This window comes from Myotis myotis, unplaced genomic scaffold (assembly GCF_014108235.1).
Source record: "Myotis myotis isolate mMyoMyo1 unplaced genomic scaffold, mMyoMyo1.p scaffold_m19_p_15, whole genome shotgun sequence".
NCBI lineage: Eukaryota > Metazoa > Chordata > Mammalia > Chiroptera > Vespertilionidae > Myotis > Myotis myotis.
The window spans coordinates 3,680,426-3,964,173 of record NW_023416319.1 but is presented as its reverse complement, the minus strand read 5'-3'; the positions used below and the strand labels follow the sequence as shown (position 1 = coordinate 3,964,173).

The 283,748-nt window shown below is 53.4% G+C and overlaps 4 protein-coding genes and 2 long non-coding RNA genes across 16 annotated transcripts in view; 3 read left to right on the top strand and 3 right to left on the bottom strand.

The window, feature by feature from the left end:
- DPYSL4 (dihydropyrimidinase like 4) overlaps positions 1 to 14,091 on the bottom strand; it is a 14,261-nt gene extending 170 nt beyond the window's left edge. Inside the window, exons 1-14 of the mRNA XM_036335716.1 lie at positions 13,917 to 14,091; positions 10,921 to 11,009; positions 10,141 to 10,325; positions 8,062 to 8,226; positions 6,742 to 6,803; positions 6,566 to 6,646; positions 5,631 to 5,699; positions 5,091 to 5,211; positions 4,149 to 4,305; positions 3,726 to 3,867; positions 2,878 to 3,048; positions 2,303 to 2,482; positions 1,466 to 1,631; positions 1 to 682 (exon numbers count right to left, since the gene is read on the bottom strand). The exon at positions 1 to 682 is cut by the window's left edge and continues 170 nt beyond it. Coding sequence (XP_036191609.1) covers positions 591 to 682; positions 1,466 to 1,631; positions 2,303 to 2,482; positions 2,878 to 3,048; positions 3,726 to 3,867; positions 4,149 to 4,305; positions 5,091 to 5,211; positions 5,631 to 5,699; positions 6,566 to 6,646; positions 6,742 to 6,803; positions 8,062 to 8,226; positions 10,141 to 10,325; positions 10,921 to 11,009; positions 13,917 to 13,955 — 1,719 coding nt within the window. The 5' untranslated portion in view covers positions 13,956 to 14,091 and the 3' untranslated portion in view covers positions 1 to 590. The remainder of the gene's footprint in view (positions 683 to 1,465; positions 1,632 to 2,302; positions 2,483 to 2,877; positions 3,049 to 3,725; positions 3,868 to 4,148; positions 4,306 to 5,090; positions 5,212 to 5,630; positions 5,700 to 6,565; positions 6,647 to 6,741; positions 6,804 to 8,061; positions 8,227 to 10,140; positions 10,326 to 10,920; positions 11,010 to 13,916) is intronic.
- A 2,245-nt stretch (positions 14,092 to 16,336) lies between these two features.
- On the bottom strand, positions 16,337 to 54,084 carry JAKMIP3 (Janus kinase and microtubule interacting protein 3). Of its 8 annotated transcripts, none has more exons than XM_036335707.1 (23): positions 53,852 to 54,084; positions 50,082 to 50,579; positions 43,454 to 43,669; positions 41,923 to 42,042; positions 41,282 to 41,428; positions 40,138 to 40,269; positions 39,521 to 39,556; positions 38,626 to 38,685; positions 36,897 to 37,025; positions 35,921 to 36,049; positions 34,736 to 34,819; positions 34,423 to 34,485; positions 34,114 to 34,212; positions 33,771 to 33,869; positions 33,616 to 33,675; positions 31,107 to 31,172; positions 30,546 to 30,614; positions 30,382 to 30,459; positions 29,281 to 29,484; positions 28,203 to 28,268; positions 26,673 to 26,714; positions 24,882 to 25,832; positions 16,337 to 18,509 (listed from the first exon to the last, which is right to left on the bottom strand). In XM_036335707.1, exons 1-22 carry the CDS (start codon positions 53,984 to 53,986, stop codon positions 25,665 to 25,667), a joined length of 2,700 nt encoding a protein of 899 aa, XP_036191600.1. In that variant the 5' UTR covers positions 53,987 to 54,084; the 3' UTR covers positions 16,337 to 18,509; positions 24,882 to 25,664. The 8 variants fall into 8 exon arrangements, with proteins under 8 accessions (XP_036191600.1, XP_036191601.1, XP_036191602.1 ...); XM_036335708.1 differs by having other exon boundaries at positions 33,622 to 33,675; XM_036335709.1 differs by having other exon boundaries at positions 35,927 to 36,049.
- Positions 54,085 to 78,564: 24,480 nt separating this feature from the next.
- BNIP3 (BCL2 interacting protein 3) lies at positions 78,565 to 89,256 on the top strand. Its single transcript, XM_036335706.1, has 6 exons — positions 78,565 to 78,833; positions 84,730 to 84,880; positions 85,399 to 85,483; positions 86,826 to 86,932; positions 87,007 to 87,156; positions 88,429 to 89,256. The coding sequence occupies exons 1-6, from the start codon at positions 78,788 to 78,790 to the stop codon at positions 88,472 to 88,474; spliced, it is 585 nt and encodes a 194-aa protein (XP_036191599.1). The 5' UTR covers positions 78,565 to 78,787; the 3' UTR covers positions 88,475 to 89,256.
- Positions 89,257 to 93,074: 3,818 nt separating this feature from the next.
- PPP2R2D (protein phosphatase 2 regulatory subunit Bdelta) lies at positions 93,075 to 115,959 on the bottom strand. Of its 4 annotated transcripts, none has more exons than XM_036335703.1 (10): positions 115,812 to 115,944; positions 115,626 to 115,718; positions 106,967 to 107,064; positions 105,742 to 105,907; positions 105,223 to 105,335; positions 101,887 to 102,064; positions 98,746 to 98,910; positions 97,200 to 97,369; positions 97,036 to 97,127; positions 93,075 to 93,935 (listed from the first exon to the last, which is right to left on the bottom strand). In XM_036335703.1, the coding sequence occupies exons 1-10, from the start codon at positions 115,816 to 115,818 to the stop codon at positions 93,548 to 93,550; spliced, it is 1,470 nt and encodes a 489-aa protein (XP_036191596.1). In that variant the 5' UTR covers positions 115,819 to 115,944; the 3' UTR covers positions 93,075 to 93,547. The 4 variants fall into 4 exon arrangements, with proteins under 4 accessions (XP_036191596.1, XP_036191598.1, XP_036191595.1 ...); XM_036335705.1 differs by having other exon boundaries at positions 93,075 to 93,827; XM_036335702.1 differs by lacking the exon at positions 106,967 to 107,064 and having other exon boundaries at positions 115,812 to 115,959.
- A 140-nt stretch (positions 115,960 to 116,099) lies between these two features.
- LOC118669651 lies at positions 116,100 to 219,768 on the top strand. Its single transcript, XR_004972080.1, has 3 exons — positions 116,100 to 116,514; positions 204,454 to 204,499; positions 219,220 to 219,768. It is a non-coding gene; the product is annotated as an uncharacterized LOC118669651 (long non-coding RNA).
- Positions 219,769 to 252,159: 32,391 nt separating this feature from the next.
- On the top strand, positions 252,160 to 254,186 carry LOC118670256. Its single transcript, XR_004972265.1, has 3 exons — positions 252,160 to 252,810; positions 252,968 to 253,290; positions 253,582 to 254,186. It is a non-coding gene; the product is annotated as an uncharacterized LOC118670256 (long non-coding RNA).
- Positions 254,187 to 283,748: the final 29,562 nt, after the last annotated feature.

Here is a 283,748-nt window from a genome sequence, read left to right as displayed (position 1 = left end):
TAGCTAAAGGTCCTAACTCCCCTTGGAGATGGGCGACTACGAAGGCGGAGGTTTGGTCCTCAGAAGAGTGTACAATGCGGCCGGGAAGCCAGGCCGCGCTCAGCTCCCGGCGGGTCCCTGAAGTCACAGCAGCCCCGGTGGGGCTCAGCTCACGGCGCTGCTCCTGTGCCGTGACAGGCTGGGCCGGGGCTGGGGGCCGGGACCGGGGACACAGGCTGTAGCTCTGCAGGGAGGCAGACGGCAGAGCCGGGACTTCGAAGGGCAGTGATGCACACGGGGAGGAGGGGGGCAAACCCCAAACCCTTGGCCTGTGTGTGTTGTGAGGCCCTGGGGGTTCCCACAGCCCTGCCTTCATGAGGCACCTAGCACCCGGCCCAGGCAACCTGAGCTGTCCCTGGCAGTGGCACCTCCCCAGATTCAGCCCTCATAACGGGGCCTGGGACCCCCAAAATGAGAGTTTCTGGGGAGGGGAAGGGAAGACCAAGCACCTTTCAAAGTCAGTTCAACAAAGGGAAGCTAACAGGGAGAGTGAGCCCCACGCCGCCTGTCTGGGACAGCACCCGCTGCTCACACCCTGAGCAGAGTGAGGTCTAGGACAGCGAGGTGATGTTGGAACGTCCACCAGGGGGCGCCATGATCTTCTGGGCTGTGCGTCTGGCAATGTGGTCATCTGCCTGAGATCCTGCAGAAAGGGCAGGGCACCGGCGTGGGGAGAGGTTGCAGACACGGCCACATCCAAAGGCCAAGATTGCAGAACCCTCCCCCTGCAAGGGTCCCTGACGCTCCCCAGATGGCAGGTGCTCCTGTCACTGAGGCCTCGGATGCATAGGACAGCAAGGCCAGCGTTTACAGCAGGCAGGGGCCTGGAGGTCAAGGTCCACCCTCTGGGAAGTCTTCCTGGAGCAGAAGCCAGTCCTGCCTCATCCCTCCAGGGGGTCTCAGGCTGTCCCTGAGATGGGAGAGGCCTGTCCCTAGCTGTTAAGATGATCCAGATTTCAAAGGGGACCTTCCCCTGCCCTATGTCCCCAGGAGGTGAGCAGGGATTGCCATCACCTTCCCAAGAGGGAGCACGAGACAAGTCCTCACGGGGCAGGTGAGCCCCACCCAAGGGCTGGAAAGGGAGGTGTCTGGCTCTGGTTTGCAGAGAGAACCTGGGCCCAGTGCTTCTGGAAGGCTCTGTCACACAGCATGCTGGGAGGTCCCTGACCAGAGGCATGTCCCTGAAGATCCTTCTTCATGTGCCTCACACACCACGGCGGGTGGTGGGGCTGCTGGGGCTGGAGCAGCCGGACTCCACCTGGCACTTGGGTCCCACAGAGGCTGGGCATCCCACGCTCACCCTGGGCTCAGAGTGACAGCCCCAGGCAGGTCCTGGGGCCGGAAGGGGCTTCCAGGTGGGCCTCACCCCCCCGCCCGGCCCCTGGCAGGGCAATGGTCTTCACTCACAGACACAGGCTCAACTCACCAGACAAGCTGAACCCCGACTGGTGCAAGTTCCGCACGGGCGGCACTGAGATCTTCCCGGGGCAGGACGCGCGGGCCTGGGAGCCACCCCCGGGCTTGGCGGGCACCATCACCTCGTGGACTGGCCCATCGTAGAGGCCTCGGGGCACGCCATGAATCTCTGCCAGCTGCAGGTCAAGGGAGCCAGGCGTGAGGGGGCTGAGGCACCCACAGCTGGAGGGCAGGGGCTCCTGCCAAGAGCCTGACCACTCTACTCTGTTCCAACATCAGGGTCAGGTTCACTGAGCAGCTTCTGGGCCCTGACAGCCTGAGTTAGAGCAGGGACCACACCCCTCCCCAGGGGACGGCCCCCAGGCAGCTCACTCTCAGTTCAGACATCCTTTGAGTGTGCCTGTGTGCATGCGTGTTCATGCAGCAATCACTTAGGCATGCAGTGTGGAACCTAGTGCAACCATCAGACGCAGGGTTATGGGAAGAGAAGGTAAAGACAAGGAAAAGTGCTCATGATGTCCAAGTTCACAAGAGCCATTGTGGAAAGCTCACGCCCTGCTGATGATCACGTGCACATCTGCTCATGGAGAAACCCTGGAGGCCCTGCTTCTGTGTCCACAGTAGTTTACTTGGGGAGGTGCCACTCATGACTCTATTTCCCTCTGTCTGGGCTTTGCACAGACGTGGGTCACTTGGGAAATAAACGCTCAGAGGGCCACCCCTGGAACCCACCCCCGGAGCAGGCCTGCGCTGCTGGGTAGGGGGTCGGGGCTGACCCGGAGCAGAAACCTCCCGGACGTGTGGAAGGTCCGAGAACTCTCGCCTTGCACGCTGGCCCGGGCCTTACCCTGTTGCGCGCCTTGATCCTCTTGTAGACGAAGTCCGGGAATGTCTTCCGAGGAATGAAGCGGCCAGCCCCCGGAGTGACGAACAGGTGCCCGTCCTCCAGGACCACCCTGCCCTGACTGATGACCACCGTGGGGGCTCCTCGGCACTCCACGCCTTCAAAAATGTTGTACTCCACATTCTGGGGGGACAGGGCGAGAGTCCAGCACCACCCTCGGGACACCCCTCGGACTGCCAGCCTCCTAGGGGTGTGGGGAGGCAGGTCTGAGTGCCCGTGCTTGACCTCTGATGGGAGGCAGCCAACTCGGCGGGGCCAGAACCAGCAGGAACCGGCCGCACCCTCCTGGGCTTGTCTCTGAGTCCCATTTCTTAGAAGGACAAAGAGCACATGGGTGAGCTTGCCCTGGGTAACTCGCCCTCCGGGTGGGCAGGCACGTGACACTCTGCAGCAATCTCCAGACAGGCGTCCCAGCTGAGTGGGGCAGAGCTGCACCCGATGGCCATCCTGGAGCCCCGGGAAGGCTGCCAGGCCCCAACCCCACCCTGACCCTGACTCGGGGACCCGGCTTCACTCACCAGGTTGTGGCTCTTGGCAGAGATGATTTTCGTGGCCTTGGGGTTCCAGATCACCAGGTCAGCGTCGGAGCCCACAGCCACGCGCCCCTTCCTTGGGTAAAAATTGAAGATTTTGGCTGCATTTGTACTGGTCACAGCAACGAACTCATTCTCGTCCATTTTCCCTGAGGCCTGGGAAGCAAGAAGGGGAGCTGAGAGGTCTGGGGCTTCATGGGGCCCAAGGCCCTGCCCCCCAAGGCAGTGACAGCACCCGCTCACACTCCCAGGGCACATGAATCGGTCCATCTCAGCCAGCCAGTGCTCTCCCCCTTCCTGTGCCCAAAGCCTGGTCCCGGGGCTCACTGAGTGGTGAGTAAGTGGAGAAGGCTCCAGGTCTGTGTGCCCTGCGGGACATGACTGTTTCCCCGTGTGGCCAGGAGGCCTGGGGAAGCAGGGCGGTGAGGGGGGCCGGGGTCTGGGCCTCAGTCCAGGGAAGGGCCGGGGTTGGGGGGCGAAGGGGACCGAGGAAGCCAGGCAGAGCTTTCCGAGTAAGGCGGGAGTCTGGATTGCAGGCATGATGGGGAGACCACTAGCACCGCAGAGGATAACACCATCGGAAAGGGGTCCCACTCGCTCTCAGCTGCCTGCACAAATGTGACATGAGAATCAGAGGGGGGGGCCCTTGGGGGGACCAGAACCGATGTCTGAGGAGCCCTGGGTGAGGGCGGGAACAAGGACACACTGGGGCCCACACACTGGACTCATTCCGCATGGTGTTTCCTGGTTAAGTGCTTCCCACTCTGCTGAGCCAGCAGATCCCAAGGCAGCCGGCTCCGGTCGGTGCTTGGCGCCCAGGCCCCGGGACTCACCACACACTTCTCCCAGACCACCGACATGCGCTCCTCCACACCGTTGGTGCCCTCGGGGATGAGAGTGAAGTTGTCTTTGCCGACGGCCTTCTGGGCAGTGGTGAAGGTGCAGTGGGCACTGCCCGTCACCTGGAGGTCCCCGCTGAGAACAAGCGAGTCAGGGAGCCCAGAGGGGCCTGGCCCTCCTGAACCAGCCAAGGCTGCCTGGCTTCACCCCCACGTGGCCCATACACCCACAGGGCCAGAGGTGGTCTGTGAGGGCAGCGCTGGGCAGAGCTGCGCCTCGCTGTGGGGGTGGGGCCGGGGCAGATCAGGGTGGGTGCTCTGGTGCGGCCCAGGGTTTGTGTGGGAGAAGCTTGGAGCTGCCAGCAGGCCGAGGTCGTGCACACAGGCCCACCTGGGCCACCCTAAGCGTCTCCTTACCTGGCCAGCAGGGAGGTGAGGTGGTCTGCGGTGGTGGGGTCCGGGTTGATGGGGGGGGAAGTGACGAAGGCCGCGGCCTTTGCCCAGTTCTTGCTCCAGTAATGCGAGCCGTCAGTGCCCAGGCTGGCGGTGAGGGGCTCCCCAAACACGACCACCCCTGCAGTGAGGCCCGTGAGAGGCACCCCACGCCTGCATGCCCCCAGGGCCCAAGCAGGGTGGAGGACTGGGCACTGCACTGCCCCTCAATTTCCTGACCCTGCACAGCTTGTCCCTCTCCTCTCGGGCACCAGGCAGGCAGGGGGTCAGGCCTGCCCGGCACTCCACTGGGCCACAGGCTGAGTGAGACCCCGTCAGCTCGCTGCTCGCCCCCTGCTGGTCTGCACGGACACATACATGCTTTTCTTATTTACCCCTTGCCTCCATGTGTGGGTGCTCTGTGGGCAGAGAGCACCCCCGCTTTCAGGATGTGCACTCCAGCTCCTGGTGCACAGAGGTGCCCAGCGAACAGTGTGTAGGGCGCCAGGTGGGGTCAGCTGGACAAGATTCCATTGCACTAAAATCAGGCTCCCTCACAGCACGCTTCCCCGGGGAATCCTGACCATGATGACCCCAGGGCCATCCTGGAGCCCCTGGGAAGGGACTAGCCCAAGGTCATTGGGCATGTCCACCATCACACACAGATCCTGTGTCTCCACAGGCCCCTCTGTTTGCTTTAAGGCCCCTGGTGAGCAGCTGCTGCTCCCCCGCAGGCCACACAGCCCACCCCTGGAGTCCCTGGCATGAGGCCCCTCGGTGAGGAGACCAGACTGGGCGGCAAGCTGCTTCTCAGTCATACCTGCCCTACTCTGAGCCTCAGTGAAGCCAGCCAAGTTCCCGGGAGGTGAAGGTGACCCCTGACCCCCCAGACCCTCACCAACATGGGGGTCCAGGCCCAGGACTCACCCTTGCGCTTGGCCCGGGCCACCACGTCAGCCGCAGCCTTGCTCATCACCTTGGTGACGTACAGGGGGCAGTTGGCCTGCTTGGCGATGGTGACGGCACGGTACACAGCCTCGGCCTCCACCTGGGGACAGGGATTCTCAGGCCAGGCGAGGGCCTGGGGAACCCTGACCATGCTGACCCCCAGGGCCATCCTGGAGCCCCTGGGAAGGGACTTGCTCAAGATCACAGGGCATGACGGTCACACACAGATCCTGGGCCCAGAGAGGGCACCCCTGGGTGGGTGAGGACTCCAGCTTGGGACTCGGTGCCCAGGATTGGGTGACCCACATAGTTCCCAGGCCCTGACCTTGCCACCTTTCAGCCTTGAGTACGGGCTTGGGGTGACCAGCAGTCATAGGGGACATGTGCCTGGTGGGGGGACAGGTAAGGACAGCATGGCTGCGGCCCTGCCCGGGCCATGGATCCAGACCCACCCCCAGAGGAAGGCGGCATCTGGGGCGCAGTCAGTGCCAAGGTGCACGCGGCGGGCACAGCGCCTACCTCGTCGGGATGGCTGAGCACGTGGCCCTCGGGGCCGGTGATGCCAAGCTCCAGCAGCCGCTTCTGCTCCTACAGAAACCAACCAGGTGCCACGTTCCTGCCCAGGTGCACCAGAGCCTGGAGCCGCAGCCAGGGCGTGCGGGCCACCGCCCAGGGGCAACCACTAGCTGAGGCTGAGTCCGGGCCCCTAGCATCACCAACCACGGAGAATGCAGAGCAGGCGAGGAGTGGCTGCTGCTCCCCGAACTACAGATGGGAGAACGGGGCTTGGAGAGGGCAAGGGACTCGCCCGAGGTCACAGGGTTCCTGGTGTTGGGGCTCAGATGACGCCACAGGCTTGCCTGCCAAGCTGGGTGTGCACTGGGGGCTCTGTACAGGCGGGGTGGGCGGACCACCCCCCAGGCCCCAGAGGAGCCCCCTGAACCTCCCTGGTGCCCCGATGCACCTGCACCTGAGGGGCCACCAAAGGCCTGAGGAGAAAAACATCAAGTGCAGGGCGCAGAGCTCGTGGGCGCCCACCTCACAGCCCGGGCCGAGGGGAAGGCGATGGGCAGGACCCCACCTGGGATGTGACTGAAGGACAGGCACTGACCCCACACGTGCGCCCACTGGTCAGAAAGAAAACAAAGCCAGCTCCCTGAGGGGCCTCCATCCCTGGGGCCGGGAGGCCCGAACCCCCAGTCTCAGTACCCCCAACAAAGCAACATTTTGGTTTGGAAGAACTTTTGATAAGTGTGATGACCATGGAAAAATCGATGGCAGCAAAAGGTTCCCCTAACTCCCTGCTTGCTTGACCTTTGACCTGGGCAAACTACCTCCTGAACATGTTCAATATTCCCTCCTTCGGGGTTGGTGGGATTAAGTGCTCACATGCTGGTGTCCAGGAGTCACCCTCGCCCTCACCCCTCGCCGCGCCCAGACAGCCCAGCCCGCACCTCCTCCACGATGTCTCCGTTCTCTGCGTGCACTTGGGCCAGGGCTCCCAGGTCCCGGATGATGCTGAAGATCTCATACATCTGCGAGGAGAGGCACACAAGCCATAAGGGGGCGTCTCTCCCGGCAGCAGCCCGAGAGACACCTGCGGGCCCCTCCTCTGGGCACCGGCCCCTACCTGGCCGTCGGTGCACTGGCATCTGTCCTTGTACGCCATGAAGACCAGGAAGGAGTTCACACCTGGAGGAGAGGCAGGAAGGGGTGAGACGCTCAGCTGTCGGGGTGATGCCTGGGAGCCTCCCCGCCTCCCCCATCTCCAGAGGCACCAGGTGGGATGGTCCCTCTCCATGGCCATCTCCCCAGCTGGCATGGCAGCCCTTGGGCACCAGGCCCACACACACCGACAAGAGGTGATGAAGGTGGGTGTCTGCCAGCCCCCCCTCACCTGCCCCTCAGGCCCTGGGATCAGGGACCAATGGCTCCCCAGTAGCGAACATAGATGAATCCCTCACAAACACACCTCTGGGCCCCCTCACCTCTCTCTAACTCCGTCTAACTTTTGTCAAATCCACTATGAACCTTGATATGGTTTGTTGTTTTTTTTTAAATATATTTTATTGATTTTTTACAGAGAGGAAGGGAGAGGGATAGAGAGCTAGAAACATCGATCAGCTGCCTCCTGCACACCCCCCATTGGGGATGTGCCCGCAACCAAGGTACATGCCCTTGACTGGAATCGAACCTGTGACCCTTCAGTCCGCAGGCCGATGCTCTATCCACTGAGCCAAACCGGTCAGGGCTTGATATGGTTTTAGCTTCAGGACTTTCAATAAAAAAGCTTAGCCCTCGCCCTGGCTGGTATGGTTCAGTTGGTTGGGCATCATCCTTTGCACCAAAAGGTGGAAGGTTTGATTCCCTGTCAGGGCACACGCCCAGGTTGAGGGTTCATCCCTGGTTGGGGCATCTGCAGGAGGCAGCTGATCGATGTTCTGCTTTCATATCGATGCTATCTCTCTCTCTAAAAAACAAAAAAGAAAAAAGTAAACTAAAAAATATAATAAAAAAAAAACTTAACCCTTGGTGATGGACTGGCCCGTCATCTGCACGGGCAGCATAGAGCACTGAGGGTGCTAACACCTCCTCCTTCTAACCGGGTCTTAATTGCCAGGAAAACGAATATCACGTTTCCTCCACCCACGACCACGAGACAAGGGAGTGCAGTGACAGCTGTGACCACTGTAACGAGGACAGTTACAAGATATGTCCCTCAGGCTGGGAGGTGAGGACCTTAGCCTGGATCCTCTGGAAGTAGAACAGACCCTCGAGTGACTCTTCTCCAACTTCCCCCAACTCCTGGCCACCGGCCCTGGGGCCAGACGGATGTAGAGCCCAGCACGGAGGGGCAGCCCGGGAGGGGGCTTCCCACCGAGACCAGGGAAGCCCAGGCCCCCGTCTGCCCACCTGCCAGCCAGCCCCCCTCAGCCCTGTGGGCACTCACCCTTGTCCTTGACCAGGGCCTCCAGCTCCTCCCTGATGCTCTCGTGCCAGCGGGGGATGTCCACGTGCAGGGAGTAGTCGCAGCAGGCCCCGGCGTCCGCCCACTCCCGCCACTGCTCGTAGGCCGCCAGCAGGCTCATACCCACGTCAGGGAACACGTGGTCCACTGTGGGGGCAGTGCAGTCAGCCGAGCCCCCAGCACGGGAACTGGAATGACCTCGACCTCCAAGGAGGTCATGTTAACAAGAGATCAGGAACAACACAGGAGATGCCACAGGCACCTTAACAGGGGCTGTCACTGCTGTAAACCTGCTCATCAGCTCTGTCCAGAAAGGCATCGAGCCATCTCCTCAGCCTCTCTCTGAGCTGAGAGACAATCCACCTCGCCCCCCCGATGCACACATCACAGCTCAACAGCATGGGTGGCAGCTAAGGGCCTTACCCTCCAGCACAGGAGCACCTTGAGGTGGGGAAGGGAGGGCGCCGCTGTCCTCGGTGCTGGACCTGGACGCCTGCCCAGAACAGCGGCGTAGGGCTGGCTTCCCATGAGCCTTCCAGACTGCACACACCTTCATCAGTGCCACCCATCCCACCCATCCTCTGGGGAGGCTGGGAGTGCACACACTGCACTGTCAGCCCCTCACCTGCCAACCTCACACCCAAGGCCCAAACCCTGCTCACAGCCTCCCCTGGGTGGCCAACAGGAAGGCACCACCCCAGGGTCCTGGCAGGTGCTGTGCCTCCCTCCAGCACAGCCTTTACGGGGCTCCTGTGCTCCACAGCTCAGATGGGGAAGCCAGGACCCTGCGGGAGTGGGTGCCTGTCCCACCCTGAGGGCCATGCACAGCTCCAGGCCGGTGCTGGCAGGTGGAGGAAGCAGATGGCTCGACAGAGCCAGCCCCAAGCCTGTAACATCTCTCCATCCTCTCAGCCACACCTCACAGCCTTGGCATTGGCATGGGCAGGTGATGTCAACCACAGAGGTGTCCTGGCCGGCCGGGGCCACCAGTGACCGGCATGAGCAATGGCCTGAAACGACCAGTCTCCTGAGTCCATCTAAAAGATGGATGGACCGTCGTGGGGTTTTTCGCTTCTTGGTTGAGTAAACCAAACCACGCCACGATTCTGACAGTGGCTAACTGTCACTGGTGGAGTAGCCCACAGTCCTCAGCGCGGCCTTCCCTGGCGGCAGTCACAGAGCGTTTCCTGTGCACCAGGCGCCACAAAGCACCTCTGTGCGCGAGCACGCTTCCTCCTCCTGCTGCCTGACAGATGGGGCAAGTGTGGCCTGTATTAGCCGGCTGTTATCTGAGGCCACACAGCTAGAACATGGTGGAGCCAGCGCCCCACCTGGTTCGTGAGACCCGGCACAGCAGGCACGGCTGCACTCGGCATTCAAGGCTGGGAGAGAGGGCTTTGGCCTGCTATCTCGTCCTGGCTCCTGAGCTTGCCAAGAGCGGGAACACCACACAAGCTGGCACCTGGGGCTTCTCCTCCGAGCTCAGAGGATTTTGTGAGGACAGCACATGAGCTGCAGCCCACCAGGACGGTGCTCGCGCCTGGCACAGAGCCAGCTCAGAGAAACAGTACTTCTGGTGGTGCTGAGAGAGTAACAGTAAGTTTTTGTCTTCCTTTTCCTAAAGACACAGCACCTGTTTTTCATTCTTCTTGACACAGGCAGGAGCTTGCTGCAACCCAGGCCTCAGCGGGGGTGAAGTTGACGCGCAAACCCATCTGGCATTTCAGGTGACACAACCCCTCGCTTGCCCAAAGCATCGGAGTTTTCCAAACCTGGTCCCCGGCCAGCCGCTGGCTTCCCAGGAAATAATGAATAACTGGGCACTCGTCCATGCGCTCCCACAGACTCCCAGGGGCACCCCAGAGCTGGCCAGGCAGGATGGCCAGCATGAGAAACAGAAGTGACGAGGGAAGGCACTCCAGGGCTTTGCAGATCGGGATGTGATAGAGGAAAATGGGACTGAGAAAAAACCCAGCACGCAAACCACTTCCTGCAACACACACACACCCGGCCAGAGCACCCAGGTGGGGGCCGGACGCTGCCCGACCTGGCGACACTCACATATCATGGTGGTCCCTCCCGCGAGGGCTGCCTTGGTGCCCTGGCAGAAGTCGTCAGCTGGGGTCATGCCCAGGGCAGGCATCTGCAGCCTCGTGTGCACGTCGACACCTCCTGGAAGGACCAGCAGGCCATGGGCATCAATGGTTCGGATGCCCCCAGGGACGATGAGGTTTTCCCCAATCTGTCTGAAAGCAGCAAAGGGAGATGTCGCTGGTTAGAAAGGGCCCAGGTCAGAACATGCGTGGGCTCCCCGGCAACGCGTGGAGCTGGGACGCGTGAGCTTGGGCTCCTGTCCTGAGGGAGAGGGCCACACGGCCAGGGCTCCACAGGACTCCGGAGACTGTCAGAGCAGCGAAGTGGCTCAACACAGCTGGCCCTAGTGGGGGATCTGGCCCCGTGTGCACGTCACGGCGCTGGTGGTGTCCACTGAGGCGTCCACTTGTCCTTCGCTGACTAGTGGCTGGAGATGCTTGACATAGAAGCAGAGAAGCTAATAGGTGTGGTCAATACGTATTTATTAAGCACCCACTGTGAGCCCCGAATCGTCCCAAGGCTGTGATGGTGCAAGAAATGTGGATGCCATAGTCCTGTTTCCTGAGACCTTACGACTGGACTTTACGGTGAGATTAGTCACTCAAGGCCTGGGCTGGAGCTGCTTGCAGGGAATGAGGTTTCGGAAAAGAAAAAACACTGGCGTGGATTTCACAAGACTGAGCGTCCTGGATCACGTGCAATCAGTGCACTCTAGGGCCTGCGAAGGGATCCTTAACAGAAACTTACTTTACCAAACCGTCTTCCACGTACAAATCAGCGAAAAAGGACTGGTCATCGTTCACAACCTTCCCACCCTTGATCAGAAGGCGATCACTCTATTGCAAACAAACAAACAAACAAACAAACAAAATGGGTAAGTTTTCTCCAAACCGAGTTACCCAACATTGTTAGTACAACCTCTCACTCTGGATCTACGACTGAAACATTGGCGCACAATCTGTACACGTAAAACCCAGCAGAAAAGCCAGCAGCATCTACCATCCGAAAGAACAGGGCAGAGGCAGCTGCAGTCGGGGGCACCCCACCCACTCCTTAGGGCCCTGCACCCACCCAGCCCCCTCCTACTCTGCAGAACCTCTTCCCCCGCCCCGCCCCACAGGCCCTCACTCAGCCTCCCCCTCTGCTCTCCTCCCAAAGGCAAAAAGATGAACAGGGGAACTGGCTTTTCACTTTGTCAACAAAAAGCCCACATTAGTGAGAATGAGCGGTGCAATGAAATGGGTTATATTTACATCTTCAAGTTTACCATCTAACTCAATACCCAGCTGAGGACAGAGGTGAGCAAAGTCCCTACCATGTCCGCGCTGGCCCCGAAAGTCTGCCCCGCTCTTTCCGTCCCCTCTCCTCCCCCCATGGCCTCAGCGAAATCACATGCAAGGCCATCAGACTGTGACAAACACAGGAGACAAAGAGGAGGACATGATGGATGGTGGGGGAGGAGACGTGGCTGCTTCAGGGAAGGAGGGGGCCTGTCTGAGGGGCTGAAGCGGGAGGCCACACAGCCTATGCAAAGGCCCTGCAGCTGGAAAGAGCTTGAATTAATATAAAACCCAAGAGGAAGCTGGGGGCTGGAAACTTCTGAGGGAGGGGAGAGGCCCAGGGCTGACGGGGTGGCCCTGGGATCCATGGAGGGCCCTCAGCGGGTTTAAGCCTGGTAAGGGATGTTTGCAGGAGGTCACGTTGGCTCTGCACAGAACGTAGAACCTGGCGTTTAATGATGGAAACAGGCCCGTCACTTGGGTGATGTCTGAGGTTGTCCAGGTGAGAGGAGAGGCCTTGGACCAGGATGAGAAATGGACCCCAGAAGGGCTGCTGACGGGGAAGCCATGGGGGTGAAGGGCCAGAAAGGCATCGGGGTGACCACAGGTGCTGGTGCTGCCTGGAGGCATCCCACGCGGGTGAACAAAGTGTCAGGGAGCAAGGCCAGCTGTCCGTGGGTCCGCCCCACAGCACAGCTGGGACAGGGGCAGGGGCTGAGCCAATGCTCACAGCCATAAACCCTTCTGAGCATCCCCCCAAATGTTGGGAGAAAGTGTGGTGTGGTGCCTCCCTCCTGCCTCCCAACTGCCCGGCCCCAGGCCACCAGGGGTGATGGTCTGACCTCGGGGAGAATAACAGAGAAGAGCAGAGTGTAGACGATGCGGATGAGGGTCCAAGTTTGCAGCACTTTCCTCAGGGCTCCCTACGACTCCGCCCCGTGGCAAAGCCTGCCGCACTTCACGGGAGGCCTGACCGGGTGCCCACCTAGAGGCCTGGCCAGAGCTCCAGCCAGAGCCTCTGGCCCCTTACACACCATCAGCCCGATGCCAAGAGGACCAGGCCACGGGTGTGGTCGGTGGGAACGCTAGGAGCCTACCATTAAATAACGCATTACTTATGAGCCGTATTACTTACTCTCCGTTCTTACTGACACCTAAGAGCTTGTACCTAATGGATTACAGCCTCGTCTACAAAAGGGCTGACGAATTGCCCTGGCCAAAGGCAGACCCTTCCTTATACAGCCCAGAGCTAAGGATGAGCTTACACTTTAATGGGCTGAGAAGTATTTTCTAAAAGTCCCGGCTTTGGGAAAGTGGTATGAAATCCACGCCTCACCCTCCCCCAGTGAGGAAGAGACTTGTGCTCTGCGCCGCCCCCCTTACCCCACACCCCACACCCACCCCCACACCCCACACCCCACACACGGTTCTCAGGTATTTGAACCCAGACTCTGGGAACTGACTGTGTTTGGAACCAAGCAGATGAGATGAGGGTCCATGCGCAGGATGGGGGCGGATGGAAGGGGTCCTCCTGCCCCTCCCCCCCTCCATCCCTCCCCACTCCCCTCCTCCTCCCCAGCCAGCCAGCCACAGGCAGGAGCCCTCCCTCTGGTTCGGTATCTCAGGAAATGAGACCCCACCACCCTCCCACTGAGGCCAAGTCCAGAGTTGGGTCCGAAACTCTGAAACTCCTCGGGCCCTCCGGCGCCACTGTCCAGCTGGGGCCCAGGCGGCCTGCCTCCCCCCTCCCTCTCCCTCCCTCCCCCTCCCTCCCTCCGCGGGCTCCTGGCGTCTGGAGCGGTGGCTTTGTCTCCGGGCAGCCAGGGGCGGAGGTCTGACCTCCCGCACCGCAGCGTGTGGTGTCTGGGGGTCTCTTCTCCCCGAGGGATGGGGTGCCCGTTCGGCAGCTAATAAGCTCGCTTTCCCCGGTGTCTCCGAACCCCGGAACCTTGAGGGGCTCGGGCCGCCACGGGCTCTGGGCCGAGCCGGGCCGAGTCGCTTTGTCTCGGACCAGAGCTCGGGCGCAGCGGAGGGTCTGGGGGCGGCCGGCCTGGGGCGAGGTGCGCAGGGCGGCATCTCCGCGCCCCAGGCCGGGCTGGCGGCGCCAACAAAGGGCCGCGTCCAACTCCGAGGCGGAGGCAGAGCCGAATCCGCCGCCTCGCCGCCGGCCAGGCCTTCGCGGGGACGGAGGCGCGTCGGCGCTTCGGAAAGCGCCCGGCCCCGGGCCCCGGGCGCAGAGGGGTCCCGGGAAGCGGCAGGGCCCGGGCCTGGGCGCTCGGCTCTCGGAGACCTCAACCCCCGGCGGCGGCGCGTGAAGGGTCACAGCCCGGACAGGCGGTCAGCCCGGTGCGGGGGGCTGGGTCCGAGGGCCAAGGGCCTGGCCCGGGAGGGAAGGTCCACCCCGGGCCAGGAGGCCAAGCCCCGCCGGCGGTGGGCAGAGGATGCGGGGCGGAGCGGGCTCACCGTGATCCGGGGGATGCTCTTCTTGCCTTGGAAGGACATTCTCCTCCTAGGGCGGGTCCGGCTGGGGGTCCCGGGCAGGGGCCGCTCGCGCCCGGCGGGGGAGGTGCAGAGCCCGGAGCGGGGTGGGGGCACCGGGTGTCCAAGTCCGAGCCAGCCAGGCCGCGCAGCTCCCGTTCCCGGCCCCGCCCTCGGCCAGGCCCCGCCCCGCGGCTTATCAAGCCCCGCCCCTGTCAGGTTCAGGTCCCTCCCTCCTGCCCCTCAACTACCCGGCCCCAGGCCCCAGGCCCCAGACCCCAGCACTGACCACAAGACCAGCTCGCGCAGGCGTGAACCCGCTGAAGCGCTGGGTGCAGAGGGGACAGGATTGCAACAGATGCGAGTCCGTGTACGTTTGAAGTCTGCACCCCTTCCCCCTCCCCCTAAGGAGGTGGGAGAGGTCGGTCAATGTCTTGCCAGGACAGCCAAGGGCCGGCCGCCAGTTCCCTGGTGACCTGAGGCACCCAAGGCCGCAGGGATGGAACCCGATCTCAAGTTCAGGCCCAGGCACTCCAGGAGCACTCGGTCCAGGAAGTGTCTCTGGCCAAAGCCAAGCTCTTTCGAGGATAACCCGCCCCCGTCGGAGCGCTGGGCTATGCGCTGGCCCAGGATAGGGCGATGGAGACACCTCCCAGCGAGGCTGCTGCAGGGCCAGCGCACGAAGTTTGGGGCAGGAGGAAGGGGGCCACGTTGGAGAGACACACCAACACAGAAAGATGGAAAGAGACAGCGAGAATGAGACACACACAGGGAGACAGCTACCCAGAGCCCAGGACACACCAGAGTGCGAGAGGCCGAGACCCGGAGAGGCTGGGGTGGAGAGGGCGGGAGGGAAACGCAAACTAGAGAAGACCAGTCAGGTAGGGAGGCCCGGCTTCCAGCCCTCAAGTCCCCTCGGAGGAGCTGAAGGTGATGGGAAGAGGATGCGCTCTGGGCCCACGCCCCGCGGCCTCCGAACGTGGGTATGCGGCCCTAGGAGTCCGGGCCCGCACTGGCCCCGCCGCCCGCGGCCTCTGCCGGCCTCCGCACCATCTCCTCCTGGCTCTCCGGGTCCCTCTGAGTCACCGCGTGGCCTCTGTAGGCCTCTCTGGCCCCAGGGCCCAGCAGCCGCTGCCCAGCGCTTCCAGCCGCAGCGTCTTGTTCTCAAAAGCGTCCTCCACGCAGCAGAACCGGGCCGAACCTGGGGACCGCGGGCTGCCTGCGCGCAGGTACCGGAGCAGGGCTCCGTGAGTTCCCGTGGCCGGCTTGTGGCCATGGCGGGAGCGGGGAAGGGATGGTGGTCCCAGAGGCTCCTGATGAGGGATGTGGGCGCTGCGTGTGGACGGGGCGGAACTGGGCCTAGAGCTCACCCCACCTCCCACCCCCATCCCACCCCACCCCCTAATCCGCCCCTACCCTCAGGCGGCCCTGCGGAGCTGGCGCTGTCCATACTTGAAGTGCTGAACGCGCGCCCCGGGGCCCCGTGGAGCTGGACTGTTCGCCTCAGGGCACGCGTGGGTTCCCATCTCCTGCTCCATCCCCTGACCACAGTCTATCTATCAGAACCCCAGCTGTGTTTCCGGCCCCCATGGGGGGATCCTATGCCAGGCAGGGAGGCTCTGACTCCAGACCTTTCCAATGGGCCTGGGGGTGCAGGCGAGGAAGGGTGGGGGTGGGGAGGGGGCGGGATGGGTCCATGGGATCTGCGCCTGGCCACTCTCAAAGCCAAGTTCAAGGTGTTGAGGAGAGGGTACTCTCAGCTCGCCCAGGGTCACAGGGCGATGCTGCCACTCTGTGGAGCCCTGCAGATTGATTTTTAAGGGAAAGACTACGCAGCCTTTGCATTCTGTTAGTGCAGCCAGCATTTGAAAGCATACGCTCGGACAATGAGAGTCACTGCCGGGCACTGGAGTGCTTGACTGAGTACCTGCGGAGCATAACAGGCGGGCAGAGCTAAGTCAGCTCTCTCCCATCCCCTCGCCCTCCTGGTTTCCACTCCCCAAAGTGGCCAGTAAAGGGCCCTTTACTCACCCGTGCGATGGCCCACAATGCAAACCTGCCAGGCGTTCTTATTCATGCGCAGAAATTCTCCCTTTCTTCACATTGTTTGAGTTTCTCTCCTGGTTCTCATTTGATAAATGGCCTCCGGGTCTGTGGCTGACCTCAGCAGGCGCTGCCAGTGCCTGGGACCTCAGAGCCTGCCCTCCAGGGGGTGTGCCATGACGTCGGATGAGCCTGCGGACGAGATGCCTGCTGCCCCTCCCCAGTGGGCAGGAGGCCCCAGTCCCCTTCTTGGTGGGGAAAGAGAGATTGTCATTCAGAGTGGACACAGAACACAGAAGTGGCTAACACAGCCAAACTTCAATGCCTTCTGAGGCGGAGAACATTGATATTCTAAGGTTTATAACAATTTTTATTAAAACTGTACAATAAATTACAAATGAGTAAAAATTCTCTGATATACATCGTAGGAATCACCATACAAAAATATGTGCAAAATGTTGTGGTGGATCGCCATACAAACCTACGTCAGGCCTGTGAGTACCGGTTAGCACTGAACAGATCACATGTGTAGAATGTGTTATTGAGGAGTTTTTCAGGGGACGCAAATACTGGCTGGCATATTGCCAGGCGGAAACAGGTCCTCAATTCGTTTTTGCATAAACGTACAGTCAAGCTTTTAAAAAATATACAGTAAACAAATATATGATTTGATACATATATTTACAACTTGATTTCCTGAGCCTAAACATAAGTCCATTACTGTGTTAAAACACACAGCCCACCTTAAGGTTTCGATGATGGCAAAAGCAGGTGAAAGTGACAGTGCCTCAAACCCACCCCCACACACCCTCCTTCCTGACCTCCAGGGCCGTGTAAGGCACGCAGGGTGTCCTGAAGCTCAGGGTTCCACGTGGGCAGAGCACCACAGTCCTTCAGCAGCTGGCACCCCAGACCGTGGAAACGAGGTGTACCCACATCCGTGTCAGCAAGGAAGCTGCGGTTCACGTGGGTCTCTGGTCTAGACAAACAAAGCCGTGCGCTGTTCCGGGATGTGCACACAGTGCTACGTGTGAGAGCCGTTACGCTGCATACATGTTGACGTCTTGGTTACACATTCAGCATTTCTGGCAACGTTTCAGGGTCCCGCCCTCTTGGTCCACTGCAGAGGGACGCATTTCCACACAGATTTCCCCTTTTGAAGAGCCCAGTGGTCTTGAGTAAAAGGTATACGCTAGGATTTAGAAAACACACCTTCTTTAAAATACTTGAATTCTTCAGGTGCTCGCGGGACCAGCAGGAATCAGTGGCGAATGCTCTTATTCTGCCGTGTTGGTAAAAGCCCGGTCCTGAAATGCTGGCTTTTGTAACCAGATGAAAGCGGGTGCCTCTGACACAGAACTGAAAGCAATGCTATTGAAAGAGGAACACGGACATTGCGTGCGCTCTCAGAAGACGACAGGGATGCAAACGTGCTCTGGTGCGTGGAATATTATTTGAAACATTCATTGAGCCGTTTTCCCTCTCCTACGTACACACATGTCACATGTAACAACTTTGTAAGCATCAGTGCATACACACGTGGTTCTCTCTCCTGAATAGTGTGCCCTTTTTAAATGTATGAGCTGTGATTAAGAGTGTCTGGGGTGGGTGGGTTGGCGTATGAAGAACTCCAGACGTATGGACAACGTGCAAAGCCATAACAGTCCAAGGAGACAGGGATGTGACTTTGGGTTTCAAATGCGTATCTTTAGATCCTGAACGGCCGCCCGCATGACTGCTGCTCCTGTGCAGATATGCACCGGGGGGCCCCACAAGGGGAGTGAGTGGACTTCTGGGGTGTCCCTGGATGCCTGGGTCACACACTCCCTCACACTTCGATCTGTTCATCCATAAAAGTCCTTGGGCCTTTTACGAAGGCCAGACTATTGTTGCCATTCGGTTCTGAGCACAACAAATGTGCAAGGATGGTACAGTCATAAATTGGTAAGCACGGCCTTAATGACAACAAAAAATGGGTCCTTCTTGCAAAAGTGCAGAATAGTGCATTGCCTAGCAGAACCCTGCCCTCCCCTGGGAAAGCACATCTCTCCGACCCTGTCAGCTTCTCCCCACTTCAGCCTCGGGAATCGGCTGCCACTGTCGTCCCCACCAGAGTTGAGCATTTGTTCTGACACAAATGCAAACTGAACCTAACCCTTTCAGACAACGCAGCCACCCTCCCTCCCGCCTCTCGGTGATGCGGTTCGTGTTCCTTTATGCAACGCTGTGAGTTATGCTCTCACCTGGCTGCACGGCTAGCTGCCCCGTGTGTCGACTTCTAAGTGCCCCAGAGAGTTAAATCCCTGTGCATGGTGTTCTGGTGGAGCAAGTCTGTGCACGCGCACACACACACCCCTTGCAACTTCTTTAGCACTGAGGGCGACAACCTTAGACCATCCAGGGGGGAGGCCCACAGAGGAAGAGCTGGATGTCGGGCTGCATCCCAGTGCTGGGCGGCGTCCCTGGGCTGTGGACCCGAGCCCTCAGTGGGAAGGGAACCCACACCAAACCTGGCTTCCACATGTGCGGTTTCCTCTGAAAAAGAGTGAAGACAAAAGCTTTATTTCAGCGTGAGCCATCCGAGGCACTCGGGCCACACACACGGTGGAGAAGGCCTGGGAAAGCGCCAGGGGCCACGGTGCCACATTTGAGCTTCTGCCCAGGAGATGCAAACCAGCGTTCCCGGAGGTCATGGGCCCACAAAGGTGGGTCCGTGTGCCCCATGCATGAAGCCATATGCAGAAGTGGCCTCAACCTTCCCGCAATGCCTGGGGCCACTGCCCACGTTCCTACCCCATCTTCATTTCTTCTCATGACTACTTAGAAAGGGGCTGTGTCAGGTAGCAATCCCTCCTTCTCGCCTTTTACGTTTGTGATGTCTGGAACAAGTTAGGAGAGGCCTTCTAACAAGGAGGCTGGGCCAGGATGGGCCCCTGGGGCGGCAGGAGTAAGAGCAGAATGAGGGGTCAGAGGCAAAACCCGAGGGTCTCAGATTTTAGAAACTCCACAGGTTTCTAATCCAGGAGAGAACGAGAGGGTTTGTGGGCTATTTGTTTCGGTTTCTCAGCCTAACTTCTAAGTCACCCGACAGTCCCCCAAGTAGAGCGCCGTGGATAGGCAACTGCCCGGTGATGGGGCGGTGTCCTGGTAGGGACGGCCGCCACAACCAAAGCCTCGCTGCATTTAGGAGAGCGCGGTTATGGCGTCGTGTCTATAGTGACCTGCACTGAGGAAAGGTGACGAAGTACAGGAATAGGTGGATAACCAAAGCCATGAACCGGCTTCATGTCACGGCACCAGAATGAGCAGAGGAGGGACCAGGAGGCGCTGGGAGCCTGGTGTTTTGATGTGGGCCCCCGGCCCAGCAGGCACGAACACGTCAGAACCTCACTAAGAGCTGTGGAAGCACAACGCCTGTCGGTACCACGTGCAAATGGACGCAGACATATGGATCAGGAATCAACATTCTGATTTCTGTCAAAATAGAGCCCGAGGAACAGGCCCTGGTGTGTTTGTGTTGGGAGTGCCGACTGAGATCAACTGTGGGGAAACAGCTGCTGGCATGGGAGACGAGCACCTTCAGGGTTGGAGGAGCCGCCTGGAGCAGAGGCCGGTGCGGGTGGCGAGCACCATGGAAGACCCGGCCTTGGCCTCTCTGGGGTTCCAGAAACCACATAAAACAAGTCAGCCCGGGTCCCCACAGGGTGGGCCGGCTGACGACCAAGTGGGCGAGGGCCCAATTCCACACTTACTTGGCCAGGTGAGACCCTTTAGCCTGGACCTTTGCTCTCTGCCCCCAAGCACCGCCCCTACTTCCTGTGTCCCAGACGCCCCCAAATAACCCACACAAATAGGTGTCATAGGCTCCTGGCACAATGGAGAATGGGCTACAACAGCCTTCCCACATCTTCGGAGAAACTGAAGCCAAACATTTCCAAACCAAACAGAAACAAATGAGAACCCAAACCCTGTGGGGCCAGGGCCTTTTATCCCCAAAGCTCTGATTGGGGAGAATGTCAAAAATAAATGGCCTCTCCCAGACCCAGCTTAGCTTCCTCCCTCACAGTGCTCCTCGGGGCCCTTCACCTATCGGCAGGTCTCAACCGCTGCCCGGCCTGCACGGTGTGTGATGTCCCCTCCCCCCAGCGCCCACGGAGGAGAGCCCGGTGGGGCTCACGCATGCTGGGTTGGGCCCTCCGTTCCAGGGGGAGCCACGCTCACACTGTGCCCCGCCCAGAGCTCTTCCTCCTGTTCTGGCTGCAGCTGCCTCGTCAACACGTAATAAAAGCAGCAGCTGCCTTTATGGAGCAGGTCGCAGGTGAGGGCCTGCCCGGCTCTTGAATGCAGAGTTGGTGGGTTTTATGTGTCAACCTGACGGGCAGTGGCTGCCCAGACATTTGCCAAACAGGGTTCTGGGTGTCTGTGAGGTTGTCTGGACTAGATTGACATCTGAGTCAGCCGACTGAGTAAGCAGATTCTCCTCCCGATGGGGTGGGCCTCACCCCAATCAGCTGAGCCTCCAGGCGACTCAGGTTCACTCCCGTGTGGGAGCCGTTTCTATGAAATTGTGTTCCTGGGGCTGCAAAAACTTTTTCCATTAACAGTCACTTTATAAAAAGTGACTACATGAGCGTCATGGCCTGTTTCCTGGTGTTTTGTCCCAGTTACCTGGGAATCAGAGACTCGCGGCTTAACCTCAGCCATGGCTGGTGATTCCAGGGCCAGAGTGTACCCCCTCGGTGCTGCCCACCTCTCCCCTGGGCCTGGGGACACTGGATAGTGGTGTCCTCTGGCCTTGACCGCTCCTCCGCCCAGCATCCCCCCTCCCCGGGCATCAAGGGCGCCTGTCCTCCATTCCCATGGCCCCCCATAAGCCCCCAGCCCTGGTTTTTTGGAGGACCATTGCTGTGACGGGCCTTCAGGGGGTCAGGGTGGGCGCGGTCATTGCCAGAGGTGGGTATGGGGCGGGTGCTCATGGTGCAGGGACTGAGGCCGGCGCTGAGTGCGTTCCCCGCCTTCCAACCATCTGAGCACATAGGATCCCACCGAGTCCACGTCAGCCCAGGGCTTACCAGGTCAGGGCCACGCCCTCCAGGTAATGGCCAGAAGGGTGTGTAGAAGCCAGGGCAGCTGGGTCCCTCCTGCAGAGAAGGTGACTGATCTCATCTCTGTACTGTGCATATACGTGAACTGCACAGTCCCCCGCCAGTGTGGGCGCAGAATCCAACTGCCCAGGCTGCCAGGCTTCTGCCTGACCACACACACACACACACACACATCCACACATCGCACACACATGTCACACAGACTCACTTTGCCTGCTCCCCACCGGTGCCTGTCCATTTCCTGTCTGGGTTGCAGGCAGCAGCTCTCACAGCCCCACGAGGGGGTGTCCAGCTGTCTTTCTGACACTGACCTCTCTAATAATGGCCCCATGGTTGTGCCACTAAAAAGACCCATTATTGCTCCAATCAAGATGGCTGCATTTCCCATCACCGGGCAGCTGCTGAGAGAGACTGGGCTAGACCACAGAGCAGTGAGGGGGGAGGGGAAGCCTCCATTTCTGCCTGTGACTCTGCAAATCTCCCAGGGCCATTAGAGGAAAGCCTTTGCCGTACCTAAAGCAGGACGATTCTAAACAAAGAGCAGAAGTAAATCGCCTCAAGCCCAACAGGAACGGAAAAGCCTTCGTTCACAGTATCTCAGAGGCTGACCGTCATGTCGGTTTTGACTCCCAGGTGGACACACGCCCAGAAGAAGCCCCTGCCCCTCACACTCACAGACTTTACAAGAATGTTCTAGAAGCACCGTTCACAAGAGCAAACCCAAGTGTCCGTCAGAGGGAGGAAAGCCCACGACATGCAGACACAAGGCGGGTGAGTCTGGGCGCAGTGATAGCAAGTGCAGGAAGCATGGCCACAAGACACACACAGCACCTTTCCTCTCCATAAAGACTGGACAGACAACACAAACTATACCTTCAGAAACACCATGTCTGCAACAAAGCTCAACAAGGCGCTGCCCCGGGCCTGGGACAGCAGTGACCTCTCAGGGGAGGGCAGCGATGGGCCAGAGTCCTGTGGTTGGAAGTCACTGTGTCCACAGATGTTAGAAAGAACAAATCGCCGAGTGGCCACTCCCAACCCGTGGCGGCCTGAGCCAGGATCAGGACGAGGGCAGCTCTGTGCACCAACACGGCAAAGGTGGAGGAAACTCGGTGACAAGGACTGGCGAGGGGGAGGCACAGGAGCTGGAGTGGCCTCTCAGGCCAGCAGGGACCCCTCAAGCCAGCTAATCCTGAAAAGCAAACGCAGTGTCTCCCCCGTGGCCTCACGCAGTGGGACGCCACACAGCCCGCCACCTGCCATCAGACAAGCACACATCGGACCTCAGCTCTGAAGGCCTCATTTCCACGCGGGATGGCACCCGGGGGGAGCTTTGCAGGGTGCCCGGCAGGGTCCTGTCAGTGTCTGGCATCTGGGGGCTCCCCCACTTCAGCAGGCTCCCCTGTCCCTGCTCTCAAGACAGACAGGCAGTGACTGGGGACGGTCTCCCCTGAGCTCAGCCGGCCCCCCATGAATGACCTCAAAGAGCAAGCTGTTCCCTCTCAGGTGAAACTCTGTGAGTAAACACACATTTTGTTCCTTTCAAAAAAAACAATACAGGCGACGAAGACGGAAGTGTTGCTGGGTTATGGTGGAGACCATGGGAGGTATTGTCAGGTTCCTACTCCCTGCACACGTGGTGCTCACTAACTGGATGTATTCCGGACGACAGCAGCTTATCCCTGGATTTCAAGTGACACCAGAGCCCCCTCTCTGGGCCGTGGGGTGCCTGCAGGAGCAATTGCCAGGGGCCTAGAGGAGGGGCTGCTCTTGGCGTTCAGGGCCTGCCCACCAGGAGCTGTAAATCTGGGTCCACTGACACACAATCCCCTCATCTCAGCTTCCTGCCCGTGCTAGGCAGACGGGCCCACCCCACCACCCCCGGTGCAATGGGGACCAGGCATGCCCGCTAGCCAGAGCGCTGCCCCTGCCTCCCAGGGTGTGGTGACATGGGGTCATGGAGGACGCTCCAGGCAGGACTGGCCAACCACAGAGCAGGACGTGGTCCAGCCAAGCAGAGGGGTTTTGTTTTTAAAAAGGAGTCCTTCATAGTGGGGGTGAGAGAGGACAAAGAAGGGGAACAACGACGGGCAAAATAGGTGCTTCCGCCAAAACTGTGCCCCAAATGCAAAGAGCTGGGCTGGCTCACGGGAGGCCGGGAGTGATGCCCACAGGACAAAAGCCACCGCCACCGGGGAGCCTTTCCGGGGACCCTGGGCAGTATGTTTCCATACATGCGTGTGCCCCTGTGATGTGCGGTGTCCGCTGCTCCCCCCACGGGTGACCTCTGAGGCCAGGGGGTGACTGTGGACTGTCCTTGCCAGGCACTGGTGGTCAGCACTTTCCTGATCGCTGAGAGGCACCTGAGCTCCGTGTGGGTTTGAGCGCCCTCGTGTGGCCTTCAGGGTGTCTCCAGGCCCAGGCAGGACCAGGCAGGTCTCACTCTGTTCTGGAGCGAGGAAGCATGTCAAACTCGTGGCCCATGGGCCGCTTGCTTGCTCTAGAGCAGTGGTTCTCAACCTTCCTAATGCCGACCCTGTAATTCAGCTCCTCATGTTGTGGTGACCCCCAATTTCATTGTACACATTGACCATAATTAAAGCATAGTGATTAATCACAAAAACAATATGTAATTATATATGTGTTTTCCGATGGTCTTAGGCGACCCCTGTGAAAGGGTCGTTCGACCCCCAAAGGGGTCGCGACCCACAGGTTGAGAACCGCTGCTCTAGAGGGACCTTGCTAGCCCGAGGCTGTGCTGAGCACCCTGGGGGACCAGATACTGCCTGGGCTGGGGCCCCCTATTGGGCTCACCGCCTGCCTCTTTAGGGAACATACACGCGGACGTTCTATCTGAGACACGAAGGAAACGTCACGGACCCTTTCTGAATAAGCAGGTGGCAGGCTCAGCTCTTCCTCCTCCCAGGCCGGCTCTGCCTCTGCCTCTGCTTCGGCTCAGTGCTCGCTCCCCTTTCTACGAGGGCAATGACGGTGCCCACTGAGTGGCACAGGGGCTCTTTGATAGTCACTGTTGGCACCTTACAGACTCGGAAACCAGACCTGGCTCGCCCGGCACCAGAGCCTTACCTCGCCCGCCTCCCTCCTCTCCTGTCCTCCTCCCTCCCGGGGCTCCCCCCTTGCACTGCCCCCTGGCCTGGGGCAGGGAGCAGAGGTGACTGGGGCCAGGTGGCTGGGATGCATCTGGGACACACAGGAAGCCCGCTGAGCTGGGAGTCGGGGTTGGAGAGAAGGATGGCTTCACAAGGTAACGTAGGAAGCTTTCTCTTTTTTAAGATTCTGGAGGCAGCAAGATCGGGGGGCAGGGCGAGCTAAGATCCAGTGGGGGCTGGAGCAGATGTGGGGGGGCCTTTCACAAGCTCTTCCCTGCAGAGCAGAGATGAGGCCATACTCATAGCTCAGGGACAGTCCCTGGCATGTCCATAGGGGGCTCAGGGAGGCCTTAGCTGGCCTGGGGTGTGTCCTGGGTCTGGGCTGAGGAGGCCCACATGGGGTCAGCTTATGAAGGAGACAGTGAGGATCCCCTACATGGACACCCTCTGGGGATCAGACCTGGTCCAGGGGTGGTAATGGGGAGTGAGCCACCCCCACCTGGCCCCACCCACCCATATAGACACAGAGGAGTATCCCAGCAAACTGACCCACATTTAAAAGAGGCCGCACTGGACTGAGCAGGATCAGATAAGGTGGAATCTCGTGGTCAGATGGAGGTCAGCGCCCCACCAAGGGCCCCCAGCAGGCGGGAGGGAAGCGCTGTCCCCATGGACGTGTGGCAGTGCCTTACCTGCTCGCCACCTCGGCGTCCAGCTCCCTCCTCACCTTCCCAGGTGCCCTGAGTGTGAAGGGCAGAGTTCTGGACAGGGCAGCTTCAACCACACTCGGCTCCCTGTGCCCTCAGGCCTTGGGCGGCCAGCAACCAGCACCCAGGCCTCCATGGGGTCTGGGCTGCGCTGCTGGAAGTGGCCACCAGGATCTATGAGGAGGTCAGAGCCCTGTTCGGGGACCCGCCGTGTCATCCACCTGCCGTCGTCATGCTCAGTCCCACCAGGCTCCCAGCCGAGGCTCAGGGTGGCCTCAGCCTTCATATCTCCGGTGGTCAGGAGGCCGTGGCGGTTGGCATGGAGCAGCGTGGCAGCTGCGGCCCCATCTGTGCCCATGGGGCATCAGCGTCAAACAAGGGAGGGCATCGTGACGTGTCCATCAGTAAGTGCTTGGGACCCCAGTGAGCGAGTCGCAGCGTCAGCATAGCCCAGCTGTGGCGGCCCAGGGAGACCGCCCTCGGGACGTCCGGAACGCAGGTCACCATCGCGGCCACAGCCTGATTCTGTCATTTCGTGGGGCGCCTGCGATTTTCCTGAGAATCCTCCTCGGAGACCATGTAACAGCTACTGCGGGAACCAGGAGGGGTGGGCTGCAGGCTCGGGGTCTCATGTCCCTGGAACTGGGACTGGGGGGCTGTGCCCCGAGGAGGGACCCCAGGGTCCAGCAGCCAAGACCAAGCTCTTCCAGAGGAGCCCAGTCAGGAAACTAGTTCTCGCTCCGGCTCATCAGGGTGGACAGCGCCCGCTCAGAGCAGCTCCAGCCCCCCTCTCGGCCGCTTCCTTAGCAGGAGGGGGTCCGCACAGGCCTGAGCCTCCCGGGTCCGCGGGGATGACGCAGGCGGTCTCCATTGGCCACCCCGGCACCTGCTGCCGTCTAGTCCAGCCGGAGGGGCGGGGTCTGGCTCCTCTGGGGGCTGGAAGAACAGAGACGAGGACACGTCAGGGCGGCGGCTCAGCGACAGGCAGCGGCTGCAGGATGAGGCCCCCGGGAAAGGGCCGCCACCCTCCCGGGGAAGGTCCTCTCGGCACCCTGTGAAGGGCGGGGCCTTGGACACACACAGACGTGTCCTCTCATCTTGTCTCGGAGGAGGCGGTGGTCAACCTCCACGTGTGGTCCAGGCGTGAAAGCCGCAGCGATGGCCCACAGCTTAGCACGATCAGGGACGTGAACGAGCCAGCGCGTCCGGGAGGCTGGCCAGCCGTGGGCAAACTACGGCCCGCGGGCCGGATCCCGCCCGTTTGAAATGAATAAAACTAAAGAAAAAAAAGACCCTACCCTTTTACGTAATGGTGTTTACTTTGAATTTATATTAGTTCACACAAACACTCCATCCATGCTTTTGTTCCGGCCCTCCGGTCCAGTTTAAGAACCCATTGTGGCCCTCGAGTCAAAAAGTTTGCCCACCCCTGGGCTAGCCTCTCTGGCTGGGCCTCCAGCAGGACCCAGGCTCGTACCCGATCCCACGGGGGAAGGACAAAGACCGTGACAGTGCTCTGTCAGCGCTCGTGCCCCAGACACAGGAAACACAGTCGCAAGGCTTTTGAGGTGCACGCAGCCCTTCACTGTGTTGGGGGGAGTCCTTGCCCCCCTTCCTTGTGAAGAAAGGCAAGTGCCCTGAGCCCTCTGACGACCACAGCCCCTCTGAATCCTGGCCCCACCCGGGGCTGAGGGTCCTGGGCTGCCGGGCACCTCCTGGGCGGGCAGGAGGCAGATGGGACCCTCGCCCGGTAACTCTAGGCAATGACATACTCACCACGTCAGGGTGCCCGGGCGAGCTATGACCACAGAATGAAAGCTAAGGAGAAAAATAAGAACAAAAATAGAAACTGAAAAGGAGGGGAGGGCAGAGACATGGAGGGAAAGAGAGAGAAAAGAGAGGTTGTAGTACTTCTGGCAGGAAACACTGTGGTCGCAGACAGAACAAGATGAGGATCGGTGGGGCCTGGAGCAATCCTGTCAGCTAGTGTCCAGCAGTTTAAGGATCACGCCTCGGGGGGTGGGACGGGGGGGATGGTGGAGACACCTTGGGTCTGAGTGATGGTGCGGCCACCACACAGACATGCTCTGGGGGACCTCGCACTGGCCAGAGGCAGGGCTGTGGGGGACAGTCGGGAGGCACATGCCTGGTGCATCCCTGCCTCTCATGGGCACAGGTTGGGGTGGTGAAGAGGGGGAGCAGATTGGAGGGAGTGCGGGAGAGGAGCTCTAGGGGCCGGCCTTGGGCACTTACTGGGATGAGATTGCTTGGCAGATAGCAGTGAGGTGCCCAGGTTTTGTCACTGGTGGGAGGGGTGGCAGGGTGGGGTGGGGAGAGCAGGGTGGGGCGGGCGAGCTGTAGGAGGACTGTTGTAGGAGGGGACCCTCTCCCCCCTGTGAGCACAGAGCCTCTGCTGGCTCTTCGTGGAGGATGCGCAGCCATGGCTGAGGGAGGCCCATCCAAGCACCAGCCTCCTGCTCTCTGGAAGGGACCAGCCAGGAGCGGAACCGACTGGCCTCTTCACTCAGCACTCAGTGGGGAGCCGGCCACTCCATGAGGTCTGCCCCCAGGCAGGACTGACCACAAGGACCCATCACTTGTGGTCACTAGCGACCACTGAAATGTCCCTAAATTACAGGGAAAGAACTGCCCTAAACTAAGCAAAGAGTCAGGGAAGAGTTAGGTCCTCCCACAGGAAGAGTCAGGTCTCCCCGGGCCTGCTCCATGCAGCTCAGTCTGGGGAGCGCCGAGTCGCACTAATACCAGGAGTGGACGGGGCACCGTGACCCACGCGTGACAGGCCGGGATCCAGGAAAAGAGCCGCTCCAGGCCCCAAGCTGTGTGGGCCCAAACTAAACCCATGCCAGCCCTCGAGTTTCCTAAACCGAGAAGCAATTGTGTTAAGGACCAGAAACAAAAGACTCGCCCTGGCCGGCCAGCCTGTCTTTGAGTGGGACACCGTCCTGCAGAAGCTTGGCTTATAGACCAGCGTGCTTGGGGAACTTGGACAAATCAAATGCCTCAGCTGGCTGTCAGGGAGCCTGGGTCGCTGGTCTGGCACACCTGCCACCGCTGGGGAAACTGAGGCCATGAGAGACGCAAGAGGTCACACAGCTGGGCCATGGCAGAGGGGGCGCCCCAGGCCCCAGGCTCCTGGTCCAGAGCCGCTGTGGCCCTGAAGCCTCTTTCTGTTCTCCTGTGCCCTGACCCAGCCAGCACCCAGTGACGCCCATGTGAGTTATTGGTCCTTCTCTTTTTCAGACGCTCTGGTAACAAAACAAGCCCCAAAATGTGCATTTATTTTACCTTTTCCTCCAGTTCCTTTATTTGTCTCTTCTGAGCCTCTATTCTTTCTTCTAACTCTTTAATTCTCTGCAATGGTAAAAGGAGGGAAGGCTTCGGTCAGCAGGCTGCCTGGGAAACCACGTGGGAAGACGGCTTTCAAGGTCTCGCTCAGGGACCTGGTGCACAGCTGCCGAGCCACTGCCGGGCTGGACGGGGGCCCCGCGGTCGTGCTGTGAGGGGCCTGGAGCCTCAGCCTGTCCTCCCTGGGGCGTCCAGGACCGGGCGGGTCCGCTGGCCCTGACTCCCCGACAGACAACAGCCCATCCCAGCTCGTGGCTTTGCTACGCTCAACAAGAAGACGGCCCTCCCTCAGCCACGCTCCCCTCCCACCTCCTGCAACGTCAGACTATAAACCGTGATGCTAGAAGCCCAAGGAAATGGTGAGGAATCGAGTCGCAGTCCTTCCCGAACGTTACAGTGGAGTGACGGCTGACGTACTGCGCTCAAGCCCTTTACGATGCAGTGCCAAGTAGAGGCACGTGTGCGTGTGCCCACAGCACCTGCGCCCCGAGGCAGCAATGCTCTGACCATGGGCTGCAGGCAAGGTCCCACACTGACCTCCCTGGGTCTGGGGTGAGGGTCCTGGCAGCTGGCTAATCCTCTGCTCAGACATTAGCCTCTGACAGTCACTGTCAGCCTCCCTGACTAGCTCCCCTGTTTCTGCAAGTGCAGGCGTTGCGTTTGGGGTGTTCTGAGCAGGGTACACATCCATGTCCCTTCCAGGTCATGCAGGACGTGGAGGGGAGAGGGGACAGGGGAGGCATGTCTTGCACACCAGGCTGCCTAGAAATGGACTGGCCAGAGGAGACCAGGGGCTGCTCCCCGGCCCACAAGCTGCTGCTCCCCGGATGGCACCTTCACCACGCCCTCACCCGGCAGTCAGGGGTCCCAGGAGAGTGGATGTGGCCCCAGAGGCCGGTCTGGAGGGGCAGGTGGCCTGGCAGGAGGGTCTGCATGGGTGTGGCTAATAGGGCGTGGTCACGGGGTGTGGCTACTGGAGGGCATGTTCATGGCACCATCTCCCCCGCCCCCGGCGCACCTGCTGTGCCAGCTGCAGGAGCTCCATGCGCTCCCGCAGGATCTGGGCGTCCCGCTCACGCAGCTCGCTCATGACCTGGCGCTTCCACTGCTCCACGGCCACCCTGAGCTTCTCCCGCTCCTCCTCCGACAGCAGCTCGGCCACCTTGGCCCCCGCCTCCTGCTGCAGGGCGTCGAACAGCATGGCCTCCAGCTCCAGGATGTGCTGGGCGGGAGGGGAGAGGTTAGTCCTCGCCCGGTGGGGCCGGGCACCCGTCCCTCGGTGTTACAGCTCCGAGCCACTGCACCGAGGGCCCTGGGCTGGCTGCAGTGATGCTCTGCAGGAGCCCGGGCCACCGGGGGCGTCTCTGGCCCTCCTGACAACTCCGGGAAGGAGAATGAAGGCCCCTATTTACCATGAGGGGCCGAGGGGCCCCAGGCCTCCCCGCTGGTGGAGGGCAGTCCCAGACCCCACGCCTGCTTCTAGCCCATCCTTGGGCCACCTCGCCGGGGCCCCTGGACGGTGTACCCTGAACCAGCACATGACATGCTCGGACTTTACGACTTTATGGATTCGCACTCCAGGGGGAGACAAAGGCACATGGACTAGGACGGTCCTGCAGGGAGACATTCATTCACGGGTAACCAATGGCCAGAAAGCAGGTGCGGGCCTTGCCCCTGCAGGAAACTTTGGGTTCCGAAGTGGGGGACGCGGTTTCCCACCAGCAAGCTGACGTGTGGGTCAGGGAGTGGGGGCGAACACAGCAGGAATCCCAGTAGAGAGGTGTTACTTAACTCAACTGTGTTCAGTTAATTCGCAAATGAATCATATTTCAATGACTCCAATGCTATCCCCTCATTTCAAATGTCCCTTTGATTCCGCTTGTGTGCCCTCGTTCCTGGGGCGAAAAGTTTGATGACAGGCCTGGGCATCCTCGGAGCTCGCGGGACAAGGGGGTGTCAGGGGGACACAGGCAGGCAGTGACCCCACGGGTCACACTGGCCCAGGCTCTCCCGGCAGGTTTGAGGCCTGGTCCACACAGGCCCCTGAGACACCCCACTGGTGAGGGAGAACCTTCCCCATTTCCCCATCCCCCAGGGGTCAGCAGCACATGCCTCTCACCTTGTGAGCCTGGTCCAAGGCCTGCTTCCTGTAGTCCAGCTCCTCGTCCAGGTAGCCCTTCTGTTTACTGAACAGCTCCTGAAACACAGAAGACCTGTGTCTCGGCCTCGGGGTCCGGCCTGGTGACGCCGGGGTGCGGGCCACATGGCGAGACACCCACCCACCTTCTCACTCTCCAGGTCGACCATCTTCCGCTGCAGGGCTGTCTCCATCTCTTCCATCTGCTGGAGCCACTGGACACAAACAGAGCAGGTGGCTGTGACCCTGGGGTGCCATCCCCTCCCCCCGCCATCTAAATAGCCTGCAGAAGGAGGGAGGCAGGCCTGGCCCCGGTGTCCCCCCTACTCTTCCTCCTGGCGGGGAGAGCTCGCCCTCATCAGGAGTTGGGTTGGTGCTGGCACCTTGGTCTCCCCGAGCTCCATGTGCCCAGGGTACAGGCCAGTACAGGCTCCAGCCCACGCCCCTCACTGGGGATCCAGTTCACAACCCTAGCCTGTGCCCTTGACCAGAATTGAACCTGGGACCCTTCAGTCCGCAGGCCGACGCTCTATCCACTGAGCCAAACCAGCCAGGGCCTGGTGGGTGCTTTTTGACCTCTGTGTGTGCCAGGCCTTCCAAGGCCAACAGGATTAGCAACCCCCTACCCTTCCTCCTCCCAGAGCAGCATTTCTCTGAGCTGAGCGCGGAGAGGGAGACCTGCTGGCAGCATCCACACAAGCACTTACCTTTTCAGCCAAGGTCAGCACTGTCCTGGCTTGTATGACAACCACCTGCTCTTCATTGGTCAGATTCTGCGTCAAAGCAGAATAGACATATATTCAGGGGCAGGGCCATCGGGGTAGCTGGGATGAATGACAGGTGCACGGTGAGACTGGTTGATGGGTGCTCAGTGGGGCTGAATGAGGGGTGCATGGTGGGGCTGAATGAGGGGTGCATGGTGGGGCTGAATGAGGGGTGCATGGTGGGGCTGAATGAGGGGTGCATGGTGGGCTGAATGAGGGGTGCATGGTGGGACTGAATGAGGGGTGCTTGGTGGGGATGAATGAGGGGTTCATGGTGGGGCTGAATGATGGGTGTTCAGTGGGTCTGAATGAGGGGTGCATGGTGGGGCTGAATGAGGGGTGCACGGTGGGGCTGAATGAGGGGTGCACGGTGGGACTGAATGAGGGGTGCATGGTGGGGCTGAATGAGGGGTGCACGGTGGCGCTGAGTGAGGGATGCATGGTGGGGCTGATTGAACAGATGCAGGGTGAGGGGCTGGGGCCACAGCTAAGGCTGCTTTTATTAAATGGCCTCCCAGGAGTCTGATATCCTGTTCGTGACCCTGTTCACTCTGGGCGCATTCTCCTTTCTGTCCTCTCTGGTCCTCTCACTGCTGGTGGCCATGAGGGTCTAATTAGCCCACTGAGGCAGAATGGGATGGTCGGCAGCGTATCAGCAGGCTGGCAGCAATAAATGTGTCCCCACCTGTCTATGTCCCCATCTTTGTGTAAAGTCAGCCCTTTGCATACACACAGCCCTGAATTATTAAAACATCGCTGACAAATGTGGAGCAAAGATCAGACACCCATGGCTGTGAAATGGTCCCCATCCTTGGTGTTTTTGCCTTTTTTCTGCATGTTTTATTCCTGTCTCATTCCAAGGAGCCCACCTGGGTGGTCCCTCCAGGTGAGGAGAGTTTGGTTTTGAGACCAATGAGCATCCTCAGAGGATGTGGACACAGGATGTGGTGAGAGCTGGGCTGTCCATGACTCCCTCTGCAGCTGGAGCTCCCTAAGGGCAGGGGTCTCTTGCCATCCCGATACCCGTGCAGGCGGCATAGGGTGGGGGGTAGTGACCAAGTGCTATGGGGGCACACTGCACCCCTGACTCAGGCACGGTACTGGGGCTGGGGCCAGTGCCCCTCATCCTTCCTGCCTCCGGGAAACTGGCCAGGCTGCATGCATGTCTGGGTTTTGGTATGTGCTTGTGAGTGAGCGTGTATGTGAGCGTGTGTGTGAGCGTGTGTGTGTGTGTGTGTGTGTGAGTGTGTGTGCGTGTGTGTGTTTCTTTTTCTTCCATCTACTGTGAGAAGCGCACTAGTTTGCCTAAGTGCTCTTTCTTGAGAGCAGTGACCAGGATGGGAAGCCCAGGGGCCTTAGGACAGCTGTAGCCATGTGTTTGTTAGTACACCTTGTGCGGGGGAGTTCTGGGTTATGAAGTGGGGCTGCCACCAAGTTCAGTTGATCCACCGCTTGGGCAGAGGATTCAACAAGTGTAAGATGATGGATGGAGGCAGGTTGGAGGGTGGATGAACAAAGGATGGAAGATGGGGAACTGATGGATGGAGAATGGAGGATTAAGGGTGGATAGATGGAGGACGGACGATGGAGGATAATGGAGGATGGAGGGTGGAGGATGGATGGATGGATGGAGATGAAGGACAATGGAGGATAGAGGAGGAGCTTTGTGGATGGAGGGTGGAGGATGAATGGATGGATGGAAGATAGATGGACAGAGGAGAGAGGATGGAAGATAGATGGACGGAGGAGAGAGGATGAAGATAGATGAATGGAGGATGAAGGATGGATAGATGGAGGCTGGCTTGCTAGAGGATGAATGGTTGAGGGATAAATGAATGGAGGATGGATGGAGGATGAATGGATGGATGAATGGAAGATGGATAGATGGGTAAATGGATAGATAAATGGATGAAGATAGATGAATGGACAGAGGATGGAGGCTGGGATGTAGACACGGTTACTTTGTCCCTTCACTAATTAGGATTCCTTCTGGGTGTTTGCTGTAGAAATTGGAAATCTGGCCTAAATGAGACTTGGGATACTAATGGGCTCCGGCCACCCTCCCAACCAAGAAAGTGAGACTCCCAAGTCTGGGTTGCGTGCGGCATCCGTCCCAGCCAGGGTTTGGAAGAGTTAGAGACGGAGCGGGATTCAGAAACGGAGAACATGTGGCTAGAAGCACCTCTGCTGAGGAATTGGCTGTGGGCTCCCCACCCACGCAGAGCAGAGGCCCCAAACCCCCGTTTGGGTGCTCGTCGCCACCCACACGGGCACAGGAACAGCATGAGAAAGGAACAGAATTTCTCCCAAGTGCCTGGGGCCCATCTCAAACAGCCCTGGCCACAGGGAAGGTGTGGCTGGGCAGGGTCGCCTGTGGCAGGACCACAGAGGGCTCACGGGGGCCCCGGACCACGGCGTGAGGAGGCATGCACAAGTCAGGAGAGCAACATACACTTACGGCGTTGTCCCCCAAGATGTCCAGCTTCTTCATCAGCTCTGTGACCTGGATGTCCTGGAGGCAAAGACACGAGGGACACGCGGGAGGTGAGCGCCAGCCGGGGGGGCGGGCGTGGGCACAGTTGGGACACAGTTGGGGGGAATGGTTACCGTCACGCCTTCCGCCTCACAGTACGCTTGCAGGGGGCTCTTGCCATCCACGAAGGGGATGTGGTGGAAGTTGATGGCGGGTGACTTCCTCTCCCTCTCCTAGACAGAGAGCAAGGCTGGGCACGGGCCACTGGTCCCTCCCGGTTTCTCCCGCCATGGAGGCTGTGCTGGGGCAGCCCAGGGAACACAGGAAAGCCACAGAGGCCACCAAACGTGGTCAACACGACATTTGCGCATCAGGAAAACCGAACAAGGGGCCGGCTCAGCCCTCCATCACACCAGCCCCGCGGGCGACCCCACTCGGCCACCTCTGCTCACGCCCAGCACCCCGCCCACAGCGCACCTCCAGTTCCAGGATCCGGAATTCCAGCAGCTCATTCTGGTCTTTCACATCCTGGACCTCGTGTTTTAACCGAGCCTCTTGCGTCTCCATTTGCTTAATCTGTAAAAATAAAAGAGGGGCGAGACACCGGAGGTCATGTGAGGTCAACTCCCTGCCTTTCCCGGCAGCTCTGGCTGTCCCTGGGGATGGTGACTGGCCCGGGTGCCTGGCCCAGAGCCCAGCCTGCAGGGACCCGCACGCGTCCGTGAGCACAGAGACATCGTGCTTCTCCTAGGGGACCGGCCGGGCTCCGGGGCGGGTCAGGCGCACCTGGTCCACAAGCTCTTGGTTTCTCCGGTACAGGGCTTGCTTCTCTCCGATCCACTTCATGTCCTTGAAAACGAAATGGACACGGAGGGATAAATGCACTGCAGGGTGCAGTCATACAGCCAGCATTTAAATCACGGTTCCACGGAGCAGAGGGTTCGACAGACGGGCGCAGCGCCCAGCTCCTGAAGCAGCCGCCTCAGGACAACTGTCACCTGCTAATGACATCACCCACTTCTTGGGGGTCCTGGATGGAGACAGGAGAGGCCAGCCCTGCTTCGGTCAGACCCAGGCGCCCCCCTGTGGACGCACTCACCTGGCCCTCCTCGGCCAGGGCCTTCTCCAGGTCCTCTATCTGTGTCTGCGCTCTCTGCACTTCTGCTTGGAGCTGCTCACGGGTCTGTGGGACCGGAGGAGAAACATCAAATTTTCCCTAAGAGCCAGGACGTGCCCGCATGACGGAGGTTCAGAGGGCGACGGCGGGTTCAGCTAGCGGGGAAGCGGCTGTTAGCGGCTTTGCAAGGATGCTCTGTGAGGAAGGACCTCACGGCTCACTTGAAGGGAGGCCCTCACTCGATACGGGGATGATCTGTGATTCGTTTTGAGGGATTGTTAGGGGAAAACCTCCAGTGCAGCGTGAAACGGCCAAGGAAGACTGGGCCTGCTGGGTGTGGGCCAGGCCTGGTCCAGTCCCTGAGGACAGTGCGACCACACTCAGAGGGGCTTGCAAAGCAATCGCAGCCCAGACCCCGACAGAGCCTTCCCTTCAACGTGTGCCCTCTGCCAGCCCTGGGTTCCCTCCTTTTCCGAGCCTATCCCTTGTTTACAAAACCAGCCGTCTAAGTGCCACCGGGGCTTCCAGGGGGCCCAGCCCCCCTCCTGTGAGTTAATTCCCTCTGATGTCTAAACCACAGGGCGCTCCTGCTCCCCTGGGCATGGGCACTCCTGCTCCCCTGGGCACAGTTTCCAGGGCAAATGGATGAAAGCGTTTGGGGCCAGCTGGGCACAGGGCCTGGGGGGACCCCTCAACTCTGGGCCTCCTCTCCCCTAAGGGGCAGCAGGTGGGCACAGCATCTGAGCTCAGCATGTGTTGGATGAATGAATAATCTCAGCAAATTTCAAAACCTGAGCTCAAATGCTGGCCCTCCCTCACCTCTGTGCCTCCGCTGGGGGGCAGCTCCCTAAAAGCACCGCTGCCAGGTGTACAAGGAAGGCGGGTTCACCTTCAAGGAGCTGCAGGCCCTACGACCTCCACAACGGCCCGGAGCAAAGCAAAGGAACATGCTCTCTGGGGGGTCACCAGCACAGCTCTGCCAGGCCCCAGCCCAGCCAAGCCAGCACCGGCTCCCCCAACACTGGCTCCTAGTTGTCTGGGCACGGGTCACACTGAGAGGGAGGGGGAGGAAGTGAAGGGCCCGGGGGGGGGGGGGTGTGATGCCTATGTCCCTGCCGTGGCCGGGGTCAAGTGGGGAGGTCCCACTGGAGTGGAAGTCAGTTAGACCTTAACTTCTCGCTCTGCGTCCAGCGTCCCTCCGACCTGCTCCTGCAGCAAGGCGTACGCGCGCTGCAGGGCCTGGTACTCCATGGTCAGCTGCCGGAACCGCAGCTCCGTCTCCTCCTTGGCCATGCCCTGGAGAGGCGCACAGACACAGCGTCAGCGCCTGGCCTCGGCCTGGGGGCCCGGGAGGTGAGTCTGAAACCCTGGGGTGGAAGGCCAAGGCCAGGGCCCCGCTGGGCTTCCACCTGGAGAGGGCAGGTGGCTGCTGTTGCCTCCTGAGGCCCTACTGGACCCGAAGGGTTCGCTGGTCAGAAAACAAACCAGAGGTCTGTGGGGGGGGCGGGGGCGGGGGGGGGGCGGCGACCATGTCTGGAGCAACCAGGCCCAGGAACCCTAACCTGGCCCAGCTCCCCCAGCCCCATCCTGTTCCCTGAGGCTATGGCAGCAAGTGCGCTGCTGTGTCTGAGAGCGCTAAGCAGCTCCCTGGCCCTGAGGCATCCGCCAGACCTACCAGGGGCGGCCCCACCATGGCCTCAGTGCCCCCTGGGCCTGGTCCGGGCAGTGGACCACCGACTTGTCCCCTGGCCGCAGGGCAGGGCCAGCCAGGCTCAGGTGGCTGCCTGGATCTGAGGTTGGCATCCTTCCAGAAGAAGGGGCTGTCAGTGGGACACCCTGGCCGTGTTTTTATCAGAGAGCTTCTGCTGCCCATGCACATCCTGGCGTGTGCCCTTGGCAATGGTGCCGACCCCGGCTGGGGTTCAGACCTCTCGCATGCAGCCCCTTGAGAGGGCGGGAGCTCTCTTCTCTGCACCTCTGCAGCGGGGGCACTGGACAGTGACGCAGACGGAGCGTGTGCTCGGAGAAAGGGGGGGCCAGCAGCGGGCAGCAGCAATAGGAGTGTTTCTCCTGGTGCCAAACTGTGGACTGTGGCACCTCTGCAGGGAGCGGCGCCCACCCCTGCCCCTGCCCGCCCCCTTACCTCCTCCAGGTCATCGTCTGGGGTGCACGGGGTTTGGTCCGTCCTGTCAGTTTGGTAGGATATGGAAGAGCCGTCAGATTCCAGGGAAGCCTCTTCATCGTATCCGAAGAAGGTCTCCACGACCACCGGCTTTGGTCAAAGGGACAGCGTTAGTTCAAACCCAGCGGGGCCGAGCCGCCAGCCCCAGGGGCCGCTCCCACCGGCTGTGGGCCAGCTGCAGGGTCACGCCCCAGTGCACGCCAGGCTCCATTGCGACTGCCCAACCTCAGGGCAAGGGATTGCCATGTGGTCCTTCTGGAAGTGGGGCTGGCGAAGGGCCGAGGGGCTGGAGGTCTATGGAGAGGTGGGCCACCTTCATGGTAGGGACTGAGCACGGCCGCGGGACCAGCTCTGGGGGCCCAGGGCAGCGGCACTCGGATGCCCCTGTGCAGGTGACATGCCACAGGACGAACAGTGAGCACTAGCCTGGCGTCCAGTGTCTAGTGATTCCTTTTTATTGTGTTTCCAAAGCATTGTCCTCGGCAGATTAGAATAAAAGTAAGAGCAAGAGCCAAAGCTGGTCCTTTCCCAGCTCGTGGGAGAGCCCTGTCTGAGGGACACCCCACAGCTCCCCTCTGACACTGGCAACCCAGGCTCCCTCTCCCCCGGATGCTGTGTGTGCCCGCTCATGGCCGGTCCACTGGCCATCAAGGCTGGAGTGTGTGATGGCAACCAATGCCCTGCCCTCGGTCCTCAAGCCCATCCTGCCCACTGATGGCTCCTGACTCACCCGACCTGTCCCTCCTCTCATCTCACGGAGCACCTGGCCCAGGTGGAGAGAGTGAGCCTCCCCGAGCCCGTCCACGCTGCTAGAGCCTGCTGTCGGGCTCTCGGCCTCAGAGAGCCCCTAAACACCCTCAAATGACCCGACACCTCTCAGGCCTCCTGTGGGCCCTTCTCACAGCTCACATGACGAACATGGCTGATTGTTCAAAACCTAACAAAAACACACATGCTCTGCAAAAAGCAGGACATGAGTCAGGTCCTTAGGAAATGTCTCCCAGATGCCCTCTAATAAAAATCACAGGTTTATCACAAAGGATTGTGCAGCAGAGAAATGACCCAGGTCTTCGAGGGAGGGGCCAGCGTGGGGCCTGTGGATGGGGGTGGGGTGGGAGCTGCAGCCTGCAGATCCTCAGGGCCCCAGGGTCCCAGGCTGGCTCCTCCCCCTCCTTATTATTGTCATGAGTTCATATCTTCTCTTGGAAATGTGAAAGTAATAAGGCTGGCCCTAGCCAGTTTGGCTCAGTGGCTAGAGCATCGGCCTGCAGACCAAAGGGTCCCGGGTTCGATTCTGGTCAAGGGCATGTTTCTCGTTTGTAATGTGTAAGGAGGCCAGCCTGGGCCCTGGTTGGAGTGCGTGCGGGAGGCTACCAACCGATGTGTCTCTCTCACATCGATATTTCTCTCTGTCTTTCCCCTCTCTTCCACTCTCTCTAAAAAATCAATGGAAAAATATCCTCGGGTGAGGATTTTAAAAAAAGAAAAAGATATACGGCTGGATTTTTAAATTTGAAAGTATGAACCGAATTATTTCCTTTGGGTCCTGCCTTGGTTATATCACAGTAACAATTTTTAGAAATAAAAAAAATCATTTTATTTTCACTTCCAAAGGAAGAGATTCATTCCTCGCAGGCGGCTTTTACAACACATGTTTTCTGTGCACCTACACCGACATCCTCTCACTGACCTTGGGCAGTTTGGCCATCTTCTTCCTCTGTTTCCGAAATCTCAAAAGCTTGTCACGCTCCTGCAGAAACCAGTGGAAGAGATGCTTTTGAGTAATTGCACAGCTCTATCAATTTCAAATACATGGTCAAGGTTCCATGTTAGCATGGGTGGCTGTAGATGGGCTGGCGTACTAGCCACACTGACGTAAACATGCTGAGCCCACGGCCTGCCCAGGAGTCTGTCTGCAGGTGTGGACAGCTCGTCCCCACTCTTCGGGCTGGAGGAGTGCCTGGCTTGTTTAGGTGGCTCGGCTCACCACACTCATCCGCCCCCCAGCTTCTTTTATGGCGGTGCTTGGCTGGGGGGCCCACGTTGGGGGCAGGGGATTTGAGTGGTAGAAACAGAAATGGGACCTGAGGGGACGGATGAGCCAGCCCCTGGGGCCTCTGAGCAGATGCCTGCACGTGGGGAGCCCACAGATGTGGGCATGGACCCCATGAATGTGTAAGGAGGCCAGTGGCCTGCTTCTCTCTGGGGAGTGAGGCTGCATTTTTGTGAGCATGACCGAACCAACCAGCCCAGCCCGTGGGTGCATGCCAGCAGGGCTGGGGAACCCACGGGGGGGGGGAAGGGCCCCAGAGAGGAGAGCCCTCCGACCTCTGGTTGAATAAGTGACTCAGTACTGAGCAGAGCTGGGCACTGCCACTGGCCAAAGGGGCACACATGGCCCCCTGGCACGTGGGCGTTCTCGGTCACCACGGCAAAGCCTCGGGGCAGGTAGCACTGTGGCCACAAAATCCCCCTGGGAGCTGGCACGGCCACTTGTCTGGCCTGGAAGGAGCCATGGGCACAGGCGGGGTCCCAGGAACAGGGCACCAGAAAGAGCGAGGACAGGCAGTGCCAAGTGTACTTACTAGCACGCTCTTCACGTAGCCGGCTGTTTCCAGGGTCTGGAAGAGAGGACATTCGCCTGGAGACTCAGAGAGCAGACCCCGAGTCCTGCACCCCCCAACCTCTGCCGCTTCCTGACCGCAGCATGGCCTGCCCCCCGCCCCCTGCCCTGGGAGGGACGGCCTCACTCGGCCCTGATGGCCCTTCCTCCCGCCCTCAGCTGGTCCCCAGCCCCGTGACACGCGGAAGCGCCCAGTGCCCTCAGTGCAGGGCGAACTGGCCTTTTGAAACTTGTGTTGATTTTTTCGCTTCCTGTCCCCCATAAGTTCTTATACTTTGATTTGGGGTCCTGGCCTCCAGAACTGGGAGGGAATACGTGGCTGTTGCTTTGAGCCCCAGGTTGTGGTCACCATGGCCCTAGCTAGCACTGGTGTTGTGGCTCCTGAAACCCCTGGTCCCGAGGGGGCCATGGCCAGCGTGACCGGTGCAGGGACCGAGCCGAGACGAACCCAGGGAGGGGCCAGGAGGACAAACAACCCCCGCCTCCTGTGGGCTCCTCTGGGCAGACCCCCAGGGCAAGGGGCTCCGGGTGGAACCTCCAGGGGCAGCGGAGAGGGGAGAGAAAGGAGCTGGACGGCACCTTGGACAGCTCGTCTATGAGGTTCTGCTGCTCCACAATTTGGAGTTTCAAGAAGTCAATTTCTCTCTCATCTTGACTCTGATCCAGGTCGTTTAAGGAACTGGGTCTCCTTATGATCCCGGCTCTTTGTCTCTGAAAAGCCAACCAGACCATGTCACTCACAGGGTGGATCAGGGCAGTCTGACTAGGCCAGTGATGGCGAACCTTTTGAGCTCGGCGTGTCAGCATTTTGAAAAACCCTAACATAACTCTGGTGCCGTGTCACATAGAGAAATTTTTTGATCTTTGCAACCATAGCAAAACAAAGACTTATATTTTTGATATTTATTTTATATATTTAAATGCCATTTAACAAAGAAAAATCAACCAAAAAAATGAGTTCGCGTGTCACCTCTGACACGCGTGTCAAAGGTTCGCCATCACTGGTCTAGACAACGGGAAGTCAGGGTCCTCCTGCTCTCTGCTCAGGCCTGGAGCAGCCGGCTGTAGAGCTCGGGAAATCGAGGCTGCATCTCAGCACCTGAAAGGGGGGGGGGGGGGTGGGGGGGCGGCCTGGCTCGGGGCCCATGGGGAAACATGTGAGCTGTCCATGCCAGTTCACACCCCCGGCCATCCCCAAAGTCAGAGTGTAAAAAGAGGGGGCTCTGCACAGGGGTGTGTGGAGGGCACTCCTCCCACCTCCCCCCTTTCTCACATCCCTGGTTAAACTCTCACTCAGGGCCCCTGGGGCCCTCAGGGGCAGAAGAAACCCACAGGACACCAGCCAATCACCCCCACCTGCTTAGTGGTGGCGGCAGGAGTGAGCACCCCTGGGCCCCTGGTCGGTGCCCCTGCCCGGCCAGTTTGTTCCCTTCTCTCACAGCCAGTCCTGGGCTCCCACCACCTCTGCTCCAGGTGCTCAGAGTTGGAAGGTGGCCTGGGGGTGGGGATGTGACTGCTCAGAATCTTACTCCCTGTCACCCCCTAGGCAGGCGACACCCAGACCCTCACCTAAGGCCCTGGTAGCTCCTATCCCCACAGGAGACCAGAGGCTGGAGCAAGAGCCGGAGGGCCACCGGGATCCTGTCAAACCTTGTGATGGGAAGCTGAAGAGGTTGTCATGGTTACCCTCCTGCTGGCTGATGGACAGGCCAGGGCCCCTTACCATTTCTATGTTCTCCTGAGTGACAAATTTTAACTTGTTTTCCATCCGACGCAGCGTGTGAGACAGACTCTCATTTTTCCGAGTGAGGCGCTTGTTTTTATCCAGCAGCGGCTTATACTGGCTTTCAGCTTCTCTTAAACGCTTTAGCTGAAAGACAAAATTAGTTACAAGCACGATTGTTTTAGGCGTGACGGAGAACCAGCAGGTCCCCCTCTGGAACCCGCAAGCTGAGCAGAACAAGCTTGGCGACAGCTGAGGGTTGGAGTCGAGTCCAGTCAGAGCTGTGGAACCAGGACCCCCGGGAGCCTTGAGCAGCTCTCATCAGGGGACAAGCCACTCGGAAACCCCAGTGGCTGCAAGGACTGACGGTGATGGCGCCCCTGCAAGTGGAGGTCCTCAGATAATGTGAAGAACGGAGGATACTTTTGCCCAATGATGCAGAGCAGGGATCAGCCAACCCGGGTCTGAGGCCCATAGCTGGCCCTTAACCTGGTTTTGTTAGCAAAGTTTTATTGGAAACAGCCAAGAGGCCTAGGCACAAGCCCGCCCTCGTCACCATCGCTCCTTTCCACGAGGAACTTGGAAGTGGGCTGCAGCCCTAAGCCCACGGACCCAGCCCCACCCCCGCCGGCCGCGCTCACCAGCTCATTCCTCTCTTCCGACAGCAAGGCGTTCCGGTCCTCGAGTTTCCGAATGATGGCGCTCAGCTCTGCGATTTTAAGTTGGAAACGACGGGCATCCTTTTCATCCAACTGCTGTTCCTAAAACAGAAATCAACTGCAAATAACTGTTCACAGAGGCAGGCGGAGAAACCTTGCAAATCCCAACAGCGTGGAGACCAGAGCACTTTGAGTCTTGATGGCGAGGGACCCTCCTAGGGGCCGGGCGCCGTGGTGGCAAGCCATGAGATGGGACAGAATGCAAGAGCAGAAATGTCAAGAAAATGCAAATGTGGAAGGTGAGAGCATGCAAATGCAGGCACCCCGACCGCAGCGAGCCCAGAAAGCACTGGAACAGCCCACACACGCCTCAGTCTCTGCCGTCTGCACCCCAGGCAGGGTCTGGCCCCCAGGCAGGGTCCGCACCGCAGGCCGGAAGTCACCTCCCTAGAATTCTGAAGTGAGCTCAGGTAACGACATTGGACTAACGACTCTCAAAAGCTGCTTCCCCAAGATTAGGTTTCTGAAAGGTCACTTTGGAACTTCAGGCAAAAATCTGTGACAACATTTTAATTCAGTTTGAGAGCCTCTGGGGTTCGCACAATCTATCGGGGATCATGCCAGGGCAGGCGCTGTCTGATTCAGCTCAGCCATGTATAATAGGATTATCAAATGTCACTTTCTACCCTGAAATGTCACTGTCCTAGGGCTGGCTCAGCTCACACTGGGTTTTGTCCTAAAGCAAACGGGTGCCCAAAAGGACGGAGGAATGATTCCTCATTCAGCAGGTGCAGGAGAGGCTAGGGGCAGACCCAGACGGACCTCGGACCTTGTGGAGGGTCCGTGGAATTCAGACCCTCCCCTCCCCCCTGCCCCCGACTTCCCAGGACCACCCAAGAGGGCTCTGAATGAGGAGCGGCGATGAGGAGATGAGTGGCGTCATGGCCGGGCAGCCGTTGGCCCTGTGCCATCCTGGCGGGCCAGGGAGGAGCCAGAGAGTGTCCTGGTTACATGAAAAGCGGGCGGGCGGGCAATGGGTGATGTGAATGGCGGAAGTCACTGCACGGGGGTCAAATTCAGGATGAGGGGAGCAGGGAGCCGGCCTTCCCGGCAGAAGGCAAAGCCTGTGTGTGGACAGGGAAGCAGCTGAGCCTCATGTCCCACCAGCCCGGGACAGGAGCCAGCACCAGCCAAGACCAGGGACCCTCATCAACCTGGGGGTCCAGTGGCTCAGAGGGGCTCCAGCGGGAAGCCCAAAGTTTTGGGGGTCCACGGCAGGGGGACCATGTGAAGGCAGGGCTACATACTACATTAACAAGGAAGGAAGGACAAAGGCTACCCGCCCTCTTGGCCATGCCAGAGAGCCGAGGGGCCCGGGGCCTGGCTGGCGGGCTGCAGGCACAGTCGGTGTTCCAAGGGTAGGAGGGCTCTGGCCCTGGACACGGGCTGGGCCCCCGGGGGAGCTTCCTCGCAGGGACACGCAGCCGAAAGCGTGCGAAGGGGAGGTGCTTACAGGGCTTCCCGAGTGGTCTGAGGCGTCTCCTGCACCGCTTGCATAAGGAAGTTCCCGTCTGGGGCTGCCCAGGTGCCGGTCAGCCTCTTTGACCTGGGACAGCTGCTCATCTAGAGCCTCTTTTTGGAGCTGCAGTCTCTGAGCATGCCCGGCTTGAATCCCTAACTCTCTCTCCAGCACGAAGACTGCTCTGTCCTTAAATTTTATCTCCTCCATCTACAAGGAGAACAGAACACAATCACACAGGCAGGCAGGATGCAGATCTGTTACCATAGCAACAGGCAGAATGCACAAGCATCAGGAGGGGTCCCCCCCCAACACACCGCAGCCCTCCCCACTCTCCCTGTGCTCAACCTCCTAACAGCTGCGAGGAGCCACCTGCCTCCCAGCCCCTCCTCCTGGCGGCCATAGGTGCGTCTGAGGCCCAAGGTGGGCTGCCCTCAGAGGGGAGGGCAGAGCCAGCCCCACCACTGCCCACTCCTCAGACACGCAGACGCGGGTGGCATGGGCATCATTACAAACGACGCTAGATTTGCAAGAAGACTCGGTTTAAAACGTATTTCAAACAACAGAGCAGGACAGGGCGCCTCGCTGCTTTGCGCGCTGTTTAAGGTTACAGTAAGCTAATAAATCAGCCGTCTGCTGAAGTCAGCTGGGAAACAGAGAGATGAGACGTCTAATTAGCCCAGATCGCAGCATTCATGGGGAAGCGGTGAATTGAATAGAAAATAGAAAAAGAAATCCTTAATTGCTAAATTCCCATTTACTGGAACTCACAGAAATGCGGAGGCAACACAGTCAATTAGTGGAAACAGAGGCCAGTGAAGAGAAAACCAGATTAACACGCAGCTATATCCTGTGGCCTGGCATTTCCCCTCTGACGGGATACTTTGCAAACATCCTTTTCCTTCACCAGGAAACAAGGAAATCAGTCTCTGCTCACTCATCCCACTTCAATCCGCTGCTTCAGAGGGCGGGCGGGTTTGATTTTTTAACGATGGGAAACTCACTTTAAGATCACAGTGTCGGGAGGGAAGTTGGGGGTTAATGGGGGGATGAGGACACATTTATAATACCTTAACCAATAAAGAAATTAAAGATAAAAAAAAAAAAAAGATCACAGTGTCTCCCAGGGGGTCCTCCTAAGGCCCTGGGACTCTCGCATGCAGTGTCTCCACTGAAAATTCTCAGCCAAGGGCACGTTCCTACATCTTCTACTCCTGTCATAGTCACCTGCCGCTTACCCACGGGGACACGTGCTGAGAAATGCCTGCTTAGGTGATTTTATTGTCCTGTGAACATCACAGAGGCACATAAATCCAGACAGTAGAGCCTACTGCTCACCTGGGCTACATGGTACAGCCTACTGCTCACCTGGGCTACATGGTACAGCCTACTGCTCACCTGGGCTACATGGTACAGCCTACTGCTCACCTGGGCTACATGGTACAGCCTACTGCTCACCTGGGCTACATGGTACAGCCTACTGCTCACCTGGGCTACATGGTACAGCCTACTGCTCACCTGGGCTACATGGTACAGCCTACTGCTCACCTGGGCTACATGGTACAGCCTACTGCTCACCTGGGCTACATGGTACAGCCTACTGCTCACCTGGGCTACATGGTACAGCCTACTGCTCACCTGGGCTACATGGTACAGCCTACTGCTCACCTGGGCTACATGGTACAGCCTACTGCTCACCTGGGCTACATGGTATAACCTATGGCACACCTGGGCTACGTGGTCTAGCTTTCTTCCAGATGCCATTCATACACTCCTTGGTGACACCACCCAAGCTCAAGCAATGTAGTCACAGACGTTGTGATCCTTCCAGAATTACATCAGTGTCTTCTCCGCATCTTCCTCCATTGCAGCAATAGCTTGGGCAAAGGTCCTCCTCAGGTAACAGGCCTGAAAAGCTGCTATAACTCCTTGATCCACGGTTTGATCAAAGAGGGGGTGTTTGGAGGGAGAAGCACCATGTTGATATTGGATGAAGATCACCAAGGAAAGGAGGATGTCCAGGAGCGTTATCAACCATAAGCAAATCTTGAAAGGTATGTTGTTCTCCACACAGCAATTCAGGAAGGCGTCTCGGGGGAGGAGCCGGGTCCTCCTTCACTTCTCGTTGCTCCCATAGGAGACCTGCAGTAAAATGCCTGAAGGCCCTGGGTTCTCACTGTGCCCAACCACAAAGGGATTTTATCTGTAGCCCGTAACATTGCCCCCAAACAATGTCCTTAAAGACCTTGAACCCTGGCATCCACCTGGCCTCCTTATGGGTGAAAGAATTGGGAGGTTTCATCCATATTGAATATTTGCTCAGGGAAGTAATTGTTTTCCTCCTCAATCAGGTTATCTAGAGTTTCCAACAATTCCTCAGCTGCCCTCACACCAGCGTGCGCAGACTCGCCACTCACTCTCACGTTACGGAATGAGTAACGATTCTTGAATCGCTTAAACCACCCAGAACCAGCAGTAAATTCAATACCGTAGTTGGATCCAGCCTGTCCTTTCAACATCGCAAACCTTTTGCTTTGGCCACGGTCATCATGGTGTGGAGAGGGATGCACGTTTGCATCTGGTCTTCAGCTCAGGGCACTAGAAGTTTCTCCATGTCTGATATAGGCCCTCCTGGAATCTTGGTTAGTCTCATTGCTTCGATTAAGCAGATCCTTCAATTGCCTCCATCACTTGGTTCTTGTTCATGATCATAGCTGTGGTGGAATGGGACACGCCTGACTGGGGAGCAGTCACCATCCTGATTTTCCACCTTCGTGTCCTTAATCCCTTTCCTTTTCTTTCCAGGACCCCCACATCACCTCACCTCACCTCCAAGAACTCCCCCTGCCTCACTCCCAGTTATAGGAGGTATAGAGAAATGGCAGGGCCCAGCTGGCATGGCTCAGTGGTTGAGTGCGACCTATGAACTAGGAAGTAGGTCACAGTTTGATTCCCAGTTGAGGCATAAGCCCAGGTTGCAGGCTCGATCCCCAGTGTGGGGCATGCAGGAGGCAGGCAATCAATGATTCTCTCTCATCATTGATGTTTCTATCTCTCGCTCCCTCTCCCTTCTTCTCTGAAATCAATAAAAATGTATTTTTAAGTACACGTTTATTAAATTCATTAGTTAATAAGGGGACAAGTAAATGTTGCAGCCAATTTGAATGAAGATTTGATCTAAAGAGAGTTGCGCCGCCAGCCTGGCAAAGACCATTTGTAGTGTCTGAGGAAGAGTCATTTGTCTGTCTGTGGACAGGAATGGCTGCATTGCTAAAGGTTTCCTCCAGGTAAAGGTCTGTCTCTGCAGAATCTCAGCCGTGGGCAAACTACGGCCCGCAGGCTGGATCCGGCCCGTTTCAAATGAATAAAACTAAAAAAAAAAAGACAGTACCCTTTTATGTAATGATGTTTACCTTGAATTTATATTAATTCACACAAACACTCCATCCATGCTTTTGTTCCGGCCCTCCGGTCCAGTTTAAGAACCCATTGTGGCCCTCGAGTCAAAAAGTTTGCCCACCCCTGGCTAGATCAAAGAGAAAGGTCAAAGGTGAAGGTGCACATGGTGTGAGCTGGGACAGCCCTCAAGCATTCTTAGAAAAGGAGACGGGAATCTTCTATTTCTTTTCTTGCTTATTTCAATCTTCCACAGTTTTTCCCTGTAGACTCCACAGTCAATTTGGGGACTCTCCTTTATTTATCATTTTGATGTTCTTTCCCCCCACCGTTCCCGGAATCCACCCTGGAGATGCTGGGTCCCCAGGGCCATTTCTGGCCAAATTTTCACTCAAAGCGGAAGGGAAGGAATGGACTTGTCCCGTGCCTGCCTGGCTCTGATGTTTTCTGTAAGTTCAGCCAGGCCCCCTCCCCAGCCGAGGTTGTATGGAAGACTCAGGGGCCAAGAAAGGTCCAGTTACTCTTGAAGAATAAAGCTAGAGAACGCTCCTCCAGAAATCAAGATGTATTATAAAACAGGAATAATTTAAAAATGAGCTCGAAGAGGAGCTGTGATAGAACAAACTAGAAAGCCCACTCATATAATAATGAGGTGGCCCTGTGGATTGGGGGAAAGGTGGTCTTTTTCATAAGGGCTGCTGGGACAGTTGTATATCCATGTGGAAAACGTATAACTGGACCCCCACCTTACAGCGCGTGCGCGCACACACACATACACATACAACCCAGGCACGGCAAACACCTCTGCCTGAAAGATAAAGTTCTAAAAAGATAACACTTCATGGCTCCAGAATAAAAGAATTTCCTAAACAAGACACAATAAGCACCAGCCATACAGGAAAAGATCAACAAATTAGGCCACATTAGAATGTAAATTTTAGATCATAAAATGGCACCATCAAGAACAGAGGAAGCTAACCCAGTGTGAGGAAGCAGCTTGCATTTCCATACACATTTTAGAATCAGTTCGGGGAAGCTGCTGGGATTGACAGGCATTGTTTGCTCCTTATATTAATCTGGGGAGAAATGCCATCTAACAATGCTGAGCTTCCAATTCATGAACGTGGAATGTCTATTTACTTGTTCAGTTCACCAATCCATGAACATGGAAGCTCTATCTTTGTTTATTCAGCTCACCAATCCATGAACATGGAAGCTCTATCTTTGTTTATTCAGCTCACCAATCCATGAACATGGAATGCCTATTTGTTTATTCAGGTCACCAATCCATGAACATGGAATGCCTATTTGTTTATTCAGCTCACTTTTAGTTTCTCTCAGTCGAGTATTGAGGTTTTCAGAGTTCAAGTCTTGCACATCTTTTGTTAAACTTCTAAATATTTTATTCTTTTTTATGCCATCATGAGTGGAATTTTTTAAAATTTAATTTGAATTGTTTGTTACTACTACATAAAAATACAACTGATTTTTGCATATTGATCTTGTGTCCTGAAACCTTGCTGAAGTCATTTAAAAGTGCTTTTGGGGCCTGGCTGGTGTGGCTCAGTGGTTGAGCGTGGACCTTTGAACCAAGAAGTTTAGGAACCAAGTTCCATTCCCGGTCAGGGCACATGCCCTGGTTGCAGGCTTGATCCCCAGTGGGGGGCATGCAGGAGGCATGATTCTCTCTCATCATTGATGTTTCTATTTCTCTCTCCCTCTCTCTTCCTCTCTGAAATCAATATATATGTTATATATGTATGTGTATATACATATATTTTAAAAAGAGGAAGCTAAGGGGAGGATCTAACGCCTGAGAGGGGACAGGTCACCACCCCAGTAGTTCTCCCGAGACACTGCCCACACCCGTAAATGGCAGTTCCCTCCATTTGGGTGCCCATTTGTTCCCATTATACCTGGTCAATGTAATTTAGGGAGGCCTGGAATGGGGAGGGGGGGCAGAAGAGGGGCTTAGATGGAGGAATCTGAAAGTGAAAGCTTAAGCATGTTTTTGAGAATTTGGAACAAATACCAGGAGAATCTGCTAGAGCTGCCTCTGGGGCATCTGTGTCAGGGGTGAGGGACCACAGGGAACTGCTGGCTCTGTGTCAGCCTTCAGCTAAGGAAATGAGGCCACCTGTCTCCTACGAACACTGAAGCCGGTCAATGAATTACAGGGTGGTGTGGGGCTGGACAGCGGTGCTGACGTGGCACCAACACAGGGCTGGGGGGTGGAGCCATGGGGGAGCATGGAAAGGGGACACTCTGGAAAAGGCAAGGTCTGGGGCCCTCGTGCACACACTGTGGCAGAGTCGTGTCTGCCTCACAGTGCTCAGTGTCCCCTCCGGGCCATGGGTCCAGAGGGCTGCAGCCCTTCTGGGACATTCAAGGTGACAGCACCATTTGGAAAACAGAGCCCCAGGGAAGTAGGGGCAGGTGGCCTGAGTGCAGGGCCAGGCTGTGCCCCATGGAGGGGCATCCAGGGTCCTGGGTGTCACCAGCAGAGCCAGCCGGGTCCTGATGAATCGCACACTGGGACGTGGGGCACGCCTCCAACGCTGACCTCTATTTCCCCAGATCACCAAGGAGGTCCCGGCTCCAAGGGGTGAGGAGAACCGCCACAATCCCTCAGGATTCCTGAATATTCTCCGACTCCCAGGCCTGGGGCTCTGAGGACACTGACTCCACGCGTCCTGCCAGGGGACCCGGTCCCTGACCACGGGATGCACAGGTGCCCATGCCTGACCTGCAAGATAGTAACTTCACGCCATCCAGCCTCAGAGCAGGCACAGGGACATCAGGATGGCCTCAGGGACATGCCACCACCCCCTGTCCTCGTGGTCTCACCTCTCTGGACCCAGTGAGCTGGACAGACGGCAGAGCCCTCCCAGTGATGGAAGAAGTGACTGTGCCAGCAGAGCACTAGCCCTGCTTGGCTTGCAGCCCAACCTGCACTCTAAGGAGGGGAGGCTTTCATGACATTGCAGGCATCCTGTTCTGGCCCAAACGAGACCCAGGATGTAAAGCTGGTTGGAGAGGGGCAGAGAGAGGACCTCTGCCTGCCAGCTGGCCCTTCTGACCTACCCTCGCATCCGCATGTTCCCAGGACCAACAGTGATGGTGTGAGTGCCTGTGCCCAGAAGCAGGCCCACCACTGGCCGCCCCCCGGCCCCGGCCCCCCTACCTTCGCCGCCCCTCCCCTCCCCGCCACCTGCAGCCCACGTACCAGCCTGCGGATCTCACGCTCACACTCCTTCTTGATGCGGGAGATCTCCTCCTGGTGCAGGTGGTACACGCTCCGTATCTCTGCGGCCTTGATCTTGTCGGCCTGCATGACCATTGTCAGCGCCTCCTCCACCTGCCGCTTGGCCCCCTTGAGCTCCAAGATCTCCTGCTGCATTTTCACCTTCTCCACCTCGAACCCCTTCTTGGCCTCCTCCTTGGCCTCGGACAGCAGCCCGGTCTTGACCTTTTCGGGGCCGCCGTCGCGCAGGGCGTGCAGCAGCGCCTGCAGCCGCTGGTTCTCGTTGTCCTTGATCTTGATGACGCGCAGCAGCTCGGCCTCGTGCTGGCGCAGCAGCGTCTCGCGCACGGCCTGCAGCTCCTTCATCTTCTCCTCGTGCAGCTTGCTCTTCAGCTCCGTGAGCAGGACCGCGTTCTTGTGCTGCTCGTGCTCGCGCACCTGCTTCAGCTCCTGGTTCTTCTCTCTCTCCACCCGGCTGACCTGCAAGACAAGGCGAGGCTGGGTCGTCCCCGAGCAGCCCCTGTCCTGGCCAAAGTCTGGACACTGATTTTACAAAGTTTTGTTTGCAAACTGGGTTGCTGCTTCCATTCGAGCATGTCTCCTTAAAATGCAACTGAGCCCTAGCTGGTTTGGCTCAGTGGATAGAGCGTCGGCTTGCGGACTGAAGGGTCCTGGGTTCGATTCTGGTCAAGGGCACATGCCCTGCTTTTGGGCTCAATCCCCAATTAATGATTCTCTCTCATCATTGATGTTTCTATCTCTCTCTCCCTCTTCCTTCCTCTCTGAAATTAATTAAAATATCCTATATAACAAAAGCCTAATATGCTAAGTGTCCGGTCGTCCCGTTGGCCATTCAACCAATCAAAGCGTAATATGCTAATGATATGCTAAGACCACTCAACTGCTCGCTATGACATGCACTGACCACCAGGGGGCAGATGCTCTGACCAGATTAGCTTGCTGCTGGGGTCCAGCCAATCAGGACTGAGCGAGAGGGCCGGACATACCCTGGAGCCCTCCCGTGGTCCCTCCCTGGCTGGCCAATCTCCTGCGTCCCTCCCCAGCCCCAATCGTGCACCGGTAGGGTCCCTCGGCCTGGCCTGCACCCTCTCGCAATCTGGGACCCTTCGGGGAATGTCGGTGAGCCAGTTTCGGCCAGATTCCGCAGGCCAGGCTGAGGGACCCCACCGGTGCGTGAATTCATGCACCGGGCCTCTAGTATTAAATAAATAAATAAATGAAATGCCACTGAAACAGGACCGAGTGTCATAGGTGGAGCTGTCTCTGCACCCACAGGTGTCACAAGAGAACTTGGGCTGGAAGGTCAGGTCCATGGCATCTGCTCTGCAGCTCCGCAGGGACAGGCCGGTGAGGAGGTAAAACTGTCGCCTCTTAAAGGAACCTGTGTGGAGGGTGGGCAGGACATCCTGGGCACAGCATGTGGGAACAGGGGCACTCTTGCCCTTTGCCCAAATAATAGGTGTTGCACTTACCTCCAATGGCATTCCTGGCAAATGGGGACAACAAGCTGTCTAGATGACATCTGATATATAGGCCTTTGGAAAACTCAGATTTTTTACTGAATGTTTTATTTTCATCTAGAACAGTGGTTCTCAACCTTGGCTGCACATTAGAATCACCTGGGAATCTTTTTAAAATCCTGATTTCTGGGCCTCATCCTCTGGAAATTCTTTTCTTTGTTATGGGGTGGGGCCATCACATTAGTAACAAAGAAACAGAATTTCGGGAGGATGAGGCCCAGAAATCAGGATTTTAAAAAGATTCCCAGGTGATTCTAATGTGCAGCCAACCAAGGTTGAGAACCACTGATCTAGAAGCTGTGGCCGTGGCAAAATGACCCTGGCTCCCCCCACACGCCCCCCCCCCCCCGCCCCCGCTACTGGCACGAACTCGGTGCGCAGACTCCATGTGGCATGAAGGGTGGGTGGAACACAGGCCTGCCTGGGTCTATGTGGGCCAGACGATGGGAGAAGCCCGCCACCCAAGCCACAGCCCTTGCCGCCTCTCTCCAGCTCACAGAGGGCGCCACCTGCTCCTGCAGGACCCTGAAAAGCAGTCGCCTGACAGACACCTGACCCTTAATTGTCCAGACACCCCTCCCTGCCCCCCCAGAGTTGCAGTGCCATCCGTGGATCTGGAGCCCAGCTTGCCTTCCCTCCTAACAGACGACATAACGTTCTCCTTCATGAAAGGTTCGTGGATGGGCCTGAGCAGAGAAGGAAAACGGTGTGATGTGTATCGGGTTATGGATGGAGAGTGGAGGAGAAACAAATCCAAAAGAGTTCAAGGTGAGAAGGGGCTTCATCCTGACTCTGATCCAGGCTGTTGGGAGTGACAAGGAGGCCACACTGAGGCTACCCTGCCATCCAGTGCCCTGGGCTTTATCACAAGAAAGGTCCCTGCGGAGTCAGTGTCAGGCACGCGTGACAGGCCTGGTGAAGAAATGACACGACACCAAGCACTTCCCTCCCCACCCGTCCAGGCAGCACCCACAGCGGCCACCGTGTGGGCCCTCTGCACTTGGGGACAACTCTGCATGCCAGGCCACCTCATGTCTGTGCCTCCACCCCTGCTCCAGCCAGGCAGCCACCTGGGCCTCCTGGGGACTCTGGGACCTGCTGGCCCAGGGCAGGTGCTGCCATGACTTCCCTGACCCCTGAGCAGCCTCGAGGTCACCCTGACAGCTGCCTGCTGGTACCCGCGCTGTCCCTGGGGCTCCGGGAGCGTGTCCTCCCAGCACCAATGGCAGCAGGTCCTTTAACTGCCCCCTTTCTACAGAGCAGGGGACCTGAGGTGGTGGGTAAGGGTCCAATAGTAAGGATGCCAGGCTTCTGGCCCGGGGGATCCCTGCTCAACTCCGCCACAGGCAGCATGAACACTGAAATCTGAATTCCATACGCGCCTCACGTGCCACAAAATCTCACTCTTCCTGGGACTGAACCAGGAAGTCAGGCAGCTCAGAGGAGCAATGGGCCCCAAAGAACCTGGTTCCCTCCATGGCCAGGCCTCCTAGGAGACACGTGGGGGAGGCTTACAGGCTCCAGTCCACAGCCGAGGACCTTTCAAACCCTCTGGGAGAGAATCCCGCCCCCCCTCCGCACCCCTCCCCCAGTCCTCTCCCTTCGCAGCCCCCTCCCACAGGCCCGTGAGCGCTTCTTAGTGCCTCCTGGGATTGGGCGAGGAGGGGCGAGTCATGCAGAGAGGAGGGCAGCGTGAGCAGTAGGACGGTGCTGAGTGGGCACCACCTCTGACCAGTCTCTCACCCTCCCCACCCAGGTCCCCCAGGTCCCTCGTCAGCACAAGCCCAGCCTTCCCTCCAGGCTGCAAGGACCCCCAAGGGCTGGGTTTCTGCGTTTGGTCCCCACACCTGGCCCCTAGAAGCCCAGGCCTGGCTGTTGCCTTCAACTAGCTGAGGGCCGTGCTGGACCCGGTATATTTGGGTTCAACGCCACTCTGAACACTCCAGGGGGAAAGGACATTGCCCAGGGATGGTTCCACTTGATGAGGTCCTGGGCTTGTCCTGGCAGCCAGGGCTGTTCACACAGGGCCGGGGCCGGGGCCACGCCTGTGTCCCTCTGCCCCGTGCCCAGAGCTGCCTGGAGAGGCTCTGGGGAACCAGGACCAACTGGGCAGGCACTCCTGCAGAGACCTGGCTACACCCCATGCCCCTCTGGGCTGACCCAGGGGAGCAGGGGCGGGGCAGGGACGGGGAGCTGGGTGTGGGTGCCCACCTTGCTCTTCTCCTGCTGCAGCTCAATCTGGGTGTCCGTGAGCTTGGCCCGCAGCTCCTCGTTGGCGGCCTGCAGCGCGGCAAGGACCTCGGCCTTGTCCCCCTTGGCTCGGCTGCCCATGCCCTTCTTGGACATGGTGGGGGGCCGAGGGGCGCCGGGGGCGGGCCGCCTGTCTGGGCTGGGCTGTCCACGCCAAGCTGGGGCAGGTGTCGCCTCGCTGCCTCTCCGCTACATTTTCTCACTCACCTGCAGGGAAAGCACACCTGGGTGAGCAGCCAGCCTCAGGCCTGAGCCCGGGGCTGGTGGAGGCGGGGCGGGGGGGGGGCCGCCCCCACCTGCCCTGAGGGTGCTGGCCTGACTGCAGGCCGGTCCCAGATGGCAGAGGCCGGGGGCCCTCCATAGCACCCCTCACAGGGACCCGTAGGTGAGAACCTTTACTCTCCGCCCCTTCGGTTACCTGGCTCCAAGAGGTCAGAGCGGGCACTCTCATCTGCACCCCACCTGACACGTTTTCCTAGCTCATCTCATTCATATCTCAGTCAGCGGCAGGATTATTTACTAATCGCCACGTTACCCATGTATCCTTCCCACAACCCTGCCGGCTCCATTTTCTCTGAACGACTGGGGAAACGGAGGCACAATGTAATAACAACTGCTTCAAAAAAAAAAAAAAGTGTTAGGAACCAGTTTATAAGATGCTATTTCCCTAAAACACAGGCGTTCCTGTGTAGAGTGATGTCAATGGACACATTGTGATTCTTTTTAAAAAAATACATATTTTATTGGTTTCAGAGAGGAAGGAAGAAGGAGAGAGAGAGATAGAAACATCAATGATGAGAGAGAATCATTGATTGGCTGCCTCCTGCGTGCCCCACACTGGGGATCGAGCCCACAACCCAGGCATGTGCCCTGACCGGGAATCGCACCGTGGCCTCCTGGTTCATAGGTTGACGCTCAATCACTGAGCCACACCAGCTGGGCCATACTGTGGTTCTTGATTAACTTGTAAAGAGAAGGCAGCATCCACCCACAGGGCTGGTGGGTGATGAGGACTCGAGCCTTAAACAGGCCTGGTTCTGAAGATGAAGCAAGGCCCTGCAGTCCCTCCCTCTCCCCAACCCACCAGGAACCGTGGTCGGGTGCCCACCACACCCAGCACTAAGTGCAGTCCCAGCCGAGCCCCCACCCCCACCCCCATGGCTTCCAGACAAACGCCAGCTTGGCATATGCCACCAAAGAAGCACCCCGTTCAGGATGAGCAATGCTGCCCAGAAGGGAGCAGGACAGCGCCCCTCACAGGCAGGAGCCGGGACACAGAGGCACAGAGCATCTCTCTGGGAGCGTCTGCACATGCTCCTCCACCATCAGCTCCCGGCCGGTATGAATGCATCTAAATATAGAAGCGAGTTCAGCAGGAATGAACCTGTGCAGAAAGACCTCAGGCCCCCCCCCCCCCCCCCCCCCCGAAAACAGCAAAGCCTCTGAGCATTCACCAAAGCAGCACACACATCGCCCAACCCTGACGGCCTGTGCTCTCCTCACCCGTCTCCTGGTGACCCGGGGAAGCTCAGCTGGGCCGAGGCCGGGTGCAGCTGTGGCGGCTCCGAGGGCTCTATGACTCAGCAAACCAGCCTTCACTTTTCAGATGGAATTCACCAGGCTGCGCTGCGGCTGCATCCAGGGGAGGGCCGGCCGCGGCTCCAAGCAGATGCTTGTGGCAGGATCGCCAGCTCCCCGGTGCATGAAAGTGCCACACCCTGCAGACGGGCGTCTCAGGAACGCCCAGCTCCTGTCCACTGGGAGGCTGCGTGGACGGCTGCTGGGTGCGGAAGGAAGCCGTCCGCTCAGCCCTCGGGGGAAGGCAGCACCCTAGATGGGGACCTGGGAGCTGCCCTCCTCTGTGTGCCCCTGAGGGGAAGCCTGATGCGGGCGGGTGGGCACATGCCCAGGTGAAAGGACAAGTGAGGACTGCTGACTCCCTGCCCACGTGCTTGCCCGGTGTCCGGCCGCTCCACAGGACCCCTCGGGCGGGTCCTCTCCTCCTTAGAGAATCCCCCTGGGGTTCCTGCAGCCGTGAGGTCAACAGTATGAACGAACCTCCACTTCATTGGCGAGGTGACAGAAGAAACTGGTGTCCCTTTAACTCCAAAGAGTGAAAATACACAAACGCACCAGACAAATTGAGGCCAGAACCTCTCGTGCGATTGGTGAGCCCGGGCGCTCGCCCCGCGGACACCCAGCTGAATTCCATGATAAACCCCGAGATGCACAGGGCAACGTGATCAGGGCCTGGGACGTCACGGGCCTGTAGGGTTTCCAGCTGAAGGGCATGGAGCATCCAGCTGGCCCCATTCAATCAGGGAAACCAGACGGGCGGGCAGAGGGCCCAGCACAGAAACTGGGCTGCATTTGGTCAGAACAACTGGGGGTCTCCCCATGCGGAAAACCGTGTGAGCCCTCTGAGTGAGGAGCCGGCGTCCCCCTCCCATTTCTAGGGGACGCGAAGCCGTCTGTCCTCTGTGCTGGTCTCTCCTTAATCCTGCACCAATATCACACTGTTGGTGGTGCCAGGTGGGAAGTCTTCGTGCCTGGTAAGGCTCGTCTCTTCCTCCTTGTTCTTCAAGTTTGGCTTTTTTGACCATATATGCTTCTCTGTCAGCTTGTCCTGTGCCCTGAAAACTCATAGATTCATGGGGAGAAGACTGACATGTATGGGTGTTGGGGCCTCTTGCTTCGTTCCCCACCTGCTCAGGGCTTCCTCGTGTCTCTCAATGAAGTACCGTTTTCTCCAAAAGGTTTTACACAACTTTTGATACATTCACTTGGGTGCCTGATCTGTGTGCTCCGATCATGAATGGTATTTTTGTGTGTCCTTGTTGCCTTTTCCTTACCGTAACCAGGGGAATGCTGGGATGTAGGAAAACCGTTGATTTCTCTATGTTGACCTGTGCCAGCAACTTGCTGAAATCTCCCAGTTCATGTCGACCCTCCCTGGAGAAGGCAGTTTTGTTTCCTCCTTCCCAGTCTTTACGCTTCCTATCCTTCCCCCACGCTGCTGTGCTGGGTGGCGCCTCCAGCACCCCGTTAAGTAGAAGCAATGATAATCAGCATCTTTCTCTCATTACTTTCTTGGAGAGAAATCTTATAGTGGGTTCCCCATCAGGGACCAGTTTGCTGCAGGATTTTCATCGATTCCTTTTATCATGAGAGCATTTATCTGTATCCAAATTTGCTAATGCACATTTTTTAAAAGTTTGTGAATGGGTGTTGTCATTTATCAAACGCCTTTTCTGGGACGGATAGAAGAACTGTATTGTTCTCTCCTGGTCCCTCCAGAGCCAGCCTGTGCCTGCCCCCACCCCACCCCACCCCCACCCCAACCCCAACCCCGGGGCCACCTGCAACCTGACCTTCGACCTGCTCACCAGTCCTCCTGGTTGGGAGGTTCTGATCACCTCATTCCAAGCCTCAGGCTTGGGAGCCATGCAGAGGTGGCTCCTCACAGTGTCCCTAAAATGTTTCCCTCCCGAGTGAGCAGAAGCGGACGGGGGGTCCCAGCATGATGCCGGGTCTTGGTGGAGGCTCCCTGCACCTTCAGCAGGTTTATCTCCTCCTCACACCCTGAGGGGCATGAAAATGCAAGGATTCTGGGCTCCACACACACTCAGAGGGGCTCACAGCTCACACACACTCAGAGGGGCTCACAGCTCACACACACTCAGAGGGGTTCACAGCTCACACACACTCAGAGGGGTTCACAGCTCACACACACTCAGAGGGGCTCGCAGCTCACACACACTCAGAGGGGCTCGCAGCTCACACACACTCAGAGGGGCTCACAGCTCACACACACTCAGAGGGGCTCACAGCTCACACACACTCAGAGGGGCTCGCAGCTTACACACACTCAGAGGGGCTCACAGCTCACACACACTCAGAGGGGCTCACAGCTCACACACACTCAGAGGGGTTCGCGGCTCCGGGTTCCTGCTTCCTTCTCTCACACCCTGACTGCCCGCTCCCCCACCCCCTCCCCTGTAAATGGAGCTGGAGAGGGTCCAGCTCCGGTGCACCCAGCTCTCCAGGGCTGCGTGAAGGAGAAAGCTGCTCGGTTGGCCAGCTGGCCAGCAATTCCACTTAACTGTTTAAGCAGCAGCTCTACCCTGATACAAAGAAAGCTAAAAAAAATAATAATAAATAAGTCACCTTCCCACTCCCCTCTGATTCTCCGAGGTGCAGTCCGCTTTCTCCTTGAGGTCTGAACTCCTGTGGGTCAGTAGGGCCAGGATGTGGGGTGGCGGCCGAGGTGCCTGGGAACCGGCTGCAGGGCCCCCACTCTGGGCCGCAGTCCGACCGCCCACCTGCCTCCGTCCTGAAGCAAACTCGAGGCTTCCACATCCGCCCAGAGGCCACTGCTGCAGCTCAGGACCAGGCCACCTCCGTGCAGTCCTTGAGGGGAGACATCTGGGGGTGTCCTCCTGGCCTGAGGAGGCGGCAGGAGCAGCAGGGCTGGAACCCTCCGGCCTTCCTCCCCAGAGGACCCCTTGATGGTCCCGTGTAGCCATAGTTGCCTCGTGAAACCCACCTTTACTTAGATATACGCTGACATTGGCGTTCCCAAGGTCCCTCCTGACTTGGACAAGTCGATCATTCCACCTTCATCCTCCATGAAATGGCCTCCCTCCAGGAGGAATACGATTTGGGGGCAAATCTCAGCTCATATCGAAGACTTCAAATGCACACTCCTACACTGGGACAACGTCTCCTGCAGGCAGGGCAGACACCAGGGACGATGCTTCATCGTGAGGATGGGAGACCTCCCTGCTCTGTTTCATGGGACCAGGGCAGTGCCCGGGACCCTGCAGAGGAAAGCTCACCTGGAAGCTCAGGTGTTTGAACTCAGCATCCTGCAGGCTCCCCCGGCCGGGAAGAGCCCTGATCAAGGTCCTCTCCTTGGACGTCACTCGAGCTCCTGGCACCATGAGCCCCAGTGCACAGTGTGTACACGGCACCATTGTGCCCTGCGCTCATTAGCACATTTAACCCAGAGCCCCTGCAAAGAATACGCCGCATTCATGCTGGGCAGAGCGAGGTAGGGAGTTGTCCCAGGCTAGGACGGAGATAACGTCCCTTTCATGGGGGTAAAAACATAGGACACAGCTGCCCTTGTCCCAGGCCAGGGGCCCTACAGGCCTGCTGTTCGAGAGAGAGGAAGAGACAAGTGCCTATGAGGGGACAGAAGGCTCGACAGACTCAGGCTGGGCAGCTCATTGGTTAGATCGTCATCCTGATTACAGATTCGATCTCTAATCAGGACACATACAAGAATCAACCAATGAATGCATGTATAAGTGAAACAATAAAACGATGTTTTTCTCTCCCCCCCCCCAATCAATTTTTTATTGATTTTTTGAGAGAGAAAGAATGCAAGAGGGATAGAAACTTCAACGGTAGAGAAACATCATTGATCAGCTGCCTCCTGCACGCCCCCTACTAGAATTGTGCCCACAACCCAGGCATGTGCCCTGACTGGGAATCACACTAGCGACCTCTTGGTTCCTGGGTCGATGCTCAACCACTGAGCAACACCGCCTTGGCGCAAATTAATTTTTTAAAAATATATACTCCACAGAACACACACAGCAGTCATCAGGGTGAGTAATTGCCATCTTGCTGTTCTGGGGGCCGGGCACCCGTCTGAACGCCCTATGCCTGGTCTCACTCGGACTGGACACCTCCAGCGAGGCAGTGTCAGTCAGGAGGGCAGTGGACGCACCGTCAGACACGCAGAGGATGGGTGGTGGGCCCCCCACAGCCCCAGTTCCCCTCGAGGCCCAGGAAAGGCCAGCCAGGTCAGCAAACAGGTCCTGAGCACTACCCCCTTCGCTGGGCAGCACTGGCCCTGCCAAGCTGGGCGAGGTCTGTCCTTGAACATCCTGCAAAGCCTGGGGTCCTGGTTGCACCGCTTCTGAGACAGCACCAGGCCCCCTTCACCCCAACAGCCAGGAGGGGGCGGTCGCTTTCCCACAGGCAGGGCATAGGGCCTGCACCAAGTGCTCAAGGCTCCGGTCACCCTCTCTCTGTCACCGTGCAGGCCGCAGCCTTCAGACCAGCACTGCCCACTCCCCTGAAGGCAGCACGCTGAGTGGGCCCGTGGCTAATGCTCCGAAAGCCCCAGCCACCTGCACCTGTGCCAGGTGGGGCAGACCTGCCAACACTCAGGCTCTGGCCGGTGGTGGTGCCAAGCACAGCCCCAGATCCCATTTGCATAAAGGCTTTCGCTTCTTGCTACAAAGTACAGTGTTATATCCCGAATCCAAGAGAGTCCGCTGCGGAAGAGGGGCAGCCACGGCATTTATCTGACATCGAGTAGACCTGAAACAGGCCACAACTTAGGAAGCATGGGTCAGAGCTACACGCAGAAGGTTCTCTCATAGGTGTCCACGAGGACACCAGGCAGTGGTCCTGCCTGGGCCACACCCCCTCCACCAGCCCCTCCCTCCACTCCTTCCAGCTCAGCCAGGTCTCTCCTCCCACGAGGAAGCCTTCAGGAGCCCGGAACCTGTACCCAGCCCCTCCATGATGTCCTGTGGCTCAGGCTGTGGAGCCCACCTGCCCAGCGAGGCCACAGACTCCCGGGACGAGGCCCACGCCAGACACAGGTGGCATAAGGTAGGCATAGACTCTCCCCAAGTCAGAGAGTTTTCAGCCACTGCAAAGCCCTGGAGTCGGCTGGTCCAGGGCAGCCGTCCAAACATCTGCTCTCGAGCTGGCATTGGTGCTGACCAGCCTCAGGGGCACTGGCATGGCCTCAGCCCCAGTTGAGTCCTCTGAGAGCCACGCCCACAGAGAGAAGCATGCCGAGCCCACAGGCTGGGAGGAAAGCAGTGCCTTGTCTCTGCTTTTGAAGAACAGGCCTCTGTCCTCTCCCGGCTTTTTGCAGCCTCACCTCTCCGCCATCCCTGGGACAGAGAGCGCCAGCAGGCACGACCCAGTCAGCGTGCGGGGGCTCTAGGACCCACCCGAGCTCCATGGAGGCGCCGGGTCAGGAAGAATGTGCGTCCCCAGCTCCTCCCAAAGTGCCATCAGCCCCTTGCCCATTACAAGGACTATCTGGGGACTGTCCTGGGGGTGGTCAGGGCAGCAGACACTGTGTTTCTCTGTGCACAATCAGGGGAGGAGGCAATGGCCCCAGTCGTGATGAACCGAGTCAGAGGGGGACAAAGACAAGCGGCAGGGATGTTAGAAACCACCTGCTGGGGTCGCCTCCCGCGCAGGCCCGGCCTCCCGTTAGAAACGCTCTGCTGGGGTCGCCTCCGACTGGCAGCAGCCTCCTTCTCCCCAGGAGAAACCTGGCTCGGAGGGGACATGAGTAGCCCAGGCCCCACTGTCCAGCAGGACAAGGCCACACTGGACTCCGACTTCCCAACTCCCCAGCCAGACTTCTGGGAAGACAGGCACTAGCTGACCACATCCAGCGATGCTGGCCAAGGACCTGCCGGCAAGGGCACCGCCGGTCCCCAGCCGGTCCCCAGTCACGGCACTGAACTGCAAACTCGGGCTCGAATTATGTGCATGCGCTGTGGACAGTGAAAGGGACAGAGGTGGTGGCGATTCCACCAGCAGATATTTGAACAAGACTTGAGGGGAGAAAGGGGGGGCTGGGATGCCCAAAGGGAAAAGGGCAATGATGGGGTCCCTCCCACAGGGGTCTGGTGAGTCAGCTGGACCACAGAAGATTGCAAATCCTGTTGGGACAGAGGATGAGGGAGCAGCTCATTAGCCTCCCACCAACCAAGTTCCCAAGTTCACAGAGAATTTTAAAATGGAAAAAAAAAAAAAGAGAGAGAGTAAAGTGAGATCAGGCTTTAATTAAAACTTTGGCTCACGACAATTCACGTGGCGCCAGGGAGGGCTGGTGGCGGGCTGGAGGCACCCACTCTGGCCCCACAGTAGGTCAGCATTCAGATGACCACCTCTCTCCGTGGTCCTCACCTATTCTGATTTCGTCGCCGCGTACAGGCGTTTTGGCAAAGCCAGCTTTGCTTTAATGTCTTCCAAAATGTTGACTGAAAAACGACATTGAATTTAAATTGATTCATACCATTTCTCAAGCCAGTTGTTCTGAGGGTTATTATGGAGACAAGCTGCCTGGCCCGTGTGGCTCAGTGTTGAGCATCGACCTATGAACCAGGAGGCACATGTCCAGGTTTTGGGCTCCATCCCTAGTAGGGGGTGTGCAGGAGGCAGCTGATAATGATTCTCTCTCATCATTGATGGTTCTCTCTCTCTCTCCCTCTCCCTTCCTCTCTGAAATCAATTAAAAGAAAAAAAAAAAAGACAAGCTGCCTAACAGGTTTGGCTCAGTGGATAGAGCATCTGCCTGCAGACTGAAGGGTCCCGGGTTCGATTCCAGTCAAGGGCATGTACCTTGGTTGGGGGCACATCCCCAGTAGGGGGTGTGTAGGAGGCAGCTGATCAATGTTTCTAACTCTCTATCCCTCTCCCTCACTCTCTGTAAAAAATCAATAAAATATTTAAAAAATAAAAGACAAGCTCCCACAAGCCACATGGTGTCTAAGAGGAACACGGTGCCACTCCACACGACACTGTAGGGGACATTTTTGTCACTAATGAACCACGCCCATTGGAGAAAGAATTTTCTTTCAACCTCCCAGTTAAGAGTCCAGCTTTTCGAATCGCTGCTCTGGCTCCTGGAGAAATAAAGCAAACATAGTACACACAGGCGTCCTCAGAAATCTGCCCTAATGAGCCCCCAAAGCAGCCAGCAGCATCTGGTGCACCCAGAGGAGCCAGCTGCCTTCCTTGGGCACATGTGGGAGCCCAGCACCCTCCCGCCCAAGCCCTGGGAGCCGAGAGCAGCCAGTGGAGTGAAGAGCAGTCACCCCCATTCCTGCTGAACTGCCTTTGGGTGCTGTCCATGGTGCTGCCCCCACATTGATTCTATTCCTGATTTCAGATCCCAGACCAGCCTTCCACGGGACCCAGGTGGTGGCCCCACCTTACTCTACACTGCCAGCCAGCCCTGCTCTCCCTGAAATCAGAAAAGGTGAGGACCACGGAGAGCACTGGTCATCCAAAAGCTGACGCACTGTGGGGCCGGAGCAGGTGCCACCAGCCCGCCACCAGCCCTCCCTGACTCATGACCTAGCTTAGGGCACCAGCCATGTGGGGTCCATCTGTTGGGCTGTCTGTGGTGGCTCTGGTCTAGACTCCTGCAGACCCCACCTGCCCCAACCTCACCTCACCCACCCCCATATCTGCCAACTAGCCCCTAACCTCTGACAGGTCCTGCAATGTTGGTCTGCACCCCTGCAGGTGAGTGGAACAAGGGAAAAGCTGGGAGCTGGGTTTAAAGTGTCCCCAACTAGGTGCCCGAGCTGCCACGCAGGAGCAAACGTGACTCTCTCTGGAGAAGGCCTTATTCATCGAGGTCCCTGAGGAACCCCACCAACGTTCAAGGCCTGTGACTGACATGCTCCCTCCCACAGCTGGCACGCAAGCCCCGGACCCGTGCCTGTGGGTGCTTCCGAGAGAAGTGCTTGGGGCAGCCCAGCCGGGCCCTGTTCTCCTGCTATGGTCTGGATTGTCTGCGACTTCTGCACCAGGGACCCCAACCCAGAAAACCTCTGACTAGAAACTGCAAGCTGGCAGAATCCCTGTTTAGGATACAAAAGATGCCATACAGAGGCTTTATACAATATAGCGCAGATGCAGGAGAAGAAAACCACATGCCTGGGACTCCCTGAACAGCAGAGAGGCCAAGCGTGCAGCCACACGAAGAAAGAAATGATCCCAAAGCCTGTTGGTGAGAAGGGCTGTTTGCAGGATGAGCCAAATGAAGCTGGTGTGAGTGGCTCTTCGAGTCCTGGTTTGGTTAACCATTTCTAATATCATAATGCCCAACGTGAGGAACCATCAGACCAGAGAGAAGAAGGCAGCCAGACAGCTGGTCATCTTGGCTGGATGCCGCCCAGCACCAGGGAGGAGTAGGAGTCCCCTCCCTGTGCTGCACAGACATGATGCTGACCTAAGAGACCTCCTCCAGGCAGTCGGTGAGTGTGGAGGGGTGGCCTGGGTCACGCTGCTGGGGGAGGGTGTTCAGAGCTGAGAACACAGGCCTAGTGTGAGACCCAGGCCCAGAGGAGGCCCCTTGGGCCCTGGATGACAACTGAAAGACATGGGTCCTACAACGACTTTTCACCTTGGACAAGGCCCTTCCCCTCTCCCGCCAGTTCTCCCCTCAGGCTGATACCGACATACCTTAACACAAGTGGGGAAATCAGAGCAGTGCCCGGCAGAGAGCAGGTGCCATGAAATGGGTGACTTTCTGCCCGCCTGGTGTGGCTCAGTGGCTGAGCCAGGAGGCCATGATTCAATTCCCGGACAGGGCACATGCCTGGTTGCGGGCTCCATCCCCAGTAGTGGGCATGCAGGAGGCAGCCAATCAATGCTTCTCTCTCATCGATGTTTCTACCACTCTCTCCCTCTCCCTTCCTCTCTCTGAAATCAATAAAAACATATTTTTTAAAAAATATATTTTATTGATTTTTTACAGAGAGGAAGGGAGAGGGATAGAGAGAAACATCGATGAGAGAGAAACATCGATCAGCTACCTCCTGCACACCCCTATTGGGGATGTGCCCGCAACCAAGGTACATGCCCTTGACCGGAATCGAACCTGGGACTCTTCAGTCCACAGGCTGACACTCTAGCCACTGAGCCAAATTGCTCAGGGCAAAACATTTTTTTTTTTTAAGAAATGGGTGACTTTTATCACCACTCTCCTCTCTCCCATCTTTTCTTTTTTTATAATAACTGTTAATTGTTATGCACTGTTCACAATATCCTAGATCTTGCAAATATCCTGAAAGCAAACTTGTACTGAGCTGGGCTCTGGAACTTGTTGACCATGATGCCACCAACTGCCTCCAGGGACGGTAGCCCCTGTGTGGCTCCCGGGGTGCCAGGCCTGGGAGAGGATGGCTGCAGGGTGGTGCTGTGGCTCTGGGCACCTGAACTGCACCAACCACCGACCATCTGTCTGCTGCCTCTCTCCCCTTCTGTGCCTGGTTCCCAGCAGGTGGCATCAGTATGGATGATAAATGCCAGTCATGTCTCAACACAAAGTCCTGAAACAATAAGCGTGTACAGGATGCAGCAGTTTGCCTGGAAATCTGATTTTAAATAGAAATTAAGGCCCTGGCTGAGTGGCTATATTGGTTAGAGCGCTGGCCTGTTAACACCAAGTTGGCAAGTTCGATCCCCAGTCAGGGCGCACACAGGAATCAACAAATAAATGCATAAACAAGTGAAACAACAAATCGATGCTTCTCTCTCTCTTTCTCTAAAATCAATCAACAAAAAAAATTTTTTTAATGAAATTACAGCTCTACCAGCCCCCAACTAAAACGCACTAGTACAAAAATTCCTTTTTTCCCAACCATATGAATTTTGGGAGAAAGTGGACCTGTCCGGGTCAGGCGTGAGATGCAGGCTGTTTACTCTCTTCCCGGTTAGCGGCCAGGACCCCAAGCAGGTGCCGTGTTCTGTACAGACACAGAGCAGCCCCATCCCAGACCGCCGGCGGGCTCTTCCTCCAGAGCCATCACCTGCCTCACGTGTTCTGTTGACAAATCCTGGAAACACTCTAGGAGGGAAGTTCCGTTCCTTACGGTGAGGCTCACGGGGAGGTTGGCAGGCTCTATGCTCAGGGCTCCGCGTCCTCACCATTAATGTGGGAGGAACTATTGCAGGCCCTTGCCAAAGCGAGTCTTAATTCATGGGCACAAATCAGCTTTCAGAAAAACAGCTGAAGGGCTGGGAGGGTCCTGTGCTCCCACTCTCCATCCTAAGCCCCTGCAGACGCAGGGCCTGGTCCTGTGCTCCACCCTCCCCCCCCCCCACCCCCTCAGGCCGCCTCAGTGGGACCCCCAGGGCTGAGCAGCAGCTGCCCCTGGTGCAGCCCAGGCAAAGGCGCATTTCCTCAAGTCAGAGCCTGGATGTGCCGGCACCACCCACCACCGGTGGTCCTTAGATTGCGGGCGGGTGGCAGGCAACAGCGGGAACCTTTCGGCTTCCCTCACAGCAGGAAGGAAGTGTAGGATCAGAAGCCCACAGGCAGAGCAGGAAGGAATTGCTAAAACCCCCGGCCCCTCCCCAGAGGCCTGGGCAAAGGCACAGCAGGCAGGCTTTCGCTGGGAAAGCTGACCCCAATCGAACCCTCCTTCTGCGGCTTCCAGTGGAAGTCAGCATCCGACAGCCACTCTGCCACCCCGGAAACCGGAACACGCGAGATTACAAACCTGGACACCAAAACAGAAAAATAAAATCCCCGCAGGGGCCGCGCCTTCCTGAGCGCGGCTCAGCCGGCGACACAAACGCCCGAGTTTGCGGCCTCCAGGGCAGGTGCGAGCACCTGCGCCACCTGGGCCGCGTCCCCGCTGGGCCTGTGCGCCCACGGCCGCACAGGGGTTCCCGGGAAAGGGCGTGGGAGAGACGGGGCCGAGGGGGCCTGGAGAGGCTGAGACGCCCCCGCCCCCAGACGCCCCGGCAGGCAAGACGCACCCTGCCGCCGGGCCATCCAGGCCACCTCCGCGCCACCCCTGGCCCATCTCCTGGCCCAACCCTGGCCCACCTCCTGGCCACTCCTGGGCATCTCCGGGCCACCCCAAGCCATCCCGCAGCGCAGAGCTCCGGAGCCCCTGGGCGCATGGTGCCAGGCGTGGGAAGCGCAGAGGCCCGCCCAGATTGCGGCGGCGCGCGGGACCGGGGCCGGGGACCGGGGACCGGGGTGGCTGGTGGCTGCTCACCGAGGCTCCCCGCGGGCGGGCGGCGGCGTCTGAAGGTCCCGCTCGGCCATTGCAGTGGCGCTGCAGCGGGCGGGGGGCGCGCGTCACCGCGGGCGGGCGCCCCAAACCTAGGCCCTCCCCCGACACTCCCTGCCGCCGGCTGCGCGGCTCCGCGACACCCCAACCCCACCTCTTCCTTTGCTGCTCATGGTATTCTTTCAGGAGCAGGTTTGCAGTCTTAGAATCGGAGAGCGCCGGTGCTGAAAATAACCTGGCTGCTGCGCGGAGCGCGGAGGGCGGGGAGAGCAAGGCCGCCGGGCAATGCCCACACCGAATGGCACCCAGAGCCGCCGGTGCGGGTTACCAGGGATGAACTCTCGCTCTTGGTAAGAATTACTCACCCACGTTTCACGCTGGATGTCGGCAGCTCTGAAGCAGCCCCTGAGAGCTGCACGTGTGTGTTCCAGCCATTAACTCTTGGCTTCCTGTCTCCAAACGCTGCCGCCCACCGCCCTGGGGGAGAGCAATGCTTCGGCAGACGCGCGGTGCGTGGAGCAAATCACAGGGCTGCCCCGGAATCAGATCCAGGAGTCCACCTTTGAGCCCTGACCTCTGGCGGGGACCCCAGCCCACCACTCTGGGCGTACATCTGTAAAATGGGGAGAAACCCACCCCCACCCCGAGAGCAGCAGGAAGAGTTCAATGGGTTAATTTAATAAATGTGGCACCAGGAAGCGTCCCTGTGGTTTTATGGAAACCTATAGACAGGGTAAATGTCCCCTCTTGGAATGCATTATTCCCTGGAAACCAAGACTTATGACCCAGCCGATCCCAAAGTCCTGGGCACAGGGAGGAAACAGTCCTGCAAGCAGCCCCTGCAGTGTGACAGTGAGGGGCGCCTCCTCCACCGTTATCCCCTGTTCCTGGACCAGGGCCTTCTGGCCACAGGAAAACCAGAACCATTTATTGATTCCTGTTTAAGAAGGTGTCCGATCACACAGAAACAGCCTTAACGGGCACCCTGGGTACCTTTTTTTTTTTTTTTTTTTTTTTAAATTGATTTCAGAGAAAAAGGGAAAGGGAGAGAGAGATAGAAACATCAATGATGAAAGAGAATCATTCATTGATCGGCTGCCTCCTGCACGCCCCCAACTGGGGATCAAGCCCACAACCCGGGCACGTGCCCTTGACTGGAATCGAACCCGGGAACTTTCAGTCCACAGGCCGATGCTCTATCCACTGAGCCAAACCGGCCAAAGCACCCTGGGCACCTTTAAATAGGCCACCCGGCTTTCCCTGCCCTCGAGAATAGACGCAGGGTAGAGTTGTAAATCCCACGACATCTGTGGTTCCTTGGTCAGAGGTGGCCGTGGTGGGTTAATGTCAAGTGAAGACATGCTCAGTGAGTCTCCGATGGGGCTCCTGGTGGAAGCCAGTGGGCAGGGAAGGAAACCCCCAGCGAGGAAGAGCGTCTATTCCAATGACGTCTTGGGGGATCAATTTGCTACCACGCGCCCGGCTGGTCCCCAGGGTGCAGTACCACAGTGCAGTCCCTCGTTGGTCTCAGCTGCGGAGAAACTCGGCAGCGGCAGTAGCCAGACCGGCCTTGGTCGGGAGATCAGTGTTGTTAGAGATGACACGCAATCTCCACCCACTTTCCACGCTGCCACCCGCCACTTTTGTGAGCTTTCCGTGCAAAGGCCCGAATAACCAGAGAAGGTGGCTGGCGGCCCTTGCAGCCTGAGCACCTTCTGCCCAGACTGTCAAGGCCTCCGCAGTGGGGGTACTTGGCGAGTGTGCACACAGAACAAACATCTTCATACCTGGGCCCGTTCCCAAAGGTCTGTCCACTCCTCCTTCTTCCCCTAGACTTCCTACCCCCAAGCCTGTGCCTTCGAAGTCCTAGCATCAATATAGACAAAGATCGTCAGCCCGTAGACTGAAGGGTCCCGGGTTCGATTCTAGTCAAGAGCACGTGCCTCTGTTGCAGGCTCAATCCCGGGCCTGGTCCAGTGCATGCGGGAGGCAACCAATTGATGTGTCTCTCTCATATTGATGTTTCTCTCTGTGTGTCCCTCCCCCTCCCATCCACTCTCTCTAAAGATCAATGGAAAAATATCCTCAAATGAGAATTTACAACAACAACAAAACACCAAAGTAAGCTGCAGACAGTACACGTCACCCGTGAGCACTGCAACATGCACTTCATGCCCGGGGCTCAACCCTTTTTCTAGCTTCATTCTTGGGGGCAAGGAGATCAAGGTAGAGTCAAGGAAGGCTCAGATCTTAGTGGACCAAATGGTGGGCTTTGCCACTGGGGTTCGTTCATGTAGCCCAAACCCCCATCAAGACACAGAACACGATCACGTCCCCAGAGTGCCCCAATGCCCTTTCTGAGTCAATTGCGTGCCCCACTCCCAGGCCAACCATTCCTTATGGTCCTTCCCACCACAGACTCATTCAGCCCAGAAGCTCATTGAACGGAATCACACAGTGTGCTGTTTGGGGGAAGCCTTCCACACTATCACATGTATCAGTTGTTTGCTTTGATTTACTGCTGGATATTATTGCGTTATATAAACTTTCCACGGCTGCCTGGCCGGTTTGGCTCAGTGGTTGGGCGTCCATCTAGGAACCAGGAGGTCACGGTTGGATTCCCAGTCAGGGCACATGCCGGGGTTGCGGGCTCCATCCCCAGTGTGGGGCGTGCAGGAGGCAGTTGATCAGTGATTCTCTCTCATCATTGATGTTTCTATCCCCCTCTCCCTTCCTCTCTGAAATAAAAATATTTTTTTAAAACCTTTCTACGGCTTGCTTCTCCATTCTCCCGTTGAGGGCTACCTACGCTCTTTCCGATTTGGGTCTGTCATGGCCACCAACATTCTCGCACACAGCTTTCTATTTAGGGCACTTTCCGGTTTCTGCATCTGGGACAGCAGGGGGCGGTGGCGAGCTAGTCACTGGAGCCCTGATCTTGGAGAGAGAGGAAGTGTCCCTATATCACCCGCCGACCTGAGGACAGTCCTTAAACCACATGTGAATGAATGGGACAGAAAGGCGATGAGTGGATCATCACTCATGCCCCACATGTTGGTTCCTCAACAGCCAAGAGGCCACACAGGAGGCCTGGGTACAGGAAGAGGCAGAGAAGAGACGGTCAAAGGTCCTCTCAGACCTCAGCCTCCCCTGTGCTGCCAATAGACTCCAGGGGACGTCTCCCTTCGGCTCTTACATGGAGGTCACCTGCGTGTTGTCATGCCTTGGCCCTATGACATGGCTGTTGCTGACGTGCTCTGTGAAGGAAGTCCTCAAAGAGTCGCTGTCTGAGCCACCAGCACTGCTGCTTTGTGCTCCCGTGACCTCTGCATTTCTCACACCCGGTCTCGCTGGGGGCATCGTGTCCTGCTGTGCCCTCGTCACTCCCTAGTGACATGTCACATGCTAGGAGACCTTGGGGATCCCTTCACCAAGAAAAGCAGAATCAGTCTGAGGGAGTGAGACACAGAAAGGCTGATGATGACGCAAAATCACGGGGCAGCTTCCAGAATCTCTGGGAACTGTGTTTCAAACGCTGAGTCCTGCCCTAGCCAGTGTTGCTCAGTTAGTTGAGTGTCCTACCGGGCACTTGAGGTCACCAGTGCCTATGGAAGGAAGCCAACTGATGTTTCTCTCTCTCTTTCTCTCTCTCCCTCTCCTTTTCTCTCTCTCTAAAATCAATAACAACATATTTTAAAAAATTAAAACATCCCCGTCCCCCAGAACACACAGTCTGGGGTGGGACCTTGGATTTACCACTTAACCGAGACCGGTTTGGAAACTGCTGGTGGGAAGGAAGCTCTCAGATTTAAAACACAAAGGATGCCCTGGCTGGTTTGGTTCAGTGGTTAGAGTGTTGGCCCAGGGACCAAAGGGTCACAGGTTCAATTCCCACTGAAAGGGACGTGCCTCGGTTGTGCTCTCACATCGATGTTTCTCTCTCCACCCCCTCCTCCCTCCTTTTCGTCTCTCTCTACCCGCTTCCTTCCACTTTCTCTAGAAACCAACAGAAAAAAAATCCTCCAGTGAGGATTGAAACACAAAGGAAACTGCCTAAGAAGAATCTTGTGTTTACTAATTACCTTATCATCATTTACTCCTTTTTTTTAAAGTGTCTTTATTGTGGAAAGTATTATAGGTGTCCCCCCTTCTTCCTCCATTGACACCTCCTCCCCCCTTAAACCATTTGATTTTAAATGTCCTTGGTTAGGAAGATAGGATTTTGCAGTTTACTAGATGGCTGTAAACTGCTTGGCTGTCTAATATCTGCCTCAGTTTCCCCATTCCACTTGTCCGGGTCCTGGCTTACTACCTGGCTCACTCCCACCTGCTACCTGCAGTTCCTCACACACACACCCCCCTCCCCCGCCCCGCCCCCGCCCAGCCCACTGCAGGAGGCCAGGGCTGGGAGCCATCAGGAGCCAGCTCAGGGCCTTGGAGAACCAGCTCAGCCCTTTCCAGGACCTCCCCCGCCCCCACAGTCTCTCCCAGGGGGCCCAGTGGTGCCTGGGCACCGGAGCCCAGCGGCTGCTGGAGCCACGGAGCTGCCGGCTGGTCCAGACCCGCTTCCCTACTCCCCTCCCTGCTCCCGCACAGCCGGCCCAGCCACCACGTGAGCAGTCGCATGACGGTGTTTGCTCAGCGTGTGTTCCCATTACGGCGGGCTGGTTAGAACACACAGGCCGTTCTCCAAGAGCAGCTGAGCGATTGCTTCACATAGAAGGACAAACAAACGTGGCCCCCCGGCGCCCCGGCTGCCTGGACGGGCGCTCCAGGAGCCGCTTCCTGCTGTGGGCATCGCAGGCGCGCAGGGCGGGCGCCAGACACCCTTTGCTCTGGAGAGGATCCTGCTCCTTCACCAGGAGGGACACGGACCCGGCGGACTGGAGGCGGCGCAAGCCCTTTGTTGACAGTTCGAGGGATTTCATCAGGCGACTAAAAATAGCCCGGGCCTGGTACAGACAAAGCTGGGAATTCGTGGAAAAGTTCCCGTTTGTCTGGAAGAGAAAGGGAAACAGAACAGCACGATCGGTCTGCAGGCGGCCGGCCCCCTGGCCGGCGCGGGCCGGGACTGAGAGTCCCTGGGAAGGTGGAAAACAATCCTCCGCGTGCTGTCCCTCACGCAGATGCTGGACAGTATCCAGAGGCCTCATGGTCATTTGAATAATGTCCCCACCCACTCACACAGCCCTGCCGGTCACCAGGGAAACCAAACAGTTGGATTATTCCTTTCCCTAGGGCGAGGGGGGCGGGGAGGGAGGGAAGGGAGAGGCGGCGGAAGCCAGGCAGACTTTTCAAGTCACTTCGAGATCAGAATGCCCTCCTTTTGCACACAAGTCTGTAATTATTGTGCCCTGGCCAGTGTAACCATCGAACCTTACTCCAACTCAGGGCTGCACCCAGGAAAGCTGCGTGGGACGTGTGGGAGGGGCTGGCTGCCTGTCTCCCCTGCCCAGACACAGCCCTGACCTCCAGGGGCCATTCAGGGGAAGGTCTTAGCTGCCCATGCACCACTGGGTGGGAGGTGATCCACAGCGACTGTCCCCTTGGGCTGCCTCTGCTGGGCTTGGGGGCTCTGGAAATGCTGGGCCTCTCCCACCTGCCGTCCGGTCTGGCACTGTGACTGTGGCCACTGCTGCCCACTCAGACCAGTACCTCCCACCTGCCGCTGGCTTTCCCAGTTGACTCCAGGCAGACCCGAGGCAACCCCAGGCCACGCCCTGTCCCCCAGCTAAGCATCTTTTCATGTGTTCACAGGCCATTTGGGTTTTTGTTTGTTCTCTGTCCACTTAGCACTGGGCTGTTTATGGTTCACAGGGTCCCGTTGGACTTTTACACCTTTGCATGCTAAGCCTTGGCCTGTCCTGTGGATGGCAGGGAACTCCTTCCAGTCTGAGTTACGCAGCGCCCTTTGCTTCAGTAAAAGGTACCCTCTGCTTGTGAAAAAGGACCAGTGGTCCAGCCTGCCGGCCGGTGGCTGTCATGGTCAGATGGGAGCGGACGTGCCAGGGCTCGGAGCTTTGTGGCGCACAGCAAGGGAGCAGGGCTGGCTCTCCCGATGCCCACCTTTCCCTGTAACATGCTAAAACACAAATTCAACCGAGTACATGTGGAGATCGAATTGGCTTTACGATCCACCCATAAACCAGGCAGCAACCCATCCAACTCCAGAAGGCACTCCCAGGGGTTGCACCAAGAGGAAGGTTTTTATTTATTTATTTTTACTTTTTTATCCATGGATTTGAGAGAAAGCAAGAGAAACTTCGATTTGTCATTCTACTTATTTACATTGATTCTTGTATGTGCCCTGACCTTGGCCAGCCAGGTTCAGTGGTTTCCCTTTAAGAGTAAACATGTGTTTGGGGGGGTGGGGGTGGGGTGGGGCTTGTAGAGAGTTCTACCTGGGGAGGGAAAACCAGGCTGTGAAAGGAATATTTTCACTTACATTTCTGGGTAATGGCCTGTAGAGACTCAGAGGGCCTATAAAATTTACACATTTCGATGAGCTTAGCAGGTTGCAGTGTGAGACACAAAAATCAATTATGTTTCTAAATACTAGCAATAAACAATCCAATGAAATATAACAATGATGGTAATTACAGTAACGTTAACATATGAATATTTAGGGATAGGTCTGACAAAACCGTGTAAGCCCTCTACCCTGAACTACAGAACGCTGCTGAGAGAGAGACGCGAGAACATCCAGCTAATGGAGAAGCACCCAGCTAATGGAGAAGCACCCAGCTAATGGAGAAGCACCCTTACATGGAGAAGCACCCAGCTAATGGAGAAGCACCCAGCTAATGGAGAAGCACCCTTACTGGGCTGGAAGACTCGGTGTCGGCAGCTTCCCTAGCAAGGAGCCTGTGAGGGGTGTGGAGGGAAGCGGTGTGGCGTGGACACTTTCTGTGAGTGCCACCCGTGTCTGTGGGGCAGCTGCTCCCTGTGTGTTTTCCGCCGTGCCACCCCAACACTGCTAGGTCAAGGGTGGTGTCTCATTGAATCAATGAGAATGAAAATTGAGGGCCCCACAGAAGGAAAGGCCAGCGCCTCCAGATCCAGAAAGAAAGCTGAGTGAGTGCCCCTCGCAGGAGCAGCCTTATCTAGACTGGAAACAGCGGCCGCATGCTCACCTCACTAACGCAGGGAGGGCCTGCTGGCAGCCTTGCAAACTCAAGACCTCAAGTAACCACAAAGGATGGTCTGCAATGGAAACCTTTAATTATAAAGCAGGCTATGGTGGGTAGTCACGTCCTAGGACAGTATCTTCTCTGGCAAAGATCAACTTCGATCTTTACTGAGCCTATTTTTTTTTGTCTAAGACAGTGGTCGGCAAACTCATTAGTCAACAGAGCCAAATATCAACAGTACAACGATTGAAATTTCTTTTTTTTTTTTTTAAATATATTTTATTGATTCTCTACAGAGAGGAAGGGAGAGGGAGAGAGAGCCAGAAACATCGATGAGAGAGAAACATCGACCCCCCACTGGGGATGTGCCCGCAACCAAGGCACATGCTCCTGACTGGAATCGAACCCAGGACCCTTGAGTCCGCAGGCCAATGCTCCATCCACTGAGCCAAACCGGTCAGGGCTGAAATTTCTTTTGAGAGCCAAATTTTTTAAACTTAAACTATATAGGTAGGTACATTGTTATTAACTTAATTAGGGTACTCCTAAGCTGGCTGTTGCTAAAAAGGTCCTCATTTTATAATAATAAAGCCACCAACACAAAATAATTACAATTCTTAAATTGATGACAAAAATACCTGTAGGATTTGCAGCTGGTTGGAGAAATACAGCTAACTTTATGCTTCAAGTAGGTACTTTTGTCACCCGCGCGCGATTTGCGGACTCGACTAGCACTAACCACTGCACAATGAGACTGCTGACTCACTGGCTCTCTCAACTCGTGCATGAATCACTCGGGCCTCCCCCGAGCTGCGTCTCCCGTGGCCCGACCGACCGACACCCTCCACTTCTTCTAACGCCACGTCTTCAAAATAGACTCGCCCAGGCCGAAAACCGACTTCTGCGCATGGGCCACGAAGTTTCAATCGCACTGTACGTGTGCCCGCACGTGGTATTTTGTGGAAGAGCCACACTCAAGGGGCCAAAGAGCCGCATGTGGCTCTCGAGCCGCGGTTTGCTGACCACTGGTCTAAGATAACATACCTGTGGTATGTCAGGATAACTTCTAACTTCCCTTTTTTCTGGACCCCCTCAGGGCAAAACCACAAATTCCCTCATTGTTATTGTTATAGTGTTTTTAACTGTGGACTGTTAACTATCCTGCACCCACGCGTGTAGAAGCATGTGTCTATATCATTTCACTTTTTATCCAATCCCAGAGGTTTCCTTGATTTGCTTTCTCCCACCTCCCTAATCTAGCACCAATGGATTTCATGTCACCTTCTGATGGGAATTTGTAAAACTAAGAGAAAAGCCGCCATTCTTTGGAGCAATGTCTCAATGCGTTGAAATTCTGCTTCTCAGCAATTGTTGAGAGTTTGGCTCAAATAAACTCACAAAAATTCTTTACAGGTTTGAATGTTTCTTACGTTAACAAAACGAAGACTTCAGAGGAGGACAGCAGAGGCTGTGTCATCGGAGCTGCAGTCGTGGGGGTCCAACTGTCCCTGGGTCCAGCAGAGATCCAAAAGCAGGCAGGGGAGAGGGAGACTTCATGGTAGAAAGGGGGGCTCCAGTGCACCCCAATGGAGGCTGGCGTCCCACAGAGCCTGGAGCAGGGAACCCCGATCGATCAGGGAGCATTCTGGCTTTCTCTGGTGGGTCTGGGGCTCCTGGTGGGTCCTGAGCTGGCAGCTGAGACAGAAATGGGAAGTCCATTGGGGCGGATTGTTACAGGGGTTGCTATGGGGCTTCCAGTTGCTAGAGACACGGGTCAACGTAAGAAGCTTTCAAACCTAAGAGAGTTTTTGTGAATTTACTTGAGCTAAACTGTCAACAACTGCAGGGAGGCAAAATTAACGGATTGGAATACAAGTCCAGAGAATGGCCGTTTTGCACCTTTTTTATACATTGCAAACCAAGGGGAAAGACATAAGTGGGTGACATGAAATCCACTGGTGATAGATTAGGAAGTGATGGCGAACCTTTTGAGCTCGGCGTGTCAGCATTTTGAAAAACCCTAACATAACTCTGGTGCCGTGTCACATATAGAAATTTTTTGATATTTGCAACCATAGTAAAACAAAGGTTTATATTTTTGATATTTATTTTGTATATTTAAATGCCATTTAACAAAGAAAAACCAACCAAAAAAATGAGTTCGCGTGTCACCTCTGACACGCGTGTCATAGGTTTGCCATCACTGATCTGGACAAGCCACAATCTTTTTTTTAAAAAAGGAGGGAGCCGAAACCGGTTTGGCTCAGTGGATGGAGCGTCGGCCTGCGGACTGAAAGGTCCCGGGTTCGATTCCGGTCGAGGGCATGTGCCTGGGTTGTGGGCGCATCCCCGGTGGGGGATGTGCAGGAGGTGGCTGGTCGATGTTTCTCTCTCATCGATGTTTCTGACTCTCTATCTCTCTCCCTTCCTCTCTGTAAAAAATCAATAAAATATATTAAAAAAAAAAAAAAAAAAAAAAAAAAGGAGGGAAATACCTTTGCCGATTGGGAAAGTGTCTGCGTGATTTGGCACGGTGTGCTCCAGCCTTGGCGCGTGTCATAGGTTCGCCATCACTGGATTAGGGAGATAGGAGAAAGCAAAGCAGGTGGGTCGTCTCTGGGAATGGTAGGTAAGATGATAGACACATTCATCTTTTACATAGGGGGGTGCAGGATACTTAACAGTAAAATGGTAGTGCAACCCAACAAGCAAGGGGGTCCAGGCTGCCTGTCACTACTTGAGCCAATTAAGCAGAGACAGGGTTGAACCATATATGAGCGTTTATTCCAATAATGCCGGCAGCGTGGGAGAGCAGCAGGTAGAAGGACAAAGATTACGTGGGAAAGGAGGAATTCCAGGCATGGGAAAGCAGGCAAGGTATAATCATTACAGATTACAAATTATGCGGGCGGGAGCGGGGTGCGGTTGGCAGAGGGGGGTGCCTGGGGACCAGATTACAGGCAATAGGGGCTGGGGGTTGTAAAGAACAGGTGCCTCCAGGATTAGATTGTTTATCTTTCCGTAATGATAGGCAGCTTTCGGGACAGGAGGATGGAATGCACTCTGATGTCTCAGGGCGTCAACTCCCAGCCAGGTTAGAATGTGCTTTCTTTCTTTTTTTATGGTTGGCTTTTATTATTTATTTATTTATTTTTTTTTAAAATATATTTTATTGATTTTTTACAGAGAGGAAGGGAGAGAGATAGAGAGCTAGAAACATCGACGAGAGAGGAACATCGATCAGCTGCCTCCCGCACACCTCCCACCGGGGATGTGCCCGAAACCCAGGCACATGCCCTTGACCGGAATCGAACCCGGGACCCCTCGGTCCACAAGCCGACGCTCTATCCACTGAGCCAAACCGGCTTCGGCTATTTATTTATTTTTTAAACTTTTTATTGGTTAAGGTATTACAAATGTGTCTTTACCTCCCCATTGTCCCCTCACCCCCCCAGTCTTGCCCTCACCCTCACCTGTGTGTGTGTCCATTGGTTAGGCTTATATGTATGCATACAAGTCCTTTGGTTGATCTCTCCCCCTTACCCCACCCTCCCCTACCTTCCCTCTGAGGTTTGAGCATCTGATCGATGCTTCTCTGTCTCTAAATCTGTTTTTGTTCATCGGTTTATGTTGTTTTCTTTAATCAGAACAAAACAATAATGGTTAACAGAGCATGATTAGTATTTCTTATTTTATTTCTTATAATTAATATCTAGTCCCCAATATTATATTTCTGCCTCTAATAATAGACACGCACATCTTTTACATAGGTGGGTATAGAATACTTAAACAGTCAACAATTAACATAACAATGAGAGGATTTATGGTCTCCGCCCTGTGCCCTGAGGGGTCTGGAAAAAGGGGAGTTAGCCTGACATTCCAAAGGTCTGCTTTGGTAGATGCAAAAGACAATAGGCAGGCTCAGCAAAGGTAAAGATTGACTTTTTTGTCAGGGAAGATTCTAGCCTAGAACCTGCCATAAACTGCTTTTAGTTAAAAAGTTTTAATTTAAGACCATCCTTTGTGGTTACTTTAGGTTTCTGAGTTTGCAAAGCCACCACGCAAGCCTTCCCTGAGCTTGTCAACAGCACGTGGCTTACTCCACACACCTTCTGCAAGTCTGACTTCGAGCAGGCTGCCTCCTGGCTGGTCTCTGCAGGTGAGGGCTGGCCTCCCGGAGCCGGTGGCCACGGGGTGTGTCGCATTTGTCTTTACAGATGGCCTAGCCTGGACTGGTTCCACATGCAGGCCAGCAGCAAGCCCCGGGGTCCATCTCGATTTCTCCTTTCCTTCATTGCCTCCGATGCTTCAGGGCGAACAGGAAACCCTCCGGCAACATTACAGATGGCCCTGCGGGCCTCAGTGACCTCGTCGCCTTGCGCACTTGCACTTCGCGTAGGCCCACCTGTAGGACGGAGGCTCACCATCCGCTCCGTCTGCCTTTGGACCAAGTGAGTCCCGGTCCCGCGAACGGCGCCCCGCCCCCAGCGGAATAGCCCCGCCCACGCTTTGGGCCCGCCTCTCACTCTAGGAACCCCCCCCCCGCCCCGCGCCTGCGTACAGAGGCCGGATCGTCAGACCCCGCCCAACGCACTCGTGTCCCGTTGCTAACCTCCCAACCGCGCAAGCGCACTCCAAACCTCAGGCGACGCTCAGACCCAACCCGCGCACGCGCCGCACGCGCCGCACGCGCCCCGCGCGCCCCCCCCGCCCTCGCGCACGCGCAGGCCTCTCCCCTTGGCCAATGGGCGACGCCGTCGCTTATCCGCCGCTTATCTGCCTTGCGTCTGTCGGCGCTCGTCAGACAGTCGGGGTCTCAGGCTGACGTTGCTTGGCCTTCTGTTCCCCCGTGTTCGTGTTCCGGCTCCCGCCGTCCACTTCTGAGCGCCTGACACTCAACCAACCCCGGCCCCGACCCCAGCCCAACCCGCCGGCCGCAGCGCCCTCCCTCCGGCGCCATGTCGCAGAGCGGGACTCCCGGACTGCAGGAGGAGAGCCTGCAGGGTGAGCCGCCGGGGCTGGGGGTCGGGGAGGCAGCAGTGCGAGGCCTCCCCGGGACGGGAGCGGGAGCCGGGGCTGCGCTGTGGGGCGGGGAGCGCCGTCCCCTTCGGGGGGTCTGCGCAGCGGGCTCGGGCCGCTCACTGCCCAAAGACGGGGGTCCGGGGACGCCAGGTGGGTCTCCGGGACGTGGGAGGGCCCCAGTTGCCTTGTCCGCGGGGGTAGCTCTCGGCTGGGGGGTCTGGACACGGATTGATTCCACCAGCAAGCCTAAAATCTGCAGCGAAGGGCAACTGGAGATGCCACGGTCCTTAGAGACCGTGTTCCAGTTCGCACCGTGTAGTTCAGACCAGAGTGGGTTGTAGCGAGCGGAAGACTGGGCAGTGCTAGCCCTAGTGTCGGCTCGGACTCGCGAGGGCACTGGCTGCTCTTCTCAGTGTAAGAGGTGGGCAGCGTTTAAAAAAATGGTATCGGCGTGTGCACATGTCCCACTTGCACTGGAAAGTCACTCCAAAACAAAGCTCAGCATTGATTTGTGGCTTCAAAAAAGAAACCCGAGGACCGGTTCCGGCTGCTCCGTGCTGCAGCCGGTGCAGAGCTTAGGCGCACCTTGCCTGGCGCCCGCGCTCAGGGCCGCGCTGCTTCCTGGCAGCTGAGTGGTGGCAGCCTGGAGGTCCGCCCCGGGGCCTGGCTGCTCCGGGCCCATCCGGCGATCCGGGGGCCGGGGAGTGGGAGTAGGGTTCGGTGGCCGTCGACCTTCGTGTTCTCTGAAGCAAGAGTTTACTAAGCAGAATGAGCATGTAAATAAGCTGTAGGAGGACTGTTCAAACCTTCCAGAATGAATATTAAAATCGTTAATTATTCAGATAAAGTTAGTGAGCTTATTAGCCCAATACACTGTATAATGTATTTAAAAATTACACCCACATTTAAAAAAAATCTGTAATCTTCAATTTTGAAATTGCCTAATTATTTTGTTTGAACTAGATTAAGGGATTAAATCTTTGCTGTCTTTCCTCACACAAGACTCAAGGGGTGTTTTATAAGCCCTTCCTTTGCCTTACAACCACCCCTTTTCTAATGATCAAACTACTTACTTGCTAACTATTTTCCGTACTGGTTCAGATTTAGTTTGGAAGGTTCCGAGTCCTCCGAGGGGCTCAGGTCTCCCTCCCCTGATTGACACCGAACTGCTGAGTCACTGGCAATGCAAAAGGGCCAGCTCACGAATTAAAAGATGGGTTTTTCTGTTTTGCTTATTCTATAAAAAGGTGGTTACACAGGGAGTGGAAACTCATGGTAAGGGCTCTTTGGGCCATTTGCTCCTGTGTACGTGCGGCAGGGCACAGGCCTCTCTCCGGTCTGTGGGAGGAGCACTGGGGAAGGGCAGCTGCCCTGGAAATGTGAACCCGAGGATTCCTGGCCTGTCCTCCGCTCTGATTTGATTCCCTCTTGTTTACGTCTGACTAGGACTGAGCAGCCAAACCCACAACAGCAGCACTTTCCTCTTTCCTTGTATTGGCCAGGACCAAATGTTTTCCCCGGTTCACCTCCTGGCTCATCTAGTTAGAACTGTTGACTTGCAAGGTGTTCTCATGCCTTTTGCCAGGAGATATACGACTGCTGAACAGCCGGGAGATGGCGTTTTGGCCGATGTTTACACAGGGCGGGGGAGGGGAGGTGCATGGCTTCCTTCCCAGGAGGCCCCTCTTCGCTTGAGTGCATCCTTCGGTACCCAGCCTTCCCTGGGAGGCAGCCCCACCTCTTCCCAGGTGCTCACCACGGACAGAAGTGAATGAAGAGAGAACTAATGATTTATTTGAGGGGACTTTAGTACCATGCAGTTTGAGAGCATAAAGGGGTTTCAGACATCTGAGTCCTAGCCCAATTACTAATTTCACAGATGGTCACAGTCATCAAGCCCAGTGGGCAAGGGACAACATTAAAGGAAAAATCAGATGGCTTTATGTTCAGAATCACTATTTCCCTTTTTGGGGAATCACTTTTCAGTCAAGGCTTGTTCCTGTGCCACCTCTCCCAGGGAAGAAGCCCTCTGTGACTAGGGTGGTTGTCCCCCTCCCTCCCCTTAGCTGCTCTGCCCCAGGCTTTCCCTCTGGGCTGCCAGGCTGCCTCCCTCAGTTCTGACACTGATCTCACTTACAGAAAGTTGTTTGGATATTTGTCATTCCCTCTAGCCAATCATTTTCAACCCTGCCTCTCATTGTAGCTTTTCCAAGAGACTGTATTTGCTGGGGTCCTGCCCTAGCACTGCAGATCAGAACTTGCAGAGTGCAGTGGGTTGGCCTCTGGGAAGTGGAAACGCACCACAGGTGATTCTCTTTAGCCACTGATGGGACCTGCTACCTGGGGCTGTGGGGTGGCCTTGTGGGGCTCCATTCCCTCGGGTCTGTCCAGAAAAGGCTGGAGCTGGTGGACACTTAACCTCATCAACCTTGTTCAGAGGTTGGCTTGCTGTGTCGTTATGGTAAAATACAAGCAGGTGTGGCTGGGCAGCTAGGAATGAGGGCTTGCCTTGATCAGGAACAGCACCTGTTTCTTCCCAGGCCTCATTATGAGGCCAGTTATTGGGAGATGATTTTCGACTCTGAGAAACTTCTCTAAGGCCGCGCAGCAACCGTAACGCCATCTTTCTTACAAGACGTCAGTACGCTCCTGTACTTGCTCTTCATTTCCCGGTTGTTTAACGTCAGTAATACACCTTGCCCTTCACTAACCCATTCCTTGGCATATGCATATGGTAGACCCAAAGCTTCTGCTGCAGAATGGGATTTTTACTTCCTCAAGGGTGCTTAGGACTTTTTATGAGATGATTCTAAAAAGCATATATTAGTACTTGTCTCCATGGAGCCATGAGTTGGCCCTTGAGGTATAATAAAATATATGGACACCTGAAACTAATATGTCATGTATCAATTATACCTCATTTAAAATTGTTTATTTGGTGTTCTCTGTTTACTGGCACAGAGCTCTAAACCCTTGGGAGTTCTTGAATGATAGGATTGTCTTTGCTATTCATCAACAGCCCCTTTTGTAGGGAGTCCCAGCGGAACACAGGAGTCTGCTCATGAGGTGACCCGTGAGGCCCTGGGGAGCCTCAGGGTGCAGGTGGAAAGACCAGCTCAGTGATCAGAGGGTGGAATCCAGGAGGAGGGACTGGAGATTGGGTTATGCTGATCCCCACCCGAGGATATTTTTTTCCATTGATTTTTAGAGAGAGAGGAAGGAAGGGGGAGAGAAAGAGGGAGAGAACCATCCATTGGTTGTCTCACGCACGAGGCCAGGGATTGAGCCTGCAACCAAGGTACAAGGCTTTGACTGTAATCGAACCCAGGACCCTTCAGTCCCAGGACCTATGCTCTATCCACTGAGCCAAACTGGCTATGGCTAGAGCCTGGGCTATGGAACCTTTGAGCTGGGAGGGTGGTGCACAGGGAGAGGCCTCTTGGCGCCTCCTCCAGTTGGCTGCTCCTGAGTTGTGTCCTTTCTGGTAAATGGGTGAACGTCAGTAAAGTTCGGGAGTTGTCCTGGTGAGTGTGTGTGGAGGGTGGGTATTGTAGGAACTCTAGAATGTGTGGTCTGTCAGGCAGGAGAGGGGGAGGCCTGGCATCCCCTTGGCTGGTGTCTGATGTGGGGGCAGTCTCATGGGACTAAGCCCTTTAACTTGTGGGACCTGACCCCGACTGCTGGTAGTGGCGGCATTGACTTCAACTGTTAGACGGCCAGTTGGTATTGGAGAATTGGTTATTGGTGTGGAAACCCTCACACATGTATCAGAGGTGGTATCCAAAGACTCTGTTTACATCAGATACCATAGTGAGCTGATCTAGTACGTTAAGCCAGGCCCAGAATCCGACTAACCTGCTGAACCTAGGAAAATGGAACTGTGCCCAGCACGGGGCCGTGGTACTGTTCCATGCCACCGCGCCAGAGCTGGCGTGCTAGTTGGCTGAGTATCACCTTGGGTCCCAGGGGAGGAAGGAGGGCTTGAACTTTTACATTGATGCGTGGGGGTGGGGTGATCAGAACGCGCAGAAGATGGTCGGCAGCCTTGATGAGGACACAGTGAGTCTCTGGAAATGATGAAGGCTCTGAAGTCACGGTAGCCTTTGCTCAGAGCAGAGGCGCAGTGGCCTGGGCTCCTGCTGTGTTCATGACACGCAGCGAGAGAGGCTAGCGAAGGGCGTGCGTTGGTTTGAAAATGTGCGTGATGGTTTGGTGGAAGCGCGCTGGGAGGCTGGGTTCCTGATGCGCCTTTTTCTAATATGACAGAGGCTAGCGAAGGGCGTGCGTTGGTTTGAAAATGTGCGTGATGGTTTGGTGGAAGCGCGCTGGGAGGCTGGGTTCCTGATGCGCCTTTTTCTAATATGACAGAGGCTAGCGAAGGGCGTGCGTTGGTTTGAAAATGTGCGTGATGGTTTGGTGGAAGCGCGCTGGGAGGCTGGGGTCCTGATGCGCCTTTTTCTAATATGACAGAGGCCATTGAGCGCCAGCGGACTTTGAGAAGGAGGTGCCGCTCAGTGTGGAAAGTCATGAGTGGCTGGGGTGCCGCCCGGCGGTTTGGGACCAGCTGCTCAGTCCCCTCACCTCTGGGAGATGATTACTGTAATATAGTTAGTTTGCTGAGCTGCCCAAAACATGGATTTTCCAGTCTTCTGTTCACTCCGCCTTCACTCTGTCCCTACTCTACCAGTGATCTAGGGACACACAGATGTGGAGATACACAGACGCAGGGCACAAAATAGAGAACTGTCCTGGGCCCGTGCTCTTCCCAGCCCCTGAGCAGAGGGAGAAGCAGAGGCCGCCTTGTCAGTGAATGGAAAAAACTTACCCGGGTCAGATCACACACACAGATTACTTCAGGTTCACTGAACCCAGGTCCGAATGAGTGTCAGCACAGTGCAGCTTCTTGAAAATAATACAGTAGACTACCTTCATGACCTCAGATTAGGAGGAGGTCGAAAATCTGACTGATTAAAATCAAGAGTTTATGTTCATTAGAAGATGTGGAGTGAAAAGACAAACAGTGCAAGCTACTGGCAACACATTCAGATGGAGAAAGGCTGTTATCTTGAATATTGAACTGCTACAGACAGAAAGACCACGCCCCCCTTGTGTACACCGACCTGTCATCCGGGTGCACAGCCCTGAGCACCGCGGGCGCCACTCACCACATGCGCCGGCTCAGCTGGGTGGAGGGAGTTCATCCAGTTCACGCCCAGCACTGGCCTTTGGGAGATGCAGCTTCGCCGAAAGTAGTGGCTTCACTCGAGGGTTCTGTGCTGCGGGTGAGGGTGGCTTTTGTGTTGTTTGGTAAGACATGGCAGTTCTCTGACTCTATAAAACCCGTCTGGGTAGAATCCATTTGTTTGGGATTTATAACGTCAATTTTAGTTCAGGTTAGAAATGCTGAGCTCACTCCGAGAGGACTCAGCCAGGCGACTTGGGGGGATGGCTTGCTCTGCTTAGTCAAGTTCAGTCAGAAATCACCTTTGTTGTGTCCAGGGTGTATTCCTCTGGCTCCTGATGTTAATCAAGACGGAGCAGCAAGTATAATACTTGGGCCCTTCGGGTGAGAATGTGCCGCTGGTGTGTGGGAATCTTGAAAAGAGATAGTTTAAACCTTACCATTTAAAACTCAAGCTTTTGTTGGCACCCTCTTCTAAAAGTTGAGTGCAAAAAAGCTCTCCGGTCATTTGGACTCTGCTGCTGCAGACACATGTCCCAGCTCCTCAGGAGGGTGAGGCGGGACCAGCAGCTGTGCTGCATGAGCTGGAAATGGGTGTGGCTCAAGCCATCCGTGTGTCCCAGCTCCTCCGGGGAATGGAAGGGTGGACTGGCTGTCACGGGAGAAATTCTAACTGCCCTTGCTTTGTCCCCACAGGCTCCTGGGTGGAGCTGCACTTTAGCAGCAACGGGAACGGCAGCAGCGTGCCGGCCTCCGTCTCTATTTATAATGGGGACATGGAGAAAATCCTGCTGGACGCCCAGCATGAGTCTGGACGGAGCAGCTCCAAGAGTTCTCACTGTGACAGGTGGGTGCAGACGCATGCATGCCACAGTGCTGCTTGTACTAGGAGCGAGCAGGCGCGACTGTGGTGCCCATTCCCTTAGACAGCGGCTCCTTGTCCTCTGGTGGAAGGAGGGACCACGATGCAGCAAGGGGCAGACACTGTCCTGTCCCCTCCCCTGCTTCTGCCCCCTCGCCTCCAGTAGCTTTGTCAGGAGCAACTGTCCTCAGCACGGCCAGTGACTCAGGCAGCATGGCTGAGTCCGAGATCAAAGGCCAGGTGCTCACCAGGATTGTGTAACAGACCACAAAGCTAGTGGGTGACGAAACCACCACCCTCAGGCTATCCCGTGTCCTCCTGGGACTGGCTGGTGGACGCTTGTTGGGCTCAGCTGGAAGGTGGGAGATGGGTCTGGCCCTGGCCTTGTGCCAGTGGAAGGGAAGCTGCTCCTCACTGGCCATCCCTTCCGCAGAGCTTTGCCTCTGATGCAGAGAATGCTAACATGTTCTGTTTTTCCCACTCTCATTCATATCATTTTCTAGCCCGCCTCGCTCACAGACCCCACAGGACACGAACCGAGCATCTGAGACAGACAGCCATAGCATTGGAGAAAAGAACAGCTCTCAGGTAGGCCAGGGTGGCTGTGTAGTATGTGATCTGCTCCTGTGATCAGTCTGCAGTGGGACCGAGTAGGGAAACGTCTGGCTTTGAGAATGTTTCTTGCCTTTTTTGGAACGTGTGGGGTGAGGGCATCTCTACACCCGGGCTCACACTGAGCTGACTAATTATGGGCCCTCTATCCCATATACCTATGTCCTGGAGTGGGTGTGAGTGGCCTGTGGGAAGGGTATCTGGGTCATTAGTGGGTAGTCACAGTCTTCTTGACTGTAGGTTGGGCTGTGAATGGGTGTTAATGTCTACAGGAGAGCCGGCATTCTCTGTGAGCCGCTCAGGGCAGCTCTGCCATTGTGGTTGAAATGCTGACGGGCCTTCCTCATGCAGAGGAAGCAATGCCAGTTGCTTCCAGAAACTGTCCGCAGGCCGTGCTAGCTGGTGGGCGCTAACTGGCCATGCTAACGGGTGGTTTAGAGTTAGGAGCTAACCGGGCTGGTCATTTCAGCCCGAGGTCCCTGTTCTAACATGTCAGGCACTGAGCTTTGCTGTGAGAGTGAGTACAGGGTGGTGGCCCTAGCAGATGTGCATCAGTGGCGAAGGCCGGCCCTCCTTCGCTCAGCTGGGCACACAGGAAATGCCTTTAGGTGCTGCTCCAGCCAGCGCCTAGTTCTCTCCCTCCCAGGATGGTCCCCTCAGAAGGACAGGAGGAATCCTTGTTCCCCAGGCTTTGTCTGGCACCAAAGGCTTCCAGGACTTGCAGGAGCTCCTGCCCCAGACACTTGGGTCCACTCCCAACTGGGGTGCCCTGATGTCTGGTTGGCTTTGCATTCTGGAGCAATTCTAAAATGTTCAGCAGTTTGTTTTTTTCGGATCCTAAAAAGGAATTTTATGCTCAGATACAGAATTTTTAAAATGCAAAAGCACCTCTAATCCTACTTTTTAAAGCCCCCTTCGCTAGCGCATTGTTGCATGATTTTACAAATGTAGCTGGATCATGGTCTAGGAGTTTGGCTTTTCCTGCCCTTTTACACGAGAGCAGCTTTCTCTCAACAGTTTGCTCCACAGCGTTCGCAGTTTTCATTTCCTGCTGTTGTGCCAGCTCGCCTTCGGCGTCTTTGTGGCGCCCTGTCCTTCATGTTGCTTCCTTGGGACAGTATTTGCTACTCTTACTGCCACCAGATCTCACAGTTGAGGCTTTGGCCACAGTGTCTGTCTGTTCGTAAAGGGGGAAGAGTGTGAGATGCAGCTCCACGGCTCACCCTCTGCCCACGGACCCGGCTCTGAGATCAGCCCCTGGTCTGATGCTGGGCGGGGGGCGGTGATTCCTCGGTTTTTAACATTCACTCTCTCTTAGTCTGAAGAAGATTACATTGAGAGAAGGAAAGAAGTTGAAAGCATCCTGAAGAAAAATTCAGACTGGATATGGGACTGGTCAAGCCGGCCGGAAAACATCCCCCCTAAGTGAGTGTTTTGAGCATCATGAACTAGCTTTGAGGCGGAGCCTGCCAGTGAACTTACAGCTCTTCCCTCTGCAGGGAGTTCCTGTTCAGGCACCCGAAGCGCACGGCCACCCTCAGCATGAGGAACACAAGTGTCATGAAGAAGGGGGGTGTCTTTTCAGCTGAGTTTCTCAAAGTCTTCCTTCCGTCTCTGCTGCTCTCACACCTGTTGGCCATTGGGTTGGGGTAAGTGATCCTGCATGGCCTGCCTGGACAGTTCTAGGTCTCAGTGACTTCCTTTTAAGCATTTTACTGAAATAATAGGCCATAAGTCACAGCTTATGTAACTATGTAAGCAAACATGTCCATGTGATCATTGTCTAGGTCAGGAAACAAACATGACCATGACCCTGGGAGCCCCGCCCCCTACCCTGCAGGCCACTGCCAGTATAGGCGAGGGCACATAAGCGGGACTGGTGCTGGCTGCCTTAGCCGTGCTGTCTGTGCAGGAGCAGATGGCCGGCCCCGCCTCAGTACCTGTGTGCACACTCTGAACACCCGTTTCTGCTGCAGAGAGGTGCTGTCACTCGCGACTCCTGCAGTCCCCTCAGCCGGGACACAAGGCTCTCCTCTGGCTTCTTGCACTAATGATGCAGAAAACACACAAGTTCAGCTACAGATCCTAAGGACCTTTGACCCAGACAGCACTGAGGCACTGGGCATGAATCTGGGGAGGTGGGGCTGCTCTTCTCTCTGGCTCACCCCAGCCTGTCCGGGGTGGTGGCCTCACGTGTCCTGCTGGGCGACGGTGCTCTATGGCTGCAGCTCACTGGACAGACTGGGTGTCTTCAGCTTCTGATTTAGGCTGATGCCACTTGGCAGGAGGGCTCGAGTCTGAGGCAGAGGGAGACCACAGTTCTAACTGCCTGTGGGAATGGCTTCCTGGGTGGGCTCCTCCATGTCAGCGTGTCCAGATTTATTGTGTCCAATGCTTTTCAGGGTCAGACTCGCCTGGGTGTGTATATGCAGTGATTTCTGGAGCTTTCTCCAGAACTAGCACTTGAGATTCTGAGGGGGCAGAGCCGTCAGGGTAGTGTCTGCAGCCAACTCCCACCTGGTAGCTGCCCTGCATCCTTCCTTCCAAAATTAACTTGACCCCCTGGGGCTCACCTCTCCAGTCACTGCCTAAGCATTTGCCGTGCCTGCCAAACTCCTCCATTTCTGTCCCCTTTCCTGGAGTCACACCCTCCTCTGCCATGGCCTCTGAGGTTGGTAGTCAGTACCATGTGCAGGACTTTGTCCAGCAGGCTGCTGCATCCCAGGACTATAGTGTGCTCATGCAGGTTGGGGAGTCCCTCCTTCGTGGGGGTGTTGAGGGCATGAGGCGACTGTGGAATGCAGCGGTGGGGACAGTGGGTAACGGTGCAGCCAGTCTGAGCTGGCGTGGGGACAGCAGGGCTCACGGCTGCCCGGTCGTCGAGTCCTGGGTCCACACTCGCCTCTTACTTTTCTGCTCAGGATCTACATCGGGCGGCGTCTGACCACCTCCACCAGCACCTTCTGAGGAGGAATTGGAATCGGCTTTTCACAAGGGAGCGGGATTCATACCAGAGCTTGCGACATGGCTCACTGAGGCGCGGTCCTGGCCTTGGTGGCTGGCCACTGTGTTGATTTGTTCTGTAAATGCTGGGTGCCTGATTTAGTGAGACGAAGAATAGACACTGGAAACGACGCTAACCTAGAACCAGCCCTACCTGTGGGATCAATCAATGAGCATGTCACACTAATACTACTGGAATAATGTGGTGGTAACTTTTCTTTGACATTATAAATATGAGTATAAATAATTTTACCATGCTAGTCATGATGTATGTATTTTAACTATCTGTAACCTTAATTCAGTTAAAACCTCTCCCTATTTTGAATGAATGAATAATGTTATTAAAGTGACTCCATAAATGGTTTGTCCCAAATAAACATGTGGCCTTACATTCACACTGCTGTAGGGCACCCTGTATGTGGATGCAGGTGTCTGTGAAGACCACGCTTCACTGTTAGCTGTTCTGATTTGTGTGTGATAGGGCCCAGGGCACAGGCCAGGCCCTGTGCAGTGCAGACACTGGCCTGCGTGCTGGGGCAGGGCGGTGACTGTAGTGACCACATAGATGATGCACCTAGGACACCTGCTAAAGCACCTTCCTTGTCCCCACTCGGGATTGCTGCATTTAGGCTCATTTGTGTTCATTTTTTTGCGTGCTCTGAGATTTAGCTTCATTCTAAGTAAATCAGTGTCTACTTTAGAAGACTGGAAATAGAAAACAATAAACTTTTGCCAAATCCTTCAGAGATTACTGTATTTGTATATGGTTTAAAAGGAAAACTGAACGCTTTAGGGTTAAACCAGGCATAGTCCCCCTGTTGTCTAATTATTCTCTCTTCGGCATGGTTTTTTCAAGGCTGCCCCTGGTAGGCTGTTTATGCTGTTGTGTATTTGTTTTACTTTTCCGTATTAAATGCAGTTGTTAAAATAAACGTAAAAATTTCCTTTTTAAAAATCTTTTGTTAATATTGAGATGATCCACAGCCCTCGCTGGCAGACAGCTGGCTGAGCGGCATCGGAATACTTTGGCATGTGCCCTCTCATTCAGCCAGCAAGCGTGTCTTTCCTGGGAAACAGGGTCTGTCTGCTCCTGCGCTTCTCTCTAGTGTCATGACATTGGCGTGGCACTCAGCATGTCTGGGAAAGGTCAGTGCCCATAGAATTAACACCTCTTAAAGAGCTAGTGACCCCCCATTGCCACTGAACCACCTGTCAGGCACCTGGGCCCTTGACGGGCAGGTGCTCTTGTTCCTTTCACTGATGGCGTCACTAAGCTCCTGGTGAAGGGCTGACAGTGTTTCCATAATGAGGCAGGAGACAAGGTTTTCTAGAGGCTTTTCCCATCACAGGACATCGTTCTAGCGGACAGTTTCCTTAAAGTGTGTATATGTATGTTTGTATATATATTTTTTTCAGGTAGGGTAACAGTATTATAATTAAGCTTTTGCAAACAGACCTTTACTATTAATACAAATAACACTTAGTCATTGAATAACAAGTAAACAATACACAATCCAAACAATTTTGGATTAAAATAAATTAAAACATGCCTGGCTGGTGTGGCTCAGTGGTTGAGCATTGACCTATGAACTAGGACAGTGATGGCGAACCTTTTGAGCTCGGCATGTCAGCATTTTGAAAAACCCTAACTTAACTCTGGTGCCATGTCACATATAGAAATTTTTTGGTATTTGCAACCATAGTAAAACATTTATATTTTTGATAATTATTTTAAATATCTAAATGCCATTTAACAAAGAAAAATCAACCAAAAAAATGAGTTCCCGTGCCACCTCTGACACGCGTGTCATAGGTTCGCCATCACTGAACTAGGTGGTCACGGTTCGATTCCCACATGCCTGGGTTGTGGGCGTGGTCCCCAGTCGGGGGGCACGTAGGAGGCAGCTGATGGAGGATTCTCATTGTTGATCTCTCCTGCTTCCTTCCTCTCTGAAATAAATTAGAAAGGGAGGGAGCCCTGGCTGATATGGCTCTTTGGATAAGGCATTGGCCTGCGGACTGAAGGGTCCCGGGTTTGATTCCCGGTTGGGTGGGGCACGTGCCGGGGTTGTGGGCTTAATCCCCAGTGGGGGGCCGTGCAGGAGACAGCTGATCAATGATTCTCTCTCATCATTGATGTTTCTCTCCCTTCCTCTCTGAAATCAATAAAAATATTTTTAAATAAAGGGGGGGGAGAGGGGTCAATGAAGTGATACTGATTTCTTTTTTATTTTTATTTTATTGATTTTTTACAGAGAGGAAGGGAGAGGGATAGAGAGCCAGAAACATCAATCATCGATCAGCTGCCTCCTGTACACTCCCCACGGGAGATGTGCCCGCAAGCAAGGTACATGCCCTTCACCGGAATCGAACCTGAGACCCTTGAGTCCGCAGGCCGACGCTCTATCTGCTGAGCCAAACCGGTTAGGGCAATATACTGAATGATTTCTTAGCTGTTGTCAATATCTATGTCCCCAATAGATAGGAAATGAGTCAGTGGCAGGCCATTTTAGAATAGCCCAGTCCTCTATGGTTAGTCTTGCAGGGGAGGTACCATCTGTCCCTCACAGACTTGGCTGCTTGGGAGAAAGTATTGCTGGACTGCCCAGACTGGCCGCTGCATCCTATCCTTGGACTCTCCCACCCACTGTGCGATGAGTGCAGAGGCCTACCTGGGAAGGGTGGGAGAGCCACCAGGGTGGTCCATCTTTGAAGGGGACCCTCTGCTATCAGGTGAACTGCCCCAGTTGCCACCACTGGAAAGGAGATGAGATGAACCTACTGAGTCCTAAGTGCAGACTGGTGAACAAAATAAGAGTTTGAGAAAATAAGATGTAGTATGCTATCGTTTATGCAAAAAGCCAAAGGAAATGTACACATCTCATTGTGCAAAAAGGAATATGGTGTGACTATGCCGAGAGAGGGGGATTGGCTAGAGGGGTGGGCGGGGCAGGGCAGAGCAGGAGATGGAAAGGTACGAGGAGGAACCATACTTTTTGTGTAAATGACTCAGACCCATAGTGATGCTTCCCTTATTGCCAAAGTCAACTAGAGACAAGGGAACCTGATGAATGAAACCACGCTAAAGGGGCGGGGAAGGGGCGTGGGGCCCAAACACTGGATCACAATGGGCTAGGCACTGTAAGGTAAGGTCCAGTGGACACAGCAGCACAGGTCTTGCTGGTAAATCTAGTTTCTGAAAGGGATGAATAAATAGGCCCCTGAGGCTGCTTCACTGTGTGCTGACCCTGAGCACAAGCACATCCTGGGCAGTGAGCCAGGCATCAGCAGAATTGGGGGGGCCAGCATGTGGCCTACGAGGGGCGGGGGGGAGGGGGGGACGGCTTGCACTGGAGGTGTGTTAGCTCAGGGCTTTCAATACACAGGGAGCAAGACAGAAACCTGGAGGTAGGTGTGAGTGCAGTGACTCCAACCTCCGCACTCCCTCCCTCAACCACAGGACAGTGCAGCTCCCGAGATCAAGGTGAAGCAAGCCCAATGCCCTCTGTGCCCTGTACTCACTTGCCAGTGCCTTTCTCTGGGAGAAGGACCCTCAGGAACGGGCTCCTGAGCCAGCTAAAGCGACCTGCAGTCGCAACCACAGTGACACCACAACCCTTGCTCTGTCCCATCCAAGACACAGAAGGCCGGCCTTCTACTTGGGGGGAAATACATTTTAAAGGAAAGATAAAAGTTGTCTAAATCCACAGTGCAAATCATTAAACATTGGAAATTCATTAAACTTTTTGGTCAAAATAGTGGAAATATATCCAACCCTATTTTACTAGAACTGCTTTTTCTTAAGGAACAGGGATGAGTGATTCTTAACTCTGTTCCACATCTCAGATTAGTAAACCATATCACAACCAATATACAGCATTATTTTTCAAGTAAAATAAATGCACTTTTAGCTTCTCAATTTCTAACAACGTGAACTTAAGTGGCGTTATTAATTCAGGGTAATGAGTGACAGCATTTGTGCATCACTGTCATTAGCAATCAAGACATACCTGCTTACCTGTTTTCAGAGTGAGCGTGAGCCCTGCTCTTCCCCTCCTCCCCCAACACTGCCTTGGGCTCAGGAGCGAGTCAGAAGGCAGTGCAGCCCCAGCAGTTAGTATGGTTACAGCTCTGTGGCTTGTCTGGGAATGCTGGTGGCCTCATCTTGTAAGGTGTTTGACTTTGCTGGCTTATGCACACAGGGTGAGTGAGCTGTAACAGCATGGTCCCCTCCCTGCGTTTAACAAATTAAAAGCAAGCACACATTTTCAACTGCAATGAAGTTGACAGGCATGGAACCTGGTGCTCATCGCACTGCAGCAAGTCTGTTCAGTTCCTTGCAATCTGCTTCCTCAGCGGTGAGTTACGGTGTCTCGGATCTTACCTGCTGTGTCAGAGGGAGTCTTTCTACAGAAACAAGCGAAGTTAGCAAGCTTGGGGACAGGCATGCTCAGAACTTCACAGGTCCTGCCACCTGCCAATGAAGGACAAGGTTCCAAGTTGTTCTGAAGCATGATTTGTACAACCTCATCATCTGTGATCAAAGAAAAAGGCAATACTTGGATTTGGATTAAAAACACTTTGTATAGTGTGTTGCTTTTATTAGGTGGTTACACCAGAAGGTGTGATGGAAGATACAGGCATGTGGGAGGTCAAGCTGCCTGAGCATTTGGCCAGTGGCCCCCGGGCGATTGGTACAGTAGCACGAGAGCCCTCATCAGATGGCAAGAGGACGAGAGAGTGATACGGGACAGGTTTTCTGTTGGGTGTTCATTTTTTGGTCTATAAACTGCAAAGGACGGCTCAGATTTAAATAAATACATTTATTGTAATGGCCTTTATTGAGCTCTGTCCATCAGTCTGCACCAAGTTTTTCGCTTGTGCAGCGGCCCCCCACAGCCTCCCTGGCTGTGTGTATGCAGGCTCCAGTCTAGGAAGGGAACAGGGCGCGCACCCTGCGATCCATGGAGAGAACACCCCTTCCACAACAGAAACCACAGGCTTAGCTTTGCAGGATGAGATGCGTTCTCACACTTCCTAGTTGACTTTGTCCTGGAATATATACAGGTTATTGGTGGCAGCCACAGCAATAATGTTGTCGTTGGGGTGCCAAGCCGTGTGCAGGATCTTCTTATTGAAGTCCAGACTGTCTACACTGATCTCGTCCTTCTTCCTCTTCCCGCCTGGACACACTCTCCGAGGCTTCAAACTGGCTCGAGGCTTGCTGTTCTCTCTGGAAGCTTCCAGGGTCACGTCCCTCCTCGTGTTTCTGTCAAACATCCTGAAGAAGTTGTTGTAGGACCCTGTCATGATAGCACTGTTCAAACAGAAAGAGAAGCACGTGTAAGCCAGCAGGCACTTGACGCCCCGCCACAGCACTGAACCCAGCACAAGACAAGCCATGTGGTCACTGGTACTCCTGTAACTACATAACAGGACAATTCTTAGAAACAAGACATGAAAAGGAATCATGGTCAGGAGAGAAATGCAGTGAGAATTTCTTACTGAACTTCATATATATAAAACACTTTCATAAAGTCATGTCAGTAAAAACAAGTATTACAGAACAAAAATGTAATGGATTCATATTTTTTATTACATTAATACATTTTTAAAAACTGTAAAAAGAACCCTACTACATATCATCTGTCCTGGTGATAACAGTGTAATTTATTTCCAAGGCTTAACTTCTGTATTGTATCAGTGATTTGAAGTTGATATCCATGTTCATATTCAATAGACATTTGTCTGGCTTGGCACAGTAGCTTCATTCACAGTTGATAAAAGAATGTGTTTTTAATTAATTTCAAAAATATTTTTTACAAGAAGAGAAAGTCATTGGGAGGAGAGTGGGAGAAATTTAGAACCTCATTCATAATTAATTCCAGATGTTGCAATACTGTTTCTTCAGGACTAATTCTAATAGCTTTCAGTAAATCATCATTATAACACATTTTTATTACATTGGTTAAAACTTCCAGTCTTTTTCGAGAAAAATGGCGGAACAATAGTGACAGTTGCCATGACTTCAGCCCTGGCTTCAGAAGGTGTCCAGTTCTGGATGAGATGTGTTCAGACAACACCGCTGATTTCTCCCAGCGAGACACGACCAGAATCCTGGCCATTTCTGCAGTCTTCTTCCTCTAACACCCACATCCTCCTGTTTCCTCACTGCATGAGGAGCTATGATCTTTCAGTCACCCTGAGGGGGAAGCCTGGTACTTCATTTACCTGGTTCAAGGCTGATCCCAGCTGTAGGCAAATACTTGACTGTCTGATTAACCTTGTCTAGAACTTCACACCAGAATAAAAGATAAACTCAGGAGAAAAATTACTCCCAGCTAGCTGTACTTATTGCAACTGTGGGAACACTGCCAGATGTGGCATAAGTGGACTCCCAGCGGCGGCTGTCCGTTCTTTAGACAACCTAGAGCATGCGGCAGGGCTGCTCAGCTGCAAGGCCCAGGCCCTCCTCCCCTTCACCTCACCCTCAACAGAAGCTTCCATGCAAAAAGGCAGGGGAGTGATCGCAAGAATGAAAGAACAAGTAAACATTACTGGAAAGCTTTTGGAAGTTCCTGGGGACAGGCAATTTAAATGATTTTTTCATGCATTCAGATATACCAAAAAGCATAAATATACAAGAATATGTGTGTACCCACAAGCCACCCCTGACAGTTAAATCCTGCTGTGTCCCCTGCGGCACAAGCACTCAAGGTCAGGGTGCACCACACTGTACATGTCTATATTCTGAAGAGTTACATGTTCTTAGACAAACACTGTCCTGCAATCCTAAATATCACATGTCATCAAACCATGGGTATCCTTGCAGCTTGCTCTCTGTGCTCAGCGCCTTCCTGAGACCATCTGTGGGGCACACGTGGTTTTACTCCATGCAGCAACTTCCAACCACTGCACTCATTATTTCTAGAAGCTCTGACTGATTCTTGTCCATATCTCCTAGGCCACTTTTGTCTTGTGCCTGTTCAGGTTTTGTTCCTTTAACCTGTGTTTCTGGCATTCTTATTTTATATTCTGTAATGTCTGATTTCAATATCTGAATTCTCAGAGGCGAAGTTCTGTTGTCTCTACTGACTCCCGGTGGCATGGTAGTTTTCGCCGGTGAGCTCGCGTGAGCCCTGGGTGTACCTGCAGGGGCTCTCTGCCACGGGTGTGGGCACTCCTGCAAGTTCTCGGGGGGCTTGTCAAGATGTGGTTCTTGAGTGCTCTCCACTTGGCCCACTTCTAGGGTTGTATCTGCAGTGGTCCAAGTGCAGGCTTGTTTACCACTTGCTATAAAAAGCTCAGTGTGTGCTGTCTGTGACACAGCCCCCCTGCTTGCATGGCATCTGCCTGGGCCCCTCGTGTCACTCCTGTGGGACTGGGGGACCAAGGCCAACACGAAGCTCATGCTGCTTTGTTGTGCCATGAAGAAAGAACAAGTCCTGTCTCTGACCCAGGAATCTCACGACCTCAGCCAGCACCCATGAAACACTAAGCCTGACGGGTAAGTTGGGCACAAGCCCAGACTGGAAGCCAGTTTACTCCTGCAGACATGCAGAGCACCTCACCCTCAGCACAGATCATGCAGCCAGTGTAGATACAAACTCTCCATCGCTGTGACAGAGGGCAGGTTCGTGGTCACAAATCCCAGGATTTTTATTGAATTCTCCTGAGACCCCATCTGAATGCAGACAGATACCTTTTCCATAACCCACGAGGACCCCCGTTTCAATGCCCTGTCTGCGTGGGCCCATAGTGTGACTGTACCACCTCTGGGCTGTACAAGCTGAGGGGTCCTGGCTCCCTCATTTCTGGCCCTTGTGAGCTCAACTGTGCACGTGAAGAAATGTGTGGTGTCATACCCAGCGTTCCTACTGTTTGTGCTGAAGGGTTTTTCAGAATGCCCGCCAGTCCCTCACTGCCGGGAGCGCTACGTGACACAGTTCTACTAAAGATGATGCAAGATCATCTCCTGCCATCATCTGAGACAGAATTTTTTGATGATATTATTTAATTCTCAGCAATAGTATTATCATCTTTAAAGAATGCAAAAAATAAACTATCGATGTAACAGAATTGTCACATTATAAATTAAAGGAGGATTTCACCCTGGCCCCCTCTACTCTGTCCAAGTGTGACAACCAACAGCGCTGAGGGTTTTCTCCTGCTTCTCTCTGGAAGAGCAGGCCCTTCCCATACTTACTAGTAAATGACCTCCCCCTTCCTCCCCACTCATTTTGGAGACAGAAAATAAATTATCATTCACCAAGCATTCAAAAACCATCAACATGAACCTAGTACTGCGCTGTCTAAATATGGAAGGAATTATGAGCAAGGGGAGAAATTGGCTGAGACATCCTGCCTTCCCCACCTCAAGACTGTCACCAAACAGATGGCCTGGAAAGCCAAGTCCATCAGCATCCTCCACGCAGCTTGCCATCTGTCTCTGGAAGTCACCTGTTGGCCTGAGGAGACCCATGGGAGACGAGCCTGGGCAGCGGTCAGTCTTGATGCAGGCTTACCTGTCTGGACCGTTCCAGCAGCACTCAAATTTGTCGAAGATGCAGTCATTTTCGTACAGAGAACACAGCTTGCTTCGAAGGTACTCGTGGACCTTAATGAGATCACAGGATGGTTAGAAAGCGTCATGCGTGAGATGCGGTGTGTCCTCGCACAGAGGCCTCACCTGGTGGGTCTCGACGGGCCGGCTTTCCATGTTCAGATCCCAGACCTTCACCGACAGGTAGTCTCGGGTCATCATGTACCGACCACTATGGCTGAATTTCACATCAGAGATGGAGGAAATTATTTCTGAGAAGAAAGACCTACTGCTGGGATCTTCAGGTTCTTCAAAAACTGAAAAACACAGTATTTTCGACTTCTGTTTAGAAACTGGACAAATCATTTTGAAGTCCCAGCAGGACCTAGGCCCTCCCGGACACTTCAGAAGGCTACTGCTCAAGCTTCTGATCTCCAGGCACTTTCTGGTGTTCCACTTCTGTGCTTAAGACGTTTAGGCAGGCCTCTCAGTGCCAGAGAGTGACAAGGGGCAGCAACAGAAGCACGGGCCCCGATTCCACCCAGCTCCGGCCCAGCATGTCCATGCAGGAGGCCTCAACTGCTACCTGGAGAAGTTCCCCACGACATGCTGCCTTGTGTCCTGGTTAAGGCCCTGGGCTGACTGGAGGCTGTTACTGCACAGACAGCTGCGTGTCCTTGTGGCTCAGGCCCTAGCAGACATGTCCAGCCTTGCCCCATCCCTATAACTGGAAGTTAAGAAATGGCATCACATGAGAACGCAGGTGCCATGCTCAGGGTGGCTGAGAAAGTGCCCCCACGTCTGCTGAAGGTTTGCCGTTCCAGCAGCTCAGACATCCTGTTTTCCCCACCTCAAGACTGACCATACCTCCACATGGTCCAAGTTTCAATAACCACCTACTTCAAGGTTTGTTTTCACTACTCCATGGTCATGATCTACTGACAAAACTGGATCGCTACTTTCAGGAAGATCCTCATCTTCCTTGGCAAATCTTACTGTCTCCCAGTTCTGCTCTCTCGGCAGTGAGTCCATGGTCTTTCACCCGTGTCGTCGTGGAGGCTACGCCTGCACCTGAGCCCTGGGCACTGCCATGCTTTCGGCTCAGCCATCTTTGGGCAAGGAGGTCGGCATGTTCTTTCATTTTAAACTGCTTTACTTTTTTTTCGAACCTGTACGTTTGTTGGCGCTGTTTGGAACAGGATGGTTTTTACTGGGGCACACCTCAGGATCCTCCAGCAACGTCTCCATAACATACATCACATCCCCAAGACATGTAGGATGATTTTCTATAAAGTTGGGCCTATTCTTTATGGGTAAAAATAAAACGAACCCACAACTTTCTTTACCTAGGAGAGTCAAGGCTTGGGATTGAAGTGCTAGACTTTCCTGAGAGACTGGCTGCCAGTCCAACACAGCTAACAGCTGAGAAGGGTCACAGGGCAAATGCATCCTGGAGGCCCAACCCAGGTCCCTGTGACGATGCACCGAGACTGGGGGCAGAGCCAACCTACGGTGGCTCCAACACGAATGTCTCTGGGAAGCAGGACCTCTTGGCAATGGCCCATGACTGATGGAACCAAGGAGGCCACAAGTGGGCCCAAGCGTGGGGGCAGAAGAAAACCTTCAGCCTTTGCACACACTCCAGAGTCTGGACAGGATTTAAATGAGCTGTTTCCAACAGGCGGGCACTTACACTTAGAGTGTCGGTCGCATAGGGCCGAGGAGCGCATGTCACACAGCCGGATGGTCCCCTTGCTGCTGCTGTACACAAACACGTTGCACTGGTGTGGATGGAACTCTGCTGCGGTGATCACCTCCGTCAGCTCCTCCATGTTCGCGGGCTTAATGTCCACGATGTCTGGAAGCGCGGTTAAGGCAGAGCGCCTGGCGGTTTTAGTTAGTCCATGTCAAGCAAGGTTCTCCCCGCAGTGAGGTTTAAGAGATTAGCTGTGAGGGAGCCCTTCAGTAAGAGGATTCACACTGATGCATTAAGCAGACTAGTATAATGGGCCTGACAGGGTTGGACACACGGACACACATACACACACACACACACACACACACGCACTCTCTCTCTCTCTCTCACCAGTGCTGCTTTCCTCCTGTTGCTGCTTCAGATGTTTTATGAAGCCTTCATATAGATCACACAGATTTAATGACATAAATAAGAAAAGCAAGCAAGCACCCACCTGCACAAAAATCTCATGCTCTATCCATAAGTAACCACACACACACACACACATATACCACACACGGTATCTCCAAATTCCAAAAGATTCTGCTTTCCCAAGTATCTGACATTCAGAGCTTGTGCTAAACAGTCACCCAGGGTCACATAGTAGGTCGCCAAGTATAGCCATCACTGTAGTGAAAAAACAAAAACAAGAGCAGAAGCTGCCTCTCAGATGTGTCCTGCCACACTGAGAAAGCTGACACCTGGGTGACAGCATGGCAGTGACCCCAGGGGTGTGCCGGGAGGGGACCCAGGGAAGCTCCGGGCATGAGGCTGCGAATGCCAGAGAAGACTCCCAGCAGGCCCAGGGCAGCTGGAGTAAGAACCAGGGCCACAGATGAGAGCGCAAGGCCCAGCTCTCAGCTGGCCAGCTCAGAAGCAGGGAGCCCAAGGCACACTGAAGGGACAGTGGTCACCGGAGGAGCCCCAGGGCGGCTGTCAGAGTGCAGAAGGGGCAGGGACAGGCACTGGGCAGGCGGCTGAGCATCTGGAGAAGCACATTAGCCCCTATTTCTATCATGTGAGCAGATCAAAACTATGTTTACAGTGTTCATAGGGACAACTAAGTATAAGAAAGTATGTTTTATAATCTCTGTCACAGGAAAGGGTGTGTGAAGCATGATTATGGGACAACCATTGTTTAATAAGCAATGAAAGGTATGATTGTATAAACCTAGCTGATTTGGTTCAGTGGATAGAGTGTCGGCTTGCGGACTGAAGGGTCCTGAGTTCAATTCTAGTCAAGGGCACATGCCCCAGTTGCGGGCTCGATCCCCAGTAGGGGGCATGCAGGAGGCAGCCAATCAATGATTCTCTCTCATCATTGATGTTGTCCTTCCTCTCTGAAATCAATTAAAAAAAAAATATGTAAAAGATATGATTGTATAAACAAAGCCTTTGTGTATTAGAGTTCTCACAGATCATTAAGGGAAAACAGGAGCTTCCAACAGGAGAAAAAAATGACAAAGGACAGTAAAAAAATAAAAAAATGGATATTAAGTTAATAGAGATCTATGGCTCCAAAGACTGTTACATATAATACAGGAAAACGTGTATAATTAGTCCTGCAATTGTAAGTCTGTACTCCTACTGACATGGAAAGATGGTCATATGTTAAGAAAAAAAATGAGGTTAGGTGGGGTGAGGCAGAAGAGAACAAAGGGAGGAATAAATGGTGATGTAAGGAGACTTGCCTTGAGGTGATAAATACACAACCCACTATACAGATTATGTATTGTAGAACTATTTACCTAAAGCCTATATACTTTTATTAACCAATGTGAACCTAGTAAGTTCAAATAAAAAATAAACGAGGCTAATAGCCATTGCATCACTCTCTCTTAGTTTTTACAATAACCCCAAGAGGCACATTCTAGTCCCTCACCTTTACAGAGGAAGATGCCAAGGTCACTGAGCTGAACTTGGGCCTCCTGATCCTCCCGGGTGCTAGGAACTTTACTATCACTGTGTAGAGGACGAGCCTGGTGTTTTCAAAACACAAAAACTTGTGCACATGGGCGTAAAAAGCTTGGAAGGATATGCATCCAACTACTTACAATGGCATCTCTGGTGGGCTGGACTATGGGGGCAGAATCTTCCTTCCTCTCTATTGTTTCAATTCTATTCAGAAGAAGAATGATTAAAAATCTAAGGGTTTAGAGGAGAATAAAGAAAAAGCGGGGCATGAGCATAAATATAAGTATCAAAACTTGGGAAGTTTTGCCCAGTTGAAGAAAGAAGAGAACAGGGGAGCCAGGCACATTGCTCCTTCCCAAGTGGGGCGGGGCGCTCTGGGGCCGGCATCCCCTCACTGCGGCACCACAGAGGCCTCCGCACTGTCAGACAGCTTCATAAACTAAGTGACCTCATGAAAAAAACCACCAACTCAAGTCAAGGACAACAGCTCATAAAAATTAAGTGTGAAATGCTAGAATTTAAAGTCGTATACACTTCATTTCCTGAGATTTATGTGCGTAAAAGGCAGACAGGCACATGCCAAACCATGAGCCTCGGCACAGCAGTAGTCAAGACTGCTCTGGCTGGCTGGCCAGCCAACACTCCAAAATGTGGAAAAATGTGACTGAAGCTACTTGATTTCAGAGGGTCCTTATTTTCTGGGAAAATTAATAACTTTTAAAATGTGTGATCAGACAATAAATTTAGATTTTCATCCTAAAAATAATAGCATATATCACTTAAAAGATGAATTTTTTACTATTCCTTAAATTGCATGTCTTCCACGATCAGTCACCTCTGGGGTTGGGTACTTAAATATCATTCTAACCAAAGCCAGTATTTTCTATTAGCAAATTTAGTAACACCTCCCCTCCCCTCAAAAGCAACGCTGAACTTTCAAATACATACTACATAAAACTGCCTATGATTTAACCAGGAAGGCAATGGACTTGAGATCAGGCCCAGCAGAGGAAACTTTTCCCAAAGGTAGAAAACAGTTCCAATTCAAGGAACAGATCCTTTAAACCACAGAGAATTTACATCCCTGGCTGCCAGGCAGCAAAGACTGGAGGGGGGTATAGCGCTGAGAGCTCCCTATCAAAGAACAAGCCTAGGAAAGTGCGAGACCCGCCCGATGAAGGATACTAAAGCTTCTATCTGTGATCTCTAAATGCCACAGATTAATTCTCAGGTCATCTGCAGAAAGATACGTTTCATGATCACTGTTTACGGAAATGGAATTTATATGGTATGTGTGAGCATTTGCAAAAATTCGTCGTGGACTTGCTTCTACCATGAGGTCCATGGGTTTCAATATTGGGACCTAAAATTGGAAGAAAACAGGAATTCAAAACAAGACCACAGCAGCATATAATCAGAACACACAGCAGATAACAAAAGAGATGAATCTCCATTCACAGTTCAGTGACAGCTTTGTACTATAACACCCTAAATAGCAAGTGACAGGGCTATGGAAATAGGCTACAATATGGGAGGTTGTCTATTTCAAGCTGCTCCTCCTGGCTGCCACTACCAAGGCTGACACCTTGTGGAAGAAAAAATTAAACTAGCACCTGAACAAACTGCCTTCAGGACTCTGATGCCTAATGATGTGGCTTCACTGTCCTGCCTGTCCCTGTGGCTATGGGAGGCTCAGCTGGACCCTCCCTTCCCACCACTAGTGCCTGCTGCTCCACACACACAGCACAGCAGTGGCGGGGTGCAGGGCTGGAGGAGCGCACAGGAGGGACCCGGGAGCTGCTGTTTCTCAGTCGCACTGGCTGCTGCACTTGTGCTCCTGGGGCCGCTCAGCTACATGGCAGGGGCATTTTCTGGTGTATACATTATACTTCAATAAAAGGTTTTAAAACGGGGGCACAGAAACCCTATCTCTTCCAGGGAAGGGGGGACCTACACCGAAATGGAAACAGCAGAGAGGTGTTCGCCAGGCGAAGGAAAAGAGGAAGGGCCACAGCCTGAAGGAGGGGCTCAGTCGTGGGTGACAGCGTCCACATGTGATAGAAAGAAAAAAGGACCAACATCACTGACATCTAGCAGAAAAGGAGCTTTATAATCCAAACAAAAATTAGTGATAGTATTTTTTGTTATTTTTGTAATTTAAAACCAAAAGGTAGTGCCTTAAAGGACAAGAAGGGAAATCTCTCATTTTAGTCTTCTCTGGCCAAAATTCTTTGGGAAATGTGCACAAAGAGACTTCTCTCACTTTTTTTTTTAATTGATTTTTTTAGAGAGAGGGATAGAAACATCAATAAGAGAGACCCATCATTGACTGGCTGCCTCCTGCATACCCCCCACAAGGGATCGAGCCTGCAACCCAGGCATGTGCCCTGACTAGGAATCAAACCGGTCATCTCTTGGTTCCTAGTTCGACTCAACCACTGAGCCACACTGACCGGGCGACTTCCCTCACTTTAAACCAGTTAAATGCTGACCACACACCTGCTTTCTCTAGAATGGGACATGTTAGCCCTATGTGGTTTGGGACAGGCCTGGCATACCCCTCCAATACATACATGTCTCATGTCTAGTAACCAAAACACAGGACAACTGAATACTTATAATAGAAGACACCTTCCTCTAATTAATGAGGCCTATTTTCTAACACTAAAATAATTTAAGAGGAAAAGAAAATTTAGGAAAACCAATAGTTCTCACTCTTACCCAGTTAAGTTTAGATAACTTAAAAATCCATGTGAACCTCTAGAGGCAGTTAGGGTGCACACACAGACCTGAATTCACAGGTGCGTCAATGTAGTTCCCCAGCCTGTGACCCCGTACCCCACCCTGCGATAAAGAAGAGTAGTTTATACAGAAACTGCTTTTCTCATATGCTTCACCAGCCACCAAATCCACCAGTTTTATTCAGGCCAAGCACATAAAAGCAGCCTTGAATAAAACCAAGATTGATCCTAATAAGACCTATAGCTTTTCCAAAACAGGCATGTGGGTGTCACATGTAGCAGCAGGCATGGTCAGAAGGAGCTTGGGTACTGAGAAAGGGAGGTATGCTCAGGTGGGCGGCAGTGCTGGGGACAGGTTGGGGCAGGAGAAGTGCACCCCACGTGGTCCCATCCTGCTCCTCTCTATTACACTTGACAGTTGAAGTGAGCAGCTCACAACAGTGACTGTACCTTAGTGTCACTGTCACAAACAGGGACCATCTACACTATCATGAACCACGGATCCAAAAGCAGAAGCACGGGCGTCAGAAATCACCAGCTGGATCACATCCTGGTTCAAATTAGGGTTCTGTAAACTCAATTTCAGCACATTACCCAGCTTTCCTGGTCTCAAACCCCCAGAAACAGGGCAACACTATCGACCTAAGAGGCCTTACGGTGACTGGCCCATCCTGCATGTCTCCTTGGCAAAACATCCCAGTTTTCCTAACTGCTGTGGCACTGCCTTTGCTGCTGGGCTGGGGCTCCGTCCTGTGCACCTATCACCCCAGCACCCCGCCTGCACCCAGTGCAGGAAAGCAGAGGAATGGCATTACACAGACAAGCACATGGCCCAGCGTCACTACAGTGGGCCAAGTGGAGGAGTCCTGCAGCAGTGTCCCTCTCTGCAGAGCCTCTGCTACAGTCTGAACGTGTGCATACCAACCTTCGCCTGATAAACAAGTAAACACATTTAGAAACACGAGGCCGCTTTGTGTCGGGACCCTCTGCACCACCATGGGTGCCCATCTTCCTGCGCCGTCCTGTGCACAGTGGTACTCCCTGGTGTCATATGAGGCATGCCTGGCCATGACTCACGTGTTTACCTCCTTCACGTTTTGTCACATTTAAGATACTATCCATGGCATGCACCTCCCCCTCTCCCTCTCAGGACAATTACAAGACACTGAGATTTTAAGTTTTACTCAATCTCATAGATGTTAAAAATGTGAAAAAACTTAGGTATCAGAACTGATGAAATACAGCCATTTCATTCTATACCCAGCGCACCAAAAAGCGAGTGGAGAATTCAACAATTAAAAAAGTAACGATGCTCATGGACTGACAGGCAAGGATTCCGAAGCGTTAGACCTGCCTCAGTTAACTCAGAGAAAATCCAACTAAAACCACCATAAATGCATCTTGGTGGCCTGTAGCTCATCTTTCAATCTGCAACCTGTGCTATGTCACCTTGGGAGGTGTTCTCAATTCCTCCTGGTCGTCAACCCGCTATGTGCTAATCTGAACCTGTACAGTGAAAGGCAGTGGATACATTTAGAAAGGCTGCTGTTGTGGAATTAAATCGGAGTCTGTTCTTCAGTATTACTGCATTTTCTGAAGCTAACGTGTGACTTTTGCTCTTGTGAAATATGAGAAATCCCATTTCTAACATGCATACATACAATGACTCTATTATATAAATAACTTTCTGAATCACTAAGGCAGATAATAGCTGACTTAGGCATTATTATTGATCAATTTATGAAAAATACTGATAGTTTAAAGAAAACGGAATGTATACCCGCAGTGCTGTAATTCTAAATGGGTCTCGAAGTCGTCCATCTTCATCTTTCAAGTTATAACCTTCTGCTCTTTTATCCCGTTCACTTATTTTCCATAATTTAATAGTTTTATCTGAAAATAAAAACCTCATTTTCCATATTAAAAGAAAAAACCATACTATCATGCACCACTGTTAGTTGGGTATTATACTAGAGAAGTGTGTATTTCCAATTATGGGTGGACACTCGTTTCTTACATAAGTAACGGTGTCAGAGCTGAAAATGGGGAGGGTACCACTGGCGCTTGGTCCACATGTGGAGCGTTTTCTTTTCCTTTTCTAAGGATGTGGTACTGGGAGAGTGTGTGTTTGCATTATTTGAATTTTCAACCTATCACTTGTTTCCTAGCTAATAATTACCCTCCCCACAAAGTTTAAAGCAGAAATAACTTCTATAATGGGTAAAAGACAAAACAAAAACAACCTACATATAGAAAATGAAATCCTAAATCAAATAGCCATTAAAAACAAAAGTCTTACCGTTTGTAGAGAGTAGAAAATGAGCAGCATTCTGTTGTGGTAACCACCTAATTTTATTAATTTTTTCCTCAATTTCTAGACTTTTCAAATAGTCAAATTCTGGTTCATGACTTTGAAAGGTACTGTAAACATTATATTCTCCCCTAGAATGAGGGTGGCTTTTATTCTGCAAGGAAATACAAAGCTGTTTTCATGAACAAGCACAGTGTAGGGGAAATGTCAGCATTACCAATTTGAACATCAAATGACCACACACATTTTTAAAAGTAAAACAAACAAAAAAACACCTGAGCCCCCCAAAATGTACAATAGATGACAGTCAAAATTAACCACCTTAGTAAAACAACAAGAAAGATGACCCCCAGTCCTTCTATTCTCCCTACTCTACCAGGAGCCAGGGCCACACCATAGATGCCCCTTGGTGCCCCTGCCTGGTGATATGTACTACGGTACAGACCTCCATTGAAGAGAACAAGGGCTCATTAGTCTCTATACTAAAGTTTTACCACAAAAACTTATAGAGGCTAGACTGGAATCTGGAGATGTAAAAGTAACTGCCCACTGATCTACCAGGAAACAGGAAGGCAAGGGAGCCTAGTCACGGTTTTCTCAGGGAAAAGGAAGACAGGCACTCTGCAGAGAGACCCCAGGCCGGGCTAGCACACCTGCATGGGGATCATTACGTTTGATCCTTTCTCGGTGCTCTCGGAGACTCTGATAAGCCCCCAGAACTCAGGGGGTGGGCAAGGCTGGGCTCCTTCCCATTCCCTCTCTCGCACAACTGAAAACAAGGTTTTTTTCTCCCTGGCTCCCCAGAAAGGGACAGGACCTACAACCAGTGCTCATAAGTGAGACTCACTTGTGGGCCCCTCCCAGGTCTGTGTTCTGAAGATACCTTCCCTTCCTGCACTGACAATGCAGCCCTCAGGGGGTGAGGAGGCAGAGAGAACAAATGCCCCCCCTCCCCTCCCCCCAAGCAGGTCTCCTTAGCAGTAAGTACCCTGTACAGCCAGACCACAGGCTGGGGCTTGTGAAGTGATTTCACGGACAGCCCCTTGAATGAATTACAGAAGGCATGGGGACTTGACCAGGGATCAACGGCTGGATGGCAGTGAGCTGAAACACAACTCCCGGAGATAATTTTGGTAAGACGATTCTGCATGATTAAAGTGATATCAGAAGGGTTGACTGATTTCATCCGGTTTGTGGACTGTAAGTTACTGACCTCTTGTTCCCGCTGAAAAATAACAACTCTGCCTCCCTTGTCTCCTGTTGCAAGAAGATCTCCAGAGTAATTAAATTCAACAGTTGAGATAATGTCAGCTGTCAATAAAATACAGAGGCAGTTTACCAGATTACAATTGTGGGAGAAATCACAATGAGTATAAAAAAAATCAACAAAAAAGGTCAAAAGACAGATAAACATATATAAAACTTTCTCCCTGGATAAAGCCAAATTTTCCTAAGAAACTTTTAATTACCAACCAGCCACTACTCGGTTCTGGAACCAGAGCCAACAGCACATATGAAGTTAAGGTTTTGCCCAAGGGATAGAATACCTAGTCCCTGGTGCACCAGGATTTATCTAGACTGGGTTGTCTTATATAAGCATGTACGGTAGAAATTTAGAAAATTAATATTGAAAAGAAAAAAAACTGGTTCAAAGAGACTGTTGCCTAATATATAATGCCTGCCTAACACTAACTTTTAAAATATATCTGATTGTTACATAATATTAACAGAAACGTCGTAAATTTTATGCAGTAACTTTTGTTGGTTTCTGTACGAAATGACATTATGGACAGTACAGGTTCTATTCCCTTGTCTGGATGAAGTCATTACTACTGACAATGATGACCCATTACCTAGTGAGACTATGTTGGTCAAAACTGAGACTTCTGATACTATCAACACAAAGACCCTGGACATCAGCTCCCCAGGGGCAAAGCCAAGTTTTACCAAGAGAACAAGGCCAAGTGCTGGAAGAAACATCCCCAATAGACTCTGGAGGAAATTGCTTTCTCTGCAGTTCCTGCTTAAGTGCTGACTGAACCACGATCAAGGTGTGGGTATGGTCTCCCAAAGGGCCACAATAGCTGGTTCTATGACCACAATGAGATTCAACCATCTCAAATGCCTCAGAAAATCTCATCTCTCTGGCTGCTCTGAGAAAGGGCCATTTTACTTCAAACTGTTCCTGCTGCTGGCCACCACCACCAAGGGCATATCCACCAGTGCCAGTGACTGCTTGGGCTGCAGGACTACTGAAGTTGGAGTGCTTAAAGACATACTGCTGAATGGCTGTCATACATGACATCTGCATCAGAAACAGACCCCAATGTTGAAACCACTTGAAGACTGCCCCTCCAAAGTGGCCACAATTTAATACAATTCTTAAAGGTATGCACAAATATTTTCATCAAAGAATTATAACAGATGATGTCTTATTGCATTGGCACTGTTTACTGACTTATAAAAACATACTGAGTTCTATTGCCTGGGATTTCGTTTTTCTTTAAAAAAAATCTTCAGTTAGACTTGGGAAAAGGACTAGGCTTCTTGTTTGAAGTGTCAATTTTTAAACTAAATTATTCAAAATAACCTAATTTGCTTAAATGAAACTGAAATATTCTGTACTGGACTAAAGGGGACTAAATTATTCTGTACTGGACTAAAAGAGACTACATCTATGCCATTTATACCCAGGAGGTGTATCATATAATTAATGGTATTCTAGCCTTGTCAGTGATTTTCAAACTTAATAAAAACGGACTAAATCTTTTATTTTTTAAATTGATTTTGAGAAAGTCCTAACCAGTTTGGCTCAGTGGATAGAGCGTTGGCCTGTGGACTAAAGGGTCCCAGGTTCGATTCTGGTCAAAGGCATGTGTACCTTGGTTGCCGGCACATCCCCAGTAGGGTGGTGTGCAGAGGCATCTGATCAATGTTTTTCTCATCGATGTTTCTAACTCTCTATCCCTCTCCCTTCCTCTCTGTAAAAAAACTCAGTAAAATATATTTTTTAAAAATTTGATTTTGAGAGAGAAACAGCCATGTGAGAGTGATCTATCCATCAACTGGCTGCCTCCTGTACGCCCCCTACCAGAGATGAGCCCCAAACTAGGCATATGCCCTGACTCGGAATCGAACCAGCAACCTTTGGGTGCACAGGCCAATGCCCAACCAACTGAACCACATCGGCTAGTCCTGGACTGAATCTTTTAAAAGAAATCTCCCATTACTGTCAGTGGTGAGAAATCATTTTCATTAAGCTACATAAAAATGTATAAACCTAAAATTAGAAATACTGTAGTTTAGAAGAGCTCTAAAATAAAAATAAATATTCAAACTAAATACTAAGAAAAAAAAACCCCAATAAAATTTAAATTACCAACATTAATTTAACCTATGAATACTTTACAAGACCAGAGTGACACTAAGTACGACACTGACTGAGGGCACCAAGCGAGGCTGTTTGAAACTACTGTGTACTGCGCGATGACTCAATTCTGTTTTCTGTCTGAGCGGCCAGGAGCCCCAAGCACAGCACAGCTGGCACCCCTGACCATGATCTGTGTGGCAATGGACCTGTTCGCACGGCAAGAGCAAGGCTCCTTTCTGATGTGCAAGCAGCGAGGGATGCCGGGCCGATGCAGAGCTTACTAGTGTCTACATCACCCTCACACCATGGATAATGCTCAGCAGCCCCTGAGCATCCACCGCAGATTCTGAGTCAGTGTGGTGGGCCACGGGCAGCTGCTCATCTCCTTTCCCTCCCAACCTCAGCAAGGGGCAGAAGGAAACTGAAGAGACCTCGGCCACAAGGCAACTACAGGAACCAGGGCCTCAACAAGGTCTCAACTAGGAGATGGCTGCAAGTCTGTGCAGAACTGCTGGCCCCCAAGCTTTCCCCATTCTGACAGGTGGGAGCACACAGCTACTCCCATTCTGTGTCCCAAATGCTGGCTGCCAGGAATGAATCATTCCCACCATCCCCAGGGTTCCTTTCGGAAATGATAAAGTCCGGGAGAGAAGGCATCAAGGGTCAAACACACTAGGTCCTTAAAGAAATGACCCACCACAGGGCAGCCCTCAGCTGAAAAGCCCACCTGCACACACAAGTGTCCAAAGCGGCTCCACCTGAAACATGAACCCACAGCTCAGGACTGGCAGACATGTAAGAGGAAATCCATAACAAAGAAGGAATTTGGAGGAAAGAGCAACAGTGCATCAAAAAAATGTCATGCGATGCCATTTTTATTTGAAAGAGCAGCTGACCAACTATGGTGGTTCAGACTTTGGTATTTGGCAGCATTATTTTTGAAAATTTCTCACTTCATGGAAAACAATGAAGTGAGCCTCTCACTTCATGGAAAGCAGTTAACTGACAGTGTTTATTGCCAACTAAAGGCATGGTGCACGACATTTGTGCGAGGGAACGGGGGGGGGGGCGCGGGCTCCCTCAGCCCGGCCTGTGCCCTCTCGCAGTCTAGGACCCCTCAGGGGATCTCCGCCTTCCAGCTTAGGCCGGCTTCCCCCTCCCCGCCCCCTGCAGGTGGACATCTCCCGAGGGGTCCTTAGTGCTGCTGCTGTGCTTAGTGCTGCTGCTGCGCTACCCAGCCAGAAGCCAGGCTCCTGCTCCTTAGCACTGCCTCGGAGGTGGGAGAGGCTCCTGCCACCACCGCTGCACTCGCCAGAGGTCAGCCCACCTTCTGGCTGAGCAGCGCTCCCCATGGGAGCACACTGACCACCAGGGGGCAGCTCCTGCACTGAGCGTCTGACCCTGGTGGTCAGTGTGTGTCATAGTGACTGGTTGTTCTGCTGTTTGGTCAATTTGCATATTAGGGTTTTATTATATAGGATAAAATCCAAACTTTCAATAGAAAATTAGAATTTTAGAAAACTTATATCAATTACTATTAATTTGACAGCCTCCACTGTAAGATTTTTCTGATGAGGTCAGTGGTGATATTAACAAGTGTGATTTTCTTTGAGCTTGTATAATGAAATGTATCATTTATATAACCTGAACAATTCAATGCATAAATATTTCCCAATGACCCAGGTGTGATGTTAGCAAACCACATGCATGAGTAAGAGATTTATTCAAAGTACAAGACAGAACTATGGATTTCGATGTAATGGAATAAAAAGTTTCAGGTTTCAAAGCCTAACTAAACTTGAGGAAAGCATCCCCCCCCTTCAGTTTCATTGTACTATTAAAGAATAGCTGCAACTATATGAGAAGGCTATTCCGTCACTCCTTCCTTTTCTAACTACGTGTAAGCTGAGGCCAAATTTTCTTCATATCCTATATAATAAAAGCCTAATATGCTAAGTGTCCAGTTGTCCATTCAACCAATCAAAGCTTAATATGCTAATGATATGCTAAGGCCGCTCAACTGCTTGCTATGATGTGCACTGACCACCAGGGGACAGATACTCTGACCGGTAGGTGAGCCTGCTGCTGGGGTCCAGCCAATCGGGACTGAGCAAGATGGGCCAGACATGCCCTGGAGCCCTCCTGCAGTCCCTCCCTGGCTGGCCAACCTCCCGCGTCCCTCTCCGGCCCCGACCATGCACCAGTGGGGTCCCTAGTCTGCACCCTCTCGCAATCCAGGACTTCTCGGGGGATGTCAGAGAGTGGGTTTTGGCCCAATCCCACAGGCCAGACCTAGGGACCCCACTGGTGCACAAATTAGTGCACCGGGCTCAAGTATTTCAGTAAGACCACTGCAACAGGTTAATTGCAGAAGCAGATCTGAAAATCCAGCTATCTTCGACTAAGCCTTATACTTACAGTTTGCAAAAAGTATATACCATTCTCCTCACTGAATCTGTTTTTCATTTAAAATGTCATGTTAACATGTAATAGGTTATTTTAAAGTGAAATACTGAAAATATTTTAAATTGTTCTGTTTTAACTTTAAATATAACAAATCTCGATACATATAACTCACAAGCACGAAAGCTCTCGCGTCCTCCTGGAACCAAAGGCTCCAAGAACCACTGGTTTAGCACAGGGCTGGCCAACTCAAGGGCACAATCTGACCCCCGCTGCTTTGTTAATAATGGTACTGGCCCACCATGACACCCATTCCTAAGTGGGTTCTTCCCTGCTTTCCTGTTACAAAAGCAGAGTTGAGCTTAGTAGTTGCAACAGAAACAGTGTGGTCTGCAAAGTAGAAAATATCTACGAGATGCCTTTACAAACAAGCCGGCAGACCTCTGATTTAGAGCGGGCCCACATTTCCAGCCTTTATTATTGCAGTAAGTTTCTAATTGGTACTTCTGCCTCCATTCTTACCCCAGAACCTCCATTCTCCAAAGGCCAGAGTGATCTTCCTAAAAAACAGTCAGTGTCACTCCTCTGCTTACCGTTGCAATCACTTCAAAGCACAATTCTAAGTCCTCAGCATGGTATTCAAGGCTTTCATTCATCACCCTTTGGACCCTGCCAACCACACTGGTTTCCCAGAAAGCACCACACTCTCTCCAATCTCCCTCCATCTGAAACATTCTTCTCCTTCCTCCCTCTTCCTACACACAGCCTCACTTCTCCCCTTCACTACCCATACAAGTCTCTGTACTGGGCACGTCTATCATGTTTTCTCGAAATGCCCTGCTCTCAGAATGACGCAATGACCCATCTGCTTCAGTCTGCCTAAGCCAGGGGTCCTCAAACTACGGCCCACGGGCCACATACAAATACAAATATTGTATTTGTTCCCGTTTTGTTTTTTTACTTCAAAATAAGATATGTGCAGTCTGCACATAGGAATTTGTTCATAGTTTTTTTTTAAACTATAGTCCGGCCCTCCAACGGTCTGAGGGACAGTGAACTGGCCCCCTGTTTAAAAAGTTTGAGGACCCCTGGCCTAAGCAGAGGACTTTGTGAGGCAGGAACTGGGTTTCTCTATTCCAACACCCAGCACCAGCAGCCCTTCAGGACACTGTTCTGACCTTTTATTATTATTTTTTTTAATATATTTTATTGATTTTTTTTACAGAGAGGAAGGGAGAGAGATAGAGAGTTAGAAACATCGATGAGAGAGAAACATCGATCAGCTGCCTCCAGCACATCTCCTACTGGGGATGTGCCCGCAACCCAGGTACATGCCCCTGACCGGAATCGAACCCGGGACCTTTCACTCCGCAGGCCGACGCTCTATCCACTGAGCCAAACCGGTTTTGGCGTGCTCTGACCTTTTAAAATGAACTCAGCTGGAAACTAGCCCCCAATACCCTTCATTTTCTTAAGTTGGCTCCTTGGAGAAACAATGAGTAAGTTATTCTCCTATGCAAGACACCAGCTTTTAACAGTTATCAGGTACTGTGCTGCCTGTTTGCTAGAGATTCCCTGCATTACCTGGAATCTTCCCAACAATCCTGCAACAGTCACAAGGAACAGTACCCATTTCACAGACCTGATAAATGGCAGGCATACACCAAACCCAGAACTTCCCATGAAAACAATCTCAGCCACTTCATCTCCCAGTGCAGGGGAAAGTGGATAGTTGAAGGTTACAGTGGAACTTCTCAAAGCAGAGCTCAGACCAGAACAAAACTTTCAAGAACAAAGGCCTTATGAGCCACAAATCTAAACAAATTTACTACTCAAGTCCCCGGTCCAAGCAACCAGGGTACACATCTCCTTAAAGGACCCACCTGCTGTTAGCACTTGGCGACATTTCTTCCTCAAGGATGTTTGGGTACAACCAGTTTCTTTTCTTTTCTTTTTTTTTTTTTTAAATATATATATTTATTGATTTTAGAGAGGAAGGGAGAAAGAGATAGAAACGTCAATGATGAAAAAGAGAATCACTGGTTGGCTGCCTCCTGCACGCCCCCTACTGGGGATCCAGCCGGCAACCGGATCATGTGCCCTTTTGCAGGAATCAAACCTGGGACCCTTGGGTCCGCAGGCCCATGCTCTGTCCATTGAGCCAAACCAGCTAGGGCTACAACCAGCTTCTTAACCATCTTTATTCTAATTGCTTAACAATCACTAGTTGCTAACAATTACATTTTCCTTATTACCGACTTCTATTGTAATAAAACAATTCAAATGAAACTATCACAACTACGATGAAGAGTTATAAATGTGTTAACCCTGATAGATTACTAAGGCTGAAGCATATGTGGACTAAGATAGAAAGCCTGAATACACACAATAAAAAACAAATAAACCAACAACGTGGGTAATGACTACAAAGCTTTTTATCACCAAAAAAGATAACCCGAAATACCAAGCTTTGAGATGCGTTCAACATTTTACTTCAAACTGCAAAAATTTCCAATCAGTTTAATTCAAAGAACAAAATATTTCTGCCAAGGGTTTTTAAAAGACAGCATATTTTCAAACTATAACATCACAGTACTAGTAAAACACGCCATTCGTTAGATTTAAAGTTTATTCAGCTTGTCAACAATGACTTCTTTAAGGAAAAAACAAAACAGAAATTAATAGAGGCATTGAGCCCTTCCACCTCTCTACCTCTCCAGCGGTTCTCAACCTGTGGGTCGCGACCCCTTTGACGGTGGAACGACCCTTTCCCAGGGGTCGCCTAAGACCATCCTGCATATCAGATATTTACATTACGGCCCTAACCGGTTTGGCTCAGTGGATAGAGCGTCGGCCTGCGGACTCAAGGGTCCCAGGTTCGCTCCGGTCAAGGGCATGTACCTTGGTTGCGGGCACATCCCCAGTGGGGAGTGTGCAGGAGGCAGCTGATCAATGTTTCTCACTCATCGATGTTTCTAGCTCTCTATCCCTCTCCCTCCCTCTCTGTAAAAAAATCAATAAAATATATTAAGAAAGTAAAAAGATAAAATCAGATACTTACATTACGATTCATAACAGTAGCAATATTACAGTTATGAAGTAGCAACGAAAATAATTTTATGGTTGGGTCACAACATGAGGAATTGTATTTCAAGGGCCAGAAGGTTGAGAACCACTGCGTCTAAACAAACAGGGTTTGCTTCGCTCCTGATAGAAATTTCGAGGAAGTTAAACTGTCACCCACTTGGCTCACGCAAAATGAACAAAAGTAACGTAGCCTAAGTGAACAGAAGAGAAACAGAACCCAACTGCTGCGGTTATATAAAATCACCTAGTTTCCACCTCAAACTCTATGCCTCTATCTTTAGACTTCTCGGAGCAGGGCTTCGCTTAATAACCCGCACCAAAGGTCTCCGGACCAGGAAGGTCACCGGCGGGGCCAAGGAGGAGGAGAGGGGACCAGACACCGGCCAGAAGGCTGTCCGTTTCTTGGGGCAAAAGAGCGGTCTTTTGTGTCAAGGCAGAAAGTGACCGTGTGGCTCTGATGAAACTCCCGCGTCTCTGCCCAGCGGCTGGGTGGGCAGCCCGGAGCCTGGTGCGCTGGCTCCTTCGGGGCTACGGTGCCGAAAAGAGCCGCCGGGTCCGAGCAAGGGCTTGGCAACGCGTCCCTGGACAGGCAGGAACTGACCACCAGATCCCGACCCGTCTTTAAAGGTGGACACCGCGGCCAACGGCGGCCCAGACCCCCGGCGGAACAGGCGGCCCGGGTCGAGGGCTGCGGCCGCCGTCCCGACCGGCCCAGCGCGGCCCGCACCCACTGCAGAGGAGCAGTCGCCCCCGTTTGGTTTCCCGAGCCCCCCGTTTCTGCAAAGACTTCCAGGTCCGAGTTGCCGGCGGCAGCCCGTGCGGTGGGGAGAGCCCGGAACCCGCGCGGAAGACCGAGTTGCGAGCAGGCGCCGTGACCTTGGGCTCCCCGCACAGCTCGCGGGCCGGCTGCAGTCTGCGGACCGGACCTCGGCGCGCACGCTCCCGGCGGGGTCTCGACACCAGGTCCCGAGGGCTGGTGCGGGGAGGGGCGCGGGGGAGGGCGAGGCCTTACCTTCCGCCACGTCCTCGTCGATGGCCCCCTTGACCTGCGAGAAACACCACTGCAAGTCGTTGCCGCTCGCGGGGCAGCCGCCGCCTCCGGCTCCTGCGGACACACCGGGCACGTCAGGCCGCGCGGCCCCGCCCGCGCCCCCCGCCACGCCACACGCCCCGCGACCCCGCCCGCGCGGGCCCTCACCTGCCATGGCCGTCCGGCCGGCGGGCGCGCGCGGGCGGGCGAGCGCCGAGGCGGCGGCGGACGAAGGAGGCGGCCGCCACGCAGCTGCCGCCCCAGCACCTCAGCCGGGCCGCCACCGCCGCCGCCGCCGCCGCCGCCGGGGAGGGATTTTTTTCCCCCCTTTTCAAAATGGCGCCCAATGTCCGTCGCCCAGGTCAATGACGTCATCCCCCTCCGCCTCCTCCGCGGGCGGGGGCGGGGCCGCCGGGAGCTCCCCCGCGCCGGGCGGGGCGGGGCTTGAGGCCGCGGGGGCTGTCGGGGGTTGCAGGGCCGCGCCGACTGCGCCTGCGCGAGCTTCCTCGTGCTGCGCCCAGGGTTCGGAAGGGGGCGCTACAGGGCGGCCATGGAAGCCACGGCCAATGGGCTGTGAGCTCAGGCCCCGGCGGTTCCTTGAAGACCAGGCGCCCGGCACTCGCCCGTCGCACGCCTTCCCGGGGTTACGACACCCCTCTAGGAGGCCCCGCCCCTCCCAGCGTCTCCGCCAATGGGAGCGCGCTCCGAGGGAGTGGGCGGAGCCCGGGGTCCGGGCCGCACCTGGAGCGCGCCGCTCGTGAGTCTGTCCTCCCGGCCTCCCTGCCCACCCCCGTGCGGGGCCGCGTCGCTTTTCGACACAGCGCGAGCCCGGGAAGTCTGTCCGTCCTTGGTGGCAACCTGGAGAGACTAGGTGAGCTCACCCCGGAGGGACGGCAGGTGGGAAAGGGGACCGAGAACAGAACCCGAAGGAGAGGGGCGTGGCGAGGGTGAGGTGGACCCCGGAGTCCCGGCCGGTGCGGAGGGAGGATGTGGTTGGCCGTCGAGGCTGCGGGATGCGCGCCGGCAGGGACCGCTGGTGGTAGCAGGTGGGACGGCGGTTCCGACCTGGACCGGAGCAGCCTGCAGTGGACGCTGCGGACCTGTTTCCAGCGCGTTTAAGAGAAAGCGAGGAGCATTGCAGGCAGTGAGTTGCCACTTGGCTGTGATGCGAGCAGAGGAAGGGGCGGCATCTGCTTTTCTCACCTGGAGGTTTAGCCGGTCCCCCCCCCAGCAGTTGAAAAGAGTGGGTTACGCATCAGACTCTCTCGTATGCAAACGCTTTAGTGTGTGTTCAAGATGCCTTTTGACGTGATGGCAAGATAATTAACTTTTAGCTTAGACTGTAGTCTTTCCTTAATTAGCTACTATTAAATTAAAATAAAAAAACAAGAAAAGTAACATCTTTGAACATAGAGAGCTGCCTTCCTTTATACCTTAAAAATTTGAAAGAAATCACAGTTCTTCCTTGCATATCTTTAAAAAATTATTTGATTTACTTAGATTTCACTGACTAAACACCACTTAAAATGCCAAGTGTGGGTTGTTTTCAAGTTTATTTTAGTAGCTAGCTCAGAGTTGTCATAGGTGTACCCTACCTATAGATGTAGAGAGATGTATATAGCTAATTATATATCATATAGAGTAATTTTAATACCTGAAAAATTCTCTGGTGGCTCAGTGGTTGAGTGTCGACCCATGAACCAGGAGGTCACGGTTCGATTCCTGATCAAGGGCACAGGCCCCGGTTACGGGCTCGATCCCCAATGGGGGTGGTGCAGGAGGCAGCCGATCGATGACTCTCATCAATGATGTTTCTATCGCTGCCTCTCCCTTTCTCTCTGAAATCAATAAAAATACATTAAAAAAAGAACTTTTCTGTGCTCCATCAATTCATCTCTCCTACCCCACCCCCTGGCCACCAAGGATCTTTTTACTGTCGTTTCCAGCATGTTGTAGAGTGGCTTCTTTCACTTAGTAATATGCATTTAAGGTTTCTCCATCACTTTTTATGGCTTGATAAGAAAGTTCTTGCCCCGCCGGTGTCTCTCAGTGGTTGAGCATCACCCCATGAACCAGGAGGTCACAGTTCGATTCCCTGTCAGGACACATGCCCGGGTTGGGGGCTCTATCCCCAGTGTGGGGCGTGCAGGAGGCAGCTGATTGATGATTCTCCCTCATCACTGTTGTTTCCGTTTCTCCCTCTCCCTTCCTCTCTAAAATCAATAAAATATATATTAACACACACAACAAAGGATGATATTACATGATGTGGTCCGAGGGACTTTGACTATAATTAGGGTTACAGACTTTTACAGAGGGAGATTATCCGGGATTATGTGTACGTGCCAGTCTAATTACACGAGCACTTGAAAAGCAGCATTTTCTCCAGCTGTACAGAGAGATGCAGCGTGGGTGAGGGGCGTGACCTGCTGTGGGTGGAGGGGCGCAGGGAAAGCATGAGAAGGGACGTGGACAGCCTCTAGGAGCAAAGCCCAGCCTTGGCTGAGAGCCGGCCAGAAATGGGACCCTAGTCCTATAGCGACCCACCGGAACGGAATTCAGCTGAGAGCTTGGATGTAGGCTTGTTCTCAGAGCCTCCAGAAAGCTGTGCAGCCCTGCTGACAGGTACCATGATTTCAGCCTAGGCCGATCGCCAGGTGCGCCATCCTGAGCCCATCCCAACCTCCAGAACTGTGAGAGTAGATGGGCCTTGTCTGAAGCCGTTATGTTGTGGCAATTCTTAGGGCAGCAGAAGAAAACAAATACAGTGTGTGTGTGTGCAATAAACGGACTTGTATCCACTCATCCGTCTTGCTGTGTTTGCTGTGTGCATCTAGGCCAGCCGTGGGCAAACTACGGCCCGTGGGCCGGATCCGGCCCGTTTGAAATGAATAAAACTATTGAAAAAAAAGACCGTACCCTTTTATGTAATGATGTTTACTTTGAATTTATATTAGTTCACACAAACACTCCATCCATGCTTTTGTTCCGGCCCTCTGGTCCAGTTTAAGAACCCATTGTGGCCCTCGAGTCAAAAAGTTTGCCCACCCCTGGTCTAGGCACTTAGTTCACTGTTGGCGCGCTGGCTGTGTGTGAGCAGCTGAGGACACACCGTGCCTGTGTCCCGCAGAAGGGCACCTCGCGGGGGCTGGCAGGTCCAAGCGTGCAGAGCCGGCCTCTACTCTCAGCGGCACCACGAATGCTCTCGGAGAGTCCGGAGCCGCCCTGAGCACTTCACATGCGTATCATCTAATGCTCACAAGACCTACCATCTGCTCATTTTCGGATGAGGAAACAGGCTTAGAGAGCACCAGTACTTTTCCCCAGGCTTCACCGTCACTCAGAATCGAAGCTCAGGACCTGGCCGGCTTTGCTCAGTGGTTAGATCATTGGCTCTCGGACTGAATGGTCTCGGGTTCGATTCCAGGCCACGTACCTCAGTTGCAGGCTCAATTCCTGGCCCCAGGCAGGGTGTTTGCTGGAAGCAACCAATTGATGTGTCTCACTCCCATCGATGTTTCTCTGTCTCTCCCCTTCCATTCAAAAAAGTAAAATAAAAATAAAAATTGAAGCTCGGGTGTAACCTCAAAGCTGTGGCCCAAAACAAGGGGAGGTGACACGCCAAGCCCCCCTTCATGGCGTGCGTAAGCCACGGGGAGGACCCCAGCACTTGCTCTGCCCAAACTATAACCGCCTTGCCAGCAATACACCCCTGTGCCGTGGCCCATGAACTGAACCAGCTGCACCCCTCCCAAGATCATCTTCATAGGGGTGATGGGAGAATGGCTGGGGGGAGCATCAAGCCGCTGTGGCTGCTGCAGTTGATGCCGTGACTCAGAGTGAGCCCCGAGCCATGCTGGAGAAGTCTCTCCTGGAGAAGCGGGCGCTTAGAGTTCGGTATATCAACCCCGCACCCAGCGCCGTGGAGAGTGTCAGAGGCTCAATAAACATGGACTTTTTGTGGGGCTGAGAGGAGGAAGCAGGTTGTCCGACACTGAGTGGGACAAGGGGAGGGGCTCTCGGTGGGCTGACTGGGCTCCTGGGCCGGCCTGATTGCCCAGCTTGGTTAGTCGGTGTGTAAACCACAGGGCGTGGCAGTGTCCCTCTGGGAATGTGGGCATCATAGGGCTTTCGAGATTCTCACAGATTGCATTGTCATTTGTATTTTCATCACATAACTTTGAGCACATTCAATAGTACAGCTTCCTTTATGGAGAGACTACTTTGCAATATTAAAGCCTCCTCATGCACTAAGGGGGCCACACCGCACTTACCCGTGTCCCCAGATTTCTGGGTCCAGGACGTAGCCCCCATCTGCTCTTCTAGGTGCTGTTTCCAGTGCCTTTCACTAGGGCCTTGTGGCAATTTCTTCCCTGCCTTCTCCTTCAGGACCCTCCTCTCTCCCTCCTGTATCCACTCTCCCACTAGGAGCTTGTGTGTCCTGAGCCTTTCATTCCAGTGCTGGGCTCAGCTCAGTGCAGGCTGCTGGGTGTGGAGGGGCAGGAGGAGCCTGTGTGATGAGCTGTGAGCCCTTGGCCCAGAGGGCCAGACCTGCAGGAACTCCCCCTCTCCCGCCTCAGGCTTCCCCCCTCCTCAGGCTCCCCCCCCCCCGCCCCCACCCGCCTGCCTTCCTGTACAGAAGTCCTGGGGCTTCTCTGCCCTCTGATGTTTGCAGCGACAGAGCGAGCGAGGTTGTGGGCCTGCAGACAGCCAGGCCCGGGCTCTGAGTCATGCGCAGCTGGGGACTGGAGGAAATGAGGAAATGTGCTCGTACCTCTGGGAAAATCTTTTCTCTCTAAATTCAGCAGCATCCATCCGCACCTGTGCATTTCTCTGTATTTTGGAACACTGTCAGTGATGTGATGTTTCCTATTTTTAAATCAGATTCTTAAAAGTGAGAAAAACACTTGCTCATTCTAAGTGTTTTTTTTTTTTTTTTTTTTTTTTTTTTAAGAAATAATTCATGGACGGAGATAACTTCATTTCAAGAATAAAAATACCAGCTTCACAATACTCACTGTTATGCCCAGAATTCAAGATCCCCAAGAAACCATGCCAGGGAGTCAGTCCGATGCAAAAGCAGGAGGTCCTTTATTGAGTTAGCTAACCCGACCCGGACCTCCAGTCGACGCAGCGACCGGAAACCGAGTGCGACCCATGTGAAAATCCGGGCTTTCATAGTGAGGGGAGGGGAGCTGGCTGTGACCCTGCCGATTGGCCAGGCGCAAGTCTGAGCAAATGGCCTCTGCCCCATCATTCCCCCCTTGTCTTGGAACTTCCGGCTCAATCATGAGACGGACTGCACTTTTATTTCACCGTCGCTAGGGGCCCGTAGTGAGCACACAGAACTATCAACTGAGCTATTTTATACACTTAACAAATGGTCCGGTGGAAGGGAAAGAAACCATTTTAGCTTTAACAACTTCTATTGAAATAGGATTTTTCTTCTTAAAATTCCTCCATGGCTATTAAAAAGCCAAATAAAGATTATACTGTCCTGATGTTTGCATAAACACAACAAGAATGGTAACTGACTACCTTTGCTGGAATTTCATGGTTGAACCTTAATGTGCCCCGTAGGGCCAGGAAGCCAAGCCATCCAGCTGCCATCAGGCCTGCCTGCAGTATCTGCTGAGTTAGGTGAATCCCTCACCTGTAGCAACTCCACCTGAGCCCATGCTCCAGGCTTTAAGGCCCATCTCAGTAGCCCTCCTACTCGTTGCGGCCCAGAGTGTGTGGGGGTTCTGCAGGGATGCAGAGGCATCTTTACTGCTCCCCTTCTACTCTTACCAACCGCCAGTGATGGTAGGGCATGGGCCTGACGCTCCAGCGCCAGCCGTCTTCAGGGCTCCCAGGCAGGATACCAGGCTTTCTTCGTGGCATTCTTAGTGGCTTCAAGTCTTTAGAGCTCAGATAGGGCTCTTTAAAACATGATACTCCAGTCAAAGTTTTCCGTTAATAAAACCACTACTAGGCACCAGTCTTACTGAATCTATGCAAAGAAACGTACTTACTTAGCATTGCCAGATTTTGGAGGAATTACATAAGGAGAAAAACATACTGATTTACTCTAAGATTTTCTGACTTTCCTTGCTAATTTCTTTTCATGGATTTAAAACAAAACAGTAATTGTTGGTCCATGCCTCAGACTTTCTAATCTAAACAGGCTTTTTCCAGCTTTACTACCCCTGACATGGGCATGGTGACTCAGGCCTGCAAGACAGTATTACAGGCTGTCAACTGTTAGCTGTCTCTCAACAGAGACCAAAACCTGATGGGCACCCTTCCCTGCCCAGTTGGGCACTTGTCCTCTTGGCAGCTAGACACCCTTTACTTTTGGGGGTCACCCCACACAGCTCCCTTCCAGGACAGCCAACATACAGTCAAACCTGCAAAAGAATCAAAGGTCAATATAACATAAAACATGATACTAGACATGTGATCCTATGAATTGTCCTTGTCATTTTGGAGCCGTGTCCATGAAGGCGCAGGCATTATCTAAATCTATTTAATGTTACCAGCATCACGCAGGTCGAGCACGCCGTAGCTTGAGCTTGAGCGGGTTGCGTGGATCTCGATCGACGCTCTATTTGGTGATGAAGTCTTTCCGGATGGACCCAGGTCGTGACGCCGTCTACCTTGAGAGCGGTGGGGGTCTTCAGCACCACACCCTTCCAACGTGGCTCTAGGGTCTCCCAGCAGTACCTTCTGATGTAGACCCAATCTCCTGGTCTGTGCTGATGAGGAGTTGGGGTTGGGCTGGTCCCATAGATGGCGCGGAGGCGCGACCAAATGTCCTCGTGCGCCCTCTGGAGCCCTCTCAAGGAAAGAGTCCTCCTCTCTTGGAGAACTTCAAAGTCCTGATGGAACCCTGTTTATCAGTTACAGGGCTCTGCTTTCTTGTCTTTCTACCAGTTCCCTTTTTGGCAGAGCAGCAACCAGGCCTCTTTCAAGGGAGTGTGCTAGAAGTGGGTATCAGCCCCTCCTTTGCTAGCAGCAACAGGTACATTAGACCAGCTTCATTCCCGCCCACCTTTACAGATTCTAAGGCCCATTGTTTTCCTTTAACCAGCAAGCTAAATGACACTGGCCTGCATTATTTAATTCAGCACAGGCAGGGGGAAGGGCCCATGGAATCTCTGCCCTGAGGAACTGTGAGCCCCACCCTTAAATGTCCCAATCAGATTAGAAAAGCCACAAATACCTTTTAAATCTACCCCAGAATTCCAAAATCCCAACCTAGCACAGAATATACTTCCACATTTATATGAACAAATAATTATACCCAAGTAGACATACAAACATCAAATAAACATTTACACCCTTTTAGTGAACAAGTACCTTTACAGTCTTGGGATCTTGAGCAGACAGGAACAGATGTGGAGGCCTCCCTTTCTCACATCCTAGGACAGGACTTTTGACCTATGTCTCATCCAGATAGAAACGGTCCACATTTATACCACAAAATACCAACAAATCAGTTTCAGTTGTGTAGCCAGTTCGAGTTTTGACTTCTCTCTGGAAGTCTCAGAGATGGTGAATGCCATCTAGAAGCCATTAATCCATTCACACAATCCCCCAAAAGTTAAAGAGGAAGGAAAGAATCATTCAATGTCATTCAAGAGGATTTCGGCTAAACAACAAAATTGACAGATTAAACACATTGGAAAACCAAGGCCAGAAGTACCCTCTGACGTTTCAGGGGTACCAAGGAAAGAGAAGTTAGGCCACGTTCAGCCCTTCTCACAATTCACCATTAGTGACCAGTCCCAGCTCACTGGTCTACCATCCATTTAACATTTCTTTTTCCTCCTATCACACCAAGGCCATGCTTTCCAGGTAGCTAGAACTTTTAGCCTTATTAGCACTAGTTAAACAATTTTAAACAACAAAGATACATATTTAAGTAAACACATTATCTAGAACCTAGGTTAAACTTAGGCATATCCTGGGTCTCCCAAACACTGAGTTGGCAAGGTAACTGGAGCCCTTTAAGATCAGTATGAAACCACAGTTTCTACCTGAAATCCTTTTAAAGACTTTGACATAACCTTTAATTGTCCTTAGTTTAAGGGAAGCAGGGTTTTCTGGATTTCATTTCTCAATACTTAACCAACAGATTTAATTCTGTCTTCTAGATTTTTCATGAGGCAAATTACTTTTTACTTTCAAGCGGCTCTGGAGAACCACATTCGAGCCTTGCAAGACAGGTTTTTGGCCTCCCTGGTCTTTTCAGATGTAAATTGACGACATTCTTTAAGATTTTCCTGCAGGCAGGAGGCGACTATCTCCTCCCTCCATTAAGAAAAGCTTTCTTAATTAACAAAGGACCAGTTTTTGTGTTTTTTTTTTTTTTCCCCTCTTTGGAAAAACTGTTCTTTATTATGGGTTAGGCTTGGGATTTATCCTGCACATTTGAAAGGAGACGCTAGCCCAAAACCCTATCCAAAATCGGACGGTGCGCACATTAGTTTTAAGCCAGCTTTTCTCCTTACACGTGCATAGAAATCCCAGACGCATTTACTTGGGGAGGGGGTGACCTGTTTACACAGACCCTCACTCAGGCGGCCGCCCTACCGCCACACAAAGGAGGGGGGAGGGCAGTCCCCCTCCCTCCACACTCACACACTTTCACCAGACATTTATTCAGAGTTTAAACAATCCATTCAATTCCTAACAACTTCCCCATTCCTGAGGGAGCTCTAAAGCCTCCCCCAATCTCCTTGAAATTATTAATCCAGCAAGTCCACAAAATAAAACGGAAACACAAACAACTAAAGGGCCCAAAAAAGTACAGCCTTCCAACTCCATGGAAGCAAAAACCGAAAGCTAGACGATGGCTGCGCGCCAACCAGCAGGAGCGACCCGCCTTTTCTCAGATTGAGGGGTTCCTACAGACCTTCCGACTCCGCAGAAGCAAATTTTCCCCTCTTCAGATGGAGGATGGGGGGGCGCCCCCCGACTCTCCTCCTGCCTGTCTCAGATTAAGGGGTTTCCTACAGACCTTCCGACTCCGCGGAAGCAAAGCTATACCCCTTCAGATGGAGGACCAGGGCGTCCCCCGGCTCCTCCCGCCTATTGATCCTGTGCATCCACTCAGATCATTATAACAGGCATTTACAGGCATTTACAGATTTCAGAAGTGAGCTCACACCGGATAGATACAAAACAAAACACACGACACAAACAAAACATAGACCTACCGCGGTCAGTCAGGCCCTCCGGACTGGGGGTCCCTCCTCATGGTGTTGGGGATCCCGGACGAGCCCCCAAAATGTTATGCCCAGAATTCAAGATCCCCAAGAAACCATGCCAGGGAGTCAGTCCGATGCAAAAGCAGGAGGTCCTTTATTGAGTTAGCTAACCCGACCCGGACCTCCAGTCGACGCAGCGACCGGAAACCGAGTGCGACCCATGTGAAAATCCGGGCTTTCATAGTGAGGGGAGGGGAGCTGGCTGTGACCCTGCCGATTGGCCAGGCGCAAGTCTGAGCAAATGGCCTCTGCCCCATCACTCACCATTTGGTCTGTTCTCTGAATTATAAACGTGAGGCAGATCTTAAGCACTTTGAGTCCCCATGTTAGCGAAAGGATCAGAATCCAAGGCCTGCAGTTCAGACTGTCTTGTCATTTCCCTTTATTGGGAGCCCATTTGAATTTAAATTATGCGCAGTAAGTGTCAGATCTTCCTCCATTGGTCTCGGTAGCTAAGGAATCCTGTATATTTAAAAAAGGTCTTTGTACTTCAAAGGCTCCTGGACAACACCAGTCTCTTCATCTCCTGGGAGAGGTGTCGGGGAGATGGATCAGATGACTGAGGCGCCCCAGGAGGAGGCCCCCCCCCCCCCCCCCAGCTGGGGAAGCTGCGCTTTGGTCTTGTCCTCAGCTCAGCTCTGCCTTCTCTCGGGGGAAACCTTTCTGGTGAGCCCCCATACCAGGCACCCCTGCTTTCTACCTGGGGTGGCAGGGGCAGAACACCCACTAGGTGGCAGTGCATTTCCGGGACCTGCCGCTGGGTCTCAGAGCGATGAGCTCCACACTCAGGGTTCCAGAATCAACTGAAAGCACACAGTGCAAGAATGCGCCTTCCCTGCCTGACCTGAGACCTGACCAGACCTATTTCATGGGACTGGTTTCTGTCTGAGCTCTAAAATGTGTCCCAGCGTGTGGTCCTGAACTTGGGGTATAGACATTGTTGCAGAGGCTCCTGGGGATGACTCTAAAATGGGGGTGCAACTGGATGAATGTGTGCCCCAGCCAGGTGGTCTCCATTTCGGGAGCCAGTCCCAAGGTTCCGAACCCTGCTCTGCTCCTCCGGCCTGTCCGAGTTTGTGTCTTCATCCTCGGTGGTAGGACCTTGTGCAGCTCTGCCTGCCACCAGGGGTTATGCGTGGGGAGAGATGACCCAGACTCTGGAAACAGTCACGTGTCTAAATGTGAGCTCTTTTCATTACAGAGACCCCAGAGCAGGAGTCATGTTGCAGCCCCAGTCCTCACTGTCACAGTGGACATAGCGATGGGGACCTGGCAGATAGGCTGTCACGGTGGGCCTGCTGGCCCCGCTGGCTGTGGTCCAGGCTGGGCCTGGCAACTTCCCTCAGTAGCCTGCTGCCCTCTGCTGGCTAAGCCTGGGGAAGCAGGAGGGTGCTGGGGGGGACTGGCCAGGGAAGGTTGTCACTTCTGTGAGGGGTGTGAAATCTTATAGGTGGACACACATAGGGATGGCCATACCTCTCCATGTGCCCTGGGTCAGCAGCTGGGGTCCACCCACCAGGCCTGAGCTCTGGGCCATGAGCACATCAGCTCCTGCCTTCTCTGCTGGTGGAGGGGCTCCATCCCCGAGTGTCCTGGCCCCTTGCCCCTGTGTCCTGGCACTCCCTGTCGACTGGCCTCAGGGCTGGAGCTCACCCGCACCCCCTCAGCTTTTATAACTTTTCAATGATGTTTTTCTAAATAGACCCTGCCATGGTACCAGGGTGGAAGCTCCTTTAGGCCCAGGGGATAGTGTCTCCGTGCCTGGGGTGCCAGTCCTCAGAGACTGGAGGATTGGGGTGGGTCGTGCCGTCTGCCTGGAAGGGGCCACTGCAGCAGCCCAGTGGGAGAAAAAGCCTTGAGTCTGTCATTGGCCTGGGTTTGTCCCCAAAGAAATTGTGCAAAATAGGCAGTCAGCCTCTTTCCTCCTGCAGGCAGTGGGAACTGAGGGACTGGGGGGCTGTGTTTCCTAAGACCTAACCAGGAGGGTGCAGTGTGACCCCCTCGGCTCCACTGCTTTTCCTCCTGGGGGAGACAAGCGGGGTCTAAACATACTCTTGGGGGCCCATGTAGGTGGCTACTGACCCCATTTCACCCTTTAAACCCCGAGTGGAGTGACACCCCCCACTCAGGGGTGATGGGCAGGCTGGGATGAGGGTTTCTCAAGCAGAAAGCTGGGTGCTCCCCAGAGGCTGTCTGCACGCCATCAGGTTCCCACCGTTGGGGCACTCCTGCAGAATGGGGTGCATGCCGGGTGAGGGTGTGAGCCGTTCAGGTAAATACAATTAGGAGGAGGATGAGGAGCACGTCTTGTCAAGTGGGAGCTTACAGGGTGAGTGCAACAGCGCTAATGAGACAGACTTGCCATGGGGTGGCGCTCTTGACCTCATGGTATTTTTTAAGCTTTAAAATGTTACTGAAATTCAGGTTTAGAATTTAACAATTTAATACAACATTATTTGAATATTTTCTAACCAGTATTCTCACCTGCTTTACATGATTTCTGGGCACAACTTTAAAGAATTGATACTTTCAGCCTAACTTTTCATAACATGCCAATTATACATTGATTAAAATCTCAGACACTTCCCTAAACTTGTTCTTATCTCAGTGACAGAATTTTTAAAAATAAGCTCAAATATTGAACATTTAAGTCATTGATATTGCAGCCACTGTAACGTAGAAAGGAAGAAAATGTACAATCTTAACCATTTAAAATTGTTAACATTTATTATAGTAATGCAACATGAATTTTTAATATAATCATATGAATTTTTCATTAAAATGTTCAACCATTTCCTACTGAAGCATGTCCAAATTTATAAAAATCTTCTCTTTTAAAGTAACCTATACTGAATTAATCCAAAAGTAATCATGGCACTTTAGATAAGATGTTTAGTCTACGGCAGATTTTCAGTAACCAAGTGCCTGATCACTAGCAGGTTGCTGGAAAAAATATAAAGCCTGGATTTTTTTAGGGAGCGAGTCGTTTGGGATCGCGGGGCACATTGAGGTCTGACGAATACTGTGCAAGCCCCAAACGGCACAGTCACTCATTCCGACCCGATGCTCCGCCGGCACGGGAGGCTCCGGTGCGGAAGGAATCAATGTCAGCCTTCATTCTTCCCGAACCGCTGCCAGGATGTGAGGCTGTCCGTTAGCCGCTGAGGACCATGTGTGCTTTGAGCTGCTGACAGTGTTTTTTTCTCCTTTCATGAACATGTCATAAGAGTTGGACTGTTAGTATTTCTTGGGTAGTCCTAGCCGGTTTGGCTCAATGGATAGAATGTTGGCCTGCGGGTCGAAGGGCCTTGGCTTGGATTCTGGTCAAGGGCACGTACCTTGGTTGCAGGCTCTATTCTGGTTTTGGTCTGAGTGAGTACAAGAGTGCAGGAGGCAACCAGTTGATGTATTTCTCTCACATCGATGTTTCTCTCTCTCTGTTTCTCCCCCTCCCTTCCACTTTCTCTAAAAATCAATGGAAAAAATATCCTCAGGTGAGGATTAGAAAAGAAAAGAAAAAAAACAAAAATTTCTTGGGTATGGAAGAGTTTACAGCCCATGGGTATTTATCAAGAATATAAAAACTGTATTATGCTTTTCCTTTACCAGACAGCCCAACAGTTTTTCCTTTGGCATACTCTTTGTCTCCCTTTCTTTTAAGTATATTTTTATTGATTTCAGGGAGAAAGGGAGAGGGAGAGAGAAATAGAAACATCAGTGATGAGAGAGAATCATTGAATGGCTGCCTCCTGCACGCCCCTTACTGAGGATCAAGCCTGCAACTTGGCCAGGAATGAACCCTGACCTCCTACCCCATAGGTCAGTGCTCAACCACTGAGCCATGCTGGCTGGGCCTCGTCTCCCTTTCAATCCAAGCTTCCCTAAGTATAGCCAATGCCTCACAATACTCTGGCCTTAAAATTGGCCCCCAAAATTTGAATGCCTCACCTGGGAACTGTTTACTCACCGTCTGAATTTCAGTTGGAAACCTTTCTTGAAGTCCTTTGAATATTTCTATGAAGGTGTCAGCAGTTTCTTCCATAACTTCGTGGTAATGATAATTCAAAGCCATTTCAATGTCCAAACTGACAAGTTCAGATGTGTGTGGTATTAGAGTCTTCAGCTCGGACCTCATTTTAAAGGGTTGTGAGTCAGTTGTCCAACGCAGCCTTAATTTTTGTTGCACGTTTGCTCATATGTCTGCAAACTAACAAGAGGACATCTAGAATGAGATAGGGTTGTTGAAGTTTATAGGACTTTCGGGTTAAATCTTACAAGATGATCTCTCCCTCTTCTCATTCTCCTGTCCATCACCGCTGGTGTCTGCCAGCTGTCACTGTTTCCGAGATGATGAAACAGAGGCACTTGCCTGTCCTCCTTTGCTGGGGAAAAAGCCCAAAGATCAGGCCCATCTCTCATAAGTCTCCCGGGACGGGGTCACCCTGCTGGGATGGCCCCTGGGGAGCCAGGTGCCCTCTCGGAAGGAGACCCTGTGGGAACATCCTGGCTCTCATTTTCACTGTGGCTCACTTTCCTCTCAGATCTGGGAGGAAGGTGTCAGGAAACTCCTTCTGAGTCTTCACAAGGCTTGTGATGAGACGTTTAGAGCTGTTCATCCATATTCGCGTCACGATCAGGGCCCGTAAATTGGGAGAAGAGAAGGGGCTGACTCCTTGCAGGCCCCTCGGTCTTGCAGCTGCCAGAGCAGTACTGGGTGCGTCACAGCAGCGTGGCATGCTCCCAGGGAGCCAGAGCCATCAGCCACCATTTCCTAGGACAGATTGCATTTGAGTTCACATTTAATTTAATTTTCAGCTCTCCAAGGGGAATGAAGCCATTTGCTAGCACCGAGGAGAGAGACACTGAAGAAAGTAGACAGGTGTGGCCGAGACGAGGGGCTCCCTTTTAGGAAGGCGGGTACTTGGGGAGTTAAGGTTGTCTGTTGCAGCTCTCACCTGGCGGAGGAGGTCAGAGCCTCTGAGATCTCCCCGCCCCAGTGCTGGGCTTGGGCACCTCATTCTTGCTCTTTTCCGGGCCTCCCTGGGTGAGGAGGTGGCCAGGGTGCAAGGCAGGGGGATGCCAGGGTGCAAGGCGGAGGGAAGCCAGGGTGCAAGGCGGGGGGAAGCCAGGGTGCAAGGCGGGGAGATGCCAGGGTGCAAGGCAGGGGGATGCCAGGGTGCAAGGCAGGGGGATGCCAGGGTGCAAGGCGGGGGATGCCAGGGTGCAAGGCAGGGGGAAGCCAGGATGCAAGGCGGGGGGATGGCCAGGGCACAGGGGGAACTAGCTGACCACTCTCAGAAGGAGCTGCAGTCCCCAGGGCCTCTTCTCAGCCAAGACCCAGGGACCAGGCACGGAGGGTGTCTGTGGTACACCCAGGAGCAGAGCCCAACCTTTCCAAGACTAGCTTCCAGGGTGTTCTGTCACCGCATCAGGCCACCTTCCCGCCAGCCTGGCACCCTTGTTTGCTCAGGATAAAGCTCACCCAACTGGCCTCTCTGGATACCAGCCACTCCTGTTTGTCCTTGTGTGCCAGCTGGTCGGCTTCCTAACTGCCCCTGAGCTGTGTGAGGGGCCAGCGGGCCTATTCGCTCCTTCTGGTTAATAAGAGCGAACGGCACACTTCTGGGAAGAGCCCTGTGACTGGCACTCCAAATCACACACATGGAGCCCCAGGTGGGGTAAGGGGACCACCAAGGCTGACCCAGCTGCCTGCCGGGACCCCAGGGCAGCAGGGCCCTCTGCATGAAGGCCGGCTCCTCTTGGGAGGTCAGGGGTCAGATTCTGGATCCCTTTCCTCATGGGGTTCAGCATTTTGGAGCTTCTCTAATGGATTAGGGGGCCCCCCTTCAGATGCCTGGGCAGGAAGGTCTGAGGCCCTCCGAGGGTGCTGGGAAGAGGCTGGCCCTGCAGTGTGGTGACACGGGTGCCTTCAGGGCGATGGTCAGTGTAGGTAGGAAAGCCAAGGGTGGGCACCCGGATCCTGCAGGGCCAGGTTTTTGGCACTCGGGGGCCATGAGGGCAGCAGGGGGCAGTAGCGCAGGCTCTTAGGTTCCCAGGGCTCAATTTGAGGGCTGGTCAGATGCTGTGAGAGGAGATACTGGGCTTCCTAGGAAGACTTTGCTTGTGTAACAAAGAGCGAAGTGACTGTCTTTTATCGCAAGACAATGCATGTAGTCTGCGCTGTCCTCCAGACTTGGAGCAGCTTGAGGGCCAGGGTGGGTCTCTGCTCACCACTTCCACCCTGGGAGCCTGGAGCCCTGAAGTCTCTCCGGTGCTTGGCGCACAGTAGGTCAGAAGACGTTTGCAGGACTGGAGCGGGCCCTGCGTAGACCCAGGGACAGCGACTCAGCTGTGAACTGTGGTGACATTTGGCTTGGTGACCCACCAGCCCACCAGATTTTCTCTTGTTCAGACTTGGCCAGTGAGGAGTTTTAAAATCCGCCGCTGGCAGAGTGCATGTCCTGTTATAAACACCCGGGGCCCGAGAGCTTCATCATCTCACCAGCCTTCCTGTGATGAAGACTAAGGAACAGGAAGGGGTAACTCATTAAATTTACTACCTATGTCTAACATCTCTCCATTATCTGATGTTCTAAACACAGATTTCAAACAGGTTTTAGAAATTTCTATCACTGGATCTGAGGATTTATTTCTCTTTAATTTGGAGCTCAGTTTGTGCTCAACATTATATCACTTGCATTTTAGCTCAATATGTCAAAATCAAGGAGAAAATAATTGAGCTGGAAACACCAAACTCCATAAATAATATAAATAACAATAAACGAGTAATTTGGGTGCGTTTTGCCGAACTTCAAGGACTCCGGTGCTGGCTGGGAAAGGTGTCTGGTCACTGCCGCTCGTGGGCTTAGAGGACACGTAACCTTGCACAGGAGGCAGTGGGGCTGGGGCGGACTCTTGGGGACCTGACCGCAGCACCTGTGACAGCTGCAGTGTTTGCTCCGAACACGGGAAAGCGAGGGAGTGAAGCTCTGGTGTTGAAGTTGTCTCTCCCCAGCTTTAATCGTGCAAGTAAGTGGGAGGGAAGCCGTGTCCTTGGCCGCCTGCACCTGTGTGGCAGCGCCCAGCCTCCTCTGCTTCTCAGGCTGGACTGGGTCCCTCCATTCCAGGTGTCCCAGAGCACCTCTGCCCGGGGCACCTCTGCCCGGAGCACGCTAATTCCCTGGTGACCCCTTTACGAAGTGTTTTCTATATTAAAACGAATGAGTATGTTATCGGTCGAGTGGAATATTGGCAATTTAAAGAATAGTGATCTTTTCCGCATGTGGCACCCCAGATTCCTGGCGTGACCAGATGACTTGCGTCTGAATTTGGAGAAAGTCCCAGCAGCCCTGGGCTAGGTGTAATTCTGCCCGGTGTGGTCATCAGAACCCGTCCCTTCTCCCTGGGCGATCTTGGGTGAGTGGCTCTCTAGCCGTTGTGATCTCCACGGGACGGTGGACCCTGGACCCCCACCTGGGCCAGACTCAGCACCCCCTCCCGCCCTCCCCCCGGCTGGAGAGGCCCCAGTTTTAGCTCCTCGGATGATTATTCCAGAGGTGAGTGGGTTGAAGTTTTATCTGGGAATTGAAGTGGATTTTAGTCACAGGACTCACTTTTACCTTTTAAGGATGATTGCCATGTCATGTCTGAGGGCATTTTGTTTGACTTTTTTTTGTTGTTGTGGTAAAATATACACAACATACAAATTACCGTTTTAACCATTTTCAAATGTGCAGACCAGTGGCATTGAGTGCATTCGTGATGTTGAGTAACCATCATCACCATCCATCTCCAGAACACTTTCATCTTCCCAAAGCGAAACTCTGTCCCCATTAGCCACCGACTCTCCATCCCCCCTTCCCAGCTCTGGCACTGCCATCCTACCTTCTGCCTCTGTGGACTTGACTCCTCCAGGACCTCCTGTAAGTGGAGTCACGTGGTACTTGTCCTTCTGTGTCTGCTTATTTCACCAAGCGCAGTGTCCTCCAGGGCCATCGAGCTCTAGCAGAATTTCCGTCCATGTTCACCTGTGTGTCAGGATTTCTTTCCTCTAAAGCAGCGGTTCTCGACCTGTGGGTCGCCAACCTGTGGGTCATGACCCCTTTGGGGGTCGAACGACCCTTTCACAGGGGTCGCCTAAGACTATCGGAAAACACATATATAATTACACATTGTTTTTGTGATTAATCACTATGCTTTAATGATGTTCAATTTGTAACAATGAAAATACATCCTGCATATCAGATATTTACATTACGATTCATAACAATAGCAAAATGACAGTTATGAAGTAGCAACAAAAATAATGTTATGGTTGGGGCTCACCACCACATGAGGAGCTGTATTAAAGGGCCGCGGCATGAGGAAGGTTGAGAACCACGGCTGTAAAGGCTCCCGATACTTATCTATTCATTCACTTTGGACAGTTGAGTTCTTTCTACCTTTTGGGTGTGTGAATAATGCTGGTGTGCACGTGGGTGTGTAATCCAGCACTTGCTTCCGGATAAAGACCCTGAAGTGGGAGTGTGGGGTCATGCGGCAGTTCTAGTTTTGATTTTTGGAGGAACCTCCATACTGTTTTCCACAGCGGCCGCGTCACATTCCCACCCACAGTGTGCAAAGGTTCCAGTTTCTCCACATCCCCGCCAACACTAGCTGTTTTCTGATTTCCTCTTTTGATAATAGCCATTGCTATGGGTGTGAGCTGCATTGCATTGTGGTTTTAATTTGCATTTCCTTAACAGTAAGGGATATTGAACATCTTTTCATGTGCTTATTGGCCATTTGTCTGTCTTTTTTGGAGAAATGTCTATTTGAGCCTTTTGCTCATTTTCAAATTGGTTTGTGTATTTTTTGTTGTTGACCCACCTTGAACTTCAAGTCCGCTTTAAAACCTACACTGTAGCCCTGGCCAGTACCGCTAAGTGGTTAGAGCGTCGGCCCACAGACTAATGGGTCTTGGGTTCGATTCCTAGTCAAGGGCGCGTACCTGGGTTGCAGGTTTGATCCCCTGTGCTGGTCGGGGCGTGTGCAGGAGGCAACCAAGCAATGTGTCTCTCTCACATCAGTGTTTCTCTCTCTCTGCCCCCCTCCTACCGTAAGAAACCAGGGCCAGTATTTCTCATTTAAATCAATAGCTATGAGGAGTGACATTGGCGGGGGCTGCGTGAGGACAGACACTGCTGTGGAAGGCTTGTCGGATGCTCGCCCACAGGCTAACGAGGCGGCCTCGCCCCCTTCAGAAGAAGGAACCAGGGGGAGGGCTCCCTCTCCGCTGTCAGAGATAATAACTCGGTGTCCTGCCCCAAACTTCAGGATAAGAACGCGGCTGAGAGATGGGGCGTCATTAGTGTCCTTTTACTGCAGGGAAGATCTTACCCAACCTAATTATTTGTAAAAGTGTATTTTTACTCCCTGAAAATTGCAAGCTTTTAATAATTGGCGTGAGAGGCACAGTCGGTGCACACGGACGGGTGATTCAGTGATGTCTGCCTAATCAGCCGGCACCAGCCGCAGACCCACCCCCCCAAAGTGGGGGTGCCTCGGGCTGGCGGTGTAATGAAAAAGGGAAACACTGAAGTGAGTGATCCTGGGTCATTATTTAATCAGGGGAGAGACCGGGGAGCTGATAGCAGCCCCAGGAATAGGATTTAATGAGAGAAGAGGCAAGAATTAATGCAAAGGTCAGCAAAATGATGTGGAGTTGCTTGGAATTTTTAATCAGCTCTGGTGTCCCGATCTGCTCCGCTCAGAAGCACTTTGCAATTATGGAATATGGGTAGTTAACTTGATAAGGAATAATAATAACCCAACGTTTACTTAGTTCCTGCAATTTACAGAGCCCTCTTCCATATTTTCCTTTTAATCCTTCCTGATTCCCCGGGTGGAAGCCATAGGCCAGCCTGACCCTGTGAGGCCTGCCCAGGACCTGGAGCCAGAGCGTTGGGGTGAGACTTCAGCCCCTTGTTATCACAACTCGCCCCCACCCCCCCCGCCCCCTCAGTGGCCTCCGCCAGTCCCTGGCCTCGCCCAGACCCAGCGTTATGTGCAGGCGATGAAGTTTAGCTTAGCAAAGTCATGCTTTTGCTCAAGGACATCCACAGTGAGAAGCAGAACTATGGCCTCTTCTCCGGCTTCCCTGTCACCTGCATCCCTCGGTGACTTATGAGTGACATTAGATTGAAGGCAGAGTTTCCACGTCCCTTTGAGGTATCAGCAGGATTCAGAAATGCCTGGGGCTGGCTGTGGGCCTGCTTGGCGGATGGGGTCAGTCCGCTTGGGGTCTGGGGACAGCACGGCAGTCCCTATTCAGGACCCTAGATGACCTCCCCGCAGTCAGGCCTTGCGGTCTATCCAGAGCACCCAGCCCTAACTCTAGTCCGAGGCCCAGCGTTTACGTCACTCCAACCAGGGAGCGTCTGAGCACACAAGCTTTTCATGAAGTCTTCGTGTGGTCAAAGCGTTCAAATCAGTTAGGTAAACACCCAGATGTGCCATTGCTGGGTTATTTGTTAAGACTTAGTTTAGCTTTATAAGAAACCATCAAACTGCCTTTGAAAGTGTCTGCAGTATTTTGCATTTCCATTAGCAATAAATGTGAGTTCCTGTTGCTCCACAAGCTCCCCAGCATTTGGTGTTGTCCGTTTTTTAGATTTTAGCCATTAAAATAGGTACGCAGTGGTCTCTCATTTTTGTTTTAATTTGTAATTCCCTGGTTACAAGTGATGTTAGCATCTTTTCATGTGTAGTCTTAGTTGGTGAGGTGTCTTTTCAGATCTTATAACTGTTTTTACTTTTAAAAAAAATTAATTTCAGAGAGGAAGAGAGAGGGAGAGAGAGCTAGAGACATCAATGATGAGAAAGAATCATTGATCGGCTGCCTCCTGCACGCCCCACACTGGGGATCGAGCGCACAATCGGGGCATCTGCTCTGACTGGGAATTGAACCGTGACCTCCTGGTTCATAAGTCAACACTCAACCACTGAGCCATGTTGGCCGGGCTATACCCATTTTTAAACTATTTTTTTTTTTTATAACATATTGTTGCGTTTTAAGTGATTTTAGATACAAATCCTTTATGTTTTGCAAATATTTTTCCCCAGTCTGTGACTTTTTTTCATTTTCTTAACATCTTCCACAGACTAGAAAATTTGAAATTTTATAAGGTCCAAGTTGTTAATTTTTTTCTTTTATGAATCATGCTCTTAGTATTGTATCTGAAAACTCATCACCAAACCCAAGTTCATGTAGATTTTCTGTTTTTTTTTTCTCTAGAACTTTTATAGTTATGCATATTATATTTAGCTCTATGAATCATTTAGAGTTAATTCTAATTTACTGAGCTATAATTACATGTTTTAAAATTCATTCTTTTAAAGTGGACAATTCAGTGGTTTTTAGTATATTCACAAGTTTGTGCAACTGCCACACCTGTCCAATTAGAGAACATTTCTATCACCCCAAAGAAACATTGTGCCTGTAAGAAGTCATTTATTTGGAGCTTGTGTGTGTAAAGAGTGTAACATCTATGTATAGGCTTTTTTTTTTGCATTCAATTGTTCCATTTGTTGAAAGGACTCTCCTGTCTCCTTTGAATTGCCTTTGCTCCTTTGCTAAAAGTCAGGCGACTCTACTGATGTGGGTCCATATCCAGGCTTTCTATCCTGTTCCATTGATCTCCGTGCCTGTTCTTTGGCCAGAGCCATGCTGTCTTGATTACTATAGCTTTATAACAGCTCCTGAAATTGGGTGGAGTGAGTCCTTCACATTTGTCCTTCAGAATTACTTTCTCTAGGTCTTTCGTCTTTCCATATAAATTTTAGAATCAGATTTACAGAAAGGCTTTGGAGTTGTATTGAACCTATAGGTCAAATTGGGTAGAACTGACACCAAGCAATAGTAAGGATTATAATCCTTGAGCACAAATATCTCCCCATTTATGTAGATCTTTGTTTTCTTTCTTTTTTATTTTATTTATTTATTTATTTATTTTTAATATATTTTATTGATTTTTTACAGAGAGGAAGGGAGAGAGATAGAGAGCTAGAAACATCGATGAGAGAGAAACATCGATCAGCTGCCTCCTGCACATCTCCTACCGGGGATATGCCCGCAACCCAGGTACATGCCCTTGACCGGAACCGAACCTGGGACCTTTCAGTCCGCAGGCCGACGCTCTATCCACTGAGCCAAACCGGTTTTGGCAGATCTTTGTTTTCTTTCACTAGGGTTTTGTCATGAAATTTGCATACAGATCCTGTAATATTTTCTTGCCTAAGTATATACCTAGGTACTTTAGTTTTTTGGAGCTATTGTAAATTGTATTGTTTTTCAGATTTCAAATTTTAGCTGTTCATTGCTGGTACATGGGAAAGTAATTGACTTTGTCATTCTTTTTGTATGAGAAGGATGTGTACCAGCTCTTGTTGGATGTGATAGTCCATAGACATCCATTAGATGCAGTTGATTGATGGTGCTGTTGAGTCCGCTGTGTCCTTACTATTTTCAGCTGCTGGACCTGCCCATTCCTGAGAGCAGGGGCTGAAGTCTCCAACTGTAATATGAGGTTTCCTTATTTCTCTTTTCAGTACTACTGGTGTTTGCCTCATGGGTGATGATGCTCTGTTAGGTGCACATAAGTGTAGGATGGTTATGTCTTTGGAGAATTGAGCTCTAATCCTATATAATAAAAGTCTAATATACTAAGTGTCCAACGGTCCATTCGACCATTTGACCAGTCGCTATGATGTGCGCTATGAGGGGGCAGACGCTCCGACTGGTAGGTTAGCTTGCTGCTGGGGTCTGGCTGATCAGGACTGGGCGAGACGGGACAGACGTGCCCTGGAGCCCTCCCATGGTCCTTCCCCAGCCCCAAACGTGCACCGGTGGGGTCCCTCAGCCTGGCTGTGTCCTCTCGCAATCCAGGACCTCTCCGGGGATGTCGGAGAGCCAGTTTTGGCCCGATTCCCGCAGGCCAGGCCAAGGGACCCCACTGGTGCACAAATCTATGCACCAGGCCTCTAGTCATTATATAATGCCCCTCTTTATCCCTGATAATTTTTCTTGTTCTGAAACCTAAAATCAATATAGCCAGTCTAGATTTCTTTTGATTAGTACTTCCTGGCATGTCTTTCTCCATCCCTTTACTTTTAACATATCCTACCCTTTATATTTAAGGTGGGTTTATTGTAGTCAACTCATAGTCAGGTCTTGTTTTTTTAAAAATTAATTCTGATAGTCTCTGCTTTTCGTTGATGTATTTAGACCATTTATATTTAAGTGATTCTTGATATTGTTGAAATAATGCGTGCATATTTGTAGCTGCTTTCTTTCTTTCTTTCTTTTTTTTTTTTGCTCTTTGTTTCTTTTATCTCCCTTCTTTGGTTATAATTGAGCAATTTATATGATTTTGTTTTATCTCCTCTCATAGCACATCAGTCATTCTTTTAAAAACATTTATTTTTAGTGGCTGTCCCAGAGTTTACAGTATACATTTTAAGCCAACCTAAGTTCACCTTCAAATAACTCTCTAGCACCTCACATGGGGTGCTGGGACTTAGACTGGCCCCAGCTCCTCCCTCCCTTGCTGTGATGCTGCTTTCACTGTCCTTGTGCGATGATCACCCCATGCACTGTTGCTGTTATTGAGCAAACAGCCCCCCCTTTTCCTCTTCACCATGTTTAAGTATACAGCTCAGTTATAAGTATATTCATGCTGTTCATCTTTTGACACTGAAACTTTGTACCCACTAAACTCTAAGAGCAGTGACTTTTAGATCAGTTAAGAGAAGTAGATTTTATTTTATCTTCATTTATTCCTTCTCTGACAGTCTGCCTCTGACCTCCCTGCGGTTGGAAGCAAAGTCCATGTCGTTCTGGCTCTGGGCCTGAGGCTCCCGGTCTCGGAGTGTTAGAAATGAAATGAGCTAAGGGAAAAGACTAGTATGTCACAGGTCATCCAAGAGAGAGCTGTCAGGGCCAAATGTGCAGAAATTGGCTTCATCCTCTGGTTCAGCTGAAGAAAAAAAAATCCCCTTTTATTGGGAGAGCGCCAGGTTCCTGGGATGGAATCTTCCTGTCAGGACTGCTCTCACCTTCCATGGCTGATGGAGCCACGTGGGGAGAGGGGCAGGGCGGCCACGCTGACATGGTCCTGGCTGAGGCCAGGTTTGCCGGCTGAACTACCGAAAGCAAGTGACGGAGCCCCATCCCAGCAGTGACAGCTCCTTGTCAACTGCTCGACGCCAGAATTTCTCCTCTTATTGGCATGCCTGTCTTAGAAATGGGTTCCAGGAACAGCCCCCTTCTTGAGCCTGGACCCTCCCAGCAAACACCTAGTGGACCAGGACATTTGACCTTTGGTCATCATACTGTCCCCTAAAGTGGGTGAAGCCTGAGGACGTCAATATTTGCTGCCTCATGTTCTAGGTGTGACGGCCAATCATATTCACAGCCAACAGTGTGTCCAAAGGGCTGCTGGGTTCCTTTGCCGGGGGTCCCTGCCTCTGAATGCTGGTCACCTTGTCTGCTTGAGGACCCGCCTGCAAGGCTCGGTCACCTTGGCGGGGCTGGATGTGCAGCCTCCAGGCCGTGGGCGCACCTGCCTGCAGGGAGGACAGCTGTCCCTTTATCTCCTCGCCAGCGTCTGCAACTGCTCGTCTGAGGACGTCTGACTCTGTCCCTGGGTGTCCGTTGTGTCTTTTTGTCAGAGTGTTGGAACTCTTAAATATAAGGGACTTTCATTTGTTTAAAAAATGTCGCAAAATATACCAGAAACAAGTAGCAGAGGGGAAATTTTTGCTGTTCACAGGACAGTCTAGTTTCCTTTGTAACCTCGTCTTTTGGGGACAGGTGTGTCCCCTTCCAAGGATATAGAATGGGGTCTTCAGTTTTCTTTTACTATTTTTACACTTTCCATCTTCATTCTGTATGGAGTTTATTTATACGCATGGCGTGGCCCGGGATTCTGATTTCTTTCCTTCATAGCCAGTTACGCCAGCACCTCATGTCAAAAAACCTGCCCGATCCCACCCAGCTGCCTAAGTTCCTGCCATGGTGCGGGTCAGCTGCGGGCACTCTGGTGGGTCCTTGATGGTCCTGCGTGTTCCTGGGCCAGGCCATGTGGTCAGGATCCTGTTGTCACTGTTGGAATTTTACAGATCTGACAAGGTGTGATTCCCACCTCGTCATTAAAAAACCGTTCTCAACTGATTTCAGACATTATTCTGCCATGTGAATTTAAACACCATCTTGCTGATTTCAAGAAAGGGTAATGGACAAGGTCTCTTTAGGACTCTGAGGCAGGTGGCATCTCCCTTGCACTTTTGTATGGGAAATTGGTCCATCAGGGTCACAGCACCTCCCTCCGGAGCTGAGGTCCTGCTCCGTGACGTGCCCGCCCTCCTTTCGCAGGACTGTACACACTCAGCATTCCCTCTCGGGTTCTGGACCAAAGAGCTTGCTCTTCCATGGTCCTTCCCTTTGGGAGGCCCCCATCACTCAAGGCCCCTCTGATGACGAATTTCACTGTTAACGTGGCTGGGCCACGGTGCCCAGATATTTGGTCAAACCTTCTAGATGTTGCTGTGAAGGTGTCTCCTGGATGAGGTTAACATTTAAATTAGTAGATGTTGAGTGAAGCATGTGGTGGGCCTCACCCAGTCAGTTGAAGGCCTCAAGAAAGGACTGACTTCTCTGAGGAAGGGATTCTGCCAGCAGATGGCCTTCGAACTGGAGCTGCAGCATCGGCTCTTCCCGGTCTCCAGCCTGCCGGTCCGCTCTGCAGATTTGGGACTTGCCTGCCTTCATGAATGCAGGAGCCAGGCCATTAGAATTTCTCTCTCCCCTCTCTCCCTGTCTATACTCTAATTCGTAATAAATTGCGGATACAGGGAACTATCCTCTGGCTCCTACTTTTGGTTGAGGTCAGGGCAGGAGGTGAGCAAGGAGGCAGGGTAATGCCAGGGCCCTGCCTTATACTCGCTTCTCTGGGAGGGGTGCTGGGATCATGGACCTGCCTCATGGCCGTGGCAGTAGGCTCCTGTGGGGCCCAGGCAGGGGAGGGTGCTGCGGGGTGGGTGTGGACTTTGCAGACTGGTGGGCGGGGTCCAGCTCCTCCTGCTGCAGGGACAGTAGTGCCATTCCCTCCGTGGGCAGCAGAGGGCAGTGTCCTGACATGGATCTCAGGAGTTGATTCAGACCAGACAGGAGCTTTAGTTTCTAGCTGCTGGGGATCAAGCCAGTGACAGGCTCTCCTTAGGTGTGTGCCCTGAACATCCCTTAACGAAGTCAAAAGCTGATGCAATATGGGAAGAATCGTTTCATATCTGAAATTAACATGGGTTTCTATTATAACCTAGGGAATGAGGACCCCAGAATTAAAAATAATAGGTTGGAGCTTGGCCGGTGTGACTCAGTGGTGGAGTGTCCACCCGTGAACCAGGAGGTCATGGTTCGATTTTCAGTCAGGGCACAGGCCCAGGTTGCGGACTGGATACCCAGTAGGGAGCGTGCAGGAGGCAGCCAATCAATGATTCCCTCTCATAATTGATGTTTCTATCCCTCTCTCCCTCTCCTTTCTGCTCTGAAATCAATAAAAACATTTAAAACAAACAAACAAACAAGCCAGGATGGAGTCAGTCTGATTATCCAGGGAGTATGCCAGGGTCTAGCTAAACATGGCGGACACAGCCTGGACTGCAAATATGCTTCTAAAACCTAACTCATTCCCTTATACATGGCCACAGTTTTGATATTTGTGGAAAATAGATTGATCACACACTGATAATTTGTAATAAATTGCGGAGACAATGGTTCAATTTCAAAACTGTTGGGACGCACCTCTTTCCCCAAAGTCTGACATGGACTCCCAACTCCTGTCCCTCCCGCCCTCCCTCGTTGTCCCTCCTGGTCTCCTGTTCTTCTTCCTCGTCCCGATGTGTCTTCATGTCCTTTTCATCCCCGAATTTCTTTTTCTTCCTATTTCTCTCTCTTTCATCTGCCCTACTTTTTACATCCCTTAATTAATTACAGTGTGGAACCAGGTTCTTTTCTCTAGGTAGTAATTATTAAGCAGGATCTTTGTTCCCCTCCTTTTAAGATTTAAACTTTTAAACAGTTATTTATTTTTAAATTAACTCAGAAACATTTTTTAAAGAGCGCCACTGAAGTCGTCGTTCACATGTGTGAATCAGTCCCAGCTGCCTCTTCGAGAGAAAGCATCGTCGGCGACCTACGGACGCTGCCCGCCTCTGCTCGGTCACACCTGAACTAGAAGCGCCATCAAGGCCACTGTATCCAGCTTCCTGCGAGTAAACTATCCCAGGTTAAAAATGTGTCTGATGCCTGGCCAGTGTGGCTCAGTGGTTGAGTATTGACCTATGAAACAGGAGGTCACGGTTCGATTCCCTGTCAGGGCACACGCTGGGTTGCAGGCTTGATCCCAGTGTGGGATGATTCTCATCATTGATGTTTCTGTCTCTTGCTCCTCCCTTCCTCTCTGAAATAAATAAAAATATATTTAAAAAATGTATCTGATGTTAAACCAGGCATCTAGACATGGCTGCTTTGTTAATGCATTCCAATATCAGCCCTCATTTTCAATGGCTTAGAAAATGTTAGTAATTTTATTGAGTTGCTTTCCAGTGTTCTTACTACATTTGTCCTATAGGCTTATTGTAGTTATTGGGTGTCAGTTGCATTTCCTGTCACTACTACACATGTGTCCATAAAGCTAAGCCATCCAGGAAATTTACCCGGTTTTCCAGGTCTTCCCAGTTGATGATGGCCAATCTCCCTCACCCCCAGTTTTACTGCTTTTATTATTGCCTCTTTCATCCCAACAAGTTCTCATATTTAACTAGCAGCCCTAGCCGGTTTGGCTCAATGGATAGAGCACCGGCCTGTGGGCTGAAGGGTCCCGAGTTCAATTCCAGTCAAGGGGCACGTAACTTGGTTGCAGGCTCCTCTTTGGCCTGGGCCCTGGTCAGGGCTCGTGCAGCAGGCAACCAATCAACGTGTTTCTCTCACATCAATATTTCTCTCTGTCTTTCCCTCTTTATTCCACTCTCTCTAAAACAAACAAAAAAACCACACACACACAAACAATGGAAACATATCCTCAAGTAAGAATTTAAATAAATAAATAAATAAATAAATACCTAAACCATCCTTCCAGTTGAAAACATAGACATCTTTGTGACCTTGGGGTTAGTAAAGATTTCTTAGGTCTTATACTAAAAGCACAAATCATAAAAGAAAACACTAATAAACTGAACATCATCAAAATTAAAAACTTCCCTATGAAAGATTGTCAAGGAAAGGCAAAGGCAAGACGTAAATGGGGAAAAATCTTTGCAAATCACGCATCTGAAAAAGGCTTGTATTCAGAATATATAACTAAATTTCAAAACTCAATAATAAGAAAATAAGCAATGTAATTTAAAAAAATGGGCAAAAGATTTGAGCAGATGCTTCGCTAAATAATATGCAAGCATGACAGATAAGCACATGAAAAGATGCTGGCTGTCATCAGTCCTTGAGGAAATGCAAATTAAAACCACAAAGAGATGCCACTGTTAGGATGCCTAAGAAACAAAGAAAAACAAACAAAGAGATGGGGACAATACCAAGTGCTGGCAGGATGTGCAGCCCCTGGAACCCTCCCCTGCTGCGGGAGGGATACAGAAGCGCACAGCCACTTTGGAAAACAGCCAGGCAGCTCCTTATAACGCGCCAACAATGCCTTTACAGTGAACGCAGTCATCCCACTCCTGATGAAGCACCCTAGAGAGGAAAAGCTACGATTACTTAACAACCTGTCCACGAGCATTGACAGTGGTTGTGTTTGTAATTGTCCCCAAAAGGAAACAACCCAAATGTCCTTCCAGTGGTGATGAGATGAGCAACTGTGGTCCGTCCCTGTGATGGGCACGCCCAGCGGCACGAAGGAGCAACTGCTGGCGTGGATGGCGTGGACAGCGCCACTGAGTCTCAATCACATGGCTGAGTGAGAGAGTGCCACGACTTTTCTGATGATGGTCAGGAAAAGGCGGAATTAGAGGTGCTTCGATTCCTAGTCCGTGGATCTTTGTGGCCCCTGATCGCTCCCTGACCTTAAGTGGGGTGCAGGCTCAGCTCTCCCACTTTGCCCACTCCCCTCCCGCCTCCCCCTTCCTATTCATGCCCTTGCCACACGTGTCTCTGCTGTCTCCTCATCTGCGGGCTGTGTGCTGTGGGTTAGCCTTTTAGAAAGTTCCTTCTGTGCTTTCAGGGGGGTATAGGACACGTGGCCATGATGCCTTGGTCTCAACAGAGACCCTTACAGGGGCTTCAAGCTAAGTCTCAGAAGGGGGACTGTTTTGGCAAAAAGCCTAAACATTTTCCAGACTTTCAGTGTGTCTCCCCCTCCTCTGCCTTCTTCCCCGCAGGTAGGGTGTTTTGGGTGCTGTGCTTTCCTCTGCCTGCTGCATGGGTGCAGGGTGGCTGCACTCGGTTGGGAGGATGGGGAGGAAGGGGGTTCAGAGTGAGAGTCCTGGGTCTGGGCAGGGTGCTGGCTCAGAGAGGGTGTCTGCAGGGGCCGGGAGGACGGCTACACAGCCAGCTCTGCACCTCGCTATGGGCTCGGGCGAGCTTTGGAGGCTGGCGGAGGGGGGACAGTGCCACCTGCCTTACGGGCCAGCAGACAAGGGGCATTCAGTGAGCCAGTCACTTCTCTGTTGGAACGCACGCAAAGGGGTGTGTCTGGGCCAGGTTTTTGTGTCACAAAGGCATTTCAGCGGGTGAGATAAATGGCTTTTTCTGTAGTAGAGGCCTGTGAAGTGGAGTGTGGCCAGCGGCCTGTGCCAGCCTCGTGCCTCCTCCTGAGGCTTGCCTGCTTGGTTATGGGCTTGGACAGACTGATGCTTTTAAGAAAAACAGCTTTTTCATGGAAACCAAGTGTTTTAAGTCGAGCGTTTGTTTTCCTCTGTGGTCTGGCCTTTCTGAAGCGTCTCAGACCCGCAAGCCACTCAGACCACTAATGGGGAACCGCTTCGAGCTGCCCAGGTCAGAAGTCCTTTCCCAACTCCCATGGCCTCGGGGCCCTGGAGGCAGCAGCTGGACTCCCAGGAGCTTCTGTGGGGCGATTCTCCAGTGAGTGGCTCCAGAGGATAGAGGAGGGGTGGACGGTGGCACCTGCTGGGCTACCTGCCTGCCTCCCTGGACAGGGAACTCCCTAGGCAGGGCCATGCCTGCCCGGCCCAGCGTGGCCTGGGCATGAGGCAGTTCTCCTGTGTGGCTGTCAGGCGGCTGCCCAGGGTCAATGTACCAGCAGACACAGTGAGTGTCTGATGAGGCCGAGACTTGGGAGCAGGACCCCATCCCCTCCCCACGTTTCCTTTCATTCCCTTTCCTTTTCAGTGGTGAACTCATGTGATAGTGGAGTGAGTCTGTTAAAGTGTGGAGTTGGCTCAGCTCTCACTTCCTGTAACGTCCTTCCTGCATCTTCTAATGGGAACAGCAGCCACGTGGGGGTCCCTGGCCACAGATGTGGGCCAAGGGCACCTGGCTGGTCAGTGACTTCTGACCTCCAGCTCACTGTTAAAAGATTTGTTGGTCAACCAGACTGTGTAGGCCTCACAACCTTGATTTAAAAGAAACGGGAAACACTGGTCACAGCAGGAGAGCCGGCAGGAGGGACCTGCATGGAAAGGAGACTGAGGGCTCATAGCAGGAGGAGCAGGAACTGTCCACCAGCGAGGCTGGTTCTGGGGATCAGGCGTCCCCAGTACACCCCATCCTTCCCGTGCCCCCTTGCCCCAATGGCTTCCATGCGGAGTGGCATCTCTGGGGGAGCAAGGTTCATGTAACAGGATTGCTCCAGGAACCAGGGCGTGCTGGGCCCCTCCCGCCTGGACTGACACGTGTGGAGGTGGCCAGGGGCCCCGTGTCTCTGGACCTGGGAAATTATAGCTGGATCGACTCTGCCTCCATCATCCAAAGATTAACACCCCTGTGGCAGCTCTGGCTTTGTGGGTGGGCATTAATTATTCAGTATTACGACTTGCTCCACCGAGGCTTTGTGACCGTGGGAATATAATGAGTTATAAAATATAGAAAAGCCATTTATTTTGTCTGATGATCTGAATGCAAACTGAAGACCACCTTTGCTGTTTTCTGCTTTGGGGGACCAGCTACTTGGATAGAATAAATATTTCACGTAGATTTTTTTCTGCCTTTACATTGCTGACTTCATTTCGGAACGACTCTCATTTTAGGGCGCTACCAACTATTCACAGAACCCACCGAGCTCTTCAGGTGGGATTAGGTCGTGTTACACTCGATGGATGCCAATCCTTTAAGCGGCAGACAGCAGATATGTGTTAGTCTCAGGATGAGAATGGGCTGGAATGACTTGTTTTAGGCGACCAGGGGCCTAGGTGGTGGGTGGTGGGAGCCCTGGGAGGGTGGGCACGCGCCTGCCCCAGGAAGACTCCTGTGTGCTATGGTGAGCTGTGAGGTGCTGCTATCAGCCTCCTTAGTCAGGTGAAGGTGAAGAGGCTCAAATACCCGCATCCACTCCCTGTGGCCGACCTGGGAGTTTACCGAGGGACAGATGAAGGGGGGCAGGGGCCCCGGGCAGGCTGGACATAGCATTGCTCCGGTTTCGCCTGGCCCTTCTGTGGTTCCGATGCCAGTGCAGTGTTTAAACTAACTTATGCATGGCTGTGGGTTTTACCCTTTCCTTCCTGCCCCTAACGAGCAGCCTAGCCAGCCACAGTGGTAAGTGCTATGAATTGCCTCCCGGTTAGTGTCCTGCCCTGATTACCTGGCGTCTAAGCTAAGACCAGGCTTCGCCTCAGGGCCAGAATCACGGCGATTGGACGCTATCACTTTTTGCTTAGCTGCTTGTCCGGGTTTTGGAGGATTCGCTGTCGCTGTAAATAACGGAAACCACTCCGGAGTGTAAGCCATGCATCATCGGCAGCGGGGGTCAGAGGGCGGTGGCCTTGCCCGCCCGCTGTTCCCTGTGCGACCTTTGTTCTCAGCATCTATATTCCTTCCCTGTGTACGGTCATTCCATGGAGGAGCCATGTTTAAAAGTCAGTGTGACGTTTAGGATCATGCGTGTGAAATCTTAATGGGGCTGAATCTGGAGGGCAGTGGTGCTGGGGTGGCCCTGTGGTCACTGCCTGGAGCCGGCTGTGCCAGGCTGAATACCCACATCCCCCCATGGTGGGTCCTGTGCCTGTGGCTAAGGCCTCCCTCTCTGAACTCCAGACAGCAGGTTTCCCCCTCGCCCCCCCCAAGGTATTGCCTCTTTCCCGCCTCAGGACTATGCAGGAAATAATCTGTCCCTTCCTCCTACCCCTGTCTCGGAGGCCTACCCCCAGCCTGGGCAGCCCGTCCCTCCTGCCCCCTTCCTGGGCCACCATCTTCACCTTCCAGCTCTCAGTGTCTGACAGGTCTGTCTGTGCCTCCCCTCCCCTGCCCTCCCCTCCCAGTGTGTCTCAGCGAGTCTCCCGACAAGCAAGTGGTGGAGTCGGGTGTCCCCCCTGGAGGATGGGCAGTCAGCTGGCTCAGGGCACCACCCTGGTACCCGTGGGTGGTACCAACAGGCAGATGGAGCCTGCAAGGCCTGGGAGAGCTGGTCTGGTGCAGGCATCGCTGCAGGGAACCCGCGGGGCTGGCTGCCCAAGTGGAGGGCGGTGAAGCTGATGACAGATTGTAAGAGTGAGAATTGGAAGCTGTCTGGCCGCGTGGCTGGTGCTCATAAATCTATTCGGATCCTGGAATAACAGAGGGAATACAGCAACCTAACATTTGCATTGAGTTTGGAGCCTCAGCTCTCACTGCCCCCACGTGGGGCATTCGGTGCCGACAGCCCGAGTCTGGTAGCTGAATGTGTGGCTGGGGCTCCGCCACGCCCCTGCTCTTGGCTGCCGTTCTCGAGATGGTGGCGGTGTTTGCAGTTGATCACAGCTGCTTCCTCACACGGCTCTGTCGTGTCAACAGTGAAAGACACGCCTTCCTCCACTCAGTGCTTCACTGGGAGTCTGCCTTGTACAACGAAAACCGGTGATTGGAGCGCTGCGCGGGCTTGTTCACCGAGTCGCAGCCCTGGGAACGCCCCCGTGCCAGGGCCGAGGATGGAGACGCGGATTGGCCAGCGAATGCCAAGAATGAGACGCAGCCAAGCGGTTGTCTTGGAATTTGTTAGGAGAGAAAAGCAAGCCTCAGAACAACATATACCATGTTCTGTGTTTTGTAGAACAAACAAGCAAAAACCCCTTAAACGTATGCACGGTGGGGCAAAAGTAGGTTTACCATTGTGAGTACATGAAACAGAGTTTATTCTTGTATTATTACTGATAAATGATCATACTGCTTTCCATACGAATAAGCCTACTTTTGCCCCACCGTGTGTTTGCCTAAATAGCATACATGTATGTCTGTATGACTGAAGAGAAAAATACAGACACTTTCTTATGACCCTTTCACCACAGTTACCTGGGGCAGGTGGGATGGCTGATGGGGTGGAAGGAGGAGACAAGTAAAACAGTGGAAAGAGGCCCGTGCAGTTTTATGAAATTGTGTATCTATGGATATATGTAGAAAGACATTTAAAAACTCACGTTACTGCCCAGCCAGCACGTCTCAGTGGTTGAGCATTGACCTATGAACCAGGAGGTCACAGTTCGATTCCCAGTCAAGGCCCCTGGATCCCCAGGTTGGGACGTGTAGGAAGCAGCCAATCAATGATTCTCTCTCATCATTGATGTTTCTCTCTTTCTCATCCTCTCCCTTCCTCTCTGAAATCAATAAAAATAAAAAACTAATGTTACCTCTCAATTGACGCAGGATGGAAGGGTACGTGCAAGCCAGGGTCTGTGCCTCGGTCGTGGTCACTGGCTTTGTGAGCATGGACGCCTTGGGAGCCGTGGGGAGAGTGGCGGACATGCCCATGGGGAGTGAGCCTTGTTCATGACATCAGCATCAGAGGCTACTCTGGACCCCGTCCAGGTTCCCCCAAGGCGTGCCATGCGCTGCTTTCCGGAAGAAGACGTGTGGAAGAGAGAGACAGAAAGTTGGCTCCTGTTCCTGGGTGCTTAAATGAAAACTTATGAAACAATAAGCTACACAACATAAAACAAAACATTGCCCATTTGCTAGTAATTAAATGCTTAAATATTTAAATTATTCGTATCTGATGTTTACCACGTTGCTGGTAGCCTTAAGGCGATAAACACATGCGTCTCTCATCTCCCAGATGTCCCATAGCTTCACCGAACTGAATCTCAGGTTGTCAATTACATCACTCACCACGGACGGTGCTGCAAAAGCAAACATTAACTCCACATGCAACAGCCGCCGATATCAAGATTCCCATTATTAAGAACGTAAATCTCCTTTTAGAATAAAGACATAAATACCATGTTTTTTGCTAGAAAAATTATGTGGGAAGATGGCCTCCAGAGATAGTCTGTCAAACACCCTGGAAGAAACACATCTTGGTGTGTTTATTGCAACAAACATTCTCTAAATGGAACTCCAGCTGAAGCTCTGCTTTGCTGAATGGCTGCTCACACCACCTTTCCCCCAGCCCCCGCTGACCTGGACAGGACATTTGGGAGTGGGCTGGGCTTGTCAACCTGGAGCGGCCTGAAGTCCCCATACAACAGGACGAAAAGAGCAGAAATCGAGGAAACCTGAAGAGGTTTTGCTGTCACCAGCAGTCTGTGACTAATCAGAGTCTAGAGCAGCCTTCAAAGGAGATGGCTAACTCACTGCCTGCCATAGCCAGGTGGGACAAAGGGACAGTGACTTCCTGAGCCTGGAAAATGCCATCAGCACTCCTCTTGGAGGCAGGGAAGAAGGAAGCTCTAGAACAGTTGGCTTAGACTTGGAAAGTATTCGCTCATTAGCACAGGAAAACAAAGCGTGTTTCTTGGGATTACATCTCCTTGCTCAAAGCTTTGGCTCTTTGTATACAATGGAAAAACCAAATGGGGCTGTCACAGGCAGCATTTTGGTTGCTACTGCTGCATAACAAAGTACCCCAGAACTGAGCCGTCATTCCATTGTGCTACTGATTCAGAAGGCCAGCGATTTGGACCGGGAGCAGGGGAGCTGGCTCATTTCTACTCCATGATGTCTAAGGCCTCAGATGGGAAGACTTGAAGCAGCAGCTGATTTGTCAGCTGGGCACTGTAATCACCCGGAGGCTTGCCACTCCCATGTCTGGAGCCGACACTGGGACACTGGAAACCTGGGCTGCTGACAGGGTGTCTACAGATGGCCTGTGCTGGTAGCTTAAGGCCCGGCCTGAATATCCCAGTGAGCAAGGCAGAAGCAACATCGTCTTTTCTGACTGCCTCAGAAGTCATCGGGCATCATGTCTGCCTTCTATGACTCGCCCATGTTTCTCCTGTGGCCAACCCCAGTCCAGATGCACACGGGGAAGGGCTTCTGGGAAAAGCAGTTCCCACGCCTGTAGGCGGGACTCCCCATCCCCTGCTGGGGGCCTGCTTTCAAGTTCTCTCTCAAGAGAGCAGACATTCCTTCCCTGGAGCCTGGGGGTTTTGTGGGGTGACGCAGGGTTGGATGGGTTATAAGACGTGTGGACATGCCTCCCTCAGTGGGGTCTGCCTTCGGGATGAAGCAGAAAACCCAGGTACTCGTGTCACGGCTGCCTCCACGGGAGTGTCATGCTGGCGGCTTGAGTGTCACTCTGGGGCTGGCTAACGACCTCTTCGGCCTGACGGGCGACCGCGAGAGATGTGGTGCTTGGCTTCATTCACGGTGGGGCAGCCTCCTGGACTTCTGACAGGAGAGGCCTCATTCCCTGGAGAAAGGGATGCGGAGCCGAGGCCCCTGGAGGTGCAATAACCAAGTGTCACTGTAAACTCTCAGCAGCTGCCCGTGGCTGCAAACACACAGCTCCCAACATGGCTGACCCCCTCTTTAGGGGATCTGAATCACTTGGCAGGCTGCCTGGAGAGACCCTTGGGGTGGCAGGCGGAGCTGGTGACAGGGATTCCCCCAGGGACTAGCTGATGCAGGGCGGGGCCCCCAAGTTCTGGGCTGGTTGATGCCAGGCTGTAGGCCTCGTGTGGGTGCTGCTGTGGGACAAGATGTCCATGACCTATCCCAGGCTGTTCTCCCTCTTGCCTCCCTCCCTCATCTTTGGAGGATGTGGCTCTGGGTGCCTCCACCCCTGGGACTCTAACGTGGTGGCTGAGTAAGCCAGAGAGCTGGTGTTTTCCGTGTCCCCAGATGACTGTTCACTTCCTGGGTGGCTCTTTGGACTCACACTCAGTCTCCTGCTCCCCATCATCTGGGCAGGGGTCTCCCTACTTCCTCAGTCTCAGCCTTACCCTATGCCTCCCACACCCTCCTCTCTGAGGCAGGAGGCTACTCCCCAGCCCCTCACCTTGAGCCCCCTTGTATATAGCTCCCTGATTTTGGGAGAGGCCCACGGCTGACCTGAGCTGCCCGTCAAGGACCCCCCTGGAGGTCCGTGGTGCTGGCACAAAGGGGAGAGGAGGTGAGTGCCTGGTCTCTGGGTTGGGACAAACCCCCCTGCAGCATCCTGGTTAAACCTGAGTCCAGGTCATTGCCAGGCCAGGGCCTGGGGCAGGTTCTGTGGTGGACAAGGACTCAATCCTCCCAGCTGCTTTGTTGGGAAAGTTGGACATGGTGAGACCTCAATTCCATGCGAAAGACAAGAGCCTGAGTTGGTGACCCCTTAGTGTTGGGGGAGGGGATTTTCTAGTGGAATTAGTGGAGATTTGAACAAATGTGATTTTTTGATATGGTACTGTAAAATGTGTCAACATTGGAAGGTCTGCACAAATCAGCAAACCAGTATTTCCGAACGCTGCTGTAGCCCTGGCCGGTTTGGCTCAGTGGTTGGAGCATCAACCCATGGACCGAAGGGTCACAGGTTCAATTCCTGGCCAAGGGCACATAACTTGCAGGCTTGATCCCTGGCCTTGGTGGGGGATTGTGGGGGAGGCAACCAATCAATGTGTCTCTCTCACATTGATGTTTCTCTCTCTTTCTCTCTCCCCCTCCCTCTCTCCCTTCCACTCTCTCTAATCAATGGAAAAAATATCCTTGGGTGAGGATTAAAACAAACAAACAAACAAACAAACAAATGATGTGCCAGGACTGACCAGCAGACCCTGAGCAATGGATAAATGATTACTCTGACACACGTTTCTGTGAAAGAGGGCTAAGGGGCTGCTTGGCTATAGGAACCAAAACAGCCCTGTTCGCCTGCCTCCTTAAGCTTTTATTGTAACAACAGCTTGAACTAAAATTAACTATTAGATACAATCAGCAGGGTAAGCATCCTTGAGAAGACACATGTGACTGTTGTGTCCTTTAAGCAAGAACGTTTTGAAGTCTAAATATAAAGATTCCAGTAAAACACCCATGGGCTCAGACTTGTTTGGAAAGTCAAGGCAGGGGCTGCTGCCTTCAGCAAGGTCCCCCTAGAGGCCCCGACCTTTCAGATTCCTCCTTACTGACTTTCCAACCAAGTCCCGTGCTTCCCCACACTGATGCTATAAAATCATGCACACAAGTAAAGACCCACTTGGAGTGCCAGATAGACCTGGGGGCTTAATGCACAGAGTGTGAGGGGTTCATTGGTTTGGGATCAGGCAGCTCATCTTGAACAGTCTCCCACTTGTGGGTTTCAGTGTAGATCAAAGAAGAACACCCACAGCGATCTGAACAGGTGTTCACAACTCCCTTTCCTGACCACACACTGTGTGAGCTGCGTTTTCTTCAAACACCAAGCCCAAATGCGTGTTATCAGAGATCCACGGCAGAAGCCGCTTGGGATTCTGTCCTCTACTGAGCCAGACATGAGAGAGATTTACATGTAATGTTGCCCTTCTCACTAGTTTTTACTTTAATCTAGTTTTTTTTTGTGTGTGTGTGTAAAAATATGTTATTTATGTTAACATAAAATGGGTTAATAATAGGTATTTTTAAGCAAATGAATCAATATTTAAAATTTTCTCAGCTTTAATTTGTATTACAGTGCACATGGGTAGTACTAAGCTGAATGAACAGAGCTCTTTGGAGCCCAAGTAATTTTTAGGGGCAGAAAGTTCATGACATGCTCCATAGAGAGCAGGGAGGGCCCCAGGACTGGTGGCATGGCTGTGGCCCCTGGCAAAGTGGAGGGGAAGCCGGGGAATGTAAACGGAGGCCAGTCCTCCTGGGTACCGAGGTGCTGACTGCAAATTTAGCCACTGCTGGAGCCAACTTGTCTTCTGGAAGGAAGGCCCAGAAGCAAGGGCACGGGTTGTGGATTGACTGGTAGCCAACCTCCGGGCGTGGCTCCCGTGGGCAGCTCTGCACCCCATCCTTCTTCCTGGCCCAGGTGGGGTGTACATTATGCATAGAGTGAAGTCTACTCAGCTGTCCCCAGGGGCCCTGTGGCACCAGGGGGCGCTGCAGCTGGGGAGGGGGTGAGGGGTTTTGGATGGACTTTGGAGGGTCCTGAAGCCAGGGTTTGGGGAGCAGGGGCGCTCAGGATGTTGGGGCAGTTTGGTAAGAAGGGCCAGTGGGTAATTTCTGGCTGCGTGACAGTGATGATGGATTCCCTGGCATTTCGCTGGGACTGTGAGTGCGGGTGGGGGCACCTCTCGAGGGAGATGGCGTGAGGTAGTTCACAGCCTCTGATCTCCTCTGAGCAGCTCACAGGTGAGACCCACGGTGGACAGTGTTTAGCCGAGCCCCCGCCTCAGTGAGTTTTGGATTTGCAAAGTGGGAGAGGCGCTGATTAACATGGCTGAGTTGGTCTACACAGTTATTAGAGGGAAGCTGAATTTCCAGAGTCAGTCCCAGGGGCCAGGGTAAGGGTGTGGGAGCAGGGAGAGGGGAGCTGTGAGGATGTTGGGGGTTGGGGGGTGGGCAGACCAGGGGAGTCCCACCTGCGGGAGCCTTCCATTTACCTCCACGCATTCCTCATTAGCCCAGGAGTGAGAGCAGTTTCCTGAGCCAGCCAGCCAGGGAAGGAGGCGTCAGATAGAGGCCCTGAGGATTCTAGTCCATTCCCCCCCACTCCCCACCGGGATCCTTGGAGATGCTGCAGGGATGCAGCCCAGGGTTTCCTGGGCTCCTGCAATGTGCATCTCTGTGCTAAAGGTGGAGAGACTGGAACCCGAGCCCCCGGCCACACATGGGGTTAGTGTAACCTTTTACAGATGGCAGCCAGGGGCTGGGGGACACACTGGGAACTGTGGGCTTACATGTCCCAGGACCAGAGACTTGAAGAAGGACCATGCTCATGCGCAAACCCCAGTCCGGGGCCATCATCTCATGTGTTTGTCAAAGGTGTTTTTTGGATCAGTGTCTGAGTCCTTTCCTTAGGACTTTGCAGGAACCACTCCCCAACTGTGTGCTCCCAGGCTGAGTTCTCAGGGGAGGGCAGGAGGCCTGGGCTGCTGGCTGGGGGACAGGATGGGCTGACTGCCCCTGCCCTTGGAGCTTGGCTGTTTCCAGAGAGTCAAGGTGGGGACAAAGAGTAGAAAGTTGTCTGGGCCATCCCCTCTGGACCTCGGGCATGCTGTTGACCACTTGGACCTCAGCTTTCCCTGGAACTGAGCACTTCCTTCGTGCTCCTTAGCGGCGCTGAAGGATGACCTGGGGAGGCCCTCAGCCACCCAGGTGGGACTTGGTGGACTCGTGGGGAGGTTTTGCTTTTGGCACATGATCCTTTGAATTAATTCTTCCTCCTCTAGAAGGAGATGAGATTAAAAGCCTGCTGGGAGGCTGGCCCTGGCTCTCGATGTCTTTATTTGGCTGTAGTGATTACAAATGCCAAAGATATAGGCTTGATAAATACAATTTTAAAGGATAACATAAAATAAACCATCACTGTTGTCAGGTTATGTTTAAATATGCTCTGTTTACAAAATCAATTGGGCTATTCACAAAGCAAGTAATGTTCTGAGTAGGCAATCACCCAATCAATTATTAATAAAAATTTTCCAAGTAAAGAACCTTTAAGTATGGCTATTTGGGTACTAAAAATATGGCCTCATGTTTATAAAGCACCATATATATGTGTGTGTGTGTGTGTGTGTGTATACAGGGTGGGGCAAAAGTAGGTTTACAGCTGTTTGTATGGAAAATAATACAATAATCTATAATAATAAAAGCATAATATGCAAATTGACCCAATGGCCGAACAGTGGAACAACTGTTCTGGATAACCTTCCAGATGATGCCACTGCTTGTGCCGGCCAAGGCAGCTGGGGCTGCGAGGACCTACTCTTGCACGAATTTTGTGCATCGGACTTCTAGTTAATAAATAATAATCTATATTATAAAAGACAAGTGGCCCTAACGCTGTAACGACCAAAGACCGGTGCGGGTGGGCAGGGCTGCGAGTACAGTGGGCTGCGCGGGTGGGCGGGGCTGCGCGATTTCTCGCGCTAGGCTTCTAGTATAAGAATAAGGTCTGTGTTGTACATACTCACAACTGTAAACCTACTTTTGCCACACCCTGTGCATATATTTGGAGGAGGTCAGGGAGGTCCTTTCCTCTCCTCAGTTGCCCACAGGAAGGCTTTCAGGATGGCTCTCTGCATCCAAGGGACCCAGCAGGCCCTGAGCCTCGCTCCCTGCCTGTGCAGGCCCCCTGCCTGTGGGCAGTCACAGGGCCACGTGGGGACGCCTTCCTCCTCCCCCACGAGCACGTGGGGCTCACAGAGGCCTCTGAGATGAGATGCACTCCGTCTGTCGTGCCAACTTCTGGGACACAGAGAAGGTGGGGCTTTTAAAGCTGCTATTTGTCAGGCACTTACTTGGAGTATTCCCATGTGTCGAGCACATTTGCATGCAATATGGCATTTGTCATAACAGTCCCTCTGAGTGCAAAGGCTGTTAACGAGAAAGAAGAGCATTTGTTACAAATGGTGCTGAACAATCGGATATCCAGATGCAAAAAAGAACAAATCCTCAACCCAGTCTCTGCACTGTAACTAAGAATTACCTTGAATGCACCATGGACCCAGAGGGAGGCCTGCGCTCGAGAACTCCCGAGGAGCGCAGGAGGGGGTTTTTGTAAACGCGGGTTAGCCAGGAGCGCTCAGATAGGGCACGCCAAGCACGACCCATTAACAAATGAAATTTCATGAACATCAAACATTTTGCTCTTCAAAATAGAGCGCCAAGAAATGAAGACAGATGCAAATCACATTTTTTGCCCAAGGAATTGAATGCAGAATATATAGATAACACTAAAACTCGACAATAAGAAAACAGAACAGCAACCCAACTTAAAAGCTGTGCAAGAAGCTTGTGCAGACACGGCCCCAAAGTGGATACCCAGACGGCAAAGAAGCAGAGGAAAAACACTGCACTGTCAGTCGTCAGGGAAGTCCAAATTAAAGCCACATTGAAATAGCACTTCACATGGCGAAGAAACAAACAAGAACAGACAGTACCAAATGCTGGCGAGGCGCTCCAGCCTCCTCGGCCAGCAGCCAGCGGCAGCCTGAGACCGTGGGTGGACCCTGGCATCCCCGCCCACAGAGCGCTCACCCATCTGAGGGCAGGGGTAGCCTTCAATCGGTGCATCCGGGTGCATATCTGTGGGTGAGGGGTACTGGGCTCTTAACGGCGTTGGGGGTGGGGGGCGGGGTGGTGAAGAGGGAGCATGGATGCATACAACCCTCGCTCATTCAGCCTTGACTTCCGGTGCTGTGTGCGCTGTAACTGGACTGAAATGCTTGCCGAGTGGGGGAGACTCAGCAGTTGGGTGGTGGCCCCAAGGTTGCAGCAGCCGGCGTTTGATGCCACCTCTGTTCCAAGGCTGGGCTGTCAGCTCCTGTAGTTGAGAGAGCGTGGCTCCCATATGGGTCCACTTGGTCCTGGTTCTCTGTGCTCCACCCATGATCCACTTTCTCATCAGAGAAGGGCCCTGGGAGGTCAAGCAGGTCCAGAAGGGAGGGGAGCAAAGGCCCTGGGCGCAGATGCGAGGACCAGGATGGCTGAGACTTGCCAAGGCGCCATTGCCCTCCTCCCCTGCCTTCATCTGACTGTCCTTGATTGTGGTTTTGGAATGACTTTCCTCTCAGCTGGAGACATAACCATCTCAGCAGGAGGCCTGCCCCTGGGAGGTGATTCCCGCTGGGAGCTGTGCTGGGGCTGGAAGCCACTGTTCTCTCCCCAGGAGGAGGCGGCTTGGTAATTTTAGGGGAAATGGAAGCGTTTCTGGAGGGGGCGTGGTTCTGCCATCTTTCTCCTGGAGTTCCTAGAAACGTTTTGCGGAGGCCGGGACTTAAAGGCCTGACACCCCGCTCACTGGGGGTCCAGGTGCGAGAAACCCACTGTCAGTCCTCTCCTCCCCTGTGGGGCTTTGTCTCGTTTCCATTTAACTGTCTGGCTGTGTGCAGACGGGCGTTTACCAGGAGCCCTGCAAGTTCCCATTTGGAAGAAGGTGGGTGTACATTAAGCACAGAGTGAAGTCTGCTCAGCTCCCCCCGGGGGGCCCTGTAGCGCCAGGGGGTGCCTGCCCTTAGCAGGACGTCCTGCTGAGGCTAAGTCTGTGCTGTTAGGGCCCAGCCCCAAGGGCATCTTAGATAAACTGGGGCAGCCAGGATGCAGGGAGGAAGACCAGGAGACAATGCCCTTTCTGACCTGCCACCTGCTGGAAGCCCAGGCTTCTGGAGGAGGGTGGGGCATCCCCCCCCCGGCCCCCCCCCCCCCCCAGGCTCTTTCTGGGCTGCACAGGGCAGGGCGGAACCAGAGCAGAGGAAGCATGCTCTGGGCAAATGAGATGCTGTGGCCTGTGCCACCCGTTAGTCCGAGATCTGTTTGCAGAACCTTTCGGGTCCGAGTGGGTTCACCTTCGTCTTCAAGGTCACACCAAGTCTGTACATTTTTATTTGAGAGCTCACAGACCGGCCGTTGCGGATGTGCAAAGAGACGTCTTCAAGAAAACTCTGTTACAGCAGCTCGAGGAGGTCCATAGATTCTATTTGCTCCAGGATCAGAGCTGTTCTTATTTATTTAAGGGGCCAGTCACTGGGGAGAGGATTGAACACTGAGCCGCTGGGCTTACAGACCGGCCCGGATCGCTGGCGCTGCTCCCACTCGGGCCTCACGTGGTGCTGCCCGGCCCGGATCGCTGGCGCTGCTCCCACTCGGGCCTCACGTGGTGCTGCCCATTTATAAACACGCTCTTACACAGAACCGGGAAAGCCATCGCAGTCGGGGACTTCATCAGGGGTCGCCTTGTTTCGCTATGTAGCGTAAACTCTTCTGTGACTGCTTCCTGCTATTTGGAGAGCAGGGTTTCTTCTTTCTGCTCCGGAACACATTGGTACAGTCAAACGGTCGAAAGAATGGGAGCTACAGATGGTCCGCAACCCAAGGGATTTGCAGGTCAGTGAAGTACCTGAAAGTTACCACCAGCTCCTGGGACACAGTGCCCTTCCCTCCATTGTCACCCAGGGGACGCGCTCACCGAAGGCGGAGATGGACGCGGCAGGTTGCGGGTGCTCCTGGCATGTCATCACCACCCTCCCGTCTGTCCGTGGGCTCCATCACAATATGGGAAGAGTCCGAGGCTGCATGATGGTCCCACTGGCCCCTTCAGGTCTCTGACAGGGAAGAATTGGCAGACGTTTTGGGGAAGCCTGGCTTGTGCAGCAGGACTTCAGCTGGGAAGGAAACGCTCAAAGACGCTGCGGACAAGGAGAAGCCGGGAGAGTTCTGTCCAGGCATCTGCCATTTCCGGATTGTCTGAGTAATTCCCCCAACCTGTGGAGTTGAGCAGATGAAAAGGGGTCAGCAATGCTGATCCATGTTTACATTTGGAAGCATCTGAGGTTCCTGGACACGTGAGAGATGCGATGAGGGCTCGGGCTCTGTAGGACCCCCCAGCCTGTCACCGCGTGGAGAGTGACCTGGCAGCACGCAGTGCCTGGCACCTGAGCGCCGGTGCCGCCTGCGTCCCCAGCTTCCGAGGTTGCTGCCATGAAATTCCATCGGCTTCACACATCCACATAAATAACTTAATTTAAATGACTTTCACCATGAGGCCTGCCTGTTACTGTGAAGTTTACAAAGATTGATCTTCCTCTTCCGAATGTAGATCAGCGTGGAATGTGCTTCCGGACTAAGCTAGGACGTAATTTTGGCTGGAAAGAAACTGGTGAACTTCAGGCGACACGGCCCCATCACTCCGTGTTCTGACAGCTAGTAGGGGCGACTTAAAAAGTGTCAGAAAAAAGGGAGCTTTTAAGTCATGGACTAATGCAGTGTACCAGCTGCCCTTAACTGCTGTGACAAATTACCACCAACCCAGGGCCATAAAACAATGCACATTTATTCTCACAGCTCGGGAGGTCAGAGTCTGGAATGAGCCCTGCCGGGCGAGGTGGTGGTGGGCTGGCCACTGCCTTCTGCAGCCCACAGCGCTGCCCTCTGTCCTCACAGCCCGCAATGAGGCACCTGCAGACTCTTCTGCTCTGCTCCCAGCCTCCTGCCTGTCCCCTGAGGACGCTGGTCCTTACATCACTCCCTGTGAGGGGTAATTCCATGTGTCGAGTGAGCAGACTCTGGGATGTGCAGAGAGTGGTGACGGGGCCTTGGAGCTGTTGGTTATCAGCTGAGGGCGTCTCATCTGAGAACCAGTCCCTTCCCCGCAGCTCTGACCACATCTCTCAGTGGCCCCTCTCGCACACCCAGGACGGTGTGTGGCCCCTCTCGCACACCCAGGACGGTGTGTGGCCCCTCTCGCACACCCAGGACGGTGTGTGGCCCCTCTCGCACACCCAGGACGGTGTGTGGCCCCTCTCGCACACCCAGGACGGTGTGTGGCCCCTCTCGCACACCCAGGACGGTGTGTGGCCCCTCTCGCACACCCAGGACGGTGTGTGGCCCCTCTCGCACACCCAGGACGGTGTGTGGCCCCTCTCGCACACCCAGGACGGTGTGTGGCCCCTCTCGCACACCCAGGACGGTGTGTGGCCCCTCTCGCACACCCAGGACGGTGTGCGGCCCCTCTCGCACACCCAGGACTGTGTGTGGCCCCTCTTGCACACCCAGGACTGTGGTTCTCAGGAGGAAAGCTTTCCTTGGAGACGGAGCTGGGGTCCCACACCGGTAGGGAGGAGCCCCAGGCATCAGGATGGTTTATGTGACCCTCAGCTGTGTCCTGAGGAAACCACTCTCTGTGAAGGGAGAGTGAGGGCTGGTGTGGGGACAGCACAGCCCTCTCAGGCACACAGGCGCGGTCCTGTCCTTGTTGTGAGTCTCCTGCAGGGGCAGTTTCCAGGGCATCGATGCCCAGCCATCCCTCCCTCCCAGAGAGATCCATGCGCCGGTGACGGGCAGTGCATCAGCTGTGGCTGCAGTAGCCGCGCCTGTTGTCCGTCTGAAATTTGCAAGCTCTGAATCACACCATCGGTCCCTCCCAGGACGCTCACCGTCCGTCTCTGCCAGCCCGTAGCCCAGAGAAACGTCTCCGCTGCGCCTCCCACTTCGTTTTGTTTCCAGAATGTTTCTCATCCAACGACTTTCACTCCTCAGGGCTCCTACCTGGGCTCCAAGGTGCTCCATCTTCTCCGTAGTCGGCAGGGCCTGGAATGCTCGGGGGCCATTCCTTCCAATTTATGTCCCCAGCTTGTCCCTGGCTCCCTGGAGCTGGGGGCTCTAACACACAACAGTGTGAGGGACCTGGAGGCCGCCAGCTCGACCACCCTGACGGACTGTTCCCAGCTTAGGGGAGTGCAGGGTTGGACAGGGGTCCTCGCTACAGGGACCGCCAAGGTCATGTGCCAAGGTCAAGCTGTCTTGGGCTAGCCCCCTCTGCTAACTTGAATTCTCCCCTCCATCGCCAGGGGCTCCCCAATACCGCCCTGCCCCCCCAGACACCATGGCACTCTGCTTACGGAGAACTCGGCCTACAGCAGGTCCTAACCACCCGGCAGCCGCGACGGAGCCTCGGTAGACAGTTCATCACAATCCAAATGCCTCCAACTATTCAGCTTAAAAAAAAAAAAAAAAGACATTTCAGAAGTTTTCCCCTTTGGATGTTTGGTCAGACGTGGATATCAGTTCCACATTTGTCCAAGGAACTCGGCCCTGCAGTGTAATGTGAGCACCCTTTAAGTTCAGCATTCTCGCGGTGCTCGTTAAATACATGTCTGTTCGCGTGGACTAGTTTCTCACTCCTCACATCTGTCTCATGAAACAACTGTATCAGGTTCGTTTGAAGGTGGGACTTCAATGAAAAGATCCAATTAGGCTCTGAAACCAATGGCGCTGTTTACTAAAGCCTGTTTTTTAAACCGGAAATCCAAACTCAGGTTTCTAATCAGCACCGAACTTCCCCCTTCGGAGAAGGAGGGACGCTTTGTTTCAGACATAGCCCGGGAGAAAGAAGACAATTAACATAAAAGTCCAGGTGATTCGATGAATATTCATGGGGACCATGTAATCAGGTCTGTTCCTTATCTGCGTTCCCATTCGAAGCCGAAGCCGGTTCCTGGAATAGAAAGAAAGATTGCAGAGCAGCTGCGCTGCCTTGCATTTCTCCCTGAGACGCGGAGTCTCTGCCGATAACCCCCGTGTTCTGTGTGACAAGGTGGAGGCGCCTCACACCGCAGGGCTGGTCACTGGAGGATCAAATGCCCTGGAATCCCGTTGCCTCTCACAGGCACCTGGTGCTCCAACCTTGTTAGGTGTTCAGTGGGTTGGGCAGCACAAGTGTCTAGGATGTTGCCCTTTATTCTTTTTTTTTTTTAAAATATATTTTTATTGATTTCAGAGAGGAAAGGAGAGGGAGAGAGAAATAGAAACATCAAGGATGAGAGAGAATCTGGGGACCGAGCCTGCAACCTGGGCATGTGCCCTGATTAGAAATCGAACCGTGACCTCCTGGTTCATAGGTCGACGCTCAACCACTGAGTCATATCATCCAAGTTGCCTTTTATTCTTAACAGTAATGATAATAATGCAAATGTAAAACGGTGGGGGTGATGGGGAGATCACGTGACCATGGGATCCGCTTGACTTAGGCTGCGTGGCTGGCCAAGCTCTCGCTTCTCCATGGTGTCCACAGGCTCATGGTGATAGCCTGTTGGCTGAGAGGGTGTTTGGGAGCATCTGGTAAATGGTAGCCTTGGTAACGGTTGTTTTCTGGTTGTCAGAGGTGATGGTTGGAGGTGACAGGAGCTGAGAGGATGGTAGGATGTGGAGACTGAGAATTTGCCCGTGGTCAGTGGCTCGGCTTCTTCCAGATGCTAACAGCTCTACTGGAAGAAACACAGGTCCAGTCATTAGGAAATGCTGACATTGTTGCTAATCAAGCAAATACATTGAACATAAAGTGACACCGTGTGTCACCGATGACAGTGACAATGAAATCCAGGTGAGCCAGAGTGGGGACCTGCAGCCTGGCATAAGCTTCCGGGGCCATCGCCCCTGCCATGCCCTTAGAAAGGTGCAGACCCCAGTCCAGCAGTGGATGCTGGAGAAGCTGTTAGGTATCATGTTTTTTGCACAGGATGTTAATTCTAAGACCTTGATAATGAAAAAGGAGGGACAATCCACATGGGCAATAACAGGAGACTGGTGAGCAATATGGTAAGTCAGTAGAGCAGCTGACTCCGTAGACAGTGAAAGTTGTGCTGGACCTTCGAGCAGGACCACTGGTCAACAGAGACCACCACCCAGCAGCTCTAACCCTGGGTGTGTGCCCACCAGCTGCTGGGCATGAGGAGGGGCGCATGCAGGGTGTTTGCAGGGGACGGGTACCAGCAGCAGGCCCTCACAGACGTGCACAGGGCATGGGCAGTGCACACGGAGGCAGGGTTCTGACCTGGAAGCGTGCTCAGACGCGTTAAGGGAGAACTGACAGTAGCAGGTGGGCCGCCTGTGGCCCACGGAGTAACCTGGGCTGGAAGGGTTACTCGGAACCAGCTTTCTTCCTGCAGCTGTGACTGGGGACGGTCTGGCTGCTTTGGGAATTTCTGAGTCTTTGGGGTTGTCGCCAATGAGCTGTTACCACTTCGGTCACCCCTCAGTCAATGCAGTGGGTGACACATAACCCACTGTGTTACGTAAACCCAGCTCCGTGTGGTTTTCTCTTTTCCTGTTTCTGTTCACCAGTCAGGGTGCGGGTCAGCGACTCTGCTGGGGCCCCTGAGGGCACCTGCGGGGCCAGCACCCATCAGAACCGTCTTCTCCAGCCGTATCTGTCTCTGCCTCGTCGGAGCCGCCTTCTTGGGAATGCTGGAAGAAAGATGAGCCCCTCTCCAGCCCTTGCGTTGGGGATTATAAAAGAATAATGATTCGGTGACTTAAAGATTTAGTAGCCAGGTTGTTACAGTCTTAGAGCAGAAAGAAGATTAATGAGCTACCAGCTCGACATGTCTCCAAAAAGAACCGTCCTTTAATTTCTAACTTGGTAAAACTGGTGCCCGCTCCTGTTTTGCAAGAATAGTTATTTTGCAACATGAGTTTTTGCTCTCAAAGGAGCTGACTCAAGCCCATGAAGTCACCCCAGGGATAGAAGGTGGCTCAGAGTCCACCCTGGTTCACTGAGGGCCTGGGAGTCCCGGTGCCAAGTCATGTGGAGTCCGGCCGGCGAGCCCATGTGCCGAGTCACACGTGCAGGCTCCCAGCAGTCCTGGGGGAGGCCCACACAGCCCCCCAGTGAGCCTCTCTGACATGAACCCCCCAGCTCAGTCAGATGACAGCCTCACGGACAGACCTGACTGAGCCAGGGCACCAGGCGGCTGCTCCTGAGTTCCCGACTGGGAAACCACGGGGTCATAAATGCCACCGGGTAAGCTGCTGCAAGAACTCATTGTGCCCCATGTGTTTCACCTGTTCCCACCCCTCACCCCATTTCTTCTGCTGAACAAATTCCAGATATGTCATTTCATCTGTAAATTATTCAGTATCCTTTTTTACACTCTTGAAACAAAAAACTTTTCGGAAAATTACAGATAAAAAATAGGAAACACCAGTGTATCCATCACTCCAAATGTTGACATTTTTGCTATTTACTTCTGATCTTTATTTTTTCCCCAAGAAATATCGCATTTTAGATGAAGTGGAAGCCCTCTTAGGCTCGGAGGCCCTCCTCCAACTCCCCACCACCCCCGCCGGCCCTGAAAGTGATGCCTGGCCAGTCCATCCTCATAACCTACGCCCTGTGCAGATATTTAAAACTAGAGCCCGTGTTGGGGTGTTTTAAAGCATACGTGGCAGTGTTTCACCTTTTCCCATTATTGCTCCCTTCTGGAGGAAAAGGAAATGGAATAAATGAACTTCTCCCTAATGAGAGAAATTAAATGGCACGGACTAGGGGTCGGCATCCTGTGTGGGGCCGTGTCGCCCACTGAGGAGGCTGCCGCGTGGGGGTCTGCATGTGCACCCGGTGTCGGCTTCCCAGGGGCTCGGGTGTGTGTAGCTCCCCGGGTTCCTAGCCTCAGGCGTTGACACGCAGGCCCGGGCCTTCGTCGTGGGCTGTCCTGTGCATCAGCATGTTCCCTGGGGTGTCTGGTCTCTGGCAGATGCCACCGTGGCAACCACACGTTTCTCAGTGGCCCAGGTGACTCAGGTCGGTCACACACACGCTGCTGCTGTATTTTCTCTGAGCACAGGCAGCATTTATCTCCCCATCCGCTCTGCGTGGACAGCTGGGTGTCGGGGGGGGTGTTCAGTGATGTCATGGAGCAGCAGGCGGGCGGGCAGCAGGGTGGTTAGCCCGTCAGCAATGCTGCCCTCACCCGCCATCCTCCAACCTCGGTGCCATGGTCACTGGCTCGTGGTTCTCACGATGGTGGTGTCCCTCGTGTCCTGAGCCCACCCCCTGCAGCTGGAAGAGGTCATGGCCTGGCCCTGTCCTCAGGAGGAAAGCCCTGCTCTCCGGAGACGGTTACCCTCCGCAGTCCCAAGCAGCCCTGCCCCGCAGGACTGACCCTCGCTTTAGTTCCGCCGTCTGCTGCGTGTGGATGGGTCTCATTGCTTTAATCTGCATCCCCGGCACAGGTCACAGTCCGCCTGCCTTCCCTGGGAATGGCCTCACGGAGCCTTTGTGCTTTTGGTCTACGAGACTCTTTTCCTTTTCCTTATCAACGTGTAAGAAAATCATCGCACTTCCTAGGTACTGATTATTTTACAGGTTGCATGCACTGCGAGTAATTTCCCCCTAGTCTGTTCCTTAATTGTTTTTCATTTGTTTATGATGTCGCCTGTTATGCCCCAAACGTACATTTTGATATGGTCATATTTATGAGTCTTTTTCTTCCTGACTTATGTTTTTCCCTTCTTTCCCTGTGGTTTATTAGAATATCCTTGTACAATTTTTTCGAATTTGTTTTTTGCCACTAGGCCTTTGCTACATTTGAAATTATAATTGTCCTTGTTGGGAAGGAGGGATCTTTGATGTTTCCCATTATGGAAGGCTCGATGTCCTGGAATTATTTATCGAGTCCCGTGATCAGCAAAGCTTTCCCACTGTAGACCAGTGTAGTCGTGTGTGGGTGATAGGGGTGCTGTTTCTGAGCTTTCTCATCGCCTCATGTCACCATCACCACCATCAACATGACATCACTGTTGATGTTGACCTTGATCACCCAAATTGAGGTGTTTGTTAGTCTTCTCCACTGTGATTTTTATTATTTTTTTTAAAAAGTGTATTTTTATTGATTTCAGAGAGGGAAAAAGATAGAAACATCAATGATCAGAGAGAATCATTGATCAGTTACCTCCTGCCTGCCCCCCACTGGGGATCGAGCCCACAACCTAGGCATGTGCCTTGACCTGGAATTGAACCGTGACCTCCTGGTTCATAGGTTAATGCTCACCCACTGAGCCGCACCGGCTCGGCTGGGATTTTATTCTTAAAAACAAACAAACAAACAAACAAACAAAAAAACACCTTTCTATGCTGTTTCTCTTTGGAAGTAAATTACTATATGCAGTCCACCCTTAAGGAATAGGACCTTCTATCTCCTAAAATTACTTGGAATTCCCCTGTGTGGGAGATATGCCTATTCTCCATTTATTTATTAATCATTTATTTATATCAGTGTGGACTCAGGGACATTTACTTTATCCTTTGGGTTATAATCAAATACTGCATTACTAGTGCTATTGCTGGTAATCAAATACTACATTCCAGCTTCGGGCCTGGGAGCGCCTCCAGTTGGCGCCTCTATCTTTGACATCCCCGTAATTGCGGTTTTTAAAAAAAGTATTTTCTCACTTTCTGACATCATAATGTGTTCCAGACTTTTCTTATATTTCCTGCCCTAGATTCTATCCAGTGTATTTTTTCATTTTAGATATTGACACTTTTATATCTGGAAGTTCTGTTTGGGTCTCTTTATATTTTCCACATTCTTAAACATGTTTCACAAACTTATACTGACCATTCTAGTGCCCTTGTCTGTAATTCTGTTATTTCTGGGTCTGTTTCCATTGGTTGATTTATCTCCTGGTCATGGCTCATATTTTCCTGTTTTGTTGAATATACATGATCATTTTGTATTGAATGTCAGGCATTGTGAGTCTTACGTTGTTGTGTGATGGATTTTGTTGTATTTTTAGAAAGAGTTGGACCTTTTTCTGGCGTGTGGTTGCTCGAGATGAGTAGAACCTGTGGAGGTAGGTGATTTGGGCAGACCCAGAGCAGCCTTTCATGGGGGCTGAACTGCAGGTGTGCTGGTGTGGGACCAGCAGGAGGGCCCAAATTCTTTAAAAATTTTTTTCTCATTTATTTCATTTATTAAAAAACAAAAAGCCGGGTTTTTTTTTTGTTCATTGTGTGATGTATAGGTTACAAGGATAGCCATTTCTGAAATTATACCATCATACAAGAGAACTAATTAAAGCAGTTAATTTTAGAAACAGATTGGGAAGGAAGAAATAAAACTGTCTTTGTTCATAGATGACATGATTTTCCATGTAGAAAATCCAAAATAACTGAAAACAAAATGAAACAAACGGCCTAGAATTAACAAGCAGCTATAGCAAGGTTTCAGGATTCAGAGGTAACATACAAAAGCCAGTCACTTCCGGAGACACCATCAATGAACAAGTGGAATTTGAAATTAAAAACACACTATCGTTTACATCAGCATCCCCCCAGATGAAATACATATGTGCAAACCTAACAAAACATGTACAAGGTCTGTGTGAGGACAAGTATACGAGCTCTGATGAATGAAGTCAAAGATCTGCTAGTAAGTAAATGGAGTGATGTTCCGTGTTCACGGACAGGAAGACTCAGTATTGTCAAGATGCCAGTTCTTCGCTTTTTGATCTATAGATTCACTGTAACCCCTTCCCCACCCCTCACCCTCCGGTCAAAATCCCAGCGTTATTTTGTGGATAATGACAGACTGATTCTAAAAGTTATGAGGAGGCAAAAGACCCAGAATAGTCAACTCCATATTGAAGGAGAAGAACAAAGCTGGAGGACTGACACTACCCGACTTCAAGACTCAGGAAACCACTGTAATCAAGACAGCGTGGTATTGGCAAAAGAATGGACACATAGAACAATGGAACAAAATAGAGAGTCCAGAAATAGACCCACGTAAATATAGTCAGCTGATCTTTGGCAAGGGAGCAAAGATGACACAATAGACGAGAATAGTCTCTGTAATAAATTAAACTGGAAAAACTGGACAGCCACGTGCAAAAATATAAAAGGATATAGTCACAGACCTTATACCATCACAAAAATTAACTAAAAATAGATCAACTGTGTTACATTCAGGCAATGGAATATGATCCAGCAATTGAAAGAAATGAGCTAGCAAGTCGTGAAAAGACACAGAAGAACCTAAGGAAAGACGCCAGTCTATTAAGGCTACACACTGTTTGGTTCCAACTATATGACATCCCGGAAAAAGTGAAACTATGGAGACAGTAAAATATCAATGGTGGCCAGGGGTGCGTGGGGGGTACGAATGAGCAGGTGAGTAAAGAGGATACTTAAGGCAGTGAAACCACTCTCTGTATGATGCTCTCATGGTGGACACATGCCTTTATACATTTGTCCAAAGCCATAGAACGCACACCAAGAGTGATCCCTAATGTAAACTGTGGACTTTAGGTGATCATGATGGGTCAATGCAGGTTCATCACTTGTTACAAATTCAGCATCTGACGAGGATGCTGAAGGTGGGGGAACCTTTGTGTGTGGGGGGTGAGTAGGGAGTACCTGGAACTCTGTACTTTCAATTTTTCTGTGAAAACTGCTCTAAAAATAGCTTATTAATAAACATAGAAAAAAACATGCTGAAATTTCAGATTGAATAATTTTGTATGATAACTTCAGAAAGTCACACACTTTTAAGCCATTTTTCTCAAATACCCTTTTTCCGGAAATGTTTATCCCTCCCCCTTCCCCTTCGAGCGGGAAGGTTGTCCTCCTCCCTCTGTCTGCTTAGATGGGTGGTGAGTTAGTTGATTACTTTATTTGTACTGCTGTCTTCGCTTGATGGCTGCCCCGGTGTGTGTGTGTGTGTGTGTGTGTGTGTGTGTGTGTGTGTGTGTGTTTAGAATTAATGAAATAATACAAATAAGACAAATTAATTAAGACAATCAATTGAGTATGAAGCTTACATTTCCTTTTTAGTGTCATGCTTCGGATAGACTGCAATTTGAATTTGCTGCAGTTTCATTCCTAAAATACTTTCCAGTCTCTGGGGAGGGAAAAGCACCTTCTCAGGGACAGTTTTGGGCCGGTTGGCTTTCTGCTGCGGACACGCCCGTGTGAGCGGGGACTCTGCTAGGTGCCCCTGTGCCCGCCTCCCTTTTCGGGTCCCCGAGCTCAGGGAGTCCTCCTGCAGGGAAGGGGTGTGACGGACAGTCAGCCTCCCAGCCAGGAAGCAGGCCTGGGTCTCAGCCAGGCCAGAGGGGTCGCATGCCTGCACACACTCTGATGTTTCAGCAAGGGCAGCCGAGCTGTCCACCGGGAAGTCATGGCCACATGTTCCGTGAGCTCTGTCTGGAGGAGGTGGGAGTGGGAGGGACGAAGGAGGGACCTCGTGGGACAAGGTGTGGAAACAGCCTTCACCACTGTCCTCGGTGGAAACGACTCTGGATGCTGATGTCCCCGTTTGTCATCGTGGTGCAGACCTCTCCTGGGCTCTGGCGGCCATGTGCAGTGTCCAGTCCTGCCCAGCCAGGGCTGTCTGCTCACAGGGATGTCCTCTGAAGGCAACTGCCAGCCGAGGAGGTTGCAATGAAAATGTTTCCTCGCTGTGGTTCTGTGTGAGGGACAGATGAATTTCCCCCACTGCGCTCAGGTCCCATTTGATCAGGCAAGTCCAACAGGTAACCTCCCGGAACTGGAGTCGGCCTCCAGCTGCAGGCCTTGCTGAGGGACGGCACCGTGGGGGCGGGGGCAGCCTTCAGGAAATGCCCCGCTTGGACGCCTTCCCGATGCCATGTTTCCTGAGGCCTCCTCCAGCCACAGACCAAACTGGCCCCTTCTCCATGCTGCCCGCACCTGCGTCAGCTTCACGGGTCTCTGGCTCTGAGCAGAGCGAGCTGCGGGGACAGGCTGGCAGCCCCAGCAGTGGGAGCCCCTTGGGCGGGACTCATCTGGCTCAGAGTCCACCCGCAGCACCAGCTCTGCCCTGCGGCTGCCTGCATCTGGTAGCAGACCCTGGTCCCCTGGCGCCTTTGGAAATTGCTGCTTTGGTCCTCAAAGCATATTCCATTTTTGCTGGCGACTGACTGACTGTTAAATCACAGCCATGGTGAAGAAAGCTCCCAGGGTGGAGGCGGACACCTGTCGCTGATGAGCACGCTGGCTTTGGGACATCTTTGTGGGCGTCTCCCCAGGTGGCATCGTTCGTGAGCTACGCAATGATGCGGTGACAGCCACATCCGACACCTCACGGTGTCTGTGCCCGTCGGCCTCCCCAGGTCACAGTCCCCTTAGGCCTGTATGCTGACCTGTGAATGTGCCACCTGCTCTGGGCAGGTCCTGGGCAGGCGTGCTGGGCCAGGGCTCAGGGAGACTTGACCTGGATCCTTCTTGGCAGGTTCTCTGCTCCTGGTCCACACTGCAGGCACCCAGTGCCACCCGAGCCCCACCTGTCCCAGGCTCACTGCTGCCCAGTGGCCTTTCCCGCTATGGTCACACGGGCCAGAGAGTGTCCAGCAGACGTCAGGGTGGACTTTCTTCCAATCCCGCCAGAGCAGTTTCCACGCGGATTATTCCAAATCAGATCCCACCCATGGCTCCTGGCTTCGGAGAGAGCCTTCTCCAGATGGAGTCGAAGCATCTCACCCAGGAAAGCGAGACACATTTCCAGTTGCTCAATTAGAGAGTTTGTGGTAATAAATCAAGAGTGCCTACTCTAATAATCATAGAAAAAGCATCATAACATGATTTAATATTAACAGTAGTTCTAATGTGATATCTGAAAATTATATTTCAGCTCCTGTCTGGTTGCCCGTTGTGAGTGTATGCAAATATCTCTAGAAATATTAATATATACCACCAGCTTTAGCAAATTAAAGAAATAGTTTTAGGAGGCCTCCTGATAATCTAATCACGGTATCGGTCTTTGCATATAATTATAATGTTTGTTATTAGGTTCTCTCTGATTTTCCAAGGAATGAGAAATCTTTTACCGCACGAGCCAAAAGTTCAGTTTTATTTAATTGTGAAAATTATTCTGATCTGAATACTTTCCAGACTATTTCTGGGCACTTTTCTCTGCTCTAGAACTGCCCATGTCATGTTATGGGACTCTAACTCGGGGCTGGGAATGACTCCACAGCCAATAAGATTGCAGCCTGACTCAGGCAGACACACGGTCCTCGAGGGAGCTCACAGCTCCTTGACTGCTCTGCGAGGGGCTTCTGCTGGCCCACCTGCATCCCCTCCTGCCCATCACCCACCCTGTTTTCTTACCGGGTCCTCACACCCCAAAGCAGACAGTTCACTCCACTGACCAGAACTCAGAGCTACAGACACAGGCCACCACCCTCAAGGACTGGAACAGCGAGGGGCCTCTGTGTTCCCTGGGGGTGAGTTCTCTGCCAGCCCCGCCCCGCCCCTCCCCTTAGGCTCCTGGCAGGACCTGCTCCTGGTGCTGAGATCAAGTGCGCCACACACACGCCTTTCTGTTCCCCGACCTGTTTTCAAGTAGAGTTAGTTTTATCGTTTATATTTCTTGATCTTTCTCCTGCGTTAAAAGTTTATTGTGTTGCCCTGACCAGTTTGGCTCAGTGGCTAGAGCATTGGCCTGTGGACTGAAGAGTCCCAGGTTCGATTCCGGTCAAGGGCATGTACCTTGGTTGTGGGCACATCCCCAGCAGGGGGTGTTGCAGGAGGCAGCTGATCAATGTTTCTCTCTCATGGATGTTTCTAACTCTCTATCCCTCTCCCTTCCTCTCTGTAAAAAAATCAATAAAATATATTTTTAAAAAAGTTTATTGTGTTGTGGTAAGAACACTGAACATACGCTCTGTCTACCGTCCTCTATTTGAGTGGTTGACTGTTGGGCAAGGTCACACAGCAGAGTTCTGGGGCAGTGGGTACATGGCTGGGTCCCTCCCTTTCCCGCCCCCACCCACCTGCCCTGGAGCAAATGTCATGGGCCCCCTGCACTCCATGGGCACCTCTGCACTTGTCTCCAGCAGGGGGGCCAGGCACCCCAGCCCGGGCAGCATCTGGCTGTGGCACTGGGCCGCCACCTGGGTTCACTGGAGGGGGGACTGTCCTCACAGGTTCCCTCTGCTCATTTTGGTGGGTCTGGGAGGTGTAACCGTGCACGTGTGCACATATGTATGTACGTGTGTTTATGTATGTGTGTATGCATGTTCCCTTGTGTTTTGAAACTTCCTTTCGCTGCCATAGCTATTTTAAAGCAGACTGAACTGGTAAAAGTGGCCTAATTTTCTTGTCGCCAGATGAAAATATAAGCCCAGAGCTCGCCGTGGTGTTTGAAGCACCTCACGGCCTGACCCCAGTTGGACTTATTTCTGCCCTGAGCCCGCAGTGGGGGGTAGGGGGCGGTGGTAGAGGAAGAGGGATCAATACCTGGATCAGAACTCCTCCAGCCCAGCCTTCTAGAGGGACGGGGCCGCATGCTGGAAGTGAACCAGAAGAATAATACGGCCATATTTTTTCAAGGAAAGTTATTAAAATATTGACATTCCATCGCACAGGCTCGCCCTGCAGACGGGGCTCATTTCATTACGCAGCACCCTCCACGTGCTGTCCCTCAATCCGATTCCTCCAGAAGCACAGACGCCCAGGCTCCGAGTTCTGAGGAAGTTCCCTCAAACTCCCAGCAGGCGCTGTAAGTCCCCAGAGAAATGGAGTTGCTGTCTGGGTCGCAGGTACAGGCTCCCGGAGCACCTCCCGGAGACAAGGCGGTGGTGTGAGCCCAGCTGTGACCTGTGCAGGGCGCTTGTGTTTGTCCTTCTGACTTTAATCTTTCTCAGGTAATGTCTTAGATATGACAGTTGGGAGCCCTTGTCCTCCTGGAGGGCAGTGTATGAAACGTGTCTTCCCAGAGGGCTGCCTGGGTGGAGCTGAGACTGTGCACATGGCCCATGAAGCTCAGGGCAGCACCTGATGGTCAGGGGAAGGGATCGTCTGCTTGATGGATGCTGCCAAAACCTGGGGGAGCAACTAGGGAAGTGGTTCTCAACCTTCTGGCCCTTTAAATACAGTTCCTTATGTTGTGACCCAACCATAAAATTATTACCGTTGCTACTTCATAACTGTAATGTTGCTACTGTTATGAATCGTAATGTAAATATCTGATATGCAGGATGGTCTTAGGCGACCCCTGTGAAAGGGTTGTTCCACCGCCAAAGGGGCCGCGACCCACAGGTTGAGAACCGCTGAACTAGGGTGTGAAAGTGGCAGTATCTGAGCTGACATGTGCACATGTGTGCATGCGTGTGCTCGAGCAGACATTCTTTGTGCTTAAACAAAACACTTTCATTCATGAGAAATGCAAATGAGTGGTATTTCCATGAGAAGGTAGAAGAGGCAAATCCTCAGGTTCTGTTTAGAGCAGTGGTCGGCAACCAGTGGTCCACGGACCAGTGGTGGTCTGTGAGGTCCAAAAGGTTGGCGACCGCTGGTTTAGAGCACCGTCTCCCGATGAGGCTGTGCTGGGCCGCCCTGTGCTCCACGGGTGTTTGGCCGCATCCTTCGCCTCCACCCACTGGATGCCCCCCTCCAGTTATGACCACCAAAAATGCTGTGGCCGATGTCCCCCAGGGGGTTGGTTGTCCCTGGTTTAGATGTTTCAGCGGGGGCGGCACCTTGTCTGCCTGGTCAGTCCCGTCCTCCCTGGCCATCGGCAGTGCTGCAGCCTCGTGTAGTGCAGCAGTGCTGACTGGCAGATGGGGTGACCCAGGAGATGTCACTGTTTGCTTTGGTTGGTGGTTAGCACATTGAATTATTTAGGGGCCAGGGTTAAAGTTATAATTCTGGAGGAGATTTTGACAGTTGAAAAAATAAAAATGGTCTATGACATAAGATCCCCGTGGCACCTTCCCGAGGTTAAAATAGCATAGCAGCTCCACAGAGAGCACTTTTTCATCTTTCTCTTGCATGGTTTCTCACTGTTGATTTTTTTGTGATGGGAGGTGAGAGGCAGGGAAGGGGCTGGAAGGCTCTGGAGGCTGGGGTGGCAGCGGTCTAGGGCTGTCCTGTCCAGGCTGGCCTAGGAGGTGGCCACCTTCTGTTCCCTGCAGCAGCTCCTGGTCTGCAGGGTAGCTGGGGTGGGGGGCTGCGTTGTGCAGAAGTCCCTCACTGGAGGTCCAGGGTGTCCAGCAGTGCTCAGCCTGTTGGATTGAGTGCTGACTCTCCCTCCCTCCTGGACCCGACATCCTCTAACCCCTGTGGTGGACCTGGTCTGGCCTGCCTGTAACCGGTGGGCCTCCACCACGGGTCTGCTCTGGGACGGGGGCAGGGAAGGAGAGAAAAACATTTGCATGAACCAAATTCTAGCATTTAAGACCCAAAGCAAGGCAGAGCCCATCCTCACATGAAGGGGGGTCCTGTCCCCTTCAAACACGTGGCAGATGGCTGGGTCGGCAGTAACAGGGACACGAGGGTGAAGCAATGGCCTCTGGGAGTGCACAGATGCTGGTGCCAAGTCCTCAGGTTGCGAGGCCCCCAACACACACTCAGGCTGTGGCTGGTCCCCCCTGGGGGTTAAGGATCCCAAGGGGCTATTAAGGAGGATGTTAACATTATCAGGGAGACAAATGTTGTAAGTGTTACTTTGAGTGAAGCAGTAATTTGGGTTTTACGGACAGAAACCATTCATTTCAGCAAATGGATGTGCGCACAGGAGAGGCGGGCCCGCAGCCCGGCAGATATTGACCCTGGCTGATTTAGGGAGCAGGAGGCAGCCAGGCCCGTGGTCAAGTCCACAGAATCTGGAGAGGAGGCCAGGAAATATTGTCAACACAGGAGACCTGCTGGGGGGGCCAACATGCCCATAAAAATTCGATGGGGCTCCCAGCCGGTTCTAAGTGGAACTCAATTTTTAATCACGATGGTCATGCTAGCACAGTGTAGTTGATAACAACAGTTTCACTAATATTAAAACACATTTTCTCTCTCTTTTGAGCATGACAGTAAACCAATTTTCAGGAATTCTGTAACATGACCAGATCTCTGAGCTCTCTGTTGTGCCTGCAGAGGATGCAGCGTCTCCTGGGCGTCTGGAGACCATGCAGCTCATTTTTGCTGGTGGGATCTCCATGCATAGAGCTTCCCTCTCCATTTAGCTTAGGCGAGGGAATGCGTCTGGGAAACTCCCTCTGTCAGATGGCAATACACAGCTCGACACATTACAAACCAGTTTTCTTTTTTTTTTTTTTTTTTAATATATTTTATTGATTTTTTACAGAGAGGAAGGGAGAGAGATAGAGAGTCAGAAACATCGATGAGAGAGAAACATCGATCAGCTGCCTCCTGCACATCTCCCACCGGGGATGTGCCCGCAACCCAGGCACATGCCCCTGACCGGAATCGAACCTGGGACCCCTCAGTCCGCAAGCCGACGCTCTATCCACTGAGCCAAACCGGTTTCGGCACAAACCAGTTTTCAAAAGGCTTCACTTAACACATGGAGGCTACCTCTAGACTCAAATACTATCACCCACATAAATGTTGATACAGACAGGCTGCACTGTGAGGCTCTGATAATGGCCCAGACGCAGGCAGGGCAAGGCCTTCCCTGTTGGACTGGCAGGAACAAGATAAAGAGGAAGCAATCTAAATTACCTTTCTAGACTTGTGATTGAAAAAATGATGTAGAGCAGCTTTAGAGCCTGGTCGGGTAGGACAAAGGTCTGGACAGGAGCGGATGGAAGCCGCATTGGCAGGTCTGCTGGCCGCGGGAGGCCTCCTGGTGTGTCTGACAACCTGACTGTCCTGCAGTAAATAGCCACGATGGTACAAATGGAAAACACGCTCCCTGAGAGCTCACAGGCGCCGTTTTTTTAGGATTTTATACATATTAATCCCTGCATCCCTCCCCACTGGCTGATGGGGTATGGACAGTTACTACTGTTGTTTAATAGAGAAAGAAAGTGCCCAGCCGGCATTTCTCAGTGGTTGAGCGTCAATCTATGCATTAGGAGGTCACTGTTCGATTCCTGGTCAGGGCACATGCCTGGGTTGCAGGTTCGATCCCCAGGAGGGGGCGTTGCAGGAGGCATCTGATCAGTGATTCTCTCTCATCATTGATGTCTCTATCTCTCTCTCTCCCTGTCCCTTCCTTTCTCTGAAATCAATAAGAACATATTTTAAAAAATAGAAAAAGAAGCTGAGATGCAGTAGGTTGAGGAACTTGTCCAAGGTCACACAGCTGGCCAGAGGCAGAGCTTGGGCCGGAAGTGATATGGCACTGACCGAGGGTCCTACCTACCCTGTGCGGCCACCACCCGAAGGGTTACAAGAGGTACGAGGGGCATCTACAAAGTCAAAGTCATTGTGTGGGAACTTGTTATGTGATTTCGGTTAGAATTTTGGGTGAGATTCTTTAACAGGCTCTAAACACGAGGGTGGCTGCTTCCCTCTGGGCCCCACTGCCTGGGTTTGGCCCCCTTCATCGCCCACATCCTACCTGCGTGACCTGGAGTCAGGGAGTGGATTCCTCCAGCCCTAGGAGCTTGTCTGTCATCATGCCCACTTTACAGATGAGGAAACTGAGGCACAGGGAAGTCAGAGTACATAGATAGTGCCTGACCCATGAGTGATACGAAAGGTCAGCTATCCATCGTTCAGATATTCTGAATTGCATTTGTCATTTCTTAGTCCCCATGAAAGCAGCTGAGTTACTCCTGATGAAGTACTCCCACCACCACTCATGTTGCTTCTGCAAATTGCAAATGCTGGGGAGGGCATCAGGGCATGGAGGTGCCCTGTGAGGCATGTGGGGGCCCTGGCAGTGGGGTGACTGCAAAAGAGAATGGACTCAGGACCTCGTTCCTCAGCTCCGCCGTCTGGAAAGCAGCGCTGATGGACGCTTGCCTGTCTCTTTGGAGAAATGTGGCCGTTCTATCAGAGGCGTCATGAATATTTCAGGTCTCCTGAGGAGGGAATGTGCCCCCTCAGCCCTGGCGGCTCCTGGGTGTCTGGGCACTCTCTGTGCTGAAGGCTCACTGTGCACTAATCACAGCTCTGCGCCCAGGCCCGGGTCGGGAAAGGATCCTGCGAACCTCACGCTCCCTGCGCTGCCGCTGCCGTGGTCCCTGGAGACTCATCGCCTGGTCTGCACAGGAGGACAGGCGAGGAGGCGGAGGGAGGTCCAGGGGACAGCTGCCTCAGAGGTTTTCCTGGGCCATTTTCGCTCCCGCCCTGCCATGCGGGCTCATTGCGCATTCCTCACAGTCAGCCTGGAGGAGCCCCGTGTTTCTGTGCGGCTGCTTTGGCCACTGGCCTTCGCCAGCTTCTCCACCCCAAGGAGAGCAGCCGTGTGTTCTGGATGAAGTACAGCTTCAGGTCCATTTGTCACGGGAGCCGGCTCCTGCTGCTGCCCGGCTGCCTGGCCCTCCCCCGGGCTGCACAGCTGCCTCCTGCCCACATTAATGCTGGCCGCCCAAGGGCACAGTCAGAATTAAAGCCCTTGCCAAGCAGGGCCCTTTGAAATGAGCAAGACAGCTTTAAGGGGCCTGCAATTCTAGCTTCACGAGGGACTGACCCCCATCCGCAGCCGGGAGGTCACTCACCCCTCTGTTCCTCAGCCCATTGCCTCCCCTCTTCCCACAGCCTTCTGAGCGCTGCTGGCCTGTTTGGGCAGCGTTAGGGGCTGCTGAGCAAAGCCACCCAGAAGTGACGGCTGTCACAGAAGGGAGACGCATGGTGAGCGAATGTGTACATGGCAATGGCTGTCCAAGCCAGCAGGGCTCCTGCGCTCTGAACTTCGCTCTTTGTGGACACTGGTCTGTCCTTCAGCAGAAACGTGGGGTGTCATGTATCGGCATGCGGAGGGCTTTTTGTCTCTTCTTTCTGGCTCTAGGAATGGTGGTGTGTGGGCCCAGGACTGGGGGCCTGCTCCCAGCTCCGTTCTCCGTGGCCGCGGGGGTCTCTGCAAACAAGTCCTACTAGGCCCGACTCTGAGCCCTGGGCATAACAACGGGCAGTGCCCATGTGTGTCCCCTCTAGTTTTACCTGAAAGTGATCTTCCTGGGACTCGCAGGTGAAGAGTCTGAGATGAAGCCTGATGGCCTGGGTTCAGTTGTTGACTTGAAGTGTTAGTGAGAGCGAAAGTCTAAGGCAGGGGTTCTCAACCTGTGGGTCGCCAACCTGTGGGTCGCGACCCCTTTGGGGGTTGAATGACCCTTTCACAGGGGTCGCCTAAGACCATCGGAAAACACATATATAATTACATATTGTTTTTGTGATTAATCACTATGCTTTAATGATGTTCAATTTGTCACAATGAAAATACATCCTGCATATCAGATATTTACATTACGATTCATAACAGTAGCAACATTACAGTTATGAAGTAGCAATGAAAATAATTTTATGGTTGGGGGTCACCACCACATGAGGAACTGTATTAAAGGGTTGCGGCATGAGGAAGGTTGAGAACCACTGCTCTAAGGTGTTCTCCATAGGAGAGCCCCACGGGGTTGCTGGAAAGCTCTGGGTCTCCAGTCCGTCGGTCATCTACTACATGACAGGCTGGGGGGCCCCAGGGCCCAGCAGCCTCAGCCCCCTTTCCTCACCTGTCGCATTGTGACAGACGAGGACACCTCTCTGGATTCTGGGACTGTCTGGGCGGTGGCACATGTGAATGGCACGGACCTGGCCCCAAACGAGTGATAGCTGGAAACAGCCCCCGGACACGTCACGGGTGTTTATTGCCTCTTGATTGTAGCGTCTCTTTCAAATGTGACTATCATGGTGGGAAATTGGAACATGGACCACATGTTCACCTCTTTGAAATAAGGAGCTGCTTTAAGGACTGGGCGCCTTGTTGAAAGGTGGATCCCGAGTGTCATGGAAATGGAGACAAGAGAGGAGGCTCAGAGGGCTGGACCTCCTGTGGCCAGGGCGGGACCTATGGCCACAGGGGTCCCAGGTGCTGCAACCTGGGTGGTGTATGTGGCTGACCCTGCAGGGTGTTTCCACAGACATGGGACCCCGAAGTGGACAAGCTCCTGGAACAAGTCTGGGGGGCAGAGAGCATCCGTCTCCAAGGGGACGCGGGATATGGACATGACTGCGGCCACCAGCTTTACCTGCCCCTAGGCCAGGGCCCTCCCAGTCTCAGGCCACAGGCCCACCCACAGCGACTGCGGAGAAAGTGCAGTAGACCCCGAAACCCGTGGGTGCCAGGGTGTGTGTGTGTGAGAGATTGTGTGTGTGTGAGAGATCATGTGTATGTGTGAGTGTGTGTGTGAGATTGTGTATGTGTGTGCATGTGTGTGTATGTGCGTGTGGACATGTATGTGGTGCAGATCAGGGCTGAGGCCCCCGCATCCCGGTGGTCCTTCCCTCCCTCATTTGTGCGTGGGCAGTTGGGGCACTGGCCCTGTGGTCCTGGGTGGTGGGGGGCAGCTGACCACCCCGCCTCCCACGCCCCTGTGTCTGGAGGACCATGGTGGTCAGTGACTTGGGAGGGAAGCTCCTGCATCCCTGGAGGGAGGGCTGTGGAGAGGCCACCTGCCTGGAGCTTCTAGGGTTCCCTGCTGGGGACACCTGGCACCTCTCCATTTATGTCTGTGGCTTGGGTTTCCATGGAAACCCCCTGTTGCAGGAAGCACAGGCCCATGAAAGTTTTTCAACTATCATTATTTTAAAGAATGTTGCTCCCCTTTCTTTGCCCACTCGGAGAGCTGTTTCCATGGAAACTGGAGTAGAGACTGCGGGTAGGAGAGGAAGTCAGGTCCAGCCGTTCCCCTGGCTGTCTGCTGGGCCTGCAGTGCTGGGGCCAGAGCTTCACTGCTCTCAAGTGTCTCCACGTTTGGTGTGAAAGCCTGGAAACAGTGAAACCCAGTGGGACGAGGTAGGGGGTGGTGTGGGTGTGGGGCGTAGGGATGAGGTGAGGGGGGTGTTTCTGTCAGTGTGTAGCGAGCTGGTGTGAATGTCATACCTGAGACTAGGTGACGGACATACAATATTTATGTCCGTATCAGGGAAGACAAGGTAAGCCAATAATAGAACCAGTCAGAACACCAGAGCGGCTCTTTTACTTATGAGCCGACCCCCTTCTTGGGGAGAGTCATGGGATAGCAACCGGCCGCCACAACCCCTTTGTGAGTGTGAGGACTGTCCTCACACCTTCCTCTCTTGTCATTCGCCTTCCAGGCGGCTCTTAGTGCCTGGTGCTGCTGGCTGACAGCCTGGAGTGAGGACCAGGCAGTGGGGGTGGGAGTGTGGGGGAAGGGATATGGACCACCTGCCAGGGCCCTGCCTTCCTGCAGATGGCAGCATTGGCCTGGGCCCCCCAGGGCTGCCCTCATCACCTTTTCTGTGCCTCCCCTCCCTCCCCCCCCATCCTCCCCCAGTGACACCTGGCTTTGCTTGCAGCCCAGCTGCTTCCCCAGGACCAATAACCAGGCTGGTGGACCTGTGCCCACATCATAGGAGCCCAGAGACAAGGGGAGTGCCCTGGTGGGCTGCAGGGAGGAGCAGGGAGTTCATGCAGCACAGAACCACTCAGCGCTTCATGGCCGCAGGTGACTCAGCTAAATGCTCCCCGCCCCTCGCTGCTCCACATGCTCACGCACTCACATGGGGCTCCAGTAGGCCAGGCCTGGCATCCCCACCTTTTCCGAGGCCCTTAAAGCCACATGGCCTACTGTGGGGAGCTGACAGGTGTGGGGGTGCTCCTGGCGGGTGTCTATTGAGCACCAGTCAGCCCTAAAAGCTGTGGACCAGCTGAAAACACTCAAAGTTCAGGTTGCATTTGTTGGACTAGGACACCCTGGCAGGTGCAGAGCGATGGGCAATGAAAAAGACCCCGACTTCCGCTTGGCTGGTGCGACTGGTGCCCTCCATGCACCAGCCCTTGAATGCTGCGCCCTGGAGAGGGGACACTTCCCTCAGCCAGCAGACCGGGAGGAATCAGGGCACAGAGGGGCGAGGCCCCAGCTCCCAGGCCTGGTCAGCAGGTGCATGGAGCGGCGTGGAGCCGGGCACACAGCCCTCCCGGGACGGTGCCCCCAGACTCCGCCCAGCACCATTAGAGCTCGTTTTCTTCTGGGAATCGGTAAATTTTCACAAATCTCCCCAAACATTGTCAGAGTCTGTTTTCTTAAAGTACAAACATATACAGTACGTTCATCATTTAAAATACCATTTTCTTAATGGTCGAAAACGTTCTCTAGCTGCTTCTGTGGAACTGTGAACAGTTAGGGAACAGCTCATTCCATTTCAGAAATAAGCAGTGTTACTGATCTTCACAAACATCAGGTGGTGGGATGATTAAATCAGGGGAGGGCAGTTTTCTGCTAATCACTGACAATCCATGTGGTGGTAATCTCCGCGATTGGTCACATTGGCCGTGCCAGTGCAGCCCCAGGCATCAAGGCCGGTACCCGCTGATGGACCTGCACTTCCCCTTCCTGTGGACCAGCCGGAAACACTCAGAGTTCATGTTGCTTTTGTCAGACTAGGGTGCCCCGACAGTGCAGAGAGATGGGCAATGGGGGGAAGGCTCTGACTTCCGCTTGGCTGGTGCGTCTGGTGCCCTCCATGCAGCAGGCACTGGAATGCTGCGCCCTGATGAGGAGGGGACGGCGCGGGGACGGTGGGGGTATAGAAGGCCCAGGAGTCAGCAGATGGGAGGCTGGTGGTCATGCCCCCTCCCGCCTCTCCATGGCTATGAGGGCTCATGTCCCCTCCCCAGGCCTGGTCCCTGCACATGTGGCCTCCACGTCAGGCGCTCAGGTGCGTGGGCAGAGTCTCCACCCTAATACGGGTTCTCTCCCAGGAGCTTTGGTAGAGCGGGCTTCGGGCATAAGAGCATCAAACTCAAGATCAACCCCAGGAAGACAATGGGCCACTCTGTGAACATGGGGAAATCAGCATGCTTCTGAGTAATGCACGGGTCAGAGAGCACCTTTCAAAGGAAACGAAATGAAAAACAGGGATGAACAGAAACAGCCAAATATGTGGGATGCACCCAAGTGCTGAGAAATTTACAGCATTAAATGCTGGCATTAGAACCAGAAAGGTCTCCAGTCATATCCTGAGCTCCTCACCCAAGAAACTGGGAAAAGAAGAGCAAAACAAACCCAAAAACAAGCAGGAGGGAGGAATAATGAAGAGCAGAAATCAATGCTAAAAGTAAGAAGAAAATAGAAGGGATGAAACTAAGATCTGGTTCTTAAAAAAGTCAAGGAATTAATAAATCTCTAGCAAGACTGGTAAAAATAAGGAGACACAAATGCCGGGAACAAAACAAGGATTATCACCACACTGTCCCTGCTAAAAAGACAATGAAGGAATATGATGAACAACTTCATGAGCACAGATTTGACATCATGGAAGAAATGGACCAATTCCTTGAAAATCACACCATCCAAAGTCAACCAAGATGAACTAGGCAATCTGGATACCTCTCTAATCATTCAAGAAATTGAATTTGTAATTAATACTCCTCCCCCACCCGCCAATAAAATCTCTAGGCTCTGATCGATTCACTGGATAATTCTACCAAATGTCTACAAAATGACATGATTCTTTCCAGAAAATAGAAAAGGAGGGACACAACTCATTCTGTGAGGCCAAACCCAAATAAAGATAGTACGGGAAAAAAAGAGAAAACTACAGATCAATATCTCTTATCAACGCAGACACAAACATCGTCATTAAATGTTAGCAAACTGAACCAACAATGTCTAAAAAGAACTGTCCTCCACGGCTGAGTGGGATTTGTTCCAGGGGCAGGGCTAGGCCAATGTTGAGGGTCAGTCGGTGTAATCCACCCTCTCAACAAAGCAAGAGGAAACATTTGCAGCCACATCAATCAACACAGAGAAAGCATTCTAGAAAATCCACATTCGTTCAGGATATGCTCTCAGCAGGTGGGGACAGAGGAGGCTACCTGTAACGTACCCTGGAGCTAACATCACAGTCAACAGTGAGTCACTGATGATGCCTGTGGTGTGCATGCGTGTGTGTGAGGTGTATGTGTGTGGTATGTGTATTTGTGTGCAATGTCTATGGTGTGTATGTATATGTGTGTCTGTGGCTTATGTGTAGTGTGTGTCCAGTGTGCATGTGTAAGTGTACTAGTATATGTGCTGTGTATGCATGTACTATGTAAAGTGTGCATGCGTATGTGTATATGCAGTGTGTATGCAGTTGGTGTGTAAAACGTGTGCATGCGTATGTGGTATGTGCACGTAGTATGTAAAGCGTGTGTGTGTGTGTTTGTGTATATGGGATATGTATGCATGTAGTGTGTAAAGTGTGTGTGCGTGTGTATGTGGAGGGGCATATGTTTGTGGCGTGTCTGAGCCCACAGCAGCCATTTGGAGAGCTGGCCCCACATTGGCAGCGACACTTAGCCAGATGGGGTGTGAATACAGTAAACTCCTGCACCAATCAGAGGTGCGGTGAGCCCACAGCTGTGGGCTCCAGAGTAAGACAGATTCTCTTCATTCGCCGCCTGTCACCGCAGGCAGTTACCAGCCTATCAGTCGTGGGGGGAGGAAGGCTTAATGCGGGGGAGGGCCGGGGTGTCTGTGAGAGGTGCCCATTTGCCTCTCCCAAGCGTTCCTCCTTCAGGAAAAGTGTAATTGTATTATTTCTAGAATTGGTAGCGTGAACGTGGAAGGCAGGGTGTACTTTAACATTTTGCGCTGCGTATCCGGCATATTTTTTCCAGTAATAACTTTCAATTTGACAGTTCACTTATCTGCGATGATTAGCTATGATTTTGACCCATCTGAACGGTGACATACTGTCGTGAAGGGATATTTGTATTTTGTGCATTGTCAACCAGGCCAAATTCCAGGGAGTGGGACACCTGTGATGAGGCTGTCATGGAGGCAATGGTAGCTACATCTGTGCCTGGCATTGTGTTTGGAAACGGGAGGGAGATGCCCAGAGGTATTTCCCACCAGCCTCCAGCTCGAGTCACTAGCGTACTATTTCAGTGGGGAGTCAGTGCCCTGCTCCCCCGGGAACCAGAGCTCCAGCTGCCTGGGTGACTGAGCTTCATCATCTGGGGGTGCCGTTTGGAGTGATTGGTCTCTCTCTACCTTGGAGGGAGGGTTGCTGCCAGCAGTGGCCCAGGTCTGCCACGGATTCAGACAAGAAGGGCCACTGGTGTGCCTGCCACTGCTTCTCACGGGGATTGGCTGTGGCAACCCCAGGGTCCCGGGGTCAGCAGCTCAGGGCGCCTCTGCTCTTTCCTGGACAAGCTGATGGTACAGAATACAAGAGTCACTCTCGGCCTTTTGGTGGCCCCTCACCATCCTGGGGTGTCCCTCTGTGGCTGGCCTTGTGGACCCTCTCGGCACGAGGAGGGAAAGTCACACTTCAGAGCTGCCAGAGAAGGAGTGGATCCCCAGCCCCCACAGACTTCCTGAGAGCCTCTGACCTGAGATGGTGGCTTCCATGACAAGTGGCTGAGACCATCCGCGTAGCGTCGCTATGCCAACTGCAACACCATCGTGTAATTCAATGACCACAGTGGAGTCTGGATGGGGCTTGATTAGCAGTCAGACCATGGAGGTACAGGAGAAATTGAAACAGCTGTTAATTTGATTTGAGTCCATATTCTTCAAGAACTGATTGTAAGTGGGGAATGCTAATTAATCGCTTTTCCCACATTTTTCACATGAGTTGACCGACGACCGTGAAACAGCCATTTGATGGTGGTGCCACTTGCTGGTCAATGCCAGTTAGGTCTGAGCTTCAGGTCTGGCGTCTGCAGGGTGTTTGTTGCCCATCCATGCCATGCCCTGGCTCACACGTACCCCTCCGTCTCTGTGCCAGCCCCCACTCCAGGCCCCGGGTCCTAACTGGCTGCAAAGCGCTATGGCCGTCATATCTGTCTCCAGCTTCTATCTACTCAAATCCGTCCTCTCTGCAGCTGCTCAAAAGCCAATACATTTTTCACCAAACTAACTGTACAGATGTACATTACAGCCCATGGGGTAGGGCAGGGAACAGAAAAATGGGTCCTATTGAGCAGGAGAAAACCAATGTATTAGCAGGCAGTGTGATTGAACACCTGGGAACACGCACGAAGACTTAATGGATCCATTAAAACCACACACAACAAGTTGAATTCTCTGGTTCTACAGGTTGGCCAGATTGTTTTCAATAAGTAGCATTTCCGTATACCAGCAGCGGCAATTAGGAGGTGTGTCAGGGCGGCACTAATCGTAGTGACCGCCTGGGGCCCACGGGTGCGGCTGGGAGAGAGGCCTCTGCAGGACTGTGCCCGTGTAGGGCTCCTCCATCTCCGGGTCACAGCTCACTGTCTTCAAATCCTCGTCTGGGGTCCGCTTCTGGGGTGACCTGACCTGAGATGAACCCTTCTGAAACCCCTTCAGCTTCCAAACGCACACAGCAGTAGAGCCAGCTAGATGACCTCAGCCCAGACATACCACCCATCAGTCCATCTTCATGTGACCTTCACCCATCTCACCGTCAAGGTGAAGTCGGTGCTAGGTCACACGGTGATGAACCAGGCAGCCTGGACCAGAACCAACGTCTGACTCAAATACCCTGTGACCCTCGTATTGAACAGGGACATCAGTAGACACACAGCCCCTCAGAGCTGGGGGACGTTAGAGACTTCGTCCGTCACCTCCTCCTACAGACGGGACACTTAGGGGCAGGGAAGGACAGGCGATCTGAGACTGGGGCCATGGTGCCTGATTTCTGACACTCCCCTCGTCCCTTGGTTTTTATGGACAGGATGAAACCAGACCAGGACCACGCTAGCCAGAAGGAGGAGGCCGCCTCTTGTGCCACATGCTGAACCAAGTGTGCTGCATTAACACCCTAGAACATTCTAAAATCATGGAGTTCTCCTGAGCATAAACGTCCAATTGCATATGGAGCATACGAGCCACCTCCTGCCTGCCAGCTGGGAAAATAGTTTTTCTTCTTTGATGTCCTCAGTGATATTCTCACCTCCAGGGTTGCAGGCACATCACCCACAGTGTCACGTGCCCACTTCATCCCAAAGGCACGATTTCCTAAAACTGAGAGCATGTTTTTATTGTTTTATTTTATTTTATTTTATTTTATTTTTTTATATTTTATTGATTTTTTACAGAGAGGGAGAGAGATAGAGAGTTAGAAACATCGATGAGAGAGAAACATCGATCAGCTGCCTCCTGCACATCCTACTGGGGATAAGCCCGCAACCCAGGTACATGCCCTTGACCGGAATCGAACCTGGGACCTTTCAGTCCGCAGGCCGACGCTCTATCCACTGAACCAAACCGGTTTCGGCTGAGAGCATGTTTTTAAAAAGGGGCGGAAGGGTCTTTTCAATATCTTTTTTTTTAAAAATATATTTTATTAATTTTTCACAGAGAGGAAGGGAGAGAGATAGAGAGTTAGAAACATCGATGAGAGAGAAACATCGATCAGCTGCCTCCTGCACATCCCCCACTGGGGATATGCCCGCAACCCAGGTACATGCCCTTGACCGGAATCGAACCCGGGACCCTTCAGTCCGCAGGCCGACGCTCTATCCACTGAGCCAAACCGGTTTCGGCGGTCTTTTCAATATCTTACATTTCTCGGGATACTTTCCAAAGTATTACACTCCTGTGACTAGATCTACAGGCATTGTCTTTTTTTTTTCTTTTTCCTTTAAGAAAAAAAAGAAATACTATAAACCACCATTTTCAGGTGAAGGACTAAAAAAATTGCTATAACTGTAGCCACTTCTATCAGAAATCGTGAAGAAGGTGGGGATGTGTGAGCTGACGTGAATGCCTATCTGGAAGGCCCCGCTCAGGGAGAGCAGGCAATTGACATCCGCTGTCCTGGTTGGCTGGGGACCCTGCCCCCTCGTGCGCTGCACCCCTGTGCCCCAACTCCCTCTGTCTGTATAACCACAGGGAGGCCAGCGGCTGGTCCCTCCTGACACCCTCCTATCACCTGAATTTACTGTGTGAAGTAATTGCTTTTGGGTCCATTTTGAAATGTCAAGGAGTGAGTAAAGGCTTGAATATTTATAGGTGTTGGGACCCACTCGAAGGAGAGGGAAACGTGAAATACAGAGCGGCCGTGGGAACCAGTCTGAGCGCCTTTAATAGGAAGTTTGCAGGCAGGAGCTGAAGGCATGTGGGGCCTCCCCCGGGCTTCCCTTGGATGTTTGCTAAGCCTGGGAGTGGAGCCAGCACCTGAGCGGGAGGTGGAACCGTGCCTCTTTAGGGTCCCCCTCTATTTATCTCCAGTTCTCCCACCTGGTTTAAAATGGTTAGAAGGAATGCCTTAGTGGGAAAGCTAGGTTGGCCCTGAGACCTGGTGAGCAGGGAGGCTGCCCCAGTGCAGCCAACCTCACCGGCAGTTGGGAGTGCCGGGCTTGGGAAACTGAGGCAGGGGTGCCCTCAGACACCTTGGATCTCTGGTCAAGCACACCCGTGGGAGACACTGCTTCTCAGAATGGGCAGCGTACAGACATTACCAGTGTCACTAGCATTTCCCTAAATGACTGCTGAGTGAAAAGGTGGCCGTCAGGGCTGGGAGCTGGGCAGGTGCAGGGCAGCCCTCAAGGGAGAAGCAATAACAGCCAACATTTGCTAAGTGCTTCCTGCGTCCAGGCTGTCCCCGTGATCCCTGTGGTCCCCTCAGCTAACCTGGTAGGAGCAGGCACCCTACCTGGTAGGATGGCACCCGGCCAAGTGCTGGAGTCAGGACCTTGCCATGTCACCAAGGGGAGAGGGGGGAACACTTGGGGTGGGCCTCTGTGTGGTTCACCACCCCCTGTGCCCTGCCTCCTGGGCACGTGGTGGGTGACATTTCCTGCCCCTGAAAATTCCACGTGCTTTGGTGGTGAAATCCTCCCCGTGCTCAGCGACGACAGGATTTGGAGATGGTGCCTTTTTCAGGGTGGACCTGAGAGTGAGCCTTTCTCTGTGTGAGGCAGCGGGACTGCAGGCATGCGTGTTGGTGCAGCCCAGCGGCTCTCCTGCTTTCCAGTGGCTCCTTCCCTGGCCTGTGGGGTTTCACCCACACTCGTGCAGTTGCTGCCCAGCCAAGGGCTCAGGGTCTCTCCTCTCTGCTCCTGGGGAGACCCTCTAGACTCTACATTTGAGCTGCCAGCCAGGACCTCTCAGAGAGAAGTGAGAGTCTGCGATCCTCCTGACAGCTTCCTGGGACCTGCCTTGGGCTGTAGGCCAATGCCAGGGCTCACCCCCACTTTCTCCTCTCTCCAGGGTCACTTACCTGCTACCTGTTGTCCAATATTTGAATACAGATTTCCATATATTTTGTTGGTTTTTCTACCTGTTTTGGCAAGGATGTTAGTTCTCTTGGCAGTTAATTCTTCGTGGTGTAGAAGAAGCCAGTGTGTCTAAGATTCCTGTTATTTAGTTTTTCTTTAAAAAACTTTCTTTGCAGGCTTGGCTTAGCAGTCCATGTGTTCCTCTTGAAGCAGAACCAAGGCAGTCCAGGGGCAGCTGGCCCCTCCTGCAGCCCCAGCTCGGGGCTCTGTGCTCAGCTCCAGCCCTGTGGAACGGGAACTTGCCTGCCTTCTTCCTATGTCAGCCTGTAGCTCCTGGAGAACGGAGCCAGGGCTTTTCACCTGGACCACGTCTGCAGACAAGGAACCGGGCAGAGCCCACCAGAAGCATCCGGGTGCTTGCCGCAGTAAATCCGACCTGAGGCTGGGCTGAAACAGAACTGACTCCCGTGTCCATGGAAGCCCTTCCTTCCCCCTGGGGGCTCTGGCTGCTCGTGGGAACTTGCTGCCCCTTGGCTTCCTCTCAGCAAACAAGGACTTGCGGAGGCGATTTGATTCCCCCAAACATGAGGACCTCGCGGGATGATGTGACGGGCCTAGGAAGGAAGACTTAAGGTTAGTGGGCAGTGCTGTGACCTGCATAGGAAAGAGGGGGCTGGCTCGGCCTCCGGACTCTGCAGCTGGGAGTGTGCTGCCCGTGAGGCTGGGAGAATCGAGTGGGAGATTAGAGAGGCATGCCCTTGACTGCAGTGCCTCCCTGCATCATGGTGGATTGCAGAGCCGGCTCCCGTGGCCCTTACACAGACCAGTAAGCTCATAAGCCGTTGTGTCCTCCAAAGGCGCTCCCCGTCTTCCCGGGTGTGGGCAGAGGGTTGGGCGCTGGGCTCAGGCAGGAGATGCCAATCACCAGCACCTCCAAGAGGCATGTCACGGCCGTGTTCTTAATGCAGGGTTGGGAGGAGCAAGCGGCCTTTTGCTTCTCTCAAGGTTGAGCAGCAAAGTACCTGGGGTCGGCCTTCGCGAGCAGATGAAATAGCAGCATCGCTGTGTACCATGCTTTAAGGGAGACAGGTCTGTGCCCCCCGGGAAGGTGTTTGCAAAGCCGATGGCAAACAGGAGTTCGGGATGGTATGGGAAGCTGCCAGCATCACCAGGGGAGTGTAGAGTCCATCCTCATCAGGGCTCACAGGGAGCAGCTTCACAGTGGGCCTGAAACTTGGGGGAGCCTGAAGCCTGGAAGCCCAGGGCACATGGGTATGGGAAACACCAAATCCACAGTCAGGCCCAGGTCCTGGGGTGAAGGAAAAGGGGAGAATTTCGAGGAGCTATTTAGGCCTCTTTTGTTGTTAGGCAAAAGACTCCTATTGTACATTAAAATGGAGACAACATCTTTCATTCATGCATTCATCATCCATCTACTCATCCATCCTCCAAACATTTATCCCTCCCTCCCTCCATCCACCCATCCACCCACCTACCCATCCTCCAAACATTTATTCATGTATTTATCCATCCATCCATCCATCCTCCAAACACTTATCCATCCATCCATCCATCCACCCACCATTCACCAAACATCCATCCATTCATCCATCCACCCACCTATCCATCCTCCAAACATTTATTCGTGTATCCATCCATCCATCCATCCATCCTCCAAACATTTATCCCTCACTCCAACCATCCACCCACCTATCCATCCTCCAAACATTTATTCATGTATTCATCCATCCATCCATCCATCTGTTTTGCCTCACGCCTTTCACTGAATACCTGCTGTGTCCCAGATTCATAGGTCAAAGCCCTAATCCCCAAAGGGATGGTATTTGGAGTTGGGGGTCTAAGGAAGGTCACTGGGGCTAGATGAGGTCATGAGGGTGGGGTCCTCACAATGGGAGTAAGTGTCCTTATAAGAGGAGACCTGAGACAAACAAGCTGTGGGATCTAATGTACAGCTCGGTGACTATCCTATATAATAAAAGCCTAATATGCTAAGTGTCCAGTCGTCTGTTCAACCAATCAAAGCGTAATATGCTAATGATATGCTAAGGCAGCTCAACCGCTCGCTATTGACGTGCACTGACCACCAGGGGGCAGTTGACCGGTCGACCAGTCACTATGATGTGCACTGACCACCACGGGGTAGGTGCTCCAACTGGTAGGGTAGCTTGCTGCTGGGGTCCAGCTGATCTGGACTGAGCAATACAAGCCAGACACGCCCTGGAGCCCTCCCGTGGTCCCTTTCTGACTGGCCAACCTCCCGCATCCCTCCCCGGCCCCTATGATGCACCGGTGGGGTCCCTCGGCCTGACTTGCGCCCTATCACAATATGGGACCCCTCAGGGAATGTTGGAGAACCGATTTTGGCCTGATCCTGCTCAACGCAGGAGCTACCCCCAGGTAGTCAGTGTGCTCCCACAGGGGATTGCTGCTCAGCCTGAAGCCGGGCTCACGGCTGGTGAGTGCAGTGGCAGTGGCAGGAGCCTCTTTTGCCTCTGCAGCAGCACTAAGGATGTCCGACTGATGGCTTAGGCCCACTCCCGTGGGAAGTAGGCCTAAGCCGTCAGTAGGACATCCCCCAAGGGCTCCCAGACTGCGAGAGGGTGCAGGCCAGGCTGAAGGACCTCCCCCAACCCCCAAGTGCACAGATTTCGTGCACCGGGCCTCTAGTAGCTAATACTGTTGTATACTTGAGAGCTGCTATGAGAGTAGATCTTAAATGTTATTACCACATAAGAAAAGATAACTATATGACACAATGGAGGTGTTAGCTAACTCCATTCATTATGCAACATCTGTGAGAAAAACAAGAAGAGACACCAAAGAGAGGGCCTCTCTCTGCCATGTGCGGACACCGCGAGAAGGCTCTCCACACGCAGGGGAGAGGTCCCACCAGGCTCTGACCCTGCCGGCGCCCCGACATCAGACTTGCAGACTCCAGACTGTGAGAAGACAGCTCTGTTGTTCAAGGGCACCCAGTCTGTGGTCTAATTAGTACGGCAGCCCGAGCCGACCAGGACAACCCCACCGGCAAGCAGGACGAACGGGACTTGCATTTCCTGGAGCAAAGACGAGTGGCTGGCCCAGCAGAGGTCTTTGCTGACATGCGTGAATATGCGTCTGAGTTTTGTCAGCTTTCAAAAAGCATCAAAAAGATAACCCATTGCTTTTATCTAGTTAGCAAGCTATTTTAGAAGAAATCTGCTCACATATGAGCTCGGCCTGCATCTTCCACGGAAGAGCCTGATGCTCCCGTGGTCCCAGTGTTTGTGCCACCGATACTGTCGCAAAGGTCCCAGGGCGTCACTTTAGATCCGCCAGCTTTTGTTCAGCGTCAGTGCGAGGCATGTGTTCCTGCCTAAGCTCCGGAGAGTGGTTCCTGAGTGAGGAGGAAGGACTGAGTTCTGATGCCTCTTCTGTTGAGCCAACTCTGGAACTGCCGGTCCTCACTGGGCCCCGTGACTCTGTGGGAAGGTGTGCAGGACAGAGCTCAGCAGACCTGCACTCCTGGGCTGGGAGGGGCCACACAAGTCACTGGGGCCAGTATCTCCTTGGAGCCACGAGGAAAGCAAGACTTGGGGATTGAGAAGGGCTGCCCACGGGTGTGTGGTGGGCCCTTCCTCCTGCCGGGAACCGCCCGGTGGGTAAGCGAGAGCCGTCGTTGTCCGTGTGTCTGTCCTTAGGAAGGAGAGCCTGCATCCCTCCCAGGAAGCACCAGGGCCAGGGGCTACGGGGCAGCTGCCATTTGCTGTGATCTTTTGGGAGAAGCACTAAGACCACTTCCAGTGTGTTGCCCGCAGGATGCCCGCTGGGCCCAGAAGGCTGCACCCCGGGGGTCTTGATGCTGATGGCACACACCGGCCTGGAGGCTGACACTTTGCCACAGAGCTCCGTGGACAGTGTGGTGGCCAAAGGCGGGTTGCGGGCCCTGGGCGGGAGCGGTACATGAGACTTCCGATGTTGTTCTGTGTTTCAAGCTCAAAATGACCATCTCTTGTCCGACTTCTTCTAAGTTCTGTGCTAATGATGCTGAAGTAGGAAGGGGACGTGTCTGGTCTCTGCCGACTGCCTCTCTTTCTCTGAGCAGAGGCTCTGCCAGGAGGTGAGATGCTCAGAGGAGACAGACTGTGTGGAAACAGAAAAGGGAGCCTCGGGTTCATCTGAACCCACACTCGTCGGGGGGCAGGGATCCAAGATGCTCCTGCCAGTGTGGGCCCCGCTGTTCTGCCTCCTGCCACCTCCAGAGCCTCCATGCTTGCTCTTCGGGGCGGGAGAGGGGGGTGGGGTGGTTTGGGGTGGGGGGTGGAGGGCATCTACTCTTCCCGGAGGTCCGGTCGCTAAGACTGGCGCTTTCTTACCCAGCGGAAGGGACATTTCTGACATGTTTTATTCAGTAATCTTGATTTCACTTGGAACTGGAAAGTGGCAAAAATGGCAATATTATGTCTTTTTGAAAAATGATATTTTTCGTAAAAGACTTTGTTATCTACATAAAAAAAGGACACTAACATGCTTACATTTAGTTGTTGGCGTTACTTCTAAGAGAGTTCACATTCAACTGGGCCCTGAAGATAAGCCACAGCCACATGCTTTTAAAGAGCAAACGCAAGTGAAGAGCACATTTCCACCACTGCGATTGCAGCGGCGCCACAACACGGAGAGGCTGGGCACGGGGCGATGTGAGGCTCAGCCTGGCAGGGAACCTCGCCAGGAGGGGCCTGGAGATGTGTGAACAGAGCCGGGTGGCGCTCGGGTGACGAGAACACATGGGTGCAGAGAGGAGAAGCCGTGTGACTGGAGGCAGAGGTGGGAATGACACACACCCAGGAACCAGGGCCTCCAGGGGCTGGAGGGGGCAGGAAGGAGCCGTTCAGACTCGGCCTCTGGAGCTGTGAGAACGCGTTCCTGCTGCTCTAAGCCCCCGGTTTGGGGTGATTTGTTGTAGCTGCCCCAGGACCCGAACACACTCCTATGCCCAGCTCTCCTACCTGTTCCCTCCTGGTGGGTCTCCATGGAGATGGGGGAGGCCAAGTGGGAGCAACTGTGCATTTCCCACCATTCACTAGGTCACTTGCCTATTTATTTGGGACAGTTAGCGACAACTGGCCCTTGGGCAACTGGCCAGGCGGGCATGGAGAAGGCAGAGGGAGAGGGGAGGGGAAGGAGCAGGAAATAGGACCAAGGCACGGGGCTGGCGCCAGGCGAGGCCGCTGCTAGCGAGGGAGGAAGGAGCAGAAGGAACTGGGGCAGGAGGACGGTCTGGTGCCTCCTAGGATCTCAAGAGTGAGGATAATGCCTGCAGGGTTCTGGGGTGTCGGGTCGTGCGGTCCTGGGCTTTGCTCCAAGGACAGAGCAGCAGCCGGGTTCTCTTCAGTGCAGGTCACTGTGTCCTCTTTGGCCAGTGGTCGGCTTCCACTTCCCGCCTGCCCCTCCACCCCAGCGTTTCCTCCCTCCAAGTCTTTCTCCAAAGACTGATTTCTCTTTATCTTTGTGTGTTGTTCACAGCGACAGCAGTGGCCTGCATTTCTGAAGAATCTTCCCTCTTCTGTGTGTGTGTGTTTTTTTCTCCCCAATCCAAAGGGATTTTGGAGGACTTTTATCTCCAGCGAAGAGAGAACCCTCCGGAGTAGCAACAGCAGACGGCCGCGGTGTCTCGCCTCATTAGGAAGTTAGGGCCGCAGCTCCTGGGCGACTTAATTGCAAGCCCCCCCGCCTCCCCCCCCCCCCCGTTCCTTTGTAAAACATCAGTCAAGTCATTGTCATCTCACAATTCAAAACAATTAATTTAACAAAAAACTTAAACATGCTTTGCTGTTTCGTGGGAAACCTTAACATGCTAATTCCAGAACCTTCTCTTATTTCTGGGGACCATCAGGTGTTTCTGGCTCCAAGCACATCCTCAGCTGCAGTGGCAAATGGCCCACGCCTGGCCCCTCTTGAACTCGCTCTCAAGAACCACTGACTTCGCGAGGTGCCTGGAGTGGGATTCGCCTGGGAGTGAAGTCCACTCTCCTGAAAGTCCTTCCATCTCCTGATTCTGTGTGATTGAAAAGCCGTGTTCCTTCCTTCTGGTTCCCTGAGGATCCTCTTACCTTTCTCTTGGTCCAGATCTCATTCAGTGAATACCTTTCCTATCTCCCGGGCCTCTCCGGTTGCTTTGGGTAAACACATTGCCCTCAGCTTTGCCTAGTCTGTGTGCTCCTCGTACTGCTTCTGGGCATCACTTCTTTTTCTGCCCCAGGGCCTTTGCATACACCATTTCTGTTACCCAAAGAGCTTTCCTTGTCCTCCTACATCAGGCCAACTTCTTAATCCTCAGAATGCGGCTCGGGCACCATCCCAAACACACGGGCCCTTTCCTTCTGACTGGGTCTCTCTCCAGTGGGCCCTACACTCTGGTTCTGTCTTTGGACATTTAAGCCACACCCGGGAGGGGGGGCCCCTTGTTCCCTTGGCCCCCCACCTGGGAGCTTTCTGGTTCCCAGCATCGCCCTGGCATGCGGGTCCCTGGGAGGGCAGGATATTTGTGAGCTGACCTGTTGTATTCCCAGCACCGACTCGTCCTCCCCCAATCGCAGGTGTGTGCCATTTTTTCCTCCTGGCAACAGAAATGACAGTATCATCTGATATAATAATCAAGGGCAAAACGTAATTTGAGTTTCAGGGACACTCTGAGGAAAATTATATATTCAAAAAGGGAAGTAAATTTTCCTAGGAAACAACCACCACTGGGGAAAGCGTGTTTGCTCCTAAGAGACCGGAAAGTAATTGAGCAGCAATTACGCCTTCCAGATGGTGTACACATTTAGTGCGTTCGGCCCCATAAAAAGGGAGGCATTTGCAGGAGAAAAGTACAAAAGCTAGAGAAACACGATTATCCCGTGACTGTGGACAGGGCGACGTGGCAGCGAGCAGGCGTCTCTGTGCTGAGAACGTGCCAAGTGGGGCAGAGGCGTTTTTCCAGTCACGTAAGCTGATTCCAGGGAAATGCCCTTCTGACTGTCACTAGAATGGCGGCGTCTGTGTCCAGCCCCAGACTTCTCTGCTCCTGAACACCCGGGGGTCCCACAAACCTGCCCTTCCTGGGCGGGGAGCCTGGTGACCCCAGGTTCACCAACTGGTTTCAGTTAGGGGAGCCTCAGTTTCCTCGCCTGTACTACGGGCATGATCATGGCCTCCCACACCGGGGTTGTTGTGAGGCTTCTGTGAGAGGAAGGACAGGAGCTGGGCACCGGGCCGTGCGCTCAGAGAGCACTCGCTGTCCTTGCTGTCGGGTAGAATGGGCCTCAGACTCCCCGCCCTCGGGGGCAGGGTTTCCAGTAGCAAGCGCCCGTGTGCACGGGAGTAGAAAACACGGGCTGTGCCATGCTCTGCGTTTAAGCGCGGGCGTCCTCTGTCCCGCCCCCCTCCACTCTGGGCACATCACTCCTTCGTTCCAGGGTTTCCGAGCACAGGCTGCTCAGTGGCAGCGCTTGTTAATCTGGCTGTTCCATCGGCCGATCTGCCGATGGCGTTCCTGGCTCACTGGGTTTGCGCCCCGGGTGAGGCGCCTTCGTCTCTCTGGGTCCGTAATCATCTTCAAGGCCACGTGACCAGAGGACCGTGGCTCCTACAGGAATCATGATTTCAGTCCAGAAGTTGCATTCTTGAGAAGTACTTTTCGGAACCAAGAAACTTTTAAGCCAGCCTTTCTCAGAGGCAGCAAGTACACCCAGGTAGGCGGGCAAGACCCCCTGTGCTACCCAGGACCGGGCTTGGTTTCTGAAGCCAGTGGCTGGTAGATCAGACTCTTTCCCCGGACGTCACATTTGCTGTGCGTCCTTCGGCAGGAGGTCCTGGTCTGTGTGCCCCTTCGTCCTGCGAGGAGCAGAGGGGCCGCGTGCAGACACAGGAGGCTCCCTACTCGGTGGCAGCTTGTCTGCCCCTGCGGAGGCCTCAGTGGAGCGGGGAGGCACCGTCAGGACCCCCGGAGAAGCCAGAACAGTGTCCTCAGTGAAAGTGGGCGCCGTGATTGTGGGCACCTGTTCCCTTGTGGGCACTCAGCTGCAGCTGGGGCGTCAGGGACGCCCTCCCCTCTGTCTGTGGGCTCAATCTGCAGGGAGGCCTCCAGCTTCTTGCTGGTCCCATCCCAGGCCCCCTGCTGACCGGTTCTTCTGGAGTGTGGTCACCACATGCTCCGTCCCTGGGGCTTTCTGACATCAGTTTCAAGACCTGGAACTAAACAAGCAGAGAAATTAGAGCTCATGTACCGATCAAGAAGCAGCCAAGACACCGTGGGCCTTGTTCTCAAAGCTGGGGTGGGAACCCGGCTCAATTGGAACGGCTCCACGTGAGGAGCTGCAACTAAACGGCTGGAAAGGAAGGGGGGGCTGCAGGATGCCCCCGAAAGTGAGCCTCGGTCCTTGGAGAGCCCGAGAAGAATGGTTTGATCCGCTCCTTACAGGAAACTGCCTGTTAATAGGGGACGTTTACTGGCACTTCCTGAGGATTAAAGACATTAGAGATGGTTAATACCTAAAATTATGTTTATGTTCTCCGTGAAAATGTGATAAAAACTGCGGGGAACCTGACTTCTGGAGAGAGCCTGATGCTCAGGACACGTTGCCTGGGAGACGGTCCCACCTCTGATGGCGGGTCCCCTGGCGAGGGCACAGCCTGGCTCGCTGCTGCCCGCCTGGAAGTGTGACCCCGTCTGCTGTGCCCTCCCTTCCTGGTCAGGGGTCCAGGCCCCTCCCGCTGCCCGCTGGCGCTCAATTACGTCTCATTTGGTAACAGGCCAGCCAGTGGGTGGCAGCGCAGCTGCAGGAGGGTCTGATGAGGCAGCTGGAGAAAGGACAGGCGATGGCTTCAGCATTTATGCAGATTTGTGACAAAAAATGAACCTGGGCGAGGGGAGGGGATCTTGAGGTGCTGGCCCTGGTGTCTCCTGGAAGCCTGAGGCGATGGGAACACAGATGTCTGTAACGGAGTGAGAGGGGCACTGCTTTATTTGTTTTCTTTTTCTTTCTTTTTCAAAAATACATTTTTATTGATTTCAGAGAGGAAAGGAAGAGAGAGAGATAGAAACATCAATGATGAGAGAGCATCATTGATCGGCTGCCTCCTGCACACCCCCACTGGGGATCAAACCATGTGCCTTGACCAGGAATTGAACCATGACCTCCTGGTTCATAGGCCGACCCTCAACCAGTGAGCTATGCCAGCCAGGTGCCACTTTATTTCCGACTGTAGCCCAGGCATCATTCTTCCTCTGACCTTGGTTGTAGAAGCTGGGGAGGCCCAGTTTGCCATGGGCTGCAAGGCACCATGGACACGGCAACACCAAGGTGGTCACCCCTACATCGGCCACTCATTCGTTCGTGGGAGGATTGGTTGAGCCTGTGTTGTGAGCAGTCTCTTTGCTGAGGCTGAGGCGCTGAAGATGCTGTTCACAGCTCCCTGCGTGCAGGGTCTCAGGATGTCCAAGGTCGTGCACCCCAGGAACGGACAGCTGAAGCGCTGCCATGGAGGAGCCGGCTTTCCGCGGAGTCCAGCTGGGCATACAGAGTGCATCCCACGGGCCCAGAATCGCGCTGCTCTAGGAGAGGGCCCGGCCCTCCGGACGGTGCGGGGCTGGGGCGGGAGTCTCTGGGGCTTGCAAGTCTGAAGGAGGGCGCAGGGGGTGTGGGGGCCGCTGAGCCTCTCAGGAGGGTGCTGGCCCAGCGTTGGTTGCACAGCTGGCCAGGGGCCAAGCGGCACGAAGGAGGTGCTGAGGCTGCCCCTGCATGGCCCCGGAAGGGCGACCGGCAGTGTGGCCGGTGGGCGACCTGTCCTGAGTTCCTGCTTCTCCCTTTCCCGGCTGTGCCTGTCTCCTCACCTGTACGAGCGACACCGCACGTAGCGCCTCCCGCACAAGGTGAGATGGAATTGCTGAAACGCAACAGCTGGTCCTTCCGGTCACTGTCCCCTGGCTGTTGCTCCTGGGGCTGGGCAGGCCCCATCCTGTGTGGCAGGGCTGCTGTCGGGCTGGTCAGTTCGCTTCCCGCCTCCTCCTGCCTCAGAACTCACAGGGGTGAGGCCAAGACAAGAGGGGCTCCTGGCGAAGGCTTGCCCCGCCCACGGCACTCCACCAGCTCTTGGCTCCTGGCCTGGGGGAGGGAGGCGGGTCCTTGAAGACCCCTCGGCCCTGCTGACAGCGAAGCCTTGCTTCCTTCTCATCCCTCACCCTTTGTGGGGCCACGAGGTGGGATTTATTGACCCTTTCTGTGCATGAATCCTTGCGTAAGACAATATTTAAATAACAACCCTAAATTTGCAATGACAACTAATAAAGTGAATTCAGGGTTTCAGGGAGCCCGTTATTAACTATAAAGACATTATGGGTAACTTCTAACACAGGAGAATAATGAAAGATCAATATGGCTCGTGGACAAAACTCAATGTGACTGTAAAAATCAACAGGGACTTGCTTGGAAGTAGAATATTTTACACTTTTAAGGCAAATTAATCTCAGTGTCAATAATGAGAAACCACTACGAAGTGGAAAGTGGCCAGCGGGCCCCGCAGGACACGTGAGAAACAGCCCAGCAGCCCAGACAGTCTTCAGGGCCCCCCACGAACCATAAGCCGCATTTCGGGTTCGGTTTGTTTTTAACCTGGTGTGAGGCTTGGAGACCTGGTTGGGATTTAGTCGGGTGTCCCATCTGAGCACGCAGCTGCTATCGATTTTGTTTCTATTTGCTGTGTTTTGCTTTTGTAAGTGTGTACCCATAAGCAGAAGGTATATCCATATAGTAAATAAATATTCATCTGCATATAACATACATGTATGCACACACATATGCTACCAAACCAGAGCGGTCCGCCACCCAACACGCAGCAGAGCCAAACCCTGATCACCGAGTCTGCGGTGTAGAAATTAGGGTTGTTCACCGGAGGCAGGAGAATGAGGAGCTATTGCTTAAAACCCGAACTCCTGATGGCTTTCTGTCAAGGGTTTCTGGAGGTGAAGATTGATTACTGGGGGGCGGAGGGGGATGTGTGTCAGTGGTCCCCGGCCAGGCTGATTGGCTAGTTCTTGTGCAAATCTCAGCACAACAAACAAATGAAAAACAACCCTCAAGTTCACCTTCTTAAGCCTCTTTCATGGGATTGGGGATTCGCCCCACCCATCTGGCCCAATGCCCTGCTTGAGGGTGTGCGGGAAGTGTTTGGGTCAGAGGTCACGAGGCAGAGCTGTGACCCTGCATCGTGCGTGAGGAGAGCCTGGAATGGGATCCCCCACAAACAGGTGCCAGGGGTTTCAGAGTTCTTAGCAGCACATGGCTCCGAGGTCAGAAGTCGGTTTCCTGCAGGGGAGCATACCCACAGAGAGAGGGCTGGTACCCAGGGCAGGAAGGGCAGGGAGCTGCTGGAGGGGGAAGGAGGCGTGGCCTGGAAGAGGGTGATGGTGACTGACAGCAGGTGTTTTGTGGATAATGTCCATGTGTCAGTTGCTACCCCAAGCAGGTCAAGTGTCCCATTTCATTAAACTCTAAATACCAGCAGGAGGGTAGTGTGGGCTATTCACAGGTGAGTCTGAGAGTCACTTCCCCGAGGCCCCAGAGAAAGACAAAGGCCAGAGGATGGGAGGTGCCCCAGAGCATGTGCCCTGAGGGAAGGTGCTGAGGGCTGGGGGACACTGTGATGTGGAGCCCCAGCCCAGGGGTGCAGGAGGGGGTGGGGTGAGGGGCACCTCTCACGGGGGATGCTCTGGGAGACCTCAGGCTGTGGGGGCCCGAAATGGGGCAGAATCGCAGTCTCAGGTGTGGGGGAGGCCACTTTCTGAGCGGTTTCCATATGTGTTCATTACAGTGCGTGCATAGTAATACGGTGTCGTAAATTCTCACCACATGATAAAACACCAGTTAAACCGGTTTAAAAAAATAACTGTTTACCCAGATGGGTTGGGGAGGTGAGGGCCTGGGCGCCCCCACACCTGCAGCCAGCCTCACCTATCAGGTGGGAGAGGGGTGGTCCTTCCTGAACCCAGGGGGTTAAACAGGTGGGTGAGCCCCACCCTGGGTCTCAGGAACATGTCTGTCAGAAAGATGCTTTTAGGATGGAGCCACCAGGTGATAAACGTGGGGCGTCATTCATTACGTGGTTATTTTAGTGCCCACACAATACCTAATGGAGCAGAGAGAAGACCCATCTAAAAATACTGCCTATGGCGTAGGGGTGTCCTGGCAGGGAGCACAGGGCGGCTGCGAGATTAGTGGGTGAAAGGCAGAGCTCTTGTCGGGAGGAGTTACAGGAAGACCCTTTCCTCACCGTCCTCGCTCTCTGAGCCTCAGCCGAGGGTCACACTGTCACAACCATTTTCAGCATTGGACTCTCCTGTCCCTGTGCACACGTGGCTGCCGCGACCGGGCCACTGATTCCGGTGAAAAAGGAATCCAGTCGCTCCCATTCGGACTCGCGCCCTGGCTCTCAGCAGGTTGGCTGCGGCCATCACTCACTGGCTGGAGAGGAGGAGCCCCGCCCTGGCTCGAGGAGCCTGCGAACGGGAGCTCATGCATAATGAATGTCCTTTGCTTTCCCCAAACAAGCCTGCAAGGACAGTTGTTGTGACTGTAAATAAATATAGTGTGAGACGCACATCCCAGAGGGAAGCAGGAACGGTGGCTGGTCTGAGGAGGGAAGTGAGATCCTGGCTCTGTTACGAGGGAGCCCTGGACCTTCTGAGACCCCGTGTGACCTCCAGAGCTCAGGAGTCCCCTCCCCATGGCGGTGTTTGCACTGGCCGCTCTGCCACGGCAGGTCTGCCCGCATCTGAACACCTGAGACTGCGAGTCCGCCCACCTGAGGTCCCCACAGCCTGAGTCGCCAAAGAACTCCCACCCCCGTCCCCTTGGATGGTCCCAGGAATGTCAGAGCTGGGGGAGCAGAGGTGCTTTTCCTCCTGGGAGGGGGGCAGAGAATGACAACCATTGCACAGGTCAGTGTGCATGCCGGACAGACCTGGCCTCTGGGCAGTGGGGAGGGGACGCCGGGACTGAGTGCCAGACCCTGCTTTGTCAGAGAGCTTGTCAGATGCCGGTGGACCTGAGGCCGTCGCTCACTCAGGCCAAAGGGAGCCCCTGTAGGCCCTGAAGGTGCCTGGTCCGGGGATGTGCCACACAGCGTTTCTCATGCTTTCAGGGCATTACGAGCCGCCGCAGCGCCCAGTGACGGGGGACCAGTTAAAGGGGTTCTGTGTGTGCACAGCACAGGGCACTTCGTAGCCACTAGGGGAGGTGATGCAGGGGTTCTCACTGTCATGGAGAGATGGTCTCCAGGCGAGGTCAGAGTGGCGGAGGAGCTGTGAGGGCTGGACCACTGTTTTTGCTTCCCACTTTCTCCCCCTGCCATGTGACCTTGCAGTGCCCTTGAGAGACTGATGTTGGGCTTGGCCAATGAAGTGTGAGCAGACGTGGCAGGAGAAGAGGCTGCGAGGTGCCGGAGTGGCTGGTGTGGCTGTGACCCTTGCTCTGACGATCTGCCCCTGGACAAGAGAGAGAACCAGGTAATCTGGGGCCAGAGCAGGAATGCACAGCTGCCCAGCCTGGCCTGTCCTGCTCGGCTGAGCCTCAGGGGACCTGCAGGCCCTGAGCCCGGGAATAAGGCCTCTGACGTGGAGACTGTTCACTTCCCAGCGTTACTGTAGCGGGAGGTGGCGGATCCAGGGAGCTACAAAGCAGCTTCCATTTACAATCCTGTGTTTATAAGAAAAGCTGCTATTTAGGGGGATGACTGATTCCATCTGTATTTATACTTGTACGTAGTTCTGGAATGATAAGCAGCTAGTGTTTGGTGACAAGACAGAAAGTATTTTTGTTTGCTTCTTTATTGCTTCCCTATGTTTACAAATAATTTGTACACACATTCTTTAACATTTTTTAAAATTGATTTTTAGGGGAAGAGAGAGAGAGAGAGAGAGAGAGAGAGAGACAGAGAGATGACCAGAGGCTGAACCCCCAACCTGGGTCTAGGCCAGCCGTGGGCAAACTACGGCCCGCAGGCCGGATCCGGCCCGTTCGGCTGTTCTATCCGCCCGCGGAGCCGAAAGAGCAGAGGGTTCTCTTGCTCTCCCCTCCGCTCCTTCACCAGCAGCAGTGTTAACATGGCAACGTCGGGAAACACAGCCGCAGCTCCTTCTTCTGAGTCCAGTTTAAGAACCCATTGTGGCCCTCGAGTCAAAAAGTTTGCCCACCCCTGGTCTAGGCCCTGACTGGGAATCCAGTTGGCGACGTTTTGGTGTACAGGACCCTGCTCCAACCAATTCACTGAACCAGGGCCACACATTCTTTTTAAAGAACACATTTGTGTGTGAGTGTGTGTGTGTGTGTGTGTGTGTGTGTATGCGAGAAATGATCAAATATCTTTCAGCTACTAGTATTACCTTTGTAATCATAATATTGAGATTTAAAAGCTCCATCAGGACTGAACTTTCTAGAATGTCTCTAGATAGGGTGGAGGCCTTGTCTGTGACCTCCCCATCATACTGCATACAGAAATCTTCAGGAAATGTTCATTGAATTGGATCAAAGGGTCTCCATATGTTACCACTCAACCTCTTCTCCCCAGATACAATTTAAAATATTACCCAGTTGATAGAATTTTATGTAAAAATTCTATCATTGTATTAGCCCTTTGCAATTCCAAAATGGTTCCATGAGCAAACTTTGTTGTTGTTGTTAATCCTCACCTGAGGCTATTTTTCCATTGGTTTTTAGAGAGTAGAAGGAAGGGGGAGAGACAGAGAGAAACATCGATGTGAGAGAGGCACATTGATCAGTTGCCTCCTGCACATGCCCCAAGGTGGCACCCAATCCGGGACCCTTCAGTCCGCTGGCCCACACTCTGTCCACTGAGCTAAATCAGCTGGGACCCCCTGAGCAAACTTTGCTTGGCTCCCTAAGATACGTGTCTGCACCTGGGAGACAGCAACTTCCTCCTTTTCTGGTTCCTCTCAATGACTTTCTGTCTAAAGATGGGCAACCATGGACCCAGTCACTTGTTTTTCAGGAGTGGGAACAGAGGGATCCCAGGAAACCCCATCCCTTGGCTTAGTGCCCCATGTGTCCAGGTGTGTGGGCTGGAGGGAGCTGGGACCTGGGACCACACCACATGTAGGTCTGTGGTGGCTGTTCCCTTGAATTTAAAGGCACCAAATGTAACTCTTGTTATTAATAATCAGTGGTGGGAAGTTCAGATACCACCGATGTTTCTATTTTCCTGGGCAAATTCATGTTTTTGTCTATATGATTTTGGAGAGCTTATTTTTCTTGCATGGGGACATGTTTTCTAGACATTTTCGGTTCTAGTCTCTACAGGGTTATAAGCCTGGTGGCCTATGTAAATAGGTATAGATCTTCTGAGGAAATCTATAAAAATATGCAGACTCGCCCTCCACAGAGCTGGGAGATTTTGATGACTTCAGCAATGGTGGCTGGCGGGGCTGCTTTTCCACGGAGCTGGGTGCTCACTGCCTGGCCAGCAGCTCTGGGGGCTGCCTGGAGGGCTCCCTCTGGCTGTGACCACTGCTGGGCAGGGAGTTGGCCGCTTGAACTGCTAATAGGTTTCTTTAAAAACCAACACTTCACCTGCTGGTGAAAACCCCATTCAACAGGTGAAAAATCATTGTTTCTAGTCAATGGGAAATGGCTCTGAGATAAGGAAAGAAAGAACTATTATCCTGTATAATAAAAAAATAATATGCAAATTGGCCCTAACGGCAGAACGACCAGAATGACTGCTGGACCAGTCACTGTGAGGTGCACTGAGCACCTCTTGGTGCCTTTCCCCAGCCGGCAGGCTCCGATCGCCTGATGGACACCCGCGGGGGGGGGTGGGGCCTGCGAGGGGCGGGAACAGCTGACCTCTCGGTCCCTTCCTCCGACCGTCCTCAGGCACCGATCACCCGATGTCGAATGGGGAACTGGGGGTGGGTGGCGGCGGGGCGGGGGCAGAGCCAGCTGCAGGCAGCTGGGGAAGATGGCCCTGATCACAGGCATGACTAGGGACCATACCCACGCATGAATTCTGTGTGCCAGGCCTCTAGTTGATAATAAAACAACGCATGGGGACATATTTCTGAGTGAAAGAAATATTCTGAGTGAAAGAAGCTGGTCAAAAACCAGTGCGCTGTGTAGTTCTATTTGTAGGAAACTCTAGGAAATGCAGATGGGTTCCTGGCGACAGGAAGCAGATCAGCTGGGCGGGAGGTCGGGGACAGGACTGGATACATTTGTCATCTTGATGGTGGAGATGGTGTCACTGATATAGACATTTTTCAAAACTGACCAAACTGTACACTTTAAATACAGGTAATTTATCAAATACCAATTATACTCAAAACTGCTAAAAGTGGGAATCTGTGAGAGCCGCTTGTTAATGTATCCAAACATTGATCAGTGGGTAATTCGTTCTGACACTCACACCCCACGCCCTGAGCTGACCCCAGGCCCCCGGGTGAACCAGCAGGTGCTGGCTGCTCAGTGTCACAGCCGAGGGGGCAGGGGAAGAGGCCTGAGGGCTCGGGGAAGATGTGAGAGTTAGGGAATGATGTGGCCCAGGCCCCGTTAGCCACCTGATGCCTGGCAGGTGACAAAGACGCTGCTTTGCAATCGACTTAATGTGAAAGTCACCCTCATCCTCTGTTCCCCCCGCAGGTCACCGTGACCGAAGAAGGAAACCGCGAGGCCTGCGAGACGGGAGGTAGGAATTGCTGCCCGTGATTTATAGTTTTAATTAAGAGCTTTTAAAGCTTTAATTAAAAAGGTACATGCGCATTTAGTATTTGAGAAAAATGCCTTTGTGTTTGGGTCAATTGAAGAACATGAAATAAAATGAGACACATATTTCTAGTCAGAAGCTTCAATAAGAAGCAATGTACACAATTAAAAAGCAAATTTAAACTGATTTGGGCATCACGGCTGCATCGTGGGGAAGGGGCTGCGGGAACAGCGCTTTGCTTTATTGCAGTGGAGCTGGGTATCAGGTTCACCCAGCAATGAGCTGCCGCCCTGCAGGCACACGTGGGAGGGCTGTGAGTCTGGGGGGCCTGCAGCATCTCCCCACCTCTCCCCCACTCGTCTGCTGGGTGTTGTCCTTGGCATTTTTCTTTGCTTCTCAGATGTGGGAATTCGTGAACAGCATCAGGTTCACGTCCTATGTAGTCATACCCGGGTCTACCATGGCCACGGGCTCGGGGACGTGGGGTCCGGAAGGACTGACACCCTGAGGACAGTCACCATGGCCTTGGAGATGCCACAGCTTTGCCCCCAGGTGGGTCAGGAGCACCTGTGTGTGTTTGGGCTGCAGACCCACAGGAGTGTGGCTGCGTGTGACCAGGAAGGGTGGCTGACCCCGTGATACGGGCTTGCTCTGACGCTGGACTCTGGACCCGTAGGTTGGTGGCAGAGGAGGGGGTGGGTGTTGGGACTGTGAGCAGTGCCCCCTAGCTCAGGCTGGCAGTTGCAGCGCACTGGCCACTGAAGCCACAGAGCCTGGAGGTGTCCATGTCTGCAGGGTTGTGCCACCACGGGTGACTGATCCATGGGCTTCGCTGGCTGGACCCCTGCACTCACCATGTCCTCCTAGCCGTGCCCAGTGGGACGTTACCACAAGGCCTCAGCCCCCAGCATCTCCAGAATCCCACCTGCTGGGCTCTTGTTGGGAGGGGCACCCAGCACCCTAGGTCCCATGCTGACCTGGGCCTTCCCAGGCTGGGTGTGGCCTGACAAAACCACACGGGCTGGACCTCTGGGTCCTCAGGGCTACCTGCGGTTCCTTTTCTAACCATCCGGGATGCTCCCCTCGGCGCCATGGCGGCTCCTCCTCTCCCCTTTTTGGTCACTCCTTATTCCTTCTCAGGAATGGTGTCCCTGCCTGGCTCTGGGTCTGGCCTTTGGCTGGATTGGACTTTGGGTCCTGAGCCTCCTGAGGGTGACCGTCAGCTGCCACTGACCCGTGTGTGCCTGGCTGATGAGCCCACCTCATGGTCTCTGCTTTAAGGAGTCCTGTATTTAGAAGGTGGATGGATTGTACTAATTAGGTGAACAATTGGCTTCATAAATGAGCAACAAAGAACCATATCAGACAAGCTGCCTTCGAATAACAAGCCTGAACTCTACTTGAGGGGACTGTGTAACTACAAAACGCGTGTCCTGCCCATATTCAGGAGCTTGTCCTGCACCAGATACCAAAGAGGAGAAGAATCCGTCCTGGGGGCGTTTCTCCGTGTCCCCAAGTCCTTTCCAAACTGCAGCCTCCAGCTGCTCATCTTGTGCAAACCACGCCTGGGGAGGTCAGCGAGAAACTCTCTGGATCAGAACACAGCTCCTTCCAGGAATGAGAGCTTCCTAACTTGGGCTGCGGTTTCAGGCGCAGGAAGAGCTGTGACTGGAATAGCTCAAGGGCCATCGTCCAGCCCCACTGGACATCCGCTGGCAGGCATCTTCCCCGAGGTTGTGCAGGATGTCGGCCCGCTTGGTACCAGGAGGGGACACGCTTACTGAACTTCTCACCTCCTGGGCCACAGATCAAACAGAAAGACATACATCGTCAAACATTCGCATCACGGAGCAGCTGCAAAACTGGCTTGTTTATCCAACCGCACTTGGAGCGCGTGAGAGATCAACACCAACTGTTGGCTTCCTTCAGAGAAACATAATGTTTTCATAATTAAATGAAAAGGAAAACTGCGAAGAACTGACACAAACTTTCAAAAATTATCCATGCGTGGTACTGAATCATGCCAACCCCCACCGCCACCCCGGGTTTTAGGGAGCAGAGCCTCCCCTGCCCTGGCCCTGCCTCTCATGTCCTCAATGGTGAAGTGGGCCAAGCTCCACCCCTCAGAGGCCCTGGGATAGCTCCATTTGGAGGGACTCAGCCGTGGCCAAGGTTGCCACCCTCCATCTGAATGTTGGTAGTGGCAGCAGCATTGGTTGCTCCTGAGGGATAGGAGCTTGGGCTTCTGACCACCGGGTTGGGGCTGGTGGTGTCCTGGCAGCAGAGCCCATCGCTGGCATTCGGGTCAACGGTGGTCATGTTGGTTTCCTCATCACAAAGTACCTCCCACACGGAGCAGACCTTTATGGGACACTCCGCACCCTGCCCTGAGCTGTGCCCTTCTACATTGTTCTCTCTCTCCATCGTGTGGTACTTGTGTGGATGGAGCTCATCTCATCCTGTCCTGACCAACGTCTACTAACTTCTTCCATAGGTTCCATCCTTTTCTCTCTCTGGGTGCCACCCTTGGTGATTTCCTCAGCTGTCTTACCAAATCTGCTATTCTTTCTTCAGCTGTGTCTAGTTTATGACTTAACTCATCTAGTGACCCGTCTTCATTCAGTGTGTAGAATTCCCACTTGAGCCTTTTCCTCTGGCATATACATATCATCATAACACACACACACACACACACACACGTCAATTTGCACGGTTCTTGCTTCTCTATGAATATTTTAAAATACGGAAGAGTAAAAGGCCAAGATGATTTTGAAGAATTGCGTGGATTATCTTGTCCAACTAGATATCAAGGTTTATTGTGAAGCTGAAATGATTAATCAGATTGAGAACAAGTATACTGATAGATAGACCAATGAAGCCAACTTCGCTGCCCAGAAGGAACCTGGCCTGTATTATACAGGAAGTTGGTATTAAAAATCACCATGGGAAAGAAAAGTGTTTAGTGAGTAGAGCTGGGAGATTGGTTACCCCTGCAGCACAAGCAGGCCCTATTTCACTGGCGACAGAAGAAAACTTCCTTAACTGCCTGTGTAAAAGGACACACTCAGAGTTTTAGGTGAGGGTGGGTAGGGTGTGTTGATGACATCGTGATAACGAAAGCGTGAAGGATCTGGGAGGTGAGGGTTGCTTCTCACTGCACTTCTCATCACCACCCTCCCCCCAAAACCACAGAAAAAAAAACCTTCCCAAGGAAAAAGCACCTTAACCATCTATATATATAAAAGCCCAGTGACCAGAATGGCAGAACGACCAGAATGACTGGTGGCTATGATGCACACTGCAGCAGCTAACCAGCCTCATCCGGGCCTCAATCGGGCCCCCTCGCCCCCAGCCGGCCTGGCCCCTGATCGGCTCCCCCCACCCTGATCGGGGGTGGAGCCAGCCAGCCAACCACCTGCGGCCCCTCCCCCCCATTGTCCTGCTCCTGATCAGCTCCCCCAATCCCAATTGGCCCCCCCACCCCGATTGGGGCTGGGGCTGGCTAACCAGCTGCCATCAGCCCCTCCCCCCACCCCGCTGGTCCGGCCCAATAGGCCCCCATCGGGGCGGCTGGCCGGACCCCACCTGTGCACGAATTTGTGCACTGGGCCTCTAGTAGTTAATAACATAATTACAGACTAGGAGAGGGTGTTTGCAATGCACAAACTGACAGAGTTGAGATTACACTAAATGAACCCTTACATGTTAAGAAAAATAGGAGTGAGTAGATAAATGAGCTAAGATGCCAAGAGAAATTCTGGGGCAGAAGAAAGGAGAAAGGACCCCACTTGTAGTCCCACCTGCAATTAAAGTGCCACAAACACACCAGGCAGGCCTCCGCTTCCCGCAGGGTCCAGCTGCCTCAGGCTGCCGGGCGGGAGGCATCGTGAGCTTCGTCAAATGCAGCCGCTCCCTGCCTTCAGATCACGTGGATAAGCTCTGTCTGCACCCCATCGAGGTGAAGGGGCGTCTGCCTGCTGCAGCCCCTCAGAGTTGGGGTGGAAACCCCGTTCAGTACCTGCTGTCCAGAATGAGGGTTTTCAGAGCACACACTCAGGTGGGCTCCACATGCTTCATTACCACGCATGGAGATTGCAGCCTAAGCAATTTCATGAAGACCTCTCAGCAGCGTGCTGTAAACATTCTATTCTGAGCATTTCATTTGTCTGAGAGTGGCTTCTATTCATTTATGACCCAGGGAGCCCACATCTCAGTTTTACCAGGTTTAGTAGGTTATAAATGAAGAATAACAAATCTTCCGCTACATGAAATTACTAGAAATGAGCCAAACAGGTGCATAATTGGCATCTGAATGAGTTTGAACTATGACCTTTTGTATACAATAACAAAATCTGGCGATTACTCTGTGGGGTTAGCTGCAGGTAATACAGTTGGATTTGCTCAAAAGACATCCACTTAATGGTGTCATTTCTATAATTAGCATAGGCAGCTAGAAACCCATTTCCCATAATGGAATACTGGGGGTTCAGATACATTTTATTAGACACCGGGGTTTCTTAAGTTCAGCACGAGAAAGGCCTGCAGGAAATAAAAGGATGCAATTTCATCATGGAGTTGTAGAAGCAGCTTTGAGAGCATAAACTTTGTTTTTCAAAGTCAGGATTTTGACGTGATAATCTCCTTATATAAATATATGTGTAAATAGGCAATTACATCCTATTACAATGTGCTAGGCTCTTAATTTAGCAGACATTCAATTGAATGGAATTGGAAACTTAAAGAACGGACCTTAAATTCAGTCTTGGAAAGAGCATCAACTTTGTTGGTGTGTGTGGATGTCCCCTGGTGGGCTGGGTCCCAGCATCCCACACCCTTCTGTGTTCACCCCAGACCTGGCGTGGGGTCCCTTTGTCCCATCCCCACACCCTCCCACCTGACACTCCCTCGGACACTCTGGGCCTGTCCCTCTTCTCTGCTCCTGCTGATACCAGGCTGGCTGCGTGGTCACTACATCCCCCCTGCTCACACCATGCAGACCCAGAGGTGCTCATGACTCAGTAGCCCTTCCAGACCATCTCGCTTCCTGCTAGACCCGTGGTTGGCAAACTGTGGCTCGCGAGCCACATGCGGCTCTTTGGCCCCTTGAGTGTGGCTCTTCCTAAGCCTTAGGAGTACCCTAATTAAGTTAATAACAATGTACCTACCTATATAGTTTAAGTTTAAAAAATGTGGCTCTCAAAAGAAATTTCAATCGTTGTACTGTTGATATTTGGCTCTGTTGACTAATGAGTTTGCTGACCACTGTCTAGAACCTGCATCCTTCAGACCCCCTGCCATCCACTGATGCACCTGTCGTACTGTTGTACCGCCCCCACCTGTGGGCACCCGCCACCTGTCACTCCCTCTTCATGGAAAAGTTTAGCACCAGCCACACATGTATCCACCATCTCAGCAACCTCAACACAGAACCTTCCATTCCCCCCGTTAGATTCTCCAGACCCTTGGTGTGTGTGTGTGTGTGTGTGTGTGTGTGTGTGTGTAAGGAGACTTACGAACTGGCTCCTGTGATTATGGTGGCTGACAAGTCCCACAATCTGCAGGTGAGTCAGCAGACTGGAGACTCAGGAATAGCTGGTGTACCAGCTCAAGTCCAAAGGCAGGAGAAGGAACTGGTGTCGCTGCTGGAAGACAGGCAGGCAGGAGGAGGTTCCCTCTCACGTGTGCAGGATCAGCCTTGTTCTCTTCGGACCTTTAAGGGATTGGGTGAGGCCCACCCACATCAAGGAGGACAATCTGCTTCATTCAGTCTCTCGACTCAAATGTTCATCCATCCAGAAACACCCTCACCTCCACACCCGGATAGTGTCAGTGATCTTCACTGCCCAGGTGTCTGGGCGCTCCGGGGCCCTATTCTTACTACTGAGCTCTGTCGGGTTTGGGCAAACAAGGCCCGCCCTGTACCCAGAAAAGCATTGGTGGTGGGAACTGTGGCCATGACAGGGGAACGGGTGGGCCCTGCTCGTCCCCAAGGCCGTGCCCAACAGCTCACTTCTGGTGAAGGGAGGGGGACTGTGTCCCAGTCTAAGCGGCTGGGGAGACGGAACTGCCTGTATTTATGCAAATTGAATGAAACCGACATTCAATGAAATCTGGGGCATGGCAGAGAAGTCCAATGTAATAAGATTTACTGTATGTCATTTAAGGAAATAGAAGCAGCAATTCAGAAGGCTGTTCTCAGAACACTCGGGGTAAAACACACTCAGCTCTGCAGCGAGGAGGAGAAAATCGGCTCTCCCACCCTCCACGTCCAGTCACAAAGGCAGTTAACCCGACAGGCGCTCAGCCACGGAGCCCTGGGACGCGGGCTTGCTTTGACAGCCATCACGCTCAGCGGCCGGCAGGCGGGCATCGCAGCTTCGACGGCGTGTGAGCTAGATTTTCGTAAGTGACGTAAATGGCCAGATGGGATGTACGATAGGGGAGGTGCTCTGTTTCCACAGCCCACATTGTGGACTTGAGCCCCGTTTACATAAGAAGTCGTGTTTGGGTCTCACTTGCGAACCACATGGACAGACGCTGTTGCCAACAGTGGGGGCGAAGTCAGCAGCGGCAGGTGCCGAGCACACAGATGTCTCTCAGGCTGAGTTGTGGGACCTGCTTCCACAGCGCCCATTCACACCCACTTGAGACGGTTGTGGAGGAGCCACGCCGAGGAGTCGCACCAACGAGGATGGTGGTCCTGTGCGAGCATGGTGCCCATGTCTTCCTGGGCGTCATCGCGATTCTCGTGGCCAGGACTGCGGTGCCTCCCCCAGCGCAGCGCGGGGACCTCAGCCAGGCCTCACTTTGACCTGTTCTGTCCTCCGTCCTTGTCCTCAGTCCTTGTCCTTTCGCGCTCTCTTCATCTGCTGGGAACCCCAAAAGGCCACAGTCCCCACAGGCCAGCACTGCATCCCCTGATGGAGCTCAGCCCGGGACCCCACTTCCTGCACCCCAGTGGCTCCCTCTGCTTTCGGATCCAGAAGAATTAGGTGCTGGAGAAAGTCGGACTCGGAAAAACTTAATAACCTGCCGCTTTTATAAATCGGGAGGCTTACAGGAAACACGACGGAACTTTCTGTGATAAAGCCCTGTTGTGCTTGGTGGGAGTTTTTCCCTTTGGGGCTCTGCACAGGCATGGAGGCTCAGGAAAGTAAAACCTTTGTTTCTTTGTGCCAAAGCTGCTCCTGGTTTTTAACTGAGGCTGGAAGCCTCTCAATCACCTGCAAATCCAAGCAGATTCAAATCTATCACCGCTGCTCTGATGACATTCTCCCCCCTCCCACCCCTGCCGCCCTCCTCCTGGGACCTGCACAGAGCCGCTCCCCAGGCCGTCACTGGGACGCGCCTGGAGGTGGGCCGGGAAGGATCTTGGTCACATTAATTGTTCGGAGAAGAGTGCTTATAAAAGCACCCTGGAAAATGCAGTAAGTGTCCACCACACACACGTCCTATGCAGTCCGTCTGAGAAGCCTAAACGCATCATCTGAAAACCGATGGGAATGAACACGGAGGATGGCTGATAGAGGCCACACCCAAGCCACCGGGCCTGTCCCTGCCAAATACTAGCAGCGGTCAGAAGGCGCAGTGAACAAAGCAACTTCATAGCAGCAACCGGACATACATTCCTGGGTCAGCTCCAGCCCATGCAATCTCATTGGAAGCCATCTGTATATTTTACTGAAAGATATAAACTAAGACGAACAAATGGAGGGATTAATAGCTCAATATTCTAAGCATGCCATTTCCTCCTAATTAATCTGAAAGTGAAAACCCAGTCAAAACGCCCGACGGCTCAGATGGTTGTCAAGATGAGCGAGCGAACAGAGGGGCCGGGGTGTTCATGGCGTTCAGGGGAAGCTGCCCTGGCAGATACGACAGTGTTCAGGAGACAGAAGAGAGTGGAGTGTGACTTAGGCGGGTAGAGAATGGAAAACCCGAGAAACAAGACGTGCACGGAGCCTGCAGACGGCATTGTTGTAGAGGCTACAGGTGGCTCTTAAATTAGACATAGAAAGGCTGGGTTGTTGGCTAAAAGGTAGCGGGACAACTGCTTACATTTGTGGAGAAAAAGGTACATTCAGTTCTTCAAACTGCAAACAAAGTCAGCTCTGGATTGATGAAATATTTAAAGAGCAGAAACATGAAGGCACCAAAGTAAGAAGAATACAAACAGGTGCTTTTCCTGACAGTACGGATGCTGGGCACGTCTGGAAGCCCAGGGCTCTAGGACGTGGTGGTCTGGGGGGAGCTGAGGCTCGTGTACACCCACCGCACGGTCACCAGTGGGTGGTCTCGGCAAAGGGGCACATCGCTCTGTGCCCAGTGTTCTCACCTCTGAAATGGGAATGACAAGGCCCCTGCCTTGTGGGGTTATTCCCAAGATGACACGAAATGGCACGTCATGGCTAAGAATAGAGCGTTCGAGAACCGTTAGCTACAGCATCGTGTGCACAGGTAAAGGTGAAGCACAAAGCGAGCCCACGCCATGAGCAGGTATCAGAGGACATTTCCTTGCACCTGATGGGCGCTGCCCGGGGCCCTGCAGTTTGAATATTTATGTTTCTTCCCTTTGTGGCAGCGTCCCTCCTGTCCCTTTATGCACGCGCACAGTCATGCGGCCGTTGGCTGTCAGCAAAGCCCAGGGGGACAGCTGGGCTGCCCGGGCTGGACCCGGCCTCTGGTCCCGCCAGCTTTCCTCTCTGTTTTTGAGCTCAGGGCGCTCTGGGTGAAGAATCGGAACATACAGACTGGAAGGAAATTTAACACCGAACCCTCAACAATGAACATTGGTAGTTCAATGGGAAGGTGACACACACACTGCCATGGTCATCTCCAGAGAACGGACCTTGGGTCATTTATTTTATTGATCTATTTATTTTTCTGATTTGGGGGGAGATCACCGTATCTTTGAATTGCTTGTGCTGTGAAACATTGTTAAAATAAACAGCAAACCAGCAGAAGGAGATAAGCGGTGTGATGGTGGGGGGTGAGTGGTAAGTAGGAGGGACTGTTAAACTTGCCATGAGGTGGGCTCCGTGCAGGAAGGGATGTCTTGTTTTCAAAGTCTCTCTGTAGAAAAATGTATCTACATTTGTTAACGCTCCACCGGCTACTTTGTAAGTTTTCCCCATTGACCTAATCCGGGTCCCCAGCTCCTAAGACTGTCTATGTGCACCCGCCTGGGTCTGGGGAGGGCAGGTCCTGTCTCCAAGGCCCAGGCAAGGGGGCAGCCTCCCTGGGAGGGGCCATAAGGACATCCTCCCAGTGGGGTTGTTCCTGTGACCCTCACTTCGTTGCTCTAACTGCACAGTCCGTTCTAAGAAAGGATGCATCCATCCTAGTTTATTTTTTTAAAATACCACTCCTTTCATTGTTCAAAAACTTGGTTTTGCAACACCAGGACTTTTTCGAAAACTTTTAATGAATAATTCATTCTCGAATACAAAGTTTCGGGACTTTACTGATGACATAGAATGTGTCCCTTTTTTTTATTATTTCTGGTAGATGATCCAGGTTATTCAATTTCACTGTCCCACGGGGACGTTTTGGGAAACCTGCCTGACAGTCACATCGCAAGTGAAGTTTTAATATGAACCGCAAACAGAGAGGACCGGCGACTTTATCATATTACGAGATCATTTATTCTATACATTTGCAGCAAAAAGTTATCTGTGGAGTCTCAATTTTATCACCGTCTGCAATTTAGATGAGCCTTTTTTTATTGGACCATAGCGATTATGCCACCGTGCACCTCAGCAGCTGTTTAGAATAAGACAATCCTTTTTTTTTAATGAAGTCCTTCTCAACCCCCATCTCAGACTTAAGGTAAAGAACTCTGCATAATGTCTGTCTATACTGTAACATTTTCTTACTTCCACATGCAAAATGAGTCTGTTTTTAAAACAGCCAACATCAGCTGAAGGATCGCACGGTTTCACAACCTACTCATAAACACTCAGTGATCTCCGAAGACATAACAACGTGAATGAACACCCGGCTTTGGCAGAGGAACGGTGGTTTTTATGGTAAAAAGCAAGGCGTTCATTTCCATCATGCTGATGTGGATGGAGGATGTGCCTCAGGAACATGTTTCAGTTCCTTGGCATGTCAGACGAGTGAGGGTCCGGGAGAGAGGAAAGCAGCCCTTGGACGTTGGAGCTGGCCTGGTGCCCCCCCCGTCCCAGCACAAAGCCCCCTGTGACCACAATGGGCCAAGACAAACAAGACCCCCGTGACGTCATCTGAACACAGACATGTGGACAGCGTCCAACCCCAGTGACCAGACTCCCATGTGTGGGGAGAGATCTCCCCGCAGACCCGGGGCTCTGCCCTCTTTGTGTCCAGCTTCCAGCCCAGCGACTCCAAATCTTTGTTGCATAAATCAGTGAGTCAACACAGACATGGCAGGCCCTGCTCTGTTAGGCACAGGCCGACGATCGATCTGAGGACGGATTTTAAAATGTCCTTTGCAGGACATGCAGGTTGGTTCCTTTAACACATACTTAACCCTCAAAGGGAGCCTTCCTGTCCTTAGGATCTGGAAAGACAAATCTATGTGAGGGGGGGAGAGGCTACAGCCAGACACACCCCATGATTCTTGGAGGCAATTGTGAGCAGCATTCGTGGGAGAGGTTCCAGCATCCGGTCCCCAGCATCGGAGGCCCAGGGTAGCCGTGGTGACTGGAGAGGGACTTCTGCTAAAACCCTGTCCAGCTGCCTCTCCTGGGATCACAGCTCTGTGGCTTCCAAGCTGTGACAATGGCCTTCTGGAAACGCCAGCTCACACGTCCTCTGGATAGAGCCCGCTGGGGCTGAATCTCATGTGGACAACTATGAGCCCGGACCAGACCTGACAGTCCTGGCCCCCTGAGTCTCTGAGCTCCTGCTCTTCATGGAACCACAGAATTCCTGGCGTCTCAGCCCCATGCAGGATAAACTACCACAGAGCCCAGCCAGAGCCGACTGCTGGGATCAGCTAAGCCCTCCCAGGTGACCACGCTGGCGCCGTGGATCCAGAATCTCTGCACGTTCCCAGTTTTCATAAGTTAGACTTTATCTGGGCGATGCCCTCCCTTCACAGGCCCAGCGCCCTCGAACCCATCCCCACATGCATTCTTCACTTGCTGACATTAGTGAGTAGGTCTTAGGATTCTTTCTGTGGGGGTGTCTTTGCTTGGGTTGGATGTTACAATTAGCTTCCTGGTCATGAAGTGTCTGTTATAATGGAAGGGAGGGGGTTGTGTGAGCACGTGGGCCTCCTGCGCAGGGTCCCACCTGGTGAGGCCGGTCCAGGTCCCCGGCAGGAGCAGCGCAGCAGGGTAGAAGCGGCTGGTGGTTGGTGAGGGGCCCTGGACTCACCGTGATCCCCCCAAACACCCCTCCTCTAATTGTTCATCCCCTCTCCCTCCCTCTCTGCTTCTCACTGCAGAGATCTGCAGAGGCCACAAATATAACAGCCAACGTGTGTTATGATTGAACAGCCCTGGAGCCAGACTCGGCATGGACTTCTGGCTACGAGAGACGAGGGGTTCATTTAAGGCAGCCAGATTCTCCCAGTTCCTTGATCGTATCTTAGGCTGAAGAATTTCAGCTTGGAACTCGCTTTATTTTTAAGTTTCCATCATAATTAGAAGCCACCCACCTGATCACCAGATTTGTTTCCTGCGAACGCTTCTGGTAAGAATTCTATTGAGTCGGATCCTCAGTTGCAGAGGTTCCAGCACTGATCGATCACTTATCGGCTGTTCACAGTATTGATTGCTCAGAGAATTTATGGGGAGTAAGGGAACGGAGCAGAGATGATTCACAGGCAGGAGTGAGGCAGCCAGGCGAGGCGTCGGCTGGGGGCGAGTCTACTGGAAGCCCCGGGAACAGAGCCCTCCAAGCACAGGGATTCCTGACTTGTCCCAGGCCCATCGGGAGGTCTGACCTCTGACTCCCCTGCTCACGACACCACTGCGCCTTGGCACCGCTCACCTTGCTTTCCGGGCCTGGGCTGTGCTTGGCTGACCTGGGGTGCACACGCCCTCATATATGGGCAGCCCAGACCTGCAGGGTTTGGAGCAGGAAGGTGTGCTATAGTCATTGCTGGAAAAGCCGTTCTGCACTTGAGGCCACACTTGCCAGCCCTCTCTTCCTTGGTTGACGGCTGTCCGTCTGAGCTTCTGCAAAAACAAACAAGCAAACCAATCCGGGTCTGTCGCCAGGCCTGCTGCGCACTGGGCATTTCTGGGGTCGGTCATGCTGCGGGGGCCTTATCACGGGCTTCGGTAAAAGTTCCACAGGCGTGACTCTGTCCGCATGACTCAACTCCACACCCTCCTTCCCTCCGTGCCTTTGACCTAGAAGATAAAAGATTTATTAGGCGCCGGAGAAATGGAATATATAAATGGGCACGAGAATGCCTCTGCAGTCACTCTGCTTAAGTGGGTGACACCAGATTCCTGACGACGAGTTCCCTTTCTCTTTGAGCACATACAGATGCATGTCTACCCCATGCACATGCAGATGAGCCCTGTTTGTGGCACACGCTCTAAACTAAGATGCAATGGAGTTGTAGTCATTAGATTCTGCCTTATCTACCACAGCACCAGACGGTTAATGTAATTAATGATGATTTTTAAAGTTTCACTGACTTACAGGGACCTATGAGGTAACCTTGCCAGGGTCATCTCATAACCGAAAGTCTGGAGAAACAGAACAGAGATAGACAGTTTAGATTAAACAAGAATCCGAGCTGATACTGGAGTCCTTGCATTCGGCGTCACTCATGCTGATGGGTACATTCTGACTTGGGGTGTTAAGCTGGGCCCCCTCCAAGCAGGGAGGGCCTCTCTGGCTGGCTTTCTGCAGACACTGGAACTCTAAGGGCAACTGAAGACGAGATGCACTGAGCCCAGAGAGCCTTCTAACCCACCTCGCACCATGCATCTATTAAGCGCCTACTATGTGCACACAACAGGGCTTGGGCACAGCCATGAATGAGGGTGATGAAGTCTCAGAAACTCGAGGGGTTCTGAGCGTCATCTTGGATGGGCACAGAGGGGGTGGTTTGGTTGGGGAAGACACACACGGGGTGCCATCTCCAGGAGAAGCAGGGATGAGTGACTGAAAGTGGGCAGGACCTACAGGAACAGTTTTGCCAGTGGGCCACCCTGGGAGGCTGTGACCATCCAAGTTAGAAGCAGGTCAAGGCATGGGAGGTGGAGATGCTTCAGAGGGGAGGGCTGGGCTCATCCGATTGGCGGGGAGGTGACTATTTCTCACGTGTTGCAGTTGAGATTCCTGCGGGCATTCGGGGGAAGAGCTTCCCAGACAGTGGGCTGCCCATGACCTGGGCTAGAGCTCAGATTTCAGTTTTCACATATATTTAGGATAATTGGCATTTCTGGGAACTTCCGTTTCCTTTGATTTTTTTCCCACAGAAAAAGGGAAGCTTTCACACGGAGGATGTGTCAGGCGGCGGTTTGATTGACGCCAGCATTTTGAGAGAATATTGCATTTTATGGGAACTGTCAGCAGGGCTCGGAAGGAGACGTTTTATGCTTTGTGGCACATCCATGTCAGTTCTGTCGGCTCCGGGACCACGCTTATTGCGGGCTTATTAGTTCCAAGTGCATGACTCACAGTTTGCATCTTGAATGCCACGTCTGCAAGTTGTTAAGTTTTCTACTTTCATTTCTGCTGGGAATTCTCGGGAGAGGGGCACTAACACTGAGCTGCCAGGAAGCGGCTCTCCTTGCCTGTCACCCGCTCCTTCAAAGGCGACGAACGGGAGGAAACCAGCAACCTTGACTCCATCCAGCTGGCCTCTGGCAGGCTCCGTGCTCCTGGGGAGGTGTCCACCACCATAGAGGGGCCCTGTCTGTCCGTCTCTTACCCGTGACTGCAGGCGAGTAGTCACTGCGACGCTATTCCTCAGCAAACCAGACGTCATGCCCGGCCCTGGGGCAGTTTCATCCCAGATACCCTGCCCACTGGCTGGGCTGGGCTGCCGTAGGACTCGGGTCCCAAGCAAGAGTTCTTTGGTGCTGCCTGGGCGGAACGTGCCATATCACCTGCTCTTCCCCCGGACCCCAGCACCAGGCAGACAGTCTCTCCTTACCTTCTGGTCCTGTTACTCTTGTGTGCAGTGTGGCCAGCAGGTACGGCCTCCCCAGGATCTCTGCAAGCACCCTGGACCCTGCAACATCAACACAGACCCGCCGCTCAGAGCAGTCCCCCCTTCTTGTCCTAAGTGGTTTACTGAGAAGGTGCTCACTGCCAGAGGACCAGGGGCCGGGGGGCGGGGGCCGGGGAGTGGGGAGCGGGCGGGCAAGGCTGAGTGACAGCTGGGGGCCTTGCTTCTGTCCACGGAGGTTTGCAGAACAGACGTTCCCGAAGCGTGTGCATCCTGAGGACTTGGGATGGAATTCTCCTTCCCTTTCCCTCCTTCCCTCTAAACGGTCCTCATTGTGATTCTTTGGTTTTCAGCATTATTCCATGGATTGCCTTCAGACTCCTCACCTTCCCTGTTTGCCAGAGGGAGTGACGAGATCAATATTCTCTCAAGCAGTGAGGACTCTGAAAGCATTTCTGCACTGGTTTTGAAAGCACACAGCTTGGGAGCCACGCCTTCTCTCCTGTGGTCCTAGAAGCGTGTGTTCCCTGTGTGTCCCAGCCCACTGGCCGCACTAACAACACGTTCTTCTCCACGTCAGGGCAAACTCCAAGTATCATCGACGCTGAGCATCGAAGGAGTTTGGCCTCATTGTCCCTGCATGTCCCTGTCTGCGTTGAGGCAATCCTGAGAGTGGAAGCACCCCGTTCAAGATGACCGGCTTCTGAGCATCGTGTTTTGTCTGATAAATTCCCCAGCTACGGAAACAGAAGTGTTCCGTCTGCACTCACTGTAAGTACAACCCAGGTCTCAGGTTGTAAGTACAACAGCAGGTCCTCAAACAACATCATTTCATTCAGCTTCGTCTAGTTACAACGTGGATGAGTGCGTAGGAGCTCGGCCCTGGTTCATGTCCGTTAGCCTGTAGTAAAATGGGCTTTGCTGTGCGTCGTCTCGCCACAGTTCCAAGAACTGATCGACGACGCTAAGTGAGGACTGACTTCATCAGTGCCCGGTCCTGTGACCCTGCGTCTGGCCCTCTGTTCTCAGGCCACTTCATTTTGCTTTGAGGTGCTTCTCGTTTACCAAACTGTCCTCTTCCAGGACAGACGGTGCCCACGTGGACGGCCCCCTCCCTCACCTGCAGAGAGAGGGCTCGGCTTCCAGGGCGCCTTCGAATTGAAGGCTGCTTCAGGGGCAGGCGGGTGCAATTGCTAAGAATGTAGTCAAGCAATTAAGTGAGCGAGAATGTTTCATGGTTTTAACCACTGGAGAGAAACAGCATTGGTTTGTTTAACTGAAGACAATCCATTATGTTCATTCCTAGATACCTATGCTGCGATGTGCATACATTTCTACTTCTTTACAAACATGACTCCTTTGATGTAATTAGCTTATCATGTGGCTGTGCATCATTTTACAACTTTGTTGAGGTTAAGTTAATTCATCACCGACGGCATTTGGTTGCTGATGGCTTCTCCGGGTGTCCGTCCCTGAGGGGAACAAACACGTGCACGGAAACTCGGTTTGGTTTCACGAGGGACAAAGGGTGTCTCAGACAGACCCGCAGGGGCCGGTACAGTTCAGCCCCGGCATCCAGTGGACGTGGACATCAGGGTCGTGCAAAACAGCTAACAAGGCCAATGTGGGGCAGCTCTGGGGCATGTCTGCATGGAGAGGAGGCTGGACATGGGGTGCTGCCCCCAGTGAGGCAAATAGCACCCACCCCGGCTCCTGGGCACCTATGCGGGAGCATCTTATGTCATTGGCGTTTCCTAGCAGCCTGGTGGCCGGCCAGGTGCTGCATCAGCTCTGTGTAGATGACGGAACCAGCCCTCTCTTCGAGAGGCTATGGTCTGAGCCACAATGGTCAAATAACTAATGATCAGGAGAACCAGGGACCGGGACTTCCTGTGTGCCCCCTGCCCTCTCACTCCTGCCTGTGGCCCGCACTGCCCCGTAGGATTCCTGCTGGACACTCCCAGGATCCCTCAGCTGGTCCTCAGCCAGGAAGTGGAGCTTGGTCTCAAGGAGGAAGGGCAAAGGGCTGCCTACCTACCTGGGTGAGACAGGGCCTGGCTTATGTTGCAGGTGTGTTTCTGAGCCGGGTTATAGGTTGTGAAAGAACCAGCTGGGAAGCCAGGATTAGGGGGAAATGCCACTGGTGTCGGATTTAGAAGAACAGAGTCTGACAGAATCCGACTAGTTTCATCACAGTCAATGAACACATCAGTGTGTGGGTGCGCCCACCTGGTATCTTCCCCAACACTAATGAGCTTTTTATTAGATGATTTAAAAGACAACAGTGTTGGTCATTAACTTCCCCATGAATCATTTGAATCATGTTTGTGGTTACTGAGCTGAAATTCAACCTTAAAGCGTGTTGTGATGTATTTTTGCAATAAAAAGATCAACTTCATTTAAACAATCACTTTTTAAAGCCCTGCCTGCACCGGTAGGTTTCCATGGATCAGATCATCAAAGGCGATGTTGTCCTGACCTTCCACACAAGTTCCCCGCTCGAGGCAGATAAACCATCGGTGCTTCGGCTCCCTGACCAGCCTCGAACGCCGGCCCAGGATGGTCTAGGCAATGACTGACTTAGACCGAGGCCCCCCAGAGCAAAGCCATGGTCAGAGCATCAAACACAAAGGCCGCATTTCAGGGGACATCAGTCAGTATTATTCCCCAAGGGTGGACGTTGGTGAGTGTTTCCGGCGTCTTGGTTTCCAACGTCTTGGTGATATAACAGTGCAGGTTTCCTTGGGAAATCCGCTCAGACCCAGCATGTTTCTTCTGTTGCCCATTATGGGAACAGGTGTGGGAAGTGAGCAGTTTCATCGCCGTGGCTGGGATTTGGGGATGGATCGTCTCTACCTGATTCTCAGCATGGCCACCAGGTGATGGCGGTGCTTCCTCTCTGGTGCTCATGGTGGTGAGACGTGGCCTGGAAGATATCCCTCTGACGGGGAGCCCATCGGCCAGGCCAGTACGCTGGGCCCTCCAAGGCGTGGAGCAAGTCACCCACAGTTCTTAGCTCCACTGCCCTATGCTGCGGGCCTGTGCAGGTGTAAGAAATATGGCGAGCCCCCAAACTCAGGGGTCCTAGAAAAACCAAATCATACTCGGGAACCAGGCAGCAAGGCAAGAATCCTTACTTCTACGGAGAAGGGTTTGCAGCACACGGCCTGGGAGCACGCGCACTCTGAGCAGGTGGTCTGCTTGGCTTTTTAAGCCTGATGCACGGCCTGCCCCTCACTCTTGATTGGAGCTCAAGTGCACAGTCTTCCGCGATTGGCTAATTCAAAGGGAAGGGTTGGCCTTTGCCGTTTCAAGATGCCAGCCCCCAGGGAGCTGCAAGCCATGCGACCAACATGGCGGGTGCCAAGTCACGTGGTCAACATGGCGGCCGTCTAAACTGTTCTCTGACAGGGAAGATAACTTATTTATTCTCACACAGACAAGTCCCGGAAAGAAGTGGCTCGGCTGGAATGGTTAGGGAAATCTTGGGGACAGGCTTGCTCTCCTGCTGGCTCTCAATAAATGCCATCTGGGGGATGGTAGGCCTCTGGGATGGCCCTGTTCAGATTGTAGGGTAAACAGACACAGGCCACGGTGCCAGGGGAGTGTCACAACTTGTCTCACAGGACAGAGGAGCTGTTTCCCAGGACAGAGGAAGAGGAGGGGGAGCAGAATGTGGGGAGTGTCTCTGGGATGACACGGAGGCCTCAAGATGGTGGGCAGCTGAGGGCAGATCAGGGCTGGGATGAGTGGTCTAGATCAGCCATCGCCAACCTTTCAGACCTCATGGACCACCAGAGGTCCTCGGACCACCGGTTGGCAACCGCTGGTCTAGATGGAGGACAGCTGAGGCAGAGCTGGGCTGAGTAGTTAGATGGAGGTACACCAGAGGGCAGAGCTATGGTGGGATGAGTGGTCTAGATGGAGGACAGCACGGGGATGGAGGACTGGACACTGGATGTACGTCCCTGTCCTAACAAAGAAGTCTGTTTTCTGCCATGGATGTGTGGACCCCACATGGAAATGTAGGTTCTGGGATGTAGGTCTGGGCTCTGGCATGGAGGTCAAGGCCCAGGCTGGAAGTCTGAGTCCCGCCATAGAAATATGGGTCCTAACATGAAGGTCTGGGCCCCAAAATGAGGTCTGATCCCTGGATGGAGGTTTTGGCCCCGGGATGGAGGTCTGCCCCGGGTTTAAGTCAGCACCCCAGAGGGAGGTCAGGGACCTGGATGGAGGTCCCAGTATCGCTATGGAAATAGGGGTCCTGAAAAGAAGTTCTGGGCCCCGAATTACTAGTAAGGTCTGATCCTGGGATGATGTCTGGGCCCCGGGATGGGGGTCTTGGCCCCTTGATGCGGGTCTTGGCCTCGGATGGAGGTCTGGGTCCCAGGATAGAGGTCTGGGCCGCAGGATTGACATCAGGTACCCGGATGTAGGTGCCCTGGATGGGGGTCTGAGTCCCGCCACAGAAATAGGGGTCCTGCCATGGAAGTCTGGGCCCCAAATTGAGGTCTGATCCTGGGTAGGAGGTCTGGGTCCGGGGAAGGGGTCTTGGCCCTGGGATGGGGGTCTGGGTCCCGGGATGTGGGTCTGGGTCCCGGAATTGAGATTCCGGCCACAGGATTGATGATAGGTACCCAGATGTAGGTGAAGGCCCTGGATGGGGGTCTGAGTCCCCCCATGAAAATAAGGGTCCTTCCATGAAGGTTGGGCCCCGAATTCAGGTCTGATGCCTGGATGGTGGTCTTGGACCTGGGATGAGGGTCGGGGCATCTGGATTGGGGTCTAGGCCCTGGTAAGGAAGTCTGGGTCCTGGGATAGAGCTCCGGGCCCAGGATTGAAGTCACGGCCCCAAGTGTAGGTAAACTCCCCAGATGGGGTCAGAGTCTTACGATGGAAATATGGGTCCTGCCATGAAGGTCTGGGCCCTAAATTGAGGTCTGATCCTGAAATGGAGATCTGGGTCCAGGGATGGGGGTCTGGACCCTGGGATGGGGATCTGGGCCCAGGGATGGAAGTCCAGGCCAAGAATTGATGTTAAGTACCCGGATGTAGGTGAAGGCCCTGGATGGAGGTCCGAGTACCGCCATGGAAATAGGGGTCCTGCCATGAAGGTCTGTGCCCTTAATTGAGGTCTGATCCTGGGTAGGAGGTCCGGGTCCTAGGATGGGGGTCTGGGCCCTGGGATGGGGATCTGGGCTCCGGGATACGGGTCTGGGCCCAGGGATGGAGGTCCGGGCCCAGGATTGACATCAAGTACCCGGATGTAGGTGAAGGCCCTGGATGGAGATCTGAGTCCCGCCATGGAAATACGGGTCCTGCCATGAAGGTCGGGGCCCCGAATTGAGGTCTGATCCTGGGATAAAGGTCTGGGTCCTGGTATGGAGGTCTGGGCCCCTGCACTTGGGTCTGGGCTTGAGTAAGGAGGTCTGAGTCCCTGGATAGAGATCCGGGCCCAAGATTGAAGTCAGGACCCCAGGTGTAGGTGAAGGCACCTGATGGAGGTTCGAGTCCCGCCATGGAAATAGGGTTCCTGACATGAAGGTCTGGGCCCCGAATTCAGGTTTGAACCCTGGATGGAGGTCTGGGCCCCGGGATGGGGGTCTGTGCCCCGGGATTGAGGGCCAGGCCACAGGATATACGTCAGGTACCCGGATGTAGGTGAAGGCCCCAGATGGGGATCCAAGTCCAGCCATGGAAATAGGTGTCCTGCCATGAAGCTGGGCCCCACATTGAGGTCTGATCCTTGGTAGGAGGTCTGGGTCCTAGGATGGGGGTCTGGGCGTCTGGTTTGGGATCTGGGCCTCGGTAAAAAGGATGGTGCTACTGTTTGGAGCAATTTGAGTTTGAGAGGCAGGTGCCTTTAAGACAAGTGCTGAGAGGCATTTAGATGGATGACTGGGGTGAGCTCAGCTCACAGCAGGGAGGAGAGAGGAGGCTGCAACACAGACCACCAGGGTGGTCAGTCCCCGTTCAGCCAGGAGCTTGGAGTTGGAGGGCAGACGTTCTAACTAGGAGGGGGGACAGTGCCGGGGAGGGGGACTGTAGGCTCTGAGGGGTGGGTTTTCCACCACAGGGGGGTCAGCGAAGTCCCTTATCCCGTCAGGATGGGCCTGGAGGAGGCACAGGCCTGGACACCCGTTGTCAGAGGGTTGTGGGTGTGGAGAAGGGCCAGGGCAAGCTCAGCTGTCCCTACAGACACTAGGTAGGGGCAGCTGGCACGACCCTGGGGCGGAACAGTCCCAATTGTCCTGTCACCCTGATAAGTCTAGTACCCATCTGGCAGCCATCTCGTTATTAGTGTTAAAGCTCATTTGATTGATAAAATGTTCCAGTCTGTCATTGATTCTGAGCTTTTTTTTCTCCACTTTAACTTCTTTGAAAGTGAGAAGTGTTGACAATCAATGGCATCTGACAATCGCTGCAGGCCGGGTGGCAGTCACAGGCATGGGTAATCTCCCTGACCTTGCAAAGTGGGGGTCAGGAGCTTGAAGGCAAATCTCAGAGACACAGACACTTGCTTTTTCAATCCCCAGAGAGGGGAGGGATGTTTGTGGGGAGGTGGTGAGCCCTCAACAGAAGCCACAATTAGGCGGCTCGGCAGAACTGAACAACCATCGGCTTGTAATGATTTGATTGTTTTTTAAGAAGCCATGCATTACCAAGGCTCCTGACGGAACAGAAGTGGTATCACCTGGGACTCTGTGGAGACAGAGACTCAGATTTGAAGGAGATTCAGAAGAGTCAGACCCTGACTGTGAAGTTTTAGAAAATCTTATTCAATTTTTTATGCTACATTATGTCACATCATATCAATCATATTATAATATATACTAGCGGCCTGGCGCACGGATTCGTGCACATTGAATGGAAATCGGGAGCTCGAGCCCGCGTGCCCCGGGGAGTTTCCACGTTCCCTGAGCCGCTGGGAAGTCACATGGGGAGTCTGTCCTCCTCCCCGCAGCTTCCTGAAAACATATTTCCAAATGTCCCTTCTGCGGCCCCGGTCTCGCCTTACTGGCCGGGAGGTCCCCAGTGAGCACCTTGGGCCATGCTGAACGCTTTCCACTGCTCAGAGCCGGATAAGAGATGCTTGGAGGGGAACAATACAAAGTTGGGGATCTTGGAGGGAGCGGGTGCTCTCTATCCCGCACCCCCACCCTTCAGATCCATCTCTCTGACTTTTACCCCGATTGTCAGTCGCCATCTTGTGGCCATTTTTATATTGCTGCCTTCGGTCTGTAGCTCTGGGGCAATCGATAAGGGATGAGATTTTTATCTCTATGCCGGAGGCAGAGTCCCAGGAGCCTGGCAGCGATATCAGGCTCTGTAGGCTTATGGAGTATGTGCCTCACGGGAAGTTCTGGCTGAGCTGTGGGCATCCCCGGGGCTGGGTACCAGCACTGTGGGGGGAGGAGGGGTATCTATCCACAGGAACTGCTATCCGTGGGCCCGCCCACCCACAGGAGCCACCGGGGATCTGTGGGGAACACAGGAGCCTGGAGGGAGCCCGGATGCAGGCCAGGCTTGGGAGGGTGCGATGGACTCCGCTGCGGACACCCGTGGGAGACCCGCTCATCAAATTGGGATTTTCTTACCTTTTCCAGGACTCTCTCCTGAGGTGGGGACCAGTCCGGTTTGGAAGTGGCAGCTGAGGGTGGTAGGAAGGAAGGAGGGAGAGGCGGATGGCGGTCCTGGGTAAGGCGCCTTCTTAATATTTCAGTTCCATATCTGAAGGAACATGGCAGTAGCTACCTGGATTCTGCTGTTGCTGTTTTAAACCCGCTCTGGCAGTTTCGGAGTAGTTAACCCATTGCATGAAATGTGACCATTGACACGGTGGGTTTGGCCTGCCTGGCTAGTTTCTCTCATGGACCCCATTTGTGTTCTGTTCCTTCTGGCTTTCCTCTGGGTCATCCAGAGATTGGGATAGTGACCCCGTTTAGATCTTCTCTTGTTTTGGAACAAGTCCTCTTGTTTTTATTTCGTCGTTGCTCTCGTGGTGAGACTATGCGTGTGTCCACAGCTTGTCACGATCTCCCGTGTTAGTGTGGTTCTGTGTCACAGAAAGCGTGAGAGCCACACAACCCCTGCTTGTTTACCCTCACGCTTGGCCATCACTGTTGTGCAGTTACTCCCAACAGAGTATGAAGCTGCGACGCACGGATGTTAATTGGCAAACAGCCACCTGTCTTCCAAGGGCCTGACAAAGGAGAAAGGCTTTTGCCATTGTCGTATCTGCTCCTTGTTGCACCCGCAGGCCCACGTCCCATCTGCCCCAACTCCGCCCAGGCCAGGCCTGCCTTCCGCATTTCTTGTCCCTCAGGTCGATTGGCTGCACATTCTCGCCACTTTGGTTTGAAAATGTCTTCAATCCGCCTCGTTTTTATTTTTTTTTGCTGAATGTGGACTTCTAACTTGGCGGGTGAAATTCTAGCTCCCCGGGAATTGTCTGGGCGTCGCCTGCCGCTTTGTTTTGGGGAGAAGTCAGCACTTTTCACTTGCTGCTGCTTAGATTTTTTTCTGTGTCTACATTTCCATCAGTTTGACCGTGAGGTACCTGGTGATGGGTTTCTTTGCATTTATCACGCTTGGCATTTATCAAGTTCCTTTCATATCGTTGCTCCCTGCGTCCTTCTCCCTCTTCTCCTTCTTCTGGGAATTTAATGATACAGAATACAGACTCCTGCTAGTCCCCAAGTGTTGCCGGTTCTCTGTTCACTTTTATCCAGCAATGTTTTGTGTTTTTTTGAAAGTAAACATTTAACTCTAGAACGGTTTTAGATCTGCAGAATTATTGCAAAGGCAGCACAGAAGGTCCCATTACTGCACACTCGGTGTCTCCTACCATTAACATCTTACGTGATGAAGGGCTGTGACCTAAGGACCAGACATCTCACACCAAACAGAGACTCAGCTGGGCACAGCCTCCATCAACACTCCCTGGCAGGGAGGCTTTCACTCTCCCCTTAGAAAGGCAGTGTGATGTATTTTGAGGCCGATTTAAAAATTATGCACAAGAGCCGCCACAAATCACAAAGAAAAAGAATGGGATTTCATGTGAACAGGGGATTTGCAGGAACCCATGCATCACTGTGTCCCACGTGGGACCGGTTCACCTTCTGGGGATAAATAACGGCTCCATCACCCGCCGTCTGCGTTTCCTGCAATGCCCAGAACCGTGTGGAGACCCAGTTTTCTCCGCACCATTTGCTGGCGAGGAGACAGACGTACAGACCAGTGGGTCAGCACAGAGAGCCCAGAAACCGTCCCCCGAACGAGCAGTCAGCGGCGTCCACACGTGAATTCGCGGTGAGGAAGCCTGGCCTTTCACTTCTGCTTTAGGAAGTACAGCTCTGTGCTCATTATAGCTGCTGCTTAAAATGCAGGCATTTACTTGAATATTTAGAAACATAAAATAAATGAGTTATCTGGGGATTCACGGCAGCACTTTATCCCGGGATGGCCCATCTTTTACCTGTAAATTTATTATTCTGTACAAAGTCAAAGATTTCAGTAGACATTTATTACACTCATAAACCTTTAGAACGAACGGGCAGTGGAAATAGGTGGGACATAAAACTTCATCTTCAAGATCCACATCGATCACCAGCCCTTTACCAGCATGAGACTCTCGCTGGGTGTAACTGTGTCGCCGTTAAAGGTCTCTGTTCACATATGTGACGGATCCAGAGATTCTGTCGCCTCTCGCTGAACCCGGCAGCCCAGGCCCAGGCCCAGTGTCCACCTGGCAGGTGTGTGAGGATTCAATCGGGTGATCCCCGGGGGGAGCCCAGTGCCCGGCACGCGGAGCGCATCCCTGAAAGTGGACCTGCATGGCCACCGTTTCCAGTGTGTGATCTCCCTGTTGATAACACAGGGATGGGCGCCACGGCGCGTGGATGGTTTGCACAGCAGCGGAGCAGGAAGCTCAGCCCACCTCACACACTTGGATCAATCAGATGTCACCACTGGATTAGGGAAACTTCAGATCCACAGACTGGATTGAGCTGGACCCTGGCATTTGCATAACCAAGAGGAGCAACATGCCAGCTCTCAGCAGAGCCCACCTGCTTCCCAGCCCCATGGAGAGAAGCCTGCTGGTGGGCTGTCAATCAAAGCTGGGGTGTATTCACAGGGACTGGAGTTCCAGGTCCTGGTCACGGCCCCTCCTCGGGGAGGAAGGAACTCTGACCCCGGAGGAGGCGCAGGTCGAGGAAGGGGTGACCTGGCCGTGGCAGGTCCAGGGCGAGGCTTCACCTGGGTCATGGTCTGTGATCATCCCGATGCCGTGATGAAACTGCGTCGTTTCCGTTTACCAGGAAACAGGCTGACGGAGGTGAGGAGCATCCTGACAGCTCTCACGCGGATGGTGCGGTGCAAACCCAGGCAGGCAGACGAGGGGCCGGCTTCCAAGCCCTGTGCCTGATGCATCCCCGCATCAAACCACAGACAGAATCTCCCACTTGTGGGGAAAATGGATCCGCAGCCCACAAGGCAGAAGCGGGGACGGTGGCTGTGGTGTCACCTGTCACGTGGGCCCTCCTCACCCCCCAGCGGAGGAAGAGGAAGTCTGCGTGCTGAAAACCCTCCCCTTTCTCGTCCCCCAAAGAAAAGGTGTCCAGTACCAAAATAATGTTTCTTTCTTTGTTAACAGCTCCGTCCCCACCCTTCTTCCCGTAAAAACCTTCCTTTGTACAACCCCTGGGAGCACCTTCCGTGGCTGGGTCGGCAGCTGCCTGGTTCATGAGTCGATGATAAAGACAATTATATCTCCAAGTGTACGTGGTTGAATTTGTGTTTTAACACCTGCTCGGTGATTTACATTTCATTTAACACTCAGCGAATATGGTTGGAGCGCCTGCCATTGGCTGCTCTGGGCACGTGGGACACACCAAGACTCTGCCCCCAGCAGCTGCCATCTCAGGAACCAGCATGGCCACACGGTGTCCCCCTCGTCCCCATCTCATGGTCCTCCCCATGCCCAGACCAGGCACATGTACTGCGGAACCTGCCCCTCCCATCTGCCCCCACCCCACCTCTGCATCCCCGGCCCACAGCACCATCCTCTGTGGCCTGGATGCCTTCATTACGCCCCAGCACGTGCCCTGTTTTACCGGCTCCACTTATAACCCTTTATCTACATGGCAGCTACTGCGATCCTTCACACGACAACTCCTCCCACGTCCCACATGTACCTTCATGGACTCGCGCTGCCTTCAGAATAAAACCCTTCAACTTGCAGGGCCCTGAATCCCAGATGACCTGGACCCCCCACCCCTGGCTCCTTCCAGCCTTCCTCCCTTCACCTCACAAAGCCCTGCAGGCTGTCCCACCTCCTCTCAGAAAACCTGCCTCGGGGACTTGGCACGTGCAGTTCCCCTGCCGGCAATGTCTCCCCTCACTATGTGGGCTGAACGGTTGTGTCCCCAAACTTCATAGGTTGAAGCCCAGACCTTCAGTGTGATGGGTGGGGCCTTCGACAGGGGATTCGGGTTAGATGAGGTGGTGAGGGTGGGGCCTGGAGGTGGGATTAGTGCCCTTGTAAGAGGAGATGCTTCAGCACTCACTCTGTCCCCGCCTCTGGCTCTGTCCTGCATCGGTCAGTAAGACAGTGATGAGCACGTATCCCCTGCACAGAACTGTCACTGAACGTGATTCCGGAGCTCCACAGACGGGCCGAGGACCCCCGGCCTGGCCACGGGGAGGAAAGGAACGGAAGCATCCCAGCATCCCTGCGGAGATGGAGCACAGGACACTAAGCACGCTGGTCCCAGATCTGCAGGGATCAGCATTCTCCCAGCACAGGAAATACAGCCATGAATTCTACAAGCACTTAACCTCGCGAGTTATTAGGGTTGTAGTCAACTGAAATTAGGTTTATGTACTGAGCAGGCTGGAGCTAGCTTCCTAATCAGGAGTGCTTTCTCTCGCCCAGTCCCTAGATCTCGAACTCTGGGGGGGGGGCGTCCTGCTTGTGAGGAGACGCTCCATCCGGGCAGAGGAGCCCCTGTCATCCGGCGTGTCTGGGCACGCATGTCCTGGCCATGGGTCCTGTCTCCTGCCGGCTATTTCTGCATGGATTTTTTTCTGCAATGGGAAGCTCCGGTCGCAAGAGGAAATGGCTGTGAACTGGGTGGATACCAACCTGGGCTCCGCCAGGGAACGTGGGCCAAGCTGCTCTGACAAGGCAGGTATGTCTGCTGAAGACTCTGTGAGCAGTTCCCCAGGCCCAAGGACCTGCTGCTCAGGGTGGAGGTGGGAGCAGAGAGGCCTGGCAGGACCACCCCCTTCAAAGGCGTCTGCCCTCCAGTGGATCCTGGTGCCTTCACCTTGGACAGAGGTGAGGGGCTGGGTACTAGGGACCCTGCGGAGGAGGGAGCTGAGTCATGGCTGAGGATCAGCTGTGGAACTGCGTGGGGTCTGGGCCAGCCACAGAGCAGGGGCCTGAATACAAGACTCCCTCATCCTGGGTCTCTCCATGCTCAGAGGGGACCTGGCCCTCCTCCAGACCTCCCGCAAAGATGCTCCTCGGAGCGTGGGTCCTGGCAGCCTGCTCTCCCTCCAGTAATGAAGGAGTTCCCTTTGGCCCCATTGAATTAATGTGGAAGGTTCTGGCCAATTCCCCACAGAACTCTAAAACCTGCAGCGCTTGTAACCTCCAAGCTAAGTGGTGCTGAGAGACCTTTCGGAGAGTCTGTTCTCATTTGCATTTTGCACGTTTATATGTTTGTATCAGAATGGGTCTGGGAGTCTGAAAATACACTCCTGGCCTTGACCTCTGCCCCATGAAGGTGAGACGTCCAAGAGGCTTGTGCGTTCAGACCCCAGAACCCTGGCACGCTGACGTCCAGGTCACAGGTTCTGCTGATCTTGGCTGTGCGTAATTCACATGCAGTTCTGAGCAGGGAGCCTGGAGCCGCGTGGGCACACAGCTGTCAGTGGTCCATCCTCAGGCGGGGCTGGCACTCACAGTGCCCGCACCAGGTGACTGTGGTCCCGCCCTCACCTCACCGCCCTGCAAGAATGCTGACCACAGAGATCCTTCTTAAAGGGCAAGCTCATTAATTTTAAGGAGTTCTGCCCTTTCCTCTCACTCCCTTGGTCTGACGAGGACCCCGCCTATTGCTAAGATTCTCCCTTTCCCAATTATCTCATGCCTCTAATACGTGGGCAGTCGAACTCTGAGAGCTTTGTAATGCCTTGGATTCTGAGCCTGGGTTAGAATGCACGGCAGTACCAGCGGGGGTTGGACGGCACCAGTGGTGGGATGTGGTCTGTTCATTCATTTGTTCAGTGGGGACTCAGTCGCTGGCATCTCACGTGATAAGAATCTCACAGACATGGTGACACAGTTGCTCAGGTGACCCCCTAATCCCTCTGGCAGTTCTTCCAGGTGATGGGGAGCCCTTCCCTCCAGACTGAGGAGTCCAGGGCCAACGGGAAAGTGACCCGATGACCTCCAGAAGCACGATCAGCTCGAATGGACATGAGTCTGTGATGGAAGAGGAGCTGTGTTGTCACGTGAGGAATTCTGGCTGAGCCATGTCAAGCCACAGGTGCTCAGCCAGCTCGTGGCAGTTCTGGGCAGCAGCCTGGTGAGCACGCCTGAGCAGCATCTTCCGCGGGCCTGTTATGCCCATCAGCCACCTCCACCTGCCAGCCAGGAGCCCTGCTGTCAGACGCGAGACCCTGAAAGAGACAGCGTTGGTCTTCTGCAGTGTCAGCATCATTGGCACCACCAGGTGGATAAATCGATTGAAATTCTAATTTAATTGACATATTTATTCCCAAGATTTATTATTGGTTCATTTTATTCCCATTTGATAATGTTTCATTTCTTTCTTGTTTAATTTCCAATGCACACTGAATATCTTCATTTATCTTATTGAGCACACTAAATAGAATAATAATTATTATTTTTAAAATATTTATTAAATTGGGATGACATTGGTCCACATGAACATATAGGCTTCAGGTGTGGGTTTCTATGTTACAAGATCTGTATATTGCACCGTGTGCCCACCACCCAAAGTCAAATCTGATCCTGGCACCGTATATTAGGACTCCCCTTTCCTCCCCCCTTTTCCCTCTGGCAACCATCACACTGATGTTTGTTTTATACCCACATATGGGTGAAATCATATGGTTCTTAGCTTTTCCTGACTGACTTATTTCACTTCGCATAACGTTCTCAAGGTCCGTCCATGTTGTTGCAAATGGCGCTATTTCATCCTTTCTTGTGGCTGAGTGGCACTCCATTGTGTGTACGCACCACATCTTCTTTATCCAGTCCTCTATCCCAGGACACTTTGATTGTTTCCGTGTCTTAGCCACCATGAATAGTGCTGCAGTGAACAGAGGATTGCATATATCTTTGGAAATACATGATTTCAAATTTTTTTCAGGTGGGTCGTATCATAGCTCTAGTCTTAATTTTTTGAGGACTCACCAGACTGCTTTCCATAGCAGGTGTGTTAGTCTACATTCCCACCAGCAGTGAACGAGGGTTCCCTTTCCCGCACCACCTCTCCAACACTTGTAGTTGCTTGTCTTGTTGGTAATGGCCACTCTAACTGGTATGAGGTGGTCTCTCATTGTAGCTTTGATTTGCATTTCCCTAATTGCCAGTGAGGTTAAACATCTCTTCATATATCTATTGGCTGTGTGCATGTCTTCTTGGGAGAGGTGTATTTTCAGGTCCTCTGCCCACTTTTTGATTGGGTAGTTTGTTTGGTGTTGAGTTTTATGAGTTCTTTATATATTTTGGAAATTAAACCTTTGTCGGAGTTACTGTTTGCAAATATCGTCTCCCATCTGCTTGGCTGCCTCTTTGTTTTGTTGTCAATTTATTTTGCCGCGCAGAGCTTTTATAATTATTTTAAAGTACTTTTCGTCTTCTTATAGAAAGATTTCTCATCTAGAATAAATTGTTTTACAAATGTTATTTATGGGGGATGGTATCCCTAAGCCTTAGCATTCCTTACACATTCTGCATTTCGGTTTCGGGAAGAAGCTTTCCGTTGGATTGGTTTTGTTGTTGTTTTACTGTTTCCCTCCTGTTCTTTGTTTACCCCTCTAGCTGTGTGGTGGTGGCCTCTGGATCCTCAGTTCAGAACCAGTCTTTAAAGTGTGATCCAGGGTCCTAGCCATGAGGAGATACAGATCCACCACCACACGAGGGAGCAGCTTTTCCTGGCACCTGGCTCTCGGAAGCTCCGTGTTCTCCTGCCCATTTGCACCTTGGCTGGCCCTTCACTGTGGCCTCAGGCAGCCTTCAGCAGGGTTGTCACGTTCAGGTTCTTGGACAAGCATGAAGGCCCCAATTCCACGCGCTGGCTTTGACACTGATAACTCTGGCTGCCCCTTTTCCCATGAAGCACTTTAAAGGCCCTTTGGCCTGTATAAGCCAAGCTCCTGGCCCTGCACCTGGAGCCCAGCTGACCTAGGGTCTCAGCCCCCTCACTGCTCAGCATTTCTGCAGCTCCTGGTTCACAGAGCAGGATTTAGCTCCCTTCTGAGCTCAGAACTGTCTTTCTAGCTTCTTCTTCTTTTTAAAAAAGATTTCATCTATTATTGCTATGTTTTTGGAGCAAAAGGGACGCATCAAAGCCTGAGATCACCATGCCAGCTTGTCAAAAATGAAGGGCATTTGATCTTTGCTGCAAACTGGCCTGGAAGATTCCTAGAGATTCGTCTTCATAGAGACTTGAGAACGAAACGAAACCACATGACCTCAGCTTGCATGCATTTGACTGGAAGCCAAGGAGCTCAGGATACTGTAGGGGAGCTGGTGCCTGACCCCGCTTTGAAGAGAAAGCGCACGATTCCTATCTGTGCACAAACCACAAAGAACTTCTGGGAGTTGAGGGAAAGCATGCAGCACCGAGGCCCCTTTCTGTGGCCATTTGAATAAGAGCAGGAATGCTCATCTCTCTGTTTCGGGCCATTGACGCATTGCTGTTCTCAGGAGGCGCCTTTGAGGAAAAGCTGAGGGCAGCTGGGAGAATCCCGCCTTGGGCCAGGCCCCTGGAAACAGCTGTCTGTTGTGGAGCACAAGTGCTGCCTCCAAGAACACGTGCACCCGACGCTTCATGCCTTTACAATTCAGACAACCCCACACGTACATGACGGCGGGCTTCTCCCCCCACCAGCCTGAGAGTGAACGGTGTCCCTGTGAGGTGTGTGAGGTTGCTCTGACGTGTTTAGCAGGAAGGTTAGCTCTGGTTTAGAATGGGTTCACGAAAACAAATAACAGCCATCGGATACTGTATGCCCTTGAGTGGAGGAATGGAGGGCGGAGACAGTGCCCAGATGGGCCCCAGAGAACAGAGCATCTGTAGTCCGGACGCTGAGGATTCAGACGTGCCTTGGTCCAGGTCCAGGCTGCCTGGTTGAGCTCTGCAAACACCACCTCAGGCTGCAGGTGGCTCTCCATGGTGCTGAAACGCCTCTCCACCACCTCCTGATCACCCCTCTCCCCCGCCCCAGGACTGCACATCTTCCCAGGACATCTGGGATGATTCTGAAGCCGGGAGCCTCTCCCTCAAGTGAACCTGGGCCGGAGCCCGCGGCTGGTGTCAGTGTGGAGAGGCTGGCTCTGCAGCCAGGCTCCCCGGGCAGGAATCTGGACTCCCTGCCTACGGCTGCATGCCGCGTTGCATTGCTTCTCTCCTGCCTGCTGTCTCCTCTGTGTGCCGGGTGTCCTGAAGGCACAGCCAGCCCTGGCCTTTGGAGGGCCTCAGGAGGTCATGAGCCTGGCACAGAGCCCAGCAACGGGACAGGCACATGCTCAAACATATGTGATTAAACCTGTAATGGTTGTGGACAAAGCACCAGCTCCATTGGCACCCAATCCCAGCTCGGCACTCACTTCCTCCGTGACCCTGGAGCAGTCCTGCAGCCCCGGTTGTCTCTGGTTACAGACTGGCAATGGGCCCACACTCTCAGGTCTGTGGTGGGAACTACAGGAACGAAGCCACGCATGAGAGAAGGGTGTTACCAATCCCGGGTGTTCACCACACGCTCCCCACATATGCGCCTTCCTGCGCTCTTCAAAACTTACAGCGAGGGAGCTAAGGGAACCTCAGTTATGAAGACCTATCGGATCGTGAACAGAATCGCATAAATATAAATCACACTGATAATGCCTTGGGTAGGGGAACAGGCTTGATTATTATTAATATAGGACACACAGCCTGCTTAGGGACACACTTGATAACAACTGGAAAAATATGCCAGGAAGTATTCCCACAGAGATCCTTCAGATGCAAGAAATGAATTTCCGCAGAGAAAACGAGGCCCCCTTCTTCACACAGTGCTCAGGCAGACACCTTCTCTCCCTGGGCGTTACCGGAGGCTCGAGGAAACGCACCGAAGACCCATTCCTTCCAGTCCAGTCTCCTCCGAGACCCGTTTCCTGCTCAGATTGTGTCTGGGACGATCGGATTCTCTATGAAGGGTAGAAACGAGGAGCCATTTTAGTTAATGGCTCAGAAATTTCAATTATATTAACGTTGAATTAGTGCTGGGCACCAACAGTCAATTTCCCTCTCCTTAGACACATTGTTAAGTGAATCTCTCTAAGTCCAGGTTGGATCAGATGATAGTCCTAATACTTGTGCTGTCCTCACAATGAACCATTACGTTTCCTGATTCTAAATGACAACAAGATAAAGTCGTCACATACAGTCGTAAGCATCCCGAAGCCTAAAGGTATTTGCTGTTTTCCTCAGTAACCATGTTTTTCTTCCCGGTGCCCAGTTTTTATTTTCTAAATCAGTAAAAACTTATTGAATATGACTTGGGGGTTCGCAGAAAACTAATTGAAATAATCTTTTATGTTAATGACAACATTTCGGAAAAGCAGCAACGATAGAAAAATCACGGACAAAAGACCACGTCTTACAACTTCTCCTTGCATCCCCGTCTTCTGTTTTTAAATTGTTCATCAAAGCCGCCAACATTGCTTATGGGGAGATACAATAAGCCTTTATATCTCAAAAGCTTTGAAAATTATTCCCTGTGCTTACTCTTTTGCTTCTGAAGGAAGAGTATCCCTTTAAATTGGAAACCTGCTATTATTTGTGTCTGAAATGTCGGAAAGAACGAGTTGGGGCTGCACTGCTATTAACAGCCCGCTGAGGGGGACAGAATAGATGGCCAGGCCGCGGGAAAGCCATTCATCGTGAGGCGTGATAACCAGTCACTTTCCTCCATCACACCCCGCACCTGCAGCACCAAAGGCCCAGCTCCCCCTTGTATGGTATCAAGTATTTCATAATTTCAGCCTCTCTCTCACTTACGGCGACATTGTTTCTTCTTAGAGAGCTTACAAGAAGATTGGGTTATTGTGTTTCAAAAGCACACCAGGCAGGGCTGCAGGCACTGGCCCAGCACCACCCTTCCCAGGGTGCGCTTTGGCTCCGGAAGTCAAGCCTGGCCTCGGGCATCTCCGGACGCAGTGTCAGGAGCCTGGTGCTCTGCAGGGCTGGAGACGAAGGAGAGAACCCAGGCTTTGAAGTTGCTGATTCAAGAGATCAAGTGTGCTTCGATGATGTGTCCTGTGGTTATGGGAACATCGCCCCAGCTCCCGAGAAGGCTTCTGTCTCAAGGAACTTCACAATAAGTATGGATCTCAGCTGTAAACGTGGATAAAAATGACATTAGCTTTTCTTTTTCTTTTAAAAAAATGTTTTTATTCAAAATTTTTTGAGAGAGGAAGGAAGGGAGAGGGATAAAGAGATAGAAACATCAAGAGAAGCATCATTGATTGCCTACCTTCTGCATGCCCCCTACTGGGGATGGAGCCCATCACTGGGAAATGTGCCCTAACCAGGAATCTAACTGGTGATCTCTTGGTTCATGGGTCGATGCTCAACCACTGAGCTGCACCATCTGGACTTTTTCTTTTCTTTTTAAGTTATCTAAGATCAGTGTCACAACAGTATCCCATATAATAAAAGCTTAATATGCACATTGTTCCCTTGACCGGGAGTTCAAACTCTCGCTATGATGTGCACTGACCACCAGGGGGCGGCACGGGTGGGCCCCAATGAGAATGGAACTGTGGCAGGATGGTGGAGTAGATGAGCAGGCAGCACCAGCCAAGGCGGGTGTGAGCGGGGCGACCAGCAGTGGCAGTTGGGGCAGGGCCACTGCCCAGCTCTCAGGCGCTAAGGGAGCCAGGCGGGAGCCTGATGAGTCAGGCGGAGCCGGACATGCAGGGGCCTGGGGACCCAGGTGCTGCCCAGGACCCAGAGGTTAGCTGGGACCTGCCCTCCACACCAGACACTTGCACTTCGATCACCAGCCAGGCCTAGGGACCTCACCCATGCACGAATTTTGTGCACTGGGCCTCTAGTTATATATAAAGCAGCTTTCTCAATCTTCGTCCTTCCATCTTCTCTTTTCCCCTGAAAGTCAATCATGAAATTCCGCCATGAGGGACGGAAATTCAGCTTGCATGTTCCGGCATGATGCAAACAAGGGGGAAGCCATCCGACGTGCCCATGTGACATCTCTGGGCCAAGATGTCACCTGTGTCCAGGGCTTGTGGGCCTGGTCTGTCCCCACAGTGGGGAGAGGCAGGAGCTCTCACGCCTGCTGGGGGCTGTGTCCCGAGCCCGAAGACCCTGCAGGCATGTCGGCTGAGTGTCCCCCCCCCCACGTTGAGGGCTTCTCACCTCAGACCAGTATTTGAGAGACTCATGCACACTGGACGGCCGGCCCAGCTCACCCCAGAACAGAAGCGGGGCTGGCTTCACGCGGTGGGTTCCTGCGCAACAGGCCAAGGTCAGCGGAGGACACAGACGGTCATCTCCTCTGCGAAGCTGCTCTTGTTGACGGTGCCCAGCGTCCGACTCCCAATTCATCTTAGCACTTAGCACGAGGACAAAACGACGCTTCCCTGGTGACACGGCATTTTTCCTCGACTCCGACGGGAAGAATGACTCCCCTCTGAGCTGGAAGGTCAGCAAGCTGAGCTCCACACTTAATATTCAGACGGAGCAGCTCCGGGGACAGGTTTGGCTGTGATCACCCCCTTCTCTCCTCGGACTGCAATTGCCTTGTTTTAGAAAGTTACACACATGCACATTTTTCTCTTGTAAAAGCTTTTATCTACTTACGTAATTTTCATGCCGTGCCGTTTATGAGTTTAAAGTGTCCAATTCAGTGGCGCTAAGTACATTCACAGGCATGTGTCAACAGCACCATGTCCATTTTAGAATATCTTCATTACTCCAAAGAGGCTCTCCAGCCGTAGCTCTCACCACCCCATAGCGCCCCAGCCAGCCGCCGATCTGCTCTCTGTCTGGAGAAGTCCCCTGTTCTGGACATTTCATATAAACAGGATCCTACAGTACGTGGCCTCACTGAGCGTCACGTTTCCAAGGTTTGTCGCGAGTTCATGACTGAGTCACATTCCGTTGTAAGGATGGACCCCGTTGGTCCGCTCAGGGCTCATGAGCATTTGGGTGGAGCAGAAGCCATGCTGGCGCCCTTGCCTCCCCAGCTGCGCCCTCCCCCTCCTCCCCGCCCCGTGCTCCGTCGGGACGGGCTCAGGCAGTGGGCAGCATGTGCGCTGGCTTCTCGTTGGTGCAGCCACAGGCAGCCCGACAGGAGGTCCAGGTGTCCCAGTCTCAACCTCAGGTATTTGTCGTGGCTCAGACTGGCAACTGAGGAATCGCTCCAAAGCAATCGAAGCCTCTTCTTGCGTTTCATAAACACGGAGGGGCTGCCGTCTGCCCCAGGCCCCCACCATGTGGGCTATTCTGGTTTCGCTGTTTAGATTTGACGACTGTAACGTTTGTCTTGTCACAGGCAATTGGTGGTGTAGACAGTCTTTCTGTCTCTCCCTCCTCCTTTTCTAGCCTCAACTTTATCAGATTTAGCAAGTAAAACAGTGTCTTTTCTCTTGGGAGACACAGAGGTGCAGTGAAGACCCTAAAACCAGTGCTGCCCCCCCCCCCCCCCAGGGTGTGTTTCAACCTGGATGCTTAGCTTCGGTCCCAGGGCTCATGAGGCCGCCGTGTCAGTGGGTCCTGCTCTGTCCTGCAAAGGTCACGCCCAAGGTCGGCTGGCCAACGTGCGGCTCTGCAGCGCTGCTTTGCCGCAGAGGGAGCGTGTCACCATTCTCACCTCGGCCTGGCCACCCGCGTGAGAAAGCTCTGTCCAGGGCCAGCTCCTCGGGCCCGGAGAGCGTGGCCGTACTGAGTGTTTAGAGCACCCACTGAGCCGTTAGCTTCAGGGGCCGCTTATCTGCCAGACAAGCAGGGAGGGGCATCCGTCATGGAGTGCCTGGCCCTGGGCCCCTGCGGACTGTCATCATTCCCCTTACAATGATGGGCATCGAAGACGAAGCCCAGCTAATCATCACGTGAAATTTGAGAAATATGCAGGTGGGCACACCCTGAGCGCGGAGAATGGCAGTACCTTTCCCATCATCCCAGTTCAAAGGAAACACGCACTCCCATGAGCTGTGACATTTCCTCGATGGTATTTCAGCAGGGCCCCGGCCCCTCTGCTTGTGGGCGGTGAGCGCAGGCGCCCCTCCCAGCCCAGAAGGTAAGAGGGGAAATACGCGGGCCAGGAAGTCGCACTGTGATTCCAGGGGCCGTAAGACGCATTAAGACACACAGAGACAATCTACACTGACTTTGCTCCTCCGTTCTTCGGGTAACATCCCTACTGCGCAGCTTCACCCTTCGCAGGACGAGGGCTTCAGGCCGCCGGGCAGGCGTCTCCGGCTGGTCATGAGTTTGGCCTTGGGGAGCTGATGGCCCCATCGGTTAGTGGATGGCCTCCTGGGAGGTCCAGGACCAGGGCAGTGTCAAAGACAGATTTGTTGTTAATCCTCACCCGAGGATATTTTCCCCATTGATTTTTAGAGAGAGTAGAAGGGAAGGAGGGACAGGGAGAAAGAGAGAGAGAGAGAAACATTGATGTGAGAGACACATCGATGGGTTGCCTCCTACATGCCCAACTGGGGCCGGGGATTGAACCTGCAACCAAGGTACCTGCCCTTGACTGGGAATCGAACCCTCAACCCTTCTGTGCGTAGGGCGACGCTCTGACCACTGAGCACACCGGCCATGGCCAAAGACAGAATTTTATAAAAATTTAAATTAAGTCCTGGAAGCCACAATGTCTGAATTTCTAATTTTTTAAAAAAGTTTGAGACGAAAAGTAGCATCACAACCCTTCCAAGGGATCGACATGCTCCTGTGACTCCCAGCAGCATCAGAATCTCAGCAGAGAAAGACCCTAACGAGGTTGAAAGTGTCCATCCTTCTCCTTTTCCCCCGACTTATTCTGGCTCTGAGTTTACCTTTGAGAGCATTTGAAAACAAAACAAACCCGGTCCCCCCAGCACCCCCTCCTCCTTCCCTCGTGGAACAGGGAACCACTTCCTGGTCTTGGAGCAGGAGGCTGAGAAAAGAGAGCAGAAGGGGAAACCGAGGCAGGAGGGGACGCGCACACTTTTACTGACTCCTCAGGTGAACACTGGCGGGACCACAGATGCGGTCGGTTTCGTGTTAGGACCTGCTAGTCGTGTGTCCTCTCCACACTGGGACAGTCCGGAAGGAGGATGTCCCAGGAGCTGGGCGCCAGGGTGGCCAACTCACAGGAATTCAGGGAATTCTTCCCTCCTTCCTTCCTTCGTTATTTCTTTGTTGTTTTCTTTTTTAAAATATATTTTATTGATTTTTTACAGAGAGGAAGGGAGAGGGATAGAGAGTTAGAAACATTGATGAGAGAGAAGCATCGATCAGCTGCCTCTGCACACCCCCTACTGGGGATGTGCCCGCAACCAAGGTACATGCCCTTGACTGGAATCGAACCTGGGACCCTTCAGTCTGCAGGCCAATGCTCTATCCACTGAGCCAAACCGGCTAGGGCTATTGTTTTATTTTTTCTCTTTCCAAGGGCTTTTGAATCGCTGCCCTTTGTTTACAGCAGTGACCATGTTAGAAGGAACACGGAAGGTCCAGGGTGACAGGAAGGGCCTAACTGTGGGCTCCTGCCTCACACTTCCAATGGCGGAGCTTTGGGCGAGTCCGGATCTGGGTCTCATGGGCCACCTCGAAGGTTCTCTTCCTCACTGGGGCCACGTGGCAACCGTAGGCAACCTCTTTGGAGACATCCATGCCATCTTGGCTCTCCTGCCCACAGCTGAGGGCCTCCCCCACCCACACCAAGCCTCACCCACGTGGCCTCTCCGCCATCGCTCACGGCTGCGGGACGCCCCTCCCCGGGGGCTGCTAAGGACCGAGTTCGCTGAGGACAGAGCGTTTGCCCGAGGTCACTGCCCGCCGCCAGCGGGTCACTTTGCAAAACACCGTCCAGCTCCTGTAAGCTGCTTGCAGTGGAGGCCGAGGTGGGGGCAGGAGGGATGGGATCAGCCAGGAGAGGACAGTGACAGCTGGCCGAGGGCTGCCTTCCCTACCTCAGCGGCCGTTCTGTAGGCTGCAGAGAGAGTCAGAAACTCCAACAGAGCGCGCGCCATGGTACCGGTTGTCTGCATACCACGTCCTGCACCCGCCCTGGCTCTGTGGTCCCGGGGAAGCATCAACTGGGGTGGGTGGGTTGCTGGGCTGACACAAATCCACGGCCCTCAAGGGCTTTTGAGCTTAGCAGCAAAGACAGCATTTATTTTAACAAACATGCAATTGGTTGTAATTGGTGCCATTTAACCATTGGCAAAACAGATTTCTTTGGTAAATGTCCAGCAATAGCCTGACAAGTGTGTCATAGTCACAGATGGACATAAGTGATAGGAAATGATATTGAAGAAGAGTCACTTGTAATTGCTGTGTTAAGCAGGGCCAGTTGGGATCTTCTTGGCGACGGTGGGGTCACAGAGCGCTGGGGATGGAGGGGCACCCGGCTTCCCAGCTGGTGAGGGTGGGCTGTGGGCATTCCGTGTCGTCACTGGGCTGTGAGTGCACTTGAAAGACAATCTCTCTTCTCCTTTGTGCTCAGACCACTGATGGCCTCTGATGAGCACCATGTGACACTCAGCGTTTAAATGAAGGATAATCCCATGATTTATTTAGGTCGCCTTGCAGTTAATAATGAATGAGGCCGGCCCCTGCCGGTCTGACGAGAGGTTCTGAAGGGCTCACTCGGTGGTTCAGACACTTGCTACTCCTGGCAGCCTCTGGGTCTCAGCGTCTCTGATGAGCTCTGCCTTCCAGGGCGCTCATCAGGGCAGGTGTGGAAGGCACGGCAGATGAGGAAAACGATATTAAAAACAGTCCCCTTCCCCCTCCTCCCCCCCCCCCCACACAGGATGGGGAGCAGACTGCCTACCTGGGAACCCGGGCGCCACTCTTCTGGGGAAGGTCTTATCACCCACAGCGTCTCCGTAAACAGGGCTGAGGATGGATTCAGGAAAGGCACGTCATTCAGAGGAGATCAGGCCCAGAACTGGAAACCTGGTGGAGCTCATGCACTTCCCAGCCCTGTCACCAGCAGCTGTGGGACCTTGGGCAGCCATCGAGCCTCTCAGACTCTCGTCTGTTAAAATAAGCTACATGCAGCCCAGCTGGTGTGGCTCAGTCGTTGAGCTTCGACCTCTAAAGTAGGAGGTCATGGTGCGATTCCCTGTCAGGGCACATGCCCGGGTTGTGCACTCGATCCCCCGTGTGGGGCGTGCAGGAGGCGGCCGATCAATAATTCTCTCTCATCATGGATGTTTCTATCTCTCCCTTCTTTTCTCTGAAATCAACAACAACAATAAAAGACCCCATAAAATAAGCAACATGCAAAAATGCCAGCACCTTTGTCCACTTATTTATAGCCCTTCAGGACCCGCTCACACCCTGTGGGATCAGCACTATCATCTTCACCTTTTTACAGAAGGGAAAGGGGTGTAGGGAGGTCAGTAGCTTGGGTTACATTTTGCAGCCCTATTAGTTGTGCCAGAGATGGTGAAACCCACCCATCCCACGTCTGGGGACTGAGAACAGAGGGCACCAGGCAGGGCCGGGCTCTGGCCTCTGGACGATGCCTGTCTCAGGAGCCTGTCTGGGGCCAGGTCACTGACATGTGGTCCCTCCCACCCCCTGCAGCCAGAACCAGTTCATGGCAATGGCATTGGTCTTGTGGTCTAGGCAGTTTCTGGTGAGGTTGCCATTACTGATGAAAACCTCTACAAAGTTGTGTGAGGAGCAAGGAAGCACCAAGTATATTTTGGGGTCCTGGGCTTATTGCTGTCCGGAGAGGGTCAGGCCTTGCGAGGGGACGGTGGGGACCTCGCTGCCTAAGGGGCCCACAGGAGCCTCCTGGGGAGACTGGGTGGTTCTCTGAGCCCCTGGGGTTCCTTCGGGGCCCAGCAGCCACTCTGCTTGGACAGAGAGGTCAAGCTGTGTCCCCAACACGTGGGGCTCAGGTCACCCTCCAGGCAGGCTCCTCTGTGAGTCTCTGCCACCTCCATGGGCCGGCGCGGGGTTCTTGGCTCGTGGCAGAAAAAAAAAGGTGTTAAAGGCTGTCAACACCCTGGAGATGAATTGTGTTCAGACAAAAGATAATAAAATGGTGCATTTTAGGAGGACTTAGAAGTCCACGGGCCAGAAAGGAAACTAAGAATAAGGGCCCACTCTGCGTCTCCCGCTATGTTCTCGCTTTGAGCGGCCCAGCCCAGGAGCTGGTGTCCACGACAGAACCAAAAGCTCACTGGCCAAAGGAAGCCAGTGCCGCTAGATAGTCTCAGGATTCCCCGTAACTCCGCGGGCAGGGGTGCCGGGAGAGAGGGAATGGGCCTATCGGAGCGCGTTCTTAGTCCCCTTTCCAGCCAGCCTGCTTCGTGCGGCTTCCATGTCCCTGGGTATGGACATGCGGACACTCAGTCTGCGTCTCAGTGACGGGCTCGCAGGCTGCGTGCCGCGCGATCACCTGCTTGGCTTCTCCAGCTGCCGGCGCAGATGCTGCTGATGGTGTGTGGACAGGCCACCTTCACCGAGGCGGGGGGTGAGAAGGAGGAGGCGGCCCAGCGATGCTGCCTTTGCTCTGCGAGACCCCGACACTGTACGAAAGGCCTTGCACACCCAGGACGGTGCCCGGGGACCGGGTGCCCACAGAGTGCCTCTCACGGTCACAGACAGGCTCCAGCCTCCTACCCCAGAAACTGACGAGGTTTCCCGGGAGGGCTCATCGGTGTCCTCGGTCCCCGACACTGAGAAGGGCCTCCTGGGGAGACTGTCCTTGGCTCCAGCTGCCTCCCATTGGCGGCTGAGGCACCAGGGCAGGGGCGACCACCCTGCTGATGCCTCTTTTAAAAAATATATTAAAAATATATTTTTATTGATTTCAGAGATAAGAAGGGAGCGGGAGAGAGAGAGAAACATCAACCATGAGAGAATCATTGATCGGCTGCCTCCTGTACACCCCCTACTGGGATTGAGCCCACAATCCAGGCATGTGCCCTGACCGGGAATCGAACTGTGACCTCTTGGTTCATGGGCTGATGCTCAACCACTGAGCCATGCCGGCCAGGCATGAACTGAATTCTTTTTTTTTTTTTTAAATATATTTTATTGATTTTTTACAGAGAGGAAGGGAGAGAGATAGAGAGTTAGAAACATCGATGGGAGAGAAACATCGATCAGCCACCTCCTGCACATCTCCCACTGGGGATGTGGCCGCAACCCAGGCACATGCCCCTGACCGGAATCAAACCTGGGACCCCTCAGTCCGCAGGCCGACGCTCTATCCACTGAGCCAAACCGGTTTTGGCATGAACTGAATTCTTAATGGTGCATTTAACTAACAGTATTTCCAAGGATCCCCGTGCTCAATGCCAGTGTTTAAATAAAGGTTCTTAAAAAATGCACTTGGGAAAGTGTGGCTGTCTGTTGACGTCACGCACCGAGTCTCCCTTTGCGCTGTGATAGCGGTTTCCCTGCGACCCGTTGCCTGCTCTCTGCGAAGTGAGAAAGCGACAGGCTGGGATTTTGGAAGGAAAGCTGGAGCTCATGTGCCAGCGCCAGCAATGCCTTTGATGCGCTGCAAAAAGCACCCGGGCATGCTAAGTGGAGGGCGTGGCCCGTCCGCCTGAGCTGGGCGCGAGGCTCACTTACACGAGCTGCAGGCTTCTCGGAGGTAGAGGTTTCTGTGCTTCGGAATTCGAGGTGGGGCTGGTACAACTTACTCTGGTGGGGCCACAGCTCAGCAGGTCCCTAAGCAACGATTTCTCAGGACACAGACTTCACTAGTAAATTATAGAAGTTTAATATAATTGATATATAACAGCATATAATTATTTATATAGTTATATAACTTCATATTAAAAATTATCCTACATAATAAAAGCCTAATATGCAAATTGTCCCCTCCACTGGGAGTTCGGGGGGGGGGGCGGGGGTGAGGCAGGGCCGGCTGGCCAACCTCCTGCATCCCCTCCCTCCAGCTGGCCCTGCCCCTGATCGGCCCCCACACCCCGATCGGGTTGGGTAGGCCCGACCCCACCCATGCATGAATTCGTGCACTGGGCCTCTAGTACATCTATAATGATCTATAAAATAATTACATACTAATAATTATAAGTTAAACAAAAAGTACAGTGGTTTATGCCTGATGGTCAGGGACTTTTTCCCTTTTTTCTCCCTCATGGACGATAGTATCCTGGTGCTCACGTGGCATGTGGCACCTGACACGTGGCGGGGCCCCCGACTGCTCATAGAATGCTGGGGAGCATCTCCGTCCTGGACCAGCTGTCTGTCTGTCCACCCTCGATGGCTCATAAATGAGTCACCATCTTTACACAAACACATCTGACCAATACCAAACATCTGGAATGGACAAAAACAGAAACACTTACTAACTTGGTGCCATTGGCCTAAATCTTCCTGTAGATTTCATTGGCGTAGCCCACCGCATGGGCTATATTTGAATCTCTACTTGAAACTCAGTGAAGTCTTCTTCATAGTCGATTTACAACACCATGGAGATAAAGGTGGGCGAGGTACATGCTCTGTGGACAGAAGTCCAGAATCCCGATGGCCTTGACAGTTCCCAGCAAAGCCCCGGGTTCAAGGGACAAGCCTGGTCCCCTCCAGAGGAGGAAGTCCAGGCTCAGGTTTGGGAGCGAGGGAGGGGCTGGAACACAGGGCCGCCCAGGTCCGGGGGTTCCTAACCCCCACAGGGATCTCACCTGCGTGTTGTTAGCTTCCTGTGGCTCTGGCCCCTACTTTTCTAACCATTTGAAGGAAAAAAAAAAAAAGCAATACAAAACACTGAATTCCTAGCATCTTTTCAAAAACTCCCTTCTTTCTCCCTATCGTTCTATCTATCTTGGTAATTTTTTTGATCTAAGTTACAGGGCCTGAATCCCCAGAATGTGTCATGCCAGCTGGGTGGTGTTATTGTGCCATACATCACGGCGGTGACATCGCTGCTCACCAACCAGCAGCCCTTACAGATGGTGGGGAGACGTTCTGAGAGACCCAGGCCAGGCAAATGATAGCAAATCCAGTTTTTCTTAATGGCCTTTCCTTATTTGGTTTAAAAAATGACGGCGCGTCCTCTAATTCCAAAGACTAATAATGCCAAAAGGGTTTGTTTTCTCCTTCAAGATGAATGGCATTGACATTTAAACAGATCGCTTCCAGTGGGTCCCTGGGACTCTACGCAGGTAATGATTAAACTATTTCCAGCGCGCGCAGCCCGGCCACATCTGTCTGGAGACAGAACGCAAGGGCGCGAGCCACACTTAGTCACTGCCTGCCTTGCTGGCGTTGCCCTAGGAAGTCCATTCTGGAACCCGAGCCTCCTAAGGCAGCCGTGGAGAGCTGGCAGGTTCCACACCTGAAGTGACTGCTCACCTGCTGAGTCCCGTCTCCAGGAGCCCCCGGCCTTCCCCCTCCTCATACTGGTGCCCCGACCCTCTCACTCAGGTGCCAGCTCCAGTTGCATCCCCTGAGCCCTTTCTCTGGTGGTTGAGCCTAGCCTGTGTTCTCAGCACATCTCAGCCGTGGGAGCACTAAGCGATGCATTGTTTGTTCTCCTTGGAGGTATTTATTGAACAACTAGAGGCCCAATGCATGAAATTTGTGCAAGGGGCTCGGCCCTCGCAGCCCCGGCTTCATCCGAAAGGTCGTCTGGAAGGACGTCTGGGAGGTCGTTCAGCTGTCTGGTCTAATTAGCATGTTACGCTTTTATTATTACAGATGTGTCATAACCAGGTTTCAAGAACAAACACCTATTTTAGTTGCTGCTCCTGGGGAACTCCAAGTCTCCCCAATATCTCAAGTCGTGCAACCCTGGGCTCCTTCCTTCCCAGCCTCTCACCACACTGAGCGACGTGGGCTCTGTCCGTCTGTCTGTCCATCTGATCGAATGGTCCACGTGTAGCTATGACAGTGGAGATCATTACACAACATGAAAAAGAGGACGGACATCTGGTATACCTGCCAGACCTGGCCACTCCACAGACTTCCCACTTCCATCAAGCCCACCCCCTCCCCATTGCTTCCATCGGTGAGAAGCCTGAAGCTGGTGCATCATTCCTCAGCCTCCGTCACCTGCAGCTTCCACCAGCGTGCTTGGCTCCCCACGATACCCCGAGTCCAGGCAGCGGAATCTCCTCTAGAGATAGTCTGCCCTTCTCTGTTTCAACACAGGCCAAGACACTCTTCACGTCTCTCAGTTTTGGTCCTTCCATGGGCTCTTGCTTCTAGAAGTTCTCAGCTGAGATATAATCCACTTCCCATTGCTGCTCTGCCCACGGAACTCTTGGAAACAGGCTTCCAGACTTGGCGCTGCTGGTACTGATTCCCAAGTCCCACTGCCATCAGCTCCCTGGTTTCACCCCTCACTCTCTTACTTCATGTAAGTATGATGTTCCTCTGTGTGTGCTCTCCAACGCATGTCTCCATCACCCCCTGTGTGCTCACCTGAGGGCCTGTGTCCATCACCCCCTGTGTGCTCACCTGAGGGCCTGTGTCCATCACCCCCTGTGTGCTCACCTGAGGGCCTGTGTCCATCACCCCCTGTGTGCTCACCTGAGGGCCTGTGTCCATCACCCCCTGTGTGCTCACCTGAGGGCATGTGTCCATCACCCCCTGTGTGCTCACCTGAGGGCATGTGTCCATCACCCCCTGTGTGCTCACCTGAGGGCATGTCTCTATCACCCCCTGTGTGCTCACCTGAGGGCATGTGTCCATCACCCCCTGTGTGCTCACCTGAGGGCATGTCTCTATCACCCCCTGTGTGCACACCTGAGGGCATGTGTCCATCACCCCGTGTGTGCTCACCTGAGGGCCTGTGTCCATCACTCACTGGTACATGTGAGTATTTCCTGGATTGAGGCTCCACAGGGGCTTCCCAGGACTTTTCTGTCACCTCCCTTCCAGCCTCCAGCTCTGGGACAGTGAGAGAGTCAACCCAGGTCAGTACTTGCTGACAGTGGGTCACAGCCATTTGGTGGTTTTGTCACCCACCCCCATTTAGACCGTGAGCTCAGCCAGGCAGGCCGGTGTTCCTGGGTCTTGTGCGGGCTCAGCACCGTGGGTGAAGGACACTGTGACATTGCCTGCCGACTCAGAGCCGCAGATTTCTCACCCTGCGTCTCCCTTCAGGCCTGCATCCACCTTTGAGGCTGCTCTCTGACTGCCCTGGCCGGGCGGGCCCTGCCTGTGCCTCAGGGCCCTGTCCCTTCCTGCCCCCCAGAGCGCCATCCTGGGAGCCATGTCCCAGTCCTCCTTGTAGCTGTCATCCAAACTAAACACATCCCAGAGGTCACATCTGATTTACTCTTTTTGTGAAACGGAGTATTTTTTTCCATTCCAAAGCCCTGTGACAGGTGTGCAAACGGTGAAGGCAAGTGTGGCCCAGGCACAAGGAGTCAGTGTATAGGGGAAGGGCTCCTCCAAAGAGCGAGGGGTGGGGTGGGGGAGGAGGGGAGGGAAGGAGGGGCAGACACCATCAGTGAAGACTTGAGGACACAGGAGGTGATCTCCCTGCCTCCACCTGAGCCCTGCCTGCCTGCCCTGTGAGCTGAGCATGTGGGCATTCGGCCCTGAGTTTCCGCCTTGCACCCCCATTCTCCCAGCCCCCAGAGGGATATCGGATGAGGTGTGCTGGCCGTGCAAAATCAGTGTCCGTGGAACAGGTGACTGCCATCCGACTCCACGGGACCTCGCATGGAGGAGGTTCAGGCACCTGGTCCCCAGGAGGGGCGAGGAGCGCAGGGTGCCGCCTCTGTTGGGGGAATTTCCTTTAGAAATGCAAAGAGCACAGAATCTGTTTCCTAAGACTTCCCCCTTTGGGTTAAAAAGTATAGCTAAGGGTTTGATTCGTTCCTGGGGGGCTGCAGGTGAGTGTCCTCAGCCCACTGCGAGGATGCCCCCGGCGCTTTAAATGATGGGGCGTCCTCCTGCAGGGATCTGGTCGCCGAGATACTAGACTTTTTCCAATTTAAAGTTGAACTTCAAGTAATAGACTCGGCTATGTTTGCTTTTAATATGAGGAATTAGAGCCCGACGTCGGCCGATCTGACTCACCGGCTCACCGGCCCATCCCGGGGAAATGACGCCGGGAAACGGCACAGCGGATGGAAGGCCTGGGAGGACCAGGGCCGATCAGGAGGCGCATGCCTTCACCTGCAGCCGGCAAGGACGTCACGGTCACTCAGGAAGGGCGCCTGCGACCGAGGCAGACAGAGCGGTCCCTGGTGTGGCCCCATCACGGCAGTTTGGGCAGCCTGAGCCTCCCGCAGCCCGGCCTTCGAGGAGAAACAGTCCCGTGAGCGCCATTGGCCTGGAGACACTCTGGAGGAGGGGCCCCTGCATCCTGAGAGCTTCCCAAACCTGGGGGACAGACAGACCCCCTCCACCCATCACTCCAGGCTGCCAGAGTGTGTGCACCCTCCTCCCCCGCCTCATATACACACAGAAAAGAAATCAGGGAGTCAATGACTCTTAACTTAAATATATATATAAAATACAGCTAATGATGCAAGATGGGATTTTAGAGGTAACACTAATCTACACAATTTTACGTTTCCTTTTCCATTTCTGTGTTCAGTCTCCGTGAGCAACAGGGGGGCCTCAGTGCCCACCCGGACAGCTCCCTGTAGGACAGCTCCCCTGAGCCAGGGCAGCTTGGAGGGATGGCTGCGCCTGGCCCGGGAGGCGCCTGCCTGCTCGGGCTGACCTGCCTGTTGGGCTGGGATGTGGGAGATTGGAACACCCAGCAGAGGGTCAGAGGGTGGGGGAAGGGAGGGGTGGGATTTGACATCCACTTTTCTCTGCTCCCCCCGCCCCCCTCACACACAGACTGGCTCTTTGAATTGCCAGTCATCCTTCCTCTGAGAAATTTCCAAACTTATATCACTTAAACGATAGCTGTTCTAACAGTTTTTTGGTGGCGATAACTCTAATACCACGACTTAAAAACCGTGGCGATCTTAGAGTTCTGCGAAATCTCCCTTCGCTGGGGAGTGCATCAGACAGTTGGAAGCCAGCCTGGGGAGGGAGGACAGGCCTCCGGGGTCTCTGAGTGATGTGGGCCTGTCCTCTGAGGGCACCTGTCCCACCCTTCACCCCCCAGAGCTCGCCGCTCCGCCTCCCCTTCGGATGCCAAGCTGGCATTCTCCGCCTGGCCCCACGGAAGGCTGGGTAGGCGTTTCAGCCTCAAACATCAATCCGCCTCCCGTGAGAGATGGCTCAGGCCCGGAGCGGAGCTGGGCAGATTTCAAAGGCCTCTAACAAGCAAGCACCGATCGCTTCCTGAAACTGCGGGTCCTCCGTGGCGGGGGAGGGAAATCATTCCAGTCATTAACGCCCCTGGCTTTGCTTCAAAGGCTGTGGGTTCTGGAGGGAGAAGGCGGGCCTCTCACGCCTGCCTGGGAAGGCGTCCCTTCTTTTATTCATAAGCCTCTTTCTCATTAGCCTCCTTATGGATCCGGGGGCGGGGGCGGGGGAGGGGGGCACCCGCGCCCTCAGAGGAGCCAGCAGAGCCCTCGGCTTAGAGTTTTGTTCTGAGAAGAACGGTTTCGGTTCATGCACTGTTCCCACGCCAGCTGTTGCGTGGCCTGTTCAGGAAACAGCGGTTTCTTCCAGAAACCCACAACCGAGAGCACTTTTGTTGTTGATTAAGACGCAGATGCTCGGCAGCCTCCAGAGGCCTTTGCTGGGCTCGCTCGGAATCAGCCGCTCTGGGCCCGAGCCCTCGGCCCCGAGGCTGCCAGAACCTTCTGCTAGGGGAGCGCCAGGCTGCGTTAGGGCCACCGGAGTTGGGGTTCAGAGGAGCCCGTACCTGGAACAGAGCTTGTCTGCAAGGGAGGGCGGGCAGGTAGCCTACAGCCTCAGTGCCTGACCTCTGGCCCACGCAGGCTGAGCCGAGAGAAGATGGTGGCGTGTGGCAAGCCTCCCCTTCCTTCCTTTCCCCTCCCCTCCCCCTCCTCCCCTTCTCTCTTCTCTCCTCCCTTTTCCTCTCCTTTCCTCTCTTCTCCTCTTTACTCTTCTTTCCCCTCCCGCCCTCCCTCTCGCTCCCCCCACCCTCATGACTTCTCAGAACCTATCTGGATGCTCTAGCTAACCACCAACCCCGCGGCATTTAATAATTAATCTTCAAGCCGCGTGTGGTCACCATCCTTTAACAAGATCCGACGCTTCCTCTTTTCTTACCGGAAAATCGGCTTTTAACATCTTCAGGAAATTCCTTGTAATGTGCATGGAGTTAAAACCTGAGGTCAGGCGGCGGATGGACGCTCATGCGTGGTTGAGATTCGTACATAAAATTGGACGTTCGCCACCCGGTCGACAGGATCACAGTGTCATCTGTGGAATATTCGACATACGCTCGGCCACCCACCACGTGGGGACAGGCACGGCGTGAGACCCCTGTGGCGGCACCACGACGCAGACGTGTGAGTGTCCTGTGAGAGGCATCGCCACCGGCCGCCTCCCTTGTGACGAAGATGAGCTCCTGCCAGCATTTCCGAGCGTTTTCTTGCCAAATACTTTCTGCCAGTTTGAGTACTTCTAACCCTTTCTTCTTGTGAAAACACACATTCCTTAACTTTAAGGAAAAATAATTTCTTTATGTGAAACCCGGGAAGAACGGTAAGAAAGACCCACAGAAATAGGACAAACTGCAGTCGGGTGGATGTCTTCCTTAGATCAGCTAAGACTCTGGGAGGACGAGATCATTCCCTTGCAAAGAAGTAAGTAAAAACGATGGCTTAGAAATAACAGATGGAAAAGAAATCCTTGAAGCATCTGGCAATTTGGGTCATTTTACTTGTTCTCTGCGTATTTGGGTGACCAGTCGGCCTGGAAAATTGGGCAATTCTTTATTGTTTATCATGCATTTTATTTCAGCTGCTTCACAGAAAGGGATTTGATTGAGATGATTCACAAGGACCAGAGTCAAGATCACGTGGGCCCCTGAAGAGACGGACAGGAGCCTGCAGGTGGTGCTCTGACTCTCAGGACCCCTTGCTGTGGGCTGAGCAGGGGCTGAGCTGGGACCCGCCAGGATGCCCTGGGCCCCGCCTGCCTTGCTGCATCCACAGAACCAATGACCAGACGGCGTGGCTTTAGTCACTGCTGCTCTTACCACTGCTGCTCTCAGCCCCCTTGCCCGCCCCCAGAGGCCAGAGCAGCAAGAAGTGTGGTTGGGTCTTCTTGTGCCCCCTGATCAGGTGAGTTCTTTGTGTCCCCCCTCCCCGCTCCATCTTTGGGTGGAAAGCAGACGATGGGCCCAGGGGCTTGGGGAGGCCCCTCCCCCCAGTAGCCGTGACCGGGCGCTGGCGGGCATGGCGGGCATGTCCCCTGGGGAGCCCTTCCTGTCTTTCCTGGTGCAGACCTGCCAGAAAAACGGGGCTACTGCGAACAAAAACAGCAGAGCCGGCATCTGAACAGTTTCACCTTGTGGTGACTCTTCTTGACGATCACGTTTGGACAAGGTTTCTCTCTCTCTTTGTCTTTTACAGGAGAGAGAAGCGGGACCCTGAAGTAGATGGTGTCGATCCAGACTGACATGTGCCGTGACACGAGTGGGGCCCCCACAGAGCCGAGGGCTGCAGGCGTCCCTCCGGGAGGCTGATGGGCGTCCATGGAGGAGGAAGCCCGGCATCTCCACAGACCTTTCTCCTCTGGGTTCCGACCCGCCACACCCACACGGTGGCGAGGCCTCTGGTGGGCACATGGCTCATACGGCTGCAACCAGCAATCGTTTGCGGTGTCGCCCACACCTGACTGAGGGCTGCTGGGGTCCTGTGGCTGAACCCAGACTCGAGGGTAAGGGTGTGTGTGTGAACCTGGGCCAGCGATGCAGATGGCACAGGCAGAGAGCCCCTCTGATTGGCCAGAGCGCCTGCACATCATCACTGCATGTAATCCACCGCGGAGACTTGGTTTCGCCATATTCTGCAGAAATAAGACAAATAGGAGAATAACCAGACTGTGAAGAAACAGGAATGGAATTCTGGTGAGAAAATTGCTTGATAATAGCTAACACTATATCATAGCGAGCAAACCTAAATGTGTCCAAATTAATGTATATTCACACCAAACAAATGTTAATTAAACAAGCTACAGTGTAGTGCTCTGCTCGGGCTCTGAAGCTATGCGTCCACCAAGCTGAGGCAGCCGGAGGTCCAGAAATGCCAGGCACCACTTTCTCTGTGTCGTTTACCTTATTGTTCAGCGAAGATGCCCCCTCTGGCTTGCACATGTCATTGCTGGGAGAGCTGTCTGGCTAACTCAGGATTTCCTACAGGTATTGACCACGCATTAGTCATTCCAATAAAAGTCAGAAGAGCTGCCCGCCGTGTGGGAGGGGTTTGATGAGCCTCCTTTTGCAAAGGGCCTCTCCCTCCTCTTTGAGATGGAAGGGTGGAGATGTCTTTTTGAATTTTTACTATGGACCAGCCAAAGCCTCTCGGACAACACACAGTAGCACCGATTTCAAAGTAAGTCTGCAGGTGTTAAAAGACCTACACTTGTCTCATGAGAAAGTGTCCTGTATTCAGAAAAGAAAAAGAGATAGGGCGTTGCCTTGTCGGAGTTAAAAACGTGTCCCTCTGCCCGTGCCACACCATTTGACTGCGGTCAATAGGCACTTCCCAGCCTCCTTCCCTTTTCCTAACAAAAGAGAGGACCAGACAGAAGCCCTGCCTCTCCCCGGACCCAGGTGGGGGGAGGGGAAGGCCAGGGACCCCTGATGGGCTCAGCTTTTCCAATGAGAGTGTGAAGGGGTGAAGGTTTTCTCACTTCAGGATGATGAGCATGAGAGGAAAGGCGACAGGACCAGGCCTGGAGGTGGGTGGGTCCAGCAGAGGGGCAGCATCCCGCTCTGGTGTCAGGACCTGAGTTGACACTGTGGGTGTGGCCAGGCAGTTACCACCCTCTCTGAGCCTCATCTCCTTCATCTGGAAAAAGAGGAGGAAAATAGCGTAGGTTTGTCGCTTGTTGAGTGAGAAAAGCATGTGCCACACTTAGCGGTGCTCAGTGTTTGCCATCGGGTTGTCCGCGGGGAGGCCACGCTGCGGGGGATCCCTGCAGGCTTCGCTGAGTCGCGAGGGTTGGCCGTCTGTGTAAGCATGGGAGGGCCCGTTGCGTTCGTGAGTGTGCACGTACATTTAAGGCCACTCATTTGCTGGGCATAGCGTCCAGGGGCAGCAACAGAGAGGCCTCCCGTGTCCACGATTTTGTTCACTGGCTCCTGTTCCATGATATTTCGGTCCTGAAGCCACTGGTTCCAGCTATAATCTGAGACACAGGGTCTCCTAAACTTGAATGATGGGACAGTAAATAGTAATGGCCCAGGGTCTGGAAGCGGCTTTGACCCCATGTTCTGACCAGAACTTGGGCAGCTGCCCAGATCCAGCTGCTGCAGCCCCTATAAAGCAAGTCCAGTCTTGACGTCTCTGTACAAATATAAAGGGCTTCTCCCCTCCCCCTCCCTCCCTCCCTTCCTCCCTCTCTTCTTACCCCTCTTCTCTCCTCCCTCCCCACCTCCTTCTAGAGTATATACCGCGCCGGGATATATGCCGGTTGCTGTTGAAACTCTGGGCTGAGACCGGGGTAGATTCCAAGCAAACCTGGTTAGACTCCCCACTGCTGCTCTTGGGAACCTCAGGGACAGCAATCCTTATATCTATCCTATTCCCATGAAAGTAGAGTGGGAAATGGGGGTGGGGCAGGAGATTGAGGGTGGGACTTGAGTCATTTGCATCCTCCCATGTGGTGTCACTCCTTTGCCGTGCCACCCCCCCCCTCCCCCCCCGGCCAGGCCTTCACCATATACTGTCTGTGTCCATGGGCTAAGCATATATGTTCTTTGGTTAATCTCTCCCAGTCCCCCTTCCCTTCCCTCCGTCCTGGGCATTTGCTTTTAAATTAGCCACACACATTTATCATGTGAGCTATTAAAAACAGAGCTGTAAATGCGTTGTATGAGCAGCTGAAAGGCTTACATCGCTGAGGTTTAGAATGGAATTTACTAATTTTAATGTCAAGTGCATTGTTATTTATCCAGCTTCTTAATGAAAATATAATGCGCAATAACCTTTAAAAGTTAATACAAGGGGAAAGAGAATAACTGCGAAGATATATTTATTTTTAAGAGTCTCCATATATCACTCTTTGCCTGGAGCTCAAGGACTCCCTGTAGAAGACACTGTCTGGTATGTTTTGGGGTGACAAGTGACTGATGCCACCCTATTTTCCTTTCATTTTCCATGAGCCACCACATGAGAAAGGTGCGTCACCCTCCAGGTTGAAACTAAGACTTAGCTGGCGGGTATGCAGTACCGAGAACGAGATCCATGGCACTTCCTATTTTTTTTAAAAAAGTCCATTTTATCTTTATTCTGTTTCCCAATGACAAAAGATCAAAAATAACAAATGTTCATTTTAAAATTCAACCATTACAAACATGATTAACATAGAAATAACAGTCAGAGATAATTGCTGTAAAAATATTGTGTCTGTTCTTTCAGACAGCTTTCTCCCCGTGAATAGTTATGACTTTTTGTGTGCATTTATATAATAATGGGTGACACTTACTTATCATTTTTTTATGCCGGAGTATTTTACACGGATTAGTTCGTGAGACACAGGGATGTTATGGCACTTACCCAGCATTGCCTGGGTTTCACTCAGGTGCTGTGACGGTAGCGCCCGCCTGTCCCCGCACTGTATGCTGTTTATTACAACCCACTCTGTTACAAAGCGCGGTGGTTCTGGAACCCACTCCCGTTTCTGAAACCTGTTGCCAAGCTCACCACGTAACTTGGGCATCTTTCTATGTCGGTTGTTAGGTCATGTTTTAATGGCTGCAAACTCTATCACTTGTGTGGATGACCAAGAACTGACGTACTCAGTCGTCTGTTAACGGGCAGGTGAGGTGTTCGAAGCCCTTTTCTATTACGCCCAGTGAGTGCCACAGTGATGATCACGTTACAGGCCTGTTTGTTGAGTGTGGGGTGGTGTTTTTGAGAACTGTCAAGAAGACAACAATCCGCCTCAGAGGAAACACACACTTTGTACTTTGTTAGACAGTCACAGGTTGACTTCCAGCTCCAACAGCGGACAATGGGGTGGCGGTTTCTATTTTGTTAGACAGTCACAGGTTGACTTCCAGCTCCAACAGCGGACGATGGGGTGGCGGTTTCTATTTTGTTAGATAGTCACAGGTTGACTTCCAGCTCCAACAGCGGACACTGGGGTGGCGGTTTCTATTTTGTTAGACAGTCACAGGTTGACTTCTAGCTCCAACAGCAGACAATGGGGTGGCGGTTTCTATTTTGTTAGATAGTCACAGGTTGACTTCTAGCTCCAACAGCGGACGATGGGTGGCAGCTTCTCTCACGTCCCACGAAATTCGGGTATTACAGTGTTCTTAACCTTTGCCCATCTGATAGAAAGGGCGGTGGTTGGTGTTGTTCTTATTGGCAATTCTTTGATTTTTTTTTAGTGAGGTTGAGTGTTTCTTCTTATACCTCATGGCCATTTGCATGGACTTTCCCTGGGAATTTTCTGTCCTTATCCCTTTTCATATAGACTTTTAAATCTTATTGTTTTGTAAGGTTTCCTTGTATATGAAGCACATTGCTGGGTGACCATGAAGCAAATAGAAGTGATGAAGTGGGTATTCACAAATCGGCACAGTTTATGGAGTTCAGTGGACGAGTAAAGGAAATACAACAATGCCGACGGCGTCGTCCTCTCTGTAAATGAAGACACACAACACACGCGTGAGCTCCTCTGGAAATGGCGGACAACTTAATTTACACCCACACTGCCACCGAGAACAATGAGGAAAGCCGGGAGCACTGTGCTGAGGGAATTCAGACCTAAATAAATGCAGCGATAAGTGATGGGCATGAACTGAAAAAAATCAATCCTCCCCCAAATTTACCGGCAGAGATTAGAGATTAGGCAGAACCAATCAAAACACCGACAGGTTTGGGTTGTTTGGGATTTTGTTAATTTTTTAAATAAATGGACAAGCAAACTCCCAAATTTATTTGGAAATGTAGAGACTGCCAGACAGTCAAGGGCACATTGAAGAAAATGAAAAAGCGAGGGAATTTGATCTCCCTCCTGCCAACATTTATTCCCAGCGAGATTTAAGAAAGCTGGTTATTGGAACAAAGATGGACGCGTACGGACCAATGTTGCGAAAGCAGGTCCAGACGCAAACCGTGTGTGTGGTTCCTTGAGTGGTGGCAGACACAGTCCCCGTGTTACCGACAAGGAAGGGACAGACTTTCCTCCAAGGTCACACACTCCGTGTGCACGACCGGGAGGACTTGGGTTCTAATTCCCAGTGCGCCCCTGCCCCGGCCTCGCCCGCGGGCCGTGGTTTTAGCAGCAGCCGATGGAACACGCGGAGAACGGGGCTGAGTGGAAACATACCTCATGTTTATAGTTTTCCAGAGCATCTAAGGGCACTTACGCGCACTGGGTTATTAAGACAACTTTTCCCAGCTGTCAGATCGAGTCATTGGCTCTTCTTCCTCGGCGAAGCCAATGGGAATATTAAAAGATTTGCTCAGTAAACTAATTTCTAAAGTTCCCAGAAAAATATAAGCCTCGAGCTCACGCGGCCTCTTCCCTAATCTCTTTAGCGAGGTGAGAAAATTTACTGTGGTCCTCTCCATTTTCCCCTTCACAGACCACTGGTGACGCTTAGATGGGGATAATAAGGGAGAAAATGAAATTCTCTCTCCCTTCCCGACACACCCCGCACATCACTCATCTCCGGCGCTCTGGCCCCGCCTTCCTCTCTGGCTGGCCGTGACCGCCGGGCGTCCAGCTGTCCCTTTAAAAGAGAAAACCGAGGCTGCGTGGGACCACACTGTCCATCTGTTGTGAAGTGCTTTTCTAAAATAATCCCATCATCGCCGGCCACTCCGATAGGTAATCTTCTTTTCTGAATGGCTGGCGTGCCGGCCTGCAGAACGGTTTTTGTAGCGGGCACCGTAGGGCATTACATTTTTCTGGAGAGGTGAACGAGGGAAATGGTTTTCAGATTGAAGGAGGATAGTTATGTTATAGAACCTATTAGGAGGGGGACACAATAAAAGGGCCCGGGCGACCTTCGTAGTCACGTGTCTCTGGGGCTCTCAGGTCTCTGTGATGAGGCCCTGCTGAGGGTCAGGTCTCCCCCACAGTCTGATATAAGGACTTTTTAGAATTGAACGTTGGTGAGAAAGAAGCACATCATTCAATGTGGCAAGCGGGACGTGGCTACATGTCCTGGCTGTGGCACTGTCCCTGCCTTCTGCACGCTTTTGAGGGAGCTGGCAGACGGACCCGCTGGCACCCCCCAGGGGCAGCAGGAGGCCGACAGGTTAAGTCCATGCCGAACGTGCCTGAGCATCCTGGCCTCTCTGGGTTTTAGCACTTGTGCCTCCTCTAAGATGCGCGTGTGTGCGGGCGTGTGTGTGCATGCGTGTGTGTGTGTGTGTGTGTGTGTGGTGACATAGCCTTGCCTCACCCCACAGACCACTGCCTGGAGGGCGCCTGGAAGGGAGAACCCTAAGCCACCCTGGGAGCCCTCAGGTCACCTGCCTCCTCCACCCACACGAATAAGCTGTCTCCTCCTCTGTGTCTTTGGGGACCCACTGGGATGACGTCGCTGCTCGTCAGCTAAACAACAACCAGCGCTGCCGAAGTCCGAAGTAATGTAATTCCAGGTTCTCCCACCGCACGCCACTCCCCTGTCAACGTGACTGCGCTGAGCGGTTTCTCCAGGCAGCAGTGACACGTTGGTGAGGGCTGTGCAGCTCCTACACGTCGCTGTTCCATCAGCATCGCCCTGGCCGGGCTCCTGTTGAGACAACAGGACGCGCAGCCGCTCTGGTCGGGACTGTGCTGATCAGATGGAGACGGCACCCCGCCCCGTTAGCACCGCTCAGGATCAGGCGTGAGCCTCATTTTGCCGAGCTGCCCGTTTTCAGCAGAAGCGTCTGCTATGGGCTTAGGGAATCAGAAACAGGCTGGGATCGATGTGAAGAGGGACTCAGGTACAGGCATCATCTGTGGGCTGATGTCCCCGGACTTGTAAGGGATCAGCAAACACCACCCAGGGCCCTGGGGGCATTTACACAGGGCGAGGGGAGGCTGAGGCTGCGTTACTGGGAGGATGAATGAATGAACAGGCGATAGCATCTTATAGGATTCAGAGCGGAAGGAGATCAACGGTAGACGTATAAGGGGGCACAGAGAATCTCCTGGGGACTAAATCCTGCTCAGTCTAAAGTCACACGTCCCCAAATGGAAAGGGCCAATCAGCAGAGATCGACGACTCTTACGCAGGTGGCTGAGCAGAGGGGCTGGGTCCCACGCGGACTCATACCCACACGGCGAAGGCTCACGCGCCCCCACAGACCACAGGGGTCCCCAGTGCCCTCGCCACCAGAGGCTGCTCTCAGCAAGCCGCCCCCAGGCCGAGCTAACAATGACCATCCCCCGCTCTGCATGCCTCCTCTCATCACTCCACGGGCCTATATGTGAAGCCGGCTCCACCCACTTTCTGTCTCTCAGTCGCTGGCGTGTTGCTCTGCCGAGGAGAGAGATTCCACCGGGGCTGGGACCTGCTTCAGCGGGACCTCGGGAACCACAGGCCGTTTGCAGCGAGAGCTTTCACCTGTGAGTCAGTTCTTAGTGACTATCCCGAGGGTCAAAGAGCCTCCCACCTCTGCAGAGTCTCCCACGGGTCTGCGCGCCTGTGAACGCCATCGTCTGAAACCCTGGCTCGGCGAGATCAGAGCCCTGGTTCCCCCGTGGGCTGGCTCCCCCCCCTGGGAGAAGCTCCGTGGAAGAGATGTGTTACAGGCGTGGGGGGCGGGGGCGGGCGAGAAGCGCCGAATTGGTGACGGTCCGATGTTTCACAAATCGATGGGTCCTGTCACCTGGTCCATGTGATTTATTAGGATGCAAGAAGACCACACGACGGGTCATGATTATTTATGAAGGCCTTTGTCACATGCAACTGAGCCAGCACACACGCTCCCGAGCCCCAAGAGCTCAGCTGAACGTCCCGGCTGACAGAACAAGTCCCGAAGGGCAGCGCGCTGCACGGACGTGTGGGCCAACAGCTGTCTTCGCGGCTCCAAGAAGCACCGATGGCTGCGTTTCCGAGGGAGGGCACGCGGCGTTGGCGTCAGCTCCGTCCCTACAGCCGGGCGTCCTGGAATTGGAGCCGGAAGAGCAATTCACTCTGTGATCTGCTGGCCCAACAGTTTTGAAGGCACTTAGGGGCTGGCAGGGAATTTCACATAGAATGTGAGGACTGTCACCCTGAATGTTAGCGTTTAGGGAGAGCTTCCACACCCACCTGCGGCTTCCAGTGCCACAGCCTGGGTGCCGGCCTTGGGTACCGTCCCTCCCGGGGTATGGGAGGCTTGGTCACTCGCTCGGTGCTGGAGCCCAGGGAGAGGCCACACTCCTGAGAACCCTGATGGCATCTCCTACAAACAGTCATCACTAGCGCACAGCTTCTGGGGGTCGAGGTCAGATGAGCCAAGAAGAAGCAGGTGGTCAGACATCCAGGGGCGTGGGAAGGTCCAGGTGAAAGCCGACCACAATGAGGCTCTGAGTGCAGGCTGGCTCCTAGAGGGACTTCACATGGCTCCGGCTCCGGGTGGGAGGTGGGTTGAGAGAATGAGACCCCAGCTGGGCTCGGGGTGGCCGAGAGCACCCGTCTGTGTCCCTGAGGGGATGAAGCTCATTTCCCAGACCAGAGACGGCCCGGGCCAGGCGCCAGGCCCATCAATAAGGTGGCCTGTGCCTCTCAGCTCTCCTTCTGCTAATGGTGATCCAGCCACGTGGGAAGGCAGTCCTGACGGCCACGGCCAGAGCCAGAGAGGCCACCGGTGTGATGAGCGCCGGGCCAGCAAGGTGCCTGGCAGTCAGGAGGGCTGATCTCCAGGGCTGCCCCTGCAGAGGCCCCTCCACAAGGGAGATCCCTTGTCCATTGCACAGTGGGCGGCCACGCCCTGCAGACCCCCGAGGAGCTCAGGGGCCCTTGTTCTGGGGACATTTACTCTCCAGTGACACTGGGGGGAATCCAGGCTGTGCAACAAATGGTCCAATGCCTGTGACCATGTCTGAGGCAACTCCAAGGAATAAGAAGCCACTGTCAGAGCGAATGTCCTACTTTGCCGAGCTTCCCAAGAAAGTAACCACATGGGAATTTACAGCATCCCAGCAGCAACTGGCCCCACAGCGACCCGTCCAGGTGTAAGACCCGACACCGACTGCGCGGAGCTCAGATTAAGCTGCAGCCAGAAGAAGATGCCTGCTGCCCTGTGTCACCTAAACCTCAGACCCACAGGTGGAACGGGAAAGGCGTTGGCAGCTGCCGTGGGCGATACCAGGGCAATGCAGTCGGGCTGCCTGAGCCACAGGTAATTCCTCTCATTGATCACGGAGCAGCTGCCAGCTCCACGCCCACTCCCCCAGGAGGGTGACCGCGTGTGCGGGTGTGCAGGCCACATGCCTGTGAGTCAGTGTGCAGTGAGTGGTCCGCGGTTGGCGGCCTGAGCAGGAGGCGTGAGCCAGGTGCCTTTGCTTGGGGATCCTTGCAAATGTCCCGGGAGTATGAGGCAATGTTAGTATAATTAAAGCCTGAATCGCTCAAATTATGTAATTGATTACGTTCAGCTTCAACCACGACTTCTAATTGATGCCAGGCTGCTGCCTCCGCACCTGGGCTTGTTGACACCAGAAGCAGGAGCAGGTGGCCCGCCCCTGCTGGGGGAGGGGAATTGGGGGTGAGGTGTTGGAGGGGCAGGGGAAAGCCCCAGAACCAGGGTCTCTCAGTGATGACACGGGGTGGGGGGTCTCTTTACTAAAAAGGGGTGACAGCAAAGTGGAAAACAGCCCAGGGCTGAGCTGGCTGCCGCTGAGGATGGGGCATCACACACCCTCATATTTGTTCTAAGGACACGGGTCAGAAACTCAGAAACGGGAGGCAGGTGGAGGGGCCACTGAGGAAGCCGAGAGAGGTCAGGTGAGCCGCCTCGGGAAGATGCCCAGAGCGCGGAGGGCGGGCATTAGGGTGCGGGGCTGACCTGGCCTGCCTGCAGGGGCGCCTCAGCCAGGCCTCTGGCTCGGTGCTCAGCTACTTCCAAAGCGGATTCTGATAAGTTTTTCCAGGTCACAGTTTCGTGCATGCACATGCAAAGCAGAAAGAAAATGATAATAAAAACCAACGATGAAGCCAGAGCACTGGGTAGGCTGGAAGGACAGGTTCTTAGCTTTATTTACCCCATAAGTAAGCCGTATCCTGCCTCAGAGAACACACAACTGATTAATCTTTAAATCTTCTGAGATCCCTCAGCAAGCAATCCTTTAAGATTTCCTTGAGCCTAGTAAAATTTGATCTTTTTTTTTAAAGTTTAATATACTCATAGCAAAGAGAGTCACATGCTTTTTATTATTTGAAAGAAAAAGACAAGAATAAGATGAGGATTTATTTTTATTTATGGGCCAAAAACCATATTTGAAACGGAGTAATCTGTTTTGCTGGGACTCAAATCCTCGAGAACATATTGTGTGTGCACGTGGGTGTCTGTGTTTCCACTGTCTTAATCGTCAGCAGATGGGGAGCAGGGTGCCCGCGAGGCTCCCGGGCCGAGGCTGGCTGGTACAGTGGGTGGGCTGCAGCCACAGCTGGGGCGAGCTGTCTGCCTGCTCACGGGGACACCCGGCCCCCTCGGGTGAGGTCCCCTCAGAGCACCGGGCTCAGCAATGAGCTGTCGGAGCACTGTCGTTAGAGCTTCTCGATGACAAACACTTTACATTCAACAGCCAGCCGTGTCATTAGGGCGGACGATGACCTGGTTGGGGCCCCCGGCTGAAGGCGCCGGAATGAGCAGCCCTGCTCACCTGCTCCGTGGGGTCTGTGAGGCAGGACCTGCTCCTGCCGCTGCCCAGGTCTGCACAGAGGAACCGGACAGAATAGAAACATGTGCGGCTGGATGGAGGCTGATGCGTTTGCTTATGAATAACATGAGCCGTTGATTCCAGCGGGACGGGGACCCCCTTTTCTCAGGACGCAGAGATTTTTGAATAGATCAAATGAATTTTTCAGAACCTGCTAATAGTTATACATTATTCTAAGCTTTCCATTTATGCGCCTGTCTTCTCCCTTTGTGCTTATTGCATCTGACCTTCTCCCTCAGATCCAATACACCCTTCACTCAAATTGCTTATTTTCAGCAGGACACTGCTCCAGCCTTCGCCGACTGTCCCTGTGGCAAAGGCCTTGGCATTCTAGGAGAGCCGGGCGAGGCGCACGCGTGCCAGGTTCAGGTGGCTCAGCTCCACGTCTGCAGAGCTGCGCATTTGCAGTCTCCCGCTCTGGGGTCTAAGGAGGAAGAGAGGGCTAACTCGGTGTCAGCCGAGGAGGGAAGACAACTCTCGCTGCCAGTCTTCGGGTTGGACAACACGAAGGCTGGACAAGGCAACCCGTTTCGGGATTGGTCCCTTTGATGCTTTGTCCCTGAGGTCAGGCAGTAGCTGGCACCAGAGGAACTGCCTTTTAAAGTCCTTCTGATATGGGACAACGCCCCCGGCCACCCAGAACCCCATAAATTCACCATCAAAGGTGTCAGAGTGGTCGACTTGCCCCCAGTGTCTCTGATTCAGCCTCTGGATGGGGGGTCGAAAGGACCTTTGAGTCTCATCACACACGGTCTCCCTGGAAGGATGGTCCAGGCTGTGGAGAGAACCCGGCAGAGAGCATCATGAGGTCGGGAGGGTCACACCCCGGAGATGCATCCTGGCTATAGCAACAGCCGTGGAAGCCATCGGGCCCGGAACGAGAACCTGTCCAGATGTTGCACGTGACCTCCCTTTCCAAGAATTACGTTACCATCCGAATGCACCCCTTCCTGTCACTGGAGAAACAGTGTATCGAGCTGCCATCACAGGTGAGTCCCTTTTCATAAAAAAGCAGTAACCTTTCCGAAGCTGTGCTGTCAACGTGACTGTAACACCGTGCCCCATGACAATTCTCTAACGCCTCGTGCGCGAGCGTGCAGGCCTGTGGTCGCACTGGGCTGCGTGAAGCCGCCCGCAGCTGCTGCTCCGTCATCGATGCCCGAGGCGTTGCAGCTGTACATGGGTAGGAATTTCTTTCCCACATTTGTTTGTTTTTGATGTCTAGTGTCAGTGGTACATGGAACACTCAGGGTTTTGTATCTGATAAGACGATATTGTAGGTACTGACAATTCATCTTGCAAAGAGACGGCATGTGTTTAGGAGTGTTGATAAATACAGTTTCTACCTCCCTTACAGTTTTCTTAATAACATTTCATTTTCTCTCCCTCACTTTATTGCAAGAACAGTGTGTAACACACATAACATACAAAATATGTGTTAATTGACTGTTATTGATAAGGCTTCCAGTCACCAGTTGGCCATTAGCAGCTATGTTCTGGAGGAGGTGAAAGTTGTACATGGGTTTTCGACTGTGATTTGTGTAACAAAACAGTTGACATTTTTACTCATGTGTCACTACAGACGCCTCTGTCCGGCTGGCCTGAGTGTGGCCGCTGCACCTGCAACCAGGGCAATAGGGAGGAAGCGAGCGTCTACCTTCCTGGGTCCGGAGGTCACGGAATTCCAAGGCACAGTCAGGACCGGCCGAGACCGTGTGCTGACACTCAGGGCCGCTGGTGGGCTCGGCATCACACTGTGCAGGAAGGAGATGAGCTGGGCATCAGGCTGCTGCGGCCCCTCCTTCCCGTGCATCCTGGGCTGGCCCACGTGGCCGCCTCCTGCGGACAGAGCCCACCGCCGCTCCCAGTGGTTTGACAGCCACGGTTCCCTCCAAGAGTCAGGTGGAGCCACAAACGGGGAAATCAGTGCTTGTCCATCAGACTGTGCGAAAGCTCTGGGTCATTAAGCCTCTCTTGCTAATCACCCATCGGGACCAATCACGCAGCCTGGTAACAGCTGGCCCCGCGCTGTTGACCCGGGTCTGTGCTCAGCCCTGGAGCTTCACGTGGGCCCCTGGGGCGGGGCTAGTGTCCTGCTTGTTTACCACCCGGGGCAGCTGTGGTCTCTCTGACCGACTCGGAGGAAGAGGGAGGCAGGAGCTGCGGCTTGAGGCGGCTCAGGAGCCCCTGGGGCCCTGCAGACGGCGGGAAGGGAGCCAGGACAGGCAGGGACGGCTCGCAAGCCCTCAGGTAAGGCCACGAGGAAGGTGCAAAGATTCTTTCCAGTGGCGGGAAAGGGGGAAAGTCCTGTCACCAGAGAGAAACGTTTGAAATGAAAACGTCACATAACTGCTCCCAGGGCCCGGAGAACAAGGAAATGCCATGTGGGCGACTGCAGTGGCGACGTCCACACGGCAGTTTAGGTTCCCGAGGTCCAGAGGTGGCTTTCGCTAAAATGACATCATCCCAGAGACTGTTTTCGTGAAAATAAGCTGGTGCTCAGCCGTCTGGGTGCAGTGGGACTGCTCCCGACGGGCCAGCAGGGCTCCCGCGATCCTGGCGCAACCCAGGCACCAGGCCCTACCGAGGCACAGCCGCCAGCCTGGCACCACGTGGACCGCCAGGCGTGGGTGGGGCACAGCGTGGGGACATGCCCTCAGTGGCGAGACACAGCCTGGCCCCCGGGTTACAGTCCAGTGGGGGAGGCAGACACAGTTGCAGTCATGCACACGTGACAGAGATTTCGGTGTGACAAGTGCCAAGGAGGGGCCTGGGGCAGGAGGGGCTGGTGTTACCGGGAAACCCCTGGGTGGGCATGGGCTGTGTTCAATGACGAAGGCAGTGCTAAATCATATGAGGCGTTTATTTTTTTATTTTATTTATTGATTAAGGTATTACATATGTGTCCTTAACCCCCCTTTCCCCCCACCCCCCAGTTCATGCCCCCCGGTGTCTGTGTCCATTGGTTAGGCTTATATGTATACATATATGTCCTTTGGTTGATCTCTCCCCCTTACCCCCACCCTCTCCTACCTTCCCTCTGAGGTTTGATGGTCTGATCGATGCTTCAGTCTCTGGACCTGTTTTTGTTCATCAGTTTATATTTTTCATTATATTCCACAAATGAGTGAGGTCATGTGATATTTATCTTTCTCTGTCTGACATTTCACTTAGCATAATGCTCTCCAGGTCCATTCATGCTGTTAGAAATAGTAGGAGTTCCTTCCTTTTTATAGCAGTGTAGTATTCCATTGTGTAGATGTACCACAGTTTTTGAATCCACTTATCTGCTGATGGGCACTTAGCTGATTCCAAATCTTAGCTATGGTGAATTGTGCTGCTATGAACATAGGGGTGCATATGTCCTTTCTGATTGGTGTTTTTGTTTTCTTGGGATATATTCCTAGAAGTAGGATCACTGGGTCAAATGGGAGTTCCATTTTTAGTTTTTTTGAGGAAACTCCATAATGTTCTCCACAGTAGCTGCACCAGTCTTCGTTCCCACCAGCAGTGCATGAGGGTTCGTTTTTCTCTGCATCCTCACCAGCACTTTTCATTTGTTGATTTGTTGATGGTAGCCATCCTGACAGGTGTGAGATCGTACCTCATTGTTGTTTTGATTTGCATCTCTCAGATGATGAGTGACTTTGAGCATGTTTTCATATGTCCCTTGGCCTTATGTCTTCTTTTGAAAAGTGTCTGTTTAGGTCTGTTCCATATCAGGTGTTTATTGAGAAGGCTGGCCAACCAAGAAGACAGGGTGCTTACAAGCATTCAGATCCTCTTTCAGCAAGGTGGAGGGGATGGGACTATAAAGGGGAAGGGGCTGGAGTGAGGCTGGACATGCAGCCCTGGGGTCTGCAAGCGATGAGACGATGTTGATGAGATGATGATGTTTTGACTTCTGGTGGGTCGGTCTGACCCTGCTTATCACTTCTGCTTCTTGGATTCACAGCTGAGTCACCTCCTCAATCGCTTCGCACAGGACTTGAAAAGGAAACTTAAGAAAAACTTACCCCCCTCTTCACATAAGTATATGTGTCTGAGATTGAAAGTAATATGGCTATTTTTCAGATTAATTCAGGTGCTTTATAGATCAGATTAATGGTCTCCTATCACTGGCGGTGGGCTGGGGTCCAGAAGTCTTCTCTGTGGGGGTGGCACCTGGGATGAGGTCTTTATCAGGGGCTGGGGGAAAGGACGGTGTGTTGGGCAAGCAGAAATGCAGACAGAAGTGTGTGTAAAGAGCTGTGTTGAGCAGAGGGTCAGTGGGAGGCCAGTCCTTGGAGCCCAGAGAGCAAGTGCAGCTGGTGTGAGATGACGCTCGGTGGGGTCTGCCCAGACAATTACAAAATGGGGGTGCTAGCTCCCTCAGTCTTAAATAAATGCATTTAAAGTCAAGTCATCGATGGAAATGTCAAAGTCAACTATAGTTTCGAAAGTGGTTTCATTTCCTCCTTCATACATGGTGATCCTGGTTGAGGGTTTAATCAAAATGTAGAGGAATTCAATTATTTTTTTTAAAAAACCCTGAATTTTGGGCTGCTCAAGGGGATAGAAAAACTCATTTAAAATATCCCACTTTAATAATATAAAATAAGACTATCTGGTAATTACAAAATTGTATTTAGCCACTGGTTGAATATATTTTAAATCTTTATTGTGATGAAACATTTTCTCCATTTATTAAGCTTTGGGGACATGGGTGTCAGAGACGATGAAAAAGACATTTCTCTTTACCACAAGGTTCAATGCATCGCCCAGGTCTCGCAGAGGAAGGCTCACTGGAGGAAACAGCCCGAGTGGGAAGGTCACCTTTTCACAGGCTGGGGGCTGCTTGCGGCTCGAGTCCTGGGACAGGCTTCTCAAGACAGGGACCTGAGGCCCCGCGGCGTGCCTCAGTGGATAGAGCGTCAGCCTGCAGACTGAAGGGTCCCAGTTCGATTCTGGCCAAGGGCACTTGCCCGGGTTGTGGGCTCCATCCCTAGTAGAGGGTGCAGGAGGCAGCCAATCAATGACTCTCTCATCATTGATGTTCCTCCCTCCCTCTCCCTTCCTCTCTGAAATCAATGAAAAGATATTAACGACAACAACAAAAAAAGACAGGGACAAAGTCGGCATACAGGACATTCCACATACAAAAGAAGTCCCCAAATCTTGTGCAACTCCCGAGACGTATGAACATGTGGTTCACGGGGCGAGAACTGCAGGAGAGCTAGTTCTGCCCAGGATTCAAGGCCTTGGGCAGCGTGCTCCTTGGCTATTGAAATGATGTCTTTTCCACAGGAACCACCTCATCCGCCCACTAGCATTCCTCTCGCCCTTTAGCATTAGCTGAGCAGCAGCATGTACCTTAAAACAGTGCATGAGGGCAGGTTGTTACGGTGCCGCAGCGCCTGTGTGGGCACACGCGTGTGTGTCTGTGTGTGTGAACGTGCTGCGTGTGAGAACGCCACTCCCTCACATCTGGGGTGACCAGTCCTAGAGCCGCCGCCGAGCCCTTGGCAACTGTGATAAAGCCTCCAGTGACAGGTGTGCTGCGTTGCCGGATAGTTGTGACATTTGTAAAAGAAAGACCACAGTCTTAAAAAAGAAAAAAAATTAGCCAGCGTGCGAGAGGCAGGACCAGGGGAGCGAGCACGGAGCTTCCGTGGGGGTCAGCTTAGCCGCTTAGCTTCACTGAGTGACCTCACTTCTCTGAGCCCCAACTTCTTCATTTAAAAAATATCCCCGGCCCTGGCTGCTTCGGCTCAGTGGATAGAGCATCGGCCTGCGGACTGAAGGGTCCCAGGTTCAATTCCGGTCAAGGGCACGTGCCTGGGTTGCAGGCACGATCCCCAGCGTGGGGTGTGCAGGAGGCAGCCGATCAATGATTCTCTCTCATCATCGATGTTTCTATCTCTCTCCCTCTCCCTTCCTCGCTGAAATCAATAAAAATATATTTTGAAAATCCTGGGATTGAGTTAGACTCCCGAGGATGAAATACCTGGACCCGCTAGGACGTCCCTTCTCTGATCTTTCTAGTTAGATGTTCAGTCACCTGAACAGGGATCTAAACAGGCAGACGGAAGGCCGTGTCCCGATGGCCGCCCAGCGTGTCCGTCCTCACCGCACCCCCGACACACCTGTCTCCCCCCAAGGGCAGGTGGGCGCGCTCAGGTCCCACGCGTTCGATGGTCTCACACGCAGGGGCTGGCTTCTCCCCGCTAAGCAGCGCTCCCCATCACTGACTAGGATGCAGGGGTGCACTTTCTTGGGAAACAGTGCCTGCATGCGTCCTCTCTTCTGGAGTTGTCTATTGCTGAGTAATTTTTCTGACAAGTAAATCATGACTTCCTAAAGCGCAGGGAGTGTGAGAGAGCGCGCCGCTCCCGGCTGACAGAGAGGCGGGCGCTGCCCGGGGCACAGGTGCGTGGCTCCACTGTCAGGGTCAGGTGCCGTCCCCTCTCCCGCGAGCTCCTCTCCACCTCCTTCCCCATTCTCCCTGGACGCCGCCCCCAAGGCCCCCATCGGTTGAGACTTACCCCCACTCCTCACAGGCTCTGTCCTTCCATCACTCTCCCTGTTGACATAACGGAGGATGGAGCAGGAACCAGAGACCGACTGCACGGGCCAGGCTGGGCAGTGAGGAGCAAGACGGCACTGAGGTGTGTGCCATGGGTGCTGGGAGGCTGGGCACCCTGACCTGAGCTGGAACTCAGCAGGGGACAGACCGGTGGGAGTCTGGGAAAGGTAACGAGCTGTGGGCCTTCCCTGGTGTCTGCGGTCTGGGCTGTGCAGCTGGAGATCTGTGGGGCCCGGAGTTTGGGGGGTGGAGGCCAGACCGGCTATTGGGGGGATTCAGTGGCAGGTGGCTGAGGCCACGCAGGGAAGATACATCGAGGGGACAGGCATGGCAGGGGCGGTGGGGCTGAGAAACACCCAGGGCCGAGCTCCGGCTGCTGGAGAGCCTGCGGCGTGCTGAGGTTGGAGAGGAGAACCGGCAGACGTGGGCCCAGAACGGAGAGGACCAGGGCGGGACGCAGCCAGGGCGGGTGGAGGCAACGCGAACGGACGGAGGAAAGTCCACCCGTCAGGAGCCCAGGAGCGAGCTAGGCCAGGGCCCGCTGGACCAGGCGATGGTGATGCAACCTGTGGAATGTTCCACCAGGTCCTCCTGACACATCAGAGTCCCGGAGCTGACATTAAAGGCTGAGCCTCATAACCAGCCACGTCTCCTCACCACGGGGTCCAGGCAGCTCATGTACTCACTGTTCCGGGCTCTGTGAGGCGGTTCAGTGCCTCTGGGTCTCCTGGTGGGAACGCCACCCCCACGAGGCATCCTTGCGCCGCACCCAGGCCCGGTCCCTGGGTCCTTCTCGGGACAGGAAGAGCGTCCGCCAGGCCCGCTGAGAGGGAGGGGCCCCGGGGCTGGTGGGGGCAGAACTGCTGTGCGTCCGTCACCACCAGCCCAAGCGTTTCATCGTCAGCGTGAGCCCCCCAGTCGGGGAGGAAGCTGAGTGCCCAATGATGTGGCTTCCAGGTCTGGCCTTGACCTCTGACCCTGAGTCACCACATGAAGGCACTTCCCTTGCAGGTCCTGGAACCCCAGGGAGCAAGAGGTCCAACGCTGTTCGCAAAGGCCAGAGGCGTGGAGACGTGTGACTGCATGAGCTCCCCCACGGCCACCAATGCACCTGCTCTGGGCACTTCCACCGCCCTCTTAGCAGCACCGGACCCCGTCCTTCCATGAGCTCTCTCCTCCCCGTGCCCAGCCCCGCGGGCTCCCTCGGGCTCCTGCTGTCACTGGAGCCCAGCTCTCGGGGGCACTTTGTCACACTGTTCCAAGCGCTCATTTGCATGCCCGCCGCCCGAGCTCTGGCATGGGCCCCCGAGGACAGGCCTCGTGTCAGTCTTATTTATCGTCGCAGCCCAGTGTGGGTCCAGGGACGTTTGTTGAACAAGTGAATGAAGGAAAGCTTTGCAAAGGGAAGAAAAATCACACCATGCGAATAAGTACGTGCTAATTTATGGTTTCTGCGAATCAGGGATAGTTTATGTGGGGTTTCCTTTAAATGGGACACACATTACCCTGCTGCGGGGATTACTTTTAATTAAGCAGACACTTGTGTGAAGCTGCTTTGGGTTTAATCTTTTAATGTTGCACATTGTTCATGAACGAGTCTGTTGTGACTTTCCCTCCAGCGACGGGGGGCGCAGAGAGAGCCCGACTCCCCGGGCAGCCTCTGTGTTTGCTGGAGGAGTCAGCTCAGGCCTGAGCAGACGCATCTCAATGGCAGTTCTCGTCGCAGGGGTCAGACGGGCGGGAGAGCTGGGGTGCAGGCAGGTGGGACAGGTGGGAGGGCTGGGGTGCAGGTGGGTCGGACAGATGGGAGGGCTGGGTGCAGGTGAGTCGGACAGTTGAGAGGGTTGGGGTGCAGGAGGGTGAGATGGGTGGGAGGGTGGGGTGCAGGCGGGTCGGACAGGTGGGAGGGCTGGGGTGCAGGCGGGTGGGATGGGTGCCCTCACCTGAGCTGCATGTGACAGCGCTGGGCGGGCTCTCGCTCTGGTTTTGACACTCTCTGACCCATGTATTCACTCGCCGATTCACTTTTCAACTCACTCTGGGCCAGTGTCCGCGATCCATGAGGAGCAAGGCACAGCCCTTGTCACCGCGGAGCTTCGAGTGTCCTTCTGTGCTCCCCAATATGCTTAACCCATCCACCAGCAACCCTACCCCACAGAACACACACACGTGCACACACATGCGCAGCCACACATGTGTGCACACACGTACACAAATCAACCCACATGAGCACCCTCAGCTACACGCATGCACACATGTGCCTGCACACACAGGCACACCCAGAGGCTCTCAGATATACACATGCACAGACCAGACACACATGTGTTCACACACACACGCACAGCTCAGACTCAGAGCTGGGATGGAGGCGTGGGCTGCCAGGTCCGGGTGCCGTGGCGGGGGGAGGGCTGGGAGGGCTCAGTGCTGCTCCTGGAAGCGACGCCTGAATTCGTCCCACAATAACCTCCGGAGCCACGCGCGGCCACGGCCGCTCTTCAGTGGCGGGAGGAGCTGAGCCCTGACTCCGCACTCACCCCTTCGCGGAAGGACGTGATCTGCTTTGGGGAATTTTGCCAAACGCGTTTCCTTCCCAGCTGCAGAAGGAAGTGCAGGCAGGCGGCTGGGCACGTGAGCAGGTCATCGCCGCCTTCCAGAAGCCAGTGCCGGGGGCGCGCGGGCCTCCGAGCTCGGACCGGAGACCTCGCTCACGCGGCCTCCCGGCTGCCCTCCTGTGAAAAGCCAGACGCTGCCGCAGGCTTACGTTTGAAGTTAAGGGAGGGTGCCTTCCGTTTCATTTGCTGAAAAGGTTTTGATGGGAACCGGCTCAAACAGCTCTATGAGGAGGCGTTAAGTCACAGTGTCCGTGGCAGAGAATGCAAGAATCAGAAGCGAAACCTTGAATTTGGAGCCGACACAGCGGGCTCTGAGCACGTGCTCTGTCCACGGGTGACATTCTGTGTTCTTCCACCGAAGCCACAGATCGTTGGGGACAGGACAGGAAGAGGCACCAGCAGGGCCTGGAGGTGGCTGAGCACCTGTCCCTGAGGTTTGCCTGGTGGTGTCCCCCAGCCCCCGCAGCCCTCAGAACACAGTGATGGGCTGGGATTCAGGCTGAGAGCCCCAGAATGAAGCGCTGAAATCGGGTACGGCGGGCGGGTAGCCCTCCACCCTCTCCCTTTTGGGGCCAACAGGGTCTCCCGGAGCCAGAGCCGGAGCCGGGCAGGGCGAGGGGAGCTGCGCTGCGGAGCCCGAAAGCCAGCGGGGATTTCCCGTGAACGTGGAGGTGCACACTGCATGCTGAGGAGGCGGGCTCCCCACGGCAGATCCGCAGCCATTGATTTTTAAAGCTCCTGGAGAAAACGCAATCTTCCCTGTTCGTTGTTAAAGTGCAGCTTCTCGGGGCACCTTCCGGATCCCGCTGCTCAGAATCCTGTGCGATCGCCAGTCACTCAGTCACACCCTGTGCCGAGCGGGCCTCCGGGGCCCAGCTGCAGGGGAGTCAGAGACCACCTGTGAGGAAGGACTGACTTTAAACCCTGGCAGGTGATTCGCTCTGTTTGCCCAGCGTCTCTACAGGACAACACGTGCTGCATCTCCTGGCCCTTTCATGGTCACCTGGGATCTCGGATCTGGAACAATCTGCTTGTTCTCAGGAGGCGTCAGGATTCCCCGTTAAACCCTGGGTTATAGCGAGCTGCTTGGGGGACTCAGGTGATTCCAGGGTGTCCTCTTGTTGAGCTGAGGGCAGTGTGAGGGCACCATCACCTTTGGCAACTGTCATCTGGGCTGGGGGTGGCACCCAGCGGATAGCAAGGTCAACGCCGGGACCACCAGGGCTCACGTGGCACATGGCAGGGCCTGCACCCTCTCATGGGGCTCTACGTTGGCTGAGGGTCAGTAACACCCGATTGTACCAACATGGGAGCAAAGGCCCGAAGAGCAGCCTTTCTCCCGCGGGAGACATTAGTCCTGCATTTTCGTTGAACTTGCGTCCCCACCGAAGGAACAGGAACCCTGCGTGGCGTTAACCTCTAGGTTTAGATGTTTAACGCCGCCCAGTCATTTCAACGCCAGTAGGATCTGTGGGGCCAGTTTCTAGGGCTTGGGGTCCTGCTACCCGTCTTCCTGGGACCCTGTCTCCTCTCTCCAGCACTTCATCAAACCCCACTCGTCAAAGCCTGGGTCCTGGGAAAAGGCACGCACAGCAGCTCACGGGGGCTCATGGCACCGCTCACATTCTGTTCTGAGCGAATCATTCTGGGGTGAGAACACTAAGCCTGGAGCGAAGAACTGACGGGCCCAGGTCCCAGCGCGAACGGGGACGGAGTTCTGGCGATGCACGTCCTGTGGACGCTCGAGTGCTGGGTGGAAACGAAGTTTGCGAGTCACAGGCTGTCTCCCGGTGTGTGGCCTGGGCCTTCACTCCCACAGAGAGGTCTGTGGCAGGCACAGGCACATTAGCCACTGGCTGAGGCTGTCATTCTCAATTCTGTGCTGAGCCACTTTCAAGGGCCTGGCTGCTGTTTCTGACATGGAGCTGTAAGCTACCGTGGGCTGATATAAACCAATTGGGAAGGGGGACTATTGTCTACCATGTGGCGGGGGGGGGTGGGGGGGGGGGGGAGGGGGGGATGGGGAGAGGCTGTTGGCTCACGCTGGGAAAAGGCCCCAGTAAACAGGACGCTCACTGCCTGGCGAGGCTTTACAGGATGGTCAGCTCTGACTTTAACAAGATGGCATTGAAAATAACCCCCAATTTCCTTTAACACTCAGAAAATGAGATGTCCTTCAGGTAGCCCCTGACATCAAAATGGGTCCAAATGTTAGGCGAAGGGTCCTGAGTTATCAACAAATGCTGCCCGGGGCACCCTGCGATGTGCCCCCAAATTGGTGCAAGTAATGCGGTCGTGTTCTGCCAAGCGCAGGGAGGTGAGCAGAGACGCGAGTCTCCGTGCCGACGGTCCCTTGCGCTCTGCAACAGTCAGTGGTGAGGTGGTTCACGGAAGCTCTGGTCCCTCAGCGATGCCATCAGGTTGGTCGCAGTGGAAAAGCTCCTGGTGCAGTGCCCATCCCGAGCCTGGGGTTCCTTCATCAGCAAATGGTCACTGAGCTCCCCCGCGCCCCGCCCCCCTGCACCTGGTGCTGTCCCAGGGGCTGAAGACACACCAGGGAAGGAAGGACAGTAAGAACCCTTTGCCTTCCAAGAGGGGCACGAATGAGTCCTGCCAAAGTCAGCCAGACTGGCACAGGTCACAGAGCCGTAGGCTCACCTGTGACTCACGGGAGGTAATATATGCATAATATTTGAAGGCAAAGAACGCAACCACCAGAAGCCCCTGTCCTCCCTCAGAGCTTTCCTTCCAGGGCATAGACAGGAAATGATGGGAAGCTGTGACCCATTAGGTGGCAAATGCTCTGGGGAACACTAAGCAGATGTGAAGGAGGTGAGCCCTGGGCGCAGTAAGGGCTCAGCTCCCGGTGAGTGAGCGAGGGCTTGGCAATTGAGAGGGACAGCAAGGAGGCCGCGTGGAGCTGGACTTGTGGGAATGTGATGGAGGGAGGGAGGGACAAGGGCCGGCTGAGCAGGGCTGGTTGGCCCACATAAAGGCCTTGGCTTCACTCTGAGCGAGACAGGCGCCATTGGTTGGTCTGTGAGACCCCAGGGTTCCCTGACAGCGGGTGGACATGCTCCCGCCTGGCTCCTCTGACGGGCAGGACCTGGGGAGAAAGGCGGCCCTCTGGGAACAGGTGCTGCTGCAGAGATGGCGAGACGTCGTCAGGAGATCCTTCCCTCCCGGCAGGGACAACTGCAGCTCGGCCCGCCGAGAGTTATGGTCAATAAAAAGTCTCACACTCCACTCACAAAGACACGCTCACAGCAGCCGCACAATGTGTCCGTCTTTGAGTCGAATTCTGTTATCCCAGCTGCCGCTGCACCTCTGGGTGTCTTGCTGCATCAGTGGTGAGAGTGTCAATGCGTCATCATTCAGCCGGGCGCCCTGGCTGGAGGACAGCTGAGGGCTCTGGAGAGGAACGGGCTTGACCAGCCCAGCGCCCGTGGGTAAACAGGACGCCGTACGGCCCACCCAGGAGCACCACTGACCCTCGGTAATGAAGACGGAGCACGCAGGCTCCCCGGAAGGTGACCGCATCGCTTACTCTGAGATTAGAGCACGGGACAGACTGGCCACCGCCTGTCTACCTGGAGGAAGGCGCCGGGTCCGGTGCCACGATCGGCTGTCTGCCAGGCGTTGCATCTGCACCATGAATTCCTGCAAGTCACCCCTCACCTGTGCCTTCTGAGTTTCAAACAGAGCAGTTTAATTTTTAGAGACTTACTGCGTTCCAACCAGCTACAGAAATACTTCCATCACATGACGTCAGGCTGCGGAGTGTTTGATAAGTTGTAAATCATCATAACAATAGAGAGAAAGGAGAGGCGGAGGTTTTTCCTAGTTGCTGCCATAGTTGCAGCTGGGTTTGTCTTCACACCCCTGTGTCTCCTGAGCTGCCCGAAGATCTGGGAAAACCGTGTCAGAGGAAGGAGGGAGGGGATGGAAGGAAGGAGGGGAGGGGGAAGGAAGGAGAGAAGGGGACGGAGGAAGTCAGTTAATTGTTGTCACCCCCACTCTCTTCGAGCACCTCCAAGTCTAACGTGGATGTCAGTGGTCTAAGATTCTAACCTACCCTGTGGGGGGTGGTCCCGCTGGTGTTCAAAGAACAGCTGCTGTTGAATGAACAAGTTGGATTGTTTAGCAAATATTTATTCATTGACTTTTCTCGGCTTAGCTCAGCACCCGCTGCCGGCCTGTGACGCTGGACAAAGCCCACACTGATGCCACCTCCCATTGATAGGCCTGGTGCCCGCCCTGCACCCAGGCTCCCTTTAATCTGAGAAGACCCCGACTTTGCGAGGCCGGGTGTGGGAGAGCGAGGTCACGCCGAGGCCGATCTCAGGACACGGTGCTTGTCCTAAGCAGGTGGGCCTCCGGGGAGCTCTCAGGACCCATGTTATTAAACAGTGACAGCACAGGTAAAGCACGGGACCACCCGAGTCTAGGACACACCCAGCGCCTTGAGGACACTGTGGCGTTGGCGTTCTAACAGTGTGCCATTGACATTTTATGTGCGACATGCTGGACATACATGTGCATCTCCACGTGCCCAGAAACATGCATGGATTACAGGTAAGATCTCCACTCCTCACCGTGACCCTAACGAGCTGGAAGCACATCTGCCATGTGGTGGAAAGAGGGTTGCAGGTCATGTGACTGGAATAGCAAAGGCAGCAGCTGAATCCAAAGGGAACTTCTCCCTGCGGTGACAGAGGACGTGCCCCCTGGAAACCAGTTGGAGGACAGACATGGCGTCCCTTCTCTCGAAGTCTGGTGTGGGGAGGGGCCTTGGCCAGGCACATGAGGTTGCCATGCCAGCGGGACAGCAGGGCGGGGCCTAGGGGACAGGTCCCTCCAGGGTCCCTGACTCACTGTAGGGGCTCAGTCTCAGGACACACCACCGGGCACCTACGGGTTGGCTTCCCACTCTGAGATGCCCTTCCTTGGCTGTCCCCTCTCATCCCATATTTCCATCTTATCCTCACCCCTACTCCCCCTGAGGGTCCACTACCCCCACTTGCCCTCTTGTTGAACATTGAGGTGGTGGCCATGTGCCGAGGCTGGGCCTTCTGGTCCAGGCGAGGGGCCCCCTGAGGATAAGGGGCGGCTGCTCTGCGTCGCTGAGCCCTTTGGTGCCTCGGAGACCGTGCCCTAGAAGCGGGCTTTCTCTCCCATGCCCGACTGCCTCGGACCCATCCCACCCGCGGGAGGGGAAGGACGTCCTCAGGGTGGACCCACGGTCACCAGAGGAGAAGGCTGCTGTGAGGGTCCCCAACACTGGTTGGGTCCATCGCCCGCCCCATGGCGTCTTCCCACGCTGACTCCACACCAGCCGGGACGCGCTCTGTAAGAAGAGACCAGAGGCAAGCGGAGGCCTGGGAAGGCGATCTCAGGCTGTCCTCAGCCAGCCTTGGCGCAGCAGCGCGTCCCTGCTACCTGCGGAGGACGGGGCAGAGGGAGGAACCCACTGCAGCCGCCCAGACGAGTGAGCGAGCGCCCACCAGACCAAAGGGGGCAGCTGGCCAGCCCGTGGGTTCACGAGGGAGATGAGCGTTGATGGTGTCAAGCCACGGAGTGTGGGGATCGCTTGTTACGCAGTGGATTCCGTGGAAGGTCACTGAGACGCCAGCACGGTCTGAGCAGGCAGCTGCAGGCCCAGCCCCGAGGGGCAGGAGAGCTGGGAGGAGAGAGACCTGCCAGGAGGGCACCTGGTCGTCTGCCCCTGACCAGGCAAAGCTCGGAAGACACCGCTTATGGTAGAAACGGACAGGAAGCTGCCCGCCAGCTCTTTCGGTTACAGACGCCCCCGGGGGGCTTAGAGAGCCCCCCTCCTCCTGTCTTGTGGTTTGAATGATGGCACCTGTGCTCTGTGGAGGAGACAGCCTAGCAGGGAGTGCGCTCCCTTCCCCGACCCTCCCCGGAAAAGAATGAATCCTCGTCAGGAACCTGTGAAGGGCAAGGCGGCTCCTCCTCCCCGAAACGGAGCGTCTCAGCTCCCCACCAGCGCGGCTGCAGGGCTTGACATGCGTACACAGTGGCGGTGATACCATAATCAGCGCTAAGCAGATAAAATGATGTGTTTGGACAGTGATGAACCCACGGAGGACGGGATTGGTGGAATTAAATTAAACAAAGATCTGAAGCAGAAACCGACACTGCTTTCCCATTATCTGAGCTACAGAAAAATTCGTTTCTGTAAACATTTTTTAAAGAGATTTCATCCAGTTATTTCTGGGTCTCGATTACTCTTGAAAATGAGACAAGCTGGCAATTTAAAACAGCTTTCTTTTAACTATTCGGTGCCAGAGGAAAACATAAAAATGACTCTCACTGAGCAGACGTCCATACGCCGTTGACCTTGCGGGAAGCCTGGCTCTGTGTGAGGCACTGCTCACCGTGTCGCCTGACATGCCTTTCCCTTCCTGTGGGTGACATTTAAAAGTACTTCTTAGAATCAAGAAACATACCCCATTAATCTTGCTTTCCCATAATCCAGAGAAGGAGCAAGTGTCCATTTCTCACTGTCAAGGGGGCACAAAGCCAAAACCTACGCCCCCGACCCCCATGCCACTGTCTTCACTCATGTGGCTCCGTCAGGAAGAGCAGCAGGGGCGGGCGAGGCCCCACCGAGACGGACAGAGCTGCGGAGTCCGCATTCTCCTGGAGGACCTGTCTGTGCTTCCTTGCAAGCAGATTGTGGAGCGGCCCAGGAACGAGGTTCCTGACTTGGGCACTCCGCCTGCGGCACAGACAGGGCATCCCAGGGCCAGGAAGGCCAGAGGGTGGACGGCTCGTCTTGCCCGTGTTTCCTGCCTGCTGTCCTCTGACTCACCAACTGCAGCTTTGCTGGGAGCGGCGATGGAGTCCTGACTACCTACCATTGCCCGTCTGACTCAGCCTGAGCCGCAGCCAGGGTCCATGTCCAACCGTGCTCTCTGCTCAGGGCCCATAGTTCCACCTCCGCCCTTGCATAGGGCCAGTCTCCTCATGTGGCCTCAAATTTTCCAAGAACATTGGCCAGTTTCCCCAGCTCCTTCTCCAATGAAGAACCAAGTATCCCTGCTGTTGTCCCCACCTCAGACCTGTGAGCACTGAGGCAGGAGCCTCGGCATTATCAGAGCAGCAGCACGAATCACCCATGCGTCCATCCATGCATCCATCCATGCATCCATGCATCCATCCATGCATCTATCCATCCATCCATGCATCCATCCATGCATCCATCCATGCATCCATCCATTCATCCATCTATCCATGCATCCATCCATGCATCCATCCATGCATCCATCCATTCATCCATCTATTCATGCATCCATTCATGCATGTATCCATCCATGCATGCATCCATCCATCCATCATGCATCCATGCATCCATCCATCCATGCATCCAGGCAGTATTATTGAGGCGCACTGTGCACAAACAGATGACATAGAACTCGTGTTCTCGAGAGAAACATAAAAGAAGGTGCAGCAGTGTGATGAAGATTTACAGCGGGCCACGGGAGTAGAGCAAGGTGTGGGTTAGCAATGGCCCGGAGGTGTCACGATGCTGTCCTTCAGGTGGAGATGTTGGATTTCGGTCTGAGGCATGTGAGGAAAAGCGGATGGGGGGGCGGGCAGCCTCCTCTCCTCAGGCAGCATTCATGTAAAGAAAAGACTTCGGTGCCTTGGAACAATGAGTAAGCAGCATCCGCCAGTGATTCACAGTCTGAGACACACACAGGGACACCAGCCAGCAACGCCTTTCCCAAAAGGATTCCGCCTCATTGGGAATCAAGCAGATATAAATTAAACTACTGAAAGGGATTACTGCCGCCAGCCAGAGCCAAAGGCCTGACAAGCGATAACCTCCCTGAGGGCGCTCCCACACCACCAGCGAGCAATGCCCATGGGGATTTTAGGAGCAATGCCCATGGGGATTTTAGGAGGGTCTGTCCCTTTGGCCTTCAATAATCTGAAGATAAAGATTTACATGCAAAGGTGGTCATACAGTATTGTGCGTATCAGCAAAATTGGGGAGCCCTAAATATTCAAGAGAGGGGTATGGAATACTCACCATATAGGTTCTTGCATGGCTGCTTAAAATCATGTTTGTAAGAAATGTTTAGTGAGAGGGAAAAGTAATGATGGTGTAAGTAAAATTTACATTACAAACTGTGGCTCTGAGTGTCATAGCCACAGAAAGTACGCAGTAGGCAGCATGCTTTCAGATGCAAGTAACAATGTGTGAACTTAGGGTGTCTTATGTAATAAGGAGTTTACTGTCATCCACAGCAAGACATGTGGACATAGGTGGCTGTAGAGTTAGTCCAAGACCCTTTCGAGGACTCAGCACTCCCATCTTTCCTTTCTGCCATTTGACTGTCCTGGTCCCTCCTGCTGCTCACAAGGTGACTGCCAGTGTCATGGATGCACAGCTATGTCAAGATGTTAAAAACAAAACAAAAACCCAACACCCAGTCATATCCATCCATCCATCCATCCATCCATCCATCCATCCATCCATCCATCCATCTTCATAAATAAGTCCCTAATAGACTGGCCCTTGCCTTCCATTGACCATGGTTCAATATGTCCGTGCCAAAACTAACCTTGGGCTATGAGAGTGGATGAGACAAAGCTGTCACTCACTTTCTGAAGGTGGGGAGGAGTTATGTTCCCCGAGCACGTAGTCACCCACTATCTGAACAAGGTCAAGAATTTTGCCAGCACAAGAAGAAGAAATAAAAGGCATCCAAATTGGAAAAGAGGAAGTAAAACTGTCCTTATTTGCAGACGACATGATATTATACATACAAAACCCTAGAGACTCCATCAAAAAGCTACTGGACTTAATACATGAATTTGGCAATGTAGCAGGATACAAAATTAACCCCAAGAAATCCGAGGCATTTCTATACACCAATAGTGAACTTTCAGAAAGAGAGATTATAAAAACAATCCCGTTTACCATCGCACCAAAAAAATTAAGCTACCTAGGAATAAACTTAACTAAAGAGGTAAAAGACCTCTACTCAGAAAACTACAGGACGTTGAAAAAAGATATAGAGGAAGACATAAACAGATGGAAGAACATACCGTGTTCATGGATTGGTAGAATCAACATCATTAAAATGTCCATACTACCCAAAGCAATCTATAAATTCAACGCACTTCCCATTAAAATACCAACGGCATACTTCAGAGATCTAGAACGAACTCTCCAAAAATTCATCTGGAATAAAAAAAGACCTCGAATAGCTGCAGCAATCCTGAAAAAGACCAAAGTAGGGGGGATCTCAATACCAGATATCAAGATGTATTACAAAGCCACTGTTCTCAAAACTGCCTGGTACTGGCACAAGAATAGGCATATAGATCAATGGAATAGAATAGAGAGCCCAGAAATTGGCCCGAACCAATATGCTCAATTAATATTTGACAAAGGAGGCAAGAACATACAATGGAGCCAAGATAGTCTCTTCAATAAATGGTGCTGGGAAAATTGGACAGATATATGCAAGAAAATGAAACTAGACCACCAACTTACACCATACACAAAAATAAACTCAAAATGGATAAAGGACTTAAATGTACGACAGGAAACCATAAAAATTCTAGAAGAATCCAAAGGCAACAAAATCTCAGACATATGCCGAAGCAATTTCTTCACTGATACAGCTCCTAGGGAGAAAATGAACAAATGGGACTACATCAAAATAAAAAGCTTCTGCACAGCAAAAGAAACCATGAACAAAACAACGAGAAAACCCACTGTGTGGGAAAACATATTTGCCAATGTCATATCTGATAAGGGCCTAATCTCCAAAATTTATAGGGAACTCATACAACTTAACAAAAGGAAGATAAACAATCCAATCAAAAAATGGGCAAAGGACCTAAATAGACACCTTTCAAAAGAGGACATTCAGAAAGCCAAGAGACATATGAAAACATGCTCAAAGTCACTAGTCATCCGAGAGATGCAAATCAAAACAACAATGAGGTACCATCTCACACCTGTCAGACTGGCTATCATCAACAAATCAACAAACGACAAGTGCTGGAGAGGATGTGGAGAAAAAGGAACACTTGTGCACTGCTGGTGGGAATGCAGACTGGTGCAGCCACTATGGAAGACAGTATGGAGTTTCCTTAAAAAACTGAAAATGGAACTCCCATTTGACCCTGTGATCCCACTTCTAGGAATATATCCCAAGAAACCAGAAACACCAATCAGAAAGGATATATGCACCCCTATGTTCATAGCAGCACAATTCACCATAGCTAAGATCTGGAAACAGCCTAAGTGCCCATCAGTAGATGAATGGATTAGAAAACTGTGGTACATCTACACGATGGAATACTATGCTGCTCTAAAAAGGAAGGAACTCTTACCATTTGCAACGTCATGGATGGAACTGGAGAGCATTATGCTAAGTGAAATAAGCCAGTCAATGAAGGAAAAATACCACATGATCTCACTCATTCATGGATAATAGAGACCATTATAAACTTTTGAACAATAATAGATACA

Coding starts and splice junctions, on each gene's coding strand:
- BNIP3 (XM_036335706.1), top strand. CDS start 78,788: ATGTCGCAGAGCGGGACTCCCGGACTGCAGGAGGAGAGCCTGCAGG. Junction 84,881..85,398: donor AAGAGTTCTCACTGTGACAG/GTGGGTGCAGAC, acceptor ATCATTTTCTAG/CCCGCCTCGCTCACAGACCC. Junction 87,157..88,428: donor CTGTTGGCCATTGGGTTGGG/GTAAGTGATCCT, acceptor TTTTCTGCTCAG/GATCTACATCGGGCGGCGTC.
- JAKMIP3 (XM_036335707.1), bottom strand. CDS start 53,986: ATGTCCAAGAAGGGCATGGGCAGCCGAGCCAAGGGGGACAAGGCCGAG. Junction 36,050..36,896: donor CAGACGATGACCTGGAGGAG/GTAAGGGGGCGG, acceptor GCGCCTCTCCAG/GGCATGGCCAAGGAGGAGAC. Junction 28,269..29,280: donor TCCTGCAGCTGGCACAGCAG/GTGCGCCGGGGG, acceptor TTACCATTGCAG/AGAATTAAAGAGTTAGAAGA.
- PPP2R2D (XM_036335703.1), bottom strand. Junction 107,065..115,625: donor CGACGAGGACGTGGCGGAAG/GTAAGGCCTCGC, acceptor TTTTATTGACAG/CTGACATTATCTCAACTGTT. Junction 97,128..97,199: donor GGCCCGTCGAGACCCACCAG/GTGAGGCCTCTG, acceptor GATCTCATTAAG/GTCCACGAGTACCTTCGAAG.